At 44.4% G+C, this 288,358-nt stretch overlaps 1 protein-coding gene and 2 long non-coding RNA genes across 6 annotated transcripts; 2 read left to right on the top strand and 1 right to left on the bottom strand.

Annotated features, from left to right (window-relative positions):
- The first annotated feature begins 95,528 nt into the window (after positions 1–95,528).
- Positions 95,529–99,705, top strand: LOC122200202. Its single transcript, XR_006193749.1, has 3 exons — positions 95,529–95,627; positions 97,483–97,607; positions 98,791–99,705. It is a non-coding gene; the product is annotated as an uncharacterized LOC122200202 (long non-coding RNA).
- A 49,773-nt stretch (positions 99,706–149,478) lies between these two features.
- Positions 149,479–267,007, top strand: ZNF608 (zinc finger protein 608). 4 transcript variants are annotated; one of them, XM_042934020.1, is made up of 10 exons: positions 151,681–152,000; positions 153,164–154,155; positions 204,104–204,359; positions 253,807–253,894; positions 254,392–256,843; positions 258,896–259,313; positions 259,904–260,076; positions 261,675–261,828; positions 265,297–265,378; positions 265,980–267,007. In XM_042934020.1, exons 2-10 carry the CDS (start codon positions 153,250–153,252, stop codon positions 265,984–265,986), a joined length of 4,536 nt encoding a protein of 1,511 aa, XP_042789954.1. In that variant the 5' UTR covers positions 151,681–152,000; positions 153,164–153,249; the 3' UTR covers positions 265,987–267,007. The 4 variants fall into 4 exon arrangements, with proteins under 4 accessions (XP_042789962.1, XP_042789954.1, XP_042789960.1 ...); XM_042934028.1 differs by lacking the exons at positions 151,681–152,000; positions 153,164–154,155 and adding an exon at positions 149,479–149,639; XM_042934026.1 differs by lacking the exon at positions 265,980–267,007 and having other exon boundaries at positions 265,297–265,382.
- On the bottom strand, positions 192,873–194,325 carry LOC122217157. The gene is made up of 2 exons (XR_006201327.1): positions 194,208–194,325; positions 192,873–193,062 (listed from the first exon to the last, which is right to left on the bottom strand). It is a non-coding gene; the product is annotated as an uncharacterized LOC122217157 (long non-coding RNA).
- Positions 267,008–288,358: the final 21,351 nt, after the last annotated feature.

Genomic DNA, 288,358 nt, shown 5'->3' with positions numbered 1-288,358 from the left:
TCAATAGAGTCCCTCATTTGTGTATCTTTGCGAAGAAATGCTAAAAAGGTGTATTGCCCGGGTGGTACAACTCTTGATTATTTTTTATTATTATTTCAGAAATAATCGTGCAGTCGATGCCTGATAACCCTTTACTGGAGGGAGAGAGGCTTCTTTTTGACCTGAAAGTAGAGGATCTTGTGGGCTTAAAGAAGCCTTTCAAAACCGCTTTCTGAAAAGAGAGAAAAGAGGAAGGAAGGAAAGAAAAAAGGAAAATGAAGGAAAGCATGAGGCCAAGTGCCATGAGTGGGTTACATGAGCTAATCACATTCTTTCTCCCTGAAACCCTACAAGCTGCAGTGGAGAATTTCAATAAAACGTGCTATGTAGTGATGTTCTCTGGTCACTATCATTTTTCTCTTTCTGGGAATTCAATTTGTCCCTATTATGCCAAGGTCACGGATTGAGGAATCTTAGTTGCCATCAGGGCTCTGCCTTTGAAGCAAAGGGTCAGTGCATTAGTACAAAAGGGAATTAATCCAGTGTGCTCGCTCACCAAACGGTGGTTAATTCATTTAAAAAGAATGACCAGGGCTCCTATTCTGGGTTTCCATCTGGACAATCAGAAGCCTCCCTTCTCCCAAACAAGAACTTCATTAATGAATATTCAACGGAAAGTATTACTTCATTGTCAGCTCTAATTGCTAGTTTTACCTTATTAGTAGAAGCTTTTCTGTGGCTGAGCCTGACATACATTTGTTTGCACACTGTTATTAGTCAAGACTCAGTGAAGTCTTGTAATTAACACCTCCACATTATCTCATGCAGGGAAAGCAAAGACAAAACCAGATGACTCACTTTGTTTTAGCTTTGCTCTTGTTTTCTGATATAGAAACACTTAAGGAGAAGTGTAAGCTCATCAGAATGCCATATGGAGCCAACAGAAACCGTAAAGGGGTTTTCAGGAAGCAGTGCATCGAAGTTCATTAAGTGAACAACACTACAGTCAAAATGCTGATTTAAAACTCTACCTGGCATTAATGAATTGCACAGGTACATTACCCGAATCACACTCAGCAACCATTCCAGGTCACTGATGAAGGATCCACAGTTCCCAAGAAGCAGGGGAGATAACATATTCTCTGTAAACATGATGAAGTTAATGATTCACATGATAATTAAATAGCTTTCAGAAATCTTATCAGTTTACAGATAAAGCAGTCCAAGGCAATTACTATATTTTAATCACGCCTATCATTGAAAACCGGATGGCTAAGAACTGGCTGCCAGCAGCTGGTAGTTGATATTTCCATGGAAAATGAGGGCAGGGGATGGAGAGAGGACCCACAGTTGACATTTCAGCTTCGTATTTGAAAGGAGATCTTTTCCTCGATGCCTTTGTTAAAAAGGTAGAACTTGTCACAGTTTAAAAGAAAAACATTGCTTATTTCCTGTTTGCGAAAAAAATTTTTCGTAAGGCCATAAAAACAAAGCCAAAAGCAGCTACAATAGGAAAGAGGAATAATATGTATGCAAGGGCAGAACAACCTCTCAATTAGCAAGGATTCCCAAAGCGAGGAAGAATCTGGCTATTAAATTAAAATCATTATTATACACAACTTGTCCTACCTGCATGGTCAGACAGCAAATCTTGTTTATAAATGGAAACACGCCAAAAAATTTAATGGACTCCCGTCTACTTAATTTCCAATATTACACAAGTATCCGTGAGGGAAAAAAAAAAAGTAAAAAGTGCCCAATTTATAGTACGCAAAGCAATGTACAGATTCATTGCAAGCCCTATCAGAATTCCAATAGTGTTTTTCATAGAAGTAGCACAAAAGTCCTAAAACTTGTGTGGAACCACGAAAGAGCCAAAGAGCCAAAGCCAGGGTGTTGGGAAAATTGGACCCCTTTCTTACCCCACACACAAAAATTAGCTCAAAATGCATTAAAGACTTGAATGTAAGACCTGAAACCATAAAACCTCTGGGGGTAAATAGAGGCGGTAAGCTCCTAGACACAGATCTTAGTGATGGTGTTTTGGATATGATACCAAAAACAAAGGCAACAAAAGTAAAAATAAATATGACTATATCAAACTAAAATGCTTCTGCACAGCAAAGGGAATCGTCAACAAAATGAAATTATCTAAATGGGAGAAAAGGTTTGCAAATCATACATCTGATAAGGGTCTAAAATCCAAAATATATAAAGAACTCATACAACTCCGTGGCAAAAAAAAAAAAAAAAAAAAGTCTCATTAAAAATGCACAGAGGACCTACATGGATATTTCCCCAAAGAAGTCATACTTCCCCAAAGAAGCAACAGCTACAGGAAAAGATGCTCAGCATCACTAATCATCAGGGAAATGCAAATCAAAACCACAAGTGACAAATGTTACCAAGGATGTAGAGAAAAGGAAACATGCGTGTACTGTTGGTAAGAGTGGAACCTGGTGCCACCACTATGGAAAACAGTATGGAGGTTCATCAAAACAACTAAAAATAAAACCAGCATATAATTCAGCAATTACATTTCCGGGTATTTGTCCAAAAAATATGAAAACACCGACTCAAAACCATATAGATGCACCCCTATGTTCACTGAAGCATTATTTACAATAGCCAAAGTATGGAAACTGCCTAAGGATCCACCAACAGATGAATGGATAAAGAAACTGTGCTTTATATATATTTATGATGGAATATTATTAAGCTATACAAAGAAGGAAATCTTGCCATTTGTGACACCATGGTGGTCCTTGAGGGCATTATGCTAAGTGAAATAAATCAGTCCAAGAGAGACAAATGCCGTATGATTTCCCTTACGTGTGGAATCTTAAAACAACGATAACAAAACCGAGCTCACTGATAGAACAGATTGGTGGTTGCCAGAAGTGGTTGTTGGGGGGGATGGGTAATAGGTGAAGGGGGTCAAAAGGTACAAACATCCAATTATAAAATAAGTCAAGGGGGTATAATATACAACATGACAGCTATAGTTGATAATACCGTACCATATATTTGAAAGTTACTAAGGGAATAAATCGTAAAAGTTCTCATCGCAAGAAAAGCAAATTTTGTAACATCGTATGGGGACTGATGTTCACTAGACTTAACAGGGTAATCATTTCTCAGTATATACAAATATCACACTATTACACTCTATGCTTGAAACTAATATACTGTATGTCCATTATAGCGCAGTGGAAAAAACCCAGAATGGGGGCACTGGGGTGGCTCAGTCGGTCATGATTTCATGGTGTGTGGGTCTGTGCCCCACATCTGGCTCTGCACTGGTGGCATGGAGCCTACTTGGGATTGTCCCTTTCTCTCTGACCCTCCTTCACTTGTGCGCTCACCTACGCACGTTCACTAAATAAATTAAATAAATAAATAAATAAATAAATAAATAAATAAATAAATAAACTTAAAAACAGAAAACAGTGTCCACAAGTTGCCTGCCCTCTCTGGAAACCTTGCTACTGGGCTTCCAACTGACTACACCATGAGGAAGAGAGAGGCCTTTTCATGCGTACATCTTATTTTATTTTATTTCAGTTTATTATTTTGAGAGAGAGAGAGAGAGTGCACATGTGTGGGGAAAGGGCAGAGAGACAGAGGGAGAGAGAATCCCAAGCAAGGTCTGTGACCAGCACAGAGCCCACGCCAGGCTCAGACCCACAAACCCTGAGATCATGACCTGAGCCGAAGTCGGATCCTTAACCCGCTGAGCCACCCGGGCGCCCCATTTTACATCGTCACTCATATATATCAGCCGGGTCACTCTTCCGTGCAATGCTGGTTGTTCATGCCCGCACACAGACTGATGTAAATGACTGAGTCACGGAAGTTACTGCGTCCTGGTGACCTGGGAAAATTATTTAAACATGGCCCCAGCATCACTGATATCTCAGAGGTGCTATCCCAACTCCAGTAGTTAAGCTTCTGTTGAAACAAGAAGTCGGGGCAGCCGGGGCTGTGGCTGTCTGTGTTTTCCTCCGCCTAAAAATACGACCATGAAAACATTTTCCATGTTCATGCCCCTGTGCATGTTTTGGCAAGAGATGCCAATGTTGCCCCTCCCCATGCCCTGCTGGCCCTGAGTCGAAGTTTCTGCATATCTATTGCACTAGAGGAGCGCAGTCTGAAAATAGAAACACGGACTGCTTTGTCGCCACTGAATGGGAAGGCTAATAATAGCATTGCTTCATTGTTTGGCACGGACTCAAGGCTACCCTGGCCAAGGAGCAGCACACCGCGCAGTAACCAAATCATAAAATTTCTCCAGGGAACGGTGCAGCTTTTCAGAACATGTTTTATGTTCTGGGATTGCTTGGGAAGGAAATAGTTGCAAAGTTCTTTTGACTTAAATGTGGTTTGTTTCCAATTTGGAGGCACGGGGGCGGAGGTGGGGGTGGGGGTGGGGAGGGGAGGGGAGGGCTGGAGAGCCGAGCTAGCAGGTCAATTGCAGAAGGGACGACAAAATGTCATTAAGGAGTTCCTGACAGGTGGCGAGGAGGCTGTGGCCTGAGGCCTGGCGGGAGTCTGTCGCTGTCAGGTTCCCAGCGCAGGCTCGGGATCTACTCTCACACTCCTATTATGTTTATTTCTGTTGAACTTAAAGGGTGACCTTTTCAAAACTGCAGTGCATTGTTGACCCACATGCATTTTTGAGACCTAATTTCCCTGAATGCCTTCCTTGTTCCTGCAGAAGAGAACTCTGTTCACGAAAATAGGAAGAGGCTGAGGACAAATAAAGAGCGTTGCAATGGAAATCCTTCAGCCCTTGAATTCTGCCTGCTATTAATAATTTAGAAGTGTTTTTAATGCCCTGATATGGAAGGAAGGTTTTTTGACACCAAAGGCATCTAAATATTAATTTCAGAGGAATTGGTTGTTACAAGCAGTTAACATCCATTTTGTTAGTTGACCTCCCAAGGAAGGTTAATGCACTGAAATCTGGTCATTAAGTATAGTAACAAATGTTTTTTCAGGGAGGTTATTACTATCATAAACTCTAATCCATGGTTCACAGGCAGCAGTCTCTAGTGCAGTGCTCTGAGTAATGAAGAATTAACTATTTCTGAGCAGTTAATAAAGATTTTTCCCCCCCACCAATCAACATACTCTACATGATCCTTATAATTACTGGAAGCATTAAGCTCTGGCTAGGAGTGCCCACATGTCAGACCAGAATTCCACTCTGAGTAAATGACAAATGGCAAACCTAATCCCATTTCACTTAGTTTTTTTTTTTTTTTTTTTTTCCTAACATGTTCACTGAAATAAGAAATAATGGAATTGGTAAGTATTAGAAAAAGATGGTCCAGTACGAAGCATTTCCTAAATGAGTATTGATGAGGTCTTTAGTCATATTTTATTGTGATGGAATATTTTATACTCTGGTTTAGTTCTTGCTAGAATCGACAAGTTAATTGGCTATAAACGGGCTTTTTTTTTTTTTTTGCTTGCTGCTTGCTTGTTTTATTTTGTTTGTCTTTTATTAAAAGGCGGATTCACCCACAACACAGGAGATAGAGACTTGCGTGACAAACCCTAACATCCGCTTCATAAACAATAAGAGGGAAAAGGTATAGCCTAACCTTTCTGAAAAGCCTCGGGGCGGGCGTGTTTTGCTTTTCAATGGAAAGGTCCGTCCAGAATTAATTAAAGTCGCTTTCCCGCTGAGGACCAAGCATTTGGCTCTACTTTGAAGGCTCCAAGAAAGTTGCTCACGTGGATTTCTTAGGGACCCCAAATTTAAAGCAGCATAGCCAGAGCAATGCGAACAGCAAATACACTGAGGCCCTGCCTCTGAAGACACAGGCCAGAGTTGACAGCATAAAATACTTTCCCCCCAGGGCACTCATCAGTCACTCAAGTGGGATCAGCCTTCACACTTACATATACCCTACACACCCTCATTTTTATTTTTATTTTTATTTTGAGGTTTTTATTTATGTTTTACATTTATTTATTTTTGAGAGACAGAGCACAAGTCGGGGAGGGGCAGAGATAGAAGGAGACAGAGCATCCAAAGCAGGCTCCAGGCTTCGAGCCGTCAGCAGAGAGCTCGACGCGGTGCTCGGGCTCACACACCGCGAGATCATGACCTGAGCCGAAGTCAGACGCTTAACCGACTGAGCCACCCAGGCGCCCCAAGTTTTTTATTTATTTTGAGAGAGAGAACCAGCAGGGGAGAGGCAGAGAGAGAGGGTAACAGAGGCTCCAAAGCGGGCTCTGAGCTGACAGCACAGAGTCTGATGCGGGGTTCGAACTCAGTACCGTGAGATCATGACCTGAACCAAAGTTGGGTGCCTAACCTGAGCCACCCCGGTGCCCCTTCATTTTTATTTTTAACTTAAGCTAAGTCCTGTGTTTGGGGACAGATGCCTCCTGTATTGAACAGTGAGGAGGGAGAGAAACTATACTTAGTCAAAATAAAAGGGACATTGTCTTACAGAAAAGAAAACGTATTTTGGAAAGGTTTGCATTACACATGGGAGGTTTGAAAGGGGGGTCACGTACACTGACACAATTCACCATCTGAAGCCTCTTTTGTGGAAGACCCGACACCGTGTAGTTCCCTAAATAGCAAGTAGGGCTGGGTTATCTGTGCGGGTTGTGATTTGTAAGAGCATTTTGCATTTTTTTGAGAACTCTACTTGCTTGAAGATAACTACAGTAATGTCCCGTTCCTAGTGAAGGTGAAGTGACTTGGCCTCTTTAAAGCCTCAGTGTCCCCCTCTGTAAAACGGTATTATAATGTGTACTGAGGGGAAAACGAGCGACGATATAGATACCTGGGAAACAGAAGGGCCTAAGACATAGCAGTATGAATTTGCTTCACGCTGTGTCCATTGCTTTACGTATTTTACATTTTATAAAAGCGTCTGGATTCCTAAAACACCCCCCACAAAACCGTTTTGGGTTTCAAATCGGGATCCAGGGAGTAATACCTTGTGAGGCCGACTTCTGAGAACTCGGGAGCCCGGCTCATCCATCACAGCCCCAACCTTGGACTCACAGCCTTTCCCCGGTTACCTCAGCCAGACATCAACTTTCCAACCTCTGTGTTCTCATTTTCCTAGTACTTTCCTAGTAGCGTTCTTCACACCCAGCCTCTGCTTGGAGTTATTTATAGACCATCTTGGATCTGTATTCTCAGCACTTAGTGCAGTGCCTCAAACCAGAGGAATAAAAGGGGTTTGTGAATTTCACGGACTCTCTCCTGTGGCAGTTTTTCTGCCTAACCCATGGCGGCTGCGCGAATGAATGAACCATGGTGGAGGTCATCTGTTCTTTCTTTCTTCTTTTGCAGCGTATCCTCCCTCCTACTTTTTTTTTTTTTTTTCACTTCTAAATTGAGTCTCTAAAAGTTTGCCCTGCCCCCTCCCCGCAGTATCTCATGGTCGATCACTTGGCTGGATGGTGTTTCTAAGCTGGGTGTTTGCAGAGCAGGGGTTTCCTGCACTTTGACAAGGTTTCTCCAGTGAATATGGTAAACAGGAAGCTGCAGATTGAGAGTCTGTAAAGACAATCAGAGTTGTCTTTTGAAGTCACCGGTTTCCCCCATAGCCTTACTGCCGGCTCCCTTGTTCTTCATAGAAATCACGGAACAGGAAGGTTGACATTCCAGGATTACTAGTGATTTGCCATGTTGACCTTTGACATGCTCTTCAACCTCTTTGGACGTTAGTTTTCTCATCAATAATAATAACTTAGCCTATTCTCACTGCTTCATGGGCTTGCTTGCTAGGCGAGTCACGTGATGGGGTATGCAAAGAACTCAGTCAAGAGAAAAGCCTAGTAGTGAAAATGCAACTCCTAGAACTAGATATTAAAAGAGGGTCAGGGGCGCCTGGTGACTCGGTCGGTTGAATGTCTGACTCTTGATCTCGGCTCAGGTCACGATCTCCTGATTCATGAGTTCGAGCCTCATGTCAGGCTCTGTCCGTGCTGACACTGCAGAGCCTGTTTGGGATTCTCTCTCTCTCCTCTCTGTCTGCCTTTCCCTCATTCTCTCTCTCACTCAAAATAAATAAACATTAAAAATATAAAAGAGGGTTAGATAAGCTGCTTGACTTACTTTTTCTTAGTGATGAATGTGGTCTGAATCAATATATTAATAATCAGCAGAATTAGATTCACTTAAAAACAAAATATTATTAAAAGCAGATAGGAACCAAGGAAGGAAGGCTTGATGCATTGTTATAATAGAGTACGAATATTGCTAGAGTCACCGTCGTAACGCTCTGTGCCCTCCACCCTCGCCATGAAAATCCCTTACATTTGAAACGCTCTCCAATCCCCATGGTTTTCCTGGTTGGCTCAGTGGTGGAAACGGGGGCTGTCAGTTGAATACCTGCCCCTTCTCTCAGCACGTGCACTCGGTCATTATTTAACAGTGGGCAAATGGACTCAGGGACTTTCGGCAATTCCCGAACATACATAATTTCCATTCTCACCACCAGTTTCGGCCAAGCCTATTGTGAAGTGGAGCAAACGAATTGAAGTACAGGGTTGACACTACACTGAGTACCGGTACTTTCCTGCTCCAGAGGAAGAGGAGTGTAAATGCCTGAAAACACACAGTTGAGAGAATAATTGAGATCGGGTTCAATGTCTTCATCCTCCGAGAATACGTGCGGGCGGGCGGGTGTTTGTACTCGCTCTTTCATAAAATGTGTGTTTCTGTTTTGATTCTGAAGCTTCCCTCTGCCGTGGGTAGGTTTCACAGAGGGGTTCCGGCTTGGAAAGGTTAACTGGGCAGAAATCAAGGCTTTGTGCATTTTTGTAAAGGTCACACTCATCAGCGGTTCCGGAAAGACTGCTGGGCAGGGCCCTGGTAACCACCCCATGATTGAACCGTGGCTCTGGGTTTCATTTCCTTAAGCACACGGCCACAGTCCCCGGTTGTGTCACCCAGAGATAAAGAGGCTGCTCAGTCACTTGAAATTCAATTTGTACATGACTCCAATCCAGCCCACCTCTTTCGTTCATGGTGTTTGGCAGCTAGCTGCTTGCTGGCACTCTTCATTTCAAATGCCTGAGCTGCAGGAAGCTGTTTAATAAATGGCATAGGTTTTGATTAATGTAACAAGCCGAAAATAGACCATGATGTAATGCATATCTCAGCAGGAATCACAGATCAAGTTGGACAGTTTCAAGGGGCCATGCTGGAGCAGGGAGTTTTCTCCAAAGAAATGTATTTATGTTTTGATAGCACCTTGAAGGGTCAAGCCGTAGCCTGTGCACGTTTCGGACCTGGAAGCGTGCCCCGTGGGTCTAGGAAAAGCGATTATAGCTGACCACACAAGAAGCTCCCCCCCAAAAACTAGATTTTTTTGGACATTGACTCAGGTCTCTGAAGAGTCACCTACACTTTACCAGGAGCCCTGGTATTTTGATTATTTTTTAGTTTTTTAATCTTTATTTTTTTTTTGAGAGAGAGAGACAGAGAGACAGAGTGTAAGCAGGGGAGGAATAAAGAGGGAGACACAAAATCCGAAGCAGGCTCCAGGCTCTGAGCCGTCAGCACAGAGCCCGGCACGGGGCTCAAGCCTACGAACCGCGAGATCATGACCTGAGCCGAAGTCGGACGCTCGACCGAATGAGACGCCCAGGTGCCCCAGGAGCCCTGGTATTGTTAAAATAACAACAAAAACAGCAGATGCTAACAGAAATGATAATAGTAAAATTCTGCTAATGTGTGTAAACTCAGTTGCTAAAGTTACGCAGTTAGTTTCATCTAAGGATGTCAAAGCTTCAGGTAGCCCTCTGATTAAAGGCTCTGATTTAAACTTTGCTTTCTCGATGGGTAAAGTAATTGGGACTCATATTGCTCAGTGCTGTACAGAAAGAACAGTGAAAAGAGAAACAATAGCCTTGTGTGCCAAGATCTCCTTGCATTTGCCGGGGAATGGTATGTTATGTAAAAGAAATGTGGCAACATTGTCATTAATTAAGTGAGCAATAATGGAAGATTAAGAAAAGACTCTGGAATGTACTGAAAGGAAAAACTAAAGTAAATACATTCATTGCTTTTAATTACTGTTTGCCGTATCTATACGTGTGAGTTGCTTCACATCACTTCGGGAATTTAGTCTGAGTCTAACCGTGCTCAGTTAGGTTGGTGTGTGTGTGTGTGTGTGTGTGTGTGTGTGTGTGTGTGTGAGTGTGTGTATGTTGGTGTATATTGGTGTATTATGTGTTGATGTACCTGTGTGTGTGTGTGTGTGTGTGTGTGTGTGCTCGTGTGTGTTTGTGTATGTGTGTTGGTGGGTGTGGGTGTGGGGGTACCTGTGTGTGTGTTGGTGTGTTGTATTTAGGGTCAGAAGTGGAAACAATCATCATCTCTTGCTACAAACACAATAAACTCTAGAAAATAATTTACATTTGTATTTTTCCCTGCAGGTAAATTTCACTTTCCCTCTATGAGAATTTGTGTAATTTATGAATGCTTTCACACTCCGGTTGCTGTAAAGAAGTTGACTTGTTAAGACTTACATTGCCTGTGAGGGAGAGCCAAAGTGAATACTGTTGGGCCTACTGAGTCACTTTTTCCTAGCGAACTCGTCTGTCTAATCAACGTGCTTTCTCATGGGGCATTCAACTCATACAAACAAGGTCATAGAATCACTAAAAATAAGTTAATTTCAAACAGAGTACAACTCTCCCAGCCACTGAGTCTCGTCCCAACCACACCAGCCATTTAACAACAGACTGTCAACAATTAAACAAAATCCGTCGTCGTCGTTCCATGACAACAGAAATTGCGTCAGTTGTGCTGTAGTGCGTCAAATGATGCCCCTCAAAAAGTTACGTTCCCCGGGACCCGGGATGTGGCCTTATTTGGAAAAAGAGGTACTTTGCAGATGTTCTTTAAGATCTCAAAATGAGGTCATCCAGGATTAGTGTGGGCCCTAAAACCAATGCCGGGTGTTGTGAGGGAACAGAAGGAAAGAAAACATGCACACAAAGGAGAATTCAACATGGAGAAAGGGGCCAAGATGGCAGTGATGCGTCTGCAGGCCAACGAGCGTCAGAGAGTGTTAACACCTTGACTTTGGACTTCTGGAATCCAGAGCTGTGAGAAAGTAAAACTAACACCCACTTTGTGGTGATGGGTTATGGCGGCCCTGAAAGCGGACACACATATCTGAGAGCGTTATATTTGTGTACACAGTGAAGCGAATAAGCTAGTTGAAAAGTGGGTTGGTCATATGTTGCAGGAGGTGTGCCTGCAAGTTTCAACTTCTTTAAATACACATTGTTGCTTCTTTGAACACTGCTCACTTAATATAGGTGTACATGAGATGTCTTACCATCAAAACACAGTTACATGAAGAATAAGGATAAGGGATGCCTGGGTGGCTCAGTAGGTTGAGCGTCTGACTTCGGCTCAGGTCATGATCTTGCGGGTCATGAGTTAGAGCCCCAGGTTGGGCTCTGCGCTGACAGCTAGGAACCTGGAGCCTGCTTCGGATTCTGTGTCTCCCTTTCTCTCTGCCCCTCCCCAGCTTGTGCCCTGTCTCTCTCTCTCTCCAAAATAAATAAACATTAAAAAAAATAAATAAAAGAACAAGGATAAGGGGCACCTGGGTGGCTCAGTCATTTGAGGGTCCAACACTTGATTTCAGCTCAGGTCATGATCCCAGGGTTGTGGGATCGAGCCCCACCTTGGGCTCTTCACTGAGCATGGAGCCCGCTTGAGATTCTCTCTCTCTTTCCCTCTCCCCCTCTACCCCTCTCCCCTGCTCATGCTCTCTTGTGCTCTCTCTCAAAAATAATAAAGAAAAAGAAAAAAGAACAGGATGATTAATATAGAATAAGCTAAGCAGACAATAGTGAGAAGAGGAAGGAAGAAGAGAAAATGTACCTGGAAACCCTGACCTGTAACAAACCAGAGAAGGTGAGAAGAAAACTGTAGCCCAGAAAGAAAGGAAATGGGTTGTAGGGATCTCAATATCCAATAAAAGGAATACGGACTGTTTAGCCAAACTTAGTAAGATTTGTTTGAAAGGCAATGATTCAAATCAACAAGTGATTGTAGAGATAAGTACACATACTTACAAGTGAAATGCAGTCTGGTCTGGCCCCACTGTGCTTCTCTGATGGGCACAAGCTCATATGTGATTGTAAATAAGAAAACATCGCTAATATCACAAGGAAGTCCTGTTAGTTCTCACGTGAGTTTTTATTAATACACATATATTTATATATAACACACACATAAATATGAATTGGCTTCTGTGCTTCTGGAGACCGAGAAGTCCCATGACCCCTCATCTCCAGGATGGAATACCAGGAACTCCCAAGGTGTCATTCATTCCAAGTCCAAAGTCCCAAGAACCAAGAGTGTGGACGTGTCAGTTTCAGCAGAGAGCGAATTTGCCATTCCTCTAACTTTTTGTTCTCTTCAGGCCCTTAGTGGATTGGACGGTGCCACCAGCCCTGGCGAGGGCAGTCTGCTTTAGTTAGTCTCCCAGTTCAGATGCTGATCATCTCTTCCAGAAGCACCCTCACTGACACACCCAGACATAATGTTTTTCTAGCTATCAGGGCCTGCCTTAGCCCGGTCAAGTTGACATGTAAAATGAATTATTCCTCCCACAAATGTTTTATGTCACCAAGTAACAAGAGCTGGATGGAGCAAACCGCTGAGAAACAGAATTTCCCACATGATGGCCATTGGCCACACCGTCCTCTCCTTGACTCAGTTTAGTCAGAACTTGATGTAGGTGCTTTTGGCCCGGTTCTTCCTTACTCTTGGTATATTTTGTTCTCATCTCTGTACTGTAGCAACCTTGGTTTTTCCTTCAAGTCGCTTCCCTTGAGCACCTTTGACTTCTTTTTTTAAAAAAGGATAAAATCCGGCGTTCCTGGGTGGCTCAGTTGGTTAAGCATCCAACTTTTAATTTTGGTTCAGGCCATAATCAGACGTGAGAGCAAGCCTCACATGGGGCTCTGCGCTGACAGCTTGGATCCTGCTTGGGCCTGACTCTCTCTCTCTCAAAATAAATTTTCAAGAAACTTAGAAGGATAAAAAGGATAAAATCCTACGTTTGTTTAAGTATTTGTTGATTAGGAATTTCAAATGTCTTTTTAACCGGATTAGAATTTTTATTAAGATCGTTAACATGTTGGGGGCACCTGGGTGGCTCAGTGGGTTAAGTGTCCTACTTCAGCTCAGGTCATGATCTTGTGGTTCATAGGTTCAAGGTCTGTGTCAGGCTCTGTGCTGACAGCTCGGAGCCTGGAACCTGCTTCTGATTCTGTGTCTCCCTCTCTCCCTGCCCCTCCCCCACTCATGCTCTGTTCTCTCTCTCTCTCTCTCTCTCTCTCTCAATAATTAATAAACATTTAAAAGGATTTTTTTATTATAAAAAGATCATTAACGTGTTCCTAGTGGGCTCTGATTGCAAGGTTGCATACGTTTGAATGATCTGACCTGACCCTATATACCCATTGGACCCTGTTATTTTCAATGCTCAATTTTTCAGAACATGAAGTTTTTTAGGAACACATAATGGCAGAAAAAATTGCATATGGCACCTCACTTTTACACGTTCTGTAAAACAGACAAAATAAATGGTCTTTGCTTTGCTACCCCCACCCACATTAATAATTGCCATGCTTTCAGAATAACCAACAGCAAAGACTACTCTTTGTCAAGTTTATTGTTCTGGAAAGAACAAATCGAACTTACCTTTCTGGGCACCAGAATCTTGGTGGGGCTAATGGCGTGAGTCCAGCTCTGTCAAGGAAAGTCCCCTTCATATGCCTGTACAGGTGTCCCTTATAAACATCTTGTAAAGGTCAGCAAAGCTGAAGAGTTGGTAAGAATTAAATCCATAATGTGACATGAACTAAATGTAATGAGTCCATTACATTTATACTATGTGGTTTAGATGCTAATTTCAGTATTTCGCTTGGTGAAATCCTTGGTCGGGTAGTGCTTAGGAGAAAATGATCGTGTTTGCCCCTGATCCCATGTGGGTCCCACATTGAATTGCCCCTCACACGGATCCCTGCAAGACTGTCCGCCTTGCTGTACCCGAACTGCCATACCGACTGCAGACAATTTTTTTTCTTTCTTCAATTTAAAGTTGATTTTTTTAAATGTTTATTTATTTTTGAGAGAGAGACAGAGCATGAACTGGGGAGGGGCAGAAAAAGAAGGAGACCCAGAATCTGAAGCAGGCTCCAGGCTCCGAGCTGTCAGTACAGAGTCCCAAAGCGGGACTCAAACTCACGAACTGTGAGATCATGACCTGAGCCGATGTCAGACGCTTAACTGACTGAGCCATCCGGGTGCCCTTAACGTTGATTTTTAAGAGTCTTCTTTGTATATTAATAGAGTCAGATTATCTCAATTTGTATTTGAAAAGTATCGTCAAATCGTGGTCTCAAATTTGGACAGGCTTTCATATCCAACCATGGAATTAAAATACTGATAATAAAACTACAAGTGATAAGAGGCTCATGGCAGGCAAAGTTACATACATGCAGTGTTTCCTAATTCAAATCATCTCGTAACTTGAGCTAGACGTTTTAACAAGAATTGCGCTCAAATTTTCATGCAAAAAAAGGTGCACAGATGCTCATCTATGCATGCAAAAAACCATATCTGACCTGATCATAACTGTTTGGTGCTGGTAAAATAAAATGGGACCATATAAATGGCCCGCCTGACCACTTAGACCTGACAAAACAACCCTACACCAAAACGAATCATCGTTGCGATATTCATGCACTGTGGACTCGGTCAAAGAAATGTGTGTTTGGGCTTGATGGCCTTTGTGTTTTCTGGAACTTTGCTTTCCTTTTCTCTGGATCCTGCAGAGCTGACACTACCCCCTTGGAAGTCTGTGGTAACCTGAAGATCAGCTCTGATGCTTTGGAGTGGGTTGGACCGGAAAGGAGATGTGAGCTCATTAAGCGCTCACATTGTTGTGCCATTTGCATTTGATTCCAATGGTTGTTGAAGGAGTTGGGCCTCTCTGTTTATAGATTTGAAAGGTAACGTTGTAAGATACCATCTCCTTGCTGTAGTCATTTGGGGGCTAGTGTCCTGGAAGGGAATAAAGGTTTTCCAGCAATAAAAACAATGAATATTGTTATCGCTGGCTTACAAAAATGTAAGTATTCCCAAAATGTAGTGAATATATCCCTTTCTTCTTTTGGAGACCTTCCATTTATGTTCTTGAGCATCTGGCTGCATATCTTCATTCACCCGGTACTTCCCTCCGCATACAGTGTCGCACAGCTTTCTGTATCTTACTCAATTAAACAGCACGCATTGAACACCATCCGTGTGCCGTGTTCAGCATGCCAGGAACTCAGGATGTAGCAATGAGGAAAATAGTTGCCATTACAGGGGACAAGACAGAGAACTGACACTCAGGATACTGAAAAAGAAGACAATAGGATAGACAGCAAGAATGAGCGAGCACCTCCTTAACACAGAGTGGCCGAGGAAGGCCTCTCTCATTGTGTACCATCCGGGCAAAGGCTGGAAGAAGCCAGCAAGGCAGAAGTGCAAGCATCAAGCGCAGCGTGTGCAAAGGTCCTGAGGAAAACACAAATTTAACTTGGTCATTATTGGTTTGTGTCCCCTCCCCGATATTATACACAGAGGTATCACATCATCCGGGAAGTACCCATTGTGTGTTTATCTTTAATAAAAGACGATTTAAAATAATATCAACGTGACCAACAGCTGATATCTGTTGCTCTTAGTATACTCCAGAAGTTCTTCTAAATACTTTGCCTGTGCCACCTTATATCTCGCAACGGACTTGAAAGTAGTTATTAAAGAAACCGAGATTCGAGGTGAGGAAGTAAAGTGCCCAGTGTTATGCAGCTGATATACCAAACTGGCTGATCTGGAATGTGAACCTAAGCATTCTGAAGTTAACCACCCCCTACGGTTAACCACCTGATATGGACTGAATTGTGTACCCGAAGCCCCCATGCTCCAAACTGTAACTGTCTTTGCAGAGAGCGTCCTTGAAGACGGGATTGAGTTAGAATGAGGGCATTAGGGTGGGCCCTAAGCCAATATGCCTGGTGTCCTCATAAGAAGAGGAAATTTGGACACAGAAGCAGACATGGAGGAGAGACCGTGTGAAGACACAGGGCTATGACAGCCATGTATAAGTCAAGGTGAGAAGCCTCAGAAGAAGCTGAATCCTTGATTTGGGCTTTCAGCCTCCAGGACTCTGAGAAAAGACGTGTGTGGTGCTTTGTTACGGCCGCACTGGCAAAGGCATATGCCGTCCTACTACAGAACATAAACGAAGAACATTTCTTTAACAGCAATTTCATGAAAAGGGAAAGAATTGGCTTAAGCCTGGCTCATTTATCTGTGTGTCTAACTCTGCCCTTTACAAGTAGTGAAAAAGGAAGCACGGCTAATGCTCTATCCCTTCATTGTCTGTGCTCAGAACATGGTGTAAATGATGCAAGAGGACTGATCTAGACTTTTGTAAGTCAAGTGATTTGTCCTGCCTACCCAGCTACTATTTGATCTGGTGGTGGTGGTCGTCGTCTTCTCCCTCTCCCTCTCCCTCTCCCTCTCCCTCTCCCTCTCCTTCTCCTTTTCCTTCTTTTGAATATATTTTTTAATGTTTATTTATTTTGAGAGAGAGACAGAGGATAAGCAGGCGAAGGTCAGAGAGAGACAGACAGACAGACCGACAGACAATCTGAAGCAGGCTCGAGGCTCTGAGCTCTCAGCAAAGAGCCCAAAGTGGGGCTCAAACTCACGAAGCATGAGATCATGACCTAGCTGAAACCAAGAGTCAGATGCTTAACCAACTGAACTACCCAGAAGCCCCTGGGGCAGAGTCCTTGAAGCCTCCCCTGACGACTGATTCAGGTGTTTCTTCCCTAGATTACCTTCAGTGAAACATCTTCTCATGCATGGCTTTTTTTTTTTAATTTTTAAAAAATATTTATTTATTTTTGACAGAGGCAGAGGCAGAGTGCAAGAGGGGCATGGGTAGAGAGAGAGGGAGACACACAATCCCAAGCAGTCTCCAGGGCCTGAGCTGTCAGCACAGAGCCCGACATGGGGCTCGAACCCATGTACCGTGAGACCGTGACCTGAGCCGAAGTCAGATGCTTAACCAATGGAACCACCCAGGCCATTCACCCATGAATGGCTTTTTCTGGTCTCCTAGGGGATAGATTGCCACAAAGTTTGACTAGCAGCTTTTCATCCATTCAGTAAGCTATGGCCATGACCTCTCAATGTTTAGATCTCAGCTCTGGGGAGACTCTCCCTTGGCTTCTCTCTCTCTCAGCCACGGTGTAAGGGACATAGTATAGTGTTAGAGTATTATGTGCTAGTATGTTTGCTCTTCCTACTTTCTTTAGAGTTCTCTTTATCTCCTACTCACAGATACCTACCTCATTACTCCAGTCCCCTCTTAAATTAGAAGTTCTTTATATTGAACTTTTCCTATTTAAATTACTATGTGGCTTCTCTCTCCTGATTGCACCATGACTGATACAGTACTGAAGGTTTTGTTTGAGGTTCCAAGATAGATTGTCATAAGGGGAAGAATAATAACATCACTTTTTACTTCAAACAAAAAGTCACCCTCACTCTGACACTCGTAATCCCAGAGAACATTAGCATCAGACCATGACGTCTTTGGCTTGTTTTCCATTGGTACCTGTAGCTCATGATTGACAGTCCATGATGGGCCACACGGTTCACAGAGTCTGTGAAGTTGAGGTCCCAAAAACAGTGATAATGGATGCCCCTTCTCCCCCTTCCCACCTACTCCCCTCTTAAAACCAACCCCATATCATCACCGTATCCCTAGCCAGAACATCCTTTTGTTTTGTCATTAAATTTTTTTTAAGATCACTGCCTTCTGAACTACATTAATCTCTGTGAATATTTTTGAATGTATCAGAGAGGATTTTTTGTTCTCTTCAGTCCTCATGTGTTTATCCTAAGTCCTGACTTTACATTCCTGCTCTTTGTTTATCATGAGTCCTTACTACATATTCCAGGACTCTAAAGTTAAATATGTGCATACACAGGTATGCCTCGTAGATATTGCACCTTTGGTTTCAGACCACCACAATAAAGTGAATATTGCAATAATTCAAATGAACATTTTGTCTTTCCAATGCATTAAAAACGTAGGCTTACACTGTACTGTCATTCATGAAATGCGCAATAGCGCGATGTCTAAGTAAACAACATATATTCCTTAATTAAAAATCCTTTATTGCTGAAAAATGCTAACTGTCTTCAGAGCTTTTGGCAAAGCATCATCACTGATCACAGATCACCATAACAAATATAATAATCATGAGAAAATTTGGAATATTGCAAGAATCACCCAAATGTGACACAGAGACATGAAATGAGCAAATGCTGTTGGAAAAAAGGCACTGATAGACTTGCTCGATGTAGGGTTGACTCAAACCTTCACTTGTAAAAGGTGCAGTTCTGCAAAGTGCAGTAAAACAAAGCACAACCAAAGGGGTGATGCCTGTATATTCACATATATACATATAAATACATGTCTGGTTGCTGTCCTTTCTCGATCATTCTATGCTGGCAATCCTCTTCTAGTCGTATTTTCTTAGCTGTCTGCAATTTTAAATGCTCTAAGAGGCTGCGGTTGCTAGCTTTATTTGTCTCTTGCTGCAGACGTTAACAGTCGCAAGCACGTTGTTTAAAACACAGATCCCGGGGCACCCGGGTGGCTCAGTCAGTTAAGTCTCCGACTTTAGCTCAGGTCATGATTTCATGGTTCGTAAGTTCGAGCCCCCCATGGAGCTCTCTGCTGTCAGCACAGAGCCTGCTTCAGATCTTCTGTCCCCCTCTCTCTCTGCCCTTCCCCTGATCACACTCTGTCTTGCTCTCTTTCTCTCTCAAAAAGAAATAAACAAAGAAATTATATACACATATATATATATACATATAATATACACATATGTATATATTATATGTATATATATATATATGTGTGTGTGTGTGTGTGTATATAAATGTAAAACACAAATCTATTATCTGAATCATTCTGTTCGTAGTTTACTGTGATAGCATAAGGTTGATCTAAAAGTGCCCTGCCTCCTTTCCAAATGCCACCAGTTTCTAGTACATTCATACAATGATTTTCACTTGGGAAATCTTAGAAAAGGTGCATTTGAGTGACGTCAGACTGTGCCTCACTCGGTTGAGCTCCTGTGTATTGTTAAGTATAGGGCGTGCTTAATATTGGATATATTGGTGCCTTTCATCTTTCAGTATAAATTTATTTCACGGCATCCAGGAAAAACTGTATAAATTTTCATTAAAGAAAACACTGTATTATGACAGCACTAAATGAATCATCTGCAATCACTTTTTAAAAGGCTTGATTTATTTCCTGCACTTGGGAGGCACTATGTTGTAAAAATATTTTCACTAACAAGTATGAGATATTGCAATATATATATTTCTACACGCTGCATGTGGCTATATAATATGTTTCATTTTGGGGTGTATCGGCACACACGTGCCTATCTCTAGGGGGCCCTCCAGGTAATGTCTTGGTCACATTTACTTCTTTACTAAAAAAAAAAAAAAAGAGGGAAACAAATTGGCCAGGCAGCCTAGAGGAACATCAAATTCATCATAGCTGAAGATAATATTTTCCTGAAATGATTCATACTCTCACCTTCCTGCAGCAGTTTTCCCCACCCAGTGACATGGTGACATAGCGAAGTGTCACTGAAGTGAAGGCTATTTCATTTAGCCTTGAGCAGACACAGAAGCTGAAACGTGGATACGCAGTTCTTTTTCCTTCCAGAAGACAAGGTTTTTGTGCCTGTGTAACTAGAGCTAAGCTCTAGAGAGCTGCTGCATGATAAGAGGTTGGTTTGAAAACACGTGCAGTGGAATGACTTGAATAACAAAATCCCAGACAGACTCTTTCTGCGCTAACTGCATTTGCCCTCTGCAAGGAGATCAATGCTTCTCCTCATTGATTTCCCTCAGTTGCAGAGCCAGGATTATGCACGTTGTGAGGCTGTATTCCCAGCTTCATCCCATCTCATTTCCCCGGGCAGCACCAAAAAGGCCCACTGGTCCACTGTAACCTGGAGGTTAGAAAAGTGTGACTGTATCAAATTTGTACCTTCACCAAGACCGCATGTTAAACAGACGCACAGTAATGTATTCCCGGTGTGATCGAAGCCTGCACGAGCAGGTCGGGTTCTGTTTATGTGCAGTTTCACAGTAAACGACAGAGAAGCCGAAGATAAGGCTGAGATGCATTGCCTACGTTTGCGTAATTCCCAAGATATTCCCAAATGCAGTAGAGCTTCCTTTCGGGGTGACTTGAAATGCAAAGTCAACACGTAAAGAAATGATTCTCTTCCTAAATTCACAGACTGACTGCAGCCCTTCTGATTAAAAATTGCCTTAACACATATACTTGGAGAAGGTGGGTGGTTGGAAGGCTGTAAAAATCGTGATCTAAAAAAAAAAAAGTGTATTCTGCAGATGACACAAGTTCTGATCTTCCTGAAAGTCGTGGAATTTCACCTCATCTGTGTGAGTACTAACAGCCAACTGCAAGATGAAAATACCCCCCACAAAAGGGTTTTGTGCCCCCCGACAAAAGGGGCACCTGGGTGCCTCACCCGTTTAAGCGTCCGACTTGGGCTCAGGTCATGATCTCGTGGTTCGTGAGTTCAGGCCCCGCGTCGGGCTCTGTGCTGACCGCTCAGAGCCTGGAGCCTGCCTCCGATTCTGTGTCTCCCTCTCTCTCAGCCCTCCCCTGCTCATGCTCTGTCTCTCTCTCTCTAAAAATAAAGAAACGTTAAAAAAAAAAATCAAAAAAGAAAATACCCCCAAAAGGCAACTTCGCCTCTTCACAAATTTCAGCATGCTGCTAGTGAGGGGAGAGGCAGAGCTGACCTCCCGTATTAAGTTTTCTTTTCCTCATTCCGCTTTCAGCATGGGGAAGGTGTCACATTACAACCAAAACTTCAAGGCTGGTTTTGAAAAAAAATGTAAAATAAGCCATTTCCTACCAAGACTAGATAAATGATCACACAGCGGCTTGCCTTTCGAGCAGAATTTGCTACGAATCTGGGGTTGCCCAGGTGCTCACTTCATTATTAAAAAGGACTGTCACAGCTCACTCCACACATACCCAGGAGCAGGGTCCTCTCTCAACACACCCATCCATAATCTCTGCTTCCTCTGTGCAAACGATATCTGGGGCACCTTTGGGTAGACCCATATCCAGGATTAACAGTAACAACTTCCCAGACTTACAGTAGAAACGGACTTCATGGGGCAGATCTACCCTGCTAGCTAAGAAATAAGAGCATGTTTCCAAGTTACCTCATCAGCGGCCATTTTCCTAGTGAAAGATTAACCAAGCTGATCCATTTTCCAGGGGCTAAAAATAAAAAGTAAATTGTTCCAAACGCCAAAACTTACCCCAAAGGTCATCGCCCCTCCTTTAAATCATTCACGAAGACTTTTGAAAAATTAAGTAGAGGGGCGCCTGGGTGGCTCAGTCGGTTGGGTGTCCGACTTCGGCTCAGGTCACGATCTCGCGGTCCCTGAGTTCGAGCCCCACGTCGGGCTCTGGGCTGACGGCTCAGAGCCTGGAGCCTGCTTCCGATTCTGTGTCTCCCTCTCTCTCTGCCCCTCCCCCGTTCATGCTCTGTCTCTCTCTGTCTCAAAAATAAATAAAACGTTAAAAAAAATTTTTTTTAAAAAAAGAAAAATTAAGTAGAAATTGTTTCCCACTGTAAAGTTGAATGAGACCAGGCCAGCCTTACCCTCTAAAAACTGACGAACACATCTTGGTTTCCCTCTATGTTTCTCTACCGCCATATGCAAAAGACACATTTTTGTTGCAGGCCCTGGCAATAAAATGGATTTTTCATTTATTACTGTCATTTATAAGTGTGGGTAATATTTTCAGTTGATTATGAGGTGACATTAATTACATAAATATTTAAAAGACACTGTTCTAAGACTGATTATTAGTTTTTATTAAAAGCAATTTATATATCCCATATAGTCATCTAGAGGTATTTGAAACAGATATTGGAACGGATTTTTTGAAAGCAAAGAATACATTTCTTCTGTCCCTGTCCAGAGAACTTCCCTCATGGAGCATTTCCTTTACCAAAGTCTCAGAAAGTCGTGTTTTTATAACTTGGTGCCATTGATTCTGTGACAGTAGTCTAAATAAACATCATGAAGTCATTCGATAATGAATAAGTAGGAGGAGACACCATTGTTTAACCTCCACACTATGCTAATGAGTAGGGTGATAGACTTTGCTGTGCTGAATAATGGAACTTTTATTCTATCCCAGTGGGACTGTCTCCAGGGCCTCCTGGGAAGATTTGCCAGGCTGGTCTATGTGCAGCTCCCGAGGGCACTTTACAGAGCTTCCAGAATCTTGTTACGGCACATTTATCAAAGGAAGTCACAATCTGGATGAAGACCACATTCTCTCACTCTTTCCAATAGGAAGCATCCCTGTATGTTACTTTCATTTTACTTGTCCTACCTAGGTAAAATAGAATAGTAATCTGGGAAAATAATTGTTAATACAAAGATCTACAACACTGAGAGAATTTCATCCCTTAGGCCATTTTAATACTGTCAGACAAAAAGTATATTTTCCTTACAAAGCCTGAACGTGCTAGTATATTATTATACACAGCGTAAAGTTAAGGGTGTTTGAAGTGTGAAAACAGAAAGCATTCGTAGTTATTCAACCCTGAATACTTAGGACATTTCATTTCTTTTTACAGCAACCATATTCAGTCAATAAAAGATCAAATGCTTTTGGTTACTGGACTGAAAAAAATCAAATCCTCCGAAATTTTAGCACTTGATGTTCCTTGAGTATTTGCTCTCAGCTATAGCTCATTAAGTGAGCTGATCCGCCAGTGAGTCTATAAATTGAAACAAAAGCAAAGAGCTCTTTTTTTTTTTTTTTTTTTCCAAAGTAACTGGACCCAAAGTGAAACACACTTAAGTCTGGTTGTTTACAGACTCTTTCTTCCACATAGTCGGTGTTCTACAAAATAAACACGTGTCGTGAAACTAGAAATCTTTCAGTAACAATCTAATTAGGACTTCTCTGGGTAGGAGTGGTAGAATCATGATTCTTAATTGATAACTTGATGAGATCGAGGGCAGATCATGAGAAAGGTAAAGGAAGGTAGATAAACTGGGCAGTTTGCAATGACTTGCGTGTACTTAATGTTTTGTTTTGTTTTTAATGTTTTTATTTTATTTATTTATTTTTGAGAGAGAGCGCGAGTAGGGGAGGGGCAGAAAGAGAGACAGAATTTGAAGCAGGCTCCCGGCTCTGAGCTGTCATCACAGAGGCTGACACGGGGCTCGAGCTCACAAACTGTGAGATCACCGTCTGAGCTGAAGTCAGATGTATAACCCACTGAGCCACCCAGGGGCCCCTGTAGTTAACAGTTTTTGTTGAATTTTATTCATTTTATTTCACTTCATGTAAAAATATAATGTTAGGCACTCTTCCAGGAACTTTAGAATATAGTATATAAACAACTCTATGAAATGAGTATTATCACTTACTCTCAGATTAAAAGTGATCAACTAGGTCACAAAATACACAGAGCTAATAAGCAACAGAGGTAGGACTTGAACCCAGCGAAAATTAGCCTAGAGTTTATCCTCTAGACCGGTACACCACACTACCTTTTGTCTCTTTCTTAAGAAATCCTAAATTAAGAAGCTTTTTTTTCTTACGGGACGCTAAATGAGGATTTTCAACAAATTTGAAGTGGATTGGTCAATATACAGCAGCCAAGGGATTCACATCACCCATTTCTGCCATCGTCTTAAAACATAACCTATTGAATAAAATGTAAACCTAACATCCTGTCTGCTGGTAAATGTAATTAATGATTCATTCATTTTGTTTTGTTTTTGTGTGTATTTTTTTAAGCTTTGTTTTGACAGAGAGAGAGCGTGAGTAGGGGAGGGGCAGAGAGAGAGGGACAGAGAGAGGGACAGCCTCCCAAGCAGGCTCCATGCTGTCAGCACAGAACCCGACACAGGGCTTGAACTCCCAAACTGTGAGATCATGACCTGAGCCGAATCAAGAGTCGGATGCTTAACCGAATGAGCCACTCAGGCGCCCCAATGATTTTTTTCATTTTTAAAACCACATGTCAATTTGAGAGGTGATACTGAGGGTAACGTTACAGATTTTCTATTCCAATCGTTACTTCTCCTTGACTTTGTATCCCTAACTCAAAGAAAAGGTTGCCAACTGTTGGGTCTTAACCAAGGCAAGATGGTATCTCAATAACAGCTCTTCAGTAGTCTCTAAACACAGAGGTTGGCTGTAGGGTTCAGTTTTACTAGTATATTCTAGTGCTGTTGTCTTAGGAACCTAAGTTATGTGGGTTATCTGCTAAATATTGTCGAGCTAGAACCATTATAAAATTCTCAAGTCTGAGTCATTGTAGATGGAAAGCACATATTCTGTTGCTACAAAGTAAAATTCATTCACTTGACAGCTATTGATGGAGCAGCCACTAAAAACCGTGGTTACAAAAGTTACTGATACGTCCTATCAAAATCCCAGCTGACTTTTTCCAGAAATTGCCAAGGTGATCACACCATTCATGTGGAATCTCAAGGGATTTGCAATAGTCAAAACAATCTTGAAAAAGAAGAAAGTTGGAGGACTCCCGTTTCTTGATGTCAGAACCTAAGTGCAAATGTTATCAAGCTCGTGTGCCACTGCTGCAAGGATGGGCGTATAGATCAATGGAACAGAACTGAAATATAGAAACAAACCCTCAAAATTACAGTCAATTGATTTTCAACAAGGAGCCATGATAATTCAATGGGGAAATAATGTCTTTTCGAGAAAAGGTGCCAGGACAGCTGGATATCCACATACAAAAGAATGAAGTTGGAACCATACCTCCTATTTCACACCACAGATGAAGATAAACTCAAACTAGACTAAAGATCTAATGTTTAAAATAAACTAAATAAACTGTGAAACTCTCCGTAGAAAACATAGGTACAAACCTTCACGACCTTGCATTAGCCCAAGATTTCTTAGCCATGATATCAAAAGCACAAGCAAGTGAAGAAGAAAAAATAGATAATCTAGACACCATCAAATAAAAAATTGTGTGCTTCAAATGACAACATGAAAAATGTGTAAAGATAGTCCACAGTATGGGAGAACATATTTGCAAATTGTATGTCTGATAAGGGACTTCTATCTAGAATATATAAAGAACTCTTACAACTCAATAATAAACACACAAATAACCCAACTAAAAGGAGCCAAGGATCTGAATAGACATTTCTCCAAAGAAGGTATACAACTGGTCAGTAAGTACACGAAAAGATACTTGGCATGATTAATCATCAGGATAATGCAAATCAAATCCACATGATATATCATGTCACACTAATTAGAATGGCAAGAAATTTTTTACAAATACGTTGGCAAGGATAAAAAGAAACGAGAACTCTGAGGCACTGCTAATGGAAATAGAGAATAGTGCAGTTCCTTGGGAGAACAGTCTAACAGCTTCTCAAACGATTAAGTACATTGTTGTCCTATAATCCAGCAATTTCACTCCTAAGTATGTACCTACAAGAATTGAGCCACAATGTCCACACAGAAACTTGTACACAAATATTCGTAGCCGCACTACACACAATAGGAAACAGTAGAAACAACCCAAACATCCATCAACAGAGTCACGAAGTGCAGCCTATCCATACAATGGAATATTGTTTGGCAAAAAGAAAAAGAAAAAGGGAGGGGCGAGCAACGTATGGATATTTACTGTGACATAGATGAATCTTGACAAAACTATGTTAAGTAAAAGAAGCTCGTCATAAAGGACTATGTATTCCATGATTCCATTTATGTGCAACATCCAGAATAGGCAAATCTGCAGAGACAGAAGCAGATTGGTGGTTGCCTCGGGCCGGAAGAGAAAGGGAGAATGGGGGAGTGATGGCTAGGAGAGATGGACTTTCTTTTGGAGACCTTGACAGTGTTGTAAATTGATTGTAGTGATGGTTACACCAGTCTGCAAATATACTAAAAGTCATTGAATTGTGTGCTTTAAATGGCTGAATTATGTAATACAGGAATTCTATCTCAACAAAGCTGTTGTTTTTTTTTAATTTTTTTTCAACGTTTTTTATTTATTTTTGGGACAGAGAGAGACAGAGCATGAATGGGGGAGGGGCAGAGAGAGAGGGAGACACAGAATCGGAAACAGGCTCCAGGCTCTGAGCCATCAGCCCAGAGCCTGACGCGGGGCTCGAACTCACGGACCGCGAGATCATGACCTGGCTGAAGTCGGACGCTTAACCGACTGCGCCACCCAGGCGCCCCCAAAGCTGTTTTTTTAAAATAGTGAGCCAGGGTGCCTCGGTGTCTCAGTCAGTAAAGCATCCGACGCTTGATTTTGGCTCAGGGCATGTTCTCATGGTTCTTGGGACGGAACCTTATGTAGGGCTCTGCCCTGACAGCACAGAGCCCGCTTGGGATTCTCTCTCTCTGCCCCTCCCCTACTCATGCATGTGCCCTCTTAAAATAAATAAATAAACATTTAAAAAATAAAAATAAATAGAATAGTGAACTATACAGATAAAAATCCCTGCCTCTATGGTACTTATCATCTAGTAGGGGTAATAATATGTCAGGTGAACATAGCAGCTATAAAGAAAAATCTGGATTAGAGTGACGGGGGGATGTCGTAGTGAGGTACTAGCTTATAGAGGGAGGCCACTGAAGCTCTAATGAACCGAACTGGAGAGCTCTATATGGTACAAAGAACACTGCCAGGAGTGTATATTTTATTTTGCATGAGATGGGACACCATTAGAGGGGTCAGAACAGGGAACTAAAGGGACAGGATTGCTGTTTAAAAGGATCATGCCATCTGCTGTGTTAAGAACTGGTTATTGGTGGAGGGGTGCCTGGGTGGCTCAGTCGGGTGACTCGATTTCAGCTCAAGTCATGATCTCTTGGTTGTGAGATCAGGCCCCATGTTGGGCTCCACACTGAGTGTAGAGCCTGCTTGGGTTTCTCGCTCCCTCTCTCTCTGCCCCTCCCCCTGCTTGTGCGTGCGCTCTCTCTCTCTCTCTCTGTCATAATAAATAAGTAAACATTTAAAAAGAATTAGGTTATCGGTGGGCAAAAGAAGAAACAGGGAGGCCAACTGAGAAGCTATTTCAGGGGTGCCTGGGTGGCTCAGTCGGTTAAGCGTCCGACTTCGGCTCAGGTCACGATCTCACAGTCCGTGAGCTCGAGCCCCGCGTCGGGCTCTGTGCTGACAGCTCAGAGCCCGGAGCCTGCTTCGGATTCTGTGTCTCCCTCTCTCTCTGCCCCTCCCCTGCTCATGCTCTGTCTCTCTCTGTCTCGAAAATAAATAAAAACATTAAAAAAAAAAAAAAAAAAAGCTATTTGGCACTTCAGTGGCTCAGTCGCTATGTCTCCGACTCTTGGTTTCAGCTCAGGTCGTTACGTGGCCGTTCTGTGAGTTTCAGGAGCTCCGCATGAGACTCTGTGCTGGCAGGGTGGAGTTTGCTTGGGATTCTCTGTCTCCCTCTCTCGCTGCCCCTCCCTCACTCACACTCTGTCTCTTTCTCTCTCTCTCTCTCTCAAAAATAAGTAAACATTTTAAAAAATTCAAGTAATATGAAAAGAGTAAAACAAAAGAATGGACTTTCCGTCTCTCTTCGACAGGGGTAACCACCTTTAGTAAGTTAGTGTTTTGTTCTTACTGACCTTTCACGGGCATATTTTCAAGTGTTACATGAGATATTAAGGAATATTTAATAACGCAAATAAAAATGCTTTGAAAATGTCCTATTTTACAAATGCACTAAAAATGTGAGTATTTACAAAAATTCAGTTGTCGTACAACTTGATAGAAAATAACTATTTAATAGAATCAGGCCATGTTAAAAAAAACAGAAAACACATAAGAATATATTTTGATGCTCAAGATCACATTGTAAATTTAAATACAAATTTTAGAGGTTAAGCTAGTTTACTTTTTCAAGTTCAGGTATCTCAATTTGGTTCTTTATGCCATTTTCGGGGGTGTTGGTCTCTCCCCCTCTTTTTTAACAGACATTATAGGGGCGCCTGGGTGGCTCGGTCGGTTAAGCGTCCGACTTCGGCTCAGGTCATGATCTCACGGTCCATGGGTTCGAGCCCCGCGTCGGGCTCTGTGATGACAGCTCAGAGCCTGGAGCCTGTTTCAGATTCTGTGTCTCCCTCTCTCTGTGACCCTCCCCTGTTCATGCTCTGTCTCTCTCTGTCTCAAAAATAAATAAATGTTAAAAAAAAAAAATTAAAAAAAAAAAACCAGACATTATTTGTGAGAGCACCTTTAGGTTTATAATAAAAGTGAGTGGCATGTACAGAGAGTTCTACATACTGCCTATCTCTCTCCACATGCAACCTCGTCCGCTATTGATATCCTTAACCATGGTGGTACATTTGTTACAATGGATTAACCTCCATTGACATGTCATTAGCACTGAAAGCCCATAGTTTACATTACATTTCCTTTCTGGTTTTGTTTCATTCTCTGGGTTTGGACAAACGTATTGACATACATCCACCATTATATCCTAATAGTTTCACTGCCTTAAAATCCTCTGTGCTCTGCCTATTCATCTTTCCCTCCCCCACCCAGTCTCTGGCAAGTGCTTGTTGTTTTCCTGTCTTCACAGTTTTGCCTTTTCCAGCATGTCGTATAGTAAGAATCCTTCAGTATGTAGCCTTTTCAGATGGGTTTTGTCCACTGAATTACGTGCGGTTATGTTTCTTCCCTTTTTTTGGTTTGATCGCTCGTTTCCTTTTGAACACGGAGTCATATTCTGATAATGTCTGTATGTACCACAGTCCGTTTATCCACTCACCTCCTGAAGGATATCTTGGTTGTTTCTGAGTTTTGGAAACTTTGAATAAAGCTAGTATAAACGTCTGTGTGCAGGTTTGTGCACGGACATAAATTTTCACTTCGTTTGGCAGTGGAATATTACTCGATGATCAAAAAGAATGAAATCTTGCCATTTGCGACAACATGGATGGAACAAGAATGTATTATGCTAAGCAAACTAAGTCAGTCAGAGAGAGGTCATGCTGTATCATTTCACTCATATGTGGAATCTAAGAAACACAACAGATGAACCTATGGGAAGGAAAGGAAAAATAAGATAAAAACAGAGAGGGAGACAAGCCATAAGAGACTCTTAAATATGGAGAACAAAATGAGGGTTGCTGGAGGGGTGTTGGGCGGGGCGGGGGGGGGGATGGGCCAAATGGGTGATGGGATTGTTGGGATGACCCCTGGGCGTTATATACAAGTAATGAATCACTAAATTCTATTCTGGAAAGCATTATTACATTCTATGTTAACTAACTTGCATAAAGTTTTAAAAAAAAGATTTTTTTTTTCACTCATTTTGGTAAATAGCAATGAGTGCTGTAGGGGAGGGAAAATTTTTCTTAACCCTCTTAGGATCCCTGGCTGAGCCTGAAAATTCAACCTACTAACACAGATTGATAGGAGAAAAGCATACAGATTTCTTTAGTATAAAGTTTTATGTGGCATGCAAGCCTTTCCGTGGAAAAAAGACCCCCCAAAATGGTTACATCTGAGGTTTTTTTATGCTAGTTTTAATGAAGAATGGAAAGTTGTGGAAAGATAAGGTAAGGCCAAGATTGTGAGGTGAGTGGAAATGGGGAAATTCACCAAGCCCTGTTCATTCAGATTCCTGTCTCTGTCCCTCCATCTTCAGAGATAAGGATGCTTTTCCTCTCAGTATAGAGGGGGCGTCTCTCACAGGAAGGTTTTATGACCTGCTTCAGGGAAGAATCAGAAGGTCCTTCCTGAGCATGCCATTTTTCAAATTCCTTTAGCCTGAAATATTCAGTATGCCAAGGGCCCATATTTTGAGGTAGTATGTTCTGAATCCCATCAGTGCTATTACTGTATTATGTGGTAAGAGCCTGTTTAATTTTTTTAATGTTTATTTATTTTTGAGAGAGGGAGCTTGAGTGGAGGAGAGGGGGACTGGATCTGAAGCGGGCTTTGCACTGACAGCAGAGTGTCTGATGTGGGGCTTGAGCTCACGATCCGTGAGATCATGACCTGAGCCCAGGTCAGACACTTAGCCGACTGAGTCACCCAGGTGCCACAAGAGTCTGTTTAATTTTTTTTTTAATTTTTTTAATGTTTATTTGGTTTCTGAGGGAGAGAGATAGAGAACCAGTGGGGGAGAAGCAGAGAGAGAGGGAGACACAGAATCCCATGCAGTCTCCAGGGTCTGAGCTGTCAGCACAGAGCCTGATGCGGGGCTTGAACCCATGAACTCTGAGATCATGACCCGAGCAAGGTTGGGCGCTTAACCGACTGAGCCACCCAGATGCCCCGAGTCTGTTTAATTTTTTAAGGAAATGCCACATTCTCTTATGGACTGAATGTTTGTGCCTTCCCAAAATTCATATATGGAAACTCTACTCCTACCCCCTTTCCCAGCGTGATGGTATTTGGAGAGCTGTGGGAGGAAATTAGGGTAAGATGAAGTTGTGTGTGTGGAACTCTCAAGGATGGGACAAGTGGCCTTCTAAGAACCTGATAAGAGCTTGCTTCCCCTGTCTTCTCTCGCCCTGTGATGATCCAATGACAAGTTGGCAGTCTGAACCTTGGAAGAGGATTCTCACTGGAGCCTGACTGTGCTGGTCCCCTGATCTTGGACTTCTGGTCTCCAGAACTACAAGACATAAATGGCTGTTGTTTCTAAGCCACCCAGTCTATGGTGCTTTGTTATAGCCTCAACTGACTAGGACACTGCCTTCCAAAGTGGCTGTGCCATTTTGCTTTTTCACTTGTAAAGAATGAGAGTTCCTGCTGCTCCACATTCTCATCAACATTTCACGTTGTCAGGGTTTGGGATTTTGGCCATTCTACCAGGTGTGTAGGGGGATCCCATGATTGTTTTAATTTGCAATTTCCTAATGAGGTAGGATGTTGAGCGTCCTTTCATATGCTTACTTGCTGTCTGTATATCTGTGGTGAAGTGTTTCTTCAGCTCTTTTGTTCATTTGTTAAAAATGCTTATTTATTTATTTTTGAGAGAGGGCGCAAGACGGGGAGGGGCAGAGAGAGAGGGAGACGCAGAATCCTAAGCAGGTTCCAGGCTCTGATCTGTTAGCACAAAGCCTGACGCAGGCCTCGAACCTACGAGCGGTGAGATCATGACTCGTTGGATGCTTAATCGACTGAGCCACCCAGGTGCCCCTCTTTTGCTCCTTTTTATTAAAAAAAATTTTTTTTAATGTTACTTATTTTTGAGACAGAGAGAGATAGAGCATGCACGGGGGTGGGTCACAGAGAGAGGGAGACACAGAATCTGAAACAGGCTCCAGGCTCTGAGCGGTCAGCACAGAGCCCGACACAGGGCTCGAACCCACGGACCGTGAGATCGTGACCTGAGCCGGAGTCGGACACTTAACCGACCGAGCCACCCAGGCGCCCCTCTTTTGCTCCTTGTTAACTGTGTTGCTCGTTTCCTTGTTTTGGACTGTTAAGAATTCTTTGCATGTTTTGGATAACAGTGCTTTATTGACTATGTCCTTTGCAAACATTTTCTCCCAGTTTCTAGCTTGTCCTCTCATTCTCTGAAGCCGCTTTGTTTTTTAAGCTTAGGATTCTTGGTTCACTGAAGTGACACACCAATTGGAAAAAGTTTAAATTCCTACCGCAAAATCTCATCTTCTCCCTTATGTATTAATTACAGGCTGGCTCGTGCCATTCTCCCTCCAGTCTCCCAAACATCATTTCTCAAGTTGCCCGGAGTCATTTTACATCCACTTCCCCTAAAAGTCTGGGTCCCAAGACTTCCCACGTAAGAGGGGGCCTGTTACATGTTTGAGCCTTGGCTGTCAGATGGAAACAAAGTGGAGATCGCTTCACTTTTATCCACCTATCATCTTTTTACATTTCCTCTTCCTGAATCAGTTTCCCGTTTGCTTTGGTAGTTTTCTCTGTCCCCTCACAGCCGTAAGGCAAAAATGGTAGCCTGATTTCACAACCAAGGGAGACAAAAATTGGGGTGTGATTGTTTTCCCATAGAATGCGCCGCTGGAGCCAGCCGCAAAGAAGATTCGACTGCTCATTTGTACCATCGTTTCCAGGCACTAGCGCCTTCCTTATTAACACATGAGTGAAGGGAGTTGGTGAATGATGGTGCATGAGGACATTTATTTAGATTTTCACATAGGTTGACGAAATCGAAGCGGAAGTCTAAGGCCCAGTAGCAAGGCTCTGTGTTTTCCAGGCAAGTCTGCTGAGATGATCAGACATAAGGAACTCCACGAACTTTTTTGTTCATTTAGAGTGTCCGTGGAAAGCGAAGGAAAATGGAAACTACTCTTGTCCAGCAAACAATGTTGCTTCGAAAGCCTCACTCCTAAAGGCCTGTCGTTCCGATCTAGGTGAAAAAGCCAATCTGACCGTTGTGGCGCGACTCCGATGTCCCACGTGTTCAGCACAGGCAGGAAGACACAGTTCAAGTAACAATGAGTAAAAGCCAGCCTGCCAGACGAGCTTGTTTTTCAGGTTTCGAAGGGTAATTTGCTCTTTTGACAGATATTTGTGTGTTCCCTGTTCTGGGCAAACCAGCTCATACAGCCAGAAAAACGTAGTCAGAGGGACACATCCAAGACGCCAAAAGTTCAATGACCGGAGAAGAGCAAAAGTCATTTCGAGTTCTCAGAAGGAGGGAGTTCTGTCCGTTCAGCAGGTGCCACCGGACAGACTTCAAGGACGAGATGATCGTGAGCTAGGTCTTAACAAAGGACAGGATGTTGGCAAGTGGAGACGGCAGGAAAGGGTGTTTTGGATGGAAGAGCATCTTGAGGAAAATATGTGGATGTAGAAGTCTGTGTCCTCTGGTTCCCGTTTGGGAAAAGACCAGTTCACTGTGGCTGGAACGTAGAACATGCATAAGGACGTAAGGGAGAAGGGAAAAGGGTTAGGCGAGACAACATCACGACTCTTGTATTCGTCATCTTTGTTGCTTAAGGAATTACCCCCCAATTTAGCAGCTTTGGGCAAAACTAATTATTATTTAATAGTTGCTGTGGGTGGGGCGCCTGGCTGGCTCAGTCGGTTAAGCATCTGATAGCGGCTCAATTCATGATCTCACTGTTCGTGGGTTCGAGCCACGCGTTGGGCTCTGAGTTGGTGACTCGGAGCCTGAAGCTGCTTCGGATTCTGTGTCTCCACCCCCCACCCCCCCCCACCCCCCACTGCTCACACTCTGTCTCTCTCTCAAAAATAGATAAACATTAAAAAAAAATTGTTTTTAATTTCTTTGGGTCAGAAATCTGGTGTAGTTTGGCGGGCTGACTCAGGCCTGCTCGGGGTCTCCCAGGAGGCTGCAGTCAAGGGTGTCTGTGAGTCTGGATTGTAGTCACCCGATGCTTGTCTGGAGCTGGAGGCTCCATTTCTAAGCTCACGTGGCTGTGGATATCGTGAGGATATCATGCGCTGTGGATCATTCGGGGCCAGTTTCCAGTCTGACGGGCGCAACTCTCATTACAGGGGTGCAGATGGGGCTCTGCACATCTTTGAGGGGCTACGGTCATATTGGAGACGTTATGGAAGAATTTTTGAGCAGCCGAGCCTGGGAACGAATAAACAGAGCTTTACGCCTCCCAAAATGTACTTAGTGACATCCAACCTCATGCATTAGATAAATGGCGGGACGAGTAGATGCTGGGGTGAACAGCTGGAGGAATACTGCAGGTCTAGATGAGATCTAATAAGGCCCAGCTGAGAAAGAAGCAGCAGGGTGGGAAAGGAGATCCAGATGCCCAAGTCAGTAGCACAAAGGATATCTCAATAGAACTTAGTATCTATCTCCAAAATAACTCAAGCAGGGGTCCCATGATGCCTAATGCACTTGCTGTATGTGTATGAATATGTGAAAGACATCAAATACTTAATATTTAGGTGGTCGGCGAATAGAGAAACGACATCTTTATAAAGATCCATTCAAAAGGCACAGAGTTTCAGGGACTAGTGGCTATGAAGTCACTTCCTGTTTTGGACTTAATCCTAGCAGGCCATCTCGTTTCGTGACAGCAAAAAAAGGAAGAATAGAATACAACGTGCTCTTTCCAATCCCTTTGCTCATCACCAGAGCATTTCACTCCTCACCTGCTCGGAAAGCCAATAAGCCAGCAAACCCCTGGGCCAGGGCCCAGAACTGGCATCCACTCCAGCTCTTGGATGTAAGTCAGACCAATTACAGGTTGTGGAGACACTGCAGGTTGTTTGAAAACATTAAGTAGGTCAGATCATCCTGTGAAACGTAGGCTGCCAACTTCTTCATTAGTCAGGAGACCATTTATTCAATTATTCATGTATTTGACATCTGTTTCTAGAGTTCAGGGCAGTGTGATGGAGATTCGGAGTCTTACCAAAAGGAGACTGAGACCCTGCCCTCTGGAGATCTACAGTCTTGCAGGGACATAGCCATAAAAGGCTAGAATACGATGGCACCATTATACGCCATGCAACACAAATTTCACGGCGACACGGTTGAAACAGCTCATCAATGTATTTTTGGATCCCTCCCTAATAGCAAAGTTGAGAAGTGGTGAAAAAAACTGCAGTAAGACAGTGCCGTTGGCAGGGAACCAGCATTTCCAAGCCAGCATCCAACCGCCAAGATGGCCCATGACACTATAAATATAGTTCAGGTGGTCTGAAACCGTGCTCTAAGAACTGAATGTCGCGCCTCACTTTTTATCAAGCCGAGAGAAGAATTAGTTAAAATCACAGCCGCTCCCTAGATGAAGACGGCATTAAGACTATCTTAACTGGGATCTCTGAAAATCATCCACTAATCCAAAGGCGGGCAAAAATACCAACAACGAGTCAAGAAGGGGGCAGAAAGATGGAACATCACAGGTAACTTTAAAGGTCGGGGCCAGGTCAGTGCTACTCTGCAGGCTTGCCCGAGCAGAGTTCTGGTGATGAGTAGTTCTGGGGCCGATGAGTAGGGACAGCTTCTCTGGGAACAAGCAACAGGGGTAGTAGGAGGGTCGAGGCACAGGCATTGGAGGAGATGATGAGTAGGGAAATGATGGCCTCCGCAGGCTCAGGACATAAGCAGTGCCAGGGAGATAGAGAGTCAGCAACATGGTTTCATGGCTGATGAGAGCCGGTGTAGAGGCATGGCCAGCCCTTCTTGTTCTCACTTGTCTAGAAGGAGGGAAGAAGTGACCGCTACAACTGGACGATGGTTTCTTCCATCTGGAATAAGTACCCCCTCGCGGACAGTCCCGAAGCATCTTGAGCTCGCCTGTCTCACAGCACCCAGTTGTGATTGCCTCCTTACTTGTGGGGGCCCCTGCGGAGGCTATAATCTTCTTGATGTGTCCATTACTTGTCTATTTGCATTACCCCGCACAGTGCTTAGCGTACAGACGCCATTAGATGTTTGCTACATGAGGCAGTGATTGGACAATTTGTTGTTGGGTTTTGTTGGAGCGTACGATGGAGGGGCGTGAACCGCGGGACGTTAGATGGGGAAGACAGCGTGAACGTGTAATGAATATTTCTCATCTACCCAGTATCTGAACCCCCCCATCTTTCCCTTTGAGGAATTCCCAGTTTCCTTGGTGGAATTCACCATTTTTGAGTCATGGAAGGAGGCGGATCCTACCCACCATTAAAGGTGGCCAATCTGTCAACTCCTCTTTGCCGACCTCCCTTGCCGCTAGGGCATGGACGTGGGACCTGAGGTCCACCAACCAGATGCACCCCATCCCCTGCATCTCTGAATAGGGAACTTGTAAGAAGCAAGGACAGAAGAAAATCCACATTGGCATGGGTGACACTTGCAGAATTTTGTGCGTGGGTTAGCAACAGGACGGTAGGGAGGGTGGAAGACCGTGAACATGCCAACACCGCGTGGGAACTACCTCTTCTAGCGTTCGGTGGCAGCTGCCGTGGTGGCCTCATCCATCCAGTTCCTCGGCATGACTTTGAGAAATCGTTCTGGCACCATAAGCTTCTGAGCCTGGTTCTCCAGCCCTCCCAGCAATTTTGTGAGCTGCCCAATATCCCTTTTGAGAAATTCCTTTTTTACTTAAATCAACCGGAGTCGGTTTCTGTAACTTGCAACGTGGAACCCTCACTGATACAAGGTTAAATCCTGGGGGACCAGGTTAGAACTTTCCAATATTATCTGCAGGCAGCAGGGAACCACTTACACTTTTTTAAGGGGCTTGTGACAATCACAGAAGTGCCCTAAGAAGATCAAACTGACAGCAGCATGTAGCACGAACTGGAGGAAGATGAGTCTGGAAGAAGAGAGAGCAGGTAGGAAGCTTTTGCACCTATGCAGGTGAGAAGCGATGCAGTAATGAGGGACTGCACTAGAGATTTATAACTGCTCAGATGGTCGGCAAACAGAGAGAGGTCCGTGTCTGATTCCCTTTCTGGTTTTCCGCAGGGATTTCAGGCTAGTGCAGGGAAAACTGCGCTTCAGTGGAGAAGGCGTCGTTCCGATCACACCTTCCCAGATTATCTGACTCTAGTCTTTCAGCGTCCTTAAGCTATGTTGCAACTCGGTAATCGGTAGGCAAGTGATAGGGCCGTAAAATAATTCTTGTCAACAAACGCATTGCCCCATTCTGATCTATGAATGTGACCTTCGATGAACATTGTGCCTCGAACTTATTGCAACAGCTCACTAGTGTCCGCACCAGTGAAATAAATAAAATCCTTAACTTGTGTTCGTATTTACACCTGTCTGACCCTCCAATCTAAACCTTTTGGTAAAAAAACGTTCACAGCCTTGATTTCTTTCTTTGTAAATGGCTTCTGGAAACACAGCTCCAAAAGTAGATAAATGACTATGATTCCTGTCATCCTATGTTTGTGTTTAGCACTAGAGGTAACTTTCTAGTAAATGACAGAATTTACCTGAAAGAGGGCCACTTGCCAAGTGCAAAGGCCAGTGTTTCGAAAGTTAAGTCCGAATAAAATATCAAAGGCTTGGTGCAATCTCTGCCTTCCGGAGAACACTGAGAGTTCCCACGGTGAGCTTGCTTCTCTTTTCCCATAATTTTTCAGGAGTTGCTTCCATATTATCGGCAGCCATCAAAAAGAAATAGATATTTGTTGTTGTTGTTGTTGTTGTTTTGTTTTTTTTTAATTTTTTTTTAACGTTTTTTTATTTATTTTTGAGACAGAGAGAGACAGAGCATGAACAGGGGAGGAGCAGAGAGAGAGGGAGACACAGAATCTGAAACAGGCTCCAGGCTCTGAGCTGTCAGCACAGAGCCCGACGCGGGGCTCGAACTCACGGACCGTGAGATCGTGACCTGAGCCGAAGTCGGACGCTTAACCGACCAAGCCACCCAGGCACCCCAGTTGTTGTTGTTTTTAATGAAGTCAGCTTTATGCCCAACGTGGTGCTTGAACTGACGACCCTGAGCTCAAGAGTCACGTGTTCTACCAACTAAACCAGCCAGGCACCCCTGGATATTGTTTTGTTTTATTTTGTTTTTCTTCATCGTTTTATTTATGCACTTATTTTTAAGAGAGAGGCGGAGAGAGCATGAGTGGGGTAGGGACGATGGGGGTGGGTGGGTGGGTGGGGGACAGGGGATCCAAAGCAAGCTGTCTACTAACAGCAGAGATCCCTAGGAGGGGCTCAAACTCAGGAACCATGAGATTGTGATCTGAACAGAAGTCGGACACGTAACTGGTTGAGCCACTCAGGTGCCCCTAGATAGTTGCTTTTTAAGAAACGGAAGCAGGCAAATAATGATTTCACACATAGTTGGCTCATTCATACGTCAAGTGTTTGTCTCCCAGTGTCCTAAGTGCATAGATGATCCAGGAGAATTGTATGAGGCGTTAAAATCTCTGCACGGCTTAAGAAAGTGTATGAGTATGAACGGATGGTGGGTGGTTCTGTTTACAGGGCCAAACTTAGGGCCGCATGCCAAATTCCTTTCAGTGGACTCCAAGGAAATGACCCAATTCCATGGTTACGTTAGAATATTGTTCTATGGAATATCGCTTCACATAAGTGGACTGTCACATAAGTGGGGTGAGAAGCCTTTGAATCCCTTTCACTGAAATGGAATTCGATTTGTCCTGCAATCATAAAATGTAGGCTAGCAGTGCAAGAAACCCTTCCGTGGGTTCGTGAATGCTGATCTCTTCTTTACACAGAGAGATCTCAGAAGCTAACATTCAGAAATGTGCTCACGCAATATGTCACAATATGTTGTTTAACAAAAATATAGAAGAAAGTCATATCTGCCGCAAATGAGGAGTGTCATTAATGGATCGGCTGCAAGTTGCTCACAGGCGTCTGACTTGGCACTTGGCTGGAGAGAACCACTTACTTAAGCAATTCCTCGCTATTAGTTTTCGCTTGTTGCTCTTGGCTTCAGCACAAAGCTGCTTTCAAAAGCAGGTGACAAAATGAATTCTACAAAGGCTCAAGCATACGACCTCACTTCGGGTCATTTGTAACTTTGCAGATTGTTGGTAAAGAGTGTGAGAGCATTAATAGGCTGGCGGTTTTTTGTTGTTTTTTTTTTAAACCCATTTGGCTAAGGGGTTTCTCAGAAAGAACCTTGCCATCCACAAGCGCCTGGGTAGCTCAGTGGGTTAAGCGTCCTATTCTTGATTTCTGCTCAGGCCACGATCTCACAGTTGGTGGAATTTGAGCCTCATGTGGGGCTCTGAGCCCATAGCAAAGAGTCTGCTTGGGGTTCTCTCTCTCCTTTTCTCTCTCTCTCTCTGCCCCTCCCTCCTGCTCCTCTTCCCCTCCCTCTCTGTCTCAAATATAAATAAGCAAACATTAAAAAAGAAAGGGAGGAAGGAAGGAAGGAAGGGAGGAAGGAAGGGAGGAGGGAAGGAAGAAGGGAAGGGAGGGAGGGAGGAAGGAAGGAAGGAAGGAAGGGGGGGAAGGAAGGAGGGAAGGGAGGAAGGAAGGAAGGAAGGAAGGGAGGAGGGAAGGAAGGAGGGAAGGAAGGAGGGAAGGAAGGTGGAAAGGAAGGAGGGAAGGGAGGGAGGAAGGAAAGAAGGGAGGAGGGAAGGAAGGAGGGAAGGGAGGAAGAAAGGAAGGAAGGAGGGAAGGAAGGAAGAAAGGAAGGAGGAAAGGAAGGAAGGAGGGAAGGAAGGGAGGGAGGAAGGAAGGAAGGAAGGAGAGAAGGAAGGGAGGAAGGGAGGAGGGAAGGAAGGAAGAAAGGAAGGAAGGAAGGAGGGAGGGAAGGAAGGAAGGAAGGGAGGAAGTGAAGAGGGAAGGAAGGAAGGGAGGAAGAAAGGAAGGAAGGGAGGAGGGAAGGAAGGAGGGAGGGGAGGAAGAAAGGAAGGAAGGAGGGAAAGAAGGAAGAAAGGAAGGAGGGAAGGAAGGGAGGGAGGAAGGAAGGAGAGAAGGAAGGGAGGAGGGAAGGAAGGAAGAAAGGAAGGAAGGAGGGAGGGAGGGAAGGAAGGAAGGAAGGAAGGAAGGGAGGAAGGGAGGGAGGAGGGAAGGAAGGAAGGAAGGGAGGAAAGACGAACCTTGCCATCCATAAAACACGGGCTTAAAGCAGACTGTGTGCAAATCGTGACTCCATCATCCCCACGCTGTTTGACCCTGAGCAAATTGCTTCAATCTCCCGTGTCTTGGTGACTCATCAGTAAATCCAGAGTCCTGATGAGACATAAATACGTGAAGTGCTCAGGATAAAGTCTGGTCTGTAGAAATTCCGTCAAAATGTTTGCTGATGTTTTTAAGATCTAATTAATGGTTGAAAAAAGCGTTCCTGAAAACTACGGTCCCAGCTCCTTCCCAACATGTAGAGGGGAAAAAGCATCTTCAGTACTGCCAATGACCAGGGAAGAGCAATGTGTCAGACTAGTCACTTCTCTGTTCTGTGATGTCCTCTCTCCCCTGCACGTTGGCCACGCTCCTGTGAAAAGGACCCAATAATGAAAATGATTGGTTTGTAGGAACCTCCCATAAGATGTGAAAGGAAGGGTCTCTGGACTACAGCCCATCCTTTTTTTTTTTTTTTTTAATAAATGTTTATTTAAAAAAAAAATTTTCCCGTTTATTCATCATTGAGAGACAGAGAGAGACAGAACATGAGTATGGGAGGGGCAGAGAGTGGAGGAGACACAGAATCTGAGCAGGCTCCAGGCTCTGAGTTGATGCGGGGCTCAAACCCATGAACCGCGACTCGGTGTCCTGAGCTGAAGTCGGACGCTCAACCCACTGAACCACCCAGGTGCCCCTAGAGCCCATCCTCGGTAGCAAATTACCTGACTCTTCCTCAGCTCAGTGGGAATGATCAGAATTTCTTTTGATCGTTCTTTTTGCACATGCCAGCACATCTCATCCCGAATGGTGAGCACAATAAATGTAAACACCACTGCCTTTTATCTCTCTGGCTAAATAGTTGGGAAGTCTGAGTGGGGTCCTTACCTCCCCGGGCTTATTTTCAAAGCATCAGTCCGGGAAGAGGTAGACGGACTTCCTGCTCCTGGAAGAGGCGGCCTGCTGTTAACATTCCACTCGAGGGGTTAACATTCCAGGGATGACCCCACTAGTGTGTTGTGTGGAGAAGTGGGCAATGCCTCCCAGGATTCCCGGACCCCAACCAAGAGGAGCCGGGAGGCACGGGGGAGTTCACCCAGAGCGTGAACGAGCCACATAACTTCTTGTAACTTGCAACACAAGCTTTGTTTAACATTCAAGTAAGATTTCAGGGATAAGAGGGAGAGAGGGAGGGAGAGAAAGAGAGAGAGAAAGTTAAGTAAGCTATGGTGAGGACAGCCTAAAGGTCAAAATTGTAATATTAAATAAATCTTACAAGATTTTATAAACCCTAATTTATTGTCTATGTGCAACTGACATTTTAGCTCTTGGTTTAATACCAGACACTTCAAAGTATTCTTGTAGAAGAATGGTTGATAACCCTCTTACACAGTATAATTGGAATTCTGCATGTTGGAACATTTGGTTTCTGAAAGATTTTTGTAAATGTTAATAGCTGTCTTTTAAAATGGTCTAAGTGTGAAATGCTATGAAAAGCAAAGGTTTAAATGTCACTCTGTCTATAATTTTCATATTGTAAAAACTAAATAAGTTTTTAAAAATGGAAAACCTTAAAAGCCTCCTGCAAGTTTGAAGATAGCCAGTCGCTCATTCTTCTTTTTTGAAATAGATATGACATTTAGCTAAATGAGCCAAATTTGGAACTAAAAGTAAGCTGTTGTTTCCTAAAATTTACTATTGAACATTTAGCCTAAACTGAAAGGCAATTAGATTTAGGGAGTTACCCACTTTTTCCCACGCTGCCCGACATTATGGCTCAAGATCTGTCTTTAAAGCGTGCACCTGGGGCGCCTGGGTGGCTCAGTCGGTTAAGCGGCCGACTTCGGCTCAGGTCACGATCTCGCCGTCCGTGAGTTCGAGCCCCGCGTCGGGCTCTGGGCTGACAGCTCGAAGCCTGGAGCCTTTTTCAGATTCTGTGTCTCCCTCTCTCTGACCCTCCCCCATTCGTGCTCTGTCTCAAAAATAAATAAACGTCAAAAAAAAAAAAACTATAAAAAAAAGCGTGCACCTGATGAGGCACCCATGTATACACGGTCATTACCATCTGCGTTGTTATTCTCGACCGCGGCAGTTTGACTCCGGGGTGTGCAGGGGGAACCAGGTTCCTTGGGATGACAGAATGATTTGCCTGTTGTGAAAATTGCAAATATTACCCCTTCCTCCCCCACCCCCACTTTTTCCTCCTTCTTCTCTCTGGTTAGCATGTTCTTCGTTTTAAATATTCACCGCACATGAGAAAAAGTGTTCATTTTCCTCCCCTGTCTCTATGTGGGAATCTGAATTCTGCGTCCTCTCCAGTACTTAGCAACCTGAATATACGCACATGAAGACTGAGCATCTGATAAATAAAAAAAAATTACTCACAATAAGGTCTGTACCTTGCTGCTAAGACCCCGTTTGTGCCTAAGTGCACTGGCGAAGTTCTACAAAGTGATGTTGGTTTATGTGGGTGCTGCTAGAAATTTGTTACTCTTCATAAAGTACCAGAGGTTACAAAGGAGTCAATAAACATGTAGAGGGGCGTCTGGATAGCTCAGCAGGTTAAGTGTCTGACTCTTCATTTCAGTTCAGGTCATGATCTCACGGTTTGTGGGTTCGAACCCTGCATCGGACCCTGTGCTGATGCGTGGAACCTGCTCGGGATTCGTTCTCTCTCTCTCTCTCTCTCTCTCTCTCTCTCTCTCCCTCTCTGCCTCTCCCCTGTTCATGTGCACACACCCCGCTCCTCTCTCTCAAAATAAAGAAATAAACATTTTAAAAGATGTAAATGAGGGGCCCCTGAGGCTCAGCTGGTCGAGCCTCTGACTCTGGATTTTGGCTCAGGTTGGGATCCCAGGGTTGTGGGATTAAGCTTGCATCAGCCCATGTTGAGCGTGGAGCCTGCTTAAGATTTTCCCTCTACCTCTCCCCCGCATGTACACATATACACTCTCTCGCGCTCTCTCTCTCTCTCTGAAATAAAATTTTTAAAAAATGTAGATCAGTTGGGATTCCAGAGTTATCTTACAATATAGCACACTCGTGACTGTGTTTCACTATGCCTTGCTCCTTGGAAGAGAAAGGAGCCCAATTACAGCTCAAGCATCAGCATTACACGCAGATCAGACCTACACTTCCTCTGTTCCTCTCAGCACATGCACGACATCTCAGTGTCTTTGCCCAGCACACGGGGAAAAGTTGGTTGAGTACTGCTGTTCTGATATACACGAAGGGTATTTTTATAGAATCACGTACAGCTTCACTGAGTGTCCCTCAGCCTTTAATCTGTAAATAGAAACCAGTTTTAGGCCAAGCCAATATCAAAGGCCGAGTCAAGAGTTACAATACTTTCCACCGGGATAAATTAAGGGTACATGTAGTCTGATCCCCCGACATTGTAACCTTGAGTTTAATAACAGACCTTCATAATATCACTCTCATAAACCAGATGCGGTGCCTCCTACTTCTCCATAGTGAAGGAAAACTAAATATCCTTCCACGTGACAATGGGATTTGGGGGCAGGGGCCTCATAGTCTGAGAGAAGCTTTAATAGATGATTATTTAGTTACAACGCAAGACCAGGCATTCTCAAACGTTAGCCAACATCAAATCGTCTGCAGGGGTTGTTAGAATGCAAACTGCCGAGTCCCCACCCCCAGCTTCTGATTCAGTAGATCCAGGATAGGGCTGAGATTTTGCATATGTAACAAGTTCCCAGATGGTGCTGATGCTGGCTGTTTCATTGCCACACTTTGAGAACCACTGAAAATTGTGTGCTTTTCCAGCACCCAAGCAGAAACATAACTGGGTTATAGCTAAGAATCCTGAACAGCAAGCGTTCTAAGTCATCTAGGGACATATTTTAACATTTATTTATTTTTGAGACAGAGACAGAGCATGAACGGGGGAGGGGCAGAGAGAGGGAGACACAGAATCCGAAACAGGCTCCAGGCTCTGAGCTTTCGGCACAGAGCCCGACGCGGGGCTCGAACCCACAGACCGTGAGATCATGACCTGAGCCGAAGTCGGCCGCTTAACCGACTGAGCCACCCAGGCGCCCCTAGGGACATATTTTATATGCTGCCTTTCCTGGTTTACTAGAAAGATGAATCACACAAAACTAGACATTTGCTAGATCATTTACAAAGATCATTTCTCATGGCATGGGTCATGGCATGGAGTAGTAAAACTGCTTAAAAATTTTCCAGCTTAAAAAAAAAAATCCAGCTAAATTCCTGTGGACATGTTCTCTTTGGAGCCTTGATAATTCATTCAGTCTTTTTTTCACCCCTGAAAAACAAGAAGAAGAATAATAACTTCCATTTGTTAATTTCTTCTCCTAACATTTACCGGCTTTGTATTTTGTGGTTCCCATCGGTTTACCTCACGCAACCCTCACCGCCATCGATGAGAAAGCTTTATCATTCCCATCTGACAGATCCGAGGACGTGGCTGAGGAAGATAAAAAGGACATTTGGAGATACTGCTTTAGATAGTCTGCAAGTTAACCTTGGAGGAAACCACACTACAGAGAGCATTGTCACTGGCTCTGATTTCTTTTTACCCACTGTGCTTTGACATCAGGCACCCAGCCACACTGAGGAGACCTCGTAAGAAACAGCCCTGTAACTCATTTGCTGCTTTCCTGTAGGGCTGCTGCCACGGGCGTTCTGGAATTCTTTATCAAGTGTGTTTTTCGTGAGGACCTGCTGGGCAACTTCTCTTAGGTCTCAGTGCCCCGAGGGGTTGTGTTTCTCCTCAGCACTGAGTTTGATCCACAGTGTAGATCACACACCCACACATGTCTTCCGTTAGCAAATCAACTTTATTTTTTCATCTTCCAACATCTCTGTAAGACTACTTTTTTTTTTTTTTAAGTTTGTTTATTTATTTGGGGCAGGGAGAGGGGAAGAGAGAGAATCCCAAGCAGGCTCCGTGCTGTCAGCACAGAGCCCAGTGCGGGACTCAAATCCACAAACCTCGCGATCGCGACCTGAGCCGAAATCAAGAGTTGGATACTTAACCAACCGAACCACCCAGGCGCCCCGAGACTATTTACTTTTTAAAATGTTCTCAACAATATGACTAAGACAATTTGAGGAAACTGATAATAAACCTTGTGTCAGCTTAACTGAGCGTGTTTCCTGCAGGAAGATGCCACGGTTCCCACTGGAACGGAAAACAATAGAAGGAAGTAAGAGTAATGTGATGGGGAGAAATGAATGACTTAGGACCTGTATCGGTTGAAAGGGCTAAGCAGAGTCTGTGCACCTCTAATTTACGTGGGAAGACCTTGTAACCCATCATTATTATGCTCTTAGCATTTATGGGTTTCCCCCTCATCTCTCATTCCTACTCCATTTGAATATTTCCTTTGCATACCGGTCACATTCCTTCTCAAAAAGTGCTGCGGGGAGGAGGAGAGTTCCCTGATTATTTTGTCAGCAAATAATGAGTTTTGAGTTTCGGATGGGGCTGTAGAAGGGGAAGAGTCCTGATTGATTCCGTACAGGGTTATACACCACAGAGGGAGAAAAAACAAAATCGAGTTATGTTTAGTCAACATATTTTCTAAACCATTTAAGAAATCTTATCTAGCCTCCTCTTAAAATACCTGGGAACAGCTCCCCGCAGCTTGTTTTCCTTACGGCAAAGCCCACAAAGAAAAAGAGACTCTCCCCACAATTTACTAATTAATCCTAAAGGGGAAAAGAGCAAGTAAACAATGGAAGACCCTGGCAAGGACCGCCTTACCCAATTTAGGATCACCGAGGACGAGACGAACAGCATCACGGGAAGAGGACACAATACCCCACACCACTTACCCGACAAGAAATTCTCTATGAGTTTGTTATTAGGAATTCAAAGGGTTGAATGAATATCCTGAATCTTGTTCTACCGCAACCTCAGATAAACCCACAGGGAGAGATATTCGACAAAACAAATGGTCTGTGCTCTTTTGTTTTCCGTCTTCCCAATTTTTGATCTGTGCTCTTCAAAACAATATCATGAAGGACAAAGCAAGATTAAGGACACATTCCAGATGAATCATAACTAAGTAAAATGCAAGATCCAAAACTAGATTCGGAACTGGGGGGTAATTTACTACAAAGGCATCACTGGGGCCATTGGGAGAATTTGAATAAAGATCTGTAGATTAGATAATGGTCTTATATCAGTGTTCAACTTCCTCATTTTGACCATTGTATCATTGGTATGTGAATAAATATCCCTCTTCTTAGGAAATACACAATGCGGTATTTAAGGGTAAGGAGACACTCTGTCTGCCCTGTGTTCTTCAATGGTTCACGAAAATGAATCATACAATAATTATATGCATATGTATGTCTTGTGGGTGGCTTTAACTCATCCTCATTATGCAATAGAGTAAATATATAAATAGCTTATATAGTAGGTACATGTATATATATATATATATATATATATATATATATATAAAGAGAAGGAAAATTTCTACATAATATATAGAGGGGGGGAAAGAATATTAAATTTTTTTTAACGTTTATTTTTTTTTGAGACAGAGAGAGACAGAGCATGAACGGGGGAGGGTCAGAGAGAGAGGGAGACACAGAATCGGAAGCGGGCTCCAGGCTTTGAGCTGTCAGCACAGAGCCCGACGCGGGGCTCGAACTCACAAACTGCGAGATCATGACCTGAGCCGAAGTCGGCCGCTTAACCGACTGAGCTGCCCAGGCGCCCCAAGAATATTAAAGCAAATGACAAAAATGTTAAAAACTAGGGAATCTGCTTAAAGGCATACTTTGTACTGTTATATGTTCTTTGTAGTATCATTGCAGTTTTTCTGTATGTTTGAAATTATCACAGTTTTGAGTTTTCTTTCTTCTTTCTTTTCTTTCTTTCTTTCTTTCTTTCTTTCTTTCTTTCTTTCTTTCTTTCTTTCTTTCGAAGAGAACTGCCACAGAGTGTTCTTTTCCTAAGCACTCGTGAATAGTGTTGCCTGTGATGTGGCAAAGCCCATAGCTGCAAAATAAGGTCATTCACATAACAAACATAGTCATCTTTAAAGCGTGATGCCTGGTGAAAACCACTTCCTTTCATGCATAGACTTGGCTAAATCCTTTTAAAAAAAAATCTTGAAGCAGCAGAGTTCATTATTTATGCCACAGAGTTCTCATGTGGTAGCAACGTGATGCACGCCATCTTTAAAACATGCCTGGACGTCAAAAACCCCTTCCCCCATCCTCTAAATAAACATCAGAACATACCGGAGCATAGGAGTTACCAGCTGGAGTCATATATTCTGTTTTCTCTGACAAGGGTAGCACCATTCCAATCCAGTAGGCCCTTGTGAATGTGCGGCAAACATTAGCTCTCATTTTCACTGTGGAGCTTGATAGAAAAGAACATTTGTTCTTTTTCATTCCTGAACGTTTTCGTGGTGACATTTCTAAATCTGTGGGTTGGGGGGTGGTGTGTGTGTGTGTGTGTGTGAGTGTGAGTGCGCGCGCGCATGTGTGTATGTGTTTATTGCTTTCTTTTCCCTCAAAGAGATCATCCAGTGACCTTGAAATCGGCACTGGCATTTTGCTGGCAGGAAGGGAAGCTCTCTCTTCTCATTTGCAAAATGAATAACAATTTGATCATCCTTAAACTTCTAAAAGGTTAATTACGCTCTCTCCATGAGTACTGAATAAAAACCTGTTTTATCTCTGCCCAAATGAAACCCACAGGGCTCGCCCCCTCCCTCTAACTCCGCCAGGAGACCAAGTCCTTCCGGCTGTCAATTAACCACGATCAACGCCTAGATCTGTGTGAGCTGCAGTAGATTTTCTCATCCAAAAACTCTGACAGCCCTCATTTGCTAGAGCTGTGTGGTGACTTTAAAAATTTCTCAGCAGGAAAGTGTTATCTGGCTGTGGGCAGGGTGGAGGGGAAGGGGGCAGGAGAGGAAGGAGCTAGAAAGAAAAGGAAAATGGTGTTGGGCTACTGAAGGCTCACTTCACGCCAGAGGTTTCCAGAAGAACACAAACAGCAAAACAGAAGTGTGTACACAAAGGTAATAAATATAACCACCATTAAAATTAAAAGCAAATTTAGGGGCGCCTGGGTGGCTCAGTCGGTTAAGCTTCTGACTTTGGGATCAAGTCACGATCTCAAGGTTTTTAGGTTTGAGCCCCGCGTCGGGCTCTGTGCTGACAGAGCAGAGCCTGCTTACGATTCTCTCTCTCCCTCGCTCTCACTTAAAATAAATACATACATATATACATACATACACTTTAAAAAATTAAATTAAAAGAAAATTTAGAGTATTTAAGCTCTGCTGCTCCCAGAAGCATTAGATCTTGGCCAGCCTGCCAGTTCTCAAAGGTCTGCATCTGTCCACTCAACCATAAAAGCCCATGTGAGTCAACCCTTACGGAGGGCAGTTGACGAACTTTGTACAGGCGAGCTCCAATATCTTCCCAACCTTTATTTTAAAATTTCAAGCTCCTACTATTTCTTCTTCATAAAGAGCCTCTTCAGTTAAGAGCCAGAAACCATATCTAAGTGAGTTACATTTCATTTTTATTACAAGAAAACCACATCGTTCAAAGGAAAGTAATGGCCTAGAATCCGGGATGGGAGCAGAGACAGGAAATCCCTACCTTCTGCCTGATTCCCACGGCTCCTTGTTTTAATAACTAAAAATGTGTATCTTGAACAATTTCAGGTAAGCCTCCCAAACATTATGATATATAAAAACAAAAATAATGGAAAAACTGGAACAAGTAATTTTTTTTTTCTAAAGGGAACACGTTAACTGTATGCAACAATTTAGATGTTTTAACAGTAATGTAATTATCAAGATTCCACGCAGGGCCTGATATTTTGATGAGACTAAAGGGGGTTATTGTATGTGTGTCAAAAAAAAAAAACCCTGTGTAGCTTCATGCCATGGTCACTGGGCAGCAAAGCAAATACACGTGGGGATGAGACATCTTTATTCTCATTTCTACCCCAACATGTCTGTAAGAAGATCTAATGGGAATTACAGCTCTGCAATAATTTCATGAAAAATGAAATTATCTTCACCAAGAAGCACTCATGCACAATATATAGTTTTTATTGTTCTTCCTATTCTTGTGTGTGTGTGTGTGTGTGTGTGTGTGTGTGTGTGTGTGTATGTGTGTCCCCAGAGAGCTCCCTCGCCCCTCCCACCGTATGAGGATACAAGAAGGCTGTGACCTGCCAGAAAAGAGGGCCCTCCCTTGACCATACTAGTAACACCCTGATTTTGGATTTGTAGCCTCCAGAACTGCAAAAAATAAATTTCTATGGGTTATAAGCCACTCTGTGGTGTTTTCTTATAGCAGCCCAAATGGACTAGAACACCCCAGCCTCTGGTGATCTCTGTCCTACTTTCTGTCTTCGAATTTGCCTTTCTAGGTATGTCGTATAAGTGGAATCATTCACTATTCATCCCTTTGTGTTTGCCTTCTTTCCCTTAGCATAATGTTTTCAAGATTTATCCATAGTATAGCATATATCCGAATTTCAATCCTTTTATGAGGCGGAATGATATGCCATCATCTGTACATAACACATTTTGTTGTATGCATCCATTCATCCATTTGGCGGACGTTTGGGTTGTTTCCACCTTTTGGCTGTTGTGAATAACGCTAACACTGTTGCACAAGTATCTGTTTGAGCCTTGACTTCTAATTCCTTAGCGTATACACCTAGAAGTCTCATTGAAAGCCTAGAGTTTTTATATGCAATAATTATGTTAGCCAGGCCCTTATCCGTGAGGTAAGATGTGGAATAGAATTTTATTTTTTAGCAAATACTGGATACTAGTTGCTTGGATTCCATTCCAAAACCTTGTTATTTGTTGTCTTACAATTTTTTGAATATTTACAGGGAGATCTCGAGTCTTCCAAAAACGAGGGAAGAAACTGTATTCAGCCTCTTTAGAACTATCTTCTGGCAAAGGATACAGAGGTTAGGTCCAAACTAATACCCTAACATGGCTAATATATTCCTGTGATGGTGGATGAAGCAAAAACTTGACATTTCCTAAGGACGGTTCTCATTTGGTTGGGGCGTTGACACAGCCTTCTATGTACCTCTCCTCTCCCTAGAGTGCTCGGAAGGTTTTCCGCTGCTCATCCACAGTATCCCTTACCAAAATGCCTCTCTCACTCTCTCCCCTCTCTCTTCCCTCCAATCTACGGTGCCCCTTTATGAACCAGCTACGCCCACTGTTCTCTTCCCCGTGAATGCTGATTCTTTTCTGGATAGTCCCAAGATTCAAAGAGTGTCAGTGTAGACTGGCTAGTTGCCCTTGATCCCATGATCCAGGTTTTGACTCGCACACCTGATGTGAACGAATTGGGATCTTGTCTTAGAACAGGAGAATCAGGAAGTGGGGACTGCATCATACACCCACTGAAGCAGAGGGCAACGTTTGTTTTGAGAATGCTGTGACGTCAGGCACGTTTGAAAGCAACATTGTACGTCGGCGTTATCTGTAGGCTGAAGTTAGGAGAAGGCAGAGAAAGTCAGATGTCAGAGAACAAATGGATCGGATACACAGAGAGAAATAGAAACATCGTGAAACCCCATGATGGCAGAGCCGTTCGCAAGAACTGCCTTTGTGCCTTGGGCTTTGTCATTTCGAGGTCTCCTCTGAGTTCCTTTCCCAGTGGACCCTGCTGTTGAGTTAACGGGAGTCTCTGTTCCTTGCAGTTGAACAAGCTTCACTGGAAGTCTTTCCTCTGTTGCTTTTTCTTCTCTATCAAACTCCTTCCGACATTTCTTTTTTCCCTCTTTTCCTTCCCCTTTGTCTATGCCTCAGGCCTACTTCCAGGGCCCATCCATGTCGAAGACCTTGGAAACTTGAAGAGAAGTAATACAATGGGTTTTATGTAATAACAGCTTTATTGAAGAGCGCCTGGGTGGCTCAGTCGGTTAAGCATCGGACTTCTGATCTTGGCTCAGGTCACCATCTCATGGTTTGTAGGTTCAAGACCCACGGTGAGCTCTGCACTGACAGAATGGAACGTACTTGGGGTTTTCTCTCTCCCTTGCTCTCTGCCCCTCCCCCATTCACATGAACGTATGTGTGCGCACTCTCTCAAAATCAAAACATAAATAAACTTTAAAAAATAGCAGACTTATTGAGATATAATTCACATACCATAAAATTCACCATTTTGAAGTGTGAATTTCAGTGGTCTTTACTATTTTCAGAGTTGTATAATCACCACCACTGTCTACTTTGAGAATATTTTCACCAGCCCCATGAAGAAATCCCATACCCCTGAAGGGTTATTCCCTATTGCCTCTCTACCCCAGCTCTAATCTCCCAACCTATCTTCAATCTCTATGGATTTGGGTATTCTGGACATGTCATATGAACATCATAAGTATAAAATACAACAAATACAATATGGGGCTAACTTCATTCACTTAGCATGATGCTTTGTTTTCAATATTCATCCTATTGTGCAGATCAATACCTACTCCATTTCATCATTGAGTATAATCTATTCTATGGATTTACCATATTTTGTTTATCCATTTGTCAGTTGATGATTATTTGAGTCATTTCTGGATTTGGGTTATTATGAATAATGCTGCTTTGAACATTTGTGTGGACGTGTTTCCCTTCTTTTGGGATGATAACCAGAAATGGAGTGGCTGCGGCATCCGTTATAATGCCTTGCATTGAGATGTACTATCTCTCCCTTTTCCTTTCTGCGTCTTTTAAGACCTTCTGGGGCTTTGCTGTATCATTCTCTGTTCTGTAAATTTTCTTTATGTTGCTACTTTCCGTACACTTTTTTTTTTTCTTTACCCTTTTACTTCTGCCCATTTTTTGAGTTCATTTTTTTTAATGTTTATTTTGAGACAGATAGCCAGTACGTACACATGCATGCACAAGCAGGAGAGGGGCAGAGAGAGGGGGAGAGAGAGAATCCCATGCAGGCTCTACACTGCCAGCGCAGAGCTCGACAAGGGCCTCAGTCTCACGAATATAGGAGATCATGACCTGAGCCTAAATCAAGAGTCAGATACTTAACCTATTGAGCCACCCGGGTGCCCCTGAGTTCATTTTTTTAAGATCGTCCTTAAATCACTTTCCTGGATTCCCTTTATCATTCCTTCCTCTTCTGTCCCTATGCCTGATAGTGCTGGAGGAAGCCTGATGCAGACAGTGCATGGCAATGCAGAGGAGAGTAAGGTTCACGTGGTCTATGATTCCAGGATGTAGTTCTATGGAGGAAAGACTTGAGAAACAGAAGGACAGATTCAAGGACGCATAGACTGAAGATTATTTATTATTATTTTTTTAACGTTTATTTATTATTGAGAGACAGAGAGAGAGAGAACATGAGCATGGGAGGGGCAGAGAGAGAGGGAGACACAGAGTCCGAAGCAGGCTCCAGGCTCTGAGCTGTCAGCACAGAGCCCGACGTGGGGCTTGAACCCACGAACCGTGAGATCGTGATCTGTGCGGAAGTCGGACGCTCAACCAACTGAGCCCCCCTCCCCCAGGCGCCCTTATAATAGCTGAAATTTAAATAAAAGTTGTGGTCATATTTTTATTTCTTTATCTGCCAAGTCTGACCAAAAAACTGATGTTGACCCGCAGCTTCTTCCTTCCATCCACCTGTCCATCCATCCATCCAAACAAACTGCAAATACAATGTGACTCCCAGCTAATTGCTGCAGCCACCGCTGTAGGCTATGTCACCATCAGCAGCACTAACCCTTTGCCTCGGGCACCATATGGACAGTGACAGGTGAGTCGCCCTGATGACATGAAGACCTGTAAGTGGATTGAGGGAGGCCTTTGACTCGTCCCAGCCCCACTGTTTCCCAGTAGGACGCGCCTCAAGCTCAGAAGCCCCAATTTCGCTCGGGGAGATGATTCAGTATTTTCCATGTTTTTTGACAGCTGACCAATTAAAAGCCGGATGACACCGTTAACAAGCTCTAAATAACTCAGGGTGTAGAGCAATCGGAGGCACGGATGCACCTGCTCAACAGCCCTTCTCTGGGTTTGAGAGAAATTCAGTGATAATGACAACGATGGAGATAATGCCGATGACCTGGGGCGGGGTGGGGGTAGGGGCTGGGCAGGACTCAAACCATGACCTAGAAGGCAGCATGTTCTGTTTTTGGCACATATGCCCAGTGAGCCTGCCATGTATTCCCTTTCGGTGATTTTTGTCTTTAACCTTCTGAGATCTCATCCAACTCCAGTTACTGACTTGAATCCTGACCACTGTCCCTGCATTCTTTGTCACCTTTACCAATGGTAACGATCGCTGTTTCTCACCCTCATACTGAGCCTGGCCATGCAGTCCATGAAGTAGCGTGGCTGAGGACCCTTAAAAGCACAGCTTCATCCACGTTTAGTCAAACCACATGGTTTATACCGTTACTGGGAAGTGTGTGTTAACAAGCACTCTGCTAAGCCTTTTGGTCTATACACGGGGACGCTGGGATATGTTTCAAAAGGGACGACCACACAAACTCCTATTCCTGAAATTCATGAAGGTACCATGTCGTAAAAGCCATTGGAAAAATTGTCAGGACTGAGACCCACAGAGAGAGGCCGGAGCTCCGAACAGATCGGCATTGCCCTTGACTCATAATTCTGATGAATATTCAGTATGTGGGGCAACAGTACCATTCCCCTTTGTGAATATAGTGGACGGGAACAGCAGTGGTTTTTATTTTTATTTTTGTGCTCTTTATGAGCCAACATCCCAAACCGCTTTCCAAAGAAAGAGCTGGTGCGGGCAGCACTCAGGAATCTTCGATTGGGGAGTGCCTCCTTTTCTCCGGGGACCCAGACTGCAGTGAGAGAGAAGTTTAAAACAAGCGTGGGGGCCGCGAGACTTTAGAAGTGAGCTGCTGGGAAAAAAAAAAAAAAAAAAAAAGGACACATTAGAGAAGTTTCGGAGAGCACAGCATGATGCAAATTGCTACCATACGTGTCCCTGACTGGAACCGCACCGGTCTCTGCAGAGGTGGTGGGAGTGACATCACCAGCACTGTGACTGACCCCCCTCAGGAACACGGAGCCCAGCAAGGCACACTGTATGAGATCAAGCAACACGCGGTTGCTGGGGTTCTCGGTTTCATCTCTCAAACTTTATAGCGCGCCCACATAAACAAATGTCTAAGAGAAATCTGGGACATTTTGAGGCGGTGCTGGGGAGTGGCACGTCAAGCAACGTTTCATTTTATTCTCATCAGGAAAAAAAAAATATATATATATTACCACAAGTGAACGCTTTCATAGTATCTGTATTAATAGCTAATGATTCCAGTCACCAATTCTGACACGTGGGGTTTTCCTCCACACCGAGCGATTCTTGGCCGCCAGCTGGGTGTCCTAAAATGCACTCCGATCTGGACACTGTCTCCCTGGAGATAACAGCATCACGGCCCGGAAGTCAAGGGCTCAGTCCCACAGGATGCCGGTCGCCAAGGGCAGGTTGTCAGAGTTGCAGAGCGGAGGTTCCAGCGATCCCCTCCTTGGGATAGTGAAATTGTTAGAATCGCTTCTCGGCTTTTTGGCTAAGATCCAGTGTGAAATTGTTAGAGCCTCTCACAGGAATAGCCAGGTGGGAGAGACACACAAGGCAAATGGACGGGCAAAGGGCAAGGAGTGTCCGTGTTTTCTGAGTGCTCACCAACCCAGAAGTTCTCTGAATCCTGCCATTTTGGGGGTTTTATGGAGGTTTCATCACACGGTCGTGATGGATGAAGTCACTGGCCACTGGTGACTGAAGTCAGTTTCCAGCCCCTCCCCGCTTGCCCAGAGGTCTGCGGTTTCCTCGTTATATTGTTCCCCGCAAACCTATGAAGATCGGGAGCTCGCTGGCTAGCACGATGAGGAAAAGGAGAGGGAACAGGAAATCCTGACACGGCAGAGAGCTCGGTGTGCTGAGCCACAAGACCGACAACACTGTGGCTTTAGGATATATCCGGAAGCACAGGTGCCTCCAACTCAGGCAAGGAGAACAAGGGGGTGGACAAAAGGATGAAAGCATCATCAGAACAACAGAGTCTCCGGCATGCAAAATAGCGCAGGTGTCCAGAGGGAGAGGGAGAGGAAGGCGGTGAGAAGGGAGAAGATGTTCTCCACATGGACATGCTCTATGAAACCAACTCTCGTCAGGGCTCCTGATGATTGCCCTGCATTTTCTTGATAAGACCCAATGAAAAACATCTGCCCCTTACACAATTCAGTCGGAGAAAGTCGGTTGGGAGGGACGTAACGTTGTTCTGGCGCCAGTCAGCAAGTTTCCGCTCCTGACGCCTTCAGACTTGTCTATTGTCAGGCAGGTGTTCGGTTTAAAATATCATTGTTCAGCACCCGTCACCTACTTTTTGGTCATGAGAGCATACAAAGTCCCTCCTCAAGATGACTTGGTTGTAGTTTGGGTTTATACCACAGTTCATTCATGTGTATTTGGAGGAAGTGAGTAAATGGCCAGTCGCTCAAAGGTCCCCACAGACGATGCAGTCCTGCACTGGGTGGTGAGCTCTTTGAAAAGCCCTATGCCCAGACCCGACCCTCAACAAATTGAATCAGAGTCTATGGGGGCAGAGCCCAGGCATGAGTATTTTTCACAACTTCTAAGAGGTGACTCCACTCTAGGGGCAGGGTTGGAAATGCTGCTCTAGAACACTCTAGCCACATCTAAGGCAGAAAGCTCTAGGTCATTTGTTTGCATCTATCAACCGATATGTAATTCATACCATAGCACTTTGCCCTGTGCATATGTCTTCGTTGAATAACAGGCGAATGAATGAACGGATGGAAAATAAATGAGTAAACCTCGGAAAAAAAATTTTCATGTCATTGTTTATGATAGAAATTAACTAAACCATGTCACAAATGAATTATAATGTTTTTACCTAACATTCTCTGCGTCTGTGTGGCTCAGTTAAGCCTCTGACTTCAGCTCAGGCCATTATCCCATGGTTTGTGTGTTTAAGCCCTGCATCGGGCTCTGTGTGGATGGTGGAGAGCCTGGCTGGGATTGTCTCTCTCTCCCTCTCTCTAAAAAATGAATTAAGAAAAAAAAAATGGAGCTGATAAAAGATATTTTAAAATAAAATTAAAATAAAATAAAATAAAATAAAATAAAATAAAATAAAATAAAATAAAATAAAAAAAGAAAAGAAAAGAAAACACATGGAACGGAGATCAGGGACCTCAACACTGGTTTGTTGTTTTTTTGTTTTTTTGGGTTTCTTTTAAAATGTTTTTTAACGTTTATTCATTTTTGAGACAGAGAGAGACAGAGCATGAATGGGGGAGGGTCAGAGAGAGGGAGACACAGAATCTGAAACAGGCTCCAGGCTCCGAGCTGTCAGCCCGGAGCCCGACGCGGGGCTCGAACTCACGGACCGCGAGATCGTGACCTGAGCCGAAGTCGGACGCTTAACCGACTGAGCCACCCAGGCGCCCCGTTGTTTTTTGTTTTTTATTTGAGTGTTTATTTATTTATTTTTGAGACAGAACGACAGAGTGTGAGTGGGGGAGGGGCAGAGAGAAAAGGAGCCGGACTCCCAAGCAGGCTTCCCATGGTCAGTGCAGAGCCCAATGCAAGGCCCAAACCCAGGAGTCAGGAGATGTGACCTGAGCCAAAACCAAGAGTCCTTTGCTCAACTGCCTGAGCCACCCAGGCACCCCTACACGGGCTTTCTTACTTAAATCACACCCCGAATGCTTCACCTGCTTTTCTGTAGGAGAAACTTAAACACATTTATGAAGCAATCTAAATGCAAATCGCTTCTAGATTTCTAGGATCTCCTCCCCATAATATTCAGTTGTCCCCACCATACCTGTTCAACCGCCTTATCCGTACGATTTTCAACACTTTCAGCTTAGTTTTCACTGAAATAACAAGTCTCGTTCCAACTTCATATTTTATTGGTTCATGTAAATTTTAATTAGATTTTATAATTACAGTAGCAATTACAACTTGCTTAAACAGGTTCGGAAACAAATGTAACCGGCTTCACAAAGCACACATCTTAACTAGGGGGGGAAGGAGGGTACAGGCCAGATTGTAACTAGCATTCAGCCCTAAATTAACTCTGTTCTCTGTGAGTGCCTCTCCTTGACATTTAGCACCCAAGAACCAGGTACCAGCTGACACTCATCAAGAGCACGCCGATGTAATTAACACCCCTCTTACATTTCAGTCGATTCACCACATAAGTTTGGGGTTTGTGTGCAGAGATTTACAGTCGATTCAGCAGGAGGGATTAAAAATAATGAGATCTGGGATGCCTGATCTGGGATGTTCCGTCGGTTGAGCATCGAGTCCTGATCTCAGCTCAGGTTGTGATCTCACAGTTCGTGGGATTAGAGCCCCGAGTCCAGCTCTGTGCTGACAGCGTGGAGCCTGCTTGGGACTCTCTCTCTCCCTTTCTCTCTGCCCTATTAAAAATGATGTCCTGTTGCAAACATTCGGGCATTAAGACACAGCCTGTCTTACGTTTTCCTCTTACATGCATTGACGTGTGCTTCCTAAACAAAATGGTCTCTTTTTGTACCCCCTCCGCAAAACCGGTTAGTGTCTCATCGAATTAAATTCCATTGATTTCTGGCAGTGAACTGAATTGAGGTGAACTGAAGAGAGCCATATGGGAATTGTTGAGCAGTTGTTAAAACATATCTCTATTCTTGTGCCAATGTGGTGCCTTCAGTCTCATGGACTTAACAATAAAATACAAAGACTCCTAATCTTTTTTTTAATGTTTATTTTTAAAAGAGACAGTCAGAATGTGAGTGGGGGAAGGGCAGAGAGAGAGGGAGATGCAGAATCTGAAGCAGGCTCCAGGCTCTGAACCATCAGCACAGAGCTCGACATGGGGCTCGAACTCACAGAGTGTGAGATCATGACCCGAGACGAAGTCCGACGCTCAACTGACTGAGCCACCCAGGCGCCCCGAACTCATTATCCTTTAAGACAGCTGAATCGCCTAAAGCCCCATCCCAGTGAACATTCTACCCAAAATGTCCAGAACAGGTAGGCTACACCATTACGATTCTCTCAGTAGTTGACTGAATCAGAAAAGAATTTTTTCGTTATTTTCTTGATGGGTATATGTATTCCCCTTATTTTCAGAATTATCAATCCTTCATATCTTAATCTATTCTTGAAATCCTGGCCCTTCTAGGAATAGAACTGCATCTAATAAATATTTTACATACCAAAATCTGCTCTTAGGAAAACTCAGGAAATCTGGAATGAAATAGTCCAACTGCTTGGCCTGTTACAGCTTCTCACTGACGGGCCCCTGTAGGGGCACACGGGGAGATGCTCTTGAATTCTTGAATTCTGAATGAGCAGCAAGAGAATGTCATCACTCTCTCTGAAACAAAAGGGTCTCCTCTGCCTAGTAGTTGCCAGTGATAATCCCTAGGTTGGCATTCTTTATCCAACCAGGAGAGTTTAGAAGCTTTTTACCACATTTTCCCGTTGTGCCTTTATTTCACTTCTTCCTCTGGAAACCAAAGCTTTTTAATACACGTCATGATCGAGCTCCCGGAATGCACCCTGCAAGGGAATCTACGTTTGAAGAGCACCCTGACCGTCTTCTGAAATAATCAAGCATCCAACATGCCAGGAGGAGACGTGTATCCTGTCTACAAAGCAATTTCACTAAATGGAAGGGGGCTTGGGAGCAAAAAAGATAAATTAGAGCCCTGTCATCTATAGAATCAAGATAAACAAAAGCAGTGGAGAAAACTTAAACCCCTATGGCTGGTAGCTGGCCACCATCTGGCTTCCATAAATCCCTTGGAAGCGGACAAAGCATTTCAGATGCTAAGTGGGACAAGGGTTACAGCCCATATGCTGAAATCAGTGCATTTACAAATAGCCGTCCCCACAATTACAGTTATTTGCAAATGGCAGCGACAACAATGAACACGTCCCAATAGTTTCTCCCCTTATTCGGTGACCGAGTCCTGACTTGATCAGAGTATATCCAAGAACTCAGATATAGAACTCTATTTTTCAGCCTCCCTCGTAGTTGGATGTGAACATGAAAGGACATTCTGGCCAATGATACAAAAGCCACACGTTGTATGGTATGCACGAAAAGTGTCCTTGCAAGGCAAGCAAGCTTCTTTCCCGTCTTCCTCGTCCTCCCGTACAGCATATGAAAATGTAGACCCTTCCTGGGCAGAAAACTAGAAGGAACCATGTCAGCCTTGGACTGACTACTTCAGGTTTACCTTACTTAGAAGAGAATTTAACTTTTATATTATTTAAGTCACTGCTATTGGAGGGCTCGCCAGTATTTGTAGAAAAAGCTAATCCCAGCTAATTCAGATGGGAAGAGAGAGCCCAAGTAGAGGAGAGGGACAGAGGGGGAGAGAAAGAGAAAGAGAGAGAGAGAGAGAGAGAAAGAGAGAGAGAGAGAGAGAGAGACTCTTAAGCAGGCTTCATACTCCATGCAGAGCCCAACATGGGGCTCGATCCCACGACTCTGGGATCATGACCTGCGCCAAAATCGACTCAGATGCTCAACCAACTGATCCACCCAGGTGCCCGAGAAATAGATCGATACAGTGCCTAGGATGTACTGACATCGCAGAGGGGTGGATCAAGGTTGTTTACACAATCTAATGGGAATGATTTCAACTTAAGTGCCCTAGTCAGCAAAAGGGTAAGGAGATAGCAGTGGGACAAGGGGAGCCATGCCCAAAGGCCAGAAAGACAATCACTGCGCTCGTTCCCCCCTGGGCCTGAATACAGCCTCATGAAATTTCTCAATTCAGTGAAGATTCAGGCCACCACAGCCAAGTCCCTGGACTGGACCTAAGCCAAGAAAGACATATTGTACAAAGGCTCTTCGGCAGTGTTTCTCAACTTTTTATTTCACGCCACTTCTGGTAAACATAAAAAGCTCCAAGCCCTTGCCCTTGAGATAATGATCTGTCCCTGAAGGGTTAGTAACCCGCCCCCAACCATGCCCGCTGAAAATAAGTAGAACAGAGTTCCCAACTGCTGCCTAGTTTGTACTCCTGAAGGTACTCGTTAGGGAGTTTTGTTCTTTGTGTATAAAGCAGTCCTCAGCTTTTTTCCCCCCTGTTTCAAGAAACAGAACAGACCGCATTCGCCATGTGAAACACCCGTGGGCATGCCCAGAGTGAGAAGAAATTCCCAGCTTGATCGGTGGAACACCATCATTTTCTGTCCCACTCAAGAAAGCGTCTAGGAATCGGGATGAGAATGACATTGTCACAAACCGTGTGATGATGTGACAGGCTTGGATTTGCTTTAATACACAAAGATATGAAATCATATCAAATCTCATAATAACTAGTCTTCGTTAAAAGATCATTTGTAACAACTTCCATGGAAACAGTGTCAGCATGCTATGATTCCTCGAGAAGGTTGCTCATCTGTGGGACTCGACCCTTGCTGAAATCATCCTGAAGCCTGCAGACTCTTCTCAATGATTTCCAAGCCTGAGAGAGGTTACCAGTATGGAAAACCATTCGCCAGGTAAATAGCTGAGCGAGCTTCCTCATGCAAATGAGTTCTGAATAAAAATCTCTTTAATGATAATAATGAGGATGCTGATCAGAGCCAATTATTTCAAGCTTCATAATTTGTATATTAACCAAACATCCTCATAATTAGGCAAGTTAGCCTAGGGAAATGCCATTCATTAAAGACTCTGGTGTATTTTGCTTTTGAATTTTCCACTCTCAAATATTCCCGTGACTAAGAAGGAAACTTGTCTATAAGCAACAGGAAGCTGAAAAGAAAAAGCTGAAACAAATGTGGGGTAGGATGGTCATTACTTTTACAATTTTCATGTAACCAGAAGTCTAGAGGGGAGCTGCTCAGAGCTGATACTCCAGGCTTTTTTTGTGTTTGTATTTTGTATTTCTGCTCAGCCTGCGCTCGGGTGCCGGTATGCCTACTTCACTGCAACTTCATGCCGTATTTCAAACAGGAAGGAGGGGGCAATGGACAGCTACCAGCTAGGTCACGTTCTTTTGTTCTTTTTTTTTTTTTTTTTTTAATTTTTTTTTAGTGTTCATTCATTTTTGAGAGAGAGAGCACAAGCAGGGGAGGGGCAGAGAAAGAGAGAGGGAGACCCAGAATCCAAAACAGCCTCCAGACTCTGAGCTGTCAGCCCAGAGCCCACCCAACGTGGGGCTTGAACTCACGAACCGGAGAGATCAGGACCTGAGCCGAGGTCGGATGCCTAACCAACCGAACCATCCAGGCGCCCCTAGATCACTTTCCTTTCTGAACGGTTTGCCTGGAAGCTGTACTCAGCAATTTCCACTTCCACATGGGTTACCTGAACGATGCTATGGCCCCCTCTGGCTACAGAGTGTGTGTGTGTGTGTGTGTGTGTGTGTGTGTGTGTGTGCGCGCACGCGTGCGGGGCGGGGTTTTGGTGGGGGAGGGTGGAGAAATTGATGGTGAGGAAGTAATAGATGAAGAAGAAAGATGCAAAGTTTGTCAGCAGAGCAAATTGTTTTTCCCCTAACAAAATTAGAGTTCTATTTGGAAGGAAGTTGGGGAACCGAGAGTGGGTGAGCAACCCATAGCCACTTACCTCCTAGCAGTCCGGAGGGATAAAGAGGATCATGATGGAGAAATCCTAAAAGCCTTTTAGAGAAAAATCTATGAGTCCACCAATAACAGTCCTCAAACCCTATCTGGAAGACCATACCATTAGGATACTTGCTTGTCTCACTTTGGAACTGGAGGAAAGAACTCGAATCTGTCTGTCTGCCCCGAAGTCGCCACAGACCCAGAGAAGATGAACCTAAAAACAGCTCACGAGGCCTTTAGCAATGTAACAATTGTGAGGAATGTTGTGTTTCTTTTCCTCAAACGATGAAGAAAGACTAAAATGTAATTCTTGGTGTATTAAACCTCCCTTCGTTTTTTGTTTGTCCCTCAAGCACCCTTGTTTTTATTTAAACTTTCATTTTCTCCATGGGGACACCTGGGTGGCTCCGACAGTGAAGCATCCAACTCTTGATGTCGGCTCGGGTGGTGATCTCATGGTGTGTGGGATCAAGTCCCACGTGGGGCTTTGCACTGACAGCATGGAGCGTGCTTGGGATTCTCTCTCTCCCTCTCTCTCTCTGCCCCTCCCCTGCTTTCCCTCTCTCTGTCTCTGTCTCTCTCTCTCTCTCAAAAAATACATTCATTAATTAAATAAACTTTTGTTTTTTCCTTTTTATGTTAAGAAAAAAAAAAGTTCTGAAAAGGCACCATAATTGCATTTTTCTTACACATTTTTTTCTGAGGTGCAACGTTCTGATCAGTTGGACCCTTCTTTACAAGCCAAACTGCGCAGGCGTTCACTTCCCAATAACGGAAACCTGGCTTGACATCTGACAATCAGAATCAGTCCTTTCTGCTTTACACATCGATAACACGGGAACAGTTCTGGAATTAGCGCTTTGCTGTCAGCTTTGTTAATGACGGTGGAGGCAAGGAGGAACACAACCTTCTCTTCTGGGACTATGATATATTGACTCCGCAGAGCTGACAATAGGAAAATGTTGGTTTAATGCCAAATTCACCCTTCAGATATGTCATAAGTTTTAAACAGCTGAAAACAGAACCAAGAGAGCTTAACCCTGTATTAGCATATTGTGAAAAGATGAATTTAAAAGGTACCTCCGTAAAATGGTTTTTAAAATTATTAACCGTCAGAAAATCTCCATTCGACAGAATGACAGAAGTACTTTGCTCTCATATAACATGTTCCCATTCAAAATAAAAATGATAATTTGCTAATTACAACCCCTGAAGTAAGCCTAGACAAAGATTATACCATTTCTTAAATAAATGGACACGATGGCTTACATGTACAGTTTAAGGTTTATAGTGGCCCCATTTTTTTGTAGAGAATCAAGTCATATCCCTTAATCTGTAGGCATCATGCTATACTTTGCCAGATTCAAGCAGCCTATAATAATGGATTGTTTTGTTTTCTTCTCTTTTCTTTTTTGTTTGTATTTTAGGAAGAGAGAGCACAAGCAGGGGAGAGGGGCAGAGGGTAAGAGAAAGAGAGAGGGAGAATCTTAAGCAGGCTCCATATTCAGCTCAGAGCCCTCTGTGGGGCTCAATCCCACAACCCTAGGATCAAGATCTGAGCTAAAATCAAAAGCCAGACGCTGAGCCAACCGAGCCACCTAGGTGCCCCTAAAATGGAGCGTTTTCTTATCCGGAGTTCTAATTCTTAGTTCTCATTCTTAGATCTATGCCTCCAGCTTTTTTGGTAGAATTTCTAACTATTGATTTATTTAATTTTTTTTTTTAATTTTTTTTTCAACGTTTTGTATTTAGTTTTGGGACAGAGAGAGACAGAGCATGAACGGGGGAGGGGCAGAGAGAGAGGGAGACACAGAATCGGAAACAGGCTCCAGGCTCGGAGCCATCAGCCCAGAGCCTGACGCGGGGCTCGAACTCACAGACCGCAAGATCGTGACCTGGCTGAAGTCGGACGCTTAACCGACTGCGCCACCCAGGCGCCCCTTCTAACTATTAATTTATGAGTGGAACAGCCCTGAATATGCTAGGTTATTCCTTGAATCTTTGTTCAAAAGGGTGCTGAACACGTTCGTCCAAAATGCACACATGCCGTGAGAGGACTCACATGCGGCTCTGGGGAGAAGAAGATTCCAGTGCCTTCTGTACTTAAACTTCTCTGCTGTCCATCCACTGGAACAAAGGCACTCCTGATCTTTTCCCCTTTATCAAAGAGATTTGATAAATCTACCACGTAAACTGCTTACGTGGATCAAGCACATATCCGCATTTTATTTCTAGGTAAATTTGAGAAGCTGAAAGTATCATTTCAGCAAAGTCAATATGTGAAAGGGCAAATCAAGCAGAGTTTTTTATTTTTTATTTTTTTAATTTTTTTTTTTAACGTTTATTTTTGAGACAGAGAGAGACAGAACATGAATGCGGGAGGGTCAGAGAGAGAGGGAGACACAGAATCTGAAACAGGCTCCAGGCTCTGAGCCATCAACACAGAACCCGACGCGGGGCTTGAACTCACGAACCACGAGATCATGACCTGAGCCGAAGTCGAACGCTTAACAGACTGAGCCACCCAGGCGCCCCAAGCAGAGTTTTTTAAAGGATGAAACAATGGCGCGATCATAAGAGCCTGGTCTGTCTTTTCACACAGAGCAAAGATAACTCTGTTTTTCCATATATTTTCCATATATATTTTCCATTAGTTTTTATTTAAATTATTTTGAATTGGGGCGAAACATGCACAATGTAAAATTTACCATCCTAACCTTTTCTTTCTTTTTTTTTTTTTTGAGAGAGAGAATGAGAGTGAGAGCAGGAGAGGGGGCAGAGGGAGAGAGAGAGAGGTGGGCGGGGTGGGGGGGTGGAATCTTAGGCAGGCTCCATGCTCAGAGTGGAGCTCATCGTGAGGCTCGATCCCACAGCACTGGGATCATAACCTGAGCCGAAATCAAGAGTCGGCCGATCAAGTGACTGAGCCACCCAGGCACCCCCACCGTGTTAACCGTTTCTAAGTGGATCATTCAGTAGCATTAATACATTCACATGGATTTGCAACCCTCACCACCATCCACCGCTAGGACTACATCTTCTCCAGCTGTGACTCTGTGCCCGTTAACCAGTAACTCCCCATTCTCTCTTCCCCCCCAGCCCCTGGAATGCCATCTCACTTTCTGTCTCTGGGAACCCGTTCCTTCCGGAACCTCGCGTGAGTTGAATCAGACAGCGTTCATCCTTTTGCGCCTGGCTTCTTCCATCTAACGTAATGTCCTCAAAGTTCATTCCTGTCATAGCATGTGGTAGGGTTTTCTTCCTTTTTATGCTGAGTAATATTCCACCACATGTGCGGACCACATTTGTTTATCCCTTACCCATCTGTGGACATTTTCAGCTTTGGGTGTTGTGAACAACGCTGCTATGAACATGGGTCTCCGAATATCTCTTCAAGTCCTTGCCTGCAATTCTCTTGTTTCCCATGTATTTTTTTTTTAAGTTTATTTTTTTGAAAGAGAGAGATCACGTGCCCACACACACGCGCAAACTGGGGAGGGACAGAGAGAGAACCCGAAGCAGGCTCTGAGCTGTCAGCGCAGAGCCCGATGCGGGGCTTGAACTCATAAACTGTGAGATCATGACCTGAGCCTAAATCAAGAGTCAGATGCTTAACCGACTGAGCCACCCAGGTGCCCCTTCCATGTATCTTTAAATAGTAAAGTGGAATAGTGGCGTTTGTTTCATCTGTGCGGGGCGGGGGGCGGGAGGGAGACACTGCCAGAAACATTTGCAAAAAATTTTCATTCTCGTGGGTAGCACAGCAAGAGCAGAGGACAGTGGAAAGAATAGACTCATCTTAGTGACTTCCCAGCTTTGTGAGCTTTTGAGACACATATGAGGTCTAGTTCCTCATCTGTAAAATAAAAACCTCTAATTATGTGATTTCACTTCTCTAATTCCATGATTTAATGGCTCTAGCCAATTCAGGAGTTCTGCTCCCCAAAGCTTGTGTGATGGTTCATGATTGATCCAAAGTTTGAGGATTTTTTTTTTTTAAAGTTTACTTGTGAGGCTCTGAAATTTCTTCTCTCACGTGGAGGGAACAGGAAACTAACAGGACATTCGTTTGAAAAGCAACTGACGTTGCTCCAAAGAAACCGCTCAACAGAAAAATGAGTGCCCAAGGCATAATCCTCACAGGTCATATTCTTTCTGGAAAGTGAAGCGTATTTACTTGTAATATCACTGTTAAGTGTTGTGAGAATTGCCAGAGTGCTCTAGTGTTATTTTTCAAAATTGTCCACCGATGTGCTCTCCTTAAATACGGTTTAGCCAAAAGAATCCCAACAAGTATGTTTGTGTATCTGCCCATTACATTTCGCTCAGAGTTGTGTGCATGCGAGAGTGAATGTTTTCCTCTGAATTGTGCAGTGAACGTCCTCGCCCCTTCCCACGGTGAGTGGTCCCTGTCTGAGAGTTGAATTACCCAGTTTGGATGACTCTGTGGTCGGTAGGAGCTACATAATTGCACAACGTTTCTATTAAGTAAACACAGAGGTTGTTAGTTAAAGCCGTGGTTTTGTAATACGACCAAGCCCACTCTCCTGTCCTTGCCCAGAGGCCACTGATCCTGAGTCCTGGGGGCTGGCTGAGCATCCAGACATCGGAATGGGCTGGGAAGAGTAGAACAGATTCATGCAGCCGCTTTCTGGGGCACGGGGTGGGGGCCATTGGCTCTGCCGTAAGCCTTTCCATTCTGTGCCTGGGACATTATTTCTGATCTACACACATCCTACCACCTCCATTTTTTTTTCTACTCCTGTGAAATTCAAGCATGCCCAGACTCTGAGTGGCTGCCTAGGGATGTCATCTTAACTTCTGTGAGCCTCAGTCCTTTCATCTGTAAAATGGGCGTGATAGGCATCTACCACCCCTTAGGAGGTTTTTAAGGATCAATGACTTAATTCCTCCAAAGTGCTAAGATCGCACGGTGAGCTCTGGGTACACGTTAGTGAGTATTACTATTCCCTACTCTAGCATCTGGTCCCTGACTGCCCCACTGTTTTGATTTTACATGGAACCCCCATAATGTGGTCTGATTCTGTGCCTCTTCGGTGGCTCCTGGAGCCACCTTCCTTGCAGCTTGCCTAATGCTTCCTTGCCCTTCCTTGCAGCTTGCCTAATGCTTTGGGGCACTTATGCCAGGTTCTGACCAATTTCCAAACCTTACTTATCACACTCTCCCAGGCCTTTCCCCTGCTCCCGTGACCAGCTGTCCGAAGCTGTTCGAGCATTAACAGTATTCGAGGTTTGGTCTTGATGAAAAGCTCTCTTTTCACAGCCTGATCTGCGGGGAGACGGGCAGTGGCACATGTGGCTTAGACGTCAACCGAACAACCTTCTAATCTCATGAAAAATAAGAATGCCTGAGCCCTGGACAAACCCACGCACCCCTCTGCCCCCAGGTCCTGCTCCATAATGAGAGTGGGGTTGAAGCCATGTCTCTTGTCCTGAATCATACAGGATGTCAGTGCCAGAGCCAGAAATCGGGGCCAGCTCTTGGCTTTCCCATGGTTATATTCTACCCGCTCAACTCTATGCAAAAAAAAAAAAAAAAAGACACCACAGACATTTCATCAACCTGTCTCTTCTGTCAAATTGCGTTATTCTCAAATTGTGTAAGCCTTATGTAAACAATCTCGCTTCACACATGGGGTTCCATAAGTACATTTTCTGCGTGTTTCTCACACAGCAGGTTTTCTACGGATGGGTATATAAAAAAGTGCCAAGATTTCAAACTTAAGAAAACACTTAAAGGGCAGCCGTCCAGGAGCATTACAGTCATTTTTTTTTTCTTTTGCCCTGAGGCACAGGAGCGTAAGTTCTTTACAGCTAGGCTGTCATAGGTGGTACTCATTACCAAGTGCTTAGAGCCCCACTGTTTCCCTGCGCTGCTGATTCACTGAGACCTAACCACTGACAGATTGGACTGACTTTTGAGGCACATTATTTTATACCGTCATGCTGCTTTTCTCCCCTTTCTTTTTCTTCTTCCCTTTTTATACATACTCTTCTCCTCCCTCACATCTACCGCTCAGCATACCATTCTGTCCCTCCTCTTCATTCCCCTCCTCCACCCTCTTCCTTTCTCTCTCTGTTTTTTCAAAGCTTATTTGGAGAGAGAAAGCGTGCCTGCGCACACATGGGACAGGGTCAGAGGGGCAGGGAGAGAATCCCAAGCAGGCTCCCCACTGTCAGGGCAGAGCCCAATGGGAGGCTTGATCTTATGACCCTGAGACCATGATCTGACCCAAAAGGGAGAGTCAGACGCTTAGCCCACTGAGCCACCCAGGCCACCCATCCTCTCTCTTAAATAACCTGCATGACTACAAATTCTCATATATAGTTTTTGAAGTTATTTTGTCTCGGAGGGAGTGTCTCTTTTAAAGTTCCTTTCAGACACCGAGATTCATTCTCAAAAAATGGTCCTCGACCTGGCCCATGTGTATTTACAAGGTTGCTGAATTTTTACTGGCTACAGGTCGTTAAATTAGCGTTCACTTTAATAAAATGAAAGCATTTAATTGATCGTTAAAAAACTTAAAGCAGTCTCACTAAGTATATTGCCACCGTCTAATACACTGTAGCATAAAATGAAGATGCTAACACCCTGACAAAGAACAGCTTTGGAATTCAGCAGCAGGCATCATAATTCATATATATTATGCTGATTGAGACATTAGGTTGAAAAAATAGACTTTCCTGCCTTCCATCCCTTCTCTATCCAATCTGTCTAACCCATAGCTGCCAGCTTAATCTTCCAGAACCGCCACTTCAGAGCATTCCTTTCCTTTTGGAAATCTTCCGTGGCTGACTGTAACGTAGAACACTGGTCCTCCAGGGAGCATCAGAATCTCCTACAGAGCTTGTCACAACAGATTACTGAGCCCCAACCCAGAGTTTCAGATCCAGGAGAACTGGAATGAGGCCTCACAGTGTATATATATAACCAGTTCTGGGGTAGGGTTGATGCTGGGTCTAGAGACTAAGCTTTGAGGACCCTTGACATTAAAATTTAGATTTTTTGGTACGACCTTCAAGACTTTTTCTTATATAATGTGGTCTTCGTCTGCCTCTTCAAATGACTATCCATGAGTCTCCTTCGCAGGAACCTCTTTTGCTGAAACTTTTCCCTCCGCTATGGCCCAAATTGATGCCCCCATCTGTATTGGAATAGTTTCTTCTGCTTAAAACACATCCTTATTCTTGGGGCGCCTGGGTGGCTTGGTCGGTTAAGCGTCCGACTTCGGCTCAGGTCATGATCTCACGGCCCGTGAGTTCAAGCCCCGTGTCGGGCTCTGTGCTGAGCGTTCAGAGCCTGCAGCCTGTTTCAGATTCTGTGTCTCCCTCTGTCTCTGCCCCTCCCCTGTTCATGCCCTGTCTCTCTCTGTCTCAAAAATAAATAAACGTTGAAAAAAAATTAAAAAAAAAAACAACACATCCTTATTCTTGCTGTAAAACAATTCCATCGTTTCTGTGAAATCTCCGAGTTCCATAGGACTTAAGCATTTCTCCAATTCTGATAGGGCAGCATTGATTTTTCTCTGCCGTGTATTTGCCCATGGTGTAGACTACCTTATATTACTACTTATCTGTCCATAAAGGTGATTAAATTGTTTGTTGTGTAATACAGCCAGTAAGTTTGAAGACCTTAGACTAGTTTTATATGTCAAAACTAAACATTAACTGCTTTTTAATTTTTCCTTTAATTACCCTAATAATGGGGTGGGGCGCCTGGTGGCTCAGTGGTTTAAGCATCTGACTCTTGATTTCATCTCAGGTGATGATCTCATGGTTCATGGGTTCAAGCCCCACATCAGGCTCTGTGCTGACATTGCGGAGCCTGCTTCAGATCCTCGGTCTCCCTCTCTCTGCCCCTCCCCTACTCCTGCTCGCTCTCACTCTCTCTCTCATGTGGTGATCCCACAAAGCTAAGATCCTTTTACCAATCTATCCATATGGATTTTTCCCCCAGTGCTTTTTCTACATAACATGACTAGATAATAAAATTGATTTCCATAAATCATAGACAAATCACTCACACTGTGCTTCTGATGGGTAGGTTATCACAGCTTCATGTTGCAGTTGTGATGTGTGTATAAGTCCAGGGACAGGTTTACTGTGACAATAACAAAGGTTCATCTTCAGGCCTAGAACATGCACCTGGAATGGGCCCCTTCGGCAGCTGGGTAACGAGCCCTAAGATTGAGTTCAAGTGGTCACCTATTTCTGTAAATTTTGCGTAAATAAAATAATTTTTAAAACTTTTTTTCCTAAAGAGGGCCCTCCAATTTGTGAAATCATCCAATCCTGCATAGCGTGGATCTGGCCCTGGAGGTGGTCCAAGTGTATGGGTCAAACGTGATTAAGGCAACCAAATCAGAAGCAAAATGAAGGCCCTCAAAAAGAAATAATCTCTCCTTCCCCAAGTTCCCTGCTTTCCTTTGAATCCATAAAAATAACTGTGGAACCGTTCCATCAAATGAAGACACATGTTTGGCTATTTGAAAATTGGCAACTGATCTTGCTCATTTGCGAAAATGGACAATATTAATTTGTATTCTCATTGATTTCATGTGATCATACTATAAATAACAGTCCTTGAAATACAGGAAATTACAATTTTAACACTGGTTATCTCTGTAAATCAGTGCGGATCCCAGGGAAGTAAAAATCACATGTTTACGAGCAGCTTGAAGAACTAAACAGCATAAGCCAATCAACAAAGCATTGCGTGTTTGCATAATGAGGACATGCGAAGGAATGATGTTTCACTAGCAAAGATGATACATGACAACTCTTTGTCGCCACAAAGAATAGAAGTAGAGGGTTTAGAAAGATCTGAAAGGAACAAACAAGAAGAGACAAAATTGGGCCTTTTAAGTTTATGGTCAGAGAAGATGATTTACAGATAGTGGAATATGTCTGGTACTTACACAAATTTGTTTCAAAAACAAAAAGTAGTGTTTTCTTTCAAAGCAATTCCTTGTGAGCAATTTGTCATCACAAACAGCTTCTGGCACTTGACCAATTCTTTTCAGAGACTTGCTTTAAAACAAATGGCCATTAAAATCTTACAATGTCACAATAGAAAATTCTTACCATGATTCATTCTTAATGCAAAATTTGCTTAAATTACTGTATTCACTGGGAGATTACTAAAGTTCATTTCATAAACAGAGTCATTTTCATAAGCAGTGGATTGTAATTTCGATTTTTCTTTACTTTCATCAGATACATTTTTGGTTTCCCATGTGTAAGACGGTAATTGTTCAAACATTAATTTCTAAGAACAAAGAGTTTCATTTTTAATGCTCACTTCTTGAAGAAATGATGGAAGGCGAGTGAAATTTACATCATTCGGTACCTTAAAAACTAGGTTTGCATTTTTTGGGGCGCCTGGGTGGCGCAGTCGGTTAAGCGTCCGACTTCAGCCAGGTCACGATCTCGTGGTCCGTGAGTTCGAGCCCCGCGTCAGGCTCTGGGCTGATGGCTTGGAGCCTGGAGCCTGTTTCCGATTCTGTGTCTCCCTCTCTCTCTGCCCCTCCCCCGTTCATGCTCTGTCTCTCTCTGTCCCAAAAATAAATAAAAAACGTTGAAAAACTAGGTTTGCATTTTTAAAGCCAAGATACATAAAATGTTAAAGTTAGGGGCCATAAAAAGTATTTACTAAAGCCCACTGTAATTGAGGTTAAATGGGTGCTATTAGATAATCAGTATGTCCACATTCAATGGCACAGGGATAATGCTCGTAAATGCTGTGTTAGTGATTGACTGATGGATGTGTAAATTACCAGAGGTGAAATTAACAAGATTTTGAGGTGTCGGCCATATACAACAGAAAAAGGTTTATCACATTAATAATTGAAAGATGGTTATTTATAATGCATTTAAATGAAAACTTTCTAACTTTATCAGTGGAAACAACTTGAGTCTACATAACAAATCTTACTGAACAACCCTTAGCTACCATTCATTTGCGATTCACACATTCACTGCCCCCAAGTCCAGACGACCCCACCCCCCTTCTCCTATGTGTAGACATTTCTTCACAATGCAGTCTCTTTTGTGTGAAAATGGTATATAAGCCACCGGGTCCAACCAACTCTTTGGATTTTTGCTTGTTTTCTGTGAAGCCTCCATTCATGTAAAAATGTTCAAAAAAACTCATATGACCTTTCTCCTACTAATCTTTGTCATTTTAATTTGCAGGCCCCATAAAAAGAATCTAAGAAAGTAGAGGAAAAATTTTCTTCCCCTACACTGCTTTGGAGTTGAGATTGTGTCTTGGAAGGGAGTTCATGACAGGGAAAGCTTTGAGAAAATGTTTAATGTTGGGGCACCTGGGTGGCTCACTCGGTTAAGCATCTGGCTTCGGCTCAGGTCATGATCTTGGGGTTCTTGAGTTCAAGCCCTGCGTCGGGCTCTATGCTGACAGCTTGGAGACTGGGGCCTGCTTTAGATTCTGTGTCTCCCTCTCTCTCTACCCCTTGCCCACTCATACTCTGTGTGTGTCTCTCTCTCTCTCTCAAAATTAAACTTAAAAAAAATTTTTTTTAAGAAACTGTTTAATGTTTTAAACCTGTGCCAATTAGGAGAACAAAACAATGTTTGCTTCTGACCAGCTGCAGCAATATTTACTGACTATTTACTATGAATTTCCCACCCATATTGGGGTATCACATGGTCTTCAGCTGAATACATGGACTTACAAACACACTGAGACCAGAGTCCAGAAACCAGCAAAAACAATAGTAGTTAAACAGAGCTCACCTTTGAATTTAATACAGAGACTGCTTTCTTTCTATTTTAAACTTCCCACAGGCTAAGAGCATCCCTCGATCTAGAGGTATTGATTATAATCAGAAATAAATCAGAGACTTCTGTGCCTGCTTAATGTTAAGAGACTTCAGACTTCACACTCTTGACAAGCCTGCATGGGCTGAGGTCTGTGCCCAGCCAACACAAATCATTTATAAGCAGCAGTGAGGAGGCACTTTCCCAGCATGGCCACAGCCATTCAAAGCATTAAGCCCAAGCAGTGGCTCAGTCTCAAAATTAGGAGCATCGGCATGATCTGACCATACCCATACCTACAGAATCAGAAACTCAGGGAGATGGGGCTCAGTACAGGCATACCTTGAAGGTACAGTGAGTTCAGTCCCAGACCACTGCAATAAAGCAAATACCACAATAAAGCAAGTCAAGAAGCTTTCGGTTTCCCAATGCGGATAAAACTTGTGTTCACACTATACTGTAGTACATCATATGCATAATAGCATTATGTCTAAAAAAAAACAGGGTAAATTAAATTCTTAACTTAAATACTTTCATTGCTAAAAACTGCTAACCATCATCTCAGCTTTCAGCCGGTCATCTTCTGGTTGCTGGTAGAGGGTCTTGCCTGGACATTGATGGTTTGTGACTGATCAAGGTGGTGGTTGTTGAAGGCTGGGTGGCTGTGGCAAGTTCTTCAAGCAACAAAAATGTATGGTTGTCTTAAGATAACATTGAAGTTTGTGAAATCAATGGACTCTTCCATTCATGAATGATTTCACTGAAGCCTACCATGTTGTTCGATAGCATTTTACCCACAGTGGTACTTGTTCCAAAACTGGAGTCAATCCTCTCAAACACTACCATTGCTTTATCAGCTAAATTTATGCTATCGTCGAAGTCCTTTGTTGTCATTTCAGCAATCTTCAAAGCGTTTTCACCAGGAGGAGCTTCCATCTCAAGAAACCACTTTCTCTGCCCATCCAGAAAAAGCAATTCCTTGGCAATTCAGCTTTGATCACAAGATCACAGCAAGTCAGTCACATCGTCAGGCTCCACTTCAAATTCTAGTTCTCCTTGCTATTTCTACCGCATCTGCAATGACGTCCTCCACTCAACTGTAGAGCCTCTCAAAGCCATCCATGAGGGTTGGAATCACCTTCTTTCAAACTTCTGTGAAAGTTGATATTCTGACCACTCTCCATAAATCGCAAAGGTTCTTAATGGCATCTAGCATGGTGAGTCCTTTCCAGAAGGTTTTCTATTTACTTTGCCCAGATCCATCAGAGAAATCACTTTCTATGGCACCTGTAGCCATTGTAAATGTATTTCTTGAATAATAAGACTTGAGAGTTGAAATGAATCTTTGAACCAGGGGCAATGGATGTAGTGTTTGCAGGCGTGAAAACAATATTCATCTCATTGCACATCTCCATCAGAGCTTTTGGGTTACCAGGTGCATTGTCAATGAGCAGGACATTTTTTAAAATTTTAATTCCAGCATAATTAATGTACAGTGTTATAATCGTTTCAGGTGTACAATAAAATGATTCAGCAATTCTATATATGCCTCAGTGTTCATCATGATAAGGTACTCTTAATCCCCTACACCTTTTTCACCCATCCTCCCACCCATCACCTCCCTGGTGACCATCAGTTTGTTCTCTATATTTAAGAGTCTATTTTTTTTTTTGGTTGTGTCTTTTCTCCATTGGCCGTTTGTTTTGTTTTGTTTCTTAACTTCCACATATGAGTGAAATCATGTGGTATTCATCTTTCTCTTACTGACTTATTTCACTTAGCATTATGCCTTCTAGATCCATCCATGTTGTTGCAAATGGCAAGATTTTGTTCTTTTTTATGGCTGAGTGATATCCCACTGTATGTTTATGTGTGTGTGTGTTTGTGTCTCTCTGCTTCCGTATTTTAGCTATTGTAAATAATGCTGCAAAGAACAGAGGCATACATACATATTTTCAAATCAGCCATGTTTTTGTTTTCTTTTTTTAATTTTTTTTTTAACATTTATTTATTTTTGAGACAGAGAGAGACACAGCATGAACGGGGAGGGGCAGAGAGAGAGGGAGACACAGAATCGGAAGCAGGCTCCAGGCTCTGAGCCATCAGCCCAGAGCCCGACGTGGGGCTCGAACTCACGGACCGCGAGATCGTGACCTGAGCTGAAGTCAGATGCTCAACCGACTGAGCCACCCAGGCGCCCCTGTTTTCTTTGGATAAATATCCAGAAGTAGAATTGCTGGATCGCATATTTCTATTTTTAATTTTTTGAGGAAACTCCATACTGTTTTTCACATTGGCTGCACCCATTTATATTCCCGTCAATACTGCGTGAGGGTTCCCTTTTCTCCACATTCTTGCCAGGACTTGTTGTTTCTTGTCTGTTTGGTACTAGACATTCTGACAGGTGTGAGTGATATCTCATTATGGTTTCTATTTACATTTTCCTGATGATGAGTGATGTTGAGCATCTTTTTATGACTGTTGGCCATCTGTATGTCTTCTTTGGAAAAATGTTTATTCAGGTCCTCTGCCCATTTTTTAGTCAGATCAGTTGCTTTTTTGGTGTTGAGTTGTATGAGTTCTTTATATATTTTGGATACTAACCCCTTATCAGGTCTATCCTTTGCAAATATTTTCTTCCATTCAGGAGGTTGCTTTGGTGTTTTGCTGAAGGTTTCCTTTATTACAAAAGCTTTTTAGTTTGATGTACAAGAGTTTACTGTCTGTTCTTTCTTTTAGGAGTCTTATGGTTTCACACCCTGTATTTAGGTCTTTCATTCATTTTGAGTTTATTTTTGTATATGGTATAAGAAGGTGGTCCAGTTTTATTCTTTTGCATGTGGCTGTCCAATTCTCCCAATACCATTTATTGAAGATACTGACTTTTTTCCATTGCATATTATTGCCTCTTTTGTCATAGATTAATTGACCATATAATTGTGGGTTTATTTCTGGGTTCTCTGTTCTGTTCCATTGATCTATGTGTCTGTTTTTGTGCCAATACCATACTGTTTTGATTACTATAGCTTTGTAGTATAGTGTGAAGTCTGGGAGCTGAAACCTCAAGATTTACTCTTCTTTCTTAAGACTGCAGTGGCTCTTCAGGATCTTTTGTAGTTCCGTACAAATTTTATGATTATTTGTTTCAGTTCTGTGAAAACTACGGTTGGTATTTTGATAGGGATTGCACTGAATCTGTAGATCATTTTGAGTAGTATGAACATTTGACCAATATTAATTCTCCCAACCCACGATCCCAGTCTATCTTTCCATGTATTTGTATCGTCTTCAGTTTCCTTCATCATTGTCTCATAGTTTTCAGAGTACAGGTCTTTTGCCTCCTTGGTTACGTTTATTCCTAACTAGTTTAGTCCTTGGGATGCACTTGTAAATGGGATTGTTCCATATCTATATGGTGGATTTCACTGGTATCCCATTTTACAGATGTCACAATTGCGAGTCAGAGCCTGTTTTACACCATGTAGCAAAGCTGTTTAAGTACCTGGCACTGTGCTGTAGTGGGTACTGGCACCCAATGAGGAGCAAACACATACATGACTCTTCTAGAGGAATCCACAGTCTGTGGTAGCCACGAAGAACCTAATCAAACAAATGAGAAGTGTGAGGCAAATTCTCTCACTGGCCATTGGTTGAAGACCTCAGTTCTCCTTCACATGGGCACCAGGCTGCTTGAGCATCGACCTACACAACACGGTGAACAACCCCGAGAAGAAGGTAGAGGCCAAAACGCTCTTCGTGGCGTTGCCAGATTTAGCGAAGAAAAACCCCGGACACACAGTTAAATTGCGTTTCAGATAAGCAGGAAGTAATTTTTTGGTGTTAATATGGCACAGGCAGCCTTTGGTGTGTATTTGTACTAAAAGTTTTTTTGTCGATTGTTTGAAATGTAAAATTAACTGCCATTTGATTCGGCAACCGAACTTTTACCAGCTAGGTTCAGAAAGCAGATAACCATCACCTGTGCCATAGTTTTGGGCCTCACAGAGAAGCTCTGATTCAGTGTAGGAGGAGACCGCAGAAGGATGTTCTGCCACAAGGGGAAGATCAGTGGGGGCTCTCTTGGAGCCTGGGTACGTGGACAGACCTGCAACCTTGTCAGCAAATGTCTTCCTCAAGAATCCACCCCGTTTCTTCACATTCCACCCCTCAAAAAGTGCTCTTTCAGCATGGGTTATCACAGCTGTATCGTCCTAAGGCACAAAATAAGAACAGTAAGAGTAATTTTGCCTGGAGGAAGAGGCAGGTGAACAACAGAAGCCTTCTTCTGAAGCTCCCTCCTCCACAGTGAGGTGCGTGTTAGCCTCTGTGTCTGACCTTGATGTCTACTCAAAATTATACCTGTCCTTCTGCAAAAGGTTTTCAAACAACAGTGATGCTTTTCTTATGTTCCATTTTCGGTTTTAAGTGACCCCCTGTAGGTATTTATTTCATCAGCTATGTAGGCTTTGGAAAGTAATTGAGCTGAAGTGGGAATATGAACTAGCGTTTTTTGAGGCACGACTAACGTTTAGGAACTTTTCGTACCTTTCGAGTGTCACTGAAAATCATACCTTGGTTTCCTTTTTCCCAGTGAATTTCATCCCAAGAATACGTAAGCTGAACATATCATTTTATTGAAGGGTTTCAGAGCCCAGGGTTTAAATACCTGCTTCCTTCTGACTGGCTGCAGGCATTAAGGAAGAGCGAGCCTGCGACAGAGCGGGGGTAGAGAGTGGTAACCTGGGTTTCACAGTAAGGTTGGCAAGGATCTGAAAACGAGGATGTCATCGTCAAGGGCTGAAAACCAATATAGCAGCATCAGAAGGCAAGATATAGTTTGAAAATGGATAAAGGCCATTTCTGTTCTAACGGGTCAAAATCTAACGCTGCCCTTTTATCACATCATTCTAAAACCTTCGATTAGAATTGATACGCACATTTCAACTCCTCTAAGAGTTCTTTACCTGTTTGATTCTGCGTTTTATTCTGAATAATAAACACTCATTCACTGAGCACATTGCATCTGCGAGGCATTGTCCTAAGTGCCTCTATAGATCGGCACGGTCTAATATAGGGCGCTCTATAATACTGATCTTCACATCAGCTGAATCTGATAATAATACTGATCTTCACATCTTGTCATATATGGGAAAACTGAGGTTCACAGACACTAGCCCGAGTCTGCAGAATCATCAAGTGTCGTAGTTGTAGCATGACCAATTGTTTTGCTTTGTCCGGAATGGAAGGGCTTCCCAGGATACAGGACTTCGGTCGCTAAAACTAGTACAGTCCCCAGAAAACAGGGAAGATGGGTCACCCTGCATGGTTGGGTTCATTCTTCAGATCCTTTTGAATCCAAAGCACATGTTCTTTTCATTACTCACCATTTCTTTGTTGAGTGGTGTAGTGTCTGTTTACTCCAATTACAACAATGCTTAGCGCAGTGCTTTGTACATAACAGCACTAGGTAAATATTGAATCAATGGAGGGATGGGTAGATAATTTCTGTAAGTACAGTTGTTCAATGATAATGTCTATGGTATGTGTAGAAAAGGTTACAGTCATGGCGTTTCCATCTTCTTTGTTTTGTTGTCCAATTACGTTCAAATAGAAAGCTGTTAAATGTGCTGGGGAATGCCTCACAACTCCTGGAGGCAAGAGAGGACGGGTGTTTGGGGGAGGGAGTGGGCAGGCAGCCCTGAGTTCTTTGCTGATTTCCGGCAATGGCCCGTTTCAAGCTCCCCGCGCGATGTCACTGAGCATGGAGGTGGGGGAGCGATGAAGTAGCTCGTCATTCTATTTCCATCATGCAGACACGATCCATGTAAATAACTGCAAAAGGATAGGTCATAGGAAATGATTAGCGAGTGCTAACTTGTGGTGCGTTACCTTCGATTATTTAATATATTTAATTGTACATTTACATGACTGACTCTTTAAGCATGACTGTGTTTAAGAGCCAGCTCACCAAAATCCTCAAAACTGACGCTCAGTTCTTAGAAACCTTCGGTTCCACCAGCTGGGAAGCTGCTGGCCTGACTAGCAGTCCTGCAGATTTTTCCCAGGGGAGAAATTACTCCGGAATGAGCTGCTTCAGACCAACCCTATCATCACGCCTATACATAAAAAAAGAGAGACAGAGAGAGAGAGAGAGAGAGAGAGAGGGAGAAGGAGAGAGAGAGAGAAAGAACTCAGAGCAGATATCTCTGTGATATATCAAAAGAACAGGGCGTATTTTCCAGAATGAAGTACCAAAACCATCAAGGTAAGACTTTGGAGGACTTTAGAAATTTGGTGGGCAGTTAACGCTTATGATTGGCTACATTTCATAGAGGAAAGCAGTACTCCCACATAATTGCCCGTCTTCCCTTTAATTGACTGGCGAAAACAGAATTCAGCCAATTTCCTGGAGAAATGTGCTGATGTAGCTTAACCTGTGTGTATTTATGTTTAGAGTGCGAGGATTTCATTATAATATTGTTCCATCTACTGAGATATAAATAGCTAAAGACAACCGCAGTGTTTGTGATACTCTGTTGGTTCTATACCACTCTTTCCTCAAATGAATCTTATATAATAAAATTCACAATTAGGAATAGGAGTAATTAGGGAGGAGTCACTATAAATACTTCTCTAGTCTAAAGGAGATTTATATAGATAGCACTTTGTCAAAACAGTGACTATAGCGATAGTACGCTTTTCTTGTTTCGAGATCTGAGCTCTATTGGAAAAAGAATTAACTCTAAAATTGTGTCTCTGCAAGCAAAGCAAAATGAATCCCCAAAGTAATCACCCATCACTATCTAAGCAGAAAACATAATGATGGAGCAAATATGCTTGTCTAGGTACATTGACTTTGCTTCTCATTTTTTCCAGGATGGGTTCAAGGTACCAATGTTCTTGTGTTTGGTGAAAGTTATGTCCCAGTTCCTTACCACCAAGGAGATGGCGTCTAGAGCATCTTGGTGACTACCCTCTGGATGAAAGAGGATCTAAAATGCCCAGAAGATTCTATCTAGATCATGTCCTAGAACAGACCAATGCATGGCCAGTAGCACCAATATCTATAAAGATCTTTAGGATCCTAAAATATGGCTATGCATATTGGCTACTTTTGGTACAAGAATGATATAGAGTGAACAGGGTCACCTGGGCGTTGTACCCCAGTAGACCATTAGGGACCCTCATGTTGTCCATCAAAAGGTACAAATGTTCCCTGGCCATGTGCCTGATACTCCACTAAGCCCTGGGTTTCTATCATGAAAAAGCCACGTGAGTATCACCTCATAGCATTCCAGGTAGACGATCAGACCCTGCCTGGGCGGAATGCTCTTGAAAGGACTCAAGCATAAGTTTTTAGCAATAGCTTCAGATAAGGTTATACACTCATGGGAATATACTGGCAAGACGGTAACCTTTTTTTTTTTTTTTTTTTTTTTTAATTTTTTTTTTTCAACGTTTTTTATTTATTTTTTTGGGACAGAGAGAGAGACAGAGCATGAACTGGGGAGGGGCAGAGAGAGAGGGAGACACAGAATCGGAAACAGGCTCCAGGCTCCGAGCCATCAGCCCAGAGCCTGACGCGGGGCTCGAACTCACGGACCGCGAGATCGTGACCCGGCTGAAGTCGGACGCTCAACCGACTGCGCCACCCAGGCGCCCCGCGGTAACCTTTTTTTAAGTCAAATTTATTGAGGTAAAATTTTTACATTAAAAAAATCATTCTTTTTAAACATACAATTGATAAATTTTGACAAATGCTTTCAGGTGTGTGTGACTCCTATCATCCCACTCCTTTAAGCTTTCACTGTGTTACTATGAATGAAAATATCTTTAATCCTGCAGTTATCTTATGAACAGCAAGAATATGATCTGCATTTCATATTTTACCAGTGGAAGCATTAAATTTGTTCAGTGTAAGTCTCTCAATATACTCTATTTTTTTCAGCCTGTTGGACCACGCTTCATTATTTTCATTATAGTAGGGCTATCAACAAAGCAAGGTACTCCTGGTGTCTTTCCTATGTGGAAAAGATTTGGCCAAATCATGTGGCCAGAACCTACATGTGGTAGGTTCTGTGCAACTAAAAACACTGAAAAACTGCTAAAATAAAAATAGAAAAGCAAAGCGCTCACACACAAGACTTTTTTGCAAAAAGCTGAGTTGGATTTCTCTTGCACTATGTTCCTTCGACCTCCAGTTCTCCAGTCAGTGCCCCCGGCATAACAGTGGCAAGAAGTTAAGTTCATAAGGTAGTATTAGAAAGCTAGTGGGTTGGGGGCACCTGGGTGGCTCAGTTGGTTAAGCGTCCAACTTTGGCTCAGGTCATGATCTCATCACTCATGAGTACAAGACCTACATCAGGCTCCACCATGACAGTACAGACCCTGCTGGAGATTCTCTCTCCATCTTTCTCTGCCCTTCCCCCACTTGCACATGTATGCGTGCTCCCTCTGTGTTTCTCAAATTAAATAAACTTTAAAAAGAAAAAGAAAAAAGTAAACGAGTGGGTCTTGGCATTCTTTTTTTTTAATATTTTTTTAAACGTTTATTCATTTTTGAGAGAGAGACCGAGAGAGACAGAGCATTAGCAGGGGAGGCGCAGAGAGAGAGGGAGACACAGAATCCGAAACGGGCTCCAGGCCCTGAGCTGTCAGCACAGAGCCCAACGTGGGGCTCGAACCCGCGAACTGTGAGATGGTGACCTGATCCGAAGTTAGACGCTTAATCAACTGAGCCACCCAGGTGCTCCTGGGAATTTTTAATACACGAGACACAGGGAATGGCCTCTCGGTTTCATCTCCTCTTCACTTGCCCCCTTCTGGCCTCCCCTCCTCCAAAAGAAGTAAGGCCATGTTAGTGGATATTACTGAGATTTTTCCAGGTCTGTTCCAGGTCTACCTCATAGATACGTTCCACCTCAAAGAAAGTGTCCCCACCCAGCGTAAAGTGAAAAAAAGTCAGTCACCTGGGCAAATGACTGGGTAAAAGGTATGCACAGACATTTGACAAAGAGTTGCCAGCAGGCAGAGCAGTGGAAAGATACAACCTTTGGGTAGATCTTTCCCCGGTTCGCTTTCCAGTAACTCACTGTGTGAATGCGTGGCACGTACTTGATCATTGCATGCTAGAGGTGCTCATCTGTAGGATGTAACCAATGTGCATCTTGGGTGCTTGTTGGGAAAAGTCAGTGAGGGTGACCTAAGGTCTTCCTCAGCCGAACTCCAAGCACATAGAACATGCTCGATCATTCCCGTTCCTTCCTCCTTAAAAGTTAGTATCAAAACCCACTTGAAAGGGTCGAGACTATCTATAGACCCCAAACCCCACATTTCAATGAAGTCCGCTTAGTAAGAAGACAGTCAAGAATGCTGACCCTTAGCAAAAGTCTGAGACTACTTTGAAAGCACAGATCCCCTCTGGGTGGATTTCGTGTCTCATAGCTTCTTATTTCGAGTAAACAAGAGCCTTTTGTAGTAATCTCTCCCACGTGAGCGATGGGAACAGATTGTCTTCCATCTAAAGCAAACGAGAAATTGCTTAAGTAAAGGTAGTGACTGTATGAATCATAAACCACTTTCTCAGATAACAGCCATTAAGCAAGTCTGTGTACAAATTTGACAATTCTTATTTCACCGACTTTTGACAGCCCTTTAGAAGGGTTTCGGAGAACAAGATCTGACTACAGCTTTCAAAAATTCATCACTGAGTATTTGTTAACCTTGCTCCCAGGGATAGCTGAAGAACCAGGATAATGCCCTTCAAATGGAGATAAATTACAATCTTTCAAAAGATTATCACGGTCTTAATCGAGTTTGCTCCAGCAGCTGAACAGCCTGTGACCTTGTTAGTTACACAACAAACGTATCTGCTACTTTATGTTTCTATAGGTAGCAGTGTAGAGCCTTTAATCTAAATGTTTTCTGTATATAGAAGGTTGGATTTACTTCACTTGCTGCTTCGGGAGATAAAACAGAAGATTCGCCTTATTGAAAGGGTGCGTATCAAGCTAGTTCGGGTATGGTTCAGATTTTTCAAAGACGTGTCCTCTTCACGTCATTTCAGAATCCCACAAAAGTGGAGAGGACGATACAGAGGCTCTCTGGACACCTGTCACTCCGGTTCCCCCAGAGGTTACCTTTCATAGATGTGTAGCATGATTTAAGGGAAAAGGGAGGTAATTCTACGTTCCGAAACAGGCATGGTCTTACGCCATTCCGTGATGGTGCGCTGTTTACACAGATGAGAAAAAGGTAGGGATTTCACAAGCAAAATAGTCAGGAGGATGTTAGGGAAGCCACATGCACAATTTCTTTGAAAGAACCCATTAGCCGATTTTTCTATATAAATGTAACGAACTGCAGGTAGAGAAGGAAGATTCCAACATAGGGCCCGGTTCGTGAAAGGTACAATCAGTACATCTTGGGAAACGAAAGCACTTTTATCCTGAATATAATGTTACAATGGCATGGAAATGAGCACGCCGGCCTTCCAGGAAGTCAGCACGTCAGCAGTTAGGCCAAAGGACCGACTTTCAACAGAAGGGAGGGAGAGTTTGCATGGTATTGATTATTAAACGGTAACGTTTAATCCTAGATGCTTCTTGTCTGTGTCAAGAGAGAACATCTGCGGGCGCTGAGCACAGGCAGATTTGGGACAGCCATGCAGATTCTGTGAGGTCTCGAAAAAGCCTCCCAGGAAACAAGGTAATTTAGGAAGCTAAGCACTTATTCTCACACTTAGACTCTTAACCTCTCTCTGCAAGCGGATGACTGTGGTGCCGAGAAGGACGTTATGACTTACCCCTCGTGGTGGAGAAGAAAAGGAGGGGAGCTTCCTCTGAGCTTCCGGCTTGTCAGGGCTATCGAAGTGCTTACAGTGCCCATCGTCCCAAAGGAGAAAGCTCAGCATCACGGCCTCGGCCACTCGCGCAGCGGCCACCATTTGTGGGACAGGATCCATGCATTCTGTTCCCTGCCTCCCCTTGCCGCTCCATTTTAGTGTTCTTTTGTAAGTGTTCCTGACACTTTGTTTATCTTTCTTTTAAACACCCTGCCAAGATTATGTCTGAAAACGAGAAAAAGCCCTCCATTTTTCACTTGTTAAATCTGTTGCAAGGGAAACAATTTAGCACCGTTCTCAAAACACAAAGAATGTTTCGAGACTCTCCAAAGTCTCTGGCAAACTGCTGGAGCCCAAACACAAAAGGGACAAAATAAATTTTCATACACGATGCTGCTTAGGTGAAATCAGACGTTTACTTGATGTTCTAATCTCTCCATTATTGAAAGGGTGTCCGGTTGTTGGAAAAACCCATTTTCCCTCTTAGCCTCACAAGCAGACGCATCCCTCAAGCTGCCATACTTCCCTTGTGAAAGGAGCATATTAATGAAAGACAACCCGTGTGGATGTCTCTGGAGGACTTTGGGATAAAGCGTTTTTATGACTTCGTAAATCCGATCTGGGATTTCCTTGGTTAACCTAAGGAAGTTCGTTAACCTGGTTTCATTGGTCGCAAACATTTGACAAGGATCTCTTTTCTTTTGCTGATGGCATGGCACATAGTCATTCCTTTCTTTAGATTTCACCCACTTGCTTAGAAACGGGTGCCCCAAATGCAGTGCTTAAGCAGTCTCTAGTGACAGTGCTGTGGCTCATATGGGCAGAAGGAAGTTTACAAGGAAGTCGAAGAAAAAACATGTTTCGTAAGAGAGTCTAAAGACCGCTTTGGAATCTTAGGCTTAATTCACCATTGTAAATCTGATTTTCATGTCATCAGATTTCAGCTCCTGGCTTTTCATTAGCTAGACTGGCTGGATGCCCTCCCCTTCCCCCATTCCTGACCTCTCCTTGATCCCTTCACCTCTTGATATTTGAACCATACCTTTTCTTCCCAAGAGTTGGATAATACTTAGAAGATAGAAAACTCCTAACAGAATGGCTGGAATTTTCCACCAATGGCTGTGTCGTCTGTGTATTAATACCGATCAATTCGTGACCAACATTTTGACCAGTTTGGGAGACGTATCTCAACTAAAGAAGCACAGCCAAAAACGTAACTCCCTAATTGTTATTGATCTCTTTCTCACTCTAAACATCCAAGAATGTTGGCGCGCCTGCGTGGCTCAGTCAGTTAAGCATCAGACTCTGGATTTTGGCTCAGGTCATGATCTCACAGTCATGAGATAGAGGCCTGTGTCAGGCTCAGCACGGAGCAGAGTCTGCTTGGGATTCTCTGTCTCTCTCCCTCTCTCTCTCCGTGCCCCTCCCCTGCTCATTCTCTCCCCTCTCTTTCTCTCTCTCAAAATAAATAAAAACTTAAAAAAAAAAAAAATGGTGCACCTGGGTGGCTCAGTCAGTTAAGCATCCAACTTCGGCTCAGGTCATGATCTCACAGTCCATGAGTTCGAGCCCTGCATCAGGCTCTGTGCTGGGAGCTCGGAGCCTGGAGCCTGCTTCGGAGTCTGTGTCTCCCTCTCTCTCTGCTCCTCCCCTGCTCACACTCTGTCTCTCTCTCTCTCTCTCTCTCTCTCTCAAAAATAAACAAAACATTAAAAACATTTTGCATTCCAAAAAATTTTTAAAAACCAATCCAAGAATGTAGTTTTCCTTAATTCACTGAAAACCTCCTGCCCTTAGATGTATTTGCTAAGCCCGAACATTCCTGGCAGCCTCTCCCTTCACTGTGCCAGCTTTAAGCTCTCTGTGGTCACAGTTTCGTGGCATCCTCTTTGTCGTTCCTTCTTCACATCATTTGGTGTCCCATGTGACATGCTCTTTATACATTAACCCCTTTTCCTCACAGAGCTTCTTAAGACATGGTTCTGCTGTAGCTGTTCCACCAGAAATGCTCCCGTGCCTCCTAGCATTTCTATATGCATATACCTGTTAGGCGGCTGCCCTTGGATGGAGCCCCAGTAATTGTCATGAAGTGTTTCCCTAGCTTTCCTTCTTGCCTGCTGTACCGAGCCCTAGCGCCCCATGCGAAGCCCACCACTGAACTCTGGGAAGCCCCGAGGCTCGTCTCTGAAGTTCTGATAAACAAGACTTACTATCAAATAAATATAGCTTGTCATTAGATCTTTAACCCACACAGGTGTGTGATCGTAAGCAGCCCATTGCTGTAGCCGGGTGAGCAGGGTCTCTCAGAAAGTCACGTTCATCCAGAACCTCAGAATGCGGTCTTCTTGGGAAATAGGTAGACTTCCGGCCTCCAGAAGAACCCAGCGAGGACAGCACCTACCTCCTGAAAGTGTTGGAGAGTTTAAATAAGAGAGTGCATGTGGAGAGTATGGTACAAACCAAGTTCAAGTCTCTATTTAACCAAATGTTAGTGATGGTAGAGAACATTGCTCAAATGATCTGAGCTCAGTAAACTTGACTCTAAAAAACGGGGATTATGATAATCTCCACCTGCCTTCACGGCAGGGTTTTTGTGATGAACCAATGAAGTTATAAACGTAAGAATTCCTGGCATGTAAGAAACAATCATGAGGCGCGCCTGGGTCCCTCAGTTGGTTAAGCATCTGACTCTTGATTTCAGCTCAGGTCATGATGTCACGGCTTGTGGGATCCAGCCCCACGTTGGGCTCTCTGCTGACAGCACAGAGACTGCTTGGGATTCTCTCTCTCTCTCCCTCTTTTTCTCTGTCCTTCCCCTGCTCACGCATGTGCTCTCTTTCTCTCTCAAAATAATAAATAAACATTAAAAAGAAAACAACCATGAAATGTGCCCATCTGTACTCTTCCTCTGCCTTTTCCCTCCAGCCACTGGCAGCATTGGAATGAGGGAGAGAATCAAGATAAGCAGAATATAGTCACTTCAATCAGGAGAATGACCACCTGCCTACAGCAGCTCAGAATCCTGGTGGTAACTTTGTTTTCACTTCTTGGTCTTGCGCGGTTGTTAGTCTTTAGATATCAGTTTCAGAAGGGTTGATATTGACATCACTGAACTACAGCAACCTCTGTGTGGATGAAATTGGTAACATTCGTATCAGCATTTGTGTCCATTCCGCAAATCCAGATCTTCCCCCATCTATTCCGTCCCCGTTGGGTTGCACTGCCCTGACGTCATGAAGAGCGATCACTCTGGAAAGGAAGCAGCCCCACGCTGCTCAGTGCGACTCATCAAACTCTAACCTTGACTTGGTCAGAGAGCACTACGAATGTAATGTTCCTGGGCGCTATGGCAGAGGTCACTAAGAGCTGGGACGGATTGCTTCATAGATTGCAGAAAACGTGCCACAGGGAGGCAGGGTAGTAAATATTTGTGAATAACTCACTAAACCTCAATGATCCACAAGCCCAGGTTGGGGGCTGTCGCCAGGCTGTAATTTGGTCACATGTGGTGACCACAAGACAACACCAGACCATAAAAGTACTGTAGAAGAATCAAGTCAGGGAAATACGTGACAGGGACACAGCTTCATGATCAGACATTTGTTCAGTGACCTAGAGTTTTCCACAGTCACCTGGGAGAGGACCAGGCAAATGTACCACTGGCTCCCGTGAGCCTGAGGTGAAGCACGAAAAACCCAGAGACGGACGACCCAACATCCAGACGCCAGAAGGCTGCCCGTGTGATGCCAGCTACTTGTTCAGCAAAGAGAGAGTCTGAGGGGGTTACAAACGTCCAAAAACCTTTCCAGGGGAATATAAAGGGATAAAAATATTTTTTAACGTTTTTATTCATTTTGGGGAGACGGAGCGCGAGCAGGAGAGGGGCAGAGAGAGGGGGAGACACAGAATCCAAAGCAGGCTCTGGGCTCTGAGCTGTCAGCACAGAGCCCCACGCGGGGCTCGAACCCACGAGCCATGAGATCATGACGTGAGCTGAAGTCGGACGCTTAGCCGACTGAGCCACCCAGGTGCCCCAAGGGATAAAAATATTGAAGGTATAGAAAATATATGGCTTTGGAGTCATACAGCCCTTGGTATGAATCTGGCTTTGACATGCACTAAAGTGGCCTTGGAAATTACTTCTCTAAGCTTCACTTGACCCAAATGTAAAGTGGAGATAAAAATAACCTGCCTTGCAGGCTTGTTGTAAGATGTGACTGAAGTTATATATGAAAGCACCCTGGGACAGAAGATTAGGAAAAAAAATGATTCCTTCCTTCCTTCTTTCCTTCCTTCTCCTTTCTTCCCTGAGTTCCTATAAAGTCACTTTCCCAAGATAAAGAAGAAAGAACTTTTACATTCCTTATAAAACAATCTTTTTCTTGTCCATTTGACATTAAGATTCAAGTGGTCCTTTTCTTAGTAAAAGCTAGAGGGGACTTTGGTAACATCTGACAGACACCCCTAGATTTCTGAAGTTGGGGGACCATCTGAATGTAAGCTCCCTCTCCACTTGTCACTGCGTAAAGCACCGCTTACTATAAACAAGAATGTGCCTTATAGATACACTTCGATGTTCCTCAACGCTAATTTGCGATGGGACAGGCGTCAACAGAGAGAGAAAAAAAATGATAAAAATGGAAAATCAGTAGTCTGTATGAAGTATGAAGGGGTCCAGGATAGGCCGGCAGCCTTTTATCCTGCAGAAGATTACAGAAGCACAGTTTACAGATTTCTGAGGGTCCGTTTTTCCTATGGGAGCTGGGGTCGGGGGGGGGGGGGGGGACAATGTCACGTGGAATGACTGGTGAAGTCACAGCTGGACATTCTTCTTACGTCCCGGGCAGTACATTTGCTTGACTGTTGTGTTGTTTCGTTTTAACTGTATTACCTGGTCTCTTAAACAATTGTACAAACCCCCCTCTTCTCCACCAGCGCATACAGTAAGGGATTTCCAATTCTCAAGTCCTCTGCGCTCTGTCCCTGAGCCCGTGCATCAGGTAGTGCACTCACTACAGTCGGGGGTCCTGGGAGTTTGATCACCTCGTCAAAATCAGTAGTTCTTAGGGGCTCCTGGGTGGCTCAGTCAGTTGTGTCCAACTCTTGATTTTGGCTTAGGTCGTGATCTCACAGTTCGTGGGTTCGAGCCCCACGTCAGGGCTCTGTGCTGCCAGCTCAGAGCCTGGAGCCTGCTTAGGATTCTCTGCCTCCCTCTCTCTCTGCCCCTCCCCTGCTCACACACTCTGTCTCTCAAAATAAATAAATAAACATATAAAAAAAAAAAGATCAGTGATCCTTTTTTTTTTTTTTTTCAAGTTTATTTATTTATTTTGAGACAGAGAGAGCAGGGGAGGGGCAGAGAGAAGGAGAGAGAATCTCGAGCAAGCTCCGTGCTGTCAGCACAGAGCCTGATACGGGGCCAGAAGTCACAAACGGTGAGATCATGACCTGAGCTGAAACCAAGAGTAGGACGCTTAACCAACTGAGCAACTCAGGTACCCCAAGAGATCGGTGATTCTTTTTTTTTAAACCTTTTTTTTTTTTTTTTTTTAATTTTTTTTTTTCAACGTTTTGTATTTATTTTTGGGACAGAGAGAGACAGAGCATGAACGGGGGAGGGGCAGAGAGAGAGGGAGACACAGAATCGGAAACAGGCTCCAGGCTCCAGGCTCCGAGCCATCAGCCCAGAGCCTGACGCGGGGCTCGAACTCAAGGACCGCGAGATCGTGACCTGGCTGAAGTCGGACGCTTAACTGACTGCGCCACCCAGGCGCCCCTTTTTTTAAACCTTTTTTTCATATTTTTAGTTATTTTTTAGCGCGCGAGAGAGAGCATGAGTGGGGGAGGGTGCAGAGAGAGAGGGAGACACAGAATCCAAAGCAGGCTCCAGGCTCCGAGCTGTCAGCACAGAGCCCAACGCCGGGCTCGAACTCACAAACCTTGAGATCAAGACCTGACCCAAAGTCAGATACTTAACCGACTGAGCCACCCAGGTGGCCCGATCAGTGGTTCTTTTTTTTTTTTTTTTTTTTTTTAAATTTTTTTTCAACGTTTTTTTATTTATTTTTGGGACAGAGAGAGACAGAGCATGAATGGGGGAGGGGCAGAGAGAGAGGGAGACACAGAATCGGAAACAGGTTCCAGGCTCCGAGCCGTCAGCACAGAGCCTGACGCGGGGCTCGAACTCACGGACCGCGAGATCGTGACCTGGCTGAAGTCGGACGCTTAACCAACTGCGCCACCCAGGCGCCCCCCGATCAGTGGTTCTTAACGTGACAAAGTATAGGATCTCTTGGAATCCCCTGTATGAGAGGTATGAGATAAGGAGTGGATACCTATATATTTTTTAATCCCAGACAAGAGGGAATTAGAGACTGGGAAACCGAAGGGTGAGATGGAAGAGAACATTTTTTCACTGCATATCGTTTTATGTGGCTTGAATTTTGTTTTTCTGTCAAGTGTATTTCATTCTCTTTGACGTGGGTGTTTTATTCTCTTCCTCTCCTTACCTGTTTTATGCTTCCGATGTTTCTAAGGTGCATCCAGAGCTGAGTACTATTCATGTATATGGTCAAATATTAAGCTTTGCATTGGATACTCCAGAGACCAAAAGTGTTTAGAATTTTTTCCCTTTCTTTCTTTCTTTCTTTCTTTTTTTTTTTTCCAGAGTCATAATGGAGCAGATTGCCTTGTTAGGTCAGTGCTCGTGCCTGCCTCAAATTCTCGGATTCATTTCTTTTTTGGTTTGTGCATAGACCACAAAATGTCAAATCCGGCCCGTTTCTCCCAATGAGAAAATGCAGATGACCAGAGAGTTTTGTTGACAGACACCGAAAAGGAGAGTTGCACGGGAGGCTGTTCGGCTTTCTTTTGAGAAAGTAAGCAGAGGAATCTCTTGCCACTACAATCCATTCTGTGCTGTTCCCATCGGCCCAGGGACCCATGTGTGTCAGTGACACACAGAGACCAGTGTGAGACAATCTCCTTGTTGGTGTTCGTTCCAGAAATCTATTCTAATTGATCAGAGGCTCCGCTCCTCTTTGAATTACAACCCTAAGAAGCAGGAATCACTGACAGGTTGTTTTAAGCCCCTTCCCGCTAGCAATTTAAAAGAGCTAGAAGGTTGGTGGAGAGCGATGGGTTTAGAAGTCATTAAAACGGGAGACGTTTTTTCAGAAAAGGACATGCTTTGTTCATCTTTTGTAGTTACTTCTAGTCCGATGGAAATCACCCACAGATGGAAATTCAGTGTAGCCAAGTGGTCATTTTCACAAGAAGAGTCCAGACCGCTCGTGGCCCAACCAATTACTCTCTTTCACCTGTATGTACGTTACCCCAGATACTTTTTAACCTGCGTGTAAATTGCCTGACGAATCTCTAGGCGTACGTATCATTAATGGTGAAATGCGTGCCGTATACTGAGTGACTCCATCTGAGGGAACACTGACTGGGGCCACTGGTACCAAATTTCCCACAGCTCTCTGTTTTGTTTTGTTTTTTATTTGTTTATTTTGAGAGAGAGAGAGAGAGAGAGAGAGACAGAGCAAGCCGGGGAGGGGCAGAGAGAATGAGAGGGGGAGAGCCCACGTGGGGCTTAAACTCACGAACCGTGAGTTCACGACCCGAGCCCAAATCAAGAGTTGAACACTTCACCAACTGAGCCACCCAGGCACCCCTCCCACAGCTCTCTTAAAGTTAGCCTGCACCTAGGGCCTGGGAGTTCACCCACGAAGGACAAAAGATTCAGATTAGTTTCAGGAACTGAGAAGACAAGGTAGAAGAGACCAACATCTTCCTCAGGCTACTTCCCCTTCCTGAGTTATTGACAGGAAGGAAGCCAGATTTTGTGTTTCTCTCTTTTTTGGTTTTTTCTGCTCCCATTCATCCACCTATGCCTTGAATGTCTAAATACGCAACATAGGATATCGTTACGACCAAATCAAGTTCTGCAGCATACATATTTTTTTATTAAATGAAATTTGATATTTAGCATTCTACAGTGCTTTAAAAATTGAAGAACTTTTTTTTTTCCCCTTTCATTCAGAGAAGGGAGCAGAGAATTAACATGTCAAGTTCTGGGGCACCTGGGCGGGTCAGTCAGTTCAGCGTCAGAGTTCAGCTCAGGTCATGATCTCGCAGTTTGTAAATTCGAGCCTCGCCTCGGGCTCTGTGCTGACATCTCAGAGCCTGGAGCCTGCTTCGGATTCTGTGTCTCCCTCTCTCTCTCTCTCTCTCTGTCCCTCCCCAGCTTGCGCTTTCTGTCTCTCTTTCTCTCAAAAAGAAATAAACATTAAAAAAAATTTTTTTTAATGTTGAGTTCCTATTGTGATTCAGACATATGGTGGACTTTTTTATGTTTTCTCGTTTAATCCTTGTAACTATCTGGCAAATTAGTTATATTGTACTATTTAATATTAATCCCAGATAGGGTCTACTGTGTGTTGTCTCTGTTAGGGCCCTTTCAGGTGCTGAGGACATTGCGATCCTACCAAGAGTTCAATCTGATGGGAAAGACAACCTATGAATGACTAATCACAAAACAGACACAAAGGTACCTTAATAGGTACATAAACAGAAGGCTGTGGAAGGCATGCTTTTACCATTAAAGTCTCTCCAGTGGAAGCACCAATCAAAACTGTTAACTTCTCCTCAAGGCAAATTCTGAGGTAGCTGCAGAGGGACTCCAATATTTTGATACAATCAATTTACCAAAAACAGGTGGATGATTAAGTAGGAATATCAGCCGCACTTTCTTTTTTTTGTCTATTAGGCAACATGGAGAAAGTTTCTGAATCTCTGGTGGTTGTTGTTTTAAGAAAATAAGTTAGGGTCGCCTGGGTGGCTCAGTCGGTTGAGCGTCCGACTTCGGCTCAGGTCATGATCTCGTGGTTCGTGAGTTCGAGCCCCGTGTCAGGCTTTGTGCTGACAGCTCAGAGCCTGGAGCCTGTTTCCAATCCTGTGTCTCCCTATCTCTCTGCCCCTCCCCCAAGCCTCACTTTGTCTCACTCTGTCTCTCAAAAATAAATAAATATTTAAAAAAAAAAGAAAATAACTTAAAATGTTCTTAAAAAATATTTTTTTAATGTTTATTTACTTTTGAGAGAGAGGCAGACAGAACACGAGTCAGGAGGAGTGGGGGGGCAGGGGCGGGCACAGAATCCGAAGCAGGCTCCAGGCTCCATGCTGTCAGCACAGAGCCCTGATGCAGGGCTCAAATTCACAAACCGTGAGATCATGACCTGAGCTGAAGCCGGATGCTTAACCGACTGAGCCACCCAGGCGCCCCAGTAACTTAAAGTGTTCTAAGGAGACTTCACTTATTCATTCATACCCCCACATTATGTTTTAAATAATTTAACATGGCTACATACCACTGCCCAGGGTAAATGAAAATATTCAGTAGCGACATGACTATATCTCTATGTGTCAATTTCCTCTTAATATCTATTTCCTCCTCCCCGCAAATAACTGTTTCCGTTTTCCTGGTTTCAGATCTGTTTTAAGTCACTGTAGCTATTCTGGCTATCTTGGGTTTCCTCTGGAACTGATTTGGTGTCTCCCACAGGCCCCAGACTGCCTGACTTATCTGCCCATGGGGACTGTGTGTCCTCTTCCACCAGGACAATTAAGTCTCCAAACTACTTAGGCAGGACCTTTTGTCTGAAGCAGATCTGTTTATCAGAGAGCAATTGGGTTGCATGTATAGGAGCCTCAATAAACAGGATATTCCATCTCAAATTTATGGCCTCTTGGCACACACAAGAATGCCTCCCAAGGAAGCATGATTCTCAAGAAAGCCACTGTGCGTCATCGACCACAGTTGCTGAAAGGAACAGGCTAGGCATTGGCACTCCCAGGTTGAAGTACAACAATTAGGGCCTTTTTAAAACGTGTGCAACTTTTGGATTAATTTCGGGATGGGAAATCATTAGCATTCTTAATTTAAAGAGGAAACCTCTGGACAAGAGTTTGCAGCTATAAATCAATAATAAAGATTTTCTCTGAATTATGATGTTTTCACCTGACTCTGGAATTGGATTTTTTTTTCCCCTCTCTTTTCATTTTTGAGGCTTTGAATTTGACTTAACATACTGACTCTGTCAGGCTCCTGTGGTGAATTGATAATGAAATTAGGCGAGACAGGGTCCATTGACTTGCAAGACCAATGCCATTAGTTGTCTTCTCTCTGTTTCTGCAACTGGTTTGACACCCACTTTGTCACCTTGATCTTGGCACTTGCCTCTGACACTGACACTCAGGAGAACAGAGCTCAGAATGGGAGTGAGGAGGTAGCACGGTAAATAGATGTTTTTTAAAAAAAAAAAAGGTGAAAATCAATACTTCCATTAACATCTGGAAGCAGACTTTTTAAAGAACGTTTGTATGTTTAGCTGACAGTAACGTACCAAGAAGACCAGTTCCTTTAAGGGTCACAAATTACATGACTATCACTTTGGGGTCCCTTCGTTTTTCTCTCCATTTTGCCCAGAAATGTCACCAGTAGATTTTTAAACTAAAACAAAATGGGGGCGCATGGGTGGCTTGGTCAGTTAAGCGTCCGACTTCGGCTCAGGTCATGGTCTCACGTCCGTGAGTTCGAGCCCCGCGTCGGGCTCTGTGCTGACAGCTCAGAGCCTGGAGCCTGTTTCAGATTCTGTGCCTCCCTCTCTCTCTGACCCTCCCCGTTCATGCTCTGTCTCTCTCTATCTCAAAAATAAATAAACGTTAAAAAAAAAAAAATTAAACTAAAACAAAATGAAAGCAAACAAATAGAAAACTCTGCCTGGCAAAAATACTAAAATAATGGTTACCTGTTTCAGGAAAGAAGATCTGATTAAATTCTAGTGCTATCCGTGAAAATGATTAGTCATGTGCAACAAAATGAGTATGCTCTGGAGGTGGGTCGTCCTAGGCGTTGATTTGTACGTATATGTCCCTTGTAAATTCGGTGCTATTGCAAACATGTAACTGAGATTATCTGCTGCCCAGTGGATTGTAAGCTCCTGGTTTGGTTGTCACATCATCCTCAACTTTAGGATTCAGGCCCGGCTTTTGCATTCCCTGGTTCCGTGACTTAGAGAAGTCCAGCAACGTACCTGAGGCGCCATTGCCTCATGTGGCAAAATGGCATTGGAAGGAACAAGGGATCCGTGTGTGGAGTTGCCCGCACACAAAAGCATCTCAGTGGATGCTAGTCCCATACCGCCCCATCCATGGTTCATGGTTTTTCATTTCTCCCACGTTAGTTCCCTTACCTCCTCCACATTGCTGTCTCCACTCTACAGCTGTAGAGCGATCCTTCTGGACAAAGGACGATGGCAGTAGTCAAGGACTTTGGGAAGCGATTGATGTGGGAGCCTTCCCTCCGGCGAAGGAGGCTGGGTACCTCTCCCGAGGCTGCCTCCCCTTCTACTCCTCTGGCATTCTTTGCTGGTGCCTGCTCACAGGAGTCAGAGCTTGGGAGGACCGCCCATTATATTAGGTAGTTTGGAAGGTGGGGCCCCTCTGGCCTCTGGGGACAGAGGTCCTCAACCCAGCAGATAAAAAAGAGATGTAGATTCTCAGCTTGGATGTGGAAGACACAGTTACTCTCAACCTGATTCTTTTTTTTTTTTTTAATGTTTATTTTCGAGAGAGAGAGAGTGAGTGAACGTGGAGAAGGAACAGCAAGAGAGGGAGAGGGAGAGAATCCCAAGCAGGCTCCACACTGTCAGCGTAGAGCCCACTGCAGGGCTGGATCCCATGAACCACGACCTCATGACCTGAGCCGAAGTCGGATGCGTCACCAGCTGAAGCATCTCCGCTTGATTCTGATCTTCAAGAAAGGGCACGTGTAGGGGCGCCTGGGTGGCTCAGTCGGTTGAGCGTCCGACTTCAGCCTGGGTCACGATCTCGCGGTTCGTGAGTTCGAGCCCCGAGTCGGGCTCTGGGATGATGGCTCGGAGCCTGGAGCCTGCTTCCGATTCTGTGTCTCCCTCTCTCTCTGCCCCTCCCCCGTTCATGCTCTGTCTCTGTCTCAAAAGTAAAATAAACGTTAAAAAAAAAAAATTAAAAAAAAGAAAGGGCACATGTAGAACAAAGAAGTGCTGAAAAACTTGAGAGGAAATGAGATCTTAGCATTCAAATGAGCAAAAGACAGGAAAGTTCATCAGTATCTGACAGGCATCCTAGACCGTGGAAAAGCAGATTACAAAAAGTTCAGAAACAATACGCATGTTTGGTCTCACGGCCACAGGGTTTCCAAAAGGCAGAGATAGGTCCAGAAGGGCTAGAAAATGAAATTCTAACTATATAACAATAAGGAGCCAAATATGTTAGAGAAACTAAAGAAGTCGATTCGGTTGCTGAGAGAGCTCTCCTTTGAGCAGTGAGTTTGGAAAGCCTGTTTGAAAGATCAAAGAACTTGCGGCCAAGAACGAAAGCAACGCAACGGCACAAACCTAGAAGAATGGTAGCATAAAGGACGAAGTGAGAAAAATAGGCTCAAGTTTGCTGGGCGGGGGGGGGGGGGGGGGGGGGGGGGAAGGGATAAGGGAAAAAACGACTTGGACCAGCGTGTAAGGAGCAGAACAAGGAACTCTTAGTCACAGTGTTGCGACTGTGACGTCATGTCAACAAGACAAAGAGCCAATCGAACTATTCGGCTCTCGCTGTGCTCTGTCTTCTCCACCAGAAGAATGACCTCAGACCGAACATGGGAAGATGCCTGGCAGATGTGCCGAGGACTGAAAATGCAAAGCGGTAAATGCTGGTGGCGAGCGCCTTCGTGACTTTCTCTAGGGGGACGGCAGCAGGGCGCATGACCACAGAGGGGGGACATCCAAGAGCCGGGCCACCACACAAGGTGACGAGGGAGAGGTGCCAGGGGACTGAGAAAGGAGGTAGTGGGGAGAGCCAGGGATGATAGAATTGCCAGAACAGCCCATCAGAAAGCTTCTAGAAAAGACGTGCACGTGGGGCGCCTGGGTGGCTCTGTCGGTTGAGTGTCCGGCTTCCGCTCTGGTCATGATCTCGAGGTCTGTGAGTTCGAGCCCTGCGTTGGGCTCTGTGCTGACAGCTCGGAGCCTGGAACCTGCTTCGGATTCCGTGTCTCCGTCTCTGTCTCTGACCCTCCCCCATTCATGCTTTGTCTCTCTCTGTCTCAAAAGTAAACATTAAAAAAAATTTTTTTTAAATAAAAAGATGTGCATGTGCTGTTTGAGGTGGGCATGGAAAAGGGAAGGGTTTCGCACATCTTCTTTGGAAGCAGAAAGCAGACGGGGAGGGAAGGATGTGGGCAGAGGGCAACCGCATGAGCCTAGTCATGGAGACAGAAGTTTGGGGTATGTGTCACACACAGCGAGAATCCAGGTTGGCCAGAGTCACGGGTTACGTTCCGGAAAATAGCTGGATATACAAAGCAGCCACGGAAGAAAAGATAAAGTCTAGGTCCAAAGGGTTTATTATCTGTCAGAAAGTTCACAACAAGGGCTCCACATGCTATAAGGAGCTGAGAGCGCACTGGGGCAAAGAAAACGAAGAGAGCCATTCATAGACCTCTTCCTGGGGACACCATGTGATTGGAATACACAGCTCAAACCTGAAGGCATCGAGAGGTCTGCAAATTTTATCATGCTTTGTGTGGGATTGCCTCACGAATGGTAAAACTGTTGAACATGAATAGGACCACTTCTTTCCCTATTAAAGGCGGGCTATCCGGATTACTTAAGTGTTGAATTACAGGGAGTTCATGCTAATAAAGAAAGCTCTGTGGTCCCACCAGAGCTTATAATAAGGGCTCCTAGGGGCTCCCCGGGTGGCTCAGCAGGTTAAGTGTCCGACTTCAGCTTAGGTCATGATTTTGTGGTTCGTGAGTTCGAGCCCCGAGTTGGGCTGTCTGCTGTCAGCACAGAGCCCCACTTCCGATCTTCGGTCCCCCTCTCTCTCTGCCCCTCCCCCCTGTCAAAAATAAATAATCATTTAAATAACAAGAAGAAGACCTCCTAAGGTAAATCAGAGATCAAGAAAACTTCCCCAAGGACATGATATACGGGCTAAGCGCTTGCGGAAAAGTAGAACTTAGCCTTAAGTACTGCACACCCTGGGAGTGCTAAGTCTTTCTTGGGATCTGGGTGCCTCGCTCTCCCGAGAAATGTTGCCACATGGAAGCTCTGCCAGGTGAGAAGCCAGAGGCGGCTAGTTAGGAGTCACTGACACAGAAGAACAGCTGCATTATCAGATCTATGAACCCTTCCTCTATGGAGGGGGAATTTGATCTCATACTGAGGCAGTCAAGCATCCGGATCAAGCTCAGGGGCTCCAGACCCAAATATCTGGATTTGAATCCAGGCTCCGCCATGAATTCCATTGATTTCCATTATGTCCTATGTTTATGTGGTATGTTTAGCAACTAACTGCAACATTTTGTAATACGTATTGCATAGCACTGCTGGCCGCATGAGATGAGTATATAAACGTAGGTCACGGGTCTATAGTAACAGTGCCTGGAACACAGCAGTCATTCAATACGTATTAGCACCTGGTGAATAAAAGTTATAATAAAACAGATAAGTTTGTAGCATTATCTAATAGAATGTTTTCACAATCCAAATTGTAGAACAAGGTAATCCGAGTTATCTGAGAAAAAGAGCCTGAAGTGTTCAGCCAGAGATGAGACGATCATCCGAAAGAAACAAGGAGGAGCAGACACCTGCCTTGGTTGGGCATTGAATTGGACGATAGGTAAACTTTGTGACTTTCTGATTCCATGGTTTCATGTGAGATCTTCATTTCAGCTGAGATGCGTTCCCGGTAGCAAATTATTCATTAAAGGTCTTGTAGGGGCTTCCTTATCAGGAGAAAATATCTTTTTCAGATTCGTAAGACCACAGGTCTTAACCTAGGGCCTCGCTGTGTCTTTCTCCTTGTGTTGAGTCAAATCCCAGGGAACAGTGCGTATTCATTCACTCAACAAGGTGAAAACAAACCTTGAAACAAACAGACTTTTAAAAAGCACTGCATTCCAAAATGTGAAACAAGGGATTGTGAGTTGACTATCAAACTGCCACGAGCATTTTTGAAAACACTTCGTGGTCATTAGTGAACTGGTGGCATTACTTTATCATCGAGTCGGCCATGAGCGATAAGGATCGCGTAGGAAATAGAAAAAATATTCTTTTTCCTTCAAGGACTTTCCTCAAAATTCTTGATCCCAGTGCCAGCCCTGGTAATCGGTGGATTATCTGGGTTCTCGAAATGCAGCAGAGAATCAAAGGCGATTTATAAGGAAACAGCCCATTTTACTGAGAATTCAGCCAGGTTGATCGGCTCAGTGGTTAGAGTCACAGCCGCTGCGCTAAGCACCAGAATGGTCAGTGCAATTAATGCAATTAAAGTAATTAGTCCTGGCAGCTGTAAGGTCAAACAGAGGTAGCTTTGTCACAACAATCTGCCGCTGCAAAATTACTGACATTTCCAACTAAATTATATTCTCTAAATTGTTGCCTTAATGCTAAATAAATAAAGTTATGCTAATGTAGGGACTGATTACAGATAGAAATTAGCACAATTGCTTGTTCTCCAGTCTGCGAGGGTTAACATTTTTTAAAAACATAATTAATGGCCTTTGCTTACGGTCTCTGGTTATAGACCCTGCAGTCCCATTTGCATTCTTTTGCAATCTGCTGACAGTGCTAAATGTCTACGAAGAAAGATCTCATCTGCAGGCGGAAAATGCGCTTTTCACGTCATCAGGCTAAAACTTGTTATGGTTTCGGGCCAGTGTTAATAACAAAGAGGACCAGAAAGGGAATGGATACGAAGGAGGCTAGAATCCGTTTTTCTTTTCAGTCTTGTGATCCAAGCCTTTTCTGGAGTCAATGTGAAATGTAATTGTTCTTTTGACCTCTATCTTCTCTCTCCCCAGGTCTGAGGAAGAGCTACACTGGTTGATTATTGCAGGAATGAAAGGCACTCTGACCTTGTGGACCGACCGCCTCGCAGCTTTCAATGCTGCCCATTATACCGAAGGCAGGCAACTCCTGGAGAGAGGCGGAATCTACAGGAGAGCTGCTCCCTGGGCAACTTGCCAGAAAAGGCTTCATCAGCTGCAGTTCAGACATGGCCAGACAGCTCAGGCAGCAAAGGAAACAGCTGGGGGGTGGGGGGTGGAAACAGAGTATATAAAAATATTGTTAGCACGCAGTCTAAAGAGCTCTCCGGCATCTATGCTTTAGAGCGCCTTTGCGAATGTGGCCCCGCGTCATCTGCTTGAACTGAAGGTCCACCTGGGAAGTTTTGCTGAGGAAGGAAGCAGTAACCAATGTAAGTGCAGCTACCAATTTCCTAAAATAGGCTGTCCCGCCCTCGCAAGGGTTTATGACAATACTCCTGTGCGAACAGGAATGTAAAGTGATTTTCTAGAAAAAGTAGGTCGGGATATTGAGTTACAACAATGGCTCTAGAGTGTAAATTATTCATGACAAGTCTGGTTGGATTCTTTGAGAATTTATGGTTAACGCATGGATTAGAGAGCAACTCGGGATGAAAACAACCTGCCGTCATCTTCAAGTTCTACAGTCCAGGGAGGCGTTGTTTCAAATCAGCCGGCGTGCCTTTGCATGGCTCCTAGTTCTAGTCACCGGGGTTTTATTGAGTGTTTATTATGTGCCCAAGCATTGTTGGGAAATAAGTGACGTGTGAAGGGTCTGTATGCATCAGTGAGATTGGTTGACCAACCAGACACAGAAATGGCACCCTTTCCTTTGTCATTCTGTTTTATTCACTGAGGGCCTGTATGAGTGAGGCACCGTGTTACAGCGGCTTTACATTCTGACTCTCATTAAAGTCTTAGGGTAACTTTCAGGTGTGTGTTTTCATCCCCCCCCCCCGCCTTGAGGAAGAATAGATTTTCTGTAGTAATAAAGGCTTTGAAGTCTGGAATTAGCCACACTTGGGTTCAAATTCCATTCTGTTACTACTTGGAAAAAAAAGACCTTGAAAATAGTTTCCATTTTTTCTGGGCTTTGGTTGACTTCATTCCAGTAATGGAGGGGACTAGATGAACCTAATACATCCCAACTGTGGCCCATTGTGCCCATGAAAATATATATGCCCATCAAATGCTGAATTCAGAAATCCCAATCACCCTCCCCGTAAAAAGAAGGAACAATCCGAGGGAGGGAAAGAATGAGGCGTGAAGGATGGGGAGAACGGTGTTAAAAAATAATTTTCCAAAAAGGGTAACATCATGACCCTCTGCAGATATAAAAACATATACATGTTAAGGATCTGATTCTACTCATTAATCAAAGAAGGACCCAACAGATGTGACAACCAGCTGAAGAGAATCTGAAGAGACGCGTTTATAGACCAGGAATATTGAAATGAGTATGCAAATGGCTCAAAACTGGTTTTTCCCAGGGGCAGTGGGGGGAAATCAAGTGAACCTCTACCAGCCAGGGAAGCACCTGCATGTCGCTGAGTTACCTATAACAGGTGAGTTGCGAAATGGCTCAAAGACAATGAAAGGCGAGAATCAGGTAACAGGAAGGGTGTGCCGTGTGCAGACCGCACGTAGTTTCCCACTGAAGCAAAATTGTTTTCCACCGTGAAAACAGTCATGTGGAATCTGGCATTTCATTGTGATTTCTGATGCTTCCGTGGGTATCTGGGGAAGGATCTCAGTGGGGATCTTGGTGCGAACAGGAATCACCTGAGAATGTTTCAAAACAGAATCACCCGCTCCAGCCAGCACCGGGGATTCTAATAAAAGGCTCGGAACAATTAGAGGGCCTCTCCAGCTCTTTTCTCAGGTTGTGTGCAGTATTTATAGGCGCAGTATTTCTATCTGATCCTTTGGGAAGCCTTTTGTGACTTTTCTTGATGTAGTTTAAGAGTCGTGACACTATTAAGAGTTTGGTGCACCGAGGGCTAAGGCCCAATGGGCACAGGGAAGGCACAGGAAAGTCCAAAGGAAAAATAAGAAGTTTAAAAAGAGGGAAGAATAGTATACGAATGGAAATAGGGAATAAGGGGAATCAGCTGGGGCAGAGGCGGGCCGAGGATGTCTCCCGATCGAGCTTTAGGGCTATGCTGTTAATAAAAGCACCATTTCCAACGCATGCCCATGAGGAGTGGGAGTAAGAAGGTTTTACTTCGAAGGCTCTGCTGCTTTGCAGATTTCCCGCCTCCGTGGGAAATGTAACACGATCATATGGTTTACAAACTTATCAGAGAGCTCATATCCTAATCCCGCGATAATATACAAAATGCTCCCCACACATGCTCTCCCTGCGGTTTTACACTTGGGGTTTTTTCCTCTTCCACACTTACGTCCCACCCCACACACAATTTTTTTTTTTTTTTTGATTAAGGAAAAGATCAACTGAAAGCCTAAATGAAGTTTTCCATCTTAATGTATTTAAAAAAAAATTTTTTTTAACGTTTATTTATTTTTGAGAGAGAGACAGAGCATGAACGGGGGAGGGTCAGAGAGAGGGAGACACAGAGTCTGAAACAGGCTCCAGGCTCTGAGCTGTCAGCACAGAGCCCGACGCGGGGCTTGAACTTGCAACCGCGAGATCATGATCTGAGCCGTAGTTGGCGGCTTAACCGACTGAGCCACCCAGGCGCCCCCATCTTGATGTATTTTGAAGAACACAATGTTGTAAAGGAGCTAGTTATTTCTAGTTCTGAAAGGGAAATCTGTGAAGTTGCCGGTTGAGGCTCAGCTCAGCAACTAAAATGAAATGTGGGGAACTTGGTGGTGCTTCTAGGAAAATTGGGAGTCACCACAGATTGAAAACTCACATGGAGGAAAGACGGAGCACGGTCAGCGCATATTAGACCTTGTGTTTAGTGAAGCTTTACAAGCTTCTAAGAGAATAATCAAGCGTCGTTCTTGAGGTAAAATTTGGAGAAACAGGTAACCCTCGCAGCTGAAACAAGACATCTCAAGATGGGAGGCGATGCTCTCTCGACTAAAAACTTCAGAACTATGGGCACCAGAAAAGGAGGGCTCATGGTTTCTCTAGGTGATGTGGTTCAGCTGGCCAGCAAACCCCGCATTGCCAGTGAAACCCCTGTGTTGGGACAAGTTAGAAAGGGTTAAGCCAACTAACACCTTGAAACAAATGAAAGAATGCCACCAGGGCCTCTCTGAAGTCAAAGTTTCAAATAAATTGTTTGGTCCAAAGGAATAGTTTCTTTTTCTTCATTGTTCTTAACCTAAGAGATGAATAAAAATAAATCAATGTCAGATAAAAAAAAAAAAAGCTTCTGGTAGCTCGACACAATATATTAAAAAAAATGAAAATATGTGGGAACAGGAGAAAGCCAATAAAACTTAAGAGAAGCTTCCTTCTAATAGTACACAGTGTTAAAAAGGAACTTTAGAGCTGTTATTCCTCTTTGGATCTTCCCCAAAAGCTATGAGGTGTACAAAATCTACCCGAATTGCTCTGCTTTCTAGCTGTCATGTTTTAAATAATATCATACACATGACTTCCAAGTTTTGAAAAGCCCATTCAGTGTTTTATATAAAGGGAAGTTACCAGAAATGGGCCAAGAGCATGCTACTAAATATAGCAACGTAATTACTGTCATGTAAATGATCTCCTCTATGTAACAGTTAGAACAATGAGATAAAAGGTTTATCTTGACAAAGTTTGAATAAGTAGAGGTGGAATTAATTCAGAATATCCATAACTTCTCCATCCACAGGCAGTGGGGTGGGGGGGTGGGGGGAAAGAGCTCCAATAATTTAAGCGGCAGCTCGTTGTTGGGTTTTTTTTTCCCCTGTTCATTTGCATTTGGGGAGTTTTTCCACAGTGTATTCATTTGCTGGTGAGATAATGTGTCCCTGCATGATCAGATAAGAGAGGGATAGAATTACTAATGATGAAAGGAGGCAGCCCAAGGGCAAGAAAGCAAAGCTGCCCTTCCTTCTTTCACCTAATCTGGAAGGATCTGAATTTCAACCATTCCCCCCCCCCTCCTTTTTTTTTTTTTTTTTTTTTTTTTTTTTTTGCCTCATGGTGATGGTGGAGCCATTTGCCAAAGCTAGGTTAGGACCCTGCAAACTGAGTTCCACAGATTGTTTTTTTTAAAAGCGCCTTTCAAAGAAAGAATGTGATGTCATCGTGCTGACTGGCTGTTCCATTCTGGCTGTTTGTATGTACTTGGCAGTGAATACATGGAAGGCAATTGAATTCTACCGCCAGTCAATAAGCATCAGCTGTTTTCGAGGTAGTGTGGAAATCATCAACAGCACAGAGGTCTCGTCCTGGGGAAAAAAAAAATTTTTTTCAGAGAAAGTTTCAAAGCTGTGATTCAGAGGAATGCTTCAGTTAATGATTAGAGTAATGAGTGGAACCATCAGAAGAATATAGACAGAAATATAAGCTCAGTTGGAGGAGTAAAGGTAATGCCTTATCTGTGCTCTTTTAGACTGTTAAGTAACAAAGAGTCAACGGAGTAAATTTTGAAGATCTAATTGGCTTTATTAATCAGTTCATGAATGGGGCAGCCTCCCGTGTGGCAAGTAGAGGGGCGTTCCAAAGGGCTACCGAAAAGGAAAAGTTTTCAGAGGTAGCGAGGGAATGGGGGAAAAAAGGAAATTATTAGCAAAGAATCCATTGTTTTAGGCAAGGTCGCCCTGCTAAGAGGAATGGGAGGGGTCTATCAATAAATTTCCTCGTGCTGACCAGGAAATTCCCTTGTTGACTGGCTAAAGGTCACATTCCTAGGAGTTGAAACTGCACTTAGGTTAGGTATTAAGTCTCCGTGTACTAAGTGATGCCATTTGGGGCCTGTGGTGTTCTGTTTAACATGGTAAATGTAGGGATCTACATCCAGTCCTCGGTAGACAGCACCATATCCCCTAGGACACGTCAAAGTCTGGAAGCCAACACTGGGCCCTGGAGTTGAGAAACGGAATGGAGAGCTGTCAGGAGTTCAAGTCCCTTTGGCTGGCAAGCTAGACAATGAACTCGGCTTTCATTTTCCTTTACTGCAAGCTTCCAGAAAGTTTCAGAGCAGGAAAATGACGTCCTTTTAGGAAAAACAGAGGAAGCCAACGGCCTGATGATCCCCATTTCGCTGGTGTGGATAACATAGAGACCAACTACACACATTGTTACATAATGAAAAGGGGGTAGTAATACACAAGGAGGAAGGACTGTTTTGCTTTGGTTTACCTGGGAAATTTTTGAATTTATTTTTATTTATTTTTTTAATTTATCTTTTTTATTTTTTGAGAGAGAGAGAGAGAGAGAGAGTGCACGCACGAGTGAGTTAGCAAGCCAGGGAGGGTCAGAGAGAGAGAAGAGAGAAATCCCAGCAGGCTCCGTGCTGTCCGCGCAGAGCCCGACTCAGGGCTCGAACGTTACAAACTGTGAGATCATGACCTGAACTACCGAGACCAAGAGTCAGACGCTTAACTGAGCCACCCAAGTGCCTCTCCCTGGGAAATTTTGTAAAGGTGGCTCAGAGACACTCGGTTGGATGACTCGACTGGGGAAAGCTTAGACCCTTTGATCTATTGCCTGCTGCCCTTTGGGCCAAGCACTTCCCTGGGATGAAGGAAGGCTGGGTTTGGAGGACGAAGACCGTGAGAAGAATCAGAAAAGAGAAATGTCCTAAAAATACAGAAACGGGAATAGCGAATTGAACCAGGTACAGAGAAGAGATGATACGGAACCAGCTGGGCATATAGGTTGAAGGATTAACCTGAGAAAGAGAAAATAAAGACACTCTTCCCCTAAACTGGGCAACTCCTTTCTTTAAACAGGGAGCTGACATTTATTGATGGTTTTGCATATCAGTCATGTGATCCCTTAGCACTTTCTCATAAGTGAGGGTGCTGTTAAAAGAGAGCAGGATATCATCTGACAGCCTTTATTTTTTGTGTCTGCAGGATGAGGTCACTGGCTAAGATTGCAAAAAAATAGAGATCTGATTAAAAGTTGGGGAGGCAAAAAAAAAAAAAAGTGGGGAGGCATTTGGGGGTATGCATTGGGGAAGGTGAATGGAAAATGACTAAGAATAAAAAAAGGGAATGCAAAATAGTACATCGAGCCCTGAGAGCTGGATCTGCAGTGGCCCGCGTCTTCATTTTTTTTTTTTTTTTTTTTTTTTTTAATTTTGGACAAACTAAATGCCAGGTTGACATAATCCAGGATCTATACCAATTACAATGGAAGCAAATTGCTTTCTTCCTTCTTAAAATGGTTACCTTCTTTAAAAGCAGGTCTGAAGGGGGGCAAAAAAAAAAAAAAAAAAAAAGAACTGAGAAAATAGAAGTAGCTGGCATATTTCTAAGCTACTTCTTCAAAGTATGAAGGATTCTTAAATCCCTGCCCTTCCCAGGTCAATAGGTTAAACACAAGTCTGTGTTACGCTGGATCAGACACCCTGCAGTGTTCCCAAGGGTTTAATTCTACAAATTAGCAACAGTGGGCCATAGGATTCTTGCATCACTCTGTGAGCTCTCTTACCAGGGGTTTGATGAATCTCAGAGAGGTACAGTGCACATGAATAAAAGCAATCTGGCCCAATTTCCTGAAAGTGCTATATATTCTAGCAAAAATAGTTACAAGTCAACTCTTACAATACCCGGTCGAACAAGCTGGCTTACTCAGTTTAACATTTACCGGGCACCCCTAGGTGAGAACCACAGAGCCTCGAGTGACACTGTGATAGTGACCATGGTGACCATAGGGGTTAACCTTTGCAGAGGGCTGACCGTGCCCCAAGTACTCGTCTCAGCTCCCTGCATGTGTCCACCTCACTAGGTGCTCATAACCACCTTATACAGTAGGTCTAATCTCCACTGTAGAGAAGCGGTAACGGTAAGGGGTGGGCAGAGAGCGGAGACACAGAATCCGAAGCAGGCCCCAGGCTCTGAGCTGTCAGCACAGAGCCCGACGCGGGACTCGAACTCATGAACGACAGGATCATGACCTGAGCCGAACCCTTAACCAACTGAGCCACCCAGGCACCCCTCCCATGATCCTTTTAAGTGTTAGCAGGGAAGCTGACCTCAGAAGTTTCCAGAGAAGTTAAGTGGACTTTTTCTTAAAGTCTAAATGTGGAGAAGACCAGCCATTGTCTTATTACCGTATCACATGAAATCATGCCGTAGCATATCAGACTACCTTGATTATCGTAAGGACATATTTACAAGTGTTACAAATAGCCTTGAAAAAAATGGTCTTTTTGATTGTTGATCGTATTGGTTAATGGCTAACTGCTGAAGCCAGCTGGAGGCAGTCTGTAGAGACAATCATTCTTTTTTTTGTTTTTAAGCCTTACAATGTCTGACAGACGTATGAATGCTTCTAATGAGAACAGGGGAGTGAATGTGTAGAAAAGCATCCATGAAAACCTTCTAATGGGATAGTTCATATTTTATTTTGGTTTCTTCTAAAAAAAAAAAAAAAAAAAGGAAATTATGTCTACTGAGAAACATCCAGAAACATTGTGTATTTATACCCTAAGATAGTTTTAGGAAGTAAACGACTGAGATTTTTCAGGGTTATTTCCATATTGAAAACACTCCTTCATTAAAAAGTCTATCTATCATACCGTTTAATTGCTGACATTGGATTTCTTGTAACCCCACTGAAAACATGTCAGCTCCTACTTGCTGCCTCAAGAGCTTATATAAATGTGTTATACCACCTTTAGCAAAAAGCTTGTAAATTTTTTAAGTGTTTATGCTTAGTTTATTAACATTATTTAAATAGTGACATAACCAGTGTTGATTTGCTGCCACTCCCTTGGAAATATTTAAACATTATTATAACTTAGCTCCACATTCCAGTTTTATCTCTAAAATTAATGCTTTTAGGCTCAATTTATGCCTGTCAACAAGTAATGATCACAGATGTAAGCTGGCTCATAATCCAGAGGTACTAGGTTACAATGTGTTACCATGGAAACTGTGTTTTATTGCATTTTCTCTTCTTGATTTAAGGCATTTGACAATCATAGCAAGTGTTTGCCAGTCTTCCCACATCATAAAAAATTCAAAAACACAAACAACCAATAGGGGGGAAAGAAAAGAAGGGGGGGGGCTCTACTGTTCTTGGACCTCACTAGAAACATAAAAAGGAAATGACAGCCTTATATTTAACATAGACCTTTTGTGAATAGTTTATCTCTCAGAAAGTCCAAGAGTGTTGGGAAATTCAATCAGTGGTTAGTCGCCGAATGGACCTGCCTGCCTGTGGTTCATTTTGTTTATTGCACCATGAATCTTTTATGATCACTGGGACTTTAGCCTGAAACAGCATTTTCTTTAACAAGAGCCATGTTTCCTTTAACGTTGTTTATTGCATCTGAAACATTACCCTTTGAAATCACGGTACATTTTCTATTGAGCAAAGGTCTGCAACCGAATCTTGCATGAATGTGTTTATTCAGGATCTAGAGTGAAGAAAAAAAAAAAAAAAATCTCGTCCAGTTCATGTAACATTAATCACTTTGCCGGTGTTCAGCTGAGGTCAATGCCACATTCCTAGCGGTATTAAGGCAAGTCAAGATTAATCATGTACATTAAACCTTGGAAAGGGAGCACGGGAAAGGGATCTCAAGTTAGACATTTCCTAAAAGACAGAAGGGACTGTAGCAAAATGGACTTACTCTGCTGTAGCTTGTCTTTATAACTTGCTTGCTTTTAGTGCGTGTGGTCAACACAACCATGATGAACCTGTAGGCTTCCTTTTTCCTCCTTTGGGGAGTTGGTAGGTCAAAGTTAAGTCTTGCTGAGTATTCAAAATGAAGACTCATTCACTGAACATTTTTTTTAGTACATGTTAACCACCAGGCACCGGCTAGGAACTGTCCGTGCAGAGATGAATGAGACCCAGTCCTCTCTCCCCCACCTCCTCCAAGAAGTGCTTGGCGCGCCCAGGAAGACTGGGACCAGATGTGCACACTCTGAACAGAGTTTTGTGGGAGTACAGAGGAGGGAATGATTAATTGTGGTGGGAAGTCTGCAAAGACTTCACTGAAGTTAACTGTACGGGGGAAGAAATGTGAGAAAAGCAGTCTAGGCAGAGGGATGGGCCTGGAGTCCTGGGGAGTGTTGTCAGACTATTTAGGGATCAGATGGTGGGAGCTCTTGTAACTGAAGGGAAGAGCAGAATGTGAGATTGTACAGCAAGCCGGAGCCAGATTACAGAAATCTCTGAACGTGTACTTTATTCTAAAAGCCGTGAGAAGGCTGCGAAGAATTTTAAGGAGGAAAATTTGAATAATCAGATCGTATTCAAAACCTATTATGATGAGGGTGAGGGCAGGTGGATGACGGGTTAGTTGGGAAAAAAACTAGAATCACTCCCTCCAAAGAGGTAGAGAATACGGTCGTCCAGAAAAGCGAACGCAGGTTAAACGCGGCCATGGAATGGAGAGAGACATATATTACGGAACCAGCTGTGAGTTGAAACTGAGGGGAGCCACAGAATAGATGAGGGGGAAAGAGGAATCCGAGCTGACCCCAAATGATCTAGCTGGGTGGGACTTGTAGATGATTAATGCCATCAACCGAGGCCCCTGAGATCATTGGGACATTACAACAGTGATTTCCGTTAGGATGTTGGACATAATATTCTGGCACTGACGAGTGATGGTAGAACTGGGTACAGTGATTTGGGGTCATTAACTTACACGTGGTTGAAGCATAGGGGAAGATGCGAGCGTCCACGGGAAGAAGGTAGAAATAGAAGGAAAGACAGGCTAGGAAAGGGACTATGGGCGACTCTTAATCACTTGTATGCCAGGGTTCACATACAGAAAAAGGCAGGGAGAGGCTCGGGGGATTTTTATGTTTTTCTCTATCTAAATGAAAAGTAAACTCGACACATAGAATAGTAGTTTCTAGAAGAGAACATTTAAGAAGAAATATTTGGGGCTCCTGGGTGGCTCAGTTGGTTGAGCATCCGAGTGTTGATTTCAGCTCAGGTCGTGATCCCAGGGCTGTGGGATCAAGCCTCTCATTGGGCTCCTTGCTGAGCATGGAGCCTGCTTAGGACTCTCTGCCTCCTTCTCTCCCCCCACCCCCTGCCCCGCTGCCCGTCTCCCCCACTTGTACTCTCTCTCTCTCAAAAAAATTTAAAAAACATCTTTACCACTGGTTGCTTATCTATGTAAAATGCCATCTGTATTTAAGATGCCGGTGGGCTCATAACGTTTCCTGTAAGAGGCTAATATTATTTTGAACCATTGCAGCTTTACATGTTCATAATCTGCATATTTAAATACGTTCTTATATTGTATGTGACAGATCTACATACTTCCCATGTCACCATCATACGTTTCCATTAAAGATTTATTTATTTTTAAAAATATGTTTTATATGCCCATAAAAAGGAGAAATTAAATCATAAAAATACACACAAAGTTAGCGTTTACAGTCTAACTACTACTCTATCACGTGCACACACACACACACACACACACACACACACACACACACAAACCCATCAGACTTGGTGGCTTTCTTTCCCATGTTGAGTATGGAGAGAAGGCTCGGGTAAGAGCTTAGTTTTTTCTCAAGGAGCTTTGCGTTTCAAGGACTCAACTTTCCTAACAACCTAGACACAGCAAATGGGAGATCCAAAAATGTCACCTTCCAATAGATCAGAAGGTTGAAATTGGATTCATCTGTGCTCGGCCTCACCTTCATTTCATATTAAAAATTTAGCAATTGGTTATCGTCCAGTAGCAAGAAATTGTTGGAAAGGTCAGTGATATATGGAGACCTCAGAGACGCGATTTGTGAGTGGTTTATGCATTCCAGATAGTTTTCTCTTCGCTCACACAATCATGTATTTGTTCAATAAGACCTTGCTGAGCAGCCATGATGTGTCAGATTCTGTGAATGGATATAAGATGGGGACACTACCCTTAACATGCAGGGAATTCATACCCTTGGTGAAAAGACGGCATAAACTTGCAGGTTGCTAATTTGATTGGCTGTGCATGCTGGGCTCTGTAGAGTTTCAGAGAGAGCCTTTCATATATAGGCTACAGCATGACCTTGGAACAACCACACGCTGGGCTGCAGCCTCTTGGTATCCCTATCTGCCTGGTCACAGAGATTAGCTCAGGGATAGGCATGTGACCCAATCAGAGCCAATGAGATGAGGAAGAGATGTTTGCTGGCCCTTCTAGCAAAAAGAAGTTCCTGAAAGCTACCCAAAGAGGCCTGATTTCTTCTGGATGGTGTGGCGTGGGGATACGAGGTCAGGAATTGCCTTAGGAAGGAATCGCCCCTGGGAGCTATGAGCCTGGGGCTGTTGAGTGAAAGATGTCTGCAGTGAAGCGGACCAGATAGGGAGAGGGAGCATGCGGGTCCTTGGTGACATCCTGGGAGCGGTGGGTCCAGCCTCCCACAAAGCCAGGACTCAGTTCATAAGCCCATAAATTCCCTTGGTTTGCCTAAGCCAGGTTGAGCGGGATTTCTTGCCATGATAGTTGCAGGACTCCTGACATGGTCACCAGCGCTCACACCTGCCCTGTGTGTAACTTTTGTGCCTATTCGGCTATCTACTGCTTAGGTTCTCCAGATGTGTCTTCCGGCGTAGGATGAGATGGGTCCCAGCGGAGTCAGTGAGGGAACGGATAAGTTCAGCCGCTTTGAGAGCTTGACCTCTAAGCTCAGAGGTGGAGCCAACTGCTTTCCGATTCATCAGTTCTCATTCAACCTGCTGCGGAGATGATGACAAAGAGAATGGATATTAAAAAGTAGTTAACATTCAAAGCTAGCCTCCCAAGCTGACTTGACACTATCCTCCTAGATGTGGAGGCCTTTTGTCTTTTATATCCTCAGTGACACGTTGCACAGGACTTAGCATTCATGCCATGCTTAATCCCGAGCGGCTTGAATCGGTTTTTTTGTTGGTTCGTTACGGGTTTGTGGCAAAATCTACCCCACGTAAGTTGACCGTTTTAACCCTGTGCAGCGTACCGTTGAGTGGCCTTAAGGACATGCATCATGTGCATATATTGCCACTGTCCATCTCCCGCATTTTTTCACCATCCCCAGCTGAAGCTGTTTGCCCATGAAACACCAACCCCCCCCTTCTCCCAGTAGGCCCCAGAAACCTTTGTTTTACTTTCCGTCTCTATGAATTTGCCTATGCTAGGCCCCTCATGTAAGTGGTGATCACACAATATCCGTCCTTCTGTCTTTTATTTCACTCCGCGTAGTATTTTCAGGTTTCATCCATGTGGTGGCCTAAAGATCTGCTTCCCCCAAGAGCATTTAATTTCTGCTATTCAAAAAAACACCCTGTAAATAGGGAGTTAATGTATTTTTAACCGGAACATACTCCGGAACTGACACATATTTTGGACCCGCGAGGGACCAGGCAATGTACCAAGGCATGTGCAGACAATACAATCTTGAGTGAGCACAATCCTAAAAGTTACGTTACTTTTCAAAGACTGGGACTTGCAAGATCACGTGGTACTTGTAACTAGGACACAATCCCGGTTCTCTCTGACGCACAGCCCATGGCTTTCCCGTTTCGGAGCGTGGTAATGTTCCAGATACGCCCCATCAGCGCGTGGTCTAACCCTGAGCCTACGTCTAGGTTTTTAATGGCTTTAAAATTTCCGGGGTAATAGGTTTCTCCTTCTATGTAGGCTTTTTTTGTGCTGACGTGAAAAGTAGTTGATGCTAGCTGGGTTCATGTAAATCTTTGGCTCATGGCTGCTCCCTAGAAGGATAGTCTCCCTTAGAGAGTCAGGCTTGTTGCACCCTGGCCAGAGCTCACGACAGACACGACACACACATTCGCAGATTGCCGTTTGTCTGCATGCCTGCTGTGCTCCGCACACCCTAGGTACTCAGTACATTTGCACTGAACACGTGGTGTCCTTGGCCCGTCAGAAAGGACCTAAGCTCCCTCAGACGGGAAGGCTGGTAACTTCTGTGACCGTTCTTCAGCAACCTCTAGCTCCCCTGGAGATTTCGCAGGCAAGGTGGAATTTGTGCGTCTGCCTTTCCTGCCAGCTGCAATCCCTTCGGGTTCGCTTTTCTCATTCCGATTGAAAATGAATACATGCCAGGCACCCTGGTGGCTCAGTTGGTCGCACTGTCCGGAGATCAAGCCCTGTGTCAGCCTCCACCCGGGATGTGGAGCCTGCTTGAGAGTCTATCTCTCTTTCTCCCTGTCTCCAACTTGCACGTGGGCTCTCTCTCTCTTTAAGAGTTGGGTCTCTTTAAGAGAGAGAGAGAGGGGCGCCTGGGTGGCTTGGTCGGTTAAGCGTCCGACTTCAGCTCAGGTCATGATCTCACGGCCCGTGAGTTCGAGCCCCGAGTCAGGCTCTGGGCTGAAAGCTCAGAGCCTGGAGCCTGTTTCAGATTCTGTGTCTCCCTCTCTCTGACCCTCCCCTGTTCATGCTCGGTCTCTCTCTCTCTCAAAAATAAATAAACGTTAAAAAATTTTTTTTTTTTTTAAAAAGAGAGAGAGCGGGAAAGAAAAGAAAAAAAGAGATAAACAAATGCAAAATTACTCGTGATTTTCAGAATGCTTGTCATTGTTACAGACCTCACCATTCTTCCTGCCCCTCTGTGCCCCACAAGCATCCTGCCCAGCAGCTCTAAGAGCAGAAAGACCAGGGCCACTCTCCAACTCAAGTCCTATGGGATGGCTGGAGGCTCCAGAAAAAGCTGGAAAAAGGCATCTGACAAAGGTATTTTGTTTTCTAGAAGCAGCAAACAAGTGGGTCAGGGTTCTTTTTCCCGAATCTAGGACGAACCTATTTTTTTTGGCGAAGGACGTTATGTGACTTTGCTCAATTTAACAAGCCAACCACATTGCCACACAGCCAGTTCTAAGAGAACTGGTTCCCTGAGTTTGGATCATTGCTAAACGTGCAGTCATGCATTCTTCACTCACATATAGCTTAACCTCGTTGATGGCTCTTTTGGGACGCTTCGGGAGAATGAGTGTATATCCTGGCAAACAGACAGTGCAGTTAGCAAACTTGGGTTAGAATCCCAGCTCCAACGCTGGGCTTCCCATGAGGTTACGAGCGATTCGCTGAACCTTCTGATAGCAATTATTTATTTATTGCTGTGTAACCAAGCAGCCCCAAATTTAGTAGGTGTGAAATAATAATCTTTCTTAAAAATTGTTATTATTGTGTGGGTCAACAATTTGGACTAGGCTCCACTGGGCAGTTTGTCCAGTCTCTTCTGGGGTCAGCCATGCAGATCAAGTCAAACAATGTCTTCAATGGGGCTGCCTCGTCTATGACGGTCTCCCCCACATGTCTGTCCGGGGTAACTTGATTTTCCCTATAACTCTTCCACTAGGCTGAATTGGCTTATTCACACAGTGGTCTCCAAGTTGCAGCCACAAGCAAAAGAAAGCAAACCCATGTGGAAACGATTTCAAATTTCTGCTTACATTTGTAATGGCCCATTGGCCAAAGTGAGGCTCCTGGCCAAGCCTAGCTTCAATGGGTAAAGAAATCAACAAAGTCACAGTGCAAAAAGCATGAGAATGGAGACGGGAAGATTGTTGCAGCCATCTTGCTATGAAATGGGGACAATAATACACGGAATATCATATCATTGTAAAAACTGAACTTACTCCCTCCTTTCTGGTGGCTGGATCTACAAAAAAAAAAAAAAAAAAAAAAGGGCCCATAAATGGAAAGACTGTAGGGTAAGGTAAATTCATATCTCATCATGGAGGGTTCTGAATTCTCAGTTTATAGGTCTCAACCAGCAGTGGGCACTTACTGATACATCATGTACAAGTTGAGTGACATCATCTGAATTTGTTTAGGGAACGATCAGTATTTAAAGTGATCTGTTTTAGTTAGTTAGCTTATTGTTTTTGATCTGTTTTCATCTATCCACTAGATTATAAGTACCATGAGACAGAATAAGGACTTAGTCTAAGGGCACCTGGGTGGCTCAGTTGGTTAAACGTCCGACTCTTGATTTCCGTTCGGGTCATGATCTCATGGTTCATGAGTTCGAGCCCTGCGTCAGGCTCTTCCCTGACAGTGTGGAGCCTGCTTTGGATTCTCTCTCTCCCTCTCTCTCTCTTTCTCTGTGCCTCCCTAATGCGCTCTCTCTCTCTCTCTCTCTTTCAAAATAAATAAATAAACTTAACTGGATTAATTCCTTATTCTTTTTTTTTTTTTTCTTTTCTACTCTGTCACCATCGCCCAGAGCTTTGTCTGGCTCAAGAAATACGTGCTGTGTGATTCACTGTAGTTCACGTAACTTGAAGATTCTGCTTACAATAAGACTTCCAGACTTCTCTGTGTGCTCATATGTTGATGCATCATGTCCTCTAGTCCTGGATGTCCTCTTGTTCTGTATACAATTCCCCCTGGTAGACTCAGTGACAATTCGGAAAGAGTAGAAGCATCTTTTGATCTGGTTACTTCACTGTTATTAATGGAAGCTAAGACTGAGTTACTTGGCTCGTATGGAACTTGTAGGTAACTAAAATTTCCAGGGTTTTCTCCTACCAACTTCTGTCAATCCAAATCTCAGTCCTATCCCATCCCAAAACTGTCCCTAGAAACAATCTTTAAAATACTATAAATACATATGTGTTGTCCTTGTTCACTTTTTTTTAAGTTTATTTATTTATTTAGAGAGAGAGAGCAAGTGAGCATGAGCAGGGGAGGGACAGGGAAAGTGTGAGGGAGAGAGAGAAACCCAAGCCAGCTCCGTTCTGTCATTACAGAGCCTGACGTGGGTCTTGATCTCACGAACTGTGAGGTCATGACTTGAGCTGCCCTCAAGAGCCGAATGCTTAACCAACTGAACCACCCAGGTGCCCTGTCCTTGTTCACTTTTAGCTTCAGTTTCTGGCTCATCGTTCTATTCTGTCAACATTGTTCTAAATCTACATTATGTCCTCCAGTACATTCGTGGACTTCCCAGTTTTATACCAAATTCAGATTTGATTTGTACACTTCCTTTGCCTTCAGCAACATAGAGGGTAAAATGGGTTGGGCAGGGAAATCCTTCTATGGAGACCTGCCACTATTCTACTGCTAGAAATCCCCCTTGGTTCTTAACCGCCACCTTCAACTCTCCTGTTCCCCGATTTTTAGGTCTCCATTCTTTCTTAGCAGCTAATTGACAGTTTGTCATATGTCTTCCTAAAATTCAGATATCAAATGTTTGTAGACTGTATTTTATATCTGCCTATTTAGTCAATCCCCCCCCTTTTTTTAATAAAAAGAAATTAATGGATCATGGCTTGCTTCTGTCATCTTGTTGTCTGACATTCAAGCTTGCCTCCAATTGGACCCATCTTCTTTAACTTAGCTCTTAAAAAAAGAGGACGTTACAGGGCACCTGGGTAGTTCAGTCGGTTAAGCGTCCGACTCTTGGTTTCAGCTCAAGTCATGATGTCAGGGTCCGTGGGATCGAACCCTGCGTCGGGCTGTGCGCTGAGAGTACAGAGCTTGCTTTGGTTTCTCCCTCCTTCTCTCTCTCTCTCTCTCAAAACTAAATAAATAAACATTAAAAAAAAAAAAAAAGAAAAGAGGATGTGTCCAGGGGAAAACACCCCTAATTTGACTGATGTCTCACCCTTGTATCGTTTTGCAAACTTCAAGCGTTCCCCCCCTCTTGTGTAACGTCGGTCCTCCTTCTTCATTAGATGACAGCCATCACCCCTGCGGTATTGGGTCTCAAACCTGATTTTTATGTCAGAAGCACCGAAGGGCTCATTAAAACACAGATTGCCGTGTCTTACCCCCAGAACTTCTCGTTCACTGGATCTGGAATGGGAGTCAAAAATTTGCATTTCTAGCAAGTTCCCAGCCGATGCTGATGCTGCTGGTCTGGGGACCACATTTTGAGAAGCACCAAGCCGGTATATTCAATCTTATTGAAAAAACAAGGAAACAAACGAACAAACGACAACTCCCCCTTACTTTTACAAATGCCTCCCAAAATGGTGCCCCAGTTTCCTCTTGTCTTTCAGAACCACACTTTCTCAAAACACTATCTAATCTCCTGATTTCTGTTTTCTCGCCTCATGTTCGGTCTGACGCCATGGAAACCTCTTTGGGCAAGCTGACCGGTGGTTTCCATATTGCCAGATTCCAAGGTTGCTTCTGTGACTTATTCTCTCTCTCTACCACATGAAGATTAGTAAAATGCTTTTCTTCTTCTGTTAGTTTCCAAGATATCATGTTCTTTGATGCGTTTCCTCCTGATTCCCCAATTGCCTCTTACTCTGTTTCTGCCCACCTCCCACTCCCAAATTCTAGATGCCAGAGTGCTTTGGGGCTTGGTTCTAGACCTTCTTCTCTATCTCCTTCTCTTTCTGGGCAATCAATCATACCTAGTGCCATGGTTTTATGTATCACTGCTTGTACATTTCTACCTATTAGCCAAGACGGCTCTCCTGAACTTTAGACATAAATGGAGTTCCAGTATCCACACTGGGTATCTCCCAGTCATCTCAGAGTTAAATCTCTACTTATCATCTTAAACCTTGTCTTCTCCTAGTTACCCCTGTGGTAAGAAGAATTCTTGCTCTCTACAAGATGTGCACACATAATGCCTGCAACCTGTGACTATGTTCTCTTCTGTGGCCAAAGAAAATTTGCAGATGCGAGGAAGATTAAAGACCTTCAGGGGCGCCCGGGTGGCTCAGTCATCTGAGCATCTGACTTGATTTGGCTCAGGTCATGATCTCAGCGTCATGGGATCGAACGCTTTGTTGGACTCTGTGCTGAGCATGGGGCGTGCCTGAGATTCTCTGTCTCTCTCTCTCTCCCCTGCTCAAGCTGTGTCTCTCTCGATCTCTCTCTCGATCTCTCAAAAAAAAAAAAAAAAAAAGCCTTGAGATGGAAAGATTATCTGGAATTATCTGAGGAGACCCAATGTCATCACAAGGGTCCTTAAAAGTGGAAGGAGGAGGTAGAAGAGAGGACATGGAACAAGGGAAAAGAAAACTAGAGATCATGGCAGGGTGACCATCCACATGGGCCCAATTGAATCCTTCAAAGTACAGAACTCCTCTCAGCTCTGGACAGAGGGAGACGAAATAAGAAGAGAAAGCTCGGAGGGAAGAGATGCAAAAGAAATCTGATGAAATGAGCCAAGAAGTATGGGTGGTCTTTAGAGGCTAGACCTGGCAAGGAAATAAATTGTCCCCTAGAACCTCTAGAAAGGGACACAGTGCTGCCCACCCCCGGTCTGAGCCTCCTAAGAATCATGTCAGACTCCTCATCCAAGAAGATGATACGTTTGTGTTGGCTTTATTTTTCTTTTACTTTTTTAATGGTTTTATTATTTATTTATTTATTTTGAGAGACAGAGTGTGTGAGCAGGGGAGGGGCAGAGAGAGAGGGAGGCAGAGAATCCTAAGCAGGCTCCAGGCTCCGAGCTGTCAGCACAGAGCCCGACGTGGGGCTCGAACTTACAAACTGTGAGATCACGACCTGAGCCGTAGTCGGACGTTTAACCGACCAAGCCACCCAGGTGCCTCGGTTTTATTTTTTGAAGTTTATTTATTTTGAGAGAGAAAGAGAGACAGAGAGAACACGCATGAGTCAAGGACAGGGGCAGAGAGACAGAAGGAGAATCCCAAGCAGACTCTGTGCCGTCCGTGCAGAGCCCGACACGGGGTTGGAACCCACGAACAGCAAGATCGTGACCTGAGCCGAGTTACAGAGCTGGGCACTCACCCCACTGAGCCACCCTGGCGTGCCAGATTTGTGTTGTGTCAAAGCTGCTAAGTTTCTGGTTGTTTATTACAGTGGCAGTAGAAACCTAACACGGCCCTCTTCCCCAGGAAGTGGCACCTGTATCTGCCCAGCTGCCCCGGACAAAAATAGGTGTCATCCCTTCGCTGTTCTCCCCTTTCTATCTACCTGATTCGGTTCACATTCTGACTCTTCTACCTTCAAGGTGGATCTTGAATCCGTCCTTTTCTCTCCATGTCCTCTGCCCACACCCTGGTCCAGGCCATCATGATCTTCTGTCTCTTCTACTACGGCAGGCTGCTCGTGGTCTGTTTACTTCCACACCTCCCTCCACTGCCCTGCCCCTCTCGCATCGGCTCTTAATTTGTCCGCAGTAATGATCTTTTGAAAGATGCATGGCACTTCTCTGCTTAAACCTCTTCAGTATCTTCCCAACACAACTGGAGTAAAACCTGCGTTCCTGAACATGACCTGTGAGATCCTATGTAAACTGGCTCCCGCTTACGTCTTTGATTTCAACTCGTCCTTTTCCCCGGAGCTCCTTTCGCTTTACCAGTTGGATTCATTTCTGCCAAATGACCAACTCCTGCCTTGGTGTGTGTATTTTTCTCTCTCTGAGTCGTGCTCTTCCCCTGATGTATTTCTTTCCTTTTTTTTTTTTTTTTTAAAGTTTATTTATTTATTTATTTAGAGAGAGAGAGAGACAGAGCAAGCGGGGGAGGGACAGAGAGAGAGAATTCCATCTTCCACTGATGTATGCTTGTTTTTCAAGACTGAACTCAGCTGTCATCTGCTTAGAAAGGCCTTCATTAAGCCCTGCAGCTAAAACATCCATGCCACGGACTCCGTCAGGTAACTCTGTTTGTAACTATTGACTTGGCTTGCTTTCTCTGCCCCTCAGCTAGAGTGCGAGGTCCCTGAGGCGAGCCTAGCTAACTCAACACGACAGCTCTAGCCACTACCGCATTGCCTGACACAGAATCAATGGTAAATAGATGCTCCTTGAAGTCGTAAATGAACGAGTCAAGGGAGTGATAAATAATGTGATCACAATTTGTTTTCATTGAGGTGAGGTGCAAGACACGTAAAATTAACTTTTTTTGAGAGAGAGAGAGAGAGAGCGTGTGTGAATGGGGGAGGAGGAGCAGAGGGAGAGAGAGAGAATCTTAAGCAGGCTCCACACTCAGGGCAGAGCCCCACTGGAGTCTCGATCTCACGACTGTGAGATCATGACCTGAGCCGAAGGCGAGAGTCGGGAACTCGACCACCTGGGTGCCCTAAAATTCACCATTTTAAAGTGAATAACGCAGTGGCATGTAGTCCGTTCAGTGTTGCTTAGGTGCTATCTCTATCCAGTGCCAAAACATTTGCATCACTCCAAATTCAATCCCCTTACCCACTAAATCATTACATTTCAGTCTCTCTTCCCCCAGCCCCTGACAAGCACCTGTTTGCTTTCTGTGTCTATGAATTGACCTATGCTGTATATTTCACGTAAATAGATTCATATAGTACATGACCTTTCACGGCTGGCTTTTTTTGCTTAGCATGGTTGTGAGATTCATCCGCCTTACAACATGGATCGGTACTTTGTCCTTTATTGTGGCTGAATAACATTCTGCTGTGTGTGTTTATATGTGCATGTGTGTGTGACCAATCTGTTTATCCATTCGTCTGTTGATGGACATTTGAGTTGTTTCTGCTTTTTGGCCATTGTGAATAGGGCTGCTGTGAACATTCGTGGACATTCTTTTTTTAACAGGTCCCAAGTCCCATTTTGGAATTTGGGATATAGGCAATGAAATCTAGAGCCTAAGCTTCATTCAGTTCTTGCCTGCTTCTGATTTTCTACCTATCTCTCATGGTCTTGGATTCCTCAGAATCATGGAAAGTAGCTTTGCTTCATCATCATAGAATTCTTTTTTAAGTATTTATTTCTAAATATCTATTTTTGAGAGAGAGAGCAGGGGAGGGGCAGACAGAGAGTGGGACAGAGCATCTGAAGCGGGCTCTGCACTGACAGCAAAGAGCCCAATGTGGGGCTCCAGCTCACGAACCGTGAGATCATGACCGGAGCCGAAGACGAACACTTAACCCGCTGAGCCACCCAGGCGCCCCTCATCGTCGAATTCTTAATCAAATTGTTTACTATGTGGCTTAATACAGCAGGTTCCAAATTAATATAACAGGGGTAGGTGGGAGGAGATTCGGAGTGGTGGGTATACTTACAATGATGACTTTTTTAAAAGAGGCACATTACAAGATAATCGATTTATTCATCTAGTAATGAACTCTGTGTTTCCCTCGGAAAGGCTGGTAGCTGCCAATGTTTTCTGAATTAGATACACGGAATCCCGTGGTGGTACGTTCAATGCCATCTCCAGCGTTCGAAAGTTTTAATCTGCAATTAGATATATATTAAGCCATTAAAATATCATTGCATTTTAATGATTTGAATCTATGAAAATATGTAAATTAGTAATGGCTTATTAAACTTTACAGTTTCGGGTTATTGCACAAGAAAGATCTGTACGTAGGAAATGGGGGGGGGGAGCCTTTTGTGTATTTTATGACATGGTCCTTCAGCGAGGATGACAACAATGAAAATGTTTATGCAATTAATAATTTTCAAAAATAAATACATCCACTCTTACGAATAGAAACTATTTCCGTGAAAGCCAAGTACAAACATTTGTTTGGGTGTAAGCACTTTATCCTGATCCCTGGCACTCTGTTTTGTGCTTTGGAAAGCTCTACTCAATTCAAAACATAAATTTGGAAAAGGCTTCCTCCCTGGAACCCTCTGAAAGCCTGTAGTTATGGCGGTTACTTAAATATTATTTCCATAGCTACACTGGCTTCTAGCCACATCTGAAATGCATATCAACAAGCCTGGTGTGAAAATGGGAGAGGAGGGGAAGGGAAAAAAAAAAAAAAAAAGGAGACAGAGGACACTAATTTTCCTTCTTCGGAGTAGGAGGTATAATGTCTTTATAAAGTAATAATTAAAAGAAAAAACAATTACTGGGACCTTATCTGGACCATGCAGCTGTACGTCCTCCGTTTGCATTAGCAGTGTTTCTAAGGTTATGACAAACCATGAAAATTGCATCTTTAGAGGAGTTTTATTCCTTTTCCTATGATTTGATTGAAACAGACAGCTACATTTTGTGTATATATAATTAGGCAGTAAAATAGGCTTTGAAGGCAGGTTTCCATTTAGTATGTGAGTCACATGCATAGCAGCCTTTCATTCAACAGCCAGAGACTGATCTTTTTAATGTCTCAACTGGCTCAACATGTTTTCTGAATGCTACATCTTGCACTGAAGGGGGGAAAAAGGGACGGGGGTGGGGGGGGGCGGGGGGGGGGGGAAATCAGCTTTCAGCCCATATTTCTTTCTTGTTTCATCTTCTTTCCAAAGGAAAAACAATCTGAAAAGCCAATCTAGGAAGTCTTGGGTGATTTAACCTTCCGACAAACTGATTTTTATCGTCCTTTTTCCAGATTGTCGCGGGGGCACCAGTGAATGCTGTCCCACTTCTCGGCGTATCTAATCCCGCTCATAAAAGGCCATTGTGGCAGCAAAACTGAGACCAATAGGTTTTCCATTCTCCACCGCTCAGCTATCCAGAGTAATGGCACTGGGTCTCCTTATCTTGTTTTTCTTTTCAAATGCATCGTTTCTCCCTTTAACAAGGTCTTAAAAAAGGAGGAGGGGGAGGCGGGGGGGGGGGGGGGGGGGGGGGGGCGGGGAGCAGGAATAGGATCCTATTTTCTCAGTGCTGTCCCCATATGTGGTACTGATTTTTGTTTTCCCTGAACTTAGGAAGAGCATTTGAGGTACAGCCTGTTTTTATGGAAAAGATTTTTCTCTGAGATCTCGAGTACGAGAACAACCCTGGGTGTATTTTTTTTTTTTTTCTCCTAACAGAAAATCAGGCCTATCAGCTAAGCATCATCAGGCCTTGTCTGATTAAAAAGCAGCCAGTCCCTGTAAATCTCTGTTCTTTTCGTCTCACTGTATGCCATTTGCTATCTCCCGTGCCATTCTGGCAAACCCAGTGATGGAGGGAAATGATAGCAAGCTCCTTGGCTGATTGATGCAAGTGATAGTTTGTGTTTGCAAAACGCCTTTCATGTGAGGACCTCAAAGGGCTTTAGGGACGTTATCACGGTGGCAGGGCCCAGCTCCAACATAAAGGGCACAGAATGGCCACGGTCATGTAAATCCGAGTTTTGAGAGTGATTAGTTCCCTGGTAACCGAGAGAGAGAGATGAACTGGGTTCTCATTTTTGATGTGAAATTCGGCGTCCGTGCGGGAATTTCAATTTCCCATCCGGGCCACATCGCAAGATAAACCACTCAGTATTCAATTTACCTCCTGGGATGTCCCCCTGGGGAGTCGGCTCCCCAAGATGAAGGGCTTTACATGACAGGCAGGTGTATATATTTCTTCAATTGGCCTAATCTAATAAAGCTGGACATGATTTATATGTGCAAAATGTTGCCATGTTAAATAATTCAGAATGGAACTGCCTTTTCTAGTTGTGCAACAAATAGATGTCAATCTGCATTTGATGGGGCCTGCCTCCCACCGGGGCCCTGGGCCGACTGAGAGAAAATACGTTCCTTGGGCTGGTTCTGAGGAAACACACCGGGGGCCAGGTCTCCTCACAGAGCCTCTGTGGTCTGGGTACAAACTGAATGAAATCTTTCATGGGGCACCTGGGTGGCTCAGTGCGTTTAGCTTTCGACTTGAGCTCAGGTCATGATCTTGTGGTTTGTGGGTTCGAGCCCCACGTCGGGCTCTGTGCTGACAGCTCAGAGCCCGGAGCCCGTTTCGGATTCTGTGTCTCCCTCTCTCTCTGCCCCTCCCTTGCTCCTGCTCTGTCCCTCTCTGTCTCTCAAAAATAAATAAGTGTTAAAAATTTTTTTTTTGTTTTTACGTAAATACGTGAAATCTTTCAAAGGTGACTGATCTTGCTGGTACTGTTGTCCTCAGAAGAACAGCGACCAGTAAGACTGTGGTAAACCTGATACAGGGAACTCCCTGATTGTAAGGAACATAGATGCACAGGGTCACAGGCATTCTTCCCCTAGTGGAGCCTCTTTGCTTACGAAAAGGAAAGGACAGCGTTATGAAAATGACGCGGACACTATGGAGAGCTTCCTGGTAACTTCAGAATGCCAGTCTGTGTTATCAGCTTAGCCGAATTTGATCTCTGCGTCCGATGGGTATGATAGAACAAAGGAAACTGATGCGCTGTGGCTTCATTTGGAACTAACCAGACCATAGCAATTATTGTTACTCTATCTTTGTTGAATAGCTGATTGGAATTCCAACGTTGTTTTGCCTCCCAATGAGGCAGCCGCACATGGCCAACGATGGAGTGGACAATGCCTCGGGAGCCCTTTCTTGTGCATCCCTTGGCCACATAGAACCAAGATATGATTTTTCTGGGGCTGCTCCTGTTTCAAATGTTAGTATTCCCTTTAAAGCAAGCATATTTCTGGTGCCTATTTCAGAGGAATGAATCATGTACAGGAAAGGAGATCGTTGTTGGTTTTTAATGGAGTGGGGGCAGTTAGGGAGTTAAAATTCCTCCGGCCCACATCATGTTCCCTCACACCATTTTCTTCTATTTTCTTCATAACAGTTCTTTATTTTTTTTTTTTAATGTTTATTTTTGAGAGAGCGTCAGAGCATGAATGGGGGAGGAGCAGAGAGAGAGAGAGACCCAGAATCCGAAGCAGGCTCCAGGCTCTGAGCTGTCAGCACAGAGCCCGAGACAGGGCTCGAACCCACGAATCGTGAGATCATGACCGGAGCCGAAGTCGGACGCTTAACCGACTGAGCCACCCAGGTGCCCCTTCTTCATAACATTTCTTACTATCTGAAGGGCACCTGGCTGGCTCAGTCAGAACAGGCAACTCTTGATCTGGGGATTGTAGGTTCGAGCCCCACAGTGGGTATGGAGATGACTTAAAAATAAAATATATTAAAAAAATTTTTCTTACTAGCTGAAATTATCATATATATTTACCTGTTTACTTTCTTATTGTTTCTCAGCTTCACTAGAATACAAATTCCATGACAGCAGGGACATTGCTATATATAACAGTTATAGCTGGTGCTTATAACAGAGCTTGACACACAATAGATGCTCAGTCAAGATTTGTTGAAAGGGGCGTTTGGGGGGCTCAGTCAACTAAGCATCCGACTTCGGCTCAGGTCATGATCTCGCGGTCCGTGAGTTCGAGCCCCTCATCAGGCTCTGTGCTGACAGCTCGGAGCCTGGAACCTGCTTCAGATTCTGTGTCTCCCTCTCTCGGCCCCTCTCTCGCTCGTGCTCAGTCTCTCAAAAATAAATAAACATTAAAAACAAAAAAAAGATTTGTTGAAAGAAGGAATGAATGAATGGTGGTCCTATGGTGAATGTCCACAAATAGCTTCTCCTAAAATGATATATCAACACTTGATAAATTTCTGATCCTATACTTCTATAAATATTTAACTCGTATAGAAATGACCTGATTATGCTGATTGTTATTGGGTGTAAACATCAATCCACTAGGATTAATTGCAAGCCAGTGTCCATGGCCACTTTGTATCCACTTCATCATATCTACACTAAAATGAAAAACCATATACATAGGAATTACACTGACTCGGTGCAGGATGCTGATATGTGAAGTTACAATTTTGAAAAAAAAAATTTTTAACGTTTTTATTTATTTTTGAGACAGAGAGAGACAGAGCATGAACGGGGGAGGGGCAGAGACAGAGGGAGACACAGAATCGGAAGCAGGCTCCAGGCTCTGAGCCATCAGCCCAGAGCCCGACGCGGGGCTCAAACTCACGGACCGCGAGATCGTGACCTGAGCTGAAGTCGGACCCCTAAAGGACTGAGCCACCCAGGCGCCCCTGAAGTTACAATTTTGAAACAAAGTGTTAACGTAGGTTCTGGGGAGTTTATTGTATACAGATTCATTGATAGCGTGTGGAAGTCATACAATGCACCCCTATCAAGTAACTTAGTTGCTAAACCCAACACATAGTCTCTTACTGTCCTTCCTTTTTTTGGAGGTCATGGCCCAATGTGGTTCAGCATGTGGATGTTGAACTTACGCAAGTTCCAGTTCTCCCACTCTGCCTCCATTTCCTCCTCCCCCCGAATGAGATAATAGTTGCTTTTTCAATTTTGTAGACATGGGTGAGATTTTATTCTTTTATTTATTTCTAATGTTTATTTATTTATTTTGACAGAGAGAGAGAGGCTGATGGAGAGAGAGAGAGAATCCCAAGCAGGCTGCACGTGAGGACCCCGACGTGGGGCTCAAACGCACGTAACGTGACATCATGACCTGAGTTGAAGTCGGATGCTTCACCGACTGAGCCACCCAGGCGCCCATCTGTGTGAGATTTTAGAAACGGAGTTAAGAGGGGGCGCCTGGGTGGCTCAGTCAGTTAAACGTTCGACTCTTGGTTTCAGCTCAGGTCATGACGTCACAGCTTGTAAGTTTGAGCCTCACATAGAGCTCTGCACTGACAGTGGGGAGCCTGCTTGGGGTTCTCTCTCCCTCCCCCCCCCCAAAAAAAACCCTAAAAAAACCCCACAGAATTATGTTTTAAAAAGGCATAAAAGTTAGCTGTAAGTCATAGTAGCAGAGTAGTGGGAGTAGTATTATCATTCTCTTGCTGTTCTTCCCAAGTGCATTTGGGTTAGCCACTTTTAACTTCTGGAAGCTCTTCCTTGGGTCTACATTGTCTCCAGCTGAAGGTCTCTCTTCAGCCAGCCTGTTTTTCCTTTAGAATTTGTTTGACCCACTTTTGCTTCTATATTGGAAAGAATCATTCAACAAAGCTGCCTTTGCTCATGGCTGTTCCATGGACTTGGCATAGTCTCCTAGACCAGTCACACCACCCATAGCCATTTTACCTATTTCTGGAATCCCAGATCCTTACTCTAGCCACCCCCTGGAGCCAGTCTCTCCCTTTGCACTTAAAAAATGGTTTCAAAGATAGCTCTGAGTAGCCGGAATATTAGAATAACCTTGCCACTACCTCAGATGTGCGGTCTTGGACAAAACGCAAGAAAGTTGAGTTTCCATGTTTTCAGCTACGAAATGAAGGGAGTTGGATTAGAATATTCTCTAAGGTCTTTGCCAAGTGGAAACATTGGATTCTAGTTACGCGACCGTTCCTTTCCTTTCGTATACGTTTAGGTTAAATTTTCAAATAATTCCCACTAGAGCAAAACACTCACCTTCATTATTATTTAATCAAATGTTAAACTGATCTAGATTTCGTATTCGCTATTATATCTTTATCTCAATATCTCCTCTTGCCTTGCCATCAGTCTCTAATATATCTCTTTCTTTTTAATATTTATCTATTTATTTATTTATTTATTTATTTATTTATTTTTTATTTATTTTTACTTTTTATTTTTTTATTCTTGCAAGAGAGAGACAGAACACAACGAGGGAGGGGCAGAGAGAGAGGGAGACACAGAATTGGAAGCAGGCTCCAGGCTCTGAGCCATCAGCCCAGAGCCCGACGCGGGGCTCGAACTCACAGACCGCGAGATCGTGACCTGAGCCGAAGTCGGACGCTTAACCGACTGAGCCACCCAGGCGCCCCTGGCTTTATCTTTTAAAAGTACATTCATGCACATTAACTCCTGTGACCCTCGCAACAAATAACGAGGTAAGTAGAGCAAGCCTTCTTGTCCCAATTTATGACAAGAAAAACTAGGGCACAGCAGAAAACTTAAGTGGCTCGCCCTAGGCACCACAGTTGATTAGTGACATCTAGGACAAGAATTCAGGATTCTAACTCTGAATCCAGGGTTCTTTCCATGGTGCCTGCCCCCATTCTCAGCCAGCCTACTCATTCCACTAAGAGCCAATCACCAAATCGTCTTCTGCTGTAAGAGATCTCTTCTACCCACTGACCACATTGCTTTTTAGGGGTAGAATTAGTCAGGGAACTATGGCCTGAAAATAGGAAAGTTGTTGTTTGGGATAAAAATTCTGGCTATATTTGGCTTTATGACCTTATTGCCTCTGCTGGTATGAATCCTGGTATAGAAATCATCAAATAATCAACTAAAGGTAACAAGCAAACTCTAGGGGTCTAGTAAAGAAGGAATAGCCTACGGGAAGCAGTGAAAAACGCTTACCATTTGAATGGGGGGGGGGGAGACAGTGTTTCTGTTTACAACAGAGTGAAGTTAGGTCAGATGTTGACCCACGCTGACTTATATTCACCTTCCCAGTTTTATTACTGTAACATTATAGGCACTGGTTGAATCTCTTTCAACTTCAAAAAGCCTCAATACGTTTAAACGTTGCCCCTTGCCACCTTGTCACACTCGGCTCCCCTCTTTCACCCTGGTGAGGTATCCCACTTGCCCTTCCTTCCCTTTCTTTTGACTTGCAGACTTCATAAAATCAGATTGCATTTGCGTATTGCTCGGTCTGCCTCGTGTGTAGTCACAGCGTAAGCCTGTAAAAAGCAACATGAGGGGCGCCTGGGTGGCTCGGTCGGTCAAGCGTCCGACTTTAGCTCAGGTCATGATCTCGCGGTCTGTGAGTTCGAGGCCCGCATCGGGCTCTGGGCTGACGGCTCAGAGCCTGGAGCCTGCTTCCGATTCTGTGTCTTCCTCTCTCTCTGCCCCTCCCCTGTTCATGCTCTGTCTCTCTCTGTCTCAAAAATAAATAAAACATTAAAAAAAATTTTTTTTTAAAAAGCCAACATGAAAGCAGTAGAAAGTACAGTCCACGTGAAGTCTGGAAAGAGGAAGTACGTTTAAGAAGGCACTGGAGAAAAAAATGGAGGCCAACCTTTGGAAAACTAGATCGTGCAGAACACGGTGCAAACAAATAGCAAAGTTGGAGAAATAAAAAATGGGTTAAAATTAAGCATACCTCTGTGACCCGAAACCATGGTAGGTTTGGGTTTCCTTTTTTTTTTTTTTTTTTTTTTTTTAAGATTTCATTTTGAAGTAATCTCTATACCTAACGTGGGGCTGAAACCCATGACCCTGAGATCGAGAGTCACACGCTCCATCACCTGAACCAGCCAGGAGCCGTCCACTTTGCTTTTTAGCTTTGGAAGAATCATAGGACTTGGACTGTGGAAACCAGTGGAAGGAGCAGTCAATTGTAGGTATAGACCCACGTTGTTGGTTTCAGGAAGAGAGAATGGAGTCATTTCAAAAAAGGCGGGGGCGCCTTTGGCCTTATATGGACTTGGATTCAAATTCACACTTGGTGTCTTTCTAACTACAGTAATAAGGGCTACCATGTGCCTGCCCGTTGTGTGCCACATGTTACCCGCGTGATTTCATTTAATCCTCCAAACTCCCTTGCGGCGCGGTCCCGGAGAGAATTCCTGGCTCACAGTAAGACCTTGATAAATGTTTGTTAATTATTTAATGCTGGTGTATGTTTCTTATCTTCTTTACAAGGAAACCAAGGCTCAAAGAGGTTGTATTATTTGCGCAAAGCCAACAGAGAATAAAACTGGGATTTGAACAGCATCTGTCGCGTTTAAAAATGGGGTTAATACTTTCCTGGGTGTCTGGGTTAAGTGAAATCCTCTGACTAAAGGCTCAGTGGAGGGGTGCCTGGGTGGCTCGGTCGGTTGAGCGTCCGACTTCGGCTCAGGTCATGATCTCACGGTCCGTGAGTTCGAGCCCCGCGTCGGGCTCTGTGCTGACAGCTCAGAGCCTGGAGCCCGTTTCAGATTCTGTGTCTCCCTCTCTCTCTGCCCCTCCCCTGTTCATGCTCTATCTCTCTGTCTCAAAAATAAATAAACGTTAAAAAAAATTAAAAAAAATAAAATAAAATAAAGACTCAGTGGAATGGCTGGCACCCAGCGAGCCCCTAAATAAATTTTAGGACACAACATCTCGCAGAAGTAAACGGATTCGGGAGGAGGAGGAACAATAAGGAGAGCGGTAGCATAACTATTTTTGGATTTTCAGCAGTTTAAGGCGATGTGTGCAGAGTTGATAGAACTTCAAATGACCCATGTAAAGCAAATATTTGAGGAGATGTTTGCTTTCACGCTCAGCCGTGGCCACTGTAACTTAGTATTTTCTGTCTAATAAATTTAATCCCAAGCATAAGAGAGACAATGAAATGACGTTTCCTGGAATAGTGTCCATTTTCCATACTGAAGAGTGGTTTAAGAGTATTTTCTGTAGTGACATAAAACGTTATATGATCCTCTCGATTCGTACAATACCTTGATAACCCGTTGAGGTGGTAAAAGCAAACCCTAAGCTTTTTGGAAACAGTCTAACTATCCGGTGTTAGTCTGGGCAGGCAGCACTGACAAAATTTCATAGACTGAGTGGCTTAGAAACAAGAGAAAATCATTTCCCACCGTTCCGGAGGTTAGAAGTCCAAGATCAAGGTGCCACCAGATTCCCTGTCTGGTGAAAGAGCCCACTTCCTCAGTGAGTGAAGTGCTTCCTATTGGCCACTGCCTTCTCCGCATGTCCGCATACCGTGGAAGCAGCAAGTTAGCTCTCCGGGCTGTGTCTCATAAGGACGTTAATCCCATCCGTGAGGGCTCCACCATCATGACCTAAGCACCTTCCAGAGGTCCCATCTCCAAATACCATCATATTAGCCATTGGGATTTCAACCCAGAAGTTTTGAAGGGATATTCAAAATATTCAGTCCATGGCATCCATCAATTGGAGAGTTGACATAAGAAACAACAGTATTTCCATGCTAAAGATACTTTGCAGCCATAAAAAGAATGATGTCGTTTATACGTACTGACCTGGGGAAATGTTTGTTTGTTTGTTTGTTTTAATGTTTATTTTTGAGAGGCCGAGAGAGAATGGGGTGTGCACATGTGAAAGTGAGGGAGGGGCAGAGAAGGAGGGAGACAGGATCTGAAACAGGCTCTGCATTGACAGCAGAGAGCCCGATGTGGGGCTTGAACTCCTGAACCATGAGATCATGACCTGAGCCAAAGTTGGCTGCTCGGTTGACTGAGCCACCCAGGAGCCCTCTGATTTATTCTTTTTTTTTTTTTTTTAATGTTTATTTATTTTTGAGAGAGACAGAGACAGAATGTGAGTGGGTTAGGGGCAGAGAGAGAGGGAGACACAGAATCCGAAGCAGGCTCCAGGCTCTGAGCTGTCAGCACAGAGCCCGACGCGGGGCTCGAACTCACGAGCTGTGAGATCATGACCTGAGCCAAAGTCAGACGCTTGACCGACTGAGCCACCCAGGTGCCCCCCTCTTGTTTATTCTTCAGTGAAAAAGTAATTTTGGTGCCTGGCTGCCTCATTTAGAATAGCATGCGACCCTTGATTGCAGGGTCATGAGTTCGGGTCCCAGGTTGAGTGCAGAGATTACTTAAATAAATAAAACTTTATAAAAAGCTTGTGGGGGTCCCAGGGTGGGTCAGTCGCTTAAGTGTCTGACCCTTGATTTTGGCTCACATCATGATCTCACAGTTTGTGGATTCATGAGTTTGAGCCCCATGTTGGGCTCTGGGCTGACAACACGGGGCCTGCTTGGGATTTGCTGTCTCCCCTCCCTCTGCCCCTCCTTCTCCCCCCCCCCCCCCCCCCCCCCCCCCCCCCCCCCCCCCCCGTCCCCTGCCTTGCTCCCAATGGTGCACTCTCTCTCTCTCTCACAAAATAAACTTAGAAAAATTTTTTTAAAAATGTTTTTTAATGTGAAAAAGTAATTGCAGGAAGATTGTAATGGTGCAATTCCAGTTTTAGCAAGAAAAAAAAACAACCTTCTGCATAGCATGTATCTGTTTGTAAATACATGGAGAAAAGGTATGGAGAGGTGCATAGTAAAGTGTTGGGAGAAGTTTCTACTGGAGAAGGGAGTGTGGTCAGGAGGACATTTATAGGAAGCATATGCTTGTTTGCTTTATATACCTATGTATTTTATCCTTTAAAAAATTTTTAAGATGAACCTAATTATTTTTATTTCTTCTATTTGAAACTTAAGAGGGACTATATTAAAATAGTGGCCCAGGGGCGCCTGGGTGGCGCAGTCGGTTAAGTGCCCGACTTCAGCCAGGTCACGATCTCGCGGTCCGCGAGTTCGAGCCCCACGTTGGGCTCTGGGCTGATGGCTCAGAGCCTGGAGCCTGCTTCCGATTCTGTGTCTCCCTCTCTCTCTGCCCCTCCCCCGTTCATGCTCTGTCTCTCTCTGTCTCAAAAATAAATAAAACGTTAAAAAAAAAAAAATTTAAAATAGTGGCCTAAACAGGGGCATCTGGGTGGCTCAGTCAGTGAAGCGTCCGACACTTGATTTCAGCTCAGGTCCTGATCTCACAGTTGTGACACTCAACTTGCCATCAGGCTCTGTGCTAGGGGTGGAGACTGCTTGGGATTCTCTCTCTGTCCTCCTCTCTGTCTGCCCCTCTCTTCCTTTTGCGTGCGCTCTGTCTTTCTCTCTCTGTCTCTCTCTCTCTCTCAGTAAGTAAATAAACATTTAAACTAAGATTGAAAAAAAAAAAGATAGTGGGCGAAGCATAGCTGTTTAACTCCCCTTACACCCAGAGCTCCATTGAAATGGAGAATAATACACTATTATACCTTTAAGAATGCTGCAAAACAACCTGGGTTACCATGAAAGGACCACAGACTTCAAGAAACGTCTGGAAAATAGACACCAGGAAAGAAAAATAGGGGTAGAAGAAAGCCACTAAACACGTTGGATCTTTGTGGGCCTAGCAGCGATCCCAACAATGACCTAACATGCGTGAGGGTCCACAGGGGTCCCAGTGTGACCCTCGGGACAACCCAAGAATCACATGTGAAAGAGCTGCGTGACTAGGGTCCAGTTCCTTGCTCCCTCACCGCATGAACTGAACAGTAGAACGCAAAGGCTTTCCACTTCCAGATCGTTACCCGAAGTGCTTTGCGACAGAGTAAGAAACAGATAGTGAAGGCCTCCAGCACGAAGTTCAGGTTGGAGAGGAGCCTTGTGTAACACAAGGTCTGCTGAGGGGGGGTGTGTGTGTTGGGGGGAAGGGTGACACATGCTGCATTCAACCACCCCTCCTTTTAGGATAAAACCTTGAACAAGGGTCCCTGAAGTGGGAGATCTTACAGGTGCATGCTGAAGGCAGTCCCCCAGGGAACTTAACAAACGCCAAAAGGAGCTCCCAACCCGGAAGATAAGCCAGGAGTATACTCTTCTTTTTCAGATGGTGAGCTGTCACCAGACATATGAAGAAAAACACTCTGAAAAAGAGGCTCAAACTTCAGGCCGCAGAACTAAGTCCTGAGGGAAGAGTCTCAAATAACAGAATCATTTATTTAAACTGCAACAAAACGCTATTGTGAGAGGTTCAGGAAAATATTGTCGACGTGAAAGGATAGGAAGATACGAAAAAGAAACATTAGAATTGTTGGAAATAAGATGACGTTTACTGAGATTAAAATCCTTAATGGGAGAAATAGAATGGATATTCTATGATCCAATGAATAAGCAGGAAAATTGAGCCCAGAGTTTCTTCTTTAAAAAAAAAAAAAAAAATTATGTTTATTTTTTGAGAGAGTGAGAGCACGTTGGGGAAGGAGAGAGAGAATCCCAAGAGGGCTCTGCACCGACAGCGGGGCTCGAACCCACGAACTGTGAGATCATGAGCTGAGCGAAAACCAAGAGTCGGACACTTAATGAACTGAGTTACCCAGGCGCCCGAGCCCAGAATTCTTACCACAAGGCAGAACAAAATGACAATGTGATGGGCTGATCTGTGTTCCCTCCCAATTCATGTTTAAGTCTCACCCCCAGCACCTCAGAACACAGCTCTCTTTGACGATAGGGCCTTTCAAGAGGCACTTAAGGTTAAATTGGGTCATTTAAGTGGGCACTAATGAAAACTGGACGTGCCTTCGTACCAAGAGGAAATTTGGACACACAAACAGACATAGCAGGGATGCGTTCCCACAGCCGAAAAGCCATCCGGGGACACAGCAAGAAGGCAGACATCTGCAGGCCAAGGAGAGAGGCCTTGTTCTTGGACTTCCAACCTCCAGAACTGTGAGAAAATAAATTTCTGTTTAAGCCGCCCAGTCTGTGGTATTTTCTTAAGGCAGCCCTAGCTGACTAATACAGACAAGATCATGGGAGTTATGAGAAAGTAGTTACGACACACCGAAGATATACCCAGAAGTTTTAACGTTTATTCAATAAGCCTTTCGAATGGGTAGAACAGAAATAATGGATGGCTGGCTAGGTCAGAAGAGCGTGCGACTCTTGGTCTTGGGGTCACGAGTTTGAGTCTCACATCAAACATTCTCGACATCTTGGGTGTAGAGAGTACTTAAATAAATAAAACTTTAAAAACAGGAGAGGGGCTCCTGGCTGGCTCAGTCGGTAGAGCATGGAACTCTTGGACTCAGGGTTGTGAATTTAAGTCCCGTGTTCAGTGTAGAGATTACTTAAAACAACAAATTAAACCCAAAGTAAGAAAATAAAGAAAGAATAAAGAACAAAGAAGGAACAATTAAATTTTTTCATGTTTATTTAGAGAGAGAGAGAGCGCGCACAAGCAGGGGAGGGGCAGAGAGAGAGGAGACACAGAATCCGAAGCAGCCTCCAAGCTCTGAGCTGTCAGCACAGAGCCTGACCCAGGGCTTGAACCCATGAGCCATGGGACCATGACCTGGGCCAAAGTCGGATGCTTAAACAACTGGGACACCCAGGCAGGCCAAGAAGGAACCATTCAATAAATAAGCAACAAAGAAAATGAACAAAGTCAAAAGCTGATTCTTTCAAAAGATTAATGAACTTAATAAACACTTTGCAAGCAAGACTAATCGAAAGAAAAAGGAAGGAAAGAAGAAAAGAAGGGAGGGAGAGAGAGAGAGAGGGAAAGGAAGGAAGGAAGAAAGAAAGCAAATAGTGTCAGAAATTGAGACAAATAAAAATCTGCCAATTAAAAGAGCTTCAGGTTTGCTGAGCAAGAGTCATTAAATAATGATCCACAAATGGGGCATCTGGGTGGCTCAGTCGGTTGAGCGTCTGACTTCTGCTCAGGTCATGATCTCAGGGTTCCTGAGCTCGGGCCCCGCATCGGGCTCTGCGCTAACAGCTCAGAGCGTGGAGACTGGAGCCTGCTTCAAATTCTGTCTCTCTCTGCCTCTCAAAAATAAAGAGAAGTAATACAAATATTTTTTTAAAGGACCCACAACGGCACATATTGTGAAATTTAATGAATGAATCAGAAGCGAAAGTGATGTGAGATTCTCTTGGAATACAGTCATCTATGTGCAACCTACATATACCAACAGTGAGTTCCGGATGCCTTTTCTGTTTCTTATTCATGGAATTAAAGTTTAGAGATAGATCATGTGAGCTATCCATCAGGATTTTATCCTATCTTGAACTTCTCATATCAAGTTCTGGAAGAAATTTTTCAGGTATATCTAGAAGGTGAATAACATTGTAAAAAAAAGGTTTACTTATTTTAGAGAGACTGAGCATGCATGCCATCAGGGGAGGGGCAGAGAGAGAAGGAGGCATAGAATCTAAAGTAGGTTCTAGGATATGAGCCGTCAGCACAGGGCCCCGCTGTCCTATTTCCATTTGTTTCTTCCCATTCCAACTCTCTTGTCCTCTCTCCCATTACATACATCTTCCAGTTAAAAAAAAAAAAAAAAAAAAAATGAGCCCAATGCGGTGCTTGAACCCATGAACTGTGAGATCATGACCTGGGCTGAAGTCTGACGGTCAATGGCCTGAGCCACCCAGGTGCCCCGTAAGGTGAAGGTTTTAGATGGTAATGGTCATATGGTTAAACGTCAAACTCCTTTCCCAATCGTAACTTTTTTGTGAATACCATTCTGTAGAGATCAAATCATTAAATGTTGTTTCCGAAATTGTTATTACAAACCCCAGCAGTGACTATAAATAGGCACAAGGTTTCTTTTTTAGGATAATGGGAATATTCTAAGATTAGATATGATGGTGGCAAAATTCTGCAGATGCACTAAAGTTCATTGAATTACATACTTAAAATGGGTGAATCTTACAGCACATAAATTATATCTCAATAAAGTTGTTTTTAAAAGGTGATCAGACACAAGTTATATGCCAAACTTTTCAAATAAAAAAAATAGATGTAATATATATTTAATGGCATGAAAAACCCTAGGTAACCTGTTTTTCAATGGCTAAGTCGTTTAATAGTTTTTGTACTATTGTCAGATATTATATGCGTATCTAGTTCTTACATTTTTTTTTGTATCATATTTTCCAGAGCTATATTTCATGACTTCCATAAATCTTTTCTGATTCCTTCTCTGAATAATATACCACTTCCAATTATTATTTTTTTTTTTCATTAGAGTGTCTTTGTTTTGGGACAGATTTTTCGAATATTTGTATCATCATCTTTAGCCTCTACTAAAGTTGGCCTCAAAATGATATTTATCATTCTAGGAACTTTGCTCTTGCTGTACTACTCATTCTCTTGCATTTAAGTAAATTTTCCGAGAGAACCTGGATGGCTCAGTCAGTTAAGCATCCGACTCTTGATTTCGGCTCAGGTCATGGTCTCACAGTCCGTGAGTTTGAGCCCACGTTGGGCTCCGTGCTGACAGCATGGAGCCTGCGTGGGGTTCTCTCTCTCTTTCTCCCCGCAAAATAAACTAATAAACTTAAATTAAACAAACAAAAAAATAAATAAACTTATTTCTGAGATGGACGCTGAGGTTGCAGGTTATTTTTGTTTTGTTCTCTTCCGGAAACGTCCTCATGTTTTGTTCTGTTTTTTTTTTCTTTTGTTTGTGTTTGTGACCTGATTCTACTTGAAGTTTCGACAGGCTGGATTCAGGAATTGGACATCTGTACCCAGTTGTTTCCACTAAGGGATGCAAAGGGCACATTCATTAGTTTCTTGTTTCTGGAATGCAAAGGTTAATGACTTTGTAGAATTATGTTCACACGTTCATCCCTAAGAGACCAACCAACTTTAAAAAATTTCTTGAAAATAAAACATTAGGAAAACGGAGAACAAAGTGACGGTTGATGGGGGGTGGCAGGGAGGGGAGGGTGGGTGATGGGCATTGAGGAGGGCATCTGTTGGAATGAGCACCGGGTGTTGTATGGAAACCAACTTGACAATAAACTTCATATTCAGAACAATTAAAAAAATAAAAGTAAAATATTAGGGCACTTGGGGGGCTCAGTCAGTTAAGTTGCCAACTCTTGATTTCAGCTCAGGTCATGATCACATGGTTTATCAGATTGAGCCCTTGCATAGGCTCTGTGCTGGCAGTGTGGAGCCTGCTTAGGATTCTCCTCTCTCTCTCTCTCTCTGTCTGTGTCTCTCTCTCAGCCCTCCCTCCACTTGGGCTTGCATGCAAGTTCTTTCTTTCTCACTTTTCCATGGAAGACATCCTGATGCCTAACAGACACATGGAAAAGTGTTCAACATCGTTCACCATCAGGGAAATACAAATCAAGACCACAATGAGATACCACCTCACACCTGTCAGAATAACTCAAATTAACAACTCAGGAAATAATAGATGTTGGCAAGGATGTGGAGAAAGAGGAACCCTTTTGCACTGTTGGTGGGAAGGCAAACTGGTGCAACCACTCTGGAAAACAGTATGGAGGTTCCTCAGAAAATTAAAAAATAGAACTACCCTACGACCCAGCAATTGTACTATTAGGTATTTATCCAAAGGATACAAAAGTGCTGATTCGAAGGGGCAAATGCACCCCAACGTTTATAGCAGCGCTATCAACAATAGCCAAATTCTGGGAAGGGCCTGGATGTCCACGGATTGGTGAATGGATAAAGAAGATGTGGTTTATATATACAGTGGAATACTACTCGGTGATGAAAAAGAATGAAATCGTGCCATTTGCAACAACATGGATGCAACTAGAGTGTATTATGCTAAGTGAAATAAGTCAGAGAAAGACAAATACCATAAGATTTCACTCATATGTGGAATTTAAGAAACACAACAGATGAACATAGGGGAAGGGAAGGAAAATAAGATAAAAAACACAGAGGAGGGCAAACCAGAAGAGACTGTTAAATACAGAGAACAAACTTAGTGTTACCGCTGGGGAGGCAGGTGGGGGATGGGGTAAACAGGTGACGGGCATTAAGAAGGGCCCTTGGGATGAGCCCTAGGTGTTATGTGTAAGTCGTGAATCACTAAATTCTCGTGAAACCATTACTATGCTATATGTTAACTAACTTGAATTTAAGTTAAAAAAAGAAAAGAAAAGAAAATATTTAACAATAGATCCTTTTTAAGAATTAACCAACAAAGTTTTTTGTTTTCTGGGGGTTTTTTTTGCCTCAACAAGTTGTTTTGTTTGGTTTTTTTTTTTGCATTCCAGCATCTGGAATATCATTGGTGTTTAATAAATGGTAATTAAGTAGATGAATAAAATAGCGATATAAAATAAACTGGTGAGATTTTAACGTGAGCAGCTTCATTTTGCATGAATCCATGATCAATGATCAGTGATCAATGACGGCATCACTTTTGATCTGCCTGTAGCTCTCTGGGTAACTATGGAAGCCTTTCCCCTTAGCATTATATAAAGTTGGAGTGTAAAGAAAAGCCCTAAAGTTCCTTCTTACTTTTGTCAGCTCAACCCTGTTAAAAATGGAGTCATTTAGGACAATACATGTTAAATGTTTTATACTCTGAGAAGACAGATCTCTTATAATATCCCCAGTGAAGTTTCTTTTCCCCTTAACTCGAGCTTTAGGTGTCCACATAGAAAAATTCTAATTATGTCAGTCTACTCATATTCGCCATTTCACTTCCACTGCCTGCTGGCACTGTTCTGGGCTTCACCGATGTCCTTATGTTACTGGTGCGTGGGGGCAGCTCCTTGTTGAGCCAGCTCCCAAAGTCTTCACTGCGTCCCCCCATTGTGGGTTTCCTGTCCTAGAAATCCTTGCTCCCTTGGTCATGGCTGGGTGGTCTTGGAGAAGACACAACCATCTAGTCTCCTTCCCTTTCTCTCCTTTATCAGTGAGGATCTTTGTTCATCAATGAATGTCTAAAGCTTCATTTATTCTCTCTCCTGGCTCTTTTCTCTCAAAACGTATGTTGAAGGCTGTTCCATATTAGAAAAATACAAGACAACAACAACAAAAGTCTCCTCCCAGACTCTTTCTTCAAACTCTCCTTCTCTGTTCCCTTTGGAGGGCAAGCTTCTGAAAAGAGTAGGCTTCCTTTGATCTCTCCATTGGTCCCCTCAATTTCAGTGGTGAAGGAAGCCATTGGTGTTTGCTACCAATTTACTTACGTTGTTGCTTCTAAGATCACCAAGTCCTTCCCCCAAATAAAAACAGTGGAGGCTGGGGCACCTCGGTAGCTCAGTCAGTTAAGCACCTGGCTTTGGCTCAGGTCATGATCTTGCAGTTCGTGAGTTTGAGTCCTGTGTCAGGCTCTGGGCTAACAGCTCAGAGCCTGGAGCCTGCTTTAGATTCTGTGTCTCCCTCTCTCTCTCTCTCTCTCTCTCTCTGCCCCTCCCCTGCTCACATTCTATTTCTCAAAAATAAATAAACCAAAACAGAAGATTTTTTTTAAAAAGCAGTGGAGGCTTTTTGTCTTAAACTTACTTGATTTCCCTGGTGCATTTGGAGTTGTTGGTCATGTTCTTGTCAGAGGTATCCCTTACCTGGTTGGATTTGTGTGTGTGTGTGTGTGTGTGTGTGTGTGTCTCCTCACTTAAATTCATCATCCAAGCTGTTATATTTTGTGCTCCAAATTTAGATGTTGTTCCCCAGGGATCTCATTTTGACCCTATGTTCTTTTTGTTGACATAACTTGTGCTTCAATCAACATGTTTTCATTCATAAAGACCTATCTTTCAACAGATTTGCATTCATAAAGACCCCTCCCTGCTCTGGTTAGTTTATTTAATGTGGCTGTGGAGTATTCTTATAGAATTTGTTCTTTCTAAGCTGAGGGTTTCTAAATTCAGAGCTGGCTTATTACATGTTTAGCATTTTCTTTGTCTAGTGAATATACTTGTTGGCTTAAATATTGTCTCAATAGACCAGTTCAAGGTCTGAAGCACACATGGGTGATATAATGCATTGACTACTTCCTGGACATTTTCTGACTACCACTTCTTTATATTTCTATGACTGTAAATTAATTTAGAAGACATTCAAGTGTTTTCTATAGACCTACTAGAGCTAGGCCATCCATTGCCATGTGCTACACTCAAACTCTTCTTCATAGAGCATAAAGGCAGTCTTCCAACCCAGTCTGGCTGAGAGTACCTTTTAATACATTATAAAAGGCTGCCCTTTCTTAGGCTGGCACAGCACAGAGCAGGGCATATAGCTTGGTGGGCAGAGCATGAGTTGGATGGCATCTTCCATTGTTTCCTCACCGAAACACCTTTGTGCAGGTTCACAATGGTTCTATCCATAGCAAGGCTTCAACCTATGGCCTGACCGCCATTCCTTCCCTTCCAGGTCCCTTTGATCTAGCTAAGCTGGGCTAACACTGCTCTCCTCTTCTTTTTTGCCTCTATACCTACGTTCATTGTGTTGCTTTCCTTGGCATGACCTTGTCTCCATAGCCATCTAATATGGCATGAAGATTTAGCTTACTTCTTCCCAAGCTCTTACACCGATTCCTTAGATAAAGTTAGCTTTTCTTCTTCCCCAAAGGGATACATTTTGTCCTTGTTATCATAAATCCTTTTTGGCAAGTGTCTTAACTCAGCTATGAAATCTGAAGCATCGTGAGAGCAGAGATGATGTCTTACTCCTTTTTGTATCTTCTGTGAACCTGGGGAACACAATAGAGATTTGTTGAATGAATGTCTCAAACTGAATCACAAGAAATGAGTTTATATTTGTAAAATGCTTAGCATAGTGCCTTTCACAGAGTGAAATAAAGGGGCTATACAGGTGTTTGTTAAATAAAATGAAAGGTTGATAGGACACAAGTTTGGATTTGAGAGGACTATTGTTATTATAATGAATGATGATTGTGTCCGTAATTTATTAATAGACCCAGGGTATTTTCTTTTTTATCACTAGCCTTTTAGTAATGCGGAACCATGGTTAGAAACATTGCTTTCTTTTTATATTCTATTTCTTTCTCTAATTACATATCATTTCTCTTGCAGTGATGGTTAAATCTCATTACATGTAATGATTTATCCATTTTCTTCTGTAAGAGTTTTATCAGCACTCCTTGTGTTATAATCTCATTATTTCACAAAATTATACCCTATTTGTTAAGAATAGTAACTGTTACCATGATTTCAACTTCTTCAATGCTCTTTTTAATCTCAACGTCATAGTCTTTTTTGTGAAAAGATTCAACATTTTTTTCTCTTCAGTTAGTCTAATTCTGTTCAGTGTTGCTTATATTATTTAGTGTCTTTCACTATACGTTGCTACAACCAAACCATTGGCTTCATTTTTACAATTCTACTTCTTTGAATAAGACGGAAAGCACTGAAGAAATCTAAATTACCATATTCTCCCTTTCTTCCAATATGTAATATGCCTGCAATGAAATAGTGCATCTTCATTCCTTAATTTCTATTGAATATATTTCTATATGGGATTAATTTTTTTTCCTTATTGATTGAAATATAGTTTAAGAAAGTTATAAAGTGTTCAACTGAGTCTCCTGAGTGCATGCATAAACAGAACATTACAGATCTTCACCATATATGGCCTACCAGGTGAATTTGACCTAAAACCAGCAAACAAATAAAAACCTGAGTAAACAAATGGTAGGAAGCGAGTATAATCTGCTGTTTGTTTGTATACACAGCAGTGTCATTTGAGACCATTTTACAATCTTGGATGAATCTTGGATTAATGACAAAAAATGTTCCAAAGCCAAGGGATAAACTGTCTCCGAATAGCTCCTTTTTTCTCCCAGATGTAGCTTTAATTCCTTTTGATTTTTAATATAGAGATGCCCATATATATGTGTATATTACATGAAGAATAATACTATGATCCCAGTATAGGTACCAGCAGTTTCAGTAATAACCAGTCTTATGTCATTTCTTAACCTCACTCTGCCACTCATTATGGTAATGTTTTCTGATGTTTAAAAATTTTCAATTGAGTAATAACAAGAAACTGATTTAAAAAAAAAAAAAATCCTGAGTTCTGGGGTGTCTAAATGGTTCAGGCATACAGCGTCCTGATCTCAAGGTTTGTGAGATTGAGCCCCGGTGTAGGGTTCTGTGCTGACAGTGCGGCTTGGGATTCTTTCCTCTCTTTCTGCCCTTTCCCCACTCGCACTCTCTCCCTCTCTCGCAAAATAAATGAATTAACTTAAAAAAAAAAAAAAAAAAGCTGAGTCCTTAAGTGCCGTGTCTGCTGCTTTGGCATATTATTGATCTCTGGTGGAAAATGATCAAAATGGCTTTTCTTTGGGGCGCCTGGGTGGCGCAGTCGGTTGAGCGTCCGACTTCAGCTCAGGTCACGATCTCGCGGTCCGTGAGTTCGAGCCCCGCGTCGGGCTCTGGGCTGACAGCTCAGAGCCTGGAGCCTGCTTCCGATTCTGTGTCTCCCTCTCTCTCTGCCCCTCCCCCGTTCATGCTCTGTCTCTCTCTGTCTCAAAAATAAATAAACATTAAAAAAAATAAAATTAAAAAAAAAAAAGCTTTTCTTTGACTGAAAAGCAGTTCCATTGATTATTCTTTTGGGAAGAGACGTCATCAGCCACCTGCTAATGTCTCTGTGCTCAAGAAAATGGGTAGAATAGCTGTCTGGAGCCATGTTCTGGTGGCTGTCTAATACAGTATCTAAGTGGCCAGATTCAGGGTAGCTTTCTACATTAAATCATGGCTTCACCAAGATTTAGCTGTGATACATGAAAAAGTTACTTATCTTTCCTGCATCTCAGTCTCCTTATCTGATGCTAATAATACTTATCTCATGGGACTGCTATGAAGATTAAATTAATATATATGAACAATTAAGAAGAGTTTCTGGAACATGCTTGAGTCATATATATGTTCATTCTTCTTCTTTTTTTTTTTTTTAATTACAAACCTCTTTTCAGTTTCAAAGAGTTGTGCATCTTTAAGATACTTGGGGGTCTTTGGGGATAAGAATGAAAAATTTTTTTTTTAATTTTTTTTTTTTTTAACGTTTATTTATTTTTGAGACAGAGAGAGACAGAGCATGAACGGGGGAGGGTCAGAGAGAGGGAGACACAGAAGCTGAAACAGGCTCCAGGCTCTGAGCTGTCAGCACAGAGCCCGACGCGGGGCTCGAACCCACGGACCCTGAGATCATGACCTGAGCCGAAGTGGGACGCTTAACCGACCAAGCCACCCAGGCGCCCCTGAGAATGAAAAATTTTTAAACACTTGAAAAGTATAGATAAATGTGCAATGTCTTAACTATGAACAAACATACATTGTCTCCTTTGCTCCTAAAAATGGGGTGGGGCGCCTATCTGGGTGGATCAGTTCATTGAGCAGCCGACTCAGGCCGAGGTCATGATCTCATGGTTTGTGAGTTCCATTCTTGCGTAAGGTTCTCTGCTCTCGACACAGAGTCCACTTTGGATCCTATGTCCCTCTCTTTTGCCCCTCCCCCCCTTGCATTCTCTCTCTTTTTCTCTCTCAAAATTAAATAAAACATTTAAAACATTTAAATAAAACATTTAAACAGATGAAAAACATTTCAGCATTAAAGTAAAAGTGTTTTAACTCAGGGGCGCTTGGGTGGGTCAGTCGGTTAAGCACCTGACTCTTGATTTTGGCTTAGGTCATTATCTCAGGGTTCATGAGTATGAGCCCCACATCTCACTCCACGCTGACAGTGCAGTGCCTGCTTTGGATCCTCTCTCTCTCTCTCTGCCCTTTCCTGCTCTTTCTCTCTCTCTCCCTCTCTCAAAACTAAATAAGCATTTAAAAAAAAAAGTTTGTTTTAATTAAATATTTCAGATTGTACAGATCTGAGGGAAAAGTCTAGTCAGGACCGATAATGTTAAGAATATAAAAATTAAAGAATATGGTAGAACAAACGTGTTCATTGAAGTTTTGTGGGATTCCTCTAAAATCCAAGGAAGCACCGTAAGAATACAAAGAAGCAGAAAACATTAAAATGTAGTTAGAATAAAGGTCCTCAAACCTTAACTTCTATTCCTAGCAGTTCCTCAGTATGATCATTGCATTTTAAAGGTGTTGAAAATAATAATAATAAAAGGTGATTCCCTGGATAATTTGAAGAATCTTAAGAAGAAGAAGAAGAAGAAAAAGAAGAAGAAGAAGAAGAAGAAGAAGAAGAAGAAGAAGAAGAAGGAGAAGGAGGAGAAGGAGGAGAAGAAGGAGAAGAAGGAGGAGGAGGAGGAGGAGGAGGAGGAGGAGGAGGAGAAGGAGGAGAAGAAGGAGAAGAAAGAGGAGGAGGAGAAGAAGGAGGAGGAGGAGGAGGAGAAGAAGGAGGAGAAGGAGGAGAAGGAGAAGAAAGAGAAGAAGGAGAAGAAGGAGAAGAAGAAGAAGACGACAGAAGGGGAAAAAAAAAAAAGAAAGGGGAAAAAAAGCAAGGCAAAGAATAAGTGGTTAAAATATTTTTGGAAGGAGAGGGTCCACAGAGCAGGCTGGCGTGCAGAAGAATGGTACTCGGAGCTGTAGAAACCTGAACATACTGGCCCAGGAGTCAGCCAATCAGGAGGCCGAGAAGCACATTTCCATAATGATGATTGGCTGGTGGGCTGGAGGCTCGCTGAGCCGAGAGGATGGGTGGAGAGGATACTGCAGGAAATAGCACGATCACTTTCTGGCTTTCTGTCGTGCATTGCCTAGTCTCCACAAGTTTGTAGTGATTCATCCTTTAGGAAAGCTTGTTTTGAAAACAAAAGAGGCACAGTTGTTCACAACAAAAGTAATACTCCGCAGCCAAAGGAGCGGAATATAATGGTACTCTTTTATTTATTTATTTATTTATTTTTGTAAATGAACTTTGGTCGCCTGATTTTTTTTTTTTCTTCTAACCAAGATATTGAGACTTTTTTTTAGCAGATGCGTAAGGGTTTGATTTAAATTAAAATTCGACAGGGGTGACTGTTTCTGATAAGCGTCATTGCTTGATTCATCTGGCAGCTCTCTGAAATCTGCACAAATGGAATGTAGTTTGTAAAGTGCCGAGAAATTCTGAAATTCTAGCGCCAAAAGTACATGAAATACTTTCACAATTAAGGGGATTCTGTTCCTGTTTCCAAGAAGAGGCTGTATTGGGAATTTTTTTTTCTTGCAGTCATGTATGTGTGAGAGCTAGAGATATACTTGCCCATGAATTTTGTATTACTCTTACACAATTTGACACATATGTTAAAAACCCACTGTCATTAGGGTTCTAGAGATTTTTGTAAATCGCAAGAGGGGGAGCTGAGAAAGCAAAGCAAGGGAGAAAGATGGAGTGGAACATAATGGCTGTATGGGCTCCCTTCAGGCCCTTTCCTTCTTGGTGGCATCATCTTTGGTTGGAATTGTTTTAGATTCAAAGAGAGCTGTGACAACATTTCACCTACAAGTTTTCACGTTGCTTTAACGATCATTCTTTCCACAGCCCATCTTTCTGGAAATGAGAGTAATTCTATAATGCAGATTAAGCAGAAGTATTTTTTCAGTCTCTCCCAGTGACCATTCCTTGGCTAGCTAACAGACCAGCCATTCAGAAGCAATTTTCTTCAGGCTGAAATTATGTGCTGACCGTAGCAGAACACTTCCCATAATAACCCTTCCCCCACCCAACGCTAAATACAATCTGTCTCCTACTCACTGTAATAACGTGCAAATGACTGTAATTTTGCAGACAAGAAACAGCCCAAAGTGAAACGTGTCTAAACAGAGGTCGATTTGAAAAATCAGGGCTATTACCTAAATCTGTAAAATACATATTGTAATAAAACCAGCAACAGCAATCTCCAATAAGTAGTTTTAAAAAACTGTAGCTTGTGTTTTGATCTTCTTTATGTACCCAGTCTCCACTGGCCTAAAAGAAAAATCCTTTTCCAGAAATGGTTTCATTACATGCGATGTAAATTGCCTTACTTTGTTAACTGATCCGCAGACCTTGCTTGGGCACCCGTTCAGATATAGTAGCGGGCACGACGCTGCAAGGGCCTGCTCCAAGCAGAGGTTCCATTTCAGACACTTAACACTGACCTACATTGCGGTTCTCTCAATGTGAGCCGTATACAAATGTTTTCCTGTAGAAGAATGCACTGTTTTGCGATATTTGCCAGTTTCTCTAGCACTGCAGGGCCTGAAAGGGACGCGATTTGCTGTGTTTTCTTTTTTTCTTGCAAGTTTGAGGATTGGGAGAAGAGATGGGGAAAGACACACACATAGAGGGGGAAGCATCTTCTTTAGCTTTGTATTTCTTTGCTATTAAACTTCATCGTAGTCTTAAATCAGAGCATGGGAATCGTGCTTTATATCGTTTCAATTTGTTGAAACAAAACTGGGGTATGAAAATGTGTGAAGATAGCCATTAATCTCCTTCCCCTCAATGGAGGGTCCCTTTTGTTAGACTCTCAGGAGATTAAATGGAAGGTGAATGGTGCATAGAAATGACCTGAGACGTTAACACAGCTGTGTTACACAATGTGTGTAAATGTCCGTAGTCACAAAACGTGTTATCTGAATATCCCCAAGTCTTCCCGGGAAGGGTGAATACCATCAGTGTGTTTCCTTTATGGATCCCACCCTACCTCACCCTGCCTTCTGCCCCCCAGGGAAGGGCCTGAAATGTTTCTGTGTACTGGTCCTCTCTTTCCACCGGACACCTGCTTCTTGTCACTTTATTTCGGTCTGGCGATATTTCAGGACATTGCAAACATGCCACATGTTTAACCAAGAACACTGCTCATCTCTTTTTGGTGATAGTTGTCTAGGGAGGGATAGCGTTAAAAATGCTCCCCGGAAACTCAAAGTGGACTTAGTCATCAGGTGTGAAAAGGCAGAGGAACAGTTTTCTCTAGAAGACCTTGTGCAAGTGGGAGGCTAGAATGTTACCAGCAGGTGAAAAGAGTGAAGACCTTCTAGTGTTTGTGTGGGCGTGTAAATCACCAACTCTACATTCCCTGGAAACCAGGGCAGGTCACCTGCCCACTACCTTGAGGCCGGTCTGTTCATAAACAACCCCACACAGATAAGAATCTTTCTCCACAATCTTCTTGGGCAGCCACAAAGTTTCTCATTATGTCTAAATTGAGTTCCTTTTCCCATACACCAAGCCCATTTCCAGGTCGGTTTTATTCTTGATAGCTTTGCTTTCCACTTTTCCCACTTGGTCCTGAGCGAGGACGTGTCCATGTTGACAGAGATTTTTTAGAAAAGCTAGGACCAGGTATACACTCCCATCCTAATAAAAGCTGAAGAATTTTTTTTCTGATCCCTCCTACACCATAATTCAGAGGAAATAGGAACCGGAGACACATCTACTGTTGTGTTTTTCTGTGTTAACTGCTCGAAGGCCCTGGCCTTCTTGGCATTGGGCTCTTTTGCTCGTAAATAGTGGGGAAAGTCCTAGGCCGGAAGCTTCTGCACCTTGTGATTGGTGCAGAATATCCTGGGGGGCAGGGCTCTTGGTGATGGTGATTGGAGAACACTCTTTAACTGCCCCCTTTACCCACTATTCCTCAAGCGGCTTCCACCCCTCCATTCCTTCTAGACTCCAATTCCAGCTGGCTCCTCCCCACTACCACATCTCTGGGGAGACGGGCACTAAAATGACAAAGTGCTCGTGTCATGCAATAGTGTGCCGGCATCACCAAGGATGTGCATGTGGATATTAATATGGAGACTGGCGTGGTCCTGTTATCTTGATAAGAGACAGAGCTAAAACTTTCTTCTCTAAAATCTGAGAGCGTCCCGATTTTTGTGAGGGGAGCAGCTCTGACTTTCTAAAGCTGCTAGTTAATTATCTTCGTTTCACTCATCAATTAGCTGATAGCCCTCTGATGTCTCTTGATTGCCCCCTTTGTCAAACAAAACAAAACAAACACACGCAAAGCCAGCATAACAACTCTGGCTTATTCAAATCTTCGAGAAGAATGGGGAGGGCAGGAGATGGGGGGTGGGGTGCAAATGGAGTGTGGAGATGTTGGGATGGCAGGAAAAGGGTTTGAGTTAAATTCGTGAATGAGTTTGGCATAAGCCCCTACCTTTGACTATTAGGGTTTACTGAACAAAAAAGCTTAGATTCAAGGTTAGGTGGTAATGTTAGGGTTAGATCAGATTATTTGAGTATTAGGAAGCCTGAGCTTTGGTTTTAGTTATCCTGAATCCATGCCCCAGACTCAGGGATTTGCTTTTTACCAAGGCAGTGTTAGAGGGCTGCTTCTACCCTTTCCAGCTTCACAAATTCAGGTCTTATTTTCTGTGCTTTTTGAAGTCCAGTTGTTGTAAGAGCTAGCTGTTGATTTTTCTAAGCTGATATAACATTGGGGGGGTGGGTAGCCATGGTCTTCCAATGGCTGAAATGGAGTACATACTCCAGGGACAGTGGAAGTGCCCAGGAGTGATCTGGGCGTTTGAGGAACCTCTCCTCCAAAAGAAGAAAAGTTAAAAAAAAAAAAAAAAAATCACCATATGGTGCTATTACTATCAATTGAACATTAAAAGAATTTGTAAATCTGTATATTCAAAAATAGAAACAAACATCAGAGCTAAAATGGAGGGTAAGTGGATATCAGGTGGCTAATTTGCCCCATTTTATTTGTTAATGTATCGCGTTGATTTGAATATAGATCGCTTTAGGGAGATCTAAGGACTAGTCTAGATTACATTCCTCTAGTTTATATACCTCAGCAAAGTGCTGTTTATTACTATTTGCAGCATCAAGTTGAGTTCATCGTGGGTAGTGAAACAACACATTGCCATTTTTATTTTATTTATTTATTTATTTATTTTAATGTTTATTTATTTTTGAGACAGAGAGAGACAGAGCACGAACGAGGGAGGGTCAGACAGAGAGGGAGACACAGAATCTGAAGCAGGCTCCAGGCTCTGAGCTATCAGCACAGAGCCCGACGCGGGGCTCGAACTCATGGACTGTGAGATCATGACCTGAGCTGAAGTCGGTCGCTTAACTGACTGAGCCACGCAGGCGCCCCCACATTGCCATTTTTAAAAAGAACTAAATATATTGGAAGCTCAAACATGAGTCAATAGACATTACTTAAAACATGTGACATAAATATTTTTATTGACCCGCAAAGTCATCCCTGAGTGTTTACATCATGAGCTGTCTTTTGCTACCAGTAATCCACTTTATATGTCCATTTGACTCTGAAGACACATCCTCAAATTGTAATTGTCATGTGGAAATTACAGTAGTGTTGGATCTTTAATGCTTGGGATCATGATGCTTTCAGTGAAATTCAGAGTACATCTTTGACTTTAAGGTTTCCACATTGTAGCTCCTAAAAGTAATGGCAAATAACAGTGAAAAATTAAAAAATAAAAGTGCTTTAAAGGCTTAATGTATATATATATATATATATATATATATATATATATATATATATACATTAATTTAAGTATATTAGCTGTTACAGTACAATACTACACTTGTTATTTTATATAACCTCTCTTATCCTGTGACCTCAGAGTCCCATTAACTTGGTTGTTGGCATTCGTCCTATAATAGATTGTAAAATATTTCTCTATTTCTTGGTGGATTGAGCTGGCTAGCGGTCAGAGGACTTTGACACATCCCCCCCCCCCCCCTTTCCCCAAGATAGGGTTAAAGATCTGGGGGAAGGGGAACTCTGACAATGTTTCCGTTTAAAAATGCATACTGGGACTGTTTAACGGGTTAATCTTTTTAGTATATTTATCTCCCACAAATCGATTTGGTAAAAAACGAGGCTGGCCCGAGGTGTTAATATGGTTGGCTGGGACCTTATTTTTTTTTTTTTAATTTTTTTGGAGCCGCCTAGAACCAGGTGGAAAAGATTTGTTACAAATTCCAGGGAAGAAGTGTTCACGTAGTGGCGGTTAAATGGTTGCCAGCGTTCACACTTAAGTGCTTGTACAACAGAAGACTGGAAACAAAAGGGTTACTTGTTTCCCCACCGCCGCCTTTACCCCCAGATCGATTTTTCTTATTTAATCAGCGAGTAAAAAGAGAGACACGGGGAAAAAAAAAAAAAATTGGAAGAAGGGCAAAGTGGTGGGGGAGGGTTGAAAGCCAGAAGCTGCAATACAGAAAATCATTCTTGGGAGTTCGCGCTGCTGAGTCCTTGCAACAAGGAAGGGAAGCCAGCAAAACGCTCGCAGTCATTTCCACACAGCCAGCCTCCCTCTTCTCCTCGCTACGCGCTAGTGGCTCATTTGGCTTCCCTCTGCCACCGAGCGATCACATACATTATTTCCCCCAAGATAACACAATCAAACTTGTATTTACCGACATCCTTTCCTCGCAGCCTGTTTGAGATTTGTTTTAATAAATAAGTGTTTTATGTGAATGATGTAGTAATTGAAACGGGCGCACCATTTTTTTTTTCTTCTTACTGCAGGAGGTTCCCCATCCCCAATCTGGTTGGAAAATAAAACGCTTTGTCTCCACAACCACCCCCCACCGCACCCCCACCCGCTCTCAGTGTGTGTTTTATACGTGTGTATATCTCAACCCCCTACAGTAGCCAAGAGAAAGCAGCTAGCCAATGAGAGAGCCCAGTTTCATAAAAGCTGCTCTCTGATTGGCCCGATGCGAAAGGGCAATGGGAACAAAGAAAAGTCCCTTTCAGGTATAGAGGCTGAGAGCTCCTTTTGCTCCACTCCCCCTGTGTGTGTGTTGTGTTTCAGTCCTGATTTCAGTGTTGCAGAACAAGCTTGTTGTGTGTGTGCACCAGGGGGATTTTTGTTTTCTTTTTTTTTTTAATGTTAATTTTTGCTTTTACAAAAAATACACAGGACGGTCTGTGACATTTGATGGTCCATCTTCTTTAATAATAAATTTGTTGAAGAGATTATAATTTCCAAAATAAAGCGGCTGCAACCAAACACATTCAATGCAGTTAGAAGGAAAAGGTCAACTCGATCCAATACAGACCGTAAGTACGGTTGCGTGGGGAATGTGCGAGTTTTATGCATTGAAATGAGGAACTAGTTACAGGGTTTGGCTTTTGCATTGAGAACAACAACCCAAGAAGGGTGAATTTTATTCAGTGGAGGGTGAAGCATTTGTAACTTCTTCACACAAATTAAGCTTGACTGGGCACTCGGGGTAACTTAGAGTAAATTACCTTTTGGGCTGTAACCCAAGGAGAATAAAAGTGACACAGTTACATATCCTGATCTGCAGTGTCTATTCCCTAGCTCACCTCGCCCCCTCCCTCTCCTGTCCTAGCTGGGCAAGACCCTCTTCCAAACCGAGCCAGGAAAATGGGGGCAAGGGCAGAACAAGCCGATTTCTATCTCTTGCCACATCCCAGTTCCCAATAATTTAATATTAAACAAGGGAATAGTCACCCATTACATGTAATGGTTATAATTACCATTTTCCACCTCCTTAAAAAAGCAAGCAGCAAAAACACCATTAAGGGGAAAAAAAAGCGCCCCACCCAACCCAAACAAACCCACAAATAGAGTAACAATGGTGTGTTTATTACATGACCTGGCTCGCGAGCTAGCAAAATATTTTTCTTTGTTTAAGACGTGAGGGGGTCCCTAAAACCCAAGTAGCTTGGAGGTGCCCTCCCTCCTCTGCTAGGCGTCCCCATCCCTGGCCCCTCGGGAAAGCCGACAAATTGGAGATAAGTTGAGGAGAGGTTTATAAGGTGTTTCTTTAAAACATCTGCTTTGCTCTTGTGCTCATTACATTTCACTCCTTCGAACTTCCGAGAGCCTAGATCTGCGAGAAATGTTTCACATTCATAACTTGTAGCTGCGCCCACTGCAGGGGGGTGGGGGCGCGGGGAGGCGGCGGCGGGGGGTGGGGAGTGTGTGCAGGGGGAGGGGAGAGACCTTCAGCTTTTTTTTAAAGACCAGATCAGTATTTTCTTGATACGCTTGTCACCATTTTTGTTCTCACGACAACCAATTGAGCCCTTGATCCTCACGTGATGTGAAAGGCTTGCACTGTAACAAAATCGCTCCTTTTAGATGGTTGGTTGTTGCTAACTCGCCCATCCCCCTCTCCCAGCCCCGACATTTCCAGCAAAGCGACTCTCCACTTCCAATCCATCAACAATTCATTACTGCTTTTAGCTTCCAAACGCCAGCTAATTAAAAATACTAAGCCAAGCTCCGGGGCCATCTGACTAAACACAGGAGGGGGGTGGGTGAGAGAGGAGGAGGAGAGAAAAATAAATAAAAGGGAGACGCACCGTTTGCTGCGACTATCAATGGGAAAAACTGTCCGGAAAAAGGTCGCCTAAAAAAAAAATTTTTTTTTTTTTACTCTAATTATCGAATTACCACATGAGTGATTGGCTTGAGCGACGGCGGATTCCCCCCCCCCCCCCCCCCCCCGGGGACTATACTAGGAACTGGGTTCCTTTTTCTTAAAACAACATAAAACAGGAAAACATCACATCCTTTGGGTTTCGAAGACTGAACCAATTTTAAACGCCGTTATTTTCCTCACCCCACCGCCCCCCGCCCCCCGCCCCGAGCGAATGCTGTTCTAACTGGTTTATCAGCTCATTGAATCATCTGCTCCCCTCCCCCTCCACACCTTTCTTTTTCTCCTTCGGCTGGGGTTCTCATCCTACCCTTTCTTCCTCCTCCTGCCCCTCCCCCCTCCTCCCTCTTCGCCCCCTCCTCCCCTCCCCCTCTTCTTCCCCCTCCTTTCCTCTTAAGTTAGTTCAAGAAATCAAATCTGTCAGGACGGGCGGAAAAAATGCCACTTCCCGACTAACAGGCGGAATCCAGCCCAGATTTTCAGTCGTTTCTTCTTATTCTTTCTTCCCTTTCACTAATTTATCCCGATGTTAGCACATTCTGTCTTGTTACTAGCGGACGCCTGTAGGTTTGCTACATGGGATCATTACTTACTGATCACGGTGACTCTGAAGTCTGGAACTGAAGGCGGAATGAGAAGTTGGGAAAACTTTTTTCTCTAAGCTCTCTCTTTTTTTTATATATATCTATAAAAAACTATTATTCTCGATGCTTGTTAAGAGGAAAAAAAACCTTTGGTGCTTCTGTTGTGAATGTGAAACATTATCTTCCAGCTGTACAGTGACACATTTTTTTAAGGAGAAAAGGACTCCTGATCCGTTTGCCAAAAGGGGGGTGGGGAGGTGGAATAATGTTATCGAGTGATTATTCTGGCTGAGATGTGTTATTTGGTTTCTTCCTTCTTGATCATTTGGTGTTTAAGTAAAATGAGGCACAGGCTTGTTTGCCGAGTGGAGTGGGAAAGGCATTTTGATTTGCTGGCCTAATTAAAAAATGATAAAGGATTAAAGGTAAGCAATGTCTGTGTGTGTGTGTGTGTGTATGTATATTTATTTATTTTTCTCGACAATCAACTGTTAAAAGGGGCTGATCCCTTTAAAAACCGTTTTAACTGATCTTTGTCAAACACACACTCATTTGCGGTCATTGAGGCCACCTTGGCGCAGACTACTTAAAGTGCATGTCTTAATCAGTTTCCCTGTACAGTCAGTGGCACCATATTTAACAGATTGAGCAAGTCTGTGACCTAGGAATACGGTAGAATTGTTTACATGTAATTTTTTTTCCCTCAAAAGGCAGGTATTCAGCCTTTTTTTTTTTTTAAACACTGTCTTTTTATAGAGAAATGCTCTTAAAGACGTGTGTGTGTATTTCAAAAATAAAATTGTATAAACTGTTGGGGAAGAGACGGTATGTGTTTGCTGGGGGGGGGGGGGGGGAGGTAGTTATTGGTTGTTTTTCCTGTTCCTTACTGGGAACAAAAAACTGATTGCCCAGACAATTTGTAAAAAGAAGTCATAAAATTAGAAATAAGGAAAATTTAGAAACATAATTCTGAAACTAGCCTCAAGAGGACTTCCAGGGTCTGGTCTTTGAAATTGCAAGATCTAGGACGCGTTTAGGGATGTTTAAAGCTGTGTTCCTCCCTCTTGTCTGAGTGTTTAGGCTGTGTTTCTGGGGCTGAGATATCACATGTATGAAAAAAAAAAATCCTAAACTCTTTTTTTTTTTTTTTTTAAACCTTTCTGGACTTGACTCAGATCTTTAAGATATTTTAATGCCTTAAAGAGTGATTATCCTTGTGCTGTTGATTATCCTTGTGCTGTTGATAAAGGGATTTTTTTTTTTTTTTTTTTAAGCTACTGTAAGATGCTTACTATCACGGGTAAGTTTTTTTGGGCTTGGTTATTTTCTTTTAAACCTGGTACTGGACTGTGGGGACAATATAGGAGCCACCTTCTTCTCCAATTTTCCCTGTACCCCTTACTGACTCCCCAGTATTAATCGTTTTTTATTCTGGTAACACCCAGACAAGAAATATCCGACTTTTCCCCCCTTCACAGGAAAAGGTGGACCGGGACTAAAGGGTGTAAAATCCCTGGACACATTCCTGGGGCAGGAAAAAGAAGAGGAAGATTAGAAGATTTTTTTTTTTTTTTTTTTTTTTTTTAAGAGAAAGCCCAGCGGAGCTAAACGGATGTCCCCTCATCTCCAAAGGAAAGTTCATCGGATTTTTATACTAGAGAGCTCATCTTCAGGATGTCAGTGAACATTTCTACTGCAGGAAAAGGTGTGGATCCAAATACGGTTGATACTTATGACAGTGGTGATGATTGGGAAATCGGGGTTGGAAATTTAATAATCGATTTGGACGCTGATTTGGAGAAGGACAGACAGAAATTTGAGATGAATAATTCCACCAACACGCCTAGCAGCAGCAACTCGAAGGATTGCGGAGGTCTGGCCTCCGGCGGGGCCGGTGCTACCGCAGCCTTAGCTGATGGCCTAAAATTTGCTTCTGTTCAGCCTTCTGCTCCCCAGGGGAATTCACACAAAGAGACCAGCAAATCAAAAGTGAAAAGGAGTAAAACTTCTAAGGATGCTAATAAATCTCTGCCTTCTGCTGCCTTGTATGGGATTCCCGAGATCAGCAGCACTGGCAAGAGGCAGGAAGTCCAAGGGCGCCCTGGAGAGGCAACTGGCATGAATTCAGCGCTGGGTCAAAGTGTGAGCAGCGGCGGCGTCAGCAACCCAAACGGCAATAGTACCGGCACCGGCACCTCCGCGGCCACCGCGGGGGCGGCCTCCTGTGGGAAAAGCAAAGAGGAGAAGGCAGGTAAAAGCCAGAGCAGCCGAGGTGCCAAGCGGGATAAGGATGCGGGGAAATCCAGGAAGGACAAGCACGACCTGCTTCAGGGCCACCAGAATGGCAGTGGCGGCCAGGCCCCTTCCGGGGGGCACCTCTATGGCTTTGGGGCCAAGAGCAATGGAGGTGGCGCGAGCCCCTTCCACTGCGGGGGCGCTGGGAGTGGCAGCGGCGCGGCTGCAGGGGAAGTTAGCAAAAGTGCCCCGGATTCAGGGCTCATGGGAAACTCTATGTTGTTAAAGAAGGAAGAGGAGGAGGAGGAGAGCCACAGGCGAATCAAGAAACTGAAAACCGAGAAGGTAGGATAAAGTCGCCTTCCTCGACTTCCCACTTTCCTCTTTGTGTGCATTTGTGTGGGTGTGTGTGTGTGTGTGTGTTTGGGGAGGGGGTGGGTGTCCTCTGTGTGCCTTAACACTTCCTATTCGTGCTTTCTGGTTCTTTGTGAGATTTCTGTCCTCTGCATCCTTTCCACGAGAATTTGGAATGGGGGAGCTTCCTTGGGTGCACGGTTTTAGCTCTTGCTTCTGCTGCTGCTGCTTGTGGTGCTAAGTGTTCGGGTCCCCGGGTGGGAGGGCCTGGGTGTTCCTAAAGTGCCTTTTACCCTGCAGAAGGGCTTCTGGCCAGTCAGCCAGTTGTGGTGTGCTTTAAATAGAAAACCTGCTCATGTACCCACTTGACTCCTGTCCTGGTTTCTCGCCCAAGGAGAGCTGTCTTACATGTGAATATACGCGCCCTAGTATTTCTGGTAGTGTGTCCTTAGGGGCAGGGTTCACGGTCCCTCCCTGGGGAGGTAGGTCGAGGATTCTCAATTACACTCCTCCCTCAACCTGTTTATTTTTATTTTTATTTTTTTTTCCGTTACTTTCTCCAACATAGTTCTGTCAAAGGGCATCAGCCTTGCATGGGTTCCTCTCATTGGTCCTGGGTTAAACCCCAGCTCGGTGCCCCTGTGTTGTCGGTTGCTTCGCCGTGTAGAATGACTGGAATGTTTTTGGTGGCTTTTAGGACTGTACCCTGGTGCCCCGGCCCAGTTCTTAGCTGGAGATATGAGTGTTCTCCTTTGGATTTCTGGCTTGCCTAGGGAGTGGGAAGGCTGGTGAAGACAAGTGAAAAAAAAAGGCTTGGCGGATTGGTGCTCCTGAAATGTGAAAACGGCCAGAGGAGACGAGAATTTGGGGTCGCATTTGAGCAAAAGTCTGGTTAGACACTGCCTTTGGAAAACTTGCCCCCAGGGCTGTGCCATTCGGTGCTGGAGGCCTGTGACTTACTGGTCCAGTGACGGGGGTACGTTGGGTAGTGTCCCAGGACTGAAAGTGCTCTGTCCACCCTGCAGGTTGGGAGAGAGCTGGGGGTGTGAGTAATGTTTCTGTAAAATCGGTCTTTAATCCTGCCGGTAGTGCTTTGCAGAAGCAAAAATTCATATCCTGTGATTTATGGCGTGGCTGTTTGGAAATGTGCTTCTTAAATACTTTGGTGTATTTGCTATGTCTAACTTGATCCGAACTGTAAGATGTCTTTGGGTGATTATTTCCGTGTACAGTTATTCGCTGCTCTGTCCTCAAACCTTTCAATTTTTGTTTTTGTGTGTTGAAGAATTTAATGATGGGAGTACAGGAAGAAAGTTCTGATTTTATGATTTGAGAAGTTGTTGAAGGTCCATCAAAGTGTAGATAATGCCAGCATCACAAAAAGCCTGCGAACGCTTCTTTGATTCCTGTGCCTTTGGGCAGACAGCATTTTACAGTGATGACTTGAAATGCATTTTTAAAAATCCCAGGTTTCGATACTTCCATTTCACTGCGTAGTTGCGCGTAATTTCTGCTAAAAGGCGTTCTGAAATCTTATTACTTAGTACAGTAGAGCATTTACTTTTGTTGCCAATAGTCTTCCAATTGCAGTTATAATCTGCTCTAACTATCTAGATGAATTGCCCTAATCCAGTGCTCACAATGGCTGTGGTTAAGGAGTCAGAACCATTTGATTGGATTCACTGCTGCCTGGAATGTGGGAGGTACTGCCCTTTTGCATTCCCCTTAGCCTTTTAATCTTCCAGCCAAATGTTCACATTCAACAATTTTGTTTAGCTGGCAGTCGGAACATTTCTGTATCTCAAAGGCTGCTGTCATGGCAACTGAGATTAGAGCACGGTGTCGGTTCTCCAGTTTTTGTGTTCTTTTCACTTTCCAGTCACAGAGGAAACTGGATGAAGAATGGAAGAATTAAATTATTCATATACGTGCAACTCATCTGGAGTCGGGAGCAGTATAAATGCGATAATGTGAATTACATAAATGAAGAGCAAACAAGTCGTGATGGGGCTGGGGGTGGAGGAGGGGAGAGAGCACAGAGCCTTTAAATTCACTCCACCGCCCGCCGCCAACTGGAGCCCCCGGTGTTGGCACAGGGACCCCTCAGGGATGGCTCCGAGGGGCTTGGATCCTGCAGTCTTGGCCATTCTCTGTCCAGCAGGGAGGTGTTGGCTCAGGGACACGGGTCCTCAGGTTCTCCTCCCTACCCGCCCCCCTCCCCCCCAAGAATGCTTGCCTCCTCAGCACCCAGAGATGGCACTCTCTCGGACAGATGTCACCCAGGGAAGTCGCTCTGATTCCACCAACTCGTGGATGGGAAAATGAGACCTCAGTTTAGGGACGACTTCCTAATGATGGGAGGATCCTCCGTTTAGGAGGTAAAAGATTTAGTAGGACATGCTTTACCTGACCAAGTATTTCAGCACCGAGGCATCTTTGAGGAAGGTTTCTTTTGACATTTTGTAGAATGTTTTCACCTCAGCCTGGCTTGATTTTCGGGGTTCGTGAGGAGTAAGCGCCTCAAGAGTGAAAACGATTGATTTCCAGCAATCAGATGTGGCTCACGAGGGGCCAAGTGTGAACACCAAAGGAGGGGTGTATGTGTGCGCGTTTCTCTTCTGTGTGTGTGTGTGGGGGGGGGTTGTTTTTCCTGGTTGAAAGGTTTCACAGGAGATTCATAAGACTTGCTGTCACCGGTTAATTTTCACAGCATGCTTAAATGTCTATTTTTGGGCTGTTTATTCTGTTTCTACACTACACAAAGTCATGTAAAACATGATAAATTGGACCTTATGAAACCTAATTAAATCAATGAGTGTTCTGCTCCTTTATGTGGAAACCACAAGTATGTTGTAAAAGTCGCCACTCCCTTAATACGTGAGCAAAATCAAAACATGCCATAATTCTAAGATGTTTGAGCTATATTTCTATAGCCCATTTTGTGGTTAAGCCACCAGTGACATGTCTGAATAAGTAGATTTGACGGGTTGGCTTTGGGTTGTTAAAACCTGCTTCTCCACCTTACCCCCCCCCCCCCCTTCTTTTGAAGCATAATAGCCTGTATTAAGGCTCTTCTGCATGTATCCTCCTTAGCCGTCTTACAGTTTTGACTTATCAGACACAGGCATTCGGCCGGGGCTAAACAGGGTACATGGTTTTGTTTGATTGCCGGAAAATTCCAAACTACATAGAAGAATTCTTAAAAATACCCAATACCTCAATAGACATGAAAGGCACAGGAGATCTTACAGTTGTGTCTCAGGGTTCTGACGACTCAGTACGTATTCAGAAAAGAGAATTACTTCTCTGATATCCTATTGCTTTCATTAAGATGGTCCTTAACAGCCTAAAGGTGGTGTCGACAAATGGACCTGTCTGTAAGGGATATCATTCATTTTATTTTATTCTCTTGTAGAAGCCTTTTACACTTCACTAGGGAATTCTGGCACATTTTCTAAGTGAGCGTGAGCAGTTGAAGAACGTATTTTGATGAATGAGTTTTGGGGACAATATGCGTCCCCCCCTCTGCCCCCAAAGCTAGTGCCCCCTACAAATTCTGCTTAGAGAGTGCAGTTTATCTACTGTGAAATAAAAGGGCAGAAAGGTCACTTGCCGTAATTAAAGAACAAAGTCTATTGTTGTCGGACAGCAAACTGTTTTGAAAGCCACAGAAGGGATTTAGCGGTTAAAAACGTTGGTAACTAAGGGTGGCTGCCAGTGTGGATCCCGCCCCTTACTTTTCTATAAGCTGCCTCTGAGGGTGACAGGGCTTTTTGAGGTGGGTGCAGAGGCCATCCTTTCCCCAAGCAAATACTCTGGGAGAAGCCAAGAAACTTGGGGGCGTTTGTGTGGCCGAGGCAGATCACCGAGTCCTGAGCGGACGTGGTATTGGAAATGTACCGGGTGTGCCGGAGAGGTGAAAAAACTACGCACGACGGATCAAGACTGTGCTAAAGGAGATAAATAATGTTCAGCAACTTTTAATAACTTGGCAAATGGTCTGCACAGAAAAGGGAGGGGGGAGAGGGGTGGGGAGTCATTGTCCAAATGTCACCAGGTTAAGAATGCTCTTCAGGTGAAATTGCTTGGCTCCGAGATGGTTTTAATTAGAGTGTTATAAAGACTTATTTTTTCCTAAGCAGCATTTTATAGTTCGTAAATGAAATGTATGCCGAAAGTGCTAAGCAGAAATCTCCCTAACCACAGAGGTGTTCAATAACCAGATTCAAACAACACGGAAAGGACCATCTGTTCTTCGTTTTCAGCTTGAAAAACAAGGATTGAATGGCCGAGATTCGCTCCAATTTTGACTGTGTCTGTGTGTGAGTGCGTGTTTTTTTAATTTAAAAAAGTTCACCTGGTACTTCATAGAAACTTGCAATTGCAGTAATACGAGGAACGCTGTGAAAACACATGTTCCTACATTTATTTTAACCAGTTCCACTTTTATTTAAAAGATTTCCAGAAGCCCAGCCATTGAACACTTTATAATGGCTATTCAGTTCCTGCAGGCAGTCACAATGAGGGGTCAGCTCTTCAAAGATCTCACTCTTTAGTCAGTACCTGAATTATTCTGTCAATTTTCCCCTGGAGGCCAGAGGGGTAAAGGCTCTTTCCAGGCTAACTCTGGTCAGCGTTTATCGGTTAATCTAATTGTGTGTGATAGCACTTTCCACCGGTGTTTACTGGACTAGACCTCGCTTTCCTTTAGAGCTGTATCTAGGATTGTTGATAATGGGGAAAATATTCTTTCCACGATGATAACTTTTGAGTCCTTGACTTTTAGACACTAAGCTTGGTTCTGGGTTTAGTAAGAGCCCTGGGTGAAACATTATCCGGCCTTTGTTTGAGGTCTTTTATAGAAGCTAATGACTGGGCTTGTGCCTCCCTGAGATAAATGACATTATCTCTGAGTGGGCTGACAGGAAACAGACATGTTAATGGTGAGGCTGCAGGGAAGATCTGCTCGGGTTCTGACAAAAGAGTCAAGAAGGGACCCCTGGTTGTGGTCATTAACACATAATGCATTCTTGCTCCTCCTAAGAGGCCCTTGATAATTGGAAAGCTATTTTAGCCACAAGCACTTAAATCATAAATCTACTGCTCCTAGTTCCTTTGCATTTTTAAAAGTAGGAAAGTAGCCGTGTGTGTGTGTGTGTGTGTGTGTGTGTGTGTGTGTGTATGTGTTAACAAGTGTGTGATCCGGTTTATTTTTATTTTTTTAAAGCTGGGTGGTAATGACATCTGGTAGAGCCCTATGAACTGGCTATACCAGGTGGGATCTCTCTTTGTCTTTCATTGTGCCTCAGTCATCCCTCGGTTTTAATAGACCCAAAGAGTGGGTCGAGAAACTAACCAGAAATCATTTCTATACATGAAGTTTGCCTCGTGGGAGAGGGATAAAAATCTATTTTTTGGAAGTTGGGGGACAAGATTTTGCTCAGTGATTTGAATGTGATGAAACCTGCCTTTTGAAGTGTGTGTTTAAAAAGTCATGGGTATAATTGAGTTTCACTGCAGTTTAAACTTCACTTCTTGAGCGGAGATAATTGCCATGTTGCACACACGCTAGAGGTGTAGAAGAGGTGGAAGGATCATGTTATTCTATTCTTTAATATTAAGCCCTGAAAGTTTTTCATAGTAATTACCGCGGCACAACATAGTTTTGATTGCCAGCACTCTGAACTTGCCAGTGATCTGAACATCAAGGGTTTTGCTTGAATACATAAACAGTTTATTCGTAAGTTACTTGTGTAGCGTTCTTGTAGAACATGGAAGCCAGAACTAAGGAGATATTGGGCAATCCCTAGCAATATCACAGTGGCTGTAAGCCTTTTTCATTAGGATTGTTGGCCAATAAAGAGTATTCTCAATCTGTGCATTTCAGGTTATAGACAGGGAAAGAGAACAGGTGAAATCTTTCCCTCAGGAATGACTTAGATCATCATTTAGAGGCTACTATACAGATCAGCCTGGAGCCCTGTAACTCGCATTTCATGGGTGTATGTATAATTACTGAACAGCAGAATTCAGCTGAGTAAATTGAAAGATCAAATTGGCTTTATTCGGGGATTCCTGAATTGGGCAGTATTTCATCTAGCAAATAGAAAGGAGCTCCAAAGAGCTGTAGGAAAGGTAAGGTTTTGAAAGGTGGACAGGGGGCGGGAGAAGGAAGTTTATTAGCAGAGTGCCTTCCTAAGGGGAATGGAAGGGGTCTATTGGTTTTCTCACTGGCGCTAACCAGGTAATCCCATAAATGATGGGTTAAAGGCTACATTCCTGGGAGAAGCTGAATCTACAATTAGATTACTAGTAAGTCTTGGTTTGCTGATGGGGGGCTTAGCACAAGTGACTCCATTTTGGACCTGTTGTTTGTTTTGCAACACTTTCCCCCTTTGATTAGACTTAGCTGAACTGTGAGAGACATGATCAAACTTTAAGGCATTCGCACCGCTGCCGGAGAACCCTGTGACGTCTCCCAGTTCTTGTTGATCATTTGGGTGGTTTTCTCGGGTCATGGCTTCAGGCTCACCAGTTTTTGCTTGGTTATTTTCTTCAGTCCTTTTCTGGCATTCCAGTCTTAGGGAGCTCATCTGCTTGGTGGTTAGCGGTTGCGAACATGCCTTTAAAGCTTCTGAGAGAATACAGCTTGCCAGGGAGATTACTGTGATTATTGCAAGCAGGATAGTTCCCAATGCCTGGAGTGCACTTTGAAGCCATGGTCCCCACCACCCAAACCAATCAAAATCCAGTAAGTCAAAGAAAGACTCCACTGAAGAAAGACTCCCTTTTGAAGGCAAGTGGCCTGCTCACTGATCTTAGGTAACGGAGTTTGAACTCTGCTGCGAGAAATGTTCATTCAGGTACAACAGACACTATGGGCTGTAGCATGGGCACCTCCTTGTTTAGCTCAAGGATAAGCATGGGCTGCCCTGTTCTCAAGAATAACTTTGGCCGGAGGGTCTAAGATGTTTGGGGGACAGCTTTTGCATTAGCAGCGGATTCTGTAATACTTTCAAGAGTTAAGGATGGGTTCCTAATCATAGCCTCATATTTATTCCTAATCAGGGAAACTGAGACCTGCCAAAGGGAGCTGATTTTGAATCATGAGAGCCCCTTGGTACAGCCGCGGCAGCCAGTAAAGTGTAAAGGTTTGTAGACCACACAGGTGTTTTTATTCTGGTTACTCTTGACTTGTATCCCTTTCTTTGTACCGAACCAGGCTGTAAGGTTCCCTGGGTTTGGGGGTGTTAACCAGAGACATGGAAATGGACCGTCAGGGTTAGGGAGTCTGACAAAATAGAGGAGGGGCCGATTTGTTTGGGAGACACTGAGGCAGGAGCATAGTGGTAAGTCCAGCCGTTGTTTGGAGGTTGGATTATGAAAGAAGCGGCGTACCTCGATGTTGGCCTCTCAGTCGATATGATTTTGAGGTCTCTGGCAGGAGTATGGAGTACAGGACCTGTCAGGTGGAGACTTCTTCAGCTCTGAGATACATTGTGTATCTGAAGTTCGAGTCTCTGAAGTTTGGCTGCCAGCTGGGCAGTGAGGGGGACCTGGTCCATCCCTTCCAAAGATATTGAAGGGCAGTCTTTGTTCTTAGTGATTGCAGATCAGAAGGGTGCGAGAAAATTGGAAGCGTCAGCTGGAGTTGTAGCCAGATAATTTAAGAAACTACAAGCATTCAGGGCCTGGTCCGGTTATAGGTAAATAACAGAATCTCAAAGGCAATTAATAGAATTGGAATCTAACGTACAGATGAACGTGCAAACGTTTTTTTCTCTGTACAGTTATCTCCATGTTATATACCAAAGATAATTACAGTAAAAGTAATTTGTTTGCTTTAAACTTGGTCTGATTATTTACATAAGTGTAGCAAAGACGGTGATTGACCTGGGTGCCTAGATAGCTCAGGCAGGTAAGTATCACTTGGTTTCCACTCAGGTCCTGATCTCGTGGTTTCGTGAGTTCGAGCCCCGAGAAGGGCTCTGTGATAGCAGTGCTGAGCCTGCTGGGGATTCTCTCTCTCCCTCTCTGCCCCTCCCCTCCCCTCTGTCTCTCGCAAATAAATAAACTTAAAAAAAAAAAAAAAATAGCGATTGACCAAAAAAGCTCTTTTTAAGACTGCTTTGCTGGCACCTTGTAAGCAAGGTACTATGCCGGTTTTTCCAAGGAGCTTTATTCTAGCTCCATAAAGTCAACCTGTTTTTTTTTTTAAAAACACTCTGGTCCTGAGTCTAAGCACACGTCTCTCAAATACAAGATTCTAGTCAAAGTCTTGGTAATATAACACAGTTTCCAATTGTGTCCTGTTACAAACAGAAGGGATTCTCATTGAACTTAAGTAAATAACTGTTTTGCTGTTGAAAGAATACCCAAGAGTTTCCAAATTCTGGAGGAATCGAGGAAAGTAAATGTTTCATCTTTGTTTATAAAGGCGTACTTCACCAAATTATTAAGTCATTAATAGCTTAAGGGAAAAAGTTCCCTCAAATCTGGAAAAATAACATTAAAGAATTAGCACTATCTCAACCAAGGTGTCCTAAAAATTATAATGATCATCCTGCTTTCATTCAGCCCCATGCTCTTAATTTTTGTTCTGCTTGAATCCGCTTTTTCCATTAGTTCTGGAAATTCTTAACCAGTTCATTTTTATGATCTTAAAGTTATCAGAAACGTGTGTTTGCCAGAGTTCTTTCTGTGAAGCCCTTAAGATGACATACCCTTTGCAGGAACACTTTTCCGAAAGCATTTGAATAAAACAATAACTGTCTGAACGTGAAACGACTTAAAAAATGTCCATTGGTAGGGGCGTCTGGCTGGCTCAGTCACTAGAGCACGGGACTCTTGATTTCTGGGTCATGAATTCAAGCCTCCTGTTGGGTGTGGAGCCTACTTAAAATAAAAATTAAAAAAAAAGTCAATTGTTAAAGATCTGATGAGAGTTCATTATAAGGGAATTGACAAGAAAACTTGGTTGTTTCTTTGACACAGATTTTAAAATGATACCTGGAATTATGATGACAATATTATAGCAGGACATATTGGACTTTAGGAATTTTATACAGTTTCTGGAATACGACTCATATAAGTCTGTACAAATACAACATAAAGAAGTCTTGGTATTGGGGAAGGGGAAGGGAAAAAAGAAGTCCTAAGTATTGTTTTTTATCTGACAGTGCTTCCGGTGTAATTTAACATATCAGATAAGCCTACTTAGTTTTGTTTTGTTAATGTTTATTTTTGAGAGAGAGAGACAGAGTGTGAGCGGGAGAGAGGGGCAGAGAGAGAGGGAGGCACAGAGTCCGAAGCAGGTTCCAGGCTCTGAGCTGTCAGCACAGAGCCCGACGCAGGGTTCAAACTCACGAACTTCGAGATCATGACCTGAGCTGAAGTCGGACGCTTAACCAACTGAGCCACCCAGGTGCCCCTTGACTCAATTTTTAAAAAAAATTTTTAATGTTTCTTTACTTTTGAGAGAGAGAGACAGAGTGTGAGTGGGGGAGGGGTAGAGAGAGAGGGAGACATAGAAAATGAAGTAGGCTCCAGGCTCCCAGCTGTCAGCACACAGCCCAATGCAGGATTCCAACCCACACACCGTGAGATCATGACCTGAGAGGAAGTCAGACGCTTAACCAACTGAGCCATCCAGGTGCCCCAGATAAACTCACTTAGTTTAACAGCTCCCTTTTTATAAGAAGGGAAAACAAATCTTTTCAGATGTTCTAGGAACCCTCTGAAAAATGTCAGTTAGTTCTAAGCCAAAAAGACTTCATTTAGGATTTTTTTCAAAAAAATTTTTTAACGTTTATTTATTTTTGAGAGGGAGGGAGAGAGAGAGAGAGAGAGAGAGAGCGAGCAAGCTGAGAAGGGGCAGAGAGAGAGGGAGACACAGAATCGGAAGCAGGCTCCAGGCTCTGAGCTGTCAGCACAGAGCCTGACGCGGGGCTCGAACCCACAAACTGTGAGATTATGACCTGAGCCCAAGTCTGACGCTTCACAGACTGAGCCACCCAGGCACCCCCATTTAGGATTTACTTTTGGGAAGTTTTTCAAAAATATCAAAGGTGTTAAAATACTTCGTCAAGTAAGGTCTTGGGTCACTAAAAAAATGTGGTTAAACATCTGTTTAACCATAGTGGCAGTTAAGACTTCATGGGCAGAGGTGTCTCGGTGGCTCAGTCAGAGCATGTGACTCTTGATCTCAAGGTTGTGAGTTCAAGCCCCACGTTGAGCATAGAGCTTACTTAAAAAAATAAGCAAATAAAATCGAGACTTTTTGGGCAAATACAGAAAGTTAAATAGTTGTATGATGTCTTACAGAACAGACCAATAGCCCAAGAAAACTTAGCAGATGAAAAAATACTAAGGTTTCGTTCTGTGTTAAGTATACTGCTGACATTAAAGCTTATTTAAAAACCATTATAACAAATGTATTCAATCTTACTTAGCTTGATCATGCATAAATTTCACAGACTTTCTTTTTTGCATATCTTATTTTTAGTAATCTCTACACCCAATGTGGGGCTTGAACCTACAACCCCGGAAATCAAGAGTAGCATGCATGCTCTAATGACCGAGCCAGCCCTGTGTCCCACAAATTTTCTTTGTTACATTCAGATTTTGTCATCTGTTTTTCCTATTTCCCCATCCTGAAATAAACACCCTCACTTGAGGACAGAATACTTTTATTTTCCTTTAACAAAATGCATCTCCATTCCTCATCTATTTCTTTTTTTACACATCCTTTCTTCGCAATACAGCGATGTTTCCCTTATTATTTCTAGTAGCTTCACTTACATAGATTAGAATTTTTAACCCTTAAAAACTTTCCATTCTCATGAAAATTAAGAAGTAAACAATAGTGTACTCTTACACTAGCATTTCGTGGCTTGGCAATTTCATAACTAGTCTTCCTAATTTGTAGAAATACACGTTTTCTCATAGTAAATTCATTGTGGCACAAAACACGGTTACTAATAGACCCAGATATCTTCAGTTCCTCTGTAAAAGAAGCACAAAATGGATAAACTTATTTTTAGTAACGTTTCAGTGTTTAATTTGGAGATGATCTAGATATTCAGTGGACCTGACTTATCATTTTAAAAAAAAAATTTGTTTTTTTAACGTTTCTTTATTTTTGAGACAGAGAGAGACAGAGCATGAACAGGGGAGGGGCATAGAGAGGGAGACACAGAATCCGAAACAGGCTCCAGGCTCTGAGCTGTCAGCACAGAGCCCGACGTGGGGCTCGAACTCACGGACCGCGAGACCATGACCTGAGCCGAAGTCGGACGCTTAACCGACCAAGCCACCCAGGCGCCCCTGACTTACTTAATTTAGCAAGAGTAGCTAAAAAATAGTAGCCAAAAAATTTTGGAGACTAATTGCTGAAATGCTCACAGAGAAACTTTGATCTCCTTTGCATCTATTTAAATCATTTGTCCTTAACAATTACGTTTAATTACCTATGAAAATTTCATTAGGTATTAGACAAATTCAGTCATCGTCCCAAGTCATTTTTCTGGTTGACAAATTTTGTAGCAGAGATAACATGAAGTTACTTGATGAACAAACCCAGGCAGAATAAAAGTTGTACGTCTGCCGTGTATTCAGTGTTGATAACTCTAAGGCAACCTTAATTTTAATTAAACCAACAAGCTCGATCTAGTTGTCACTCACAAAAAATTATTGTAGACCGCGTGGCCTTGAAAAAAAGTTGGGGTTTTTATGTTTTCTAAGGGTTTAGGGATCCTTACACAAAGACTTGAGAAAGCTAGTCTTTTCTTCTGGTTGAGGTTTTATTTCGGTTAGGGGAGAAGACCTAAAAAAAGGTTATCATGCTCTGAATAATAGCTTCCAATTTGGCCATCTACTAAAAACAAAAAAATTCTTTAAAATATCTTGTCAGTTTTCACTTTCACCCAGGATGAACAGTAAATATCTCTGGCAATAGTGAACAACCTCTTGGACATGAGAGGTGTCCCCAAAGAGACTGCAAAACGTATTTTATTTTCCTCTTTGTACTGGGTGCTACAGACATTTGGGAGACCTGACTGGTTAAGAATTTTCATCCTTAGCTGGCTTTTGTTAGTTTTCCCAGGATCCCATCTGTAGGCTTTGAGGGGGTTTAACGTATGCACCAGAACTTGGCAAGGTTTTTCATGAATTTTCATTTTGGTTTCCCCTTGGCGTTTTAAGGGGATAACACAGCAATCTATCAGAAAATTCTTGAGTTGTGGGGTGCCTGGATACCTCAGTCAGTTGAGTGTCTGCCTCTTGATTGGGGCTCAGGTCATGATCCCAGGGTTGTGGGATCCAGCCCTCTGTGGGGCTCCGTGCTGAGTGTGCCGTCTGTGGGGATTCTCTCTCTCCTCCACTTAACCCTCTCTCTTTCCCTCTCTCCAATTAAAAAACAAAAACAAAACAGACAACCCCAAAAAACGAAAAAGAAAATTCCTGAGTGTTGTCAACCGGGAGGGGCCTGTATGGGATCCTCCAAGGGTGTTTAAGGGATTGTCTGTAAGGCTTCTAATGGGGCAGATTTTGTTTACTGTCTTGTTCCATAGTCTTCTTTTCAAAGTGTTCAACTATTGTCATGACCTCGTCTTATTTTCTGCCTTTTTATTAATTCATTAATCTTAGGAGATAATCTGTTTACAGAAACTTTGGAGGATGTCTTCTGCGTTTAGGAAATTTATTTTTTTTTTTAGTTTTAGAGAGAAAATGCAAGTGGGGGAGAGGGAGAGATTCTTTTTTGTTTTTTTCTTATAACATTTATTTATTTGGAAAGGAAGCGAAAGAGACAGAGAGAGTGCATGAGCTGGGGAGGGGCAGAGATGGGGGGGGGGGGGGGAGAAAGAATTCCAAGCAAGCTCCCCTCTGTCCGTGCAGAGCTCCATGTGGGGCTCGAATCACGAACCGTGAGATCATGGTCTCAGCAGAAATCAAGAGTTGGATGCATAACCACTTAACTGACTGAGCCACACAGGTGCCCTAGGTTTAGCAAAGTTTTAAACTGAGGCCCTTAGTTTGGCCTTTGTCCAAGGAGTGAAAGATACCTGATGAGGTATAACCTCATCAGGTCACCTGTAGCCTCTGGTCGTCTTATTTCCAAACCATTTAATAGTCTTTTCAGAGTGAAAAGTGGACTTAAATAAAGCATCAATAGAATGAGTACTCAAAGGGTGGAGGGGAGCAGTGGGAGTTAGTTAGGTTTAGAGTTTTTTAAGTACCGTTTGTATTTTTAATTTTTCACGAGCACTTTGCAATGGATCTTTCAGTGTAGCCAATTTGGAATTTTGAAGACTTTGGAGGCTTCAAATAGGTAATCCATTCCGTCTGTTTGATTTGGAAATCCTTGCTTTTAAGCGCATTTCTTCAGGGTTCTTATCTAATAGGAGCATTCCTCTTCAAGGCCGTTCTACATCCCCTGAGGGCCGGCAGCAGTTTGGGAGGACCCTGGCCACCAGTGGAGTTTAACCCACATTTGTGTCCGGCTATATTTTGAAGCCCCCAAACCTATGGTTATGCGGTCATGTTCTTAGCACAGAAAACAAGCTCAGTAAGGTTTTTTTTTCATTTGTTTCGTTTTGTTGCCATTTTTATATCGATTTATGGCTTCTGAGACCTTAGCTCTTAGACACCAAATAAACAGGTATGCCTGGAGGTGGTGTTCTTTAGGTTTTCAGGATCTCATTTTTTTGGCTAAATCTCTGGCTGGCTTGGAGCCAAACTGATAACTAAGAGGGATGTGTTTTTGGGTTGGGGATCGCGTGGTGTTGTATGGGATACCCTGTTGCTTGGAAGTTTTCTTGAGGTTGGCAGGCGACCTGGGGTCAGTCTAACCCTGTTCCGCCCACTTTTCCTAACATGGAAGGCTCTGCCCTGGGTGGTGAGCGCTCTAACAGCTTTTAAGTGCTTGACCCGTGCTATCAGTTTTGTGGCTTTTTGCGAGTGTTTTTGTTTTGTTTTGTTTTGGTCTTCAGAGATTCCTATGAGCAATAGCCTTTACTTAAAACCAATTTTCCTTCACCTCAGACCTCGCATTGGACCCAGAACAGCTTAATCAGATCCAGTCTGGTTTTTTAAGTTGGACCCCGCCTGGTAACCACTGTGGGGAGAGAATTTGGAGAGGGATTCCAATCAAATGAGGAAATGCGGAAAGCCGGTTAGATAGGCAAGAGAGTAGATCTCAGAACCCAGAGGAACTCACCCATGGCCTTGCCCTTGGAAACGGTGAGAAAGATAACCCAAAAGTTTTCTTCTTCGAGGATACCACGCCTGTATTTCTCCTTCCTTGTCTCCAGTGCTCTTGCCAAAGCTATTAAATAGCAAAACACAACTGAGTAACTTTTGAGACCAAATTGGCTTTGTTGAAGTATTCATGAATCAGGCAGCATCCAGTGTGGCCAATAGAAAGGAGCTTTGGAGACTCACAGAAAAGGAAAGGTTTTTAAAGGTAGAAAGGGTGTAGGAAAAGAAAGTTGATTAGCGGAGTTACCTTGTTTAAGGCAGGGTCGCCTTCCTCAGGCGGACAGAAAGGGTCTTTTGGGTACATTTTCTTTCTCGTGCTGACCATGACCAGGTAATCCCAGATCACCTAAAGATTGCATTCCTAGGCAGAGGCTGAAACTGCAGTTAATTGAAGTGTAGAGTCTTGTTTTGCTGACGTTGGCTTGGCATAAGTGACTCCATTTTGGGCCTGTTCTCTCTTTTTTAGCAGTAGGGTTATAATTACATATATGGATACTGGGTTGGGGGTAGACCGAAAGTATCTAGTAGGTATGGGCTGTTTTTCTTTACAAAAAAGCATCACTCTCGATTTTACAATTTTACATTCTACTCCGCCACCGAGTAAATGGGGCCGTCACTGCCCAGGCCCCTGTGGGGCTCAGTTCTCTGAACCGGATGAAGTTTCACGAAGTGCCTGCTTGGTGTCTCTTGCAAGTTCTTTTTAACCTAAACTAAAGCCTTTTGGCAGTTGGAACAAAGCTGTTGCAACTGAATGAAAGGTTAAACTCTTCATAGTCTATTGACCAGCAGTGGGGTTGTTTGTAATGTTTGTTGGAGAACTCAAAGTATCTTCAAGGGGCTGAGATTGGCACATTGTTCCTTATGCTGGATTCTGCATACGTGCTAAATTTTGGTTAGAAATACCCCTGGTAAGGTATGAGAACAGATTATGGGTTTTGCCTGAAGAACTGAAATAAAGGATCACAAAGCAAATATATTTTAATAGGTCATGGGCCTTGAAGTACCCTCATCGTCTTCAAGGGGCTGAGATTGGCACATTGTTCCTTATGCTGGATTCTGCATACGTGCTAAATTTTGGTTAGAAATACCCCTGGTAAGGTATGAGAACAGATTATGGGTTTTGCCTGAAGAACTGAAATAAAGGATCACAAAGCAAATATATTTTAATAGGTCATGGGCCTTGAAGTACCCTCATCGCTTTTGGTATTTCGAAGACTTCCCCCCGCCCCCCCCCGTCCCCGCCATGGTGAAGCTAAGTGAAGATTTGTGTTTTATTTTTTAAATGTTTATTTTTGAGAGCGCGCACGCGCGTGAGCGGGGGAGGGGCGGAGTACCGGAAGCAGGCTGTGAGCTGACAGCGGAGAGCCCGATGCCAGGCTCGAACTCCTGATCCGTGAGATCATGACCTGAGCAGAAGTCTGACGCTTATCTGACTGAGCCACCCAGGTGCCCGGCTAGATGAAGATTTAAAAATATCTACATCATAGTTGTAAGAGAGAACTCAAAGGGCAGGGGGTTTTCGTTAGAACAAATGAGTTTGAAGTGATGAGTAAACACAGTAGTGATTTATTTTATCAAAGCTGCTCTCTCCTTTTCATCCCCCCCCTCCTCCTCAGTTTGATTATTATTCACGGTGACTACTCTGGCTCAGTTTCCCAGCTTTTTTGCCTCCTGGGAATCCTCATTGTCAGCTAGCACCCTAAGAAAAATGTGCCTACAAGGGACATTTAGGCATATTCCAATAATGCCATATGAATGCAGCTTTTACAGTTTAAAAGTCTATTGATTATATTTTGTGTTGGATCTAATGATTTTAGAAAGCAGATAGTTAGCTTGTGGAATTGGCTTATTATGTTAACCAGAGAGTAGATGGCCTGGTGCCATAGACGTATAATTTTACTTAAAGGGACTTTTAAGGTTTTGATGTGTTTTCTTTTCCTCTTATTTCCCTGATGGCTTCTTTTTATTGAAGGGTAACTTAAGGAGACCTGGTAGCAATTTTACTGCCTTCCCCTGACAGTTTGAAATAATAGCATGGTCTTTGGTTGCACCGATCTTCCACCAGTCAACTTGATTCTGGTTTTTGTCATGTGGCAGTGAATTAAAAAAAAAAAAAAAAAGTGTTTGTAGTATGTTTTCAGAAATGGACTCTTTTATATGCTTCAATTAGCAACAGACGCCAAAGTTCCAATTGGTCACACTTTCATAAACTTCTAGAAGTCACACTTCATCGTTTTGATGAAAGAAAACTGGTTTGGTTCCTTAGGAAAGCACATCTGGCCCTCGGGTTCCTTTAGGTACACCTTTTTGTCTTTCTTTCGCCTTCAGTCACTGGAGGTTCAAAGGTCGTGTCGAAGTTGTTCCTGGCGAGGTTAGCGAGCTTGCCCCTTTCTGGAAGGCTGTACTTTGTTGGGTTGCTACACCCACGTGTTAGAACTCACTTGGCATAAAAATACGATTTATTTCCGTGCCTCCATTTTACAGTTTTGCCCATCCTTCTCTTAGAACATCATCAGGATGAGCTGGAAAACAGCTCCTAACTTTTGTTTTGCAAAGTGTGCGGGGCCAGACCAGATTACTTTTGGATTTCCTGTCACCTCCTTGGCCGATTTTATGGATGGCTCATGTTAAAAGCGACAACAGTGTTTGAGTTGGAAGGGCTGAAGCCTCGGGTCTTCATTCTTCATGGAGAACTGTTTATTTGTGTGTGGTTCACCACAGTACATGGATAATGCTATCAAATCTGTGCTTTATTATAGGCTTATGACTAGCACAGCACCCCTTCACTTCTGTTTCTGCGTGTTCGTTCTTTGCCAATTCCTTTGTGATGGAGATGGAATTAGAACTGAATCTTTGCAACCAAGGGGAAAATAGGCACAACAAATAGAAATCGTCCCTTGAGCCAGTTGAGACGTAAGCAGTGGTGATGGAAGAATCTCTATATGTTTTCAAAGTAAGTGAAATACATAGGAAAGCACTTGAATGTAACTTTTCCGTGAAGAGCCCTGGCAGATGAGCGAAAGCTTTGACCAACGGAGACTGCTCCTCCGACGACTAGGTTTCCCCCTTGATGCTGTTTCCCATCTCCAGGAACTGATTGAAAAGCCATTCACATTCCCAAACCTCCACACCGCTTTGAAGGTGTTAGCCGAGTTAAGTAATATTGTTTGCTTCTGCTCCCCAAAGGGAACATCATGATTTAAAAACAGCAATCGAGCTTTTCCGCATCAAACTCCATTTGGCCACTTGTCTCCGTTTACATTCCTTGCCCAAATCCTCCACCAGCCTTTCCATGATGCTGCAGCAGATGCCAGACATTGAAGTCGAGCAGCTGTTTCCATTACTCCATTGCTGGATTATCCTCTACAATCGGTTTGCCTTCTCTCTTCACCGCCCCCCCCCACCCCCCCACCCCCATCTCCGACTTCTAAAAGAAAGAGCCTTTCTCTCCCTCCGACTTTTGCATGCTCCACTTTATCAGTCTGTAGGTTTTCTATCTTATCAGGACCACTGCTTTGCTCTGAAGGCCGGTTTATTGTTCCAGGCGGCAGCAGATGGGAGTGCCAGGGCCCGGGGGCGTGGCCGCTCGCGCCGCTGCCGGCGCGCGCTCCCGTGGGGGGGGGCGCGGGAACGCGCACCGCCGGGGGCGCGCCCTCCTTCCCGCCCAGCACCCGTTTATAGCCCTGAGCGCTGTAAATCTGTCAGCTCTTCCCGACGCCCTCACCTCTTTCTTCATTTGCTCCGGCTTCTAGTTTGACAACGTTCCCCCGAGGCGGAATTCTAATCTGCTTCCAATTAGTTGCAAAATGTGACTGAAATTTCCACATTATGACTGCTGTTTTACTTGCACGCACACATCTAGAAACAAATTAATGCTCTTGAATATTTATTTTTTGAGCCCTTGGATTTACTTTAAGAGGAAGAGTTTCCAACTGTTCGGAATGGCTTCCAGGATTTGCGTTTTTTCCCCCCAGTCTTATATATTGGGCTTATTTAAAAAAACAACAAAAAACCAGAGAACACAACAATTATGGCGTGGTCTCCCCATCTCTTAACAAACCTTTTCCATCTTTTCAAGATTTCTTCAAATGTATTACATATGTTTGTTATGCAAATAAATTTTGCAGTATTTCTAAAGTAAACAAAACAAGGCTGCTGGCCTAAGTTTTCATGGAGGGGTCCCAGTGTGGTGTTTTAATACAACACAGATACACACAAATTTAATCCTAAATATCGCTTGTGTGTTTGGCCACAACGCAAAAGACTTGTTACACACTTTTAATTTTTTTTCCTTTGATATTCAAAAGCTATAAACCCCAGATAAACAAATTGGGTGATTCATAGGCTTAGCAAATACATTAAAGATGTCACTCTGGGCAGTAACGTTAACCTACAGGTTTGTTCCTGGATCCTGAGCCTGCCCTCTGGAAGCTTTTGGAACGGGGGCTGCAGTAGGCATAGTCATTGGCTAACCCTAACCCCTTCTCCCTGTACATAATCCACTGTTAGACTGTCTGCTGGATTTGGGGGTTTGGAATGGTTCTCCTTTGAAGGAGATCATTACTACCAATTCCATTTACTCAAAGGAGTAACTAAAAAGTTAGTGGCTTTTTTTTTTTTAAAGGGAACTATTGATTCACCTGGCTATATGTAAATATTAGAGGTGTTTAGATCTTGATTGCTGAGAAGGTCACGTTTAGCTTTATTACTTGCTTTTAAAACTACTTTCTCATATATTAGTGAATTAGCGCCAAGGCATTGGGTCGCTGGCTTTGGATGTCCAGAAAGCTGGTACTGTTAAATAATGGAAACTGGTGTATTTCACAGACGTCAGCATCTTGGCAGGTTGATATCAACAGTAATAATGAGCTTTGAAGAGGTGTGGAGAATTTTAACGACGGTAAAGTGGTTATGTTGATCACATTACTTTGTATTAGTTTTAAGCAACACCTTCACATACAAATAGAGCAGCTGGGTTTTTTTACCCCCCCCCCCCCCAACATGGTCACGTATAATCGTAAAAGCCCTACGTGCATTTATAATGTCGTTTTTGTACATACTGTTTTCAATCTTTGCAGTCAGGAGTCGGGCATTTGTTTCGCTTTGTCTAAAACAGAATGTATTTTAATATTTCTCATATATGGAGTATACATTATTGAAGTTACTTTATTTAAAAACTTTTTAGCTCTGCCAGAATTCCGCAAAAGAGGTAGGAGCGCTCTTTGTAATGCTTCTTTTCTTCCTACTCTGTGACTGGTAGTAGAAAACGGCCAGATTGAAACCCTTAAAAATGTAAAATGTGGGCCTTTCAGATTGCAGAGACCTCCTGGGTTAAAAAAAAGAAAAGAAAAGAAATTAGTGGCCCCGCAGTGAAATGCTCACAATAGACACGATTGTGCTAGCCCCTCAAGTCCCAGGGTTCACTAATTACCCATTAATGAGGTCAGTCTGCCCCGGCTTTTTCCCCTACCTTGGGAGGAAAAGCACACAAGACAGTTGGAGTTCAAGTGGATCTTGCTGTATTTGCAACTTAGCACAACTGCTTTGAAGGCCCCCAGGGCGCTTAATTGGGGCCGGGCATTTTTGTTTTGGGGGAGACTACACACAGCTCCCCATTGTGCCTCTAGAAGCCACTGTGCTTCTTGGAAGCATTACATGCTTTTGTTGATGGTGCGTAGTTTTATAAACTCCAAATGAGCTTATTGCCTTTTAACCATTGGGAGCACTAAATAATGGAGGAACCTAGAAGTCTCTGGATTGGGTAGCCGCCAAGCAGTTAAAAAAAAACAACCACCACCACCACCACCACCACAACAACAAAAGAATGAATGGTTTAATTGTAGGGCACACCATTTGTTTACAGATTAAGATTTATTAGGTCAGCCAATCCTGTGGACCAGGAAGTGAAAGAACGAGGCTGTAAGGTGTAAGGCTTGAATGCCCAGCGTTCTGTTTTGTGATCATGCTCAGCTGTTTTTACCCCTGTTTTGCTCAAAAGGAGAATGAACTGTTTAACGGTGAGAACTGCCTGCCCAAGTGTACTTTGTAGGCCGTAAAGAGATGGGAGGAAGGTCGAAGCGGCTCGTCCTTTCTTGGCTGCCTCGTCCCGAAGCTAAAAACCTTGAGGTTCTTCCAACTGAGAGAGGGACAGTGGCTCTTGGTGAATTTTCCTGTTTGTTCAGATGGGGGGTGGGGGGGAACCACCAGGTTTACAGAGCGGTGGTGATGGAGGTAGAGAGTAAACGTTAGAAAGAAGGTGTGTGGGAAAACGGGTAGTGAGTGGAAAGCCTTTGTGAAAACAGCCCCAGACAATGCATTCTCTTGAATAATTGCGACCGTTTACAGAAATTCCCCACTATTTCATTAGTTCGTGGCCATGCTACTAAATGGAAAGTAACTCCAGCAACGGCAGTGAAACGGTATAGGAGTTTGGGAGGGGGGACAGGCTGTTTGTCTGGCAGCCAGAATTTCAGGATGTCTTTTTCGTTTTTAAGACTAGACGATATCCAACCGTAGAAGACCAGAAATCATGGCATTTGTTCCCATTGTGGTTGTAGATTGCCCTTCTAATCCTTGTATGAATCACTTAAGGTAAATCCCTAGTAAAGTGTTGTTTTCTAGAAGTATCCTTTTGAACACTCTTCAGTTCACTGTTTTTATTTTTGCGTTCGTTTTCCTGGAGTGAAACCCTTTAGCTCCAAGTGCTCTTTTGTGTATAAACTGTCACCATAATAACAACTCGGAATACTCACAGGTATTGTTGCTATATGATGTCTTTGGATCCTACCTGGCCATGAAAAAGCCCACTCCTTCTGGAACGTTAAAATGATATGTTGTTTGACGCACGCACGAAAATTTGAACTTTAAATATGCCAGATTGGCTTAACCGTGACCTTGTGGGTTTTGTTTTGTTTTGTGTTTTGTTTTTGTTTTTGTTTTTCCCCCGTTTTTCTCCTTACTACGTTCTGGTCCTACTATTTTGGTATCATGATCGTTTTAAAAAAGGGTTGATTTCTGAGTCAAAATCATGGCTGATAGCTTCATTTTACACATCTTTCTCTTGCTGGGGGGCGGTAAGCAACAGGAGGAAAAGAGGGCATAATGATTACTAAGTTCTACGTGGTTTCAGTCTTGTCAAACTAGCGACTTGTCATTGTGCTTTGTTTATTCTGGATGCTTTCCTATTAATATTTTCTATATTAGTGAAACTGGATTTTACTTCTGCGAGCATCCAAGATAATTTTTAAAACTTTAAACTTTGAAATCTCACAAAATTTAGCACTGCTACAGTCACCAAGTTGAGTACATTGGTGTAAAGATATTTTTTTTTTAAATCATGCAAAAAAATATAAATAAATAAAAAAATCATGCCCCCCAAAACGATGTTTTACCAAAGAGGGTAAATCCCTGCAAATGCTCACCTAAATGTAATTTCTTTGGGTGATGTTTGACGGTTAATACGTGCTCAACCTAGGTTGACTTAGCAAACCAAAACAAAAGTGCTGAGATAAAAAAAAAAAAAAAAACATGGTGCGTGTTAATATTTATGACAGCCTAGAGACTCTGCAAACTTTGAAGTCTCTTTACAGCTTCAATCCTTCCTGGAAAGGTAGATTTTTTTATTTTTATTTTTTTAATACCAAATGGTCAGCGCCTCCACAATGTGAATGCTTGTGAGGGTTTTAAAAACCACCTGCGTATACTTGCGAGTTTAGTCCACGTTCACGTGTACTTAAATGGGGAGTCGGTGCTGAGATCCTGCGTAGTAACAAGGGTTTCCCTTGTCTCTGGTTCCTCCTTTCTGACCTGTTCTGTGTACCGTTTTTTGGCCCATTAAAATGTGAAAGGGAGAATGCCAACCTTTTTAAGATACTCCGAAAATGACTTTTATGCCAAAGTCTAGTACTTTCTATGTAGCTCATATTAAAGGCTTAAAGTCTTCTTTGAAAGCCTGGCATAGGAGTCCAGAAGCCTAGTATAAATTCAAGCGCCTTATTTCCTTGTGGAAATCAGTGTTTTTCACTTAGCTGGAGTTAGACAGCTGCCGACTTAGATGGACAGACAGACAGCTGGGTACACCATGCTGTCTGTCCCTTGTTAGATGGATTGAAGTTCTGTCATGTCTATAGGTATTTACCAGGGATGGAATGATAGCACGCACTCAGTGGCCTTTTCTGGATTTCTGCTAAGTATACTGGATTTTTTTTTTAATGTTTATTTTGTTTTTGAGGGGGAGAGCGAGCATGAGTGGAGGGGGGCAGAGGGAGAGGGAGACAGAATCTGAAGCGGGCCTCATGCTGTCAGCACAGAGCCAGACGTGGGGCTCGAACTCACGAACCGCGAGATGGTGACCTCAGCTGAAGTCAGATTCCTCACTGATTGAGCCATCCAGGTGCCCCTGAGTGTACTGAGTCTTAAACACCTAGAGTTTTCTTTTCCTGACACTTTGGGTGAAACCTGAAGGGGTGTGAAGACTTTCACTCTTGAAGGAACTCTAGAGAAAATGCCCGATGTGTTCACATCTGATTTTGGGTGGTGTTCCCGTCCGAGATACAGATCTTTTCAGATCACCTCTGAGTTGGGTAAGCAGCTTGCTTGTCAGCACGCACGGGTAGCGGGAAGGGAATTCAGGGGTGGGTGGAAAAGTAGGCGCTGTCTTCTCTTTCTGTCTGGACAGTGAATTCTGACAGTTTTTCTGGTTTTTGTTTTTTTTAAAGCATCTCATTTTGGATGTGTTGTAAGTCGCTTCGTGACCCAAAGAGCAATGCTCACTGTGCAAAGGTTCTGTGCAGCGAGGTATGGTCGCCGCTGTGTTATTTGAGCCTGACTGTGCGTGCATAATTGGGGAGATTATTGCAGAGTGTTTTGCTCTGGTGGATGTGGTTTAAATCCTAGCACTGAGCGCAGCGTTTACTTTCTCAGCTTACCCACAAAATCTGTGACTAATTTAGTGAATGTGAAGATTTTCGTCCAGATGGTTAGGTTTAATTGTAAAAACTGGAAAGATTTCAAAGTCCCCTTTGTGGGAGTGCAGGAAACAACAGCCGAGCAACAAAAAGAGAGGGGAAAGTAACGATAAGTCACTAAATATAGCGTATTTGTGCATTGCGTATTTTTCGGCACCTACAGTACACGGCTCTGTGTATACACAGGCAAGGAGGAGTGTGGAGGACTTATTATGTTAGTCAGCACAAACACGTAGGAGCAGGAAATGGCTTTTAATGTCTCATGGCTTCGCGTGTCCTGCTTAAAGTATTTGCTCATGTGCATCTGTTTGGCCTTTCCTGGGCTCCAAGCAGGTTTCCTCTCAGGTGTGTTGAGAATATAAGGGCTTTCCCATCGCCTTCCATTCTTGGCGAAAGAGAGGTGGCAGTTACCTCATCAGACCCGAGGGAAATGCTGCTCATCTTGCCCAGGCCTTGGCGGGTGTCCCCCCCCTCCCCCCCCGCCTCGCTGTGGTGCTCTCTGACGCCTGGGTCCTCCTGCCCTTCCAGAAGTGCCACTGTGCAGCTCCCAGAGGGGGCCCGGGCAGGAAGGGGTGGTTAGATGGTGGCCAGGGCAGGGGCCGGAGGCGGCCCCTTGTGTGCGCCCATTTAGCCTTCACAGTTCTTGTGATTGATGGCTGGGAGCCAAAGCTCTTCAAGCTACTCAAGACCTTCTTCTGGTTGCTCCAGATCGGAGCTGAAAGCATAGACATTGGCCCCTTCTTCTGTTACAGTTGGGACACCACTGACCTAACTGTTGGGTCAATAAATTGGCTTTAAAGTTGTTAGGCTGATAGGGCTCTATATTGAACTTTATTTATATGACCTGGAATCGTAAGGGGACGGAGAGGCAAGTAGATTAACGTATCACGGACAGGAGAAGGTTAGGCCATGGGGCTGCTGAAAGGATCTGCTTTGTTCCAGGGGGATGGCTGGGGTTTATGGCGTAGTGATCTCTAAGGCAAGCAGGTGAACGCATTTCTGTTGCAAGAATGGAAATATGCCCATATATTTATATATAAACACATTAAATAACATTCAGGAAATAAGGAGAAGTGAGGCAAATTTATATGTGCTACGTTTACTGTATATCTGCTGTTTTAACATCTGATTACTATTGTTTTTTTTTAAGTTTATTTATTTGGAGGGAGAGACAGCACGAGTGGGAGAGAGAGCGAGAGAGAGGGAGGGAGCATTCCAGGCAGGCTCCGTGCTGCCAGTATAGAGTCGACTTGGGGCTCGAACTCACAAAGACGCTAGATGATAACCTGAGCCGAAACCAAAACTAAGAGTCGGATGTTTAACCAACTGAGCCCCCCAGGTGCCCCCAACATTTGATTATTTTTAAAGTTGTTTCTTTGCTTATTTATTTATTTTTAGAGGGAGAGCGTGAGTGGGGAGGACGGCACAGGGGAAGAGAGAGAGAGAGAGAGAGAGAGAGAGAGAGAGAGAGAGAAGGAATCTTAAGCACACTCGATGCTCAGCACCGAGCCTGAGGCATGGCTAGATCACATGACCCCGGGATCATGACCTGAGCTGAAATCAAGAGTCGGACACTCAACCGACCGTGCCACCCAGGCACCCCTCAGTATTTGACAATTGAGCCCTTAGTGTCAGTGGCACAAGGAATGAGCATGAGGTTATCTTCCACCATAAGGAAGATAAGCAAAAGACCAGCTGTGTTGGGCCAGTGATTTTCAGATGATGGAAAGCCTGTGTTCCAGAGGCCAAGAGAAGGTGCTTCCCAAGGAGGAGTGAGTGTAGATCTTTGAGGCCATTACCATCCATAGCATGGGAGAGCAAGATCAACAAAAAGTCAAGGCCCCCACAGCAGAAGTGGTCTTTGCCTTGATCTCCTTGGTGAAGTCCCTGCTATAAAATCATCCTTCTTTTGCCTTCTGGTATCTCCTCGTTTACAGCCTGATTTTTCTCCATTTATCAACAGCTTCTCCCTCTGCTAGCAGTCCATTGAATGACCCTTCAGGTGATTTTATGGTGGTGCCACACTCCCTCATTTGTGAGCAGACTTGTGAAACCCCAAGGGATAGAATTCACATGTAGGGACTTTCTGGTAGGAGGAGAGGGCAGGAGAGCTTTCCTGGTTTCTTAATTACATCGTACCTTTGGGGCCAGTTATCTTTTCTGCCCCCAAAGCTGGTTTCGGAGAGAACCTCTTCTGTAGATGTTTCTTAGTGCATTTGAAGCCGGCAGCAAGGTGTAAGTGATGATGTTGAAGCAGGGTCTGACATGGCTCCCCCCATACCCCCTGCCTTGATTTCACAATGGATATTTTAGGGAAGTTTTGTAACTAATGTAAGGAGTGTTTTTCAAACAGGAACCTGATAGGCATGGGAGATCCCAAGCATCGATACTGCTATTAAGTTACGGAGCCAAGGACTTGAGAGTATATAAGTGTTCTATATTTCTATTTACCACGTTAATATATTTTACATATACATACACATTTTTATAAGCTGTAGTTTCTTAGTCTGTGTGTTTCTAGTATGTCTGATGAATTTGATTTTAGGAATGGGAATAGCGGAAATGACGTACGTACCTGCAAAGGTTCTGTGAGGGCAGCCCTACAAGGTCAAGGTCAAAGCTACTGGAATTCTAGGGACAGTGGACAGAAAGATAAACTCACCAGCGTACCTCTCAACCCCTCTCAATTCACCCCAGGACGGGGGTCCTCATGGTGCAGGCACTATAAAGGTTCCTCTGAAGCTTTGACGTGGAAATGCACAGTTAGGTATTCTTTCCAGTGGAAACCATGACACATCTTAGAAAAACCGAGATTTGCCTCTTTGTTGAGAATCTCTTCTGTTGACATTTCTTTGTGATCTTTGATGATGGGAACCGTGTGTTTAAGAGGTGAGGCTGAAGCTGCTCTGATGCAGCTATGGTTTTGCAGCCCAATTACAGGGTAGAGGGCTATGTCAAGTACAAGCTTGAGATGGGAGAAAAAGAACAGATTCAGCGCCTGATGGTGACTTGAGGGGAACCAAAGCATGTTCTCCCAGAGATTGGATGTTTGCACTTTTTTTTTCTGGATGTGCTTCCTGGTCTCGCTCTTGGCTGACTGCACGTGCTGTTAAATCCACCCAGATAATAACACATAGAATGTGTTCCAGGCAGACCGTGCCCAGATTGGATCGGGAGTTGGGCGCGGGCCAGATCCTGCAGGGCTTTGTAGGTCATGGTGGAGAGTTTGGATTTTAGTTTGAATACGTTGAGAAACCTTTATAGAATTTTGAGCAAGGGGTGACATGATTTGGTTTGTTTCTGAAAAATGGCTTTCGACCGCTGTGTGGAGAATGGACTATACAGAGGCAAAAAGAGGAACAGGGTTACAAGGCTTTTTCAAGTGGCCCCGGCCAGACAGGTTGGGATGGACTTGGCCATGGAGGTGGGGAGAAGCGCTCACGTTGTCTTTGGCAGTGAGGGTTGAGTGGATGAGAATTATGAACTAACATGTAGGGGCGTCTGGGTGGCTCAGCTGGTGAAGCGACTGACTTCAGCTCAGGTCATGATCCTTGCACTCCGTGAGTTCCAAGCCCCGCACTGGGCTGTCTGCTGTCCTCCTGGAGCCCGCTTTGGATCCTCTGTCCCCCATCTCTTTGCCCCTCCTTCCTCGTGCTCTGTCTCTCTCTCTCTCTCTTCAAAAATAAGTAAACATTTAAAAAAGAATAACATCTAGAATTTTGGGGGTGGGTGGAATCAAGATTTGGGACACACTGTGGATGTCCCTTATGGCTGCCAAGTGATGATGCTCAGTGGGGTGACCAGTGCTTGGAGGCACAGATTGGGGAAGTGGGTGGCGGTTAGGTGGGCTTTTACAGTTGGGGGGCTGGAAAAGGTCCCCTAGTGAGTGTCACTGGGAACGATGAGGCCAGGGCAGAGCCGTGGAGCATCAGTTAGAGAAGCTGGGACCGTGTCCATTGAGGGGGAAGAGAACCCATCCGGTCTGGTGTTTTGGAAAGCCAGCGAAGGCACTCTAACAAGGATGTAAGGATGTGTCAAAAGCTGCCAGGCGGTCAGGTTAAGATGAGACTCAGAAGTCAGAGCTGCCTTTGGAAAGAGGGCTGTTGTTGGTGACCTTAGTACACGCGGTCCCGGGTGAGGGTGGGGGTGGGGACGGAGGGGATCCAAGTCCAGTTGGAGGGCTTGGGTTTTGTGTGGAAGGTGAAGAAAACAGAATGTGGTCAGTGTATTGCACACTTTTCTATGAAAAGGACAGCATGGAGTCGGGGAATATTCTATGTGTCCTTTTTTAAAGCAGGGCACTCGGTTAAATAGCTTTTTTGTCTGTTTAATAGCTTGTTTGCTGATGGGAATGATACAGGGGAGGTAGAGGAGAGGAGCTAATCCACCAGAGAGAGAGGGGATGAGGTGCCCTGGAACCGAGGTAGGGACGGTGGTGGAAAAGACCTGGTGCAGGGGGTACATCCGTGGCTTCTGGAGCCTGAGACAGGTCCTCCAGCGCAACAGGAGGAAAGTCAGAAAACATGTATAGATGCAGGGGGTTGGGTAGGTTTTGTGCTGCAAAAATTAGGAAGTTGTTTTTTTTTTTTTTTATCGTTTGTCCGGGATATTTTTGCCGTGTTAAGGAATTCTTTTATTTTTTCTTTTAGAGACAGAGCACAAGCCAGAGGGTGGGGGTGGGGGTGGGGTGGCGGGGGGGTGGGGTGGTGGGTTGGGGGGGCCTAGGTGGGGAAGGGCAGAGAGAGGGAAAGAATCCCAATCAGGATCCGCGCCCTCAGCGCAGAGCCTCTTGCGGGGTTCAAACTCCTGAACTGTGAGATCATGACCTGAGCTGAAATCAAGAGGGGGACGCTTAAGCCACTGAGCCACCCAGGCGCCCCGGGAATTCTTTTGCATACAAACTGTGGACAACAGTGACAACAGTTTTCATTCCCTGCCTCCTCCCAGAGGTCGCGATCTTGGACTGTGTTGTGTTCTGACGGTAGAAATACTAGAAATCGGGGAGGTGTCAGTGCGATCTCTGTTTATTCCTTCCTTCATTCCTTCACTGGGCGAACAGTGTTTGAACGCTGACCGTATGCCAAGCCCAAGCTGGGTCCTGGAGATACAGGAGTGAACAAAGTTTCTGCTTTCAGGAAGCTTCTATTCTAGTTCATTCTGGACAAGTGAGTGTGTGTTGGTAGGTGTTAGGTGCTTCAAGGGGGAATTGAGAAGGGAGGAGGTGCTGGGGAGGGATGGGGGAAAGGAGAGTTTATACTTTTTGTGTTTGAGGAGGGACCTGATACCCAGTGAGGGGAGCCATTGGAGGCCCTGAGAAGTTGCTGGGCGAAGGGATCAGCCTGTTCACAAGCCCTGAAGGAGGAGGGAGTGTGTTTGGTTGATCTAGGAGACTCCAGGGTGGCTGGAGCAGAGTGAGGGAAAGCTGAGGTGCTAGGAGAGGAAATTCAAGAGGGAGCCTGGGGCCAGGCTTCAGGGAGCCGTGGGCAACCGAGTAAGAGTCAGAGATGGGAAGGGGTGGGGCTTTGTGAGGGGGAGGGAGGGCCGGGCTGTGGCTCTAAAGAAGGATCTCAGGGTTTGGGAACCTACTCTCAGCTTAATTTCTGCCTCCATTCCTCGGGCAAGATCCTGAAGTGTTTTTGTTTGGTTGTGTGTTTTCTCAGAGAGTGGACAACGTAGTAGCTTCCTCAGAGGCTCCCTTCCTCACTCAAAAGAGACCAGTCCTTTCCTCAGAGCGAATGTTTTCCAGGTGTCTCTAGTTGTGTGCAGACCCACAGAGCCTCTCTCGTGTGTCATTTGTTAATACAATCGATCATTATTAAACTTGGAAACGAGACCGTTGTAAGATTTTTTATTTTTTATTTATTTTTATTTTTTTAATTTTTTTTTTTAACGTTTATTTATTTTTGAGACAGAGAGAGACAGAGCATGAATGGGGGAGGGTCAGAGAGAGGGAGACACAGAATCCGAAACAGGCTCCAGGCTCTGAGCTGTCAGCACAGAGACCGACGCGGGGCTTGAACTCACGGACCGCGAGATCATGACCTGAGCCGAAGTCGGCTGCTTAACCGACTGAGCCACCCAGGCGCCCCGTAAGATTTTTTAAAATGCGTATTTGTGAGAGTGAGCGAGAGAACGGGGAGGGTCAGACAGAGAGAGAGAGGGAGAGAGAGAAAGAGAGAGGGAGACAGAGGATCCAAGGCCGGCTCTGTGCTGACCGCAGAGAGCCCCACGTAGGGCTTGAACTCTCGAGCTGTGAGATCACGACTTAAGCTGAAGTCAGACGCTTCACCGACTGAGCCACCCAGGTGCCCCCAAACAATAAAATCTTAAAATGACGGGGTAATAGTATAAATAGAAATTCTATTCTGTGTTGTTGTTGTTGGTTTTTTTTTTTTTTTTTTTTGCGCCCCAGTGGATACCTCTTCCATACCTGCTGGGTATTTAATATGCCTCCAATTTGGGAGACTGGTCTAGAGCCTCGAGAAACTAGTTGCATTTATTAAAATTCCATTTAATTGACTTAAAGAAATTAAGTAGTACATGAATCTATAAAAGTTTAAACTACACTAAAATATTATATAATGGAAAGTAGGTTTTACTTCCCCCTTAGACCTGCTCCCCGGAGCCCAGAGCCAACTACTTTGAACAGTTTTGTATGTCTTTCCTGAAATAGTCTCCATATGTTCAAGCGTATATATTTGTATTTCTTGTCTCCTTATGCAGATCGGAGCGTAAGTAAAGAAACAGCTCTGCACCTTGCTCTTTTCACATAACTGGGTATCTTGGATAGCCTGTGTTTTCTTTCTGCCTTTGATTCCCTAATTTATTTAGCCAGTTCTCCCCTAATAGCCCATAGGTGTTTACAATCTTTTTCAGCTACGGAATGCTGTAGTGGACATCTTTGTACACATATGTCTCAGAATTTGTCTCCCAACTTGATGGCATGACTTACATTCCCACCGACAGTGGGACATGAAATGCCTGTATTTCTACCAAGGTAACTCATACTGTGAATTATAATAATTTGGCTTTAATATGTGCTAATCCAACAGTAACTTGTTAATTTCCCCTTTTCATGTTAACAAACCATTATCTCTTTATTTTCCTATGTATTGACAATTCATAACCTCTGACTCATTTTCTAGTGAGTTGTTGGCCATTTCTTACTGACTTAAAGTATTTCAAGGTGTATTAATTAAATACGCTTTTTTTTTTTACATTTTGCAAATTTTCTCGTGTGCTGGCAAAGTAGTTTTTCCATCTCTTCATTTGCGTTTTGATTCTGTTCATGCAAGTTTTTTCTTTTCCTCTGTGTGTCTTCAATTGTGTAGTCAGGTTTATTATTCATTTCCTCTGTGGCTTCTGGGCCCTGTATAGGTGTAAGAAGACCTTTTTTTCTCTTGAGATGATGAAAAAATTTTTTTCTTTTACTGCTTTGGTGGTCATTAGCTCTCCTTATAGTTTTCAACTGGAAGGTGAGTATGATATTTACCTTATTGGCTTTTGGGGTCATGCTTTTATAATAAATGGTATTAATGAATCCTCTATAATAAATAGTAAAACATAATGTTTGATCAAATATCCAGAATCCTTAAACCCTTCATTTAAACCGTCATTTCTTCATCAAAGCTGTGCATCTCAATCACCTAAAGAGTGCTTAATTTTTTTCCTTTCCCCAGACCACCCGGTTCTAGGCTGCCTACTTCTGTTCTGATTCTCTGGCTCTACAGGGGTGCTCCTTTGTGTGCATTTAGAAAAAGCTTCAGATAGCTTATTTGAAGATGTCTTTTTTTTTCCTCTCTCAAAAGCAAATGTGAGGAATGGTTATTAGAATCTCCTGTTTTTCTTTTCTTTTTTCTTTTCTTTTTTCTTTTCTTTTTTCTTTTCTTTTCTCTTCTCTTCTCTTCTCTTCTCTTCTCTTCTCTTCTCTTCTCTTCTCTTCTCTTCTTTTCAGGTTCTTTATGGAAAAATTCCCAGGGGGGGCCTGGGTGGCTCAGTTGGCAAAGCTCTGTCTTGATTTGAGCTCAGGTCATGATCTCGCTATTCCTATGTTCGAGCTCCTAGTCTGGCTCTGTTGGCAGTGCAGGGCCTGCTTGGGATTCTCTCTCTCCTCTCTGCCCCTCCCTTGTTCTCTCTCTTCTCTTTCTCTCTTCCAAAAATAAATAAATAAACCTAAAAATAAAGTATTAAAAATCCCCACACTGTTGCTTGAAATACAACTTCGGTAAGTGTCTTTACAGGTGGTTAATTAGTGTAGTTGGTCCAATGGGAGGCAGGGCAGAAAGGATTAAGGATTTGCAGCAGCGGCCCTAGGAATATTCACAGCCGGGTCCGTACCCTCCCCAGTGTTTCCTGTAGGCCTAGAGCGGAGACTTCTTGCACAGCCAACTGCTTAAGCAGTAAAGATGAACCACGGTTTTGCTTAGGTAGCCATTTTCGTTTAGTAGCGTGTAGGTAATTTCCAAGCAGGCTGGAGGAAATGTTTTGGGAGCGTGTAAAGCCTGCAGTTGTGTTACTGCCGTGGGTCTGATCTATGGGGGTCATCTCTTCTGGTCAGCTGAGCTTCAGAAAACTGCCAGTTTGCTGTCCTGTCCTCTGAGTCAGCAGAGCACAGCCAATTAATCCTGCTGGTGGTGGCCACATGTGGTCTGCAGGTAGCGGGTTCTCTGGAGCGGAGCCCTTTGCTCCGATTTCTGCCCGGCTCATTCATGATCCAGGTGGATCAGGAAATCTGGGATGGGAATGGGGAGACCGGGTTCCATTGGACGCTTTGGCTTTGACTTCTTTTATGATCCTAGGTAAATGTCACTCTATCCCTGGGCCTCAGTGTTTTCTTGGATTACGTTTTCTGAGTGCCCTTCGAGTTCAGCCACTCCCCCTCTTGCCCTGGAGACGGAATCTTTAATTCGAGCCTCTCCCTGTAATTGGTGTTTTCTGTTCCTGTGCCGTGCGTTTCTCCTGCCAGCCTGAGACCTTGGAGGGGATGGATGCCTTCTCGTGCACTTGGATCTTCTCAGCACCCAGCACTGTGCCTGATTGCGAGGCATGCTCAGTAAATGCTTGCTCGACTGGGTCTGCTTTTTGTAGGGTTGCAGAAGCAGGAGGGCCTCAAGGCTGGCTCCACCGGGTCCTCATCTTTTTTCTTCCTTCCATGTAGAGATCACAGGCAAAAAAGCATTGCTGGGAATTATCCGGATCTTTTTATATCTCACATTCATGTGGCATTTTTAATTCTTTAAAGCACCGTCATCTGAAAAGTCGGCTACATTACACCTGTTTTGCTGGGTCTGGTAGAGCTTGTCTGTTGAATTCTAAAGAATAAAGATAAAGATGCTTTACCCAGAAGGGTTATGCTGTGTCAGAATAACAGATTGCACTGGCATCCTGGTTGCTGGCTGATTTTTGTCTGACGGTTTTTTTGTCACTCACAAAACCCTCAGGGTTAAAATGGAGGGCTACTCTTAAGAGAAAAAAAAAAGAAGGTCATTATTCAAGTAAGAGAGAAGTGCCAATTACAGCTTAAAGCTTAGGTGTGACCATGGGAAAATTGTTTAAACCCAGTTAACAATCTCATTTGCAAAAGAAAAAAACAAAAAAAAAACCAGCCCAGGAGTTTGGAGTGTAGTAAGATCTTAGGAACTCAAAGATGAATTTGGCCCCTTTATCTTTGGTGAAATTTGTATAAGAAATTGGAGCACGGCCCATTTGGACGGCTTTGGTATATAATCATTGATTACAGTGTCGGTCATTAATAGTCATAACTTGTTAAATGGAACAGTGGTTTGATATTTTTAGCCTTGAAGTTGGCTATTTAAACTCAACATGTTATTAACAAATATTTTTCAAAAAAATACACTTGCCAATATACATTTTAATAGGTTGAAACTCTACGTGTTTATTCTGAGAGCCATTTTCACCCGAACAAGTTCTGATATATTGCTGTGTTACGTAGCCAAGGCACGCCCATGGTTCCCGTGCCGACCGAGTCATGTGCTTTTCTGACATTAAGAGCTTTTGCTAGAAAAGTTGTGAAAAATACTCTAATCGGATGTATTATTAGAAGATGTTGTCGATGATGCCCATCAGTGAAAACTTTGCATCTTTTGGGGTGAGTTTCTAGTATAGATTCAACAAGGTCTAGGAATAATTTCCTTTTGAGTCCCCCCTCCCCCAACTAAGTAAGTTTCCCAGATAAGTTATTTACTCAAAAGGCTCTATCCTTTCTAATGTCAAAATTGCAATCAGTAATCACTCATCTTTATACAACCACTAGCATTTAGCTTCTGAAGCCATAGCCTGTTTGTTTGTTTGTTTGTTTTAAGTTTATTTTTAGAGGGGGGGGAGGAGGGAGAGAGAGAGAGAGGGCACGTGCACGCCCAAGTGAGGGGAGGGGCCGAGAGCGAGAGAGAGAATCCAAGCAGGCTCCACTCCGTCAGTGCAGAGCCCAGTGCGGGGCTCGAACTCAAGAACTGTGCAGTCACGACCTGAGCCAAAATCCGGAGTTGGATGTTTAACCGACTGAGCCACCCAGTCACCTCTCCTGTTGGTTTTATGACGGGCTTCAAGGTTGTTGGCGAGCATGTTCTCGCTCTGGTTTAACAGGTGAAGAAACGCTGATGACTAGTATGCAGTGGAATGAGAAAGAAGCCCTGCTCTTGCCCTTGACTTTACAAACACTAGCTTATTGCTTCTTAAGTCTGTTTTGAACCGTTAACACTTTTATTGAGCATCTATGAGCTCTCTCTCCTGGGGAGAGGAAGAATAGAAAGCGCACCAGTGTATAAATATGCAAACCTTTGCTGCTGTAATTACGTGGGGTCTCAGACTCCGTGAGGCGTTTGAACCCTAGGTAAAGAGTTTGTGATTTAACAGTTGCTTGTCAGCAAGCCCTTGAATTAAGTGACTTAGTTAGGGGCCAACACAGCTTGACTACTGAGAAGCAACAGAAACCCCATGCTTCTTTTTCCTCCCCTCGTGTGTCTCCCACTATGCCATGCTGATTTTGAAATGATGAACAGCAATTGAAATATTAGGAAAACACCGTGTAAATGTGGAGTGTTCTACGAATGAAAATAGCAAACCAGTTTCTTGGTGGCAGAGGAAACTCAGGCCATGCATTTTGTAGTGGGGCTTACGTTCATTTATTAGGGAGCCTGCTGGAACCCCACTGAAGTGTTAGTTGCCAGCTGTTTGGTTTAATCTGATCGTTTACAAAAATACAGCCATCCTCACTGGTGCGTATGTCGAATACTGATACCACGGAAGTAAACGCTAGGCCTGTGGCATGGTTTTTTTTGCAGATGCTTTCGGTGTATGGGCTGGGAGAGCTGGTTTTATTCTTAACTGCAGAGATATCAGTGAGATTTATATCTGCGGTCCAGAGATAGTCGGAAAGAAGGAATTTCAATCCCCGAAGTCAGAGACCACACATTTTGATTCTTGTCCTACTCTGGGAAGAACCATGTGTCTTTGAGGGAACTCGTTCCGGTCCAGGTTGGTACTCGTAGTGTCTTTCAGTCAATTAAATTTTGGCGGATGGTGGAAGTCTATGAAATACGTGAGGTTTTCCAACATTTTTTCGGTTTTGAGGGCAGAGGAAGAGCTACTGGGTGTTTGTGCCGCGCGTATTGATTTAAAAATAATTGAGGAATAACCCCACTCGTTTGGTTTCCAGCATTAAAAAAGGGCTGCGAAGACGGCTTGCCTGTCTTTCTTCACCGAATAGCAGTTTTGCAGACCCTTGCAAGTTCCCATATGTTCGTGAAAAACATTTTCCAAGAAATTGGCAGCGTCGTACTTTGTAACGGATGCCAGCTTCTTCCTTGGGCCAATTCGACAGAGAGGCGAAGGGAAAAAAAATGCCTTGTTTTAGTGGCTGAATTACTCTGACAAGCTTTCACATCGCCCCTCCTCTTATTAATATTCTTTTTGATGTGAGCTTGTAAAACAGAGGATTGGCTGTTAATCTCCAAGATCTCAAGGGCTTTTGGCAGTGGGGCCCATAATTGATGTGTTCACATGGCTGTTGTCTGACTACTAATGATTAGGCTGCAGTGTTCTTTACCAGCTACATCAGTGTTGCTTATAAATCACACTTGATAAACTGCAGTTTCATTTCTTCAAAGAGTCCATACATGTCTACATACTTTGATAGAACTGCCAGAGGCATTTCATGATTCTGTGACAGCTTAGATTAGGTTTATTTTTCATTTCTGTTTGACAAAATATTAGACTTTCTGACGCATGTGCAAGAAAATTTTTTTTTTTGTTCCTCTAACAAGGCACTTGGAGAATGAGAGGCAGAGAAGGATGACCTGCTCTCCCTGGGAAGATGGACAGGGTGGGGTGGCAGGTTGTAGTTTTGCCTTTTCTGCTCTCCCTAAGGTGCACCTAGTGGGGCCGTGCTGTTTGCCGCCGTGTCTCTCTGGAAGAAAAAGAGAAGGGCCACGGTGGGGAGGAGGTTCTCAGAATAGTGGGCTTATATTCAGATTGGGGCCAGCCACTTAGAATCGTGAGGTTGTCCTCATGGTTCAGTCGTAGTACGTACTGAACCCAGGCGTCAAGGTACGACGCTGCTTTATAGAAGGGCAAGAGAAAGCAAGAAGGTGTTACAAGAAGAGGTACCCTACACAGGAATCGTATCTGTTGTCCTCCTTCACTGCCCATGTGGGGATACGTTGCTTGCCCCAGACACACCCAGAGCCCCCCATCTGCCCAGACGTCTGGACAGTGCAGAAATGCAACCAGGTTGCACTTTGCACACATATGCTGGGCTTTGACTGGGAGCTTCTGCTACCGTAAACTCCGGTGTCCTTGAGCGAAAATAATTTCCAAGATCAGTTTGCTCTTCTCCTTCTGTACTTTTGCATATCCTTGGGCTGTGTTATTCCAGAGCCCCTCAAAGTCTTTTTGCTAACAGTAGTCAATTCATCTTCACTTATTTTTTTGAGATCAAATATTCGATTTCAAAGGAGTAGCTATATCATAATTATTTGATTTTAAGAAATAGAATTACTGGGTTTAAAAACATACTGCATTTAAGAGATACTCGTTTTTTAAGGTGTGACAGACGTTAAATATTTTATCAGAATGTATAACTTGAATTCAGAATGAAGTTAAATGGCAAAGTGTTTTTGTTAATAACCTGTTTACAGTTTAAGGAGTTACTAGAGCTCTAGGATATAAGAATGCAGGAAAATGTACTTAACACCAAAGCTACCTGAAACAAATTTCCCTTAGCCCAGCCAAACAGAACAAAATACACGAAGTTTGATAAGCTGTCCGAGTGCTTCAGAGTTATTATTAAAGATACTTAAAATTGCTAGTTGGAGGCTGGACGGGTGTGCCTTTATATAATATTTGGGATTTTTACGTACATGAAATGTTTTCTTCATTTTTGTTTCTAACTTGTGCCCTCACTTCTGGGTTCCACGTTTAATCCTTAACTGGTTGGGAGTGGCTTTGACATGAGTACTTACCCCTACCCCCCTGTATTTTAGCGCTGTCATTAAAATAAACACTATCGTCAAGGAATAATGTTTATTGATTCAATAATGTTTATTGAAGCATAAAGATACTTAACTAAACTTCTTATTTTAAAATGACTTGTAGTTGAAGAAGATTACCCCTACCCTTTTTTACTGAAGAAAACAGTTGTTTATAAGTTTATAAGTTGTTTTGATTGTGCGTTTTTAATACACTGTGGAAAAATACTCATGACTAACTTAGAGAAGAAAGTCTTTTCCTGATGTGAATGGATTCTGCATTTAGTTTTGATATATATAGCAGCTGTATTGGAATTCCTGATGTAGCTGCAAAGTATGAAAAAAATCTGTTGAAAGAGTATGGTTTTGAGGCTGTAAAATACATGTGCGTATGTAAAGGCTGGATGGTAATAGTAAAGATAAAAATAATTGGAATATTTTAACGTTTTTTCTGCCATCTTTAAATGATGTTTTCTTTAAACAAGTAGTGTGTGTATATATATCTCTGAGTTTTATGAAGCGTAGTACTATTATGGCAAAAAATAAATATGCATTCTTTAATTTTAAAACAGATACCAGTTCTCCTTGGCTGATTTAAATCATGATTCAAATGAACTTGATTTAAATTTAGCTTGGTCTTATGCTAACACTGTCTGCAGGTGTTTGTGGACTAACTGGAAATTACTGTAACATTAAGGGAGAGCATAACAGAAATACAGTTTAACATAAATACATTTAATATAAATTTTAATATAAATACATTGTTCACAGGGTGCTATAGTTGGACATAGTATATGGAGTATGTATACTGTTTTCTGCTTTTTCTTTTTTTTGGCTACATTATACAAAATGTCTTATTGGTTAAGAAATCTTGGACAGGTTATAGCATCCACTTTAAAAGTTGTAGTGTTCCATTTATTTTGGATCTGCTATCTTACGGTTTTATATGACCAAGATTTAGAGCAGGTGTTATTTGATAGGTATGAGTTTGAGTGATTGGTCTTAAAATTATTCTCAATGATTTGTTGTAGTCATCTGAAACCTGTTCCGAAATAAGACACATGTAAAATTAAATATTCTGGAAATACAGATGCTAAGATAGTGTGACCCTGTCTCCTACTCCCCATTAGCCCTCATCCCTTTTCGACTCTGAAGAGGAAATAACTATGTTTGGGCCCTGTTTGGGCTCCTGGCCTTCGCTTGCCAACACTTGTACCAGACTGTGGACTGATGTCCCAAGCTAGGCAATATGCCCTTTATACTGTTCCTCTCCAAGGGCTCGTTGCACCAAGACTGAAAAGGGAAGGTGTTTGCATTGGAGACCATGGGATTTATAGTTGGGGGTAGGAACATAAGGACAAGGTACAACCAGGTACAAGGGAAGGAAGAGAAAGCAAAGGAGAGTTTATCTCTGCCAATGGCTGGGCAGTGATTCTCAAGAGGAGGTGCCTGGGACGCTTCAGAGCATCACTCTGGGAGCGGCATGATTAGGTGAGGACAGTTTGAAAAAGCATGTTCAGGATATGCATTGGTTTTGCAATAAAGCCCTCGTGAAGGGAAGGTCTCTTTATATTCTTGGCTGCAGGAATAAGGAAAGATGGAGGGCAGTGGTATTCGGTGGTCGAGTCTGGGTTCTCAAAGACCGAGAATCATTAAATGGGGGGCACCTGTGAGGCTCAGTTGGCTAAGTGTCCCACTGGATTTCGGCTCAGGTCTGGTCTGGTGGTGGGATCGAGCCCTCCGTCGGGTTGCACGCTGAGCAGAGCCTGCCCGAGATTCTCTTTCCCTCTCTCTCTCTGCCCCTCCCCCGTTCACACTTTCTCTCAAAATAAACTTAAAAAAAGAATCCAATGGAAAAGAGGTGGCAGCAGCCATGTTGTGTCATCATTTCGTGACACTTCAAACTGCCAGTTATTTTACCAGCAAAAATGGGATTATTCGGGAATAGCAGGACAATTGCAACCTTGGACCAGCAAGCCACAGGGAGAGTCATAGGCAACTCTGGAGAACAAAGGAGGTGACAGCCCCTTTATAGAAGATAGGGGGACCGCCCACAGGGCTGTTAGAAACAAAGAGTCCATTGGAGGAAACTGGAAGCTGGAAGTATGGTGGCTTCTCATTGGCCGAATCGTGATTGTCTCTCATTGGCTGGGCTGTTGCTGGGGTGTCGAGGAAAGCCTTTCTTCCTCCTGCTGGGGTGGGGGCAGTAAAGTAGTATTCACCTGCAAGGTCCTGCCTTCCTTTGGGTCTGCAATTGATGACAAGTAATAGGGCACGAGAGCTCCACCTGCCGAATTTCTCGACTTACTTTTAAGAAACGAGATTTCCTTTTATTAATTTTCACAATTTCTTCAGCTGGATTGAGACAAAGTTCCAAGGGGGCATTGGAGCCATCCCATGTGGCCGTTAGTAGCTGTTGGGTTGAAATTAAGGACTCTATTGAGAGTCACTAGCCTTTAAAAAGCTAGCAGTCTTGCTTTTCTGGGAGGAGTGGGGGTAGGACGTGGGCCAGCTCCTCAGGGGTGGGCACGGCCGTCTCTTGACCGGTGCACAGTGTTGGACACCCCACCTCTCTGACCGCTCTGATCTTAGCCCCTTGCCCGCATCTAGTGGGGCATGGCCTGTCCTCAACACCAAGCCCACTATCTCTTCCCTGGACTCCTGTTACGGCGTCCTAACTGCCCTCCTTCCTCCAGCTTCCTTTGTCCTCCATTCTCCCCACACCACCTTTTGTGCTTTTTACCAGAGGAACAACCCGATCCTCCCATGCCCCTACTTGAAATCCTTAGTGCTCTCTTCCAGCTTGGCCATAACCCCCCAGTTCTTAGCGATATCCAGGCTCACCATGAGGCCTGCTTTTCCAACGTTGATTCTGCTTTGTCTTTCTTACCGCCAGGGCTTCGAGGCCCTTAATCAACTGTGATGTCTAGAATGGACCAGCTCCGCCCTCGTCTCCTGTCTCCTCCCCAGGCTGCACTTTGCACTTCCTTAAGACCCATCTTTCACCCCCCCCCCCGCCCCCGCCCCATGGTGACACCACCTCTACCCGCGTGCTGCCGGTCTCCCCTGTGGCCTTGGGGCCCCCGGAGGGCTCCTGCAGCAGTGCTAGGCACATAGTGGTACCTGGCCAAAATTTGCTGGATAAAGGAATGACTTTGTCAGAAGGAGGTAGGTTTAAACGGCAGCCTTTTTTATACAGGGGGAGGACATGGGGTCAATATACGGTCCTCCTGTCACATCCCACCTTCGGCTTGTTGGTTTCAGGACCTTTGCACAAGGACTTGAAATAACAGTCTTAAAAATAGGCCCTCCCCCCTCTGCATTGGCATTTGCTTACTTTGATCCTGAAGTAGAAAGGCTTAGCATCTTTTTGTTAAAAGGTTAGTTTTTTTAAATAAATTGTGAACGTAGTACAGGTTCGTGTTAAAATTCATGCAGAAGGCTGTAAAATAAAAAGTGACTCTCCCCCCCCCCCCCCCCCCCCCCCCCCCCCGCCATTTCACATTTTTATACGGGTCACATTTTTAGAAGGATGCCTAAGAAACTGTTAGGAGAAAGCCTCTCCCTAGAGAGTGACCTGTTGGCTTCTAGAATCTTTGTTCTCAGGAGGGAAAACAGAATTCTGGTCCTGTGAGCAGCTCTTTCTGTGTGGGGCTTTGTGAGAAGAAACTTTTGAAAGCAGTAGTTAGGGTAGGTACTTAGTAGAGGTCAGAGCAGCCCCCCCTGGGATAGTGATGGCCTCTGGTTTGCTTCCTGACCCTGAGAGGTCGAACTTATCTCTTAAGACTTCAGATGAGAAAACATACCCTTGCCTTTCTTTAGAGCCGTAATAAGAGTGAATGTGTCACTGAAGTGTCCTTGAGAGTAAGTGTGTAGGTGATCGTAGGAGCTATGGTGATTCTCCCTCTCTCTCTCTCTCTCTCTCTCTCTCTCCCCAAGCCCTGCATCTCCGTGACAAACCATGGAAAGCCCTACCGAGTCATTTATTCTGGTTCACTGTGAAATTAAGATTTCAGAGCTTTCATGAATTCACTGAAATTGATCAGTTTTTTGGATCAGCATTTGGGAAGTATAGAGGAAAGAGAGGTGAGATGGTCACACACTGCCTCTTAGGCATGCAATGGGTTTGAGTGGACAGAGTTTAGATTTTGCAGGGGGGAGGGTGAATGACACCAGGTGGTATCCTGGGCAGGAAGTCTAGGTTGTCCCCTTCTGTGGGTGACCTGCCATGCTTGGGAGAAGCAGATTTTTGACCCAGGCCAAGGTGCCATCTTGGTTCCCATACAGCGTGACTCAGGAGCTTCCTTACTATTGAATTTGTTGTGATGAGCATGTATTGCATTTGCAACTCAAATGCCTCAAATTTCAATTGAAGACACTCTTTTTAGCAGTTGCAAGTGAGATTCCATAATATAAGGTGAAGAAAAGAACCACTCTTGGTTGAGAATAAGAATAAAGTGATTTTTCCAAATAGGCCCTTCTTTCCTTTTATTCCTCCCTTCCTTTTTCCCTTAAAGTCATGTCTGTGTCCAGTAGGATGAGAGGCCTGTGACTTTTCCGTCATTTCTACCTACTTTCAAGAAGTCAGGGTCATACAAAGATGGATAGTGTAAAGATAGCCATTGTCTGCTAAGATATTCAGGTATTTTGAACTTGATTTGTTTAGTACGATAGTTGCACCCATGTTAATCAAGGTCCAGAGTTAGACATGCAGAGTTTTATCACTGAGCTGCTTTTTTCACTCCTAGGGGATTGGGAACCAGGTTGAATTGATGGAAATGGGATTTGTGTGGAAATGTTCAGGAATGCAGCTTTCTGCAAAGGCCAGGAACTCGTGAAAAGAATTAGTGAAAGAAGACAGACTTTTAAGTACCTGTATGATGGTCTCCTTTCTTTGCGGCTTATTTTTGTGTTTTAAGTAACTACTTTGGAAATGAGCAGGATGAGAGAAAATCAGAGAACCCTTAGGGACAACATAGAAAAACAAATGCTGGTCCCTTAGTGTTCCTGTTTGAGCACAGCCAGTTCTCTGAGCAGCTGAAGATGTCAGTGGCACTTTTAAAACAGAAGAGGCAGGGGCGCCTGGGTGGCTCAGTTGGTTGGGCGGCCGACTTCGGCTCAGGTCATGATCTCGCGGTCCGTGAGTTCGAGCCCTGCGCTGACAGCTCAGAGCCTGGAGCCTGTTTCGGATTCTGTGTCTCCCTCTCTCTGACCCTCCCCTGTTCATGCTCTGTCTCTCTCTGTCTCAAAAACAAATAAATGTTAAAAAAAAAAAAATTAAAAAAAAAAAAAACAGAAGAGGCATCTGTGGCTCAGCAGTAGGACCCGTTTTGTTTGCAGAGGTCACAAATGAAGCTTAAGGGTATGACAGCTGATGTGGGCTGGTGGGGTCGGCCCACCTCCAAGACCGAGTCCCTGTGCCCCCTGCACCTGCCCTTGAAGCCCCTGCTCTGGAGCCTACCCGGTTGAGAACCTTCTGCAGGAGAATTCCATTTGGCTTCAAAACAAAAACAAAAACTCGACCCTGAATCCAGGAGTTGAATTCTACTCTGTACCTTCTGTTGGGCTTTGAAAACTGTCCCGTCTGGAGAATGAAGTTAAACCTGGTCACTGTTGTTCAAAGTCCTGTCGCTAGCCTTTATGTGTCTGTGCTTTGTGACCTGCACACAGGGACACTTCTGAGGTGACTCATCAGTCCAATGACCTCCTCCTGGTGCTGCTTGCCATCACCCAAGCAGCCCCGTAGAGAGACCCTGGATTGGCGTTCTGTGATTTTGGCATGATTGGAAATGGAAGCAGCTGTCCTGGGGCCAGGGCCCTGGTCCAACCCTACCAGGCCCGTAAAAGCCCTTTAGCAGCTTAATCTGTGGCTTTTTATTTAGGGTGGCCTCTGGTCTTCACGAAATGAGAAAGTGAAAATGATGGTGTCATTCCCAGCCTTCGTATGTAGTTGGAGCTTTTAGAATTGGTTGATTTAAAATAACAAAACTAACCCTGAGCTTTGGTTTCCGTGAGGCCTTTGAGGGAGTTTTCCGGAAGGGACTGCAGTATTTGCTTATGAGATGCCCCCAGAGGCACGCTCTGAACTCTGTGCAAAAAAAAAAAAATGATTCAGGTGTGTGAGTTCTAACCTACAGGGAAGGGTCAGAAATTACCCTAGGAGGAAGGTTTCCTTCCATCTTTTCATGTTGTATTTGATATTTAGGAGAGTTTGCTTTTCCTCTTAGACCACTGTGGGTTCAAGTTCTGGCTGGGCCACCAACCCTGAGTGACCTTTTAAAGTTTCTTTTCCCATGGGGCTCCTGGGTGGCTCAGTCGGTTAAGCGTCCGACTTCGGCTCAGGTCACGATCTCGCGGTTTGTGAGTTCGAGCCCCGCGTCGGGCGCTGTGCTGACAGCCAGGAGCCTGGAGCCGGCTTCGGATTCTGTGTCTCCCTCTCTCTCTGTTCCTCCCCTGCTCGCATTCTGTCTCTCTCTCAAAAAGAAATAAAGATTAAAAAAAAAACAAATTTTTTTTAAAGTTTCTTTTCCCAAATTTCCTCTTCCCCGTATGTAAATACTTGGCTTTTCATAATCTTGCGAAGATTTAGCATGAGCACGTGGAGTATAATCCCTCCTCCGTAAGAGAGGTGAAAGGGTGTCTCCCTCTGTTGCTAGTATTTTTACAGGAAAGCCCATGGATTTTAAAATTTTGGCCTTGAACCAGTTGTCCATCCTCAGTGTTCACCTCTATAAAATGGGGATGTCGGGACGTAAAGGAGATAGGAAATGTCTGCAGTGTGGTGCACAGTAGACCGTGAACTGGGAACTCACCCGTGTTGTTTGAGAACCAAGCTGTGGAGCGGAGGTTGCTTTGATCGTGGATCCGAAAGGAAAAGTCTCCACCCCGTTTAGGAAAGACACCGTTAGGAGTGACCGGCATACGTTTGTTCAGGTTTCTGTATCGGGGGTGGAAATTCACCCTTGACAGTTCATTTCGGAGAAGAGATCCTTTTTTTTTTTTTTTTAAGCTTCCCTTCTTCGCTAATGAAGCAGCAGCCATGTCCGGCACCAAGGGTGGTTAACATGCAGAGTGAGAGACGGTGGCAGTGGTCACCCTCAAAGAGCTGTGATTTCCCCTGCATGAAGTGCAGTGTCCGTCTAATGCGTTTTAAATTAAAGAGGTGACTGTGGGCAACCTCGTAAAACAGCCAAATGCCACGATAGGGAGAAAACGTGAGCATGAAGTAATTGTGCCCCAGCACGCCCACAGAATGTAAAAATATTGACCGAGCAAAATAAAACCCCGTTTCCGCCCTGGTTGTTGTTGATCCGAGAATCCCAGGATTGAGGGGTTAAGAGCCAGATGAGCGTGGAGACTTTTGCAAGAGATGGAAGCAGCCAGAAGGGCAAGCTCCCCAGTCAGGGTTCAGACCTTCCGCTGGGGCTTGCCTGTCTCTGCCCCTGACCCCGGACGCCCCTTCTCCCTCTGCCTGGCTACACCGCATCCCGCTGCAGATCACCCGTCTCTTTGCACCTCTTTGGCTGCAGGAGTGCCGGCCAGGGTGCCCCCCAGCACCCTTCCTCGTTGGCTGTCAGTTTCCGGTATTGGAACCCATCACTGGCTGACACAGTGCTTGAGTGAAGCAAAGCTGTTACTGTGAACACTCCTGCTTCGTAGCCTTCCTTGCTCATCAGCGCTCAAGAAGCCCTTGAAATGAGGTGAACTGAGAAAATATTGCCAGAATCTCTCTGCGGATTTTTTCCCCCTCAGCCCTCTGATTACACACGCTAAGTGCCGCTATCTGTGTAAATAACCTTTTCTTCCCCGCCTCTCTGCCTCCCCTACTCCCCCACTCCCTTGCTCTTCGGCTCTCTCGAGTGATAAATAGCCAGGCTACTGCTCAGCGTGCACCAACACCTGGGAATAATCATGCAAAAATAACAGTGAGAGACTGCCGCGCGTCTGTTCTTGACATTAACTTTCCTCAGTTTGACAGGCTGCCACCACCAGCTGTTAGACTTATGGGTCTCTTTCTCCCCCCCCCCCCCCCCCCCCCCCCCCCCACTGGAGATGGCTGTTTTCCTGCTTCTGTTTTTTGGGCTCTAATAGGTTATATCAGTGTCCCATCAAGAAGACAGAAAAGAGCTGTGACAAAGGAACCATTGCTAATGCTGGCCAGTTCTCTATTCTGGTCTTTTCTCCTGCGTGTTAGTATTATTAGACTAATAATTCCCCACTGACTTTTACCTGGAATATCTGATTAGTACTATTGTAGAGTACCTTCCCCCTGCAAAGGGTATTCATAATTGCCTCCGGTGAGTTGTCGTTGAATGTAGCAAATCCTACATTGATTTCTTTTTTAGTTCAGATCTCAATTATATTTGTAATAATGATGATAATATTGGCCGTGGCAACAGCTCTTATTTATTGAGCGCTGCTCCATACCCAGACCTGGACTAGGATTGTTTGGGCTCATGTAGTAGTCCCTTTAGGCACGGGTTATTTCCATTTTACAGATGAAGCCATTGAGTCCCAGAGAGATCAGGTGACTTTGCCTAAAGGTTATGTAACTGAAGGAGGTGGGATTCGAGCTCTGAAGACTGATCCCTGCACTGCCTTGCCTTTCACTACATGCTGTGTTTTGCGCTCAGGTCCTACAGACGGCCCCTTGATTGTGGTTCTGCAATTACAGGTGGAATTTTGCTGTACTTGCGTGAGTATTTGATGATGAGTGCCACAGTCCTGCTGATTAGGCAGTAAGCCCAGGACAGCACGGACCCGTTCGGGTTGTACCTGCTCTTGTCCTGCTAGCAGCCTGCGCGGGGTGCCTGGCACGTAGCGGGTGTGTAGGCGTTATTTATTGGGGGGCTATGTGATCAAGTTGTGACGACTCAGAGACGACTTTTGGGGGAGCAGCAGCACATGAAAAAGAGGTGCGGCTAGAGATTAGTAGGAGATTTTGTAGAGGTCTAGGGCTCATCAGAATCTGCTGTAAAATTGGGGGGCGATTAGGCTGGGCCGACTGCTGCCAGATGCCAACGTATGAAAGGAGCAGTATTTTCCCCCAGGCTGAGCTTCTCAGAGTTAAGCCCTTTTTCTTATACTTTTAACACACTTTAACCGCACTTAACCATGCATTTGGAGGGGATTATAGATTTATGTTAAATATAGTAGGATATAAAAAGGAGCTTTGTAAGGTTGCATGCAGGGTTAGAGAACTGTAATATCAGACCAGGGACTTTTTTTTTTTTTTTTTTCTTTCTCTTTTTCCAAGCCAGCATTTACTGAGCTAAGCACTTTGCTGAGCCTTCACTTTATGTGAATCATCTCATTGAGTCTTCACTGTGACCCTGTGGGCGTATTTGTTATTCTTACTCCCATTTCTGCGATGCAGACGTTGAGCCTCTGAGTAGCCAGGTTATTTGCTCAGGGGTCCCCCACAGCGAGTAACAGGGAGGTAAGGATTTGAACCTATCGCAACCTGAGGTCTGCCACTACCACGTCCAAGTGTATGCCCCTTGGAGGGGCTTCTCCTAGGGACCATTGCTTCTCTCTGTCTCCACGAGCCTCATTGGTTGAAGAAGGTACGGTTCCGTCTATGGATCAGTGACCTGGAAATCGGCGCAGTGGAGTTGATCTTTGGTAGGAGGTAAAAACACTACTGAAAATCCTTCCAGATCCTGCTTTACACATGGTGCATGTGGCTTTGTGTTAGATGCTGTAAGACTCACAAGAGAACTGAAACCTTTTGTAGGGGGGCATCTCTTACTGGGGGCATTCGCTGGCAGAAAGAACTAGCGACTCTGTACACTGTATTATTTAATTTTATTATTTTTAAAATATTTATTTTTGAGAGACGGTAAGAGAGAGAGAGCACAAGCGGGGAGGGGCAGAGAGAGAGAGGGAGACACGGAATCCGAAGCAGGCTCCAGGCTCTGAGCTGTCAGCACAGAGCCTGACGCGGGGTTTGAACCCAGGAACCCCGAGATCATGACCTGAGCCAAAGTTGGATGCTTAACCGACTGAGCCACCCAGGCGCTCTCAGACACTGAATTATTTCCCTTCCGCCTCTCTCTTGGCTCCTCGTGTGTGTACTTGAACTCCTACTGCTTATAGGATGCTGTTTTATTTTCACTTGGGCTGCCCCCAGAGGTACCTTACTTATTGCCTTTGTGCAAATATAGGCCAAGTTTCTCTCTAGAATGAGGAGGCTGGCTATGGTCTTCTAGGGGCAGACATTCTGTGATTGTCTCAGGGGAGGGCTGCAAATGCAAACTCAGCTGGTCACTGCAAGGCCTAAGCCCTGTCAGTTGATGCCGCAAGGAATCGCTGGCCGAGCCCCGTACGTTATCTCGTTATTATTTTAAGAGATAGTAGACATTCATACTTGTCCCTAAGTTTTTGTGTTTGTGAAAATTTGTAATGTTTGAAAAAGTAGCATACCTCCCAGTGTAAAACACCTCTGGGAGTGGCTGTGATTCCTTACCCTCCTCTGTGGTTGGTGACCTCTGGGGAAGAGGGGCTTCTAATGGAAGCCATTAGACCACTGGGGTGTGGTCTTGTATTGGGGGACTGTTTATGATTAAGTTCATGTTTATAGTCAGACTGTCCGAACCTTAGCTTCTCACTGTAAGCCTTGGGGACGGGGTTCCAAGGTCTGCTCGATAAATGCTATCAACCGAGCTTTGTTCACTGCCCTTGGATTGTGTGAATGGAAATAAACACCGTTAAGTTGCTCGACGGCCCAGGATACCATCGCCTCTCCCCTCAAGTCTTCTAGATTCTTTAGAAATTTGATCTTTGGAGTCACTTACGTATCCCAAGGAGTAGGTTCATGTGTGTGTGTATCTGTGTGCAGGTATATTCGTAGTTGGAGTTATGTTGAAATAGGGATTTAGCCCAGGAATTCTATTGTAATAGGATTTGTTATCAGTAGGCGGCTGGAGGATGCATTTTCCAGTTGTGAGGAAAATGGTCCTTAGTGAGGTTAAGTGACTCTCCAAAGTCACATGCTAATTATCGTCAGAGTTAGAGCCAAAATACTAGCATCCAACATGCCCTGTCCTTAAAACTTTGTATTGCAGGCTTTGCCTCATTGTGTCCTGATCTCCCAAAGGGAATTCATGCTCTCTTAGCTGCCTTCCCTCCTTTTATTTCATCCTATTTTCTTGTTTCTCCGATTGAAACTGTATTTTCTGGGAATTAACGTAGGCTGTCAATCACGTGATATAAAGAGTATTTTGAGAGTATCGTTCTGTTTTGTCTTTTCAGTTTCTGTGCGTAGCAATCATTAAACCCATTTTACAACTAACTGTACAAATTAAGAATTTGTTGGCAAACATGCAAAAAAAAAAAAAAAAAAAAAAACCCAGTAGCCGGTTTGTAGTTTTTCTTGGTCTTTTTTTTTTCTTTTTAAATTCTGGAAAGTGGTTCTAAATGTTTTAGTTTAATACAGACTACAAGGTAGCAATGGATTTTTTGCATGCCCCCCACCCCCGCATTTCCTCCCTTGGAACCCCTTTCTTCATTTGTCAGCTCAGTGTTAAAATAGGACTATCAGTGTGAACTTTGATCCACATTAAGCTGCGTTTACGCGGAAGCATAAATCACTAGATCTGGGGTTTGGGACCGTTAAATGCTTTTCTTTCTTGGGCTCTGTGATCAAGAATGCAGAACAATAAAAAGCATGGAGCAAAAGAAGTTTTATGGCAGCTTGGAGAGCAGGAAATTAAGTTTCTTTAGCATGCAGATGGGCGAAGGGCTGTTCTAGTGCATCTTGGATCATTCAGGCAAGTGAACGTCACTTGATCATTTTAGCGAAAGGCAAACTGTAGGAATAGTTCCTACAGTCATATGAACAAGGAGCCCACACACATGACTGCTTCAGCTGTTCAACCAGGAGCACGCCTCCTCCCATAACTTGTCTTGAAATGCACTCTGTGTGTGTATGTGTGTATGTGTGTTTTAAACAACAAAGACTATGTCATAGCACGTCTAATAGCCAAGCTTTGGTTTCTTACAAAGGTTAATTGGGCATATAGGAACTACAGACCAGGATGGCGTTTTACCAGAAATAGTTTCTGTGTGTCCTTTGCACACATAAGATTTGTTAACTCAGCGGATAAAGCACACAAGATGGCATCCCTTATAGGTAGGTGATATCTGTGTGTAACTTGAGGACCCAGGCAAGCGATCTGGAGTCGTGGTGTAGATGGGCTTTGCATTGGGCTCTTCTCCATCTGACCACCCGTCAGCAGGGCTAAAAACTGTTCTGTACCAGTCATAACTGTAATTGAAATGGGTCTGATGAGAGAGTGGGTTGGTTGGAGATGTGCCTACTTAGTACATGCATAGCCTTTGGTTTTCGTCACGGCCAGGCTCCTGAAGGTTGTATGGTTCAAGATCTCCTTTCCTGCTCTCTAGGATAGGGGTGCGAAGGACATGTTATTGCACCGTATGCTCTTATATTGACTGTCATGTCTATGTCCTGGGATTTTGAGGGTGGAATCCTGGGACTTGGTCAGACTCATCAGGGATCTTTCCAAGTCGAACCACTAAAGGACATGTGGCACTGGAGAAACCCCCAGTTCTGCTGACGTTGGGCACAGGCCTTTATTTCCCCACGTATGTGAATTCTGCTAAACTTTGCAGTAGAACACTTAATTAGGAGTCGATGCTTAATACATGCTAATAATATCCAGTTTATGTGTTTGAGTGTGTATAATCAAGTTTATGTATTTTACATATTCAGCAGAGTCAGTTAATGTATTTTCGTAGTGATTTAATTCATTATGGTTTATAAAGTACTTTGGAGACAATTTTACCCCATCTCCCACGCTGAAGTGCCCAGTGATGCCTCTGTGGCGTTTACTGGAGCTTCTCCTTTGGAAAATACCGTAGTTTTGAACGTAAGATTTCATTACAAGGGGGCAAGAGTCCTAATTTTGCGGAGCGGAGTTCACGCACATCGACTGAGGCTGACGGTTCTCCATCGGTGAATTTAGGACGTTGGGAGTCCTGCCTGTCTATTCTGGAAGCAGGATCCCTAGGGTTGGCCCTGTCGGGCGTGAAAAACCTCAAACGCTCATTTCTCTTCTCCTTTACGTGGTGGCCCCCCGAAAACACCTGAAGCCTGTTCTGCTTGCAAATGGAATTTGGAATGGTGATGTGTTCTAGAAGTGATATAAACAGATTGCATTATAAGGAGCTCGGAGAATGCAGCACCCTGCAGTAAGCCTGTCTGTCTTTCAGGTTGACCCCCTGTTTACAGTGCCAGCACCACCACCGCCGATTTCCAGCAGCCTCACGCCTCAGATTCTGCCCTCCTACTTTTCCCCATCTTCATCCAATATTGCAGCACCGGTTGAACAGCTTTTGGTTCGGACTCGTTCCGTGGGTGTCAATACATGTGAAGTTGGAGTAGTGACAGAGCCAGAGTGTCTGGGGCCCTGTGAACCTGGGACCAGTGTGAATTTGGAAGGGATCGTGTGGCATGAAACAGAAGAAGGTAAATACACTTTACTTTTATCTATTTTCCCCCTGATGTATTGCGTTATGGCCACCGGTAAGGGGACTTGGTTTGGTGGTAATCGGAGAGGAGAGAAAAGTGGTTTTGATACTGTCTGGGGATTTTTGTTGACATCAGAACCGTGTTTCTCTTTCCTGTTCACGGCGGCTTTGACATTCAGGATGGATGAGGTGGCCCTGAAAGTAGCCTGCGTTTCGAGTGCCAGTACGGAAAGACAGGGAAGCAGGGTGAGGGTTACCCTTTCCCCTGAGGGGGGGATCATGGGCATGGGGAAGACGGACTGATCTCAAGTTCACTTTCTTCTCGGTGTGCCAGCCGATCTCTCGGTCTTGATGTGGTTGTTCTTGGGTTGTTGAGGTTTAAATTGACCTGCTGATTGGGGTTCTTGCGTTTAGCCAGCGGCCATGGCCATGACACGGCTGTCGCTGCTTGGTGCTCGGGGCTAACGAACCCAAGGTCAGAGGCTTCAGCCCGAGTTGAACCAGTCATTTCTCTTCTTTGACGGGGGACATAGCACCTTCCCTGCCCCTAAGCTCAGCAGGCCATCTGGCAAGTAAAACCCAATAGTCACAAGAGAAATGGATTAGGATTAGTCTGTCATTGCTGTTAGAAACATAACTGTGGCGTATGCCATACCTACCGTGGACCCAGACTCTGGTTGGCCACATCTCCTAGCACACGATCATCAGGTACAGTGTGTTTCAGATGGCCAGTGTCATTGATAGTAGAGGCCAACAGGTCATTAAAAACTAAATACCAAGGAGAGAGCCGCGTTGAGGAAGGTATGTGCCCCAGGTGAACAAAGGAAAGTGAGGAACACAGGGGAAGCCTTTTCTTTGCCTCAAAGCTAGATTGGTCAAGGAGACGGGAGATGGTAGGTGTCAGTATCACGGACAGATGGGACAGGACTAAGGGCAAAGACGAGGGTAACCAGAAAGGTCTGAGACCCAGAGTCACGGTTCAGGGCCCTCTGTATCAAGGGGGAAAAAATTGAGGGCTCAAACTCCCGGGGGAGAAAGGAAACCTATATGCCAAGGAGACTGCCTGGATGGGAAGGGGGAATAATTGGAGATCATTGCTGGGAAGGAAGTAGTTGAGAGAAAAGAATTGAGAATAGGACCGCACGAGGGAACGAAAGCAGAGAACGACAACGAAGAATGAGTATCCGGTGACAGGTGTGAGTGTAATTGTCAGAAGGCGGAAAGGAGCGCGCACCGTTTCAAGGAAGAAAAGCAAAAATTGTAGAAAAATCTTCGAGGCCTTGAAAGATGTATTTTGCAATCGGGTACAAAATTTCGTAGACCGCATCAGTCAGGAAAACTAATTATTTAAGAAGGAACCAGAGAAGGTGAATGAAAGCAGCAGATACGAAGGGCTCGCTCTCTTTCTTTCACCCGAAAGTGCTAGTTAAAATTTACTTTTAGCTTTAGAAACGCTTGGTGTTTTGGGATCCCATCCTCTTTGTACTTTTAACGGGGAAGCCTTGGCCCCCTGCAACCAGATTAGGAGGAACTGGAATGAAAGTTTTCCTCTCTTGCTTACCTGTTGAAACACCCTCTCTGGGCAAGGGCTTCTGTGTGGGGAGCAACTCTTCTCCTCTTGCCTCTCTTTGCATTGCACACCCTCTGTCTTCTCAGGGTTTCCCTAGAAAAGTGGTGGCTAAGGGCGTCCGACTGGTATCTTGGTGAGAAAAGTACAGAGAAGGAATCGACACAGGAATCTGATGTTGTAGTTAATTATGAGTCTGGGTACCGAGGATTCAGGAACAGAAAAAGATTTGGGAAGGCTAAGGGTTAATTTCCATAAACTTGAAAGAAAGATTTTTCTTGGACTTGAATCACTCGCTCATTTGGGTGAGGTGCCACCTCCCATTTATTTCTCAGCTACGACTTAGCGCCCTTTGGTTTATTGCTTGTCATTATTTTATTTATTCCTGTGTGCGACAGGACCGACTTCCTGCAGTGTGACCTCACTGGGCGGTGCATGTTGTAAAATTAGCCACAAACTTTCTGGCATGCCTATAAGTCTCGGGTTATTTTTCCCGTGGCTTGGAAGTCTGCTTGGTTTTGACTTGCACCTTAGCGTCTAATAAGAGATGAGGTTACTGAGAAAAAAGCCAATTGTATTCAAAACCTGTAGTAACTCTGGGCAAACGGTCAAAGAGCTTTGTGGTGTTTCATTATTACGATTATTATTTTTTATTAGTTTTATTGGGTGGTGATGCAGGTACAGCCTCCCCAGTTGTGCTCTGTTCTCTGAGAAATCCGTCTCCTGCGTCTGTGCACCTGCTTCTGTGTGCTGTGACCCATCCGTCCCCAAGGTTGTCTTCCGTCCCCATGGGGCACGCTGGCAGCTTTAGGTGCTTTTTGGACACGGGAATGGAACCTTCTGCAGCCCCAGCCTTCTTGTTACTCCCTCACATTTCCCAGGGTTTGGAATGTGTGGATGTTGATGGTGGTGACAAGAAGGAGCTAGAGCAGTGAACAGAGTTATTCTTGCTGAATAAACTAAACTTCAGACCTCCAACAGAATTTAAGAACTCTCCTTATTTAAAAAACAAAACAAACAAAAAAAATCCCTCCTTAGCCTGGACAGTAAGATATGTGTTTAATGTGTAACCATTTTCAAGAGAGTTCCATTTGCTTTTTTTTTTTTTTCTCCTTCTCAGTACAGCCTCTTTAAACCTCTTGGACCAATTTAAAAATTAAACCCACTCGACCATTAATTTTTCCCTTTGGGGAAAAACAAAGAGAGAAACAGAACAAACACATTTGGAGCCGGTTATTGGGCAGAGTTAAAAGAGAATGGGTTTGGGAAGAAGGAGAGGGGAAAGGAAGCCGGATTAGTTTTCCAGAATGGGGGTTTCATTAACAGAAGGCAAACTGAGCACTTAGGAAACAGGCAGGAAACTGTCAGTTGCCTGGGACTCATGTCCTGTAGATTGAGCTGAAAAAAATTTCTTCCCTTGTAGTTTCATTTTGAGGTTATTGTGTACCTGGTGGTGTTTTTAACAAACCTAATTTGTTAGGTGCATTCATAGGTGTGTGTATGCGTGTGTGTGTGTGTGTGTGTGTGTGTGTGTGCACGTGCACATCTATATTGAAGATCCTAGAAGTGTTAAGAGCTCGTATCTGCAGTCTTTGGGGGAACATTGAGTGTTCTTATGATTTTTTTCTAGTTTTTGGGAAGGTAGTGGGGAACAGCAAGACTGAACTATGAAATCCCCACTAAATATTAATTATTTCTTGTGCTGGGAATCTCTCATTTCTGGAGGGTTCTTTGAGTCACAGACTTTCCCCTTAGTGTTACTGCCAGTACATGGAGTCCTGGTTGCCTGAGAACCAAATTGTCCTCCGGAGTACCATGTTACAAGAGAAGTTCCCTCTGGAAATAATTAGTGGGTTTCAGAGCGTGCTTAATAGGAGAGAAAAACTATTACTGCATTTGGATGTTTAGTTATTTTACTCTGCTCTTGCTTCTTTAAGGTGAGCACATAGGAGCAATGAGGTATTGTACAAAATTACTCTCAGATGTTGGAAAGAATTTCCTTAGCGTTTCACTCCTGACATTTGGGACGCACATGCCTGTGTATAGTTATTTGTTGGGAAATTTGCTCTTCTGGGGGGTGGGGATGGGCGTGGGGGACATAAAACCAGAAAAAATGTGGAGTGTAAATACCTACCTGTTGAGCTTGGCTCTTTAGCTCTTATGAACGCATTTTCCTTTGGAATTTATTAAATCGTATTTCTTATTGGACTTTTTCTCCCCCCCTGTTTTTTTTTTTTTTTTTTTTTTTTTTTTTTTTTTTTTGCCCTCTCTGAGAACGTACTCGGTTCAGCTACACAGCTGTGTTTCCTTGTTAGAACTGTCATTTACTGTGGCCTTTAAAGCATCTAGAGGTAGAGGCCTGGGGTTCTCAACCCTGTGGCTTTGAACCACCCGGAGAGCTATTCAAACACGCCCGGGCACCACTTCTAGGCTTGGTCTGGGATGGCACTTTGCTCTGGTTTGCTGACCTGGCCTTGGTGGGTTTTTTTGTCTGATTATTTTTTTCCAGTACTCCCCAGGGGATTCTAATGTGCAAACAAGATGGAGAACCACTGTCTCGGGGGAGAGAGGGGATGTCCTCGCCCTTCGCAAGCTGCTTGACCTTTTCCCTTTAAGGAAGTCACTGTGTTACTGCCTCATTTTCTCAGGGATGAAGTGGACAGGCACCCTCGCCCTGTTTACCTTGCAGGGTAGATAATGTCTGTCCAGATGCTGTAGTGTGGCTGGTGCACATCACCATTTCATCCCTGTGCTAATGACAAAGGGAGTCCGGCGTTTGATCATGAACCTGGACTTCACAGAGGTTTTGGGGTGTAATGAACCTCCAATTGGTACCACTCTTCCTGATTTATTAATATGGTGGTGTGGACCTTCCTACGTGGTTCTTCACTGAGCCAGAAATGGTGCCTTCGTTTCTGTGTGGTTTCTGCTGAATCATTTTTGAAAGAGTTCAGAAACCCAGAGTATTAAAGAAAAGTTAATAATAAAGCAGCAAATAAAAGACTGGACTCCCAGCATCACTGGGAGCTTTCAGAGGGGACAGTGAAAATGCAACTGGCAGCTTATTAAAGTGAGTAAGTGTGTTTTTTTTAGAGAAGACTTAGTAGCATCTGGTGTAAAAGGAAGAATCGTTCTTTGAGTTTCTCCATCTGAAGTTCTGTGTGTTTTCCAAGAACAGCAGTCTTGGGAATTAATGTTTTAAATTTTTTTTTTTGATGTTTATTTATTTTTGAGAGAGAGACGGAATGTGAGTGGGGGAGGAGCAGAGAGAGAGGGAGACACAGAATCTGAAGCAGGCTCCAGGCTGTGAGCTGTCAGCACAGAGCGCCACGCGGGGCTTGAACTCACGAACCATGAGATCATGACCTGAACTGAAGTCGGACGCTTACCGACTGAGCCACCCAGGCGCCCCAAGAATGAATGTTTAAAATTTTTTTTTTGGTAACGTTTCTTTATTTTTGAGACAGAGAGAGACAGAGCATGCACAGGGGAGGGTCAGAGAGAGAGGGAGACATGGAATCTGAAACAGGCTCCAGGCTCTGAGCTGTCAGCACAGAGCCTGACGCGGGGCTCGAACTCACGGACCATGAGATCATGACCTGAGCTGAAGTCGGCCGCTTAACCGACTGAGCCACCCAGGCGCCCCATGAATGAATGTTTTAAAGGTGACCAGTTGGGGAAGCCAGTGATTGTCTTCAATTCTTCAATTCTTCTGCTTCTCCCGCATCTCCAAAGTCACAAAGAGGATAGCGTTTACATGGGAAGCAGAGGGGTTTCAAGTTAAGTCCTTAACTTGATCCCGTATAAATTGACGACAGATCTGACGTACGGTGTTGTTACTCCTATTCTGCGGTATTGACTGCCCAAACTTGTTCCTGGACCTGGGACTTCCTTTTTCAATTTTGATTGGAGAAGAGATTAAATACGAATCCCGGCTCGCTTTGTGTTTTCGGTAGTGGAGCACGGGGTTGGTGCGTTAACCTTTTTTTCCACCAAGTGAAATGTTATTACTTATTGAGGTATTTCCCAGTGATTTCATAAATTCAGCTTTGACTCACAAGGCGAGTCAGATGCCCGCTTTCGCTTCTCATTTCGTTACCTGCCACGCCAGGGAGGATTAAGAGCTATGCAGCCACGGGGAATGTGAAGATGGCTCACGGACGCCCTTCTCCTATCAGTGATGTGCTAAGTGGAGCTAAAGCAGCCTCTGGTCTGTGGGTTTCGCAGGGGGGCCCAGCCGGCTAATCAATCACTGAGCCAGTGGAAAAAAAGCGTCCGGCCTTGCTGTTCAACGTGAACTCAACAGAGGGTTGGAGGGCCGGAGGAACTCCTAGTCAGTGCCGCTCTGTGTATTGGCCAACGTTGTATCCTCGCCCTGCTGGGCACGCTTGCCGTGGCGGTTGCCAATGAAAAGCGGACGTTCGTCACCCTTGGTGGCGAGCAGCTCCAGGCTGGGCCTCCAGAGTGCACAAGTCCCACACGTTTTCACGTGCGAAAGGCAACCCCGACGGCAAACCCTCTCCGTATGTTTGCTGGACCGCACACCATCCTGGGTATCTGATCGTTCTGGGTTCAGTGGCGAGAAGCTTCTTTTCTAATGAAAACGAGCTTGGTCTAAGGATGTAGATTAGAAACGGTGACGATGCACATCAAAGTTACTTGGTTTTTTTTTTTAACAGCACAGAAACTCACGTTACCAGTTTCACCAAAAAATCAGAAATTAAACATGGGGGCCAGGTGCTTGCAGTGTGCACTCTGTAAAGATTTATGAATGAAGGGGAGTATAAGGAAGGGACCCAGGGAGGGCTTGCCTGGGCCGTCTTCCTGGGTTTTCCTTTCCTCTGGACCTACCTGTTTTATGCTTTCCTGATGAGGTAATGGGGCAACCATCTGCTAGGATGAGTGATGGCTCGTTTTGCTGGAAAGCAATACCACAGTCACATCACCGCTTGTCGGCGTGAAAAATAAGCTGCTGTTAGGATTCAGCTTCATGTTTTTAGACCAAACATTTGTTCTTTTTGTGTCACTTGTGTGTATATTTTGGTGTTGACATTACGTGTTAAGTAATGAAGCAGTCAGCTTTAAACTCCCCTTGTAAAGGCCTTTTGTGAACCTTTGGTTGGTTGATACGGTAGCGAAACTTTTAGATGTGAATACAGAATGTAAGACCTGTAAAATTGAACTTCCCTTAGGACTTGAGTATAATAGCAAAAGATTTAAGAAGCTGTGTTCTAAGATTCGCGTGTATAGTGTTGTCCTCCTTTGCTTTGCTTTTCCCTATAAAGAAGTTGGTAAGAAAATCTTGAGCCTTAATATTATAGTGACTTTGAACTGAAGACATATTTTCTTTTTCTTTTTATGTTTTTTTTTTTTTGTTTTTTTTTTTTGAGAGAGAGGGAGTGCACGGGGGAGGGGCAGAGGGAGGGGGAGAGAGAGAGAATCTTAAGCAAGCTCCATCCGGATCTCAAGACCATGAGATCATGACCTGAGCCAAAATCAAGAGTCGGATGCTTAACCGACTGAGCCACCCAGGCGCTCCTGAAGGCCTGTTTGTTTTCTAATCACAAAAATGAAGATACTCTCATTAGTTGCAGAGAATCGTTTTTGGCCCCCCTGGGAATGTTGATGGCAAGTATTTCATTAACTTTTTACATACAGTGTTTATAGCAACTTTATTGAGATCTAATTCACACAGCATACAATCCATCCATTTAAAGTGGATAATTCAGCGGGGTTTTTTTTTTTTCTTTTTTTTGAATGTATTAAGGAGTCCCGCAACCATCACCACAGTTCATTTTCGAACAATTTCATTACCTCAAGGAATCCCTCTATCCCACCAGCAGTCACTCCCGCTTACCCCAGCCCCCATTTCATTGGCATCTTTGTCTTTGACTCTTCGTTGCTTTAATATGTATTTTATGGATGAGAGAAAGGATTGATTTGTTGAGTGTTTGTACCAGGCATTGTGCTAGACATGCCTCCTAGATAATAATTTCCTTTAATCCTTAGAACAGAACGCAAAGTACACTGTTATTATCTGTATGTTTATGAAGGAGACTTAGAAAGGGATTTCTCTGTGCAAGGCAGCAAGACTTGGAGACCCCTTGCTCTCTTTTTTTTTTAATGTTTATTTTTGAGAGGGAGGGAGAGAGAGAGAGACAGACAGAGAGAGAGGGAGATACAGAATCCGAAGCAGGCTCCAGGCTCTGAGCTGTCAGCACAGAGCCCGGCGCAGGGCGCGAGCTTATGAACCACGAGATCATGACCTGAGCCGAAGTTGGACACTTAACTAATTGAACCACCCAGGTGCCTTGGAGTCCCCTTACTCTTCACAGCTACTCCTGCCTAGGTGTTCGGGATTTCCACTGCACAAAAGTGCCCATGTATTTCACACAGCACTCTTTGGGAAGAGGGCGTAAAATGTGATGTAGTAACTGGCGTCTTTATTTTTAAGCACAGAATGATAGGAAATTCTTTATAAGGGTAGCGTCTGATTTTGGCAGGAGTCACTGAATCAGCTTCAGCTGGGTTGATGTATACAAACCATCCCTTTCTGCCCCACTAAGCTGGAAGCTTCTTTAGTCCACAGATCCCATCTGTTTTGTTCACTGTTGGATCCCCAGCGCCTGGCACAGAGTAAGTGTGCCATACATATTTGTTGAATGTTGAATAAATTCACGGAACAAAGTGGTATGGTCTTGATACCTGCGTGGTGTAGCTTTCTAGTCAAGAATATGTTACTTTTAAATTAAGTTTGGCCTAGACAATCTGGAAAATAGAGCTCTGCAAATCTACTTTGTCACTGATTTTTTTTTTGGGGGGGGCGGGGAGGAAGCCATTATAAAATGTGATTACATTGTATTATAATTCACCTTCCCATCTTGCTCTTCCTAGACCCATCTCCAAAAAAAGGGGCAACAAAATAATTCAGTTTGCTTTTTCCCCTCAGTCATTCATACCCTCAGTAGGGTTTTAATTTTCTGGTGATAAAAGGAATACCTGGTCATTTTAGGACCCCCGCAGAGGGGAAACACCCAAAAGGTAGAAGGAAAACCAAATCACCTTTAATCTCACTATTCAGGCAACCACTTTAATTTGTTGGTTTACCCCTTAGCTGTTTATTTTATTTTACTTTTTAAAAGTTTATCCATTTATTCTGAGAGAGAGAGAGAGCGTGCGTGTTTGTGCGCAAAAGTGGGGGAGGGGCAGAGAGAGAGGGAGAGAGAATCCTAAGCAGGCTCCAGACTGTCAGCGCAGAGCCCGACGTGATGCTGCAACTCAGGAGCCAGGAGATCATGACCTGAGCTGAAATCAAGAGTCAAAGGCTCAACTGACTGAGCCATCCAGGCGCCCCTCCTTAGCTTTTTAAATATGCGTTAAAAAAAAAAAAATGTATTTGAGATCATTTGGTAAATACGCTTTTGAATATTGCTTTCTCTTTTAATCTTAACATTAAACCATAAGCATTTCTGATGTTATGAAACCGCTTTCTAAGACGTTCTTTCCGTTGATATAAAACATTTTATGGCACGGACACACAAAATTTAATGCAAGTTCCTCTAAGGATGGATATTTACATTGCCTTCAGCCTCTGAGATAAGTATCACCCTGCATGGTATATGTTTGTGTGTGAAGTATTTGTATCGTTTTATGACTTCGCGGTTACTATCGTAGGGTCAGCGTTTCGGAAACAATCGCCGAGTCAAAGGACGCGAACAGTTTTAATAGGCGTTACTAAATACTTGTGCGTAACTGCTTTCCCAAAATGTTGTACCTGTGTATCTGGCCCTGGTTGCGAATGCCCTTCTCATCTAACCTTCCTGACTTTGGGCTCACTGACACGTTGTCATGACAACAGGGATGAGGTTGTAAGTCAAATGCATAGTCTTGGGTTCTGCTCCTTCAGAAGAAGGATGGGCGAAGGACAGAACCTTTACGGAAATCCTTTGCACCTTGTGATTTGTTGATAATCTGTAATTTGTCACTTGACATACTCAGGCTTTGTGCAGGTTCTGCCCTAGCACACCCCAGCCTCCCCTTGCCCCCCCCCCCCCCGCCCCCCCTGCTTCCAACATTTATTTTCTTTTTCCTTTATTTAATTTTTAACATTTATTTATTTTTGAGACAGAGAGAGAGAGAGAGCATGAACAGGGGAGGGTCAGAGGAAGAGGGAGACATAGAATCCAAAACAGGCTCCAGGCTCCGAGCTGTCAGCACAGAGCCCGACGCGGGGCTCGAACCCACGGACCATGAGATCATGACCTGAGCCAAAGTCGGATGCTTAACCGACTGAGCCACCAAGGCGCCCCTATTTTCTTTTTCCTTTAGCCTCTTCCTTTGGCTGCTTCCATGTATAGCTGCAGTGAGTGGAACTGTCCAGGTAGATTTTAAAAGTAATATCTACTAGGGGGGCCTGGGTGGCTCAGTCGGTTGAGCGTCCGGCTCTTGATCTTGGCCCAGGTCATGATCTCTTAGTTCATGAGTTTGAGCCCCGTGCCGGGCTCTGTGCTGACAGTGGGGAGCCTGTTCGGGATCCCCTCTCTCCCGCTGTCTCTGGCTCTCACCTGCTCTCTCCCTGTCTCTCAAAAACAAACAAACAAACAAACTTAACAAAAGTAATATCTACTAACGTGTTCTCACCTGTACCCTTCTTCACCCCTTCTGTGCTCAGATAAGATTGGCTGATATTTTTCTGGCCAAAGGAGAGTAGACTACAATCCAGGGGAAGGCCTGTCCGAAGTTGCGGAAAGCTGTTCTCACCCAAGAAGCTTGCAGAATTAGGCTCGTGGGCACAACTGCAGAGTCTCTAGCAAAGTCCGATATAACAGTCAGAAGACCCAAGACAGGTCTGATAAAAGGTGATGTGCGTTAGGCAAGACCCATGCCGCCCATTTGATAATCGCTTGTAACTGCGTAGTAAGTGGAACAGGTATAAATACGCCACACCCGTGTATGTGGCATTCATTTCAAGTGAAGCCTTCTGACTCAAATACGTATCTGAAACACTTGCGCGGTGTTTTCGCTCCCTGGGTGTTAGAAACGCGGCCCTTTCCTTTACGTGACGCGTGGCACATTTGGCCACGTTCAGTCAGAACAACTGAATGCTTTTGCCTGGAGAACTTCACCGTGCTCTGCCAACACCGTCTAATTAACCAGCATTTTCTCCCCTCATGAGCTCTTTTACTCTTGCGGGGAAACTGAGGCACAGGCGATCTGAGTCTCATGGCTCTGTGACCTTCCTGGACTGGATGTCTTGTTTGTACCTGATGTGATCAGCCTTTCCTCGTGTTTAAATCTGTGTGCGCACGCGTATGAATGTATGAATGCAACCAATTACTTTAAAAATATGCTAAGAGGCAAATAAACATTTGCTTGTCAGTTGGAGGTTTTGACTGAAATGTGGGAACTTAATTCGGCGTATAGAGTGAGATGTGTTGTTTTTTTTTTTTTAATTTAATATTCACCAAATATTTTTGCAGAAATACCCAAAATGTTGTTTTTTGACTACACGTTTCATAACAAGAGGAAAAATGGCCAACCACTTCCCGTACATCAGAGGCAGTGGCACGCATTCTCTGGCTCGGCGGGCAGCCTGTGTCCTGCCAGCTCCTCGGGGAGTCACTTGTACATCTGCACAGTTTGTATGTTGTCATGTATATGTCTTCCCGATAGCCACGTTGACAGACAACTTTTGAAGTAGGTCGAGTCGCAAGAGCTGACTGAGAACATTTCATGTGTCTTATTTTGCTTGAGTAACACCACAAAGCCTGCTCTCCACCACCTTCCTCGGCTTCTCCAGAATACCTCGCAGCTTTTGCAGATTTGAAGAGCCAGCCGGTCCCAGGCGGGACTCACAGAGAGTGATTCTTCTAGCACCTCGAGCGTCCACTTATTGTTTCTTACCCAAACAAACGTACCAGGGGCAGGGGTGAATACTGGAAGCGCAGAAGAACCGTCGTTGGGGTTGGAAGCCTTGGTTTCGCACTCCGAGCCTGGAACCGAGCTGGCGGCAGGAAGCGAGCAACGAGAGGTGTTTTGAGCTCCATGGGTCTTTGAATACCCAAGGGCGGGCAAGTGAGGAGGCCATAGACTGGAACGATGACGGTCGTCTTCTTTTTTTTTTTTTTTTTTTTTTTATTTAAAAATTTTTTTAATGTTGACTTTTGAGAGAGAGAGACAGAGCATGAGCAGGGGAGGGGCAGAGACAGAGGGATACACAGAATCCAAAGCAGGTTCTGCGCTCCAAGCCGTCAGCGCAGAGCCGTACGCGGGGCTCGAACTCACGAACCGCGAGATCATGACCTGAGCTGAAGTCGGATGCTCAACGGACCGAGCCACCCCGGCGCCCTGATGACAGCCTTCTTTATATTGAGCCTGTCTCTTCCATGATGCCTCTGTTTGGGAAAGGTGACCACAAAAGCGGTATCCTGTTCCCAGGGAGTTCTAAAAAAGTGGCAGGTTCTACTGGGACAGATGACCCCAGTAGGATTAGGGGAACGGAGGGTCAGCTTGCACAGAGGCAGAATGCGGTGAGGGACTTAGGCTTATATTGACTACGTGTTAAGTCTTGAGTGATTCAGGCGGAGAGCATTGACCACAAAATCCTCAGTCAGTTACTAGAGAATCCAAAGTATACTGCGTCTAGGACGTCTCCCTTTATATCTGACTTCTGAATTAAATACCGGCTTGAAATAGATATCGTCCGCCCCACCAGTCCTCCTGAGCTTGAAATTCCTCGCAGTAGCACATTTCCAAGTATGGAATTTCAACCAGGCATGACATGTTGAGTGTGACTGTGGTTAACATCGCCGTCTGCATTTTCTCGAAGGGAGGAAAATAACCTGTGGGGAATTTATGACTTGAGTGGAAATCGAGACAGGGTCTGAAGGAGAATCTAATACCACAGAGTTGCAGTAGCTTCGGTGACGGCTTGGGAAGGGTCTCGTGAGCCACAAAGGCTTACCTCAAGGTTTCATTAGAGGGCGGGCTGGACCACCCTGGGGTCCTCTTCTGGAGAATAATCCAGGCCTGGCAGCTAACCCAAATCCCCTGGGGTCTGAGTTCTGGCTCGATGGGAAGATATCCCCCCCCCCCCGCCACCATTTGGTTCTTCTAGACCCAGGCTTTGACGCTCCACTTTACTCACGGGAGATGCAGATACCATGCCTGGACTGTGCACCCTTCACTGTCGTGTATTTTTTTTTTTTTTTTAACATTTATTTATTTTTGAGACAGAGACAGAGCATGAACGGGGGAGGGTCAGAGAGAGAGGGAGACACAGAATCCGAAACAGGCTCCAGGCTCTGAGCTGTCAGCACAGAGCCCGACGCGGGGCTCGAACTCACGGACCGCGAGATCGTGACCTGAGCCGAAGTCGGACGCTTAACCCACCGAGCCACCCAGGCGCCCCCACTGTCGTGTATTTACACAGTGTAAACCATTGCGTACTTTGGAAAGTAGAAAAACGTGTTTGCGCAGGAAGGGGATCGTCAGGGAGTCTCAATTTGTGTGATTCTGTCCGTAAATTCTGGCAGCTTCAACTTGTATAGTTCAGTGTTTGGTGTCATGGCCCCGTTTATTTCCTTCTGATAATTAATGCCAAGTGACAAAGGGGCGGTGGGAGGACCAGGCCAGTCGGTAAGCGTAAGATGCTTGATCAGAAGCCAACATCAAAACAGTGAAATTGCTTGAAGGCAGCCAAAGCCTGTCTTCTGTGCACATGAACTTCTTAATTTTTGGTTACTTGATTTGGGAAAAGCAACTTGAGTGACAATACTTGACTAAAAAAAAGCACATGAGACCCAATGCACCTTCACAGCCCCCCCCATGAGAAGGGAGCAAGGGAAGCATTTTATATTTCATACAAAATGCTGTGTTTCTTAAGATCCTGGAAGGGCATGAGCTCACACAGCGAGAAGCGCATGGAATTGTTTTGTTAAACATTCTCCTTTATCTTTTTGGCTGCAGTGTTCTAAATCTATCCCTGTAGCAGATTAAAAAAAAAAAAATGTTTTATTTATGTTTTTGAGAGAGAGAGAGTTTGGGCGCCTGTGCACAAGCAGGGGAGGGGCAGAGAGAGACAGGGAGAGAGAATCCCAAGCAGGCTCCCTGCTGTCAGCGCAGAGACAGTTGTGGGGCTTGAACTCCAGAACGCTGAGATCATGGCCTGAGCCCAAATCGAGTCGGATCCTTAACTGACTGAGCCACCCGGGCCCCCTGCATTTAGCAGATCTTGTGTGTTTTTTTTGTTGTTTTTTTTGTTTTTTTTTAAAAAAAAAGTACCGTGGCAGAATCCTCCAGAGTTCTCAGTACTCCGAAGACGTGTGGCTCAACCATGAGAAAAACCAAATTAAAACAAAAGATGTGATTGCTGTGACGCTGTGGTTACTACAGCGTGCTGGCCTTAAGAGAAAACGGAGACTAGTTGAAAGGAAAATGGAAAACCATGCAGCTGTTCAGCTAGCGTTGGTAAGTCCCGCTTCCTCCCATCCCATTTGTTGTAAAAATACACGCATGTACGATGACCGAATGAGGTTCTGTTAGAGCGTGTCTGTTGCTTCCTCTGCTTTGGCAGACGTTATCCCTTGCCCACTGTGAAAGCCAGGTGCATTTCCTCGGCTCTGGGCCTCGCTTTCCTCCTCTGCAAAATGGGAGGGTTTAGAAAGAAGGTACCAGAGGTGTGCAGAACGAGGGAATGTGACGCCCGTAGAGTGTTCTTGCTCGAATCGTTTCAGACTCACAGGATTCTGAAGAGAATTCTTAGCGACCGGCCCACCTCGATGGCCATGACCCTTAAGTCACCCTCTGGGTTCATGCCAAATCCCGTCAAACAGCAGGTGGCCATGCCTCAAGTGTCCCACAGTGGATCTACTTCTAGAACTCTTTATTTACTGAAACCGTTCTTGAACTGTTAGCAGTTGGGCAGGTAGAGTGGAGTCTGGGGTGAGGAGGCCGACATGTATTTTATGCCCTGGTACATTCCAAGGAGGAACGAGCACACGGAAGACATTATCTGAAAAGACTCCCGAAAGGTCGCATCATCAGTTGCATTGGAAGGGCCTGCTCTACACTGACATTGTTGGAGCCTGCTTGACATTCTGTCTGTCTGTCTGTCTCTCTCTCTCTCTCTCTGTCCCTGTCTCAAAATAAAATAAATAAATGTTTAAAAAACCAAAAACAGTCCTTAAAGTGTCCAGGGGTGCCTGGTCGGCTCAGTCGGTAGAGCGTGCAAGTCTTGATCTCAGGGTTGTGAGTTCGAGCCCCACATTGGGTGTAGAGATTATTTTAAGATAAAATCTTAAAAAAATCCTTAAAGTGTCCAAAAGACGGCTGCAAAATAGAGAATTTATAGGCTGCCTGAGCGTGAACACATGAAGGTAGTATAATTTTCTTTTTAACTTTCCTTCGGCTTATATGTGTTGATGATAGAAAAAGCCAGAGTTCTTCTAGTTCTGTAACAACAACAGAAAACCTCCACTTTTGCCTTCACCTGCTCCTGCTCGCCAGAGGCAATAAACTGCTTTAAACTCTGTTAGCTTGTATTTTCTTTACAGTTTGAAAACACCTGTTTCTGTGGCTGTTTCTTGATGTAAGTTTTTAGTCTTAGGCATTTTATCTTAACTTCATGTGGAAGCTGGGGAGTTAGCTCATACTCCCCTCTCCCCATTCAGATTTTCCTGCCTCCTGTTCTCCCAAATAGTTAGTTGTATTATCCCTTGCTGCGTAACAAATGATTCCAAAACCGAGTGCCTCCGAGTCGCAAACATTGATTATCTCGCGGTTCCTGTGGGCAGGAATCACAGGAGCCTCCCCATCCGGCTGAGCATGACTTCGTACATTGCTTCGCCAGCAAGAGACAAGTCCAAGATAGACTCGAGAGCCTTTGCGTAATGTCATGTCTGAGAGAACAGCCTGTTACTTCTGCCACTTACTCTGTTCCTTAGAAGTCAGTAAGTCCAGCCCAGACTCCAGGAAGGGAGGGTATCACATAAGGGTATCAACTCCAAGAAGCAGGGATTATTTGGGACCATCTTGGAGACTGCCTACCGTAGGTGATTTTTTTCTCAGGTCAGCATTCAGTGTTGACGTGACTGTACCTGTGGACATATTATTCACGCACCGTGTGTTACGATTATTTTCTTTTCTCACCCAACTGGCTCTCTGGAGTTAATCGTCTTGTTTTTTTATTTGCTTAGTGTTCTGTGTACCCATCACTAATTCACCAGGAACTGTCCTGCCAGAACTAGAAATTGCTTCGAAGTTGGTAAAATACCTCCAGCATTCTGTGCCTTTTATCTTTTGGAGTAGTCTCTCCAGAGTCTTTGGATCTGCTCCCATCGGGACCAGTAGTTTAGGGATTATGCAGAGTCCTCGTGAAATGGTTTTAAAAACTGAGCTCTCTCTCCTCCACCCTGAAGATTCCATTCTTGTGTTGGACGCCCTACTGCCTGGATCTGTGTATGTTTCGCTCGTGTGTCTGTCTTTCGTTTTGGTGAAGCCCATCTTTTCCATTAGTTTTCTAAGAAAGCATTCATGGGAAGTAAAATTTTTCAAATGTCAGATGTTTGCACGTGTTTTCCTTCAACCCTCATAGTTGACTGATGAAGTGGCTAGATGAAGAATGGGGGGAGAATCATTTTCTGTCTGACTTGAAGGCATTACTCCATGCTCTGAGCTCTCCCCAGTGTTGTCCCTGAGAAGTTTAATGCCATCCTGATTTGAAGTCTTGAGTGTGATGGCTGTTTGTCCCCCCCCGATCTGCCAGGCCTTCCTCTCTTCTTTGTCCTCAGCATTCTGATATCTTTCAGTGACATCCTTTGGCAAGAGTCTTTTTTATGTCTTGTGTTGAGCTCAGCTCTCTCACTGGGAACTCAGGCGTTAGAGATTTTATAGATGTCTTTCTTTGGAGGGGGTGTAATTTCTGTTTCCACATTCTCTCTTTCTGGAGCTGCTTTTAGTTACACATTGAACAACCTCTTATATCTGTCTACTTTTCTGACCTTTTCTTTCCTTGTTCAGATCTCTGGCATATGGTTTTTAATGTATTTTGTGATTTGGGGACTTTTCTCATTCATTATCTTTAAATGTTTTCATTGAAAAAAAAATCTCTTAAATTTTTCATTTCTGAAAGCTCCTTTTTGTTGTTGTCGGGGGATTTAAAGCCTCCTGCTGTAGTTTAATGAATACTGTGTCTCATTTCCCTGAGGATGAACCTTCCTTCTTTCCTTCCTTCTCCCCTTCCTCCTGCCTTCCTTTCCTTTCTCTCCCCCTTTCCCTCTTTCTCCTCCCTTCCCTCTTTCTCCTCCCTTCCCTCTTTCTCCTCCCTTCCTCCTTCCCCTTCCTTCCTCCCTCCCTCCCTCCCTCCCTCTCTTGTTTCCTCCCTCCCTTCCTTCCTTTCCTCCTTTTCTCAGCCTTGTTTCTAAGTTCCTTTGTGTGTTTGCTTTGTCCTCGGTCTTTCCTGTTGGAGACTTTCCTCAAATGCCCCATGATCCTTGACTGTCTGCGTGTGGACAATATGCTTTCAGAAGCTGGTTTGAAGTCCCATGTATGTGGGAGGGCATTTTGATGGTATAGGAAGATGTGAGTGGATTATCTCTCTAGGGGATCTCCCAGCTGGGGGTTTCCATATGGCTTTTCTCTTGCTTTGATCAGTTTCCCCAGAAAAGCCTTCTTTAATTCCCTGGTCATCAACCTTTTTGGGTGCCAATTTCAGGATAAAACACGGGTGAAGGTTTTACTCTCCATTCTGTAAAAACTTAATCTTACTTTTTTTTTTTTTTTAAGTAACTTGAGTATTTTCCACATTATACAGATGAGAAAACTCTTAAGAGTCTAAAGTTCCTTTATTGAGTTTTCTTGGTAGCTACCATTTATTTCATGATCTGAAATTGAGATCGTTTTCGTTGATGAGGAACATGCCATCATCATGATCCCTTCACCTCTATAGGGACATCAAGTCATTTAGTGTATCTTTGCCATGGCTTACTTGCCACCCTCTCCCTCACGTGGTTTTAGCTATACTTCGTTTTCAGATGGTCTATAAATTTGGGAGCTTAAAACAGAGGCATATAAATGAAACAAACTTTCTTCTTGTTGTTGTTGCTTGGCTATTGGTCAGCTAAACAGAAGAAATTTTAGTGGCTTTTAAAACAGACTCTCCTAATCCCATCCCTACCTGCTGCCCTCATGGGTCCTGGCCAGGTCATTATTTTGGGCTTGAGCTCTGTTCTTTTTTCTCTATTTAGCAACACAAGTTGTTCACCAAACTGCCCTGTCACGGATTCCTTTCAGTGTTTCTAGCAAAAGTCACATTCGTTTGGGTTGTGACTAGCCCTTCAACACCTGCACCTCCAAGACACTGAAGTTGAGACAGGTGTAACAGCTCTTCCTTCTGCAATGGACAGGTGCATTGAAGACACCTTGTTAGAACCCAGTTCCCTTCCTTGGGCTTCTCTGGTGGCCCCAGGCCCTGGGGGGCAGGGTGTATCTGGAAGCACTCTGCTCATTTATCCCAAGCACATGTAATTGTGTCTTCAGGTTTTCCTTCTCAGCCTGGAAAGGGGCTTTTTTTCATTTAGTCCATCTACTTTAGCGTCATCTGGGACACTTCCTTCTTAAGTAGAACAGCTGTAAAAGATGATTGTAAATATCACGTTGGTATCTGATGAGGCGCCCATATTTGCCCGTCTGGTTCACGCACGTGTCCCCAGTGCCAAGCACATGGGCAAACCAACCCCCCCGCCCTCCGCCCCACAATCAGTGTCCTCTGGATGAATAAATAAATGAGTGAATGAATGGTGAAGAGAAAGGTGGTCAGGTCGGGTGTGACTTTAAAAGCCACCTGCTCTCCTTCCCTCTCCCCGTGTTGGCGCTCCGAGGGAGCTGGTGTGGGTTTCGTGCTGTTCTGCCAGTCGAGTCGATAGGTGACAGGCGGTAAGCCGAAGGAAACGTTTTTATATCCTTAAAAGTGTTATCTTTGAGGAGCAGTTTGTAATGCCGGAGTGAAAAAAAAAAAGCCTCTTTCTGATGGCCGGCTTGATGCAGGCAAAGCCGCTCATTTGTTTTCAGCTTCGAGGAGATTTGGAGCCGTGGCCTCCCTGGCATTGGCTCACAGTGGAATTGTTTTCCTGCTCCTTTCTCTTAGGCTCCTGCCCGGCAGTAGGAACAGCCCGGGTGGCTGTTTGCAGAACCGGCAGCCCCAGATTCTTCTTTTGCAGACAGATCCGGACTTTTCTGACTTAATGGTGCGCTCTTGAGAAAATCACACTGGCCCCTTTTCACCCCTGAGGGCAACCGCAGAACCACAGCATCCAGTCCCTTGGCTGCCGGGAAGGGGAGTGTCAGAGCGAAAGAGCCCGCGCCCCTGGGCAAAGCCCTGCCTGACGCAGGCCGCAGACAGAAGAGAGCCACATGGCACCTAACGAACATGCCGGTCGGATGCACACCTGCCTGCGTCAGGTCGTAACGCCGGCCTTGCCCCCCAGTTCGAGATCGGGTCGTGAGCACCAAGATGGCAGCCCATCGTGGGGGGGATGGCGGTTCCCGGACGTCCTTTCTGGCCTCCGGTTAAGCCCCCAGCGTGTTCAGGCCACATTTACAGGAACCTGCCAGCGGCCACTTAGAGGAATATAGAAAAAGAAACCGGAGCAGGTGGCTGTGTTCTCGGTCAGAACTTTCATTATTATGTAGATTTCCACAGTCAATCAGATTAATTTTAGTCGTTTACACTTCACAGAGATTTTGCCCCAAAGTGGAGGTGTTTGGGTACTGAGAGCTGAAGTTTTAAGATTTCTGAGTAGTGCCTAGATCAACACTCTAGGAATTGCTCCTTTGCCAGCTTTCCTCTTTTTTGGCAGTGGCAAATGCATGAATAATGCCTTCTTTGAAGCTTTGAGGCACACAATAGGCTAAGAACTCTCTAATTGAACTTTACAAGCTGGAGGGGCTGACTTATGTGCAGCATTTGAGCAAACTTCGAGTCACCGTAATTTAGTGAGGGGTTAGCTGCCAAAAGCCATGTAAGGCTTTATTTGATTCCATTTATGAATAAAGAGCCTGCAGTAAATTAATTACCATATATTGGGGCTAATAAAATCCAGCAGGATGAGAACGCCTTTGGGTCCATCCGTGGAGGGGAGTGAGGACTTAGCTGATTCCCGGTATCTGAGCGTGTGCTGGCCCAGGGCCTTCCGCAGGGCCGGGGAAGGATGGCATTCATGCCCTGTGTCCACCGAAGACGCGTTTGAGCCAGCTTTCGGCTCTGCAACTCCTGGAAGCCTTTGCTTTATTGATCATAATAAGCTGTTCTATCTTATTAAAGTTGCATCATGGAGTCTGGCTTTTAGGAGCCCTGTTGAGAATTAGTTGCAGAAGAAGTGATTTGCTTGTATTTGCCGACCGTCAGCAGGCCAAGCAGACCTGGAGTAGTTGGGTTGGCTGCCTGCCACTCTTCTATGAATTTTGATTTTCACGGATGTGTAATAGTTTTACTTTTTCCCTTTTGTGGAAGTTCTTGCCTGGGAGCCTTGAGAACATCAGTCCTTGGTTTCCTGCACAATGCACCCTCGTAAGCAAATGTTGCCTCGTGTGCCTCGTGGACTGTTGTGTCCCTTAGGTCAGGAGCTCGTGGACCCCAGGTCGGGTGCAAGAGGAGAGCGGGAGCTCCATTTCCCCTCAGATTTTCAGGGAACATGGATCTCATGGGCAGTTTTCCTGGCATTTTTTAGGTGCTTCTCTTTTCTTCGGGCTGCGCCCAGCAACATATTGGCTACACGGAAGAAAGAGCGTTCAGCTTCTGTTTCTAAAAAGGCATTTGTATACACATGTGAAATAAGCCAGAGCAGCATTTGGGTGAAGAGCTGAGTTCCTCCTCCAAGGCAGTTCTGAACACTGGCTTTGCCAAATATTAAATATATGCAGAATGCGAAACAAACATGTGTAAAATGCGATTTCAAACTTGCGTACGGTATAAAGAACGACATGAAAACATGTGTATTTCCCACCACTTTGGTGAAGAAATAGAAAACTCTCAGTTTCGGGACCTTTGAGAACCCCTGGGGTGCCCCTGCCTTTACCCCACTCTGCTTCTTACCTAACTCTCTGAGAAGCCACTGACCTGAATCTCGTGGGGCTTTTTTCCCCCATGTTGTACTGCATCCCTGTAAATTCCTAGGTAAACACATTGTTTGTTCTGCATGTTTTTGAACTTCATATAAATGGAATCATACACAGTAATTCTCTTTCACTCAACATTTCGCCCAACATTAAGCTCTGGTTCATTTTCACTGCTGTGTCAGGTTGTTTGAATATACCATTATTATTTATCCATTCTTGTGCCTGTGGACTTTTGGATCGTGGCCAGTTCTTTGCTATTTCAAACATTGTCCCCGTGAACATTTTTGTACATGTCTTCTGGTATCTAAGGCAGTTCTTAAACAAACCAATCTACTTTAAACACTATGCTGGTGGTTTTTTGTGTTTCTTTTTTTTTAAATGATTTATTTTGCCAAGAGGGTAGGCCACAGAATATTTCAGGTATCTTAGATCGTAAAATGACCATTGATTACACACTTCAAAGAAAGGCCCATATTTGCACAGCATTATGAAAGAACAGTAGCTTTGTGTTTCCACCCTTCATAGTGGTCCAGATAAAAGTCATTGCTGCTGCAAAAGGCATTTCATTAATGTTTGTTAACTGCAGCTTGAAGAGTCCAATGGAATTTTAAGATCAAAAAGATAACCGGTAGGAAGAGAAAACCTCCCACAAGAAATACCTGCTTCATTTACATGTGCTGCGTTCACCTCTCCTTCCTCGGTTAATAGAGCGTTTCTTGTCTACACTTGCCACCGGGTGTTCTGGTCGTGTCTCCATTGGCATCGACTAAAGGCCTTGGATGGCATCTCCACTGACGTCATTGAACGTCGAGAATACACTAGCTTCTCCAAAACTGAGTACCACTCTTCAAACATATCTTCCAAGATGAGCCGAGTTGCATAAGTAGGACCCTGCCTGTCCTCTGTGGCCTCGTCTTGCTGCCTGTGGGGCTTTGCTTTGCTTTGCTTTGCTTTGCTTTCTGCCCGTAGCTGCCACACAGCCGCTTTCTCACACCTTTGCAGTCTTGCATCAGCTACCTCCCCAAAAAAGACGTTCCTTGACTCCCATCCTCAAACTAGCTTTTCTCCGATCACTTCCTAAACTCTTCTATTTTATTTTTTTCAAGAACTTAGTACCTAAAACTATAGTTGCTTCCTTGACTATTACCTGTCCTTTTTTTTTTTTTTTTTAATGTTTATTTATTTTGAGAGAGAGAGAGAGAGAGAATATGCACGAACAGAGTAGGGGCAGAGGAAGAGAGGGAGAGGGAGAGAATCCCAAACAGGCTCCATGCCGTCAGCACAGAGCCCCAGTGCAGGGCTTGATCTCATGAACCGTGAAATCATGACCTGAGCCAAAATCGAGGGTCAGACGCTTAGCCCACTGGGCCACCCAGACACCACGGCCATTACCTGTCTCATTCCATGTGTCAGATGGGCACAGAGTCTTATCTCTAGTGCCTAGTACATGGGAAAGGGTAAAAATGGATAGAGGAGATGAATTTTTCTGAAATAACAGCTAGATTAAGAATGTTTCTTTTTGGTTTTTTTTTTTTTAATGTTTATTTATTTTTTTGAGGGGGGGGAGGGGCAGAGAGAGAGGGAGACAGAGAATCGGAAGCAGGCTCCAGGCTATCAGCGCAGAGCCCAGTGCAGGGCTTGAACTCACAAAGCTGTGAGATCATGACCTGAACTGAAGTCGGATGCTGAACCCACTGAGCCACCCAGGCGCCCCAAGGATATTTCTAAGTAAAGGATGTCGTCCACATCCTACTGGAGACTTGAACGTGAGTCATCAGACTCTTGAGGCCCTGGTTTTCTCATCTGTGAAATGGGGTTATGGACGTAGTAAGTAGAAAACATTAGTAGATACAAATTCCCTTTAAACAAGGAGAAAGGTGTATTTTTGTTATTATAGGTGTTGCTGACATTATATAAACTGCTGCTGACTGTATACAAGCCCCAAGGTTGGTGAAAGGAACTTGGATTGAAAGGCTTTCAGAATTTTTTTTAATCTTTAAAGATAAAAGTACCAGTCAGGGGGGAAGGCTCCAAAAGACTTTGTTTCTGTCCAACCTCTGACTCCCCAGTCAATGTCAGTAATTTTTCATCGAGAATCTGCACACTTTTGAATGATAAGTGCATCTAGCTGACATGAACTGGAAACTTACCACGAACATTTTTGTTTTCCTTTCCACGTGTGGGTTTTCAGAGTTCTGTAAACTTTACCCTTGCTGATACTTTGTGCTATTCTCTTGTTCTTTCATCTAGGTAGATTATTCCTCTGACCAGCTGAGTTGCAGTAGTCTTCAGAGGAGAGACTGTTTTGTCTTGTAATTTTATTCTATTGGACAAACACAGTCATGTGCCAGGCAGAGAAAGCGTTTTTCGATAAAAGCTTATTAAGTTGTTTAAATACTTGGTACTAACCTCGGAATCTACTAGGCTCGTTCTCTTCAACGCAGACTGCACACTAAGATCATCTTACGAACCTGGGGGCACCTGGGTGGCTCAGTCGGTTAAGCGTCCGACTTCGGCTGAGGTCATGATCTTGCAGTCCGTGAGTTCGAGCACCGCATCGGGCTCTGTGCTGACAGCTCCAAGTCTGGAGCCTGTTTCAGATTCTGTGTCTCCCTCTCTCTCTCTGCCCCTCCCCCACTCATGCTCTGTCTCTCTGCCTCTGAGAAATGAATAAACTTTAAAAAAAAAAATTAAAAAAAAAATCATCTTAGGAACCTAGAAAACAAATGCCATGGCTCGAGGCCTCACATCCATATAGTCCAATTCAGTTGGTTTAAGATGGAAGCTAGGCTTGTTTTTTTGTTTGGTAGCGTCTTTGTAACTCTTGAGGTGACTCTGACCAGCAGTGAGGGTCGAGAAGCCCTGGAAGAGATAATTCGTTTACAAACATAGCTGTCTATTGGAATCACCCTGGTAAGTGAGGAGATGCTGACGCCGGGGGCCTGCTCTCAGTGGTCTGGATTTAAAGTAGGATGGGCCCCAGGATTTTGTGAAAGATTTCTTCTGTGATCCTTAACGCGCCCCAGGTTTTGAACCACTGGGCTCACGTGTGAGCTGCGTGAGCCCAGAGCTGACTCAGAAAGGCGTGCGTGGTTTTGCCAGTTGGTACAACTTACCTGGAATGCCTCCTCAAATGCAGATTCCCTGGCCCCTCCCCAGAATCTCCAGAGGGGTGGTTGGGTTTATGATCATGCAGGTTTGGGGGACATGGGCCCAATTCCAGGAAATAGCTGCTTTTTACCAAATTCTGGTCGCGGGTAAATTTTCTCAAAATGTACTTGGTTTGCCTCGGAGCAAAGGAGCCACATAAAACAAAAGCCTTTCAGATTTAGGAAAATTGTATATAACCAAAAGCTGTCAATTATGTCATTTTGGTGGACAGTTATAATTGCTTAGTTTTCTCTAGTTAAATGATAATAAACTACAGGTTGAAATAGAAAGTCTGGGCAGAGATAAGCATTTGATCATTGGAATGTGACACATGGTCAGCTGTTTATTATAACATGTAGGGATGTCCTGGGTAATTAAAAGCCAAAACCAATGGGGGGTGGGGGGAAAGGTTTTACTGTACTTGAAGGTCTTACTCTCTACCCTGTACGCAGACTTTAAAATTAAAAAAAATTTTTTAAATGTTTATTTATTTTTTGAGAGAGAGGTTGACAGAGTGTGAGCAGGGGAGGGGCAGAGAGAGAGGGAGACACAGAATCGGAAGCAGGCTCCAGGCTCTGAGCTGTCAGCACAGAGGCTGACTGGGGGCCTGAACTCACGAACCGTGAGATCATGACCTGAGCTGAAGTGGGGTGCTCAACCGACTGAGCCACCCAGGCGCCCCATGGACTTTTTAAAATTTTAAAACCTGGTTTGTGTTTCGCTCTGTTGTCATGATTTCGGTCTTGTGGAGATTCTCGAACGGAGCTTTCTGGGAAAAACAGGTCAAGGAGCAAAAGTGAAAAGACAGGAGCGTTGGGATAGCATCGATTGGATTCTGTTAAGTGCCTAGCATTGTGTGAGCCAGTAGGAAGGAGATTAAAAGTGTAAGATCGTGTCTTGGGGTTGTGGATGAATAGAAATGTTTTGCACTGGCTGAATAACGTATGGCCTGTTCAATCTACCAACTGGTTCGTCACTTGCGCCATCATGAAGAGTAGCAGCTGTGTGTAACATACCACGTCGTACTGGCCTGTGTCTCTAGTCATTTGTAAGAGGTTTTCCATCGCTCATAGGCCCAAGATCCCCATCCCTCCTGTGAATTAAGAGATTGAGTTTAATAAGGACAGGCTTTTCCAACTTGGTGCTGAATCCACTGGAAAGGGTGTGTAAGGACGAAGGAACCGTGCTGCCTGCCGGTGAGCACAGGGGGGGATGTCGTGACATCCGGGTGCAGCAGTCGGGTCCCCATCATTGGACGGGGGCACCAGGAATCTATTAATTGCATGTGCCCAGTCGCTCATATTTTTTTCTGTCGTGTGAGAAGCCAGTTCGTTGTACTTTGCCATTCTTCTTAGTGTCACTGAAATTTAGTTGGACCTTGTCACCATGTTACCACAAGCCCATGATAAACAACTTGGGTTCCTACTTCTTTCTGATGAAAGAACTTTTGGGAGCCACGTTTGTTTTCTCTGGGTTGGAAGACAATGAACGATGTTTAAGATCTGAGATTTTTTTTTGGCTTTTACCATTAGAGATGCTAACATCAAAAGGCTGTTCCTTCAAAGAACTTCATGTTGCTATTTAAATGGTAATTACTTTTCTCCTGGGTTAACTTTGGGCTTGGTGAATTTAACAGGCTCAAGTATTTTCATTTTATATTGTTGGTACTAGGGGGTGAGGGTCTGAATGAAAAAAAAACTATTGAATTCTGAATAGGAAGTCAGTTGAATACATACGTAGAGTACGTGTTCCAGTGTTACTTGGGAAAAATCATAAACTAATGCTCCATGTTAAATAAGTAAATATTTTGCTTTTTGTGACTCTTTTGGACACATTTTTCCTTTAGTACCTGGAGACAGTTTTTTTTCCAGCGAGTAGAGCCTCCTGATATAATGGAGTGCAGTCTGACTTGTTGTTTAGAGAATTATTGTTTTCATGGAGGAAGAGTATTAAAATCATGTTTTTTGAAAAGCACTAGGAAGCCGAATCATAATATTCAGGGGTATGGGTATGGTGTAGTTATATGAAAAACAAAAAGGCTTTTCCCCCATACTTCTGATGTAGGTTTGGGAACCATTGACACAGACCAGTTCTGCATTTTATTTAGGTGGGAAAGAATTACATCAAGCTTATTTAATGAGGTCCCTATTAATATTTTTTGTTATATTTCTCAGTAGAGTGTTTAGGGAGAGAAAATGTCTTTTGGCTCTTGAATAATTTCACCGGGCACTTTCCTGATTGATTATTCGATCCTTTCTTTCTCTCTAGAATTGGGTCTCTCTGAGGACCGTTACCTATTCTGTGCGTTCCATGAGGACGCAGGTATCAGGGTCCAAGGACAATACAGTGTGTCTGTTTCTTAACAACAAAAATAAAACCCAATTTCTGTCTCCTTATAAAATGCTTTTGGTTCAGGAAAAAAAGATAAAATTTGCCTCTTGAGATGGTGTGTGTGGAGACATTGAGAAGGTTGGAAATGAGATGTGTTGTGCTCACTGTCAGCTGCAGCCCTTATTAGAAACTTAATGTGGAATGGGATTTGTTTTTGTGGTTTCAAATGACTCTTCGGTTATGGCAGCTTATTTAAAACCCCAGGCGGCAAGGTGCATCTTGGCATGTCCCCAATCCAAGAATCGCGCAAGAGACCTACAGGTGGAAAAAAGACTTTATCAGGCTTCTCTTTATATTGCCCATCTCCTTTTCCCGGCCATTTAGTCAGAGCTTCCTTTGAATATTTTATTATCTCCTTGGTCTATAATCGAGACCACCCACCTGATTTTCGCCTGCTGACTTTTCTCCCTGCCTTTTTATTCCTTCAAGCCCACAGTGCATGTGTATTCATGTTTTTGCTTTCCATTCACGGAGATCTCCAGCTGGGAAAATATAGCGTGTACAATACTCTCTGCCTTCAACTGACATTGCTCATAAATTGCAACAGAAACACTGCTATCAGCAGCTTAATAGCAGGTAGAATACAGCTCCACATATCAAGTCTCAGCAGGGTACAGAAACTATGGTTACCAAATTTCCAAAGGAGAAGGAGAGGGGGTAGCAAGTTTTCTATCTAAGAATAACCGAAACAACACTGAAAATTGATTCACTGAAAGCAGCTTTTTGAAGAGGAGTTACAAGAGCTGACTCAGTGGTTGCTCTGCCTGTCACTTTTTGCTGAATTGTTAGTTTTGAAGACCTCACAAGAGGTTTTTGTGGTGCAGCAGTGTGGAAGCAGCAGGCTGGTTTGCTTCTCGCTCTTTCTGCCTTTCTGTCTGTCCAGCTCGCCTTTGGCAAGCCTCACGAAAAGCACTGGTTAACTCTAATTCTATGGTAGGGTGATTAGACGAGTTAGAAGTTACCCTTAGGCACTCACCCACCCTCCCGGAGGAGGCCGGTGTCCCTGGCAGAAGGGTCCTCCTGCCTGTAACGATGGAGAGGCTAGCCTTGCTATTAATCTTGCCTCAGAGCTACAATTTATTTCTTTAAAAGACTTTTTTTTTTTTTTTTAACATGTATTTATTTTTTGAGAGACAGAGCGCGAGCAGGGGAGGGGCAGAGAGCGAGGGAGACACAGAATCGCAAGCAGGCTCCAGGCTCCCGAGCTGTCAGCACAGAGCCCGATGTGGGGCTTGAACTCCTGAACCGCGAGATCACGACCTGAGCCAAAGTTGGATGCTTAACCGACTGAGCCCCCTAGGCGGCCCTGAACGGCAATTTATTTGATCTTGCCCGACGACCTGTTCAATTATTTGACTTCTGGTAAAAAGAGCACACGATTACATGGCATATCAAGATGTTCATATTTTAGGTTGTGATGGGAAAAACGGACACTCTGATTTAGGATTTATAGATCCTTTCTGTTAAAAGGAGAAGGGAAAAAAAGTCAAAGAAAATGTATAGCGGCTCCAGTGGGAGAATTTCCAGTGCTTTAGCACATCGTTTTATCTTAATAAGTGAGATTATATTAATATTTTGAAAAGCCCCCAATTCCTGTCTGTGAAGAAAGGATTGCGGGGCTCCATCATCTTTTGTGAGTGGCCATAGCGGAGCCTTCCTCTTGCCAGAAGCGATTATTGCCGATGGCGAAATAATCCTTTCTTTAAACCAAGTTAAGCTATTGTATTAATACTACTGTCGGAGGGCTCAGCAGATAAAAAGTCCTCAGCCTCGTTCCAGGCTCCTTGGCAACTTTTCCTAAAGGAATCGCATAATGCCTTCCCCTCCCCACCTGCCGCCCCATCCCCCAAGATGCTGGAAAGTAATTAATCAAAATCCTTGTTCCCCATTTCTGTCCTTGAAAGACTCAACGTGGTGTGTGTGTGTCTTACTTTGTATGGTGTACATTTTTCTTTAAAGTCTGTTAACCCAGTTGCTCCGCTAAGAATCACCTTAGATGTTTGGAGTAGAGCTAAGCATCAGTAGTTCTAATAAGGACCCAGGAGGATTTTTAGCCCCCACGGAGTTTGGGGAAACATAAGAGTCTGATAGGCCTGGGTTTGAAACCCATATGTGCCGTCTTCTAGGGGCGGGGTGTGCGTGTGTGCGCGCGTGTGTGTGTTTGAGTGAGACAAGAGTTTCACAGATTTCTCTGTAGTTCAGCCAGGAACCCACATCTGGAAAGCTGCTCTATATTTTGTTCAAAAATGGAGCCCTGATTCTTAACGTTTAGAAATAGCCAGAGCCTCGAAGCCTGTGGATTTTGCTGTCAGTAATGCTCCATTTGGACGGAGTGCTGCTCATTACCCTCCCAGTCCTGCCAGGTCCCTTGGCCGTGTCCTGTGGCCATTAGGCCAGAAGGGTGTGATGACCCCACTGCCATTCTGAGAACACCCACTCTTCCAAAGCAAAGACCGTGAACACTGGGGATGTAGCCCCCACCTTTTAGGCATCAGCGGCTACTTTGTGAAGCAAACAGAGCAAGAGGCTGTCAGCGCAAGTTGATTGAAACTGTACTGTGTGATGTGATTTCCGCCAGCACAGAGATGCAGTCCTCTGGCAGGTCGTGGGTGTCGGCAGCAGTGGCGGGGGTCGGGGGGTGGGGGGCGGTAGGACTCACCAGACTCCTCCTCTGCCACTTGTTGCCTCTCAACAGGACGCCGTCCCAGGAAGCCTGTGGTTGTAGTCACTGAAGGGAAACGGGGACAGCTTCATCTGACTCCCCCCCCCCCCCCCCCACAGCCCCCACTTTCAGTGCACTAAACGTGGCACTAAAGGAATCGAATTTTCGCAGTATGTCCTTTGCAACAAAGAGTCTTGCGATTCTTTCTTTTCAGTCATTTCACGTGCCATAAACTTGAGACATGCACCTTCTGCCTTCCAAACCGGGCCAAGAAATTTAGGACTGATTAAATCCTGTGTCACCTCCCGTGGGACTTTGGTTATTGCCGGGTGGTCTGGCTCTGTCTTTATCCAGACCTCGAAGAAGCCTTTTCTTGACCTACCCTCCCTTCTCCAAAGCAACTCTTAACCATTTGGATGTGTGTTAGTCTCACTGGGGCAAAATCCTGCAAAGGCCTCGGGCTGTGAGTGCCTTTAAAGGGACCTCTTTGTCAGTGGAGAGTCATCGGGAGCCTATCACCTGACATCCTAGCTGCTACCTACCTACCTTGGGTGCTGCTGTATGGACCCACGGGATCACTGGAAGAAAAGAAAGTGAAAAGTCTAGCTGCGGTTTTGGCTCTTTTCTCCTTAGTCGTGGGGGCTACGATTGGCCACGTAACCTCTCTGGGCCTCGGTTTCTCCTTGATAAAGACAGCAAGTTTTGAATAAATGATCTCTAAGATTCCTTTGTGCTTGCAAATAACATGACTTTTTAAAAGTTTATTTAAGACAGAGAGAGAGAACGCGCACACGCGTGTGCCTGTGCGAGTGGGGGAGGGGCGGGGGGGGGAGAGAGAGAGAGAGAGTGAGAGAGAGAGAGAGAGAGAGAGAGAGAGAGAGAATCTCAAGCAGGCTCCATGCTGACAGTGCAGAGCCCGATGCGGGGCTCGAACTCACAAACGACAAGATGATGACCCAAGCTGAAGTTGGACACTTAACCAACTGAGCCATCCACACACCCCAAAATAACATGATTTCTTTCGTCTGTTCATTTGTTTGAACATTCAGGACATGGTAGGATGAAATTGAACGAGTAAATTGTGCACCTTGTCCTTTAGATCTGGCACCCCAACAAACCAGTGCAAGAGGAAAAACCCCTTGAATTGAGGGCCGGGTGTGTGTGTTCACCCTCTTTGCCCTGGCGTCTTCTACATGGTGGTACTGGGTCCTTGTCACAAACCGGAGCCAGTCCCCTTGGGTTCCATCGCAGTGCCGCAGTTTACTGCCCCCGTGACCTCGGGACGTGACTTACTGCCTCTGTGCATTGGCCCCATCATTTGTAAAATGGGGAGAATATAGTACCCTCCTCACTGGGTTGTTAGAAAGCTTACTCTAAGACATTCCAACGAGTACCCAATAGCTAGCCCTAAATGCACTTTTAAATGGACAAACAAAAGTACAATTCTCAATGCTGTAGAATTTTGTTCTAGGCAGAGACAGGAATGCTTTTCATTAGCCTGCCAACATGTTCCCTGTATTTTGGGATTCCAGCCTCCACGATGGGCAGACCCTCATACCAGTAGGTATTCCTACACTACTGACCATGTGTTAACATGGCCACGTGTGTCCTTTACGACAGCCACATCAAGCTGTCAGGAGTCTTGACTGCAGGTCCTTCCAACAAAGATGACCATGAGGGGAGAGGGAAGCCGTGGTCAGGCAATGACCGCATTTAGGATCTGCAGCGAAGGAGCCCTCCTTCCTTGTCAGAAGCCACTTTTCTCTGGGGGTCACATAGAATGTAAACAACAGGAAGAGATGGTGGGGAACAGTACTTCACGTGGAAATGCCTTGTGAAAATATTTATTGCCTCCTCCCCGGCCCCCAAGTCTATCTTCGTAAATTTCTTTCTTTTATTTCCTTTATATCATGACGGCGGTTGGAAGTGTGTTTTAAGTAGAAGTTATTTTGAAGGATTGATCCTCTGTACCTCATGCATTCAGGGATCAGGCGATTCCTTTTTGCTTTCAATTGAATTGCTAATTTATAATAAGTCAGTGAAAATTTGCATCTGTATAATCTGTTCCAGAAGACACATGCTGCATCCGCATTGACCATACTTACCCCATGTATTGATGGCTGGTATTTACATTATTGCTGTTGAGGCCATGTTTTTTTTTTTTTTGTTTTTTAATTTTTTTTTTTTTTTTTTTTTTTTACGTTTATTTATTTTTGAGACAGAGAGAGACAGAGCATGAACGGGGGAGGGGCAGAGAGAGAGGGAGACACAGAATCCGAAGCAGGCTCCAGGCTCCGAGCCATCAGCCCAGGGCCCGACGCGGGGCTCGAACTCACGGACCGCGAGATCGTGACCTGAGCCGAAGTCGGATGCTCAACCGACTGAGCCACCCAGGCGCCTCAAGGCCATGTTTTTTTTAACATGACTGGTTTTTTTTGTGTTGGTTTTTTTTTTTTTTAATTAGTGTTCTTTTGTTCTACTCTGTAGGGTATTTACCAGCACACTGTGACTTCTGTATATTTACCAAGCTTCTATTTCAAAATATGCCTTCACCTAAAACTAGACTCACCCAATTAACTGGAATTAAACAACAAACACTGCAGTGCGTAGGACAGATTAAAACATGCACGACAACCCTGATTTGGAGTTTGGTCGTTCGAGTTGTAAAGAAACAAGTCAAAATGGGTTCCCGATCTTCTGGGGAAAAACGTTGCCTCTTTACCGCGGTAGGAAGGCGACAGGATTGAATGTTCTTGCCATGTCTTTCCCCTGTGTGAGGAGCCAGGTCCAAGATCCTAATAGCCTGAAGCCTTGACACTTGAAAGTAAACTAATGTACTTATATTATGGGCAGAGCACGAGGCACCAGAAAGCACAGTGGCACAGAAAATGCTCTGTCTCTGTCTCATCTGGCACCAAGAAAGTCCCTGTTAAAGGTCACGGGCCACTTGTTGAGGACCAGTGATGCGTGTATGCACTGCCAGTAATGTTAGCTTCCAGTTAGTACCAGTTCCGAGTACCGGCACCCCTTCCAGCCGCACACTACCCAGGGGGCAGGTGACATAATCCATGCCTGTAAGAACCACAACAGGGAAACATCACTCCCAGCGCCACCCGAGTTTTCCACGGTGGGTCGTCACAAACCTGTAGCCAGGGATCTGCACGGCTGGCCAATAAGTGAGATTATTTTCTGTCTCCTTGAAATCAGTGTCTGGTGATCACCCAGGCAGATTGAAAACCATGGCTTGAAGATTTACATTCAGCAACTAAAATTTACGTTCCCTGAAAGGCAAAGAAGGCTGTCATTTCATGCTTCCTAACCTTCATTGTCTGTTTCCCTTTGGTACACACAAGCAGCCCGGGACGCACCAGCATACGCGCCCATTATGGAGAGATAGCTTTCTGCTCTGTCAACTTTGTTTTATAAAAGCTCTGTTTTCTTTATTGCCTTTATCTATTACATCTGTAAAATTTATTTAAGCAATGACAAATCTCTCTTTGGGGCCCCAGAGTCTGGGAGAATAACCACTGGCAGCCCATTGGGAGGAGATTTGTTGGATATGACTGTTCATTACATTACAAGGAGTGTAGTGGGAGAGGCCAACGGCCCGCATCTACGCGGCTGGGCGGTTATGGTCTGTGTTCAGAGCGTCTGCATCAGGTGAGCAACAAATGCACCTCATCAGTTGCTTTTGTAACAGTTCAGTAAAAGTGGATGGCTTTTGAAATCTTAAGAGGAGGGTCCCCGGTTTCTTTCCCTTGTAAGAGTACTTATTTCACAAAAATTTCCAACCAAAAACAGAAGAGCCCTCGAAACCAAATTGTTTACGTTGACATCATTATCAGTTATTTGAAAAGTGGAAAGAATCAACGGAGACGGGCTCCTTCGCTCGGGAGGTATCAGAATCAGGTGACCAATAATTGTCAGCATCGCAGTTCACTTCTGTGTTTTGATCTGTGTACATAATAACAACACAGGGGCTCTTTTGCACTTTGATTCATTTCAATTTTTCATTTGCCCTAGGAAACAAAAAAAGACATTTATGGGGCTTCTGGTTTTTGCCAGGCAATTTGAAAGACATGGTGCTTATTACATGGTCTCTTACAGAGGTTGGCAGGGAAAAATCAGGCGTCCTGGATGTCACGTAAGTGCTGCGGTAGAAATAGCCGCAGGGGCACTCAGCCATTCTCAGGGCTGCCTGGAGTTCTGTGCACCAGGACTCAGACTGCGAAGGTGAAGGCAGCCCAGGCTCTCCCTGCAAAAGATAGGAGGTGAGCATGAAGCCTGAAGCAACTTTCTGTGTGCTGGGGACATTTAAAGGCAGTTGGAGGTGTTGCGAGGCGGGGGAGGGGTGAGTGGTAACAGGGGGAAGGGAACCATCCCCTAACTGTGGACGGTGGTCTGGAGGAAGAGGGAGGGGACGGAGCCTGGCAGCAAGGTAGTCATGACTTGGTGAGCAGTGAATTAGGTGTGAGTGCTTAACCAGGAGGGATCCAGGATTGTGCATTGTGACTCCTTGTGAAACAGCCAACATCCTAAGTGAGAACTGTAGTGGGTTCTAGAATCGTCCCTCAGTTCTGTCCTTCGGATACCTTCTAAGCAGCTACACGTAAATAGGGAAGGGTTTCCACGTTCCCTCCTTTCCCCGGGCCCCTAGTTTCTCTGACACGTCACATGGTGGGAGAGAAGAATAGTATTTCAACAAAGTAAGGTTACTAACTGTCGGTGTGCTGGTTAACAGCCGGCCCTGGAGTCGGGGCTGTGTGGGGGGGAACCCTGAATTGCAGTGTTTGCTGTTTTCTTTGGTATATGTATTCTCCCCATGGTCCGTTCCAAGCTTCCAGTGTGAGGTCACTGGTTTATCCACCGCACAAGCCTCCGAAGACACCCGTGTGTCACCTGCACGGACTCACTTACCTCATGGGGCCCCATCCACGCACATGCAGCGCCTTCATGAAATTGTGTTCTTTATAAACTTAGGTTTAAGTAACCTTACACCGTGCATTTAGGAGTACGGTATCAGAAGTCGGGCTGCCTGTGTTCAAATCTCTGACTTTCCCCTCTGAGGCAAGTCTGGCGGTTAAGCCATGTTGGAGTTCATTTGCTCATCAGTAAAAGAGGAACAGTAAAAGGACCTGGCTCGTAGGGCACTGATGGCCTACAGATAGTAAAGCGCTCCGTCAGAATTCCTCGTATGTATTTCCTGTCTTTACTCCCTGGGGACAGTAACACAAATGTTAACCACCTGTTGTGTAAAACGTATTAGTTGTGAATTGCCTTCATTGAAGCTTCAGCGGGAACCCCACGTTCAACTATGCCAAGATTCATTCAGTCTTGCGTTCAGCTTGTCTATAGGTTTAAGCATTTTATTTATTTTTACTTTTTAAAATTTTATTTATTTATTTTTGTGGGAGGGGGGTGCAGAGGGAGAGAGAGAGAGAGAGAGAGAGAGAGAGAGAGAGAGAGAGAGAAAATCCCAAGCAGGCTCCACAGCGTGGAGCCTCACGCGGGGCTCGATCCCACAACCCCTGGGATTCTGACCTGAGCCAGAACCAAGAGTGGGATGCTCAACCAGCTGAGCCACACAGGTGCCCCTAGGCTTAAACATTTTTAGCTGATACCTGTTTTGTTTCCTTGAAACTTGTATCTTCGTTGGCTCAAGACTTAGCCTTCGTAATCGGTCTTTAGGAACAGCACTCGCTTGAATACTATAGTTGGTTTTTCTTTGCATCTTTTCCTAACTTACTTCTGGGCCGTAAGAAAGTAGGGCTGCTGGAGGAAGTTCTCCTCTACAGGAACGGGCCGCATGTTCAGTTTTGTCTTGAAAGGTCTGCAAACATTTTTTGGCCTTGGTAGCACCTGGGATTCATGAGTTTAATGTGCTTTGACTGTGCATTCTTAATGAATGAGAAAACTGTAGTTTTCTTTAATATTGAAGTTGAGTTGAACTAATGGCACCAGAAAATGGAATCCTTTGCAGCAGGAGACTTTATCAGTGTGCTCTCTTAACTCCCACCTTTTCGGAAAGCTTATCCAATCTAATATTGAGTCATATATCTTGGAGTTAGTATACTGTCAAACACACAAATGGGGCAGACTTTAACTGAAAAATGGCTTCCTCTTCACTCATTTGGAAAAGTAGGTACTCGTTTATCTGTGCTAATTCAGGTACCGGGATGTACTAAATAAAATAGCATGATCAGTCTCTTGGCTAAATGTAGGATTGTGTGGCTGAAAATTTCTTTAAAAAAAAATTTTTTTTAATGTTTATTTATTTTTGAGAGAACAGAGTGTGGGCGGTGGAGGGACAGAGAGAGAGGGAGACACAGAATCTGAAGGAGGCTCCAGGCTCCGAGCTGTCAGCACAGAGCCCAACGCGTGCGTGGCTCGAACTCACAGACCGCAACATCATGACCTGAGTCGAAGTCAGATGCTTAACCGACTCAGCCACCCAGGCAGCCAGGTGGCTGAAAATTTCCAAAGCAAAAGCTAAGTGGAAAAAGAAAAAAAGAGCCGTTTGGTTTTTGTGCTTCCCCGCCCCCATCCAAGAAATTTCGATTTCCAAAATGTCAACATGTGATTTCTCCTTCACAGCGTTCAGTGGGTATCCTGTTGTTCAGTACTTTCAACAAGGGTTGTGGGGAAGACCCTTGAAGTGTGGCTGGCTCGTCTGGGCACCCGTTGCCCAGGATTGTCGAGAAACAGACTGGATGCTCTGGTGGCCAACTTCTGTCTGGCCACCACCTTCCCCCTCCCTCTCTGCTGAGAGGTCTGTTTGGGTAGGAAGAGATAATGGTGTGCCTGGTTTTTCTTTCAAAGGGAAAGCCTTTGGGTCCAGTAATTCTGCAACCCCTTCAGAGGGCTGCTGCGTGCTTCAAACGAAGCCCGTGTGGGATTGTGTCCTCTCCCTGCCCAGGCCATGCAATCTGTTGCCGGCCGCTCACAGACCCAGCCCCCAGCTTCAGCTGAAAAAGATCTTCAGTTATTTCAGGCAGAGGCCACGAGAAGGAAATAACATGTTTCTATCTCCTTTCTCTAGCAGGCGTTTTCCTGCCCCATGGACTATAATCCCCACAGATATTTGCCATGAAAAAAATATTTAACGCGCCGTATGCCAGCTCCCGAGTGGTGTCCCCATTGTCTGGCCCAACATCACGTGTTCGCATTGGTATTCAATTTAGTGATCCAAAGACTGTTATGGGTACAAATCAGATTTTTTGTCCAAAGTGTGTGCATGCGTGCGTGCGTGCGTGTGTGTGTGTGTGTGTGTGTGTGTGTAATGCTTGGGAGAATTAGAAGGCAACCTGGAAAAGATGATGAAATGTTCGGCCAGGTCTCCTTTCAGTGAAGAGGGGTGTATAAAACATAACCTGCTGATGAGCACCAATTAACTGTGCATTACTTTCTGGAAAAGACTTCAAGCTGGTTGCCCTGCAGGTCAGAGTCAATAAAGACTGAGTTACTAACAATAGCCTTTCTCTCTCACCGAAGCCTTGGACTTAACCCTAACTTCATCAGACCAGAGAAGAAGAGAATAATGCGAACAATAGGAGTCTTGGAGGTTGACTTGGGCCTAATGCTCAGAGGCCGTAAAAGCTGTCAGGAGCTTGATTGATTGGCTCTCACGCCTTAGTCCCCAGTGCAAAGCACTAATGTTCCAGACTCTTCGGAGAGGGTTGATGTGCCACCTGGGGTCAGAACTTATCAGCCTGCGGGGCTAATGTTTCAGATGAGGCCAAAGTGCGGTCAATAATTTATACGGAAATTTGTGCTTAGAGTCGCAAGGAAAGCAAGTTTTGACTCGAATTCCTGCCTGTTCGGAAGAGAAGCCCAGGTCAACTTTGGCCCTCCCTGCTAACATTGCTGGCGTGTGTGCATCGATAACATTTAAGACAAACTTGAACCGCAGAAGAGAATTAGAGCCATCATGGAACGTGTCTGTGGCAGTTACAAGGAGCCAAATGTCAGGAGTTTCAGAACTGCGAGGCGAAACGGGGAAAAGAAACACCAGCTGCTGTGAATGTATTGCAAAACAAAAGGAAATCCCCTCTAGAAGGTAGTAACTAGGTCAGGTTAAATCGTGGTGACTTTGGAAATGGTTAAGCGTCCGTGGGGCGTGTCGGTTTACAGGCTCGGAGGCAGAGGAGGTTCACGGTCCTGACAACATGGAGAGAAACGTTAGGTGATATCGAGGACAAGAAGACGCGCGAGTATCGGAGAGCCATTCGGTTTCAGCGAGAGGCCTGGAATACTTGATCCCTTCTGCGGAGAAATGTAGCCCAAAGTTAGCATGGTGGCTGCACGTGACTGTGTACGTGGGAGTGTGTGTGTGTTGTGTGTGTGTGTGTGCGCGCGCGTGTGTACAGAACATCTCTGCGTCTACGGAAGCACATGTATTGCCTACACACACTATACAGAAATGGACAGCAGAGCGGTGACACCCGAGCGAGGCTGGTCAATCAATAACCAGCTAAGTTTTGTTCTGCTCCAGCAAAATGATGCCTTGCTCCAGTAAGTGCTAACAAAGGCCCTTTTCCCTGGCTCTGCTTACGGAGAGCACTATTAGTCATGCTTCATTAGGCTTGTTTACAGAAAAGAGCTGGTCTCTAAGCACATTATTGAAATACTTGTAACTCTGCTGGGCTTTATTCTTCCCTGAAAGATAGGGACTTCGGAATGGGGGGAGGGGGGATGCCTCTGACCATTGTGGAGAAATCTAGTCTGTTCCGATGGTAACTGGGAAAGATGAGTTTGCCTTTAACGCCTTCAGCATCCCAGGAGCCTGGCTGCTGGGGTTCTCCCCTCTGCTGTCACCATTTTGCCTTTGGTCGCAATGCCAGGCATCCAGTTCCAGTCGCCGTTTCTGAAACCCAGATGTGAGGTTTCCCTGTCCTACGTCCAGAGGGGAGACTTGAGGGATTTGGAACTGCATTTCTCTGTCGGCTGTACTATTGAGTGGTGGCACGAGGAGAGGTCTGTCAGGAAGGAGAACTTCGTGTCGGTTGAAACCGGTGTGGAAATCACACAACTCCTTAACGTTGGAATTGGCAGCTCGTGAGACTCGCCAGGATCGATGTGCCGTATGCGCAAGGGCCTGGTCGCCAGGAGTCCAGGATAATCTTTGTGGACGCCCAGGTCCGAGGGTGTTTTGCCTGGAAGGAGCCCAGTGGCGCTTGCTGCTGACTGTATTTCTGAGTGCGGAATTCCTAGGATTTTGGCTTCTCCCTCTGCTCTCCTAGCTTGTGACCTGGGGCCCCAGGGGAGTTGGAAGATGAGGAAGCCAAAGTCCATTTGCGACGCGACTGCTTTGTGCCAGTGCCCGTGTTAAATGCTTTACAGAGATCACACCTTATTTGATACCCGTACGTATCCTCCCTGTGTTACAGATGAGGAAACTGAGGCACCGAGCGCTTTAGTTGAAGGTGAGGCAGCAGCTGCAGAGCCGGGCTTGGGAGCCAGGTGCGTCTGCCTCCAGAGACCTCTTCTCAGGCGCTCGGGATGCTGCGTGGGATTACCAATCACTCTTTTCTTCTGTCTTCCTCCCTAGTCCTCAAAATAAAATTGGCTGCAGACTGAGCTTGATTGGAGTTAATTCCTTCAGCTTTCCTTATTACATTCTGAACCTGAGCCATAATTATGTGGCCTCACTAGAGACTGTGTGAACCCCCTCCCACGCTGCCTTGGGGGCTTGGCCGCTTCCAGGTGAGACCAAGGAGGTCTACCCACGACACAGACCCCACTCACCCCACTGCCTTCAATTGTGAGGGTGCTGAGTCTGGTTCCTCTGACATTTACACCCCTTGTTTCCTTTTTAGATTCGCAGAGTTGCTGACTTGAAGGTGACACACAAAATGTGCCCCTTTGTATGCTGCAGACATGCACAGCCTTCCTGTTCTCTCTCTCTCTCTTTCTCTCATACACACACACACACACACACACACACACACACACACACACACACAAGTTCCCTGGTTTTCAGCTGCTGTTGTAAATTGCTATTTTAAATTTCAGCAAGTGGAATAATAGCAGAGTGATCATCTCCAGTAAATGCTGTTGGTCTTTGTAAAGAATGGCTTGTTCAGAGGATTTATGATTTATGGGGGACACAGCTGGTGGCCAGCAGAGCTGTAGGAATGTGTGCTCTCCTGGGCCGGGGAGAGCTCCAGATGAAAAGGGCCCAGAGCTGGCACAAAAGCAAATAAGCGCTCTGACTTTCAATAAAGCGTCATAATTTATATGAAGCCTGGCTCTTCGGTCCCAGGGAGATGCACGCATCAGTAGCAGCCTTTTGATGTGAGCATAATTGCCGATTGGTTCCCACCGTCTCCTTGTAACTCAAGGATTGGGGATGGTAAGAAATCACTTGAAAACGCAGTCCTATAGTCTATAGTTGTATACACATATTTTGACAAGCAATTCACAAGCATTTAAACCAGGAACTCTGCTAATCACCCACCTAGACTGATCCACAGGAGGTTTGTGAGCTAAGGCTAGGACGCGGAGCCCTCCATATTCCCTTTGCTGAGTCTCCTCTCCTTCCCCAAAGTATATGAGTTTTTCCATTCTTCTGTTTTATTTCCTTGGCATTTTGCTATTTTATTCATCTCGGTGATGACTTGGCCTCCCCGCCTGCCCCTCCCTCCCCTGCTCCTGCCCGTGGAGAGCAGCGAGACAGCAGAGAAACAGACTGGTTTCCCCACCAGGAAATGGGGAGGCCGAGCTCCCTGTTAAGCGACCTTCCAAATTCTCATCACCTCACACCCTTCTCCCCACTTTCAGCCCTCGAGTGCTCTCTTTTAGGGGCACTGGTCCAGGGTGGGGCTTGTTGCCTGGAGGATTGTTAATTTTTTGCCTGGTCTTGCTGTTCTGTTCTCTTTACCTGTTTGTGAAGCTGACGTCAGGGCTTGTAGAGATCCTGGCCGCACAAGTTGTAAGCTGAAAAGATCCCGCGGTTAGCATTAAGTGCAGGAAACGAAAGGCCTGTCTTCTTTTCAGCTGCTTATCTTCTGTGGCAGGCAGGTCTCAAAGCGGGATTGTGTTGAGGCGGCGTCCTTTCCGTTGAGGTGGGGGGTTCTGGTTATGTGCTGTGGGCCTGGGCCCCTTGTACGCGGCTGCCTCCTAAAATGACACTCTTAAGGGAACACCATGTTAGGAGGTAATAATAGAATAAGAACCGTATCATTATCGTGGCTCATAGTAAGCCGACTTACTATGGGAAAGATACGTTTCCCAAATTTTGAATGCTTTTATGTGAAGGAAGGAAAAAAAAACAAAAAACCGATCTCCAGATGAGCTAATAATTCAAGCTTGTGAGACTGGATTGGGGGACAGGAGTCAATTCCGTTACATTTGGCATTGAATCCTGGTCTTCCCGTGAAGAAAGGGAGGAGGGGAATGAGAAATCCTTGCGCTACTCCAAGTGGGGAAACTGTGCCTTAAAAAAGGAGAGGGTTTGAAGAACTCCAAACCATGTATCTAAACTCCGCAGCTCTCAGAAATACTAACGCATGCCTGCAAAAGAGCAGGAGAGAATTCAGGCCTAGAACTTTGCACCAGAAATCGGGTTCCGTAGCTTTCTCTCCATGCCCACCAGCCTCAAGGCATTACTTGCTGGGAAGTTTGATCCTAGACAAGAAATGAAATCTCCTTATACAAGTGTATACCTACATACGTAGGCTCCATCTGTGTGCGCGTTGGCTTTGTGCATTTCAGTTATACCAAATGTCTGTCTCAGAAGACTTTGTATTTTTTTGCTGTCCTGTCTCCCCGTTTTTCCCTCTGCCATCATCCCCCGCACCCTGCCCTGGCCACTTCATCGTTTATCTTTTTTTTTTTTTTTAATTTTTTTAATGTTTATTTATTTTTGAGACAGAGAGAGACAGAGCATGAATGGGGGAGGGTCAGAGAGAGAGGGAGACACAGAATCCCAAACAGGCTCCAGGCTCCGAGCTGTCAGCACAGAGCCCGACGCGGGGCTCAAACTCACAGACCGTGAGATCATGACCTGAGCCGAAGTCGGACGCTCAACTGACTGAGCCACCGAGGCGCCCCTTCATCGTTTATCTTGTACTTGAGCATATCACTTCAGTTTACTGTGTGTTGGCCGAACCTTAGGAGACCACAGCCTGAAGGGCATTGTCTTGGGATGCAGGGGTGGTTTTGGATGCAGCCTGACTGAGGGTCTGTGACTTGCCGCCCTGTGGAAGGAAGCTTAAGGGGCTCGTGTCCTCCCCTCCTTAGCAACATGGTCACCTGAAACCTGTCCTCCTGCCTACCCTCAGGTGGGAGGACTTGTGGCACCTTAGCAGAAAGTGCTAGAGGAACTGCCTAAACGTTAAGGGCTATGTATTGTGGTGTGAGTGGTTGTAGTGTGTGTGTGTGTGTGTGTGTGTGTTTATATTTATGTATTTATATATATGTGTATATTTATACCTTTAAAAAGTAGCCTCAAGCCATCAAGGACAGTGTTTCTTTAGGCTGTGTATGCCTGTGTAACCTAAAATCAAGTGTTTTTTGTTCTCGTCATGTTTAAAGTTGCTTTGTAAAGATCTCTGTGTGATATATGTTATTTTTCTCTTATGCTCTTTGTTCCCCCCAAATGTCTATAATGACACTTAGGGCATCCTACAATGAGAAAACCTTGCTAAAATATATGTACCGATTATTAAAAGAAGTAAAACATCACTTTCTGCAGTTCACAGGAAGCTCTAATGATCTGTGTTGATTCGATATATATATATATATATATATATATATATATACACACACACACACACACACATATATGTATGTGTATATATATGTGTGTGTGTATATATATATATACATATACATACGTATATATATACGTATACATATATATATATATGTATACGTATATATATATATATATTTTTTTTTTTTGAGCTTTATCTTGGGCTCTCAAAGTTTCCATTAATGCCAGAACTTGTGCCTAACATTCGGTGAGTGAAAATCCTGTCACCAGCCGTGCATGTAGGGATGTAGTGTGGGCTCCCATGCAGATGTCTAGGACAGCCGTTCAGTGTTCCCGGAGGTGCCTTACAAAAGCCTTGTTTCTGCTCCCTCCTCTTACCCACAAGACTTTGGAACAGGCCATTGTGTTTTCCAGAAGTGGGAAAGGATAATGTTACTGGGGAGGCAAGAAAAGAAAAGCAGCAAGAGCCTCTTTTAGCTGACCAGTCAACTGGATATTGACCACCTGTCTTCATGGGAAAGAAATAGATGGCAGTGAATAAGTGAGAGTCTAGTTTTCCAAGAAGCTCAATGATTTTCCCAAATCAATACAGCTCATCAGGCCTCAGAACAAAGGCTGCGGGGGAGGTGACGGTGATGGAAAAACAGCTCTGTGTTCTTTTGTGTATTAACCCATAAGGCCCATGGGGAAACAGGGTTTCTTTAGCCATTTCCCCCCCCCCCTTCCCCTTTTAGGGCTTATTCAGTGTATTTAGGGGGGAAATCCTTTCAGGTTTTTTTTTTTTTTTTTTTTAAAGATTTCCATAGATGGCATCCCAGTGATCAAATGTACTTTTGAAAGAGATGAGGTCTGTTAAGGAAGAATACCATTTTTCAAAACATAGCTTAGAATAGCATTTTGCCATTGCTTTTTGCTTTTTGATGTTGGATTAGCACATTTATTTGGATGTTTGTTCTTGTTATTTGTGGATAGGGCTTGGATGAACCAAAAAGGAATGTCTCCCTGTTCAGATTAACCTCTGGCAAAGAAAGAATCACCACTATCCTCCCATAAATGAACCTTGTTCCCATTGCCCTGGAAATAACACCAGACCCTAAAAGGACTGCTGAATTGTCATCTGAGAGGTTATAATTAACGCAGATAGAGGGGTGCCAACATATTCCAGCGGCCGACAGAGAACGTCTATCCAAACCAGCAATTTTTAGCCCTGCATTCCTTTAATCTTTAAGCGCACTGTGCTTTCCTAAAGTAGTACATTAACACCAGAGCCGTGTGCGTCTGGGGTTTATGACTGGGGTGGCGACATACTAGGGCATAAAGTGTTTCATTACACTTCCCTTTGTTAGTACTGCCCTATCTCCCAAGCCCCGTTGCCGTTCGCTATTTGTTCAGATAAAGCCCAATGTTCAGGGTGACTAATCACAGCACTGTGTTCCAGATGGTTTGATTACAGGATGTGGTTAAAGTGACTCTTCAAACATTCAGCTCAGCAGTAGGGCTCTTTCTGGTCACGTGACCATACTTTTCTTGTCCTAGTGCCCCAGAGATACTTAGCATAGGGAATAGGAAAGTCCCTCTGTGTTTTGGCCGTCAGGTATTTCATTGGCAACCTCCGTTGGAAATTAAATATTTCCCCCAATAATTAGAAACTCAGCTGTGGCCTTTGAAGAGAGATGTTTCTGAAGATGAGATGCTCTGAAGCCAGAAAAAGGAAAGTGTACCATAAAGTGTACTAAAAAGCCAGTGTACTATACAAGACTCAGCTTTTTAAAAAGTACCAGGATTGGATAGAGCAAAACCACAACAATAAACTTCTGGAGGGGGAGGGCGTTTGGGTACAAAGGAATGGTGATAAATCCTACCTTGTACAATAGTCATGTATTGAAATAGGAGGTAATAGGATACTCGAAATGTCTGGACTTTATCCTGTGCGCAGAAACCAGCTTAGTGTGGCCCCTTTTTATTGTCACTGATGTTTCTACTGGAAAAAAACATAGGAAAGGAAAGAAATGTGTAAACTTAAAAAAAAAAAAAAAAGGATTGCAGCACAAATGGGTTACATTTCGGTGTTATTAGAGTGAGGTTTCTGTTTTCTGCATGAGTGCACACGAAGTCCATCCAGATGTGGTAGTCTGAATAAGAGTTCCAAAAAAAAAAAAGAAAAAAACGATGTCTGATTCCAAATTCGGCATTTGCAATGCTTGCCAGAGACTTCTGTCCCAGGGATGAGGCACTTTAAAGACTCTGAAACAGTCTTTAAACTGTAATACAAACAGAGTTATGCTGATCCACTGGGAAATCAGGCATTTGCCCAGTTCTTGAGGAAACATCTTCACAAATAACCAGCAACAGTAATTCATAAACCATATTTATAACATCTTTGGAGTACAATCTCTCCGCAGAGAATTTCTATCGTCTCTAAGCGAGTGGGAGATGATGCTTATTGAAAAAGTATGGTAATAGTCAAAAGAAGGATCCAAATCTGGACTCCCTTCTGTCACCGTGCCACAGCTTACCAGGGGTTGTGCAAACTCTCTCTCTGTGCCGGGCACGGCGCTCACAGCTGCAGCAGGTGCGGACCCCACCCCCGTGTCCAGAGAGTGTAGTCTGGCCAGAAGAGAGGCATACCATGTATATGAGGAGTGGAATGTGAAGGGGGGCTGTGTGTGAGGGCAAGGCAGAGAGGCTCAACAGCGTTCAAACATGGGAGGAAATGATTCGCTGCTTCCTTAATGGACTGAGTGTGGTATTCTTTGGGTGGGCTCTCCTTGTCATTCAGGGTCCCAGGTGAAGGAGGCTCTGTGATTCTCAGCGGGCCTTCAAGGTCACTGCAGTCTCCATCCCAGCCAGACAGAAAGAGGAAGAAACTAGAAGAACATGAACAGGAGATTACTGTGAGCCAGGCCTGTAAGTGGCACGGGGCAGTTCAGTCGCTTAGCTGTCATACACCTGAGTGTGCCACAGACCCACGTCTAACTGGGCCGGAAGCTGAGCCGTGTCCAGCTCTGGGCCCAGACGGAAGCATGGATTCTGGTGAGTGTCCCTTGGCCAGAGGACCGGGCATGGAGTGCCGTGGGGACCCACGAGGGAGTGGCCGTGTTTTGGTGGTGCGCACCATCGGTGGGTGACTGGAGAGCACCCACAGAAGAGACGACATTTGCCCTGTGTCTGTCTTTGGTGCTAACTCATTAGGAATGTTAGCTTTCCTTGGAGGTTTGGACTAGAACAACTTCGGGGGACTAAAATTGTGACCTAAGTAGTAGGTGAAGAAACTCTTTTGGCTGGAGAGGGGAAAAAAAAACGTGTGAGCTGGAGGTGAGAATGTTACTGTGGTCATTGTGTTTGCCTGGGTGAGAGAGAGGCTGACAGGTGGAGGATGGGTAGACTGTCCCTGCAGGGACACCTCCAGGACCAAGCTATTCAAAGACAGAGTTAAGTTCAGAACCAGGAACACCTTTTGAACAAGATGGATGGAAAATAATAGGGCCGTCCTGGGTGCTGGTAAGCCCTTGTCACTGCTAAAAGACGGGAGGGGACACACACACACACACACACACACACACACACACACACACACGTAAGCACTTAGGGCATTGCACCCATCGACTTCCTAATATCATAGCTATTGAGCCCTTGGGGCTTTGGCACACTGTAGTCCTCTCAGACTTTAGAGGCTTGTGACCTTGTGACCTTGAGGTTTCCCCTTCTCTTGTCAACTTGCCTTGTGACTAATTCAGATTCCCATTGTAAGTCGTGTTTGGTTGCCTCAGGTTCACGTACCCGTCCCTGCAACCGTCAGACGACGCTAAGGTTAGGATTACTGGCTCAGGAGCCTTGTCTCCTAGGACTACCATCTGAGCGGGGACTGTGGGCAGGGCAGGCCCTAGGAAAATCTCTTCCAGGGTCTAGTTTAATATAATGGATCAAGAGGCCTGTTCTGTAGGTGTAGGTGATACGTAAACTATACTTCCCTTTCTGGATTACAGGGTATGCCTGTGTTGGTTGTTACAAGTTTGCAGCCTCTTGAAGAATAGAGTTTGGATGGAGGTCCAGCCAGAACTATGGCTGATTCCATAGCACCAAATAAGTACCTAGTGTATACCCTAAGGATGCACTGTAAATGCTTCATGGGCCTGACCATCTCTCTGGGAGCCCTTAACTGCTAAGTATTGACAAGAGCAAATAATAGGACACTGTGACTGTGGAATCCTGATGAGATAACAGGGCTCTTTTGGCTTGTAGAGGCAACAGGCTTAGGTTTTACAACACAGACTGTGTTCTTCACTGCCCTATAGGTAATATGTTTTATGGGGTAGGGCAGTAGCTTAAATCCTGTATCATCAGTGTGTAGGACAGAGACAATATAAATAAGAAAACCCTGTGTGGTCAGTGAGCACATTCAAACCATCCATTGACGTCTTCAGCTCTCTTCTTACTTAATTGGTAATAATCTTCAGATATTTTCCAAATATAAAACATTACAGGGCAGGCATTATTTAGCATTTTGAGAATGACCGTGCCCAGTCAGTGGGGAAAAGGGGATGGTAAACCTGGCGGGACCCTGGAGAATATAAAGACGAAAAAGACTTGTGTAGAGTGTCCCCAGCACGTGGTTCATGGCTTAGACGTTTGGAAGAACAGATGTGCGTTAGATGAAATATTAAATCTTTGTGGAATAAATGTATATTTATTTCCAATTAATGTAAGGTAAATGAGAACCACAACTCTGCCCAGACTGATGAAAATTCAAAGTGGAACTTTGAAAGGCTTCATTTTCACTTCGGTTATTTAAAAAGTAGAGTCCGCTTTATATGCCCATGGGTTGCAAAGCGCTCAAGATGTCGAGACTTGAGCAAGACCATCAACCATCCGCAGGTTTTGGAGCCCAAACACCACCTTTCTACTTGGCCCCTCACGATAGGATGTTGCATAAACACACGCTCGCTTACAGAGAAACAATACGCTTTGTAGTTTATGCGAGAAGCATTCCTTAAGCCTCCTTGCCAGTTTGGCTGTGTAAACATGTGCCTGTGTACTCTTGCACGTGAATGCTAGGCTGATCGAAGTATACCGTGTGGCGGAAAGAAAAACAGACACCAGCACACGTATTCAATTAGCCCCGCTTGATGGAGACTCTTCAGAATCTCCCCGGGAGTTAGAGCATTTCTTCTGAGCGTGTCACAGACCCAGGGCTTCTAGAAAAACCAGGCTGGCTGATTGAGGTCCTTTTGAAGTTGGGGATGGACTTGACTGACGGCGTTTTCTTTCCCAGCGAGTGCTGATAACGAACGAACCACGCTGCTAGCAGTGTCGCTGTTGCCGCCACGCGAGATGTGCCGGGGCGGCTACTAGAAACAGCATCTGGCGGCGGGAACGGTTTTCACAGTGCGCCAGCCGCAGCGTGAGCCCAGCCTTTGTGACAGCTCCCAGCGGCAGCCCCACGTCGCCAGGGACTGCTTCCCCGGGTCCTGTCTGGGGACCACCGATCCTGTCCCGGGGGCCGTGAGCGAACGCGCGTGGGGCGCGGCGGGTAGCCCTGTCGGGGCCGCGCACGCGCCAAGGGTCCCCCCCACCCCGACCCCCACCCGCCCTTAGTCCCGTGGCGGCGGGCGGCCTCCCGCCGCCGCCGCCGGCCCCTTGGCCCCTGCCCTCGGCCGAGCCCCTTTATCCCCGGCCGCCGCCTCGAGGCTCCGGGCGGCCGCCCTCGGCCCAGCCAATCAGACGCGAGCGTTCCCTGCAGGCGCCGGCCAATCCACGGCCCGCGTTTGCTGGAAACGCGAAACCCTTGGGGGAAAAGCAATAACAAAAGCCTTTCACTGCAGACAAATGTTAAGTGTCTGTGCAGACTTTTCCTGTTTTTAATTTTATTACTGCAAGAATGGAGGGTTTGTTGTTTCTTTCATGTTTCCTTTCAAGCAATTTTAATTATACATTTGTGCTACATCAGGGACTCTGGAACGCACTGCTTCAGCCTCTTGCGTCGCAAGCTAAAATGCGGCAACCTTCTGGCAATACAGATATATTCCTGCACTGTAAATATAGCTGACATGCTAAAGAATTTTAAGCAGCTGCAAAGGTCTTTGACACCACACACAGTGCCCCAGAGAGCACATGATGAGAAAACCAGCTCCGTCTTCCCCTTCGCCTTCCCTCCCACCCCTCCCTTTTCCTGGAGGGACGTGCTCATAAAGAATCCTTTCCTCCAATTGTTCTGTCTTGTGCAAATTTTGACCAAATGCCTAATTACCATTGATTCTCATCTCAATATGAATTTTTATACTCCGTGGTTTAAAAGAAAATTTTCCTGAGGGAATTAGAATGGAATCAACCGGATTTCAGGAAATGCTTGCTTTGCTTCATGCTCGTCCCCTCCCACCCCCGACTATTGCTACAGTGAGTAAATTCAGCTGTCACCTAATGGCAACATAGACCATATGGGAAACAATTTTTAAATCTCTTTTAGAGACTTTTGAAAGAAATCCTTCCTTCCCCACTGCTCGGGTCCCAGCCATTCAAATATTTTTACCTGCTGCTAAAACATTTCCCATGGAAATTAGTCTTACCTCGTGAGGTGTCTCTTACCATAAAGGAGTGCAATACAGGGTTTCTATAAAATTCAAAATGGCAGTGAGCAAGTGAGCAAACCAGTTAGAAGTAGACTGTGAGTGATGTCCCTAGGTGTTTGCAAAAGAGAATGGAGGGTAGGTAGGTACCGAAAAGAAACCAAAGGCTCACTTAAGTATTGCGTTGATTGACCCTCGTATTTTATGCGTGTCTCAAAAACCCAGGTCCTTTTAATATAGGCTGTAAAGGGGTGATTAAAAAAATATATGGCACTTGTCCTCTAGAGAAATCAAGAGGATGTTCTATTTTATTTTCCTGTGACATTTAGTATACTAAGTGCACTTAAGTTTAGTAATTCACAGATGCAGTGCTAAATTAAATTGTCTGTCTGCAGAGCAGTTGGGAAAAGCAGAATAGCTTGCAGGAAGCAAGTGTGTTGGTTTTGAGATTTTTGTCTTCTAATCCTCTGTGGCAAATGCTTACTAAAGTTGATTCTAAAGATAACCCCAAGAGCAAACCTATTGTGCACATTTATTTTCTTAAGAGGGCTATTTTAGGAGTCCTTAATATGAAACAAGACCAAACAGTGAAACAGATACCATACCCTGGCTGATTCTTGTCTCACAAAGCCAGAGAGGGGAGGATTAGGAAAGCGAAATCATAGCTGATTGTCCGCTATCTGGACTCTCAGCCCCTGCCCTCCCCTTCTCCTGTTTTTGTGCACCCACCTAATCTTTTCCTAAATAAAAATCACCATTATTTTATATTGTTGAATTGGAAACAAAGCCGATTCCTTTCAGTCACCTTCTGGTTTAAGCACTGGTAACTGGCGCTTAGTTTTTGTTGGCTGCTTGCCAAACGAAAGCAATTATGTGTAATAATAGAAAAATTAAGAGGTGAGTGTTGCTGTTTTACAGCAGGACATGGCAAAAACCATTTCCTTCTGTCAGCAGTATCTTGATTACACTCTCACACGCAGTCTTACCCTTTTGTACCGCATGCACACAGGCATGATCTCTCTCTCTCTCTCTCTCTCTCTCTCTCTCACACACACACACACACACACACACACACACACACACACACACACACACACAGTTTCCTGTGGGTTTTCACTTGAGGTCACTGAAACCAGAAAGAGGAACAGTGCAAACCACAGTTTTTGAAAGCGAATGAGAACAGAATTTTGCTGGTAAAATAACAACAACAGTAATAATAATAATAAACTAGAAACAGAGTAATCAGTGCTAACAGTGGTCCTCCTTCATTCCCCATTCCTGCAGGTGTTCTAGTGGTCAATGTCACGTGGAGGAACAAAACTTACGTAGGGACCCTCCTGGACTGCACCAAGCACGACTGGGCCCCTCCCAGGTATGTACGTACGGGGCCTTTTATTTCAGGCTCTGTTTGCTCTCCTCCTTCCTCCGCTTCGCCTCTCCTTCCGCCATCCTCTCTTTGCACAGAAACTATAGAGGTAGATTAATAATGCATAAAAGTCTGCCCGTAATTGAAACCAGGCAAAAGAGAAAGGAGCTGGTGAGGATTGCACACGGTGAAATGCACTCCCTGCCCTTCGCCCCCTCTCCTTTGTTTTCTTCTTTTCTCAAAATGGGAATTTGAACTGGATTCAAAGCTAGCTACCTGAGCCGTTTTCCTTTGGTGTTCCGAAGAAGAACATACGTCATTCGTTGCCAGTTCTGTGGCAGGGATTAAAACTGTCAGCGCAAGAACAGGGTGTCTTTTCCTTCTCTGGGCCCAGCCCTCGCGCCCCTGGGGTGTTGGCCGCTCTTGCCGGCATTGTGTGCCTCGCGCTGTCTCCCGGCTCTTTGGGGGATGCTCCTCTTGACGTCTGTCGCTTGTTTCCCTAGGTTCTGCGAGTCACCGACAAGCGACCTGGAGATGAGAGGGGGCCGGGGCCGAGGGAAGAGAGCGAGGTCTGCCGCGGCGGCTCCGGGCTCAGAGGCCAGCTTCACGGAGTCCAGAGGGTTGCAGAACAAGAACAGAGGGGGGGCCAATGGGAAAGGGAGGCGGGGCAGCCTCAACGCCAGCGGGCGAAGGACACCCCCAAATTGTGCTGCTGAGGACATCAAAGCCAGCCCCTCCTCCACCAACAAGAGGAAAAACAAGCCCCCGATGGAGCTGGACCTGAATTCCAGCTCCGAGGACAATAAGCCGGGGAAGCGCGTCCGCACCAACTCCAGAAGCACTCCGACCACTCCTCAAGGGAAACCAGAGGCGACTTTTTTGGACCAGGGCTGCTCCTCGCCAGTGTTGATCGACTGCCCCCACCCAAACTGCAACAAAAAGTACAAGCACATTAACGGCCTGAGGTACCACCAGGCTCACGCGCACCTAGACCCAGAGAACAAGCTGGAGTTCGAGCCCGACAGCGAGGACAAGATCTCGGACTGCGAGGAGGCGCTGAGTCACGTGGCGCTCGAATGCAGCGAGCCCAGCGCCAGTCTGGCGGCCTACGACCAGGTGAAGGCGCCGGTGTCGCCCGGCCCCGGGCACCCACCTGGTACCCCCAAGGGGAAGAGAGAGCTGATGAGCAACGGTCCGGGCTCTGTCGTCGGGTCGAAAGCGGGGAAGAGTTCTGGCAAGAAGAAGGGCCTTCACGGCGAGCTGAACAACCTCCCAGTCATCTCCAACATGACGGCCACCCTAGACGCTTGCTCCGCAGCAGATGGCAGCTTGGCTTCCGAGATGCCCAAACTGGAAGCAGAAGGGCTAATCGACAAGAAGAACGCGGGAGAGAAAGAAAAGGGCAAGAAAGCCAACAACTGCAAAATGGACAAGAACCTCTCCAAACTGAAAACCGCGCGGCCCATCGCCCCCGCCCCGGCCCCCACCCCGCCGCAGCTCATCGCCATACCCACCGCGGCCTTCACGAGCACCACCACGGGGACCATCCCCGGACTGCCGTCCCTCACGACCACCGTGGTGCAGGCCACACCAAAGAGTCCTCCGTTGAAACCCATCCAGCCAAAGCCCACCATCATGGGGGAGCCCATCACCGTGAACCCAGCTCTCGTGTCCCTCAAAGACAAAAAGAAGAAGGAGAAGCGGAAGCTTAAGGACAAAGAAGGGAAGGAGTCGGGGAGCCCGAAAATGGATGCCAAGCTGGGCAAACTTGAGGACGCCAAGGGGGCCGGGAAAGACTTATCGGGGCATTTTTTAAAGGACCATCTCAACAAGAGTGAAGGGTTGGCCAACGGACTCTCAGAGTCTCAGGAGAGCCGGATGGCCAGCATCAAAGCCGAGGCCGACAAGGTTTACACTTTCACGGACAACGCGCCCAGCCCTTCCATAGGCAGCGCCTCGAGGATGGAGTGCAACCCGCTGGTGAACGGGCAGGCGCCCATGGCCCCGCTGCACGTGCTGACGCAGAACGGGGCCGAGACCGCGGCCAAGACCAGCAGCCCCGCCTATTCGGACATCTCTGACGCCGCCGACGACGGTGGGTCCGACAGCCGGTCGGAGGGCGTGAGGTCCAAGGCCGGTTCCCCGTCGGACATCATTTCCAGTAAGGAGGGCGTCGTCAAAGGGCATCCTGCAGCTACAGCACAGTCCTCTCAGATGAAAGAGTCCCATTCTCCCTATTACCATGGCTACGATCCTTACTATTCTCCAAGTTACATGCACCCTGGGCAGGTGGGAGCCCCTGCGGCCGGGAACGGCGGGAGCACACAGGCGATGAAGATCAAGAAGGAGTCCGAGGAGGAGGCCGAAAGGAAAGACAAGGCAGAGCAGCTGGATGCCAAGAAAGCGGACCACAACCCGGCACCCTTACAGCCTCAGCACCAGTCGGTGATCACGCAGAGACACCCAGCACTGGCGCAGTCGCTTTACTACGGCCAGTACGCCTACGGGCTCTATATGGACCAGAAGTCCCTGATGGCCACCAGCCCTGCCTATAGACAGCAGTATGAGAAGTACTATGAGGACCAGAGGCTGGCAGAGCAGAAAATGGCCCAAGCTGGCCGAGGAGAGTGCGACAGGAAAAGCGAGCTCCCCTTGAAGGAGCTGGGCAAGGAGGACAGTAAACAGAAAAGCCTGCCGTCTGCCACAATCTCAAAAGCTCCCTCTACCCCAGAGCCTAACAAAACCCATTCTAAACTAGGGCCGCCAGTGCCTAATAAAACTGAGGAGACAGGTAAATCACAGCTTCTCCCCGGCCACCAGCAGCAGCTTCAGGCCGACAGCTTCAAAGCTAAGCAGATGGAAAACCACCAGCTTATTAAGGAGGCTGTAGAAATGAAATCTGTCATGGACTCTATGAAGCAGACAGGTGTAGACCCAGCCTCGAGATTTAAACAAGTAAGATTGTGGAGCGTGGCCCCCCACAGGGAGAGAGCGAGTCTGACCCTTGGACGTGTCTGGGCTTGATCTGGTTAGCCTTCTTCCCAGGAAATAAGCCAAGGGTTCCTTAGGGTTGGTCCCTTCTCCTCCTGAAACGTATTCGAAAAGATCCTCTCAGGAGCCACTGTGTACCTCTCCAGTGTGCCTAACTCACCCTTGCCTTGTGTTGTGTATGTAGTCAAAGGAACTTCGCACCTGTGCGTCGCAGACTCGTGTTCCGTGCTGGTCACTCGCTGTGAACCTGACGAGGTCCCTTAATTTCTTACTGAGCCCAGCCTGAGGGAATCCTTCCACGTGGCCGCTGAGATCCTGAGTCTGATCTCTACCGCGTTTGTTCTTTCTCGTGTCCACATTTCTCCCGGCAGCCTCGAGGAACATAAGACCGGGGCCTTAAACCCACATTCCTCACTGGGCTCTGTCCTACCACTTGGGGCCCAGATGTCTTTCACACGGTGTCTGAGATGCCTAGGGGTTAAGAGCCCCAACGCGGGGCTCCGTGCCGATCGCCTGTGAGGAGAACAGGGGGGTCTGGGTGCGTGGGCCTCCCGCAGCCATCCCGGAAGCCCCTGCTCGGCCAGCCTGAGGCTCCCCGTACAGACACCTGAAAATCGGCCACCGTGAAATCACACGTGTGCTCGCACTTTCTGTCACCGCGCACACATCCTGACTCACTACGGTCCCGCGAGAGTTAACGCTGGGGTTTCCCGGCCTCCCGACCCCCCCTCTCCACTCCCATGCTTTCACCCCTGGTGAATCAGAGCACCAGAATCCTTTCTTGGTGCTCATTTCTGCCCAGAGGTTGAGACTTAGGCCCAAGGTTGAATGTTCTCTCTCAGGACTTAAACACCCAGGGGGTTTTTGTCGTGAATGGGATGGGGGTCGCAGAGGCCTTTTGGGCTCCTCACTTGCCCCAATTCTGGAGGCCTGAATCAGGCCGTGGCTTCACAGGGCTGCGTCAGAACTTGGGGGGTTATAGATGCCTTTGGTTTCTAAAAGAAAAGCTATGATGTGTTCTATTAATTTTTGAAATTTTGTTTTGATGAAGATGTCTGCACGTGAGATGTGAGCCCCCATATTAAGCCTCAGCTGCTGTAGTTGAAGAAAATACATTAGGAAACCAAGAGTTTCCATCCTCCCCCCACCCTGCCCCGTTCCCCATAAATGATGTTACGTGATCTATTCGTGACTCAAATTCACTATTAAGTGGCCTGAGCTGAAGTTTTTTAAATATGTATATGTATTTTAACTTTCATTTATTTTTTGAAAGAGGGAGAGACAGAGTGTGAGCAGGGGAGGGGCAGAGAGAGAGAGAGGGAGACACAGGCTCCAGGCTCTGAGCTGTCAGCACAGAGCCCAACTCGGGATTCAAACTGATGAACCATGAGATCACGACCTGAGCTGACCAAAGTCAGACGCTTAACCAGCTGAGCCACCCAGGCGCCCCCTGAGCTGACGAATTCTAAAATTCGTTTTGCCTATGTGAGACAATGAAGGGAAAATGAGGGTTAGATTAAATTATGTCTGAGGGTGTTATTTAATGTTGAAAGATCCCACGAAGGGCCCGGCTCTGAGTTCCCTCAGACCTAAGTTGGAAGCCCAGCTGCGCCCTGGTCAGCAGCACGACCCTGCTGTTCCTTGAGCTTTAAAAGCTTTGCTTTTGTCTTGTGTAAAAGAGGTTAATAACGATGCCTACCTCAGATGTTATTACTTTGCGAGAGGAAGGTAAAGCTCTTTGCACAGTGCAAGCACATAAATACATGTTAACTTAGCATTAGAAGTAAGAGTAATAATGCTGTCATGGTGATTAATGGGTTTTGCTTAAAAATGGAGATTTTAAAACGAGGTTTTTTTTTCCCCTTTTCCTCTTTCTTTTCTTTTCCTTCTCTTTCTTTCCTTTCCTTTCCTTTCCTTTCCTTTCCTTTCCTTTCCTTTCCTTCTCTTCTCTCCTCCCCTCCCCTCCCCTCCCCTCCCCTCCCCTCCCCTCCCCTCCCCTCCCCTCCCCTCCATCAGGATCCAGATTCAAGGACCTGGCATCATTATGTATACCAGCCCAAATACCTGGATCAGCAAAAGTCAGAAGAGCTTGAGAGGGAAAAGAAATTAAAAGAAGATAGTCCCAGGAAGACTCCCACTAAAGACAGTGGTGTGTCCAGCCTTCCCGTGTCATTAACGAGCATTAAGGAGGAGCCCAAAGAGGCCAAGCGCCCGGATTCTCAGTCCACGGAGGAGAACAAGCTCAAGAGTGATGATCGGAAGACGCCTGTGAACTGGAAGGACTCTCGGGGAACGAGAGTGGCAGTTTCCTCGCCTCTGAGTCAGCATCAGCCCTTCATACAGTATTTGCATGCTTATCCTTACCCACAGATGTATGACCCCAGCCACCCTGCATACCGGGCTGTTTCTCCTGTCCTAATGCACAGTTACCCTGGTACGTGTCGCGGGTTCTCGCTCTCTTAGAGGGAAAGGCTACATTCACTTATTGGTTACTGAAAAGCTCAGGATAAATGAGATGCTTCGGTGGTCGCGTTTGTTTTGCTTGTCTTTATGCTGCTTCAAGTCCCCAGGATGAAACTTACTTGACATGAGTTCGTTTTGTTTTGGCTTAGAGAAAACGTCAATGGTTCCCAGCTCTAGTTTCCATAGACTCTGATGCTCTAGTCTGTTAGACTGACAGATACTTTATTGCCTATGAAAATATTCTCGGCGCTCACTGTCATAATCATTATAGTTACTGTTCCTTTCACTTAAGCGGACGCGTAAATGTACGAAATGGCTGTAAGCTCAATTCTGTTTATAATCTCCGTTCATCAGGACGAATTAACTGGGAGAAGAAAATCGGAGAACCTACGTCGTGCACTTTAATGATGATGTAGCCCCTTCTTAATGTAATCCCCTATGTTAAGGTCTCCGACTCTTGGCCCAAATTCGTTGTAACCCGAGTGATTTTTTTTTTTTTTTTTTTTCCTGTTTAAAAAACGGAGCCCATAACTTGATGTGGCATTTGTTGTTTATCTGCAGGGGCCTATCTCTCTCCAGGCTTTCATTATCCTGTTTATGGGAAGATGTCAGGGAGAGAAGAGGCAGAGAAAGTCAATACCAGCCCTAGCATCAACACGAAAACAACATCGGAATCGAAAGCGCTGGACTTGCTCCAGCAGCATGCCAACCAGTACCATAGCAAGTCTCCTGCCGTAAGCCTCCTTTTGTTGTTACTTAAAAGTACCATGTTTTGGGGGAGAAGAGGGGACAAGCTAGGAAGCGGTCTTGAAATAGAAATGGTTTTCGAACCCGGCTGTGATTTCAAGATGCTGTTTTAGCTTCGCCCATAAAGAACGGACTGTTCAAAGGTAAGAGGCTTTCACACACGAGGGGGAAGAAAAAAAAAATCGTCAAAACGTCTGTGGTGCTGGCGGGCTTTTCTGTCGCAAAATGCACCGTGCCTCGACTGCCCAGGAGGGCGTTTGCTAGGTGGACGTGTAAATTCGTAGGAGCCGGCTTGCAGCGTGAAGTATTTCTGATGGCTGATATTTTGGTGCACTGGCACGGGTGAGTCGCGTGGGGAAGGGACGGCTGCCCCTGTCTGTTTTGGCCTCGACCCATTGTCCTGTCCCTGTAACTTCCCGAAGCAAGGGAGACAAGGGCCTTTGTGAAAGATGGCTCCACCCTTGCTCCCATCCCGGCACCACCCCCTCCATGAAAGAGGGCAGCCACTAGTCCTAAAGGCTGTTGTCAAGAGAGACAAAAGGGTGTGGCCATTCTTGCCTAGAAAAGAAGTTTGGAATAAGATACAAGATCTTTGATGTGGATGAGTCCAGCAGGGACTGTAAGCTAGGAAAGGGGATTCATGAATCTATTTCTGTGCGTACTCCTTCCAGCACAGACATTTTTTTTTCTTTTCACATGACAACGAGAACTTCAGGTTGGCCGGGTTCTAGTGGGCAGACACGTGTAGGAAAGGCAGTCGTAAACTGTGATTAGGGAGAACCACAGCTTTCGTTGAGCCTTCAGAAGCTGCCGGATTCTGGAATGCTTTCAGAGGCACAGGGCGATGATTTCCCGTACTTGGTATTGCCCTATCATGTTGAGATGTGTATTTTCTTTTTTTGTTTATTTGTTTTTGAAAAGATTTTTTTTTAAATGTTTGTTTATTTTTGAGAGAGAGAAAGAGTGGGAGTGGGGCAGAGAGAGAGAGGGAGACACAGAGTCTGAAGCAGGCTCCAGGCTCTGAGCTGTCCGCACAGAGCCCGATGTGGGGCTCGAACTCCTGAACGGTGAGATCAGAACTGAGCCGAACTCAGACTCTTAACCAACTGAGCCACCCAGGCACCCCGAGAGGTGTATTTTCAATGGGCTAAAATGGATAAGGTGTATTGAGAATTGGGAGATACATTCGCCCCACAAAATGTAAGTAAAATACACAGTCATTAGAAAATTTTTTTCAACCTTCTTGACCCATGTATAAATGTTGTTTCTGGGAAGAAATCGGGTAGATCCTAATCTTGCAATTTCGAGCGACTGTAAAGAAAAAGTTCTCTTATTTCCATCACTTGAGGCAAACCCTGACGGCACCTGGTTAACTTTTAGGTGGGGCGTTTCTTTAGCTTTGGCTTAATTCCAGCTGGAACTCATGCGTGCCTTTTGAAATTATCTTCACTTAGTAAGGAATGTTAAGTATCTCTGTGTTTGCTTCTGAATCATTTACACATAGGGCTCAAAGGACAGAAGTGGTTTAGCGCTCCTGTCGGTTGTTTTTCAGAGTATTTAGAGGGGCCTGTCTTTTCTGTTGCAGCCCGTGGAAAAGGCGACAGCAGAGCGGGAGCGGGAGGCAGAACGGGAGAGGGACCGCCACTCGCCTTTCAGCCAGCGGCACCTGCACACGCACCACCACACCCACGTGGGCATGGGTTACCCACTCATCCCTGGTCAATATGACCCTTTCCAAGGTCAGCGGTTCTGTCGTTATTGTGTTGTTCGTTCTGCTTTGGAAAACTGTGGGCCCAGAGGACCGCTCACGTCTTAAAATAAACACACTGAGCTTTGAGTTAACATGAACTCCAGGGAGTAAATAAGTTCTTAATTCTTATTTCCTAGTATTTCCTAGTGATACAATGAAGGCGATTCCCCGCGTCTTTGTGTTCTATTGAGACAGGAAATGACTCCCACTTAATAATTGTCACTGGTTGATGTTATCGGTGGCTTCCTGCTATCTCATGGACTGAGGGTGGCGGCCAGTGTCTGGGGCACTGAATATAACAATCAGAAGATCAGATAGCTGCTTGAGGGAAATTGTGGGAAAAAAGGGAGGCATAATGAGAGGCTTTGGTGAAATGGTAGTGGTTTCTGCAGGCCTTTTACGTTGTATCTGCCCCCACCCCCACCCTCACCCCGGAAGTAATGGGAGTGACATGATTAGGTCTAACCTTTTCTTTTCAAATTTTTATTTACATTCTAGTTAGTTGACACACAGCACAGTATTGGTTTCGGGAGTAGAATTCAGTGATTCATCACTTCTGCACAGCACCCAGTGCTCATCACAGGTGCCCTCCTTAATGCCCATCACCCATCTTGCCTACCCCACCCACCTCCCTCCATCAACCCCTCACTCAGTTTGTTCTCTATCATTATGAGTCTCTTGTGGTTTGTCTTCTCTTCCCCCCCCCCCCCCCTTCCCATCTGGTCATGTCTTGTTTCTTAAATTCCATGTATGAGTGAAATCATATGTTTGTCTTTCTCCGGCTAATTTTCCTTAGCATAATATACTCTAGCTTCATCCATACATTGCAGATGGCAAGATGTCATTCTTTGTGATCGCTGAGTAATATTCCATTGTGTGTGTATATAGAGGTGTGTGTGTGTGTATCCATTTCTTCTTTATCAGTCGATGAATCAACCATTCATCAGTCGATGGACATTTGGGCTCTTTCCACAGTTTGGCTGTTGTTGATAACACTGCTCTACCCCTTCAGATCTGTGTTTTTGTATCCTTTGGGTAACTACCGAGTAGTACGACTGCTGGATCAAATTTAACTTTTTCAGGAACCTCCACACTGTTTTCCAGAGCAGCTGCACAAGTTTGCATTCCCACCAGCAGTGCAAGAGGGTTCCCCTTTGTCCGCACCCTTGCCCACACCGGTTGTTTCCGGAGTTGTTATTCCGACAGGTGTGAGGTGGTATCTCATTGTGGTTTTGATTGGTATTTCCCTGATGAGGAGTGATGTTAACATCTTTTCCTGTGTCTGTGAGCCGTCTTTCGGGTGTCTTCTTTGGACAAATGTCTATTCGTGTCTTCTGCCCATTTCTTACCTGGGTCGTTTGGTTTTTGGGTGTTGAGCTTGCTAAGTTCATTATAGATTTTGGATACTAACCCTTTTGTAGATATGTCATTTGCAAATATCTTCTCCTGTTCTATAGGCTGCCTTTTAGTTTTGTTGTTTCCTTCGCTGTGCAGAAGCTTTTTATTTTGATGAGGTCCCAATAGTTGATGGTTGCTTTTGTTTCCCTTGCCTCTGGCAACATGTCTAGTAACAAGTTGCTCCAGCCAAGGTCAAAGAGGTTGTTGCCTTTGTTCTCCACTGGGATTTTGATGGCTCCCTGTCTTACATTTAGGTCTTTCATCCATTTTGAATTTATTTTTGTGTATGGTGTAAGAAAGTGGTCCAGTTTCATTCTTCTGCATGTCGCTGTCCGGTTTTCCCAACCCCATTTGCCGAAGACGCTGTCTTTTTTCCATTGGATGGATTAGTTGGCCATACGTTTGTGAGGTCGTTTCTGGGTTCTCTGTTGTGTTCCATTGCTCTTTGTGTCTGTTTTTGTGCCAGTACCATACTGTCTTGATGATTACAGCTTTGTAATATGTCTTGAGGTCCGGAATCGTGATGTCTCCGGTTTCGGCTACCATTCTTTTTCAGGAATGCTTTGGCTATTTGGGGTCTTTTGTGGTTCCATACAAATTTTAGGATTGTTTGTTCTAGCCCTGTGAAAAATGCTGGTGGTTATTTGCTGGGGACAGGGTCAACACTTTTAATCCCCTGTAATTCGGGGGCTCTTCACAGCCGTTCATTGCCATGGCTTTAATGATGGCGAAACATTTTGAAAAAGCCATAGAATCGTTGTGAGATAGCCTTCGATTTGTGGTGTTCTGGTTGACCTCCTGCTACTTGTCCCAGCTCTGTCACCTTACAGGGGTGGGTGGTGGCCCCATCTCTACCAAGAGATCCACTCGCTAGGTTCTTGCTGTCTTAGGTAGCTCAGACTGCCATGACAAAATGTCCCAGACTCTCTGGCTTTAGACCACAGAAAGTTTTCTCATCGTTCTGGAGTCTGGGAGGCTGGGTGCCAGCACGGTTGCTTGGTAACGAGTGCTCGGTTCCGGGCTTGTAGGTGGCTGCCATCTTGCTTTGTGCTTAAATGACCTCTTCTCTGTGTGCAGGGGGCAGGGGCAGCGGTGGAGGGAGGAGAGCTTGTGAGAGAGCTACCTTCTGGTGTCTCTCCTTATAAGGACATCATGAGCTCATTTGACCTTAATTATTTAAGTCCTATCTTCAGATGATCACATCGTGGATTAGGGTGTCCGCGTAGGGATTTTGGAGGGCCATATTCAACCCATAGCACTTGCCACGTTGGCCCTCATTCTGCTGTGTGAATACGAGATACCATGTGTAAAAGGTACCTCCAGAAGTAGGAAGTACTCTACACATGGGAAAGGTCATTTTTATTTGTTTAGCCCTCGTTACCACTCACAGTGGTGTTCAGAAAGAACATAGAGGGCTTAGAAGGAGAATTATCTTCCCTAGCTTTGCATGTGTTTTTTCTTGTTTTTCCAGGATTGTTTTCTGTAGAATTAAAAAAATAATTTCCTATCAGGCAGCTTCGCGCCATCTGGAGCCATTCCGTTCTCTGACTGCTGTCTTTCTCTTGCAAGGTAGAAGTTAGGACTGTTGTTAAGTTCGATTCACCAGTTCTGTGTTTCTTACGGGATGCAGGATGCATTGTGTTCGTTCACTGGGGAAATGCCGAAGTGATAAGTTATTATGAAAGTATTGTATGTTAAGCAAATGGCGTGTTGCTTCTGTAATTCACTGTGACTTTTGATTCCTGTTGTTGCCGGGGACCTATTATGTCTCCTGAGCTTCCTATTCAGGAATGCGAGCAAACCATTTAGTACCATGCAGAGTCACAGAGATGGAATGTTCTCTCTTCTCTTTGACTAGCTATTAAGAAAACCGCAGAGTATTGGATAAATGGCTAGATAGGGGATAGACTAAGCGGTGTGGGCTCCGTCTCTTCTATGTGAAACATTTCCTGTGTGTGTTTAGGAGAGGACGGATTGCTGCAGCCCTTCACCCCTGGGCCTGCACCTGCTCTTATCTTTCCCAAGTGTCACAGAAACCCTGCATTTTTTCCCCCATTAGGCTTGACCTCCGCCGCCCTCGTTGCCTCTCAGCAGGTGGCTGCCCAGGCATCTGCATCAGGAATGTTTCCTGCACAAAGAAGGTAAATATCCTTACATTTTGAATCTACATTTTTCTACATAGAGACATCTTAATGGGTGGGAGGCAGTTAAGCGTAGGCCTTTTAGACCAAAAACTTGGCTCTTTGGGTTTTTATATTCTTGTAACGAACGTGCTTTTATGGCCCGTTGCTTTACATGCAGCTTATGTTCCGGGACCCTCATTTCTTTAGCTGTAATATAGGTTAGTAATTAACTGATGAGTGCTTTTATTTATTTATTTTTCGAGCAGTTGAAAAGCCTCTTAGGTTACCCTCACAGCCCTGTTAAAACACTCCGCCACCACTCCCTTTGTTTTATCATGTTTCAAAATAAAGTCACAAAGGGAGACATTTATTTTCAGAATGCTAAAGGTCATGTTTGTTCTTTGATACTTTTAATTATCCCTCAAGTTGTGTCAGAAAGGAACATAATTTATTTTTTCCACAGTGTAGATCATAACCCTCGTGTGCGTTCCCTTTCTTGAATAAGTGAGTTCCATGATTTGAATAGAATTAAGATAAGCCTGTCAGTCTTAGGGTTTTCACATTTTCGGCGTCAAATGCGGATGGAGCCCTGTGCTAAGGTCTTCTTTTTCCTTTGCAGAGAATAACAAGATTGGAAATGTACGTTGTCATGTGACTGGATCACATGGGGAAGCGCTTTTATACAGACATCAGTTCCATGGTGTTAATTTGAAATGCCTTTAATGGCAGGCAAGAACCAGTCATTTCATTTTTGTAAATTACAGATTTTATCACAGAGTAACAAATGTTGCTGTAATTAAGCTTCTGTTTTATATATATATACGTATACATATATGTGTATATACATATATATATATATATATATATTCTTTACTTTTTGTATCAGTAACCAGGCTCGCACACACAGGGTCTGCTATCCCGTTGCAAACCACTCAGTAAAGGAAGTAAAAAAAAATGTATTTGTCATGTTGAAAAGCGTTAGCCACAAAAGGCTGCCTACTTTCTTTTCCTTTTCCTTTTCGATTGTAAATAAATGACGTATCCGTGTGCCTGAACCTTGCATATCCTTCATAGATTCCCCCCCACCCCCTCCTCGCCCCCGCAAGGCCCTCAGAAAGGCTGGCTGTGATGATGACGCTTGGGTACAATTTAGATGTCTATTTGGTGGCTCCCGTTAAAGACACATCCGTGTAAAATGTTCCTGTAGTCACTGTTTGTACTTGTGTGTTGTGGAAAAAAATGACTTTTGGAAGGCATGGGGTTGCCAATACCACAAAAACTGTGTTGTAGATAATGTAAAGATTAAAAATGGGGAAATAATGAGCATCTGTGAATAATGAGGTGTCATTTTTTGATAATCTTGAATGGCAAATAACCCAATAGCCTGCGTACCAGAGACATCTGTGATTGTTGTATTACTTGAATAGTCTTACAGTCCCCCCCTCCCACCGCCAACTTTTTTTTTTTTTTTAATGTTTACAATTATCCAGTTTTAGAAGAGAGAGACTTTAACGCCATTGCCTGGTTACTTGTTTTATGCTGTAATCTAGTTTATTTTATGTAAAATGTATATTGAATGCTTTCCTTTTTTATACCTGCCTTAAATAATTTGGCAATCAGAATTAAAAAGGTTTTTTTTTTTTATAACGGCTTCTTGTCTGTCTCGACTTCTTTCTAGTTGGCTGATTGTGATTCCAATTTTCAAAAAACGGTTTCTTGATATTATGAATGTTCAGTTCATGAAGTACACACATGCTGAGTTTTCTTATATGATATGCGGGTATAACATCCAAACAGTGTGTTTAATTCAGAGGACATGTCCATAGTCACTGGGTCTTTACTCTGAACAGGGGGCGTGATATCACTACAGATTGGTAGATACAGGTTGTTGTGATACGGAATGATATTGCAAAGTTAGTCTTGGCAACGCGTGGACAGTAGGTGAAGTGTGTAAAAAGTCAGCTAGCCATTTATTTGACTCGCCGCTAAGTTGTCCCATGAGCGGATTTTATGCCAAACGTACAGAATGAACTGCCTCCTTCCTTTCTTCTTCCTTGCCCCCTTCCCATCCTCCCTCCCTTCCAAGAAGCACTCACCGAGCACCTCCTTTTATCCCGGACACTGTGTAAGGCGCTGGAATATGGCCGTGAACAAAACAGACCGAAATTCCTGTACTCACAGAATTTGCATTTTTAGGTGTGGTAAGCATAATAAAATATCTATGTGATAGAGTATAATAGATGGTTGATAAACACTACGGACAGAAAGCACGTGAGTGGGCTTGGAATGTGAAAGTCCGAGAGTGTAGATAGAGCGATCAGAGAAGCCTCACTATAGGAGATGAGAAGTGATCCATGCACAGATCGGGGGGGGGGGGGGGGGGGGGGGCGGGGCATCGCAGCTACTAAGAAATGCCGCAGTGCGCAGTGGGGGTGTGCTTTCTGTGTCTGGACTGGTTGATCTCCGTGCTTCTTTGCAACTAACTCTTAAGTTTTTAATTTTACTCTAATTGCCAATGGCAGTTCTCCCACTTGGTGTTCTAAAAAGTTCTTTAAGTTGATGGACTTTGTCTTGCTGTCCCCCTTAGGGGCCTTGTCTTCACAACTGGGTAGACTTCTGTGCAATCAACATGTGTTCTCCACTTTCGGAAAATCACCTTCAAGTGTTACCCTTGCCGGGCGCCTTCCGGGTCCAGCCAGTGTTCTTACTAGATTTCTGTAGAAGGACGTTTTTCTTTGAATTTTCACTTGGGTTTCCTTTTGAATTTCATCTTCGTGACTGTTGATAAAAAAATCACTCTCTGGTGTTTTCCTACTCATAAGAGAATTTCACGTATTTCCCATCATTTTGTAACCCACATTTTTAAATCCGTTTTTTCGTTTTCAGTTTGTAGACCACATCTTGATGTATCCTTGAAGAGCTGATGTAATTTCTCGTGTGCCGCTTCAACAAGCATGTTTCCTCTGTTCCAAACCCAGTTTAAAGTATGTCTGTTAATGGCCTACATGCTGCTGTCGTTCTGGAACAGACCAGACAATCGAGTTGTTCAAAACGCCACGGCGGACTAAGAGCACCTTAAGTCTTCCGCTCACTTACCGTGTTCCGCTCACTTACCGCCGTGCCCGGGCGACGCTACGGGTTCCTGAGGACTTTCCTAGTTTTCGCAATAAGTACTTTCAAAACAATTTTCATAAAAGCCGGTCTTCCCCTTCAGCTGCGAAATGACTGGGTGTATGCTTACTACATACCAGCGTTTTAATCACTGCTAGTTAGGTGCCTAAATAGAGTATAACTAGATGCGGCCGACCATGCTTAGCTCTGCAACCGTAATAAACAGGAGTGCTGATGAGCGCAGCGCGATATATGACCAAAGGCACATTGCGATTTGAATAGTCTCCCCCCCTAGGCTTTTGCGGGAACATTCTTCACGACTGGTTTACATTAATCACTAAATGAAGTTTTGTTTCTTCCCCCGAAACTGTTACAGTGTTGTCTTTGCTTGTGACAACACGAATTGCCAAAGGCCAGGGTCTGTTTATATTCTGTGTGCTGATTCTCTAGCTGAGTACATAGTCAGGACTGAATGGTAAATTAAAGATTCCCAAAAGACAGGCATACTTGGCTCCGTTATATTACTATGATGAATCTGCCATTAATGCGGTTCTAATTGTTTCACTTTTATAGACATAAAATCAGTCCCCTTAGTGACTAATAATAGGGTTTATTGATTTTACTAAACATTATTCATTCCAGGCCCGCTCATATCAGCTTGTCCTGAACATATGCACAAAGCCCGCAGTGCTGACACAGTGCCGATTAACTTCACGGAGCAATGAGAGTGAAGAGTTGTTTACAGCTGTGGTCCCATCGACTGCAGAATATTAAAAAACAAGGGAACAGGCTCCACGTAGAACCCTCGGTTCCCCCATTTGGATCTCAGGTGGCTCTCTCGTGGAAACTCGCCCCTGCTGGTCAGCAGTGGTCACTAACGCGAGGGGAGTTAAAGGCTGGCCTTCTGCGTTCACCCTGGCCTGTGACCCTGATTTACCGTGGTTTCGGCCCAAGGGTCTGAGAGTCACCAGAAGGAATGGCCATGATTGATACAGGATAAAACAGCGGTTTAAATGATAATTCCTGGTCGTTTCATTCCCTCCCTGAGTCTGAAAAAGAGACTAGGCAGGCGAAGCCATTTATTACTGTTTTGTCACCAAACAGTCATCCGTTCCCTGCTTCCCGCAGAAGCCCGAGTCGTAAATGTTGTTTACTTTCCTTAACTTGAGGAGAGAAAACAGAGTTGAAGCCCGCGCTTAGCAGGGCCCTTGGCATGGATTCTTTATTTTCCTTCACCGAAGCAGTCTCTAAAAAGCAAGGCCTCCCAGCCTCGGCACTTAATTCTCATAAAACCCAATTACTGTTCCCATCTCAGAATTGAGGAAACTGAGGCACAGAGGTAAAATCAGTGCAGTCCACGTGGCCTCAAGGACAGGGGCAGGCTTCACAAGCACGATGCTCTCATGTTTCAGAAGAGGGATCCTAACATCGCTCAGTAAGTAATACGACCCAGCCCGCTTTCTTTGTTAAACTCTTTTTTTTTTTTTAATGTTTTTTTTTTTTTGGTTTTTTTTTTTTTTTTTGAGACAGAGAGACACAGAGCATGAGCAGGGGAGGGGCAGAGAGACGGGGAGACACAGAATCTGAAGCAGGCTCCAGGCTCCGAGCCGTCAGCACAGAGCCTGACGCGGGGCTCAAACTCATGGAGTGTGAGATCATGACCTGAGCTGAAGTCGGATGCTCAACTGACTGAGCCACCCAGGCACCCCCCTCTTTGCTAAACTCTTGATTACTTTCAGAGGGGCAAATGGGGGAACTATATAGTCTGTGTCTTGAGTTTTCTAGAAGACAAAACCCCGGTGCAGCCTTTCCCAGAGCTGGGTAGCAGTCCCGACCCAGGACCCTGAGAGCTTGGAGGGTCGTCAGCTCTTTGCTGGCCTAAGTTGCTGGAAGTTACACTATTTTCCTGGTTGTCCGAGTGGTCCCGGCTACCTTTAACACTCTGCCACACGCAGCTGGTAACTCGAAGCTCACAATCCAACCTCGGTGTGGTGGGAACCGGTGCTCGTGTGACAGAGGCTGACGGGAAAAACGGGGTTTGAAAAGTTAAGTTCTTTTTTTTTAACGTTTATTTATTTTTGAGACAGAGAGAGACAGAGCATGAACGGGGGAGGGGCAGAGAGAGAGGGAGACACAGAATCTGAAACAGGCTCCAGGCTCTGAGCCGTCAGCACAGAGCCGGAGGCGGGGCTCGAACTCACGGACCGTGAGATCGTGACCTGAGCCGAAGTCGGACGCTTAACCGACTGAGCCACCGAGGAGCCCCAGAAAAGTTAAGTTTTGAAAAAAGTGAAGGTAGGGGGGTGCCTGGCTGGTTGGTGGAACATGTGGCCCTTGATTGAGGGGTTATGAGTTCCAACCCACGCAGGGCGTAGAACCTACTAAGAAAAAAAAAAAAGAAAGACTAGCAAAGGAAGAAGTTCCAACCACAGCTTCAGATTCATTTCCTGTAACCAGATCCTTTTCTAGTGCATTTTGTGTGCCGAGGGAGATATGCGACATATTTATTTGCAAGATGTAAACATGTAAACTGTACCCCCGTTTCTAGAAACTTGGATTGGAATTGCTGCCTTATTCTAATATAGCGGACGTCTAAAAAAAATGAATGGCCTTGATTTTTCTTGGCCTCTGAGACGACTTTGTTCCAGAAGATATGTGCTGTGGGCAAGGTATACTATTTGATTCAAAAATTCTTCCTACTCAGGGTGGCAGGAGGCACGTGGCTCAGGCACCCTGATCCTCATGGAATCATCAGAAGACTGCAGGTTGGAAGGAGAAGGTGGTCCCATCTTCCTGTCCCTCCCCAGGGAAGGTCGTCCACCCACCCACCCCCATCCTCCTAGATCAGATCCTGAAGTTTCCGGGATTTATTTCTAGGGTGATGGTTGGCAGGTGGGGAAGGAGGGGTGCAATCCCAGCCCGGCAGGCATGGCTTTTCAACCTGATCGCAGAGAGGGACCGCATCTTTGGTGGAGCTGGTCGTTGCGGGGTTGGGTATTTTCCCCTGCCTGTAACAAAACCTTGACTCCAGTGGCCTGAACCCACGAGGAATGACATTCTGTTCTATGGCACAAAGCTGAGAGCAGAGTGAGCCCCAGATGCAGTCCTCCATGCCACCGGGTCTGCTTCTCTGGAATACTCTTTGCTCTAGTCTCTTGATCCCTTGTGTTAATGGCCGTGAAGTTCCAGGGGCCCTGTCCAGAGACATCCACATCTGGGAGACAGGAATGAGTCTTTCTGTGTCTCTGTCTTAGGAGTTGAGAAGCCTTTCTCCGACACCTGGCACACATTCCCTCATGTCTGCTTGACCAGAATCAGGGCACATGCTCACTCCTGAACCATCATGGACAAGAGGATGAGATTGCTGCCACTTCTTCGGGCTAAGAAGGGTGAGAATCTGCCCCCAGATCGTGCCTCGGAGAGACGCATGAGGGCTTGGAACCAGGGTTCCATTAGGGAAGAAGAGGAAGGAGTAGAATGTTGTGTTGTCTGAAGATCAACCTCTCCTTGAGCCCATTGGGTCTTGGGGTAGATTCTCCTGCTGTCCTGTGCTCCTCCTGAACTATGTGTGCACACAGGATGGGGTATGGGTAGGAAGCAGGCAGTTGTTGGCACGTAAGCGAAACTCAGGGAGCCCCTCCACTGTGACTGATTCTCTTCTAGAGAATCCAGTGATTGGGCGGAACTAAGGGGTGAGCTACCGTGTCATGGACACACTGAACATCTGAAAGACGGCAAAGGGATTCAGAAACCTAGCGAGCGGGACTCTACTGGGGGGGGAAGGATGATACCGCTCTTCACTGCCGCCCCAAACACAAACAAACACACACACACACACACACACACACACACACACAGTTGTATGTTCTTTTCCCCCTGCAGAAGTTCCCTAAAATTTATAGCCCGTAAGAAATAAGAGGGACCAACCTTTTCCCCAAGCAAGTAGCCTGTAATCTGAAGAGAAGAGAGGATCTCTGGTCCATTCCTTACTGGACTAGAGATACAAGCTTGAAGTCATGGGGAGCTGGTGGGGGGGGGGGGGCGGTAAGGGCACTGGCACGTTGGGAGGGGTACATGTCAGACACTGGTGTACCAAGAGTAAGGTCAGATTAGCTCACTGGCCGGGGGGAGAATCCCCTGGGAAGATTCCTAGAGGGAAAGAGAAACCAGGCTTTAGCTTGTGGTCCTTGACACAGGGTTACCAAAAGCTTTAGGTTGAGAAAGAGCCTTGAGTGGTTCTTGCAAAGCAGTCTTGTGGTTGCTGAGGGGGAAGAGTAGGCGGGTTGCTCCTGGGTAGCCTCGATGGTGGGGTTTGGAGAGGGATGCAGAGAGGGCTTCATTCTCTTGACCTCTGACCCCCTCTCTCCTCTCAGAGATCACAGCAGTTGGTAGGAAGAAGGTAGACAAATGGCCCCAATTTCCTGCCCCTCTGTCGGTTGTTGCCGGTTCCACGTATAGAGGTGCACTTACCGCGGAGGGTGGATAGCTCAGGGGTTCCATGTGGCGGTCCCTGAGTTGGTGAGGGGTGGGCTAATGCAGGTCTAGGGACTGGCAATACTTTGGGTGGGATACAGTTCCTTCCAAAGAAGGACTTTTGAAAGTGGGCGAACAGGACAGGAGCCAGAGTCCTTTCGGGATGGATTTCTTGAGGTGCCACTAAAGGGCCACGTAGTTCCTAGGGACACAGTGCCCAGACCTTGTGCGCTCAGCCCTTCTAGTCAGAGGGGACGGCGCTCCTCCCTGTGCGTCAACCGCATGTCTCTGCAGTGCCCTGCAGACCCATTGTTGACTGGGGAGATGGATGTGCACACGAGCCCTCGCTTTGGAGACTCGGCGACCAAAGCTCATAAACCTTCAAGCCTGATGTGCTCAGCCTCAGAAATCCCCAAGTGCCTGTATGTCAGCTGCCCCCCAACCCCCCACCATCCCATCAGTGATAAGAGACACACAATAAAAGATGTATTTTATGACAACAGCTTGGTGACCAGACTGTCTGGGGGCTGAAGCAGGATTAGTCATGGACAGGTCCCCAGCAGCCCCGCTGACCGCGGGCCCTGTGAGCTCAGTCCCCAGGCCGCTGGCGAGTGGCAGACGTGCCCAGATGTGGAAAGCTTCGATGTCTGACTCATTTGTGTCCCTTGCCTGGATTCTGTGGTAGTCAGTGAGGGGCAGAATCAGAGACAAAAAATGCCACACAGCCGGGGGAAGTCTCGGTGCCTATTAACGGCCAGCTTGTATAGGTTTCTATCTTGAGAGTCCTCCTGCTGTGGCGGTGAAGCTTCTGGAAACCCCATGTGACAATTCAGGGAACCCAGGAACGTTTCCATGACCGACTGGAGGTTGGGGTGGGCCAAGATCCTACAGATGGCCAAGTAGCGTCCCCCGGGTCAGCCAAGAGGGACTTCCTTTTCATCATCTGGTGGTAGAAACTGATAACTGGTATTTAATATGAATGAAGTATTCTCCGGGAAGGTCAAGTGTCTCCAACCTCACCCCACGTTCCATGTAGGCAACTCTGAGGGCCTCTGTCTTCTGACTGTTTGGCAGGCTTACCTGGGTACTTCCTCCTTTTTTTTCCTTTTAATTAAAAAAAAATTCTTAATGTTTATTTTTTGAGAGAGAGAGACAGAGCATAAGTCGGAGAGAGGCAGAGAGAGAGAGGGAGACACAGAATCCGAAGCAGGCTCCAGGCTCTGAGCTGTCAGCACAGAGCCCGACGTGGGGCTCCAGCACACGAACTGTGGGATCATGACCTGAGCTGAAGTCAGATGCTTGCTGCTAAGATTTGCTGCTAAGACTATGTCTTAGTCAAAGAGTTTTCAGTTGTAAATAACAGAAACCTGTTCAAACTAACCTAAGCACAATAGGCAGGTTCGATGTAGGGCAGAGGTGTCTTCTGGGAGTGAGTGCAGGAAGTATGTATAAGCTTGCAGGAGGCGGGCCCTGGGACCTACGAGGTCTTCAGGCACGTTGGCAGCCCCTTTGTCCTTCCCTCTCCTTCATCCTCTCCCCATCGTGGCCTCTTTGCTCTGTCTCTCAGGGCTCTCTCTCCTTCTCTGGATGCCTGGCCTGACTCAACTTACAGTATTCCTAGCGTCTCGGTTTTAAGTCCAGATTTCCACGAGTGGCCCCCTGGTGTCCCTTGAGCCAGGCTCTGAATGAACCTGCCTGTGGAGGGAGCCAGGGAGGGGGAATGGGCGCACTGCTCAGCCAGCTCCTTTGGGCCAGCCCCGCCCCAGTGCCGCCCAAGCCCAGCATCCAAGGGGCACTTAGGGACAGGAACAGAAGCCCATTCAAACCAGCTGAGTTACAAAGAGGGTCTATTGAAAGCTTAGGAGTCAGTCTCATAATGCCCAAGGGTAGGAAAGGAATTGGCAGGTCACAGTGATGGTGTCTAGAAAACGCCTCAATCTCTCTCGAGTGTCGCAGAATCTCTTACCCCTGCTTCTGTTGACAGACGGACTGGCGGTACCTCCTCATGGCTTCCCTACTCGTGTTATTGAATACAGCTTGGGCTGGCTCTGGGGAGCACTGTGGTCCGTTTCCCACCATCACTTAACTGACTGAGCCTTTCCGTTCCCCCTCCGAATTCCTACCCCGGATGCACAGGAGCACTGGCCTTCTGTCCCTGCAGTAACCCCATGTGGCTGGCCAGATGTGGGAGAGGTGGGAGAGAATCCTAGAAGTCAGGACTGTCCCTCCTAGAACTGCAGGTGAGGCAGATTCTCAAAGAAAGGAGGCGAGTCACTGGCATCTCTCCTGTATCCTGATGTGGCACTCTGTCCCTCATTTGACAAATATATATGGAGTGCCTGTTGTATACTAAAGGCTGTTCTGGATGCTGGAGAGAGAACAATCGAGAAAAGACACAAAACGCTGCCCTCATGGACTTTAGCATTTTACTGGGAAAAGGTGACCATCAAGAAATATGCAAACAAGTATATAATATGTCAGGTGGTAGTAAATGATGTAGAGACAGGCAAAGGAGAGCCAAAAGGACAGGGAATATCTAGTATGTGGGAGAGGAAATTCCTATTTTTGTATTATTTTATGTATATGTATATACACACATACACACACACACACACCTAATATATATGTATTATTATATATATTATATATTACATATGTTATATTACATATCATATATGTATATGTTGCATATGTATGTATATATTGTATGTATGTATAATATATGTATATATTACATAATATATATGTATATATACGTATAACATATACATAATATATAGTATGTATATATGTATATATTACATAATATATTACATATATAATATATATTTATATATTACATATATAAATATATATTATATATTACATATAATATATAAATATTATATATTACACATGTAATATATATAAAATACATATATATTAGGTGTGTGTGTATATATGTATCATATATAATATATATGATATATGATATATATATATGTTATATATTATATATCTAATATTTATACATTTGATCTTTGTCCAGGTTTCTGGCACAAAGCTCCTAAAACCTTTGGAATTGCCTGAGTAATAGGGGTGCCTTTTGTTATTCATAAGGAGCCCTTTGTGGCCATGCCCAGTTGTATGGTAATGAAGTGACCCTTGGAGGGCTTCTCCATAGCCTCACAGCCTCACCTTGGGGGCTGGTTGCAGAAGAGGCAACCACATGATTAGAAGGCTGGAGCTTTCAGGGGCGCCTGGGTGGCTCGGTTGGTTAAGCATCTGACTTCAGCTCAGGTCATGATCTCAAGGTTCTTGGGTTCGAGCCCCGTATCGGGCTCTGTGCTGCCAGCTCAGAGCCTGGAGCCTGTTTCCGATTCTGTGTCTCCCTCTCTCTCTGTCCCTCCCTTCTCTCTCTCTCTCTCTCTCTCTCTCAAAAATAAATTAAGCATTACAAATTTTTTAAAAAATGAAGGTTAGCACTCTCAGAAAGAGGACTGGAGATTGAGTTCAGTCATCAATGGCCAATGATTTAATAAAGCATGACTATGTAATGAAATTTGATAAAAAGTCATTAACAGGGGTGCCTGAGTGGCTCAGTGAGTTAAGTGTCTGACTTAATCTCAGGTCATGGAATGGAGCCTCGAGACAGGCTCTGTGCTTGGGACTCACTCTCTCCCTTTCCCTCTGCCCCTCCCCACCCTCGTGCTTTCTCTCTTGCTCTCTCTGTCTCAAGAAAAGGAAAACAAATAAATAAAAATAAATTAAAAAGAAATCATCCTTAACCTGTGGGGGTCTGTGCTGACACAGGACAGGGTCTGAATTGAACGCCTCTTTCACTTGGTGTTGGAGGACTGGAAAAATTACTGTTGGAAAACGATGTGATTTTATATACGAGGTTTATATTGGGTACATAGCTACCCGAAGAGAATGAAGGAGTAGGACATAGAGATGTCCAGGAGACTACTGTTTCAGGCAAAGGGAAGAGTCAGTGCAAAGGTCCTGAGGTTAGCACGTGTTTGGAATATAGAAGGGAGAGTGAGAACAGTGTTGCTGGAGCACAGGTGAGGAGTCAAATGATAGATAAGGTAGGTGTTGACAAACCGGGCAAGCTGTCCATAGCCGTGGGACGGAAAGTTCACAGACTGAAGATGCACAAATCACACGATTTATTGAGGCAACGTAAACTGAAACGTAGGGTTAGAAGCCCGTGGAAAGAGATGGAGTGGATTAACACACGTAGGCTGGGGCACGGGCGAATGGAAAGGCCACCCACCCTGAGTTCTGTGTTACTTATTTTTTATAACGTTTGTTTATTTTGGGGGAGAGAGCGAGGGAGGGAGAGTGCAAGCCGGGGAGGGGCAGAGAGAGAGAGAGAGGGAGACGGAGAATCCCAAGCAGGCTCCCCAGTCGGCGCCCAGTTCAACGCGGGGCTCGATCCCACGAACTGGTGAGATCCTGACCTGAGCCGAGATCCAGGGTCAGGCGCTTCACCGACTGAGCCACCCAGGCGCCCCCTGAGTTCTGTGTTGTGCATATGCTTTTGTCTTGTTTGTGTGGGGCGTTAGCCTTCGCCGTGACCCTGTGGTTGGGAGGACTAGACGTGACAATGAGGAAGCTGGAGGATGTCTGGAGTCAGCACAGGCTTGTCGGAGAGCCCGGCCAGGCACTGTAGCATCCGTGTGATTAGCAGCTTCGGCCTTTATTTGCATGTCTGGGACACAGGGCAGGTGGGCTTTGCGTGAGTGTCATCAATGAGCGGCCGAAGTAAGGCCTCGTGGATATTGAGTGCTTCTTGTCCTCAGCTATATTTAGGATATAATGAATATTCAGTGCTTTGTGTGTCTCGTATATATTTAGTGATCATGAATATTTAGTATTTACTTGGTTCTTCCATTTCCTTTCCATCTAGGTTCGCACATATATGCTCTATTTGATTTATCTGTCTTAACCTATCTCCTCGGTAAGTAATTTAATTATCTATGCTTAACACATCTAATGATTTGCATCCATCACCTTTGTTTTCTTGTCTTCTGTAGTAGAACTTCATATTCTCACTGTGGCAAATGCGCGTCTCGCAAGGTCTGATGGACACAGAGGGTTCGCCTATTATTAGCGTCTTGGGAGCCGTCGTAAGGGCTTCATTTTTACCCTGGAGGGGACGAGGGAGCTGTGTGTTTAGATGAGGCTAAAATTTCATCACATGCCTGGGAAATTTTAGGAAAGGCAGGAGGTAGGAACAATTCGAGAAGTAGGTTCCAGCAGATTCTTTGTAGAGGCCTGTGTAGTATAAAGTGGGCTGAGAAGGCAGGTTATGCGTGATGAGGCATAGATATCATTTTGATTTGTTTGCCTATTAGCTATTCACTTTTTTTAAATTTTTTTTAACGTTTATTTATTTTTGAGACAGAGAGAGACAGAGCATGAACGGGGGAGGGTCAGAGAGAGGGAGACACAGAATCCGAAACAGGCTCCAGGCTCTGAGCTGTCAGCACAGAGCCCGACGCGGGGCTCAAACTCATGGACCACGAGATCGTGACCTGAGCCGAAGTCGGCCGCTTAACCGACTGAGCCACCCAGGCGCCCCAGCTATTCACTCTTAGGGTGGCATGGGGACAAGAACACGCAGGGTGAGGCAGTCACCCCATGATGTGAAGGGAGGGGCTGGGCACAGAGTGGACAGGACTCAGCCTAGGGAACAGATACAGCCAGTTCTGGGAGGAAGTTAAACGGGAGAAGTGTGCAAGGCGGGAGGTAGAATAGTACCTTGAAGGTGGAGAGGCGCTGCTATTTTTAACTGATCATTCAGTCTTTGCAGTAAGCTTAACTTGCCTCCCCAAGATGTCCTATTCTAATTATTCCTTCTCTATTTTTTTCCACTTGAATGAATTTTAAATGAAACAGGATTGCATTAATCACCCCATTTCTGTGATGTGGGTTAGCTGGGGCAGAAAAGCAAGCTATTTAACTACTTTGATCAAAGTTTTGCACTGTTTGTTCAGAAAGCTAAAGGGTATAGCGATTTCAATGGATATACAACCCTAAAAAATCCATTTAAGCTCACTTGGAAGTAATTTAAAAGTGTCTTTGCGGAACATAATTGATTTCACTTTTTTAGGAGTCTCTCTTGTTGCAAAAGAATTTGGGGGTTATACCTTCCTTTCTCATGTTCCTAGAACACAGAACGAATAATTCCATGTTATTTAAATTGAAAATTATGTTTCTTTTTTTTTTTTTAACTTAGGCCAGTTAATAACTCTATGAAAATGATGTTTCTTAAAGAAATATAGATTATAAAATGGAATATATAATATATATATTATGAAGTGATATATATAATATATATATTATATTTATATAATATAAAATATATATTATAAAATGATTGTAGTCTACTGTTAATATTTCTGAAAACTAAAATAAATGCATGAAAACATAGAAGTAATTTCATCTTTATTTTTAGTGAAACACTGCCTGGCCAGCAAATGTTGTCTGTTATTATTTTAAATATACCTTACCACACTGCTTGGCCATATGGGAGAAGTAGTCTGGAATCCAACAGAACTCCTTAACAACCAGATAAATTCTAGAAGGATCAAACATTTAGCGGAAGTATCACAGCACTAGAAGAAAACACAGGTGATTTGTTCTTATTTCTGGGGTGGGAGTGATGTTTCTGTACATAGATTGCATCAGATTCAAGCCACAAAGGAAAACATGGGTAATTTGACTACATTAAAGAATTTGGAGTTGCATTTGGGGAGTAACATCCTAAGGAAAGTCAAATAACAGACAAGAAACCGGGAGAAATATTTGCAACATTTGCCTCAGGCAAAGGGCCAATTTTGATACTGAAATTATTTTTTAAAAGCATTGAGCCAGCAGCCTCATAGAAGAGAGAGCCAAAGGATATAAACAAACCCGTTAATAGATAAGGAACACAATGACTGACAGGAACATCAAAAGATGGTCAAATGGTGAATGAAAAGGACGCCAGAATTTTTTTGTTTTCACCTGTTAGTCCCACAACGGTTAAATGTTAGTTGAGGGTGTGGCTGAAGGTGCCCACACTGTTAGTGAGATGTATGTGAGAGGAGAATCTGGCGCTGTTTGTCAAAAATATGAGCACACGTAACTTCCTTTGTAGGAATTTAGCCTACCGCCATTCACATTTGCACGAAGACACCGTACAAAAATGTTCGCTGCATCATTTCAAACAACCCAAAACTACTAGAATGTCCATCAGCGTGATCCAGCAAAGGTAGGGAGCCCTGGTGTGCTGCCTTGAAGGGATTAGTGTTTATGTATTCACACGATATGGTGGCCACAACGTATGGTTTGTGTGTGTGTGCGTGTACATGTGTGTGTTTGTGCGGTATATTTGTGTTTGGAGAAACAACCTGGAAAGTAAGGTTCTCAAATTGTTTATGGTGGTTACCTACCATGAATGGGGTGCAGGGGAGTAGCCTAGAGCAGGGAGGGGCTTTGTCTTTAATGTATTGTGAACTGTTGGGTGGTTTTTTTTTTTTAATGTTTTTATTTATTTTTCAGGCAGAGAGAGACAGAGCATGAGCAGGGGAGGGGCAGAAAGAGAGGGAGACACAGAATCCGAAACAGGCTCCAGGCTCTGAGCCGTTAGCACAGAGCCCAACGTGGGGCTCGAACGCAGGAACCGCAAGATCATGACCTAAGCTGGAGTTGGGCGCTTAACCGACTGAGCCACCCAGGCGCCCCAACTGTTGGGTTTTTTTAAATGGTGGACACAAATCACGTAGCATGAAATCTGTCTGTGCTTCTATCTTACCTCTATTTCTCTTGCTATCTCTTCACTGTCTCTAGTTAATTCATCTCTATTCAAATTATATACATATATATATATATATATATATATATATATATATATAGTACATCAAGGGAGAATGTTTATTAGCTAGTTTTAGAATCTTTCACAATGACATTAACTGCTTTTAAATTTATTTTGCAAAGTTGGTCCTTGGCTATTTGTGTATAGTATTTTAGCATAACATCATATGCATACTCTTACATGTTTACATGCTTAATGAGGACAGTGCTCAAATGGGGTCGCCGACAAATAAATGTCTTTATTAAGAATAGGTTCAGGGGCGCCTGGATGGCTCAGTCGGTTAGACATCCGACTTCGGCTCAGGTCATGATCTCATGGTTCGTAGTTCGAGCCCCGTGTCAGGTTCTGTGCTGACAGCTTGGAGCCTGGAGCCTGCTTCAGATTCTGTCTCTGTCTCTCTGCCTGTCCCCTACGCGCTCTCTGTCTCTCTGTCTCTCTCTCAAATATAAAAAATAAATAATAATAATAATAATAATAATAATAATAATAAAGAATAGGTTCAGTTACCCTCTTATGGTGCTTAATCTTTTGGAGCTAAAAATACAATATACCAATTGTGAAGAGGTCTATCTAAAGTTCTTTCAGTAGAGGTTTTACCTCATTTTGAAATAAGAGTGTTTCGTCATTTTAAGAAACCTAGTTGTGATGGGCTGTGAGGCACCAGCAGTGGACTCATTGCATTATGGCTGCCATTTTGAAAAGGGCACTTTGGAACCTTTGGAGACAGAGGACATGTAGTGGCCTAGATTCATAGCAAGAATTGAGTTCAGTGAGGAGTTAAGGTTACTTAATGCCAGGATTTAACAGTCTTACTTCTTTTCTTTTCTTTTTTTTCCTGCTCAGCATCTACCGACAGGCAGTACCTGATAGGCCAGGAGCTGTAAGCATGCTCAAGATAGCTCTTAAGGCAAAACAAATATGTTCTATTTCCGTCTCCTAAACTCATATATATTTCTATGTCAATGGAGGCAAGCCTCCATTTTTATAATTTCGCGTATGCCTGGAGAAATCTTTGCCTATCCTTCGATTTTAAGGTTTCCGAATCATTTGTTGTAGATGTCTCTCTTTTACGCCGACCAGAGATGAATTTCTCTGTAGATTCCAACCTGAAAACCCAGTTCTCTTAATAGTTAAGTTTAGCCCATTTTTATGTATGGCTGTGAAAGATTTGTTTGTTTCTACTCTGTCATATTATTTTACACTTTCTTTTTGCTGATTTTAACATTTTTTTTTGACATTAGAGAAGGTTTGTATTTTGTATTTTTGTATAAATATTTTATGCAACTCTTTTGTACTACAGAAAGGTAGGAATACCTCATACAGTGGTATATGCAATATAATAACCTCAAATATGACCCTCAGTGATAAAACAAGCTTAGGTGTTCTTCTTTCTCCATCAATAGACTCCTTCCTTCAACTTGATTGTCATTTTTGCAGTGTTAACTATGTCCTCACTCCTGCCCCTCGTTTTGCCGATATTAAATAACATTCTTCTCTCCTTACCTTGTTTCTACCTCTTGCCTTTTCTTCTCCATTTTTATTTCATTATTTTCTACAAACATGTTATATAAAAACATTGTCCGCATTTCAAAAGAATTGTACCTGATTTGATCTTTTTGCCTCCCTAATCCAGGGGATTATTTTTTTGTCTTCAAATCCCTATGGATTTATTAGAGTATGTCTCAGCGTTGGTTTTTCTGGTTTTATTTTTCCTGGTACATGATATGCCATTTGCGTATGTAGGTACAAGTCTTCATTTATTTCAGGAAAGTTTTCTTACTGATGATTTAAAAATACTTGCTCTATGTCATTTTCCCTTCTTGAAGATTCCAACTGTGTATATGTTGGATACCCTTTTACTGCGTAGCCATTAGATACATTTTACCTTTTATAATTATCGTCTTTCTAATTCTTTAAAAAGTTTTTCTTTATTTTTTTTAAATTCTTTTAGTGTTTGTTTATTTCTGAGAGAGACAGAGTATGAGCGGGGGAGGGGCAGAGACAGAGCGAGAGAGACACCAACTTCGAAGGAGGCTCCAGGCTCCGAGCTGTCAGCACAGAGCCAGATGCGGGGCTTGAACTCATGAACCTGAGTTCATGAGTTCATGACTCAGATCATGACCTGAGCCACAGTCAGACGCTCAACCAACTCAGCCACCCAGGCGCCACCAGTTTTTCTTTATTTCTCTCTCGTTTTCTTAGCTTATTTCATTTCTAGCTTTAAGATTCCTTTTTGGGCTTTCTGCAGTGTCTATTTTCCTCTTTGCTCCTTTCATTAAAAAAAATGTGATTTCCCAAATTTCTTTTTCATATGTTTCTTTCCCAAGTCTGTTGTACATATTTGTCACTGTTTGGTGTTTGGTCTCCTCTGCTCTGTGTTCTTCTATTTTTATTGGTGAAGTCTTCCTTTAGGGATATCATTGTTTTCTTACTAATTCTTAAATATCATGGTAGAATTTGTGATTACAGATTTTGTCTACCCCATGGCAATGTTTCTCAGAGTGTTGTTTCTTTTAATCTGTTGCTCAATTTGATGCTTGAATTTTTTTCAGCCTCATGCTAATTATGTTTTGCATGATTGATTGGCTTAGATTTTCCTGGACCCTCTATTTATAGGATATTTTGTTAAGGGTGGGAGGGAGGGCAGGATGAAATCATAGGCTTTGTAACAAGATTCTTTCCTTTGCTGCCGTAGAGACGTTTTGCTTCAACGTGGTGTCTCCGTGCTGTGCAATCGCTGGCTTCCTGTGCCTCTCTGAACCTCCTGGTGTGTGATCTTAGCTCTGTTAAAACTCACCCACCTCAGGGCCAACATTCTCTTTGATCTTTCACTTTTTAGCGGATTCCTTTCAGGCTAAGCGTATTTGTGCTTATGTTTGTTAGAATCTGTGGCTCCCCGGTTCCCTTCATCCCTTCCTGGGTGGCTCTCTGCTGCTTCCCGAATGCTTCTGTTGGGGCTCTGCTTCATGTCAGCTCTTTGAGGCAGCGTTGACAATAAGTTTGGGGGTGCCTGGGTGGCTCAGTCGGTTAAGTGACTTCGGCTCAGGTCACGATCTCATGGTTCGTGGGTTCGAGCCCCACGTTGGGCTCTGTGCTGACAGCCTAGAGCCTGGAGCCTGTTTCGGATTCTGTGTCTCCCTCTCTCTCTGCCCCTCCTCCACTCGCGCTCTGTCTCACTCTCTCTCAAAAATGAATAAACATTAAAACATTTTATTTTAGGGGCGCCTGGGTGGCTCAGTCGGTTGAGTGGCCGACTTCGGCTCAGGTCACGATCTCGCGGTCCGTGAGTTCGAGCCCCCTGTCGGGCTCTGTGCTGACAGCTAGGAGCCTGGAGCCTGTTTCAGATTCTGTGTCTCCCTCTCTCTCTGACCCTCCCCCGTTCATGCTCTGTCTCTCTCTGTCTCAAAAATAAATAGACGGTAAAAAAAAAAAAGAAAAAATTAAAACATTTTATTTTAAACAATAATAAGTTTGTAGTTTTTGGTATCCAAGCTTTACGCAAAATGCTTTTCTTCATAGTCCTGGTTGTTCAGTATAGTTTCTTGGAAGAGAAGAGAGGTTCTGAACCAGACTCCCTGTGTTTACATCAGAAACATTTAAAAAAAAAATATTTATTTATTTTTGAGAGAGAGAGGTGGGGGGCAAGCAGGTGAGGGACAGAAAGAGAGGGACAGAGAGAGAATCCCAAGCAGGCTCCAGGCTCTGAGCTGTCAGCACAGAGCCTGATGCGGGGCTCAAACCCCCAAACCGCGAGATCATGACCTGAGCCAAAACCAAGAGTTGGACGCTCTCTCAACTGAGCCACCCAGACGCACCTCATCAGAAACATATTTTATTCTCATACTTTAAACATGTTTATTTCTATTATGTGATTTTTTTTCATTGCATAAATCATGTATAACTCAACGGTTATTTTAATAACTATTTTACGCCACACAGAAGAATAAAGGAAATGAAGTCCCCCTTTTGCCTCCTGGCAACCTAAAACCAGTAACCATTTGTCCTTGGTCAGTATAGATCTTTCTAGATATTTCGCAGTGTCTATGGCATTGATAGTGTATAGTTTGAAATTCATACGTGCATCTTGACCTTTGTTAATGCTCAGCTTTTTCCTGCTTTCAGTTCCCTTATCTCCTGCTGCCATTAACTTGGCCCTGATTCCATGGCTGCAGAACATGTTGACCAGTTGTTAGAAGAATTGCTTGCTGGTCTTGACATAGACCAGTTCCTTCTGTCTTCAAGGACAGAATTTTCGGCAACAGTTGACCATTATGATGGTGGCACTTTTTCCATTTCGTCTGTCTCTTTGAGCTTTCATTTGAATTCTTTCCCCAAATCTGAAAGCAACTGCTCAGCTGCTGCTTTTTCCCTCACACCCTTTCTCTCTGTCTCTCTCCATCCTTGTTTTATATTCCTAGCGGTGGTGCCTCACAAACACAGGATAGGACTTCTTTCTGTGCAGATTATTCTGGAAGAGTACTACATTTTTTTTTTTTTAACAGTGTCTTTTTGCCTCCACTATGCAGTTAACTTTTTTCTTTTTTAAATAATGAGAACGATCTTAATTTAAATATCCAAATTCATGTTTCTGAAGGAAAACTTTGTGGAATGTTTTGTTCTGAGTATTCACTCTAATGTTTAAACAGTATCTCTTTTATTTTTTTAATTTTTTTTTTAATGTTTATTTATCTTTGAGAGAGATAGACAGGGTGAGTGGGGGGGGGGGTGGGCAGAAAGAGAGGGAGACACAGAATCCGAAGCAGGCTCCAGGCTCTGAGCTGTCAGCACAGAGCCCGACGCAGGACTTGAACCCACGAACCGTGAGATCATGACCTGAGCCCAAGTCGGACACTTAGCCAACTGAGCCACCCAGGCGCCCCTAAACAGTGTCTCTTTCTGATCACAATGATGACAAAGTTTGCCTTATTAGGTATAATTTTTCCTCCTTACTGGTCACATATGGTCTTATATGAAATAAGAACATCAAAGAAAGTGTTTATTCTTGACAGTCTTTATCTTCATGCTGAGTCCTTAAGTTAGACACACAACACAGCCTTACCTCAGAATCCTCATTTTCTTGTGCTCAATAAAGAAGGACAGACATCACTCTTGAAGCCACTCTCTTCGTCATCCGATTGAAAGGCTGGCCCTGGACAATCTATCATTTGGACAAAACAGTCATTTGGTACAGTTTGGGTTTTCAGAGTTTATTCTTCCACAACAAGGATAAAGGAAAGCTGTGTAAGGGGAATTCTTCACAAACGGAATTGCTTAGTAAAAAAGAAAGAAAGAAAGAAAGAAAGGAAGAAAGAAAGAAAAAGAAAGAAAGAAAGAAAGAGAAAGAAAGGAAGAAAGAAAGAGAAAGAGAGAGAAAAGAAAGACAGAAAGAAAAAGAAAGGAAGAAAGAGAGAAAAGAAAGAAAAAGAAAGAAAGAAAAGAAAGAAAAAGAAAGAAAGAAAGAGAAGAAAGAAAGAAAGAAAGAAAGAAAGAAAGAAAGAAAGAAAGAAAACGAAAACCTAAAACCATTACCCTTGGGAGGAGCAGATGGTTCTGTAAGTGCCTTTTACCTCAAAAAGATTTTTTAGTTTCCACGTTATCAGCTAGGCTCTGGGGGTGCATGAACCCTCCTGAAATAAAAGGCAACATTTTGCGTGACATGGTCACAGCTGCGTTTTTCTGGAGGAAAAGACCTTTAGTTTTAATTAGATGCCAAGGACAGAAATGAATGAAGTTTAACAAGTATCACTAAGTAATATCAACAGTTTACTACCATTTTGTTTGTCCATGTGGTGGTCATTTGTTCCCAGTGTTCCCACCTGGCTTTCATTTCCCTGCTTTCTAAAACTCACCCTGTGTCCTCCAGGGGACTCTGTCCTTGACTGTCGGTCCAGGAGCTGTAGGCAGGTTCCCCCACACCTGCTCCAGTGGCACTCAGACTCACGTGTGGTTGGTCGGCATACTCTGCCCTCCTGGCCACAGGGAGTGGTTCAGGAGTAGGCAGGTGACTCCCTGCAGTCCAAGAATTTGCTGGAACTCCAGGGTAGTTGCTGGGCAGATAGACTATAACTCCAGGTCTGATGGAGCCCTCCATGGGGTGAGGGCTTTCCTGAAAGTGAAGCCAACGGGCCACAAAGTTGAGCAAAGAGTTGGAGGGAGGACGTCATGATGTATTTTTGAGCCCCTGACGCGTGTCTCAAGTGGTCCCCCTCCTGTGCTTTTTCAGCAACCGGAACCAATAAACACCCCTCCCCCACTCTTTCTTTGGTTGTTAACTGAAATGAGTTGGTGTTGGGATTTTTGTCACCTGAATGACAAAGAGTCCTGTCTGATGTCTCTACTCTATGTGTATATATTCATTTATATATCGTTTCTGAATGTGTCTGGGAATAGCCTTTGTACAGTCTGGTGTGCATAGCGATCTACCAAGAGTTTTCCAAGGAATGCAATTGACCGTTTTGCATATTTACATCTGTGGACAGAGAATACTTTTTAAAAGCCAAGAAGACACCTCTTTGTTTTTCTAGCATGGAGTAGAGCTTATATTTTGTTCTTGCCCATCAAGTTTTGCTCCTGAAAAAAAAAAAAAAAAATGTGGTCGTGCCCAAAATGACTTTTCATACTCATTGACCTTTTCATCTGATATGTCAACTAGGCAATGTGGATGTTCCCTGCCCCTACGCTGAGACCCAAAGAAGAAAGTAGAAGAAATCAGACAAATAAGAGGGCACCCAAGTGCGGCCTCAGTACTGTTGTTCTTTCACCTGGTAATAAGAAAGTCATGGTTAACTCCGTGAAGTTAGGAGAGAAAACAAAGAATCCTTGTGAAAAGTCTGCTCATCTTTCTAACAGTGTGGGTTCTCTTACCGAAGGTACGGTCACAACAAAGATGGAAAAGCTCGAGCAGATGCCTATGTACTTTGTCAGTTTTTGGAAAAAAAAAAAAAAATCAGGACTGTCTTCACCCTCATGTTTCGCCTGCGTAAAATATTGACCACAGACACGTTCCTTTCCGTCCTCGTGTAAAAACGCCCCTCCTAATCGTCCGACCGGTCCTAATTGTTTCCCCTCCCCTCTCTCGGCAAGAGTAATGAGAGGACAGCTAAAAGCAGAACTATATAGTTATTTTATAACTGGCACTAACAAATTTCGCCAATTACAGAGTCCATTCTGTAAGCAATGAATGTGTGGCTCTCAATTAATCTCGTGCACCTCTAGGCAAGGTCTAAATCAGCTGGATACAGCTAAAGCAATTTGCGCACAGCTAAAAGCAAATTGGAAACTAAGTGTTCCACGCCGCTGCCTATCTTTCCAAGCCAAAGACACAATCAGTATTCTGGCAGCGGCCCTCTGTCATGTTATTTGCAGCTATCAATTTTAATTATAACAATTATTGATTAGTTGGGAAAGTGAATAATCTAAAGCTCAAATAGATGACTCTGCTGCTTCGGGGCTCTTTTCCTGCCTCTCGCGAGGTGTTTGCTCTGAGTCCTGCTTACAGATTCCGCTCGGATGCCGGACCATTCCCTCCTTCTGTCTCCCTGGCCTCCTCGCGGCACGCGCAGCCTCGG

This window comes from Panthera leo, chromosome A1 (assembly GCF_018350215.1).
Source record: "Panthera leo isolate Ple1 chromosome A1, P.leo_Ple1_pat1.1, whole genome shotgun sequence".
Lineage (NCBI taxonomy): Eukaryota > Metazoa > Chordata > Mammalia > Carnivora > Felidae > Panthera > Panthera leo.
The sequence above is the reverse complement of the archived record's forward strand: the minus strand, read 5'-3'. Positions and strand labels throughout refer to the sequence as shown.

Coding starts and splice junctions, on each gene's coding strand:
- ZNF608 (XM_042934020.1), top strand. CDS start 153,250: ATGTCAGTGAACATTTCTACTGCAGGAAAAGGTGTGGATCCAAATACG. Junction 154,156..204,103: donor AGAAACTGAAAACCGAGAAG/GTAGGATAAAGT, acceptor TCTGTCTTTCAG/GTTGACCCCCTGTTTACAGT. Junction 256,844..258,895: donor CAGCCTCGAGATTTAAACAA/GTAAGATTGTGG, acceptor CCCCTCCATCAG/GATCCAGATTCAAGGACCTG.